At 44.5% G+C, this 272,120-nt stretch overlaps 3 protein-coding genes, 1 long non-coding RNA gene and 3 pseudogenes across 19 annotated transcripts in view, besides 33 other annotated features; 2 read left to right on the top strand and 5 right to left on the bottom strand.

Annotated features, from left to right (window-relative positions):
* CCR4 (C-C motif chemokine receptor 4) overlaps window positions 1-2,170 on the bottom strand; it is a 4,706-nt gene extending 2,536 nt beyond the window's left edge. Inside the window, exons 1-2 of one of the 2 annotated variants that reach the window (NM_005508.5) lie at window positions 2,124-2,170; window positions 1-442 (exon numbers count right to left, since the gene is read on the bottom strand). The exon at window positions 1-442 is cut by the window's left edge and continues 2,536 nt beyond it. In NM_005508.5, coding sequence (NP_005499.1) covers window positions 1-391 — 391 coding nt within the window. In that variant the 5' untranslated portion in view covers window positions 392-442; window positions 2,124-2,170. Of the gene's footprint in view, window positions 471-2,123 lie in introns of both variants that reach the window. The other variant, XM_017005687.2, reaches the window with a different exon arrangement.
* Window positions 13,509-14,011: an enhancer, noted in NCBI's record as "H3K27ac-H3K4me1 hESC enhancer chr3:32981295-32981797 (GRCh37/hg19 assembly coordinates)". NCBI's record gives its function as "activates a minimal SCP1, AML or CMV promoter by ChIP-STARR-seq in primed H9 embryonic stem cells {active_cell/tissue: H9 hESC(primed)}" and the evidence as "EXISTENCE:reporter gene assay evidence [ECO:0000049][PMID:30033119]".
* Window positions 16,825-17,022: a silencer, noted in NCBI's record as "fragment chr3:32978284-32978481 (GRCh37/hg19 assembly coordinates)". NCBI's record gives its function as "represses an EF-1alpha promoter that drives an FKBP-Casp9 reporter gene in an ReSE screen in phorbol 12-myristate 13-acetate-treated (for megakaryocytic differentiation) K562 erythroleukemia cells {active_cell/tissue: K562(+PMA)}" and the evidence as "EXISTENCE:reporter gene assay evidence [ECO:0000049][PMID:32094911]".
* Window positions 29,371-29,571: a silencer, noted in NCBI's record as "peak4594 fragment used in MPRA reporter construct". NCBI's record gives its function as "represses an SCP1 promoter by STARR-seq MPRAs in K562 erythroleukemia cells {active_cell/tissue: K562}" and the evidence as "EXISTENCE:reporter gene assay evidence [ECO:0000049][PMID:32103011]".
* Window positions 50,472-50,631: a silencer, noted in NCBI's record as "silent region_14180". NCBI's record gives its function as "represses an Ori minimal core promoter by ATAC-STARR-seq in GM12878 lymphoblastoid cells {active_cell/tissue: GM12878}" and the evidence as "EXISTENCE:reporter gene assay evidence [ECO:0000049][PMID:35858748]".
* Window positions 50,655-50,810: a silencer, noted in NCBI's record as "fragment chr3:32944496-32944651 (GRCh37/hg19 assembly coordinates)". NCBI's record gives its function as "represses an EF-1alpha promoter that drives an FKBP-Casp9 reporter gene in an ReSE screen in K562 erythroleukemia cells {active_cell/tissue: K562}" and the evidence as "EXISTENCE:reporter gene assay evidence [ECO:0000049][PMID:32094911]".
* Window positions 50,852-50,931: a silencer, noted in NCBI's record as "silent region_14179". NCBI's record gives its function as "represses an Ori minimal core promoter by ATAC-STARR-seq in GM12878 lymphoblastoid cells {active_cell/tissue: GM12878}" and the evidence as "EXISTENCE:reporter gene assay evidence [ECO:0000049][PMID:35858748]".
* Window positions 55,990-135,817, bottom strand: TRIM71 (tripartite motif containing 71). The gene is made up of 4 exons (NM_001039111.3): window positions 134,882-135,817; window positions 79,829-79,996; window positions 67,746-67,880; window positions 55,990-63,454 (listed from the first exon to the last, which is right to left on the bottom strand). The coding sequence occupies exons 1-4, from the start codon at window positions 135,731-135,733 to the stop codon at window positions 62,003-62,005; spliced, it is 2,607 nt and encodes an 868-aa protein (NP_001034200.1). The 5' UTR covers window positions 135,734-135,817; the 3' UTR covers window positions 55,990-62,002.
* Window positions 80,310-81,113: an enhancer, noted in NCBI's record as "NANOG-H3K4me1 hESC enhancer chr3:32914193-32914996 (GRCh37/hg19 assembly coordinates)". NCBI's record gives its function as "activates a minimal SCP1, AML or CMV promoter by ChIP-STARR-seq in naive H9 embryonic stem cells {active_cell/tissue: H9 hESC(naive)}" and the evidence as "EXISTENCE:reporter gene assay evidence [ECO:0000049][PMID:30033119]".
* Window positions 83,526-84,329: an enhancer, noted in NCBI's record as "OCT4-NANOG-H3K27ac-H3K4me1 hESC enhancer chr3:32910977-32911780 (GRCh37/hg19 assembly coordinates)". NCBI's record gives its function as "activates a minimal SCP1, AML or CMV promoter by ChIP-STARR-seq in primed H9 embryonic stem cells {active_cell/tissue: H9 hESC(primed)}" and the evidence as "EXISTENCE:reporter gene assay evidence [ECO:0000049][PMID:30033119]".
* Window positions 88,986-89,750: an enhancer, noted in NCBI's record as "H3K4me1 hESC enhancer chr3:32905556-32906320 (GRCh37/hg19 assembly coordinates)". NCBI's record gives its function as "activates a minimal SCP1, AML or CMV promoter by ChIP-STARR-seq in naive H9 embryonic stem cells {active_cell/tissue: H9 hESC(naive)}" and the evidence as "EXISTENCE:reporter gene assay evidence [ECO:0000049][PMID:30033119]".
* Window positions 92,395-92,999: an enhancer, noted in NCBI's record as "H3K27ac-H3K4me1 hESC enhancer chr3:32902307-32902911 (GRCh37/hg19 assembly coordinates)". NCBI's record gives its function as "activates a minimal SCP1, AML or CMV promoter by ChIP-STARR-seq in naive H9 embryonic stem cells {active_cell/tissue: H9 hESC(naive)}" and the evidence as "EXISTENCE:reporter gene assay evidence [ECO:0000049][PMID:30033119]".
* Window positions 96,786-97,461: an enhancer, noted in NCBI's record as "H3K4me1 hESC enhancer chr3:32897845-32898520 (GRCh37/hg19 assembly coordinates)". NCBI's record gives its function as "activates a minimal SCP1, AML or CMV promoter by ChIP-STARR-seq in primed H9 embryonic stem cells {active_cell/tissue: H9 hESC(primed)}" and the evidence as "EXISTENCE:reporter gene assay evidence [ECO:0000049][PMID:30033119]".
* Window positions 99,490-99,999: an enhancer, noted in NCBI's record as "H3K4me1 hESC enhancer chr3:32895307-32895816 (GRCh37/hg19 assembly coordinates)". NCBI's record gives its function as "activates a minimal SCP1, AML or CMV promoter by ChIP-STARR-seq in naive H9 embryonic stem cells {active_cell/tissue: H9 hESC(naive)}" and the evidence as "EXISTENCE:reporter gene assay evidence [ECO:0000049][PMID:30033119]".
* Window positions 105,929-106,509: an enhancer, noted in NCBI's record as "H3K4me1 hESC enhancer chr3:32888797-32889377 (GRCh37/hg19 assembly coordinates)". NCBI's record gives its function as "activates a minimal SCP1, AML or CMV promoter by ChIP-STARR-seq in primed H9 embryonic stem cells {active_cell/tissue: H9 hESC(primed)}" and the evidence as "EXISTENCE:reporter gene assay evidence [ECO:0000049][PMID:30033119]".
* Window positions 105,983-106,277: a silencer, noted in NCBI's record as "tiled region #1778; K562 Repressive DNase unmatched - State 20:ReprD". NCBI's record gives its function as "represses a minimal TATA promoter and a strong SV40 promoter by Sharpr-MPRA in K562 cells {active_cell/tissue: K562}" and the evidence as "EXISTENCE:reporter gene assay evidence [ECO:0000049][PMID:27701403]".
* Window positions 109,553-110,148: an enhancer, noted in NCBI's record as "OCT4-NANOG-H3K27ac hESC enhancer chr3:32885158-32885753 (GRCh37/hg19 assembly coordinates)". NCBI's record gives its function as "activates a minimal SCP1, AML or CMV promoter by ChIP-STARR-seq in naive H9 embryonic stem cells {active_cell/tissue: H9 hESC(naive)}" and the evidence as "EXISTENCE:reporter gene assay evidence [ECO:0000049][PMID:30033119]".
* Window positions 114,328-114,923: an enhancer, noted in NCBI's record as "H3K27ac-H3K4me1 hESC enhancer chr3:32880383-32880978 (GRCh37/hg19 assembly coordinates)". NCBI's record gives its function as "activates a minimal SCP1, AML or CMV promoter by ChIP-STARR-seq in naive H9 embryonic stem cells {active_cell/tissue: H9 hESC(naive)}" and the evidence as "EXISTENCE:reporter gene assay evidence [ECO:0000049][PMID:30033119]".
* Window positions 115,522-116,118: an enhancer, noted in NCBI's record as "OCT4-NANOG-H3K27ac-H3K4me1 hESC enhancer chr3:32879188-32879784 (GRCh37/hg19 assembly coordinates)". NCBI's record gives its function as "activates a minimal SCP1, AML or CMV promoter by ChIP-STARR-seq in naive and primed H9 embryonic stem cells {active_cell/tissue: H9 hESC(naive and primed)}" and the evidence as "EXISTENCE:reporter gene assay evidence [ECO:0000049][PMID:30033119]".
* Window positions 116,119-116,716: an enhancer, noted in NCBI's record as "NANOG-H3K27ac-H3K4me1 hESC enhancer chr3:32878590-32879187 (GRCh37/hg19 assembly coordinates)". NCBI's record gives its function as "activates a minimal SCP1, AML or CMV promoter by ChIP-STARR-seq in primed H9 embryonic stem cells {active_cell/tissue: H9 hESC(primed)}" and the evidence as "EXISTENCE:reporter gene assay evidence [ECO:0000049][PMID:30033119]".
* Window positions 117,400-117,957: an enhancer, noted in NCBI's record as "OCT4-NANOG hESC enhancer chr3:32877349-32877906 (GRCh37/hg19 assembly coordinates)". NCBI's record gives its function as "activates a minimal SCP1, AML or CMV promoter by ChIP-STARR-seq in naive H9 embryonic stem cells {active_cell/tissue: H9 hESC(naive)}" and the evidence as "EXISTENCE:reporter gene assay evidence [ECO:0000049][PMID:30033119]".
* Window positions 118,531-118,731: a silencer, noted in NCBI's record as "peak4592 fragment used in MPRA reporter construct". NCBI's record gives its function as "represses an SCP1 promoter by STARR-seq MPRAs in K562 erythroleukemia cells {active_cell/tissue: K562}" and the evidence as "EXISTENCE:reporter gene assay evidence [ECO:0000049][PMID:32103011]".
* Window positions 134,776-135,357: an enhancer, noted in NCBI's record as "H3K27ac hESC enhancer chr3:32859949-32860530 (GRCh37/hg19 assembly coordinates)". NCBI's record gives its function as "activates a minimal SCP1, AML or CMV promoter by ChIP-STARR-seq in naive H9 embryonic stem cells {active_cell/tissue: H9 hESC(naive)}" and the evidence as "EXISTENCE:reporter gene assay evidence [ECO:0000049][PMID:30033119]".
* Window positions 152,983-153,277: an enhancer, noted in NCBI's record as "tiled region #2511; HepG2 Activating DNase matched - State 5:Enh, and K562 Activating DNase unmatched - State 20:ReprD". NCBI's record gives its function as "activates a minimal TATA promoter and a strong SV40 promoter by Sharpr-MPRA in HepG2 and K562 cells {active_cell/tissue: HepG2 | K562}" and the evidence as "EXISTENCE:reporter gene assay evidence [ECO:0000049][PMID:27701403]".
* Window positions 153,306-154,065: an enhancer, noted in NCBI's record as "NANOG-H3K27ac-H3K4me1 hESC enhancer chr3:32841241-32842000 (GRCh37/hg19 assembly coordinates)". NCBI's record gives its function as "activates a minimal SCP1, AML or CMV promoter by ChIP-STARR-seq in naive H9 embryonic stem cells {active_cell/tissue: H9 hESC(naive)}" and the evidence as "EXISTENCE:reporter gene assay evidence [ECO:0000049][PMID:30033119]".
* Window positions 166,617-166,793: a silencer, noted in NCBI's record as "fragment chr3:32828513-32828689 (GRCh37/hg19 assembly coordinates)". NCBI's record gives its function as "represses an EF-1alpha promoter that drives an FKBP-Casp9 reporter gene in an ReSE screen in K562 erythroleukemia cells {active_cell/tissue: K562}" and the evidence as "EXISTENCE:reporter gene assay evidence [ECO:0000049][PMID:32094911]".
* On the bottom strand, window positions 167,643-168,180 carry RPL23AP43 (ribosomal protein L23a pseudogene 43; annotated as a pseudogene).
* Window positions 171,798-172,517: an enhancer, noted in NCBI's record as "NANOG-H3K27ac-H3K4me1 hESC enhancer chr3:32822789-32823508 (GRCh37/hg19 assembly coordinates)". NCBI's record gives its function as "activates a minimal SCP1, AML or CMV promoter by ChIP-STARR-seq in naive H9 embryonic stem cells {active_cell/tissue: H9 hESC(naive)}" and the evidence as "EXISTENCE:reporter gene assay evidence [ECO:0000049][PMID:30033119]".
* Window positions 171,798-172,533: a biological region, named in NCBI's record as "NANOG-H3K27ac-H3K4me1 hESC enhancer GRCh37_chr3:32822789-32823508".
* Window positions 171,954-172,033: an enhancer, noted in NCBI's record as "active region_19639". NCBI's record gives its function as "activates an Ori minimal core promoter by ATAC-STARR-seq in GM12878 lymphoblastoid cells {active_cell/tissue: GM12878}" and the evidence as "EXISTENCE:reporter gene assay evidence [ECO:0000049][PMID:35858748]".
* Window positions 172,134-172,213: a silencer, noted in NCBI's record as "silent region_14178". NCBI's record gives its function as "represses an Ori minimal core promoter by ATAC-STARR-seq in GM12878 lymphoblastoid cells {active_cell/tissue: GM12878}" and the evidence as "EXISTENCE:reporter gene assay evidence [ECO:0000049][PMID:35858748]".
* Window positions 172,454-172,533: an enhancer, noted in NCBI's record as "active region_19638". NCBI's record gives its function as "activates an Ori minimal core promoter by ATAC-STARR-seq in GM12878 lymphoblastoid cells {active_cell/tissue: GM12878}" and the evidence as "EXISTENCE:reporter gene assay evidence [ECO:0000049][PMID:35858748]".
* Window positions 172,518-173,239: an enhancer, noted in NCBI's record as "OCT4-NANOG-H3K27ac-H3K4me1 hESC enhancer chr3:32822067-32822788 (GRCh37/hg19 assembly coordinates)". NCBI's record gives its function as "activates a minimal SCP1, AML or CMV promoter by ChIP-STARR-seq in naive and primed H9 embryonic stem cells {active_cell/tissue: H9 hESC(naive and primed)}" and the evidence as "EXISTENCE:reporter gene assay evidence [ECO:0000049][PMID:30033119]".
* Window positions 173,240-173,960: an enhancer, noted in NCBI's record as "OCT4-NANOG-H3K27ac hESC enhancer chr3:32821346-32822066 (GRCh37/hg19 assembly coordinates)". NCBI's record gives its function as "activates a minimal SCP1, AML or CMV promoter by ChIP-STARR-seq in naive and primed H9 embryonic stem cells {active_cell/tissue: H9 hESC(naive and primed)}" and the evidence as "EXISTENCE:reporter gene assay evidence [ECO:0000049][PMID:30033119]".
* Window positions 179,223-179,517: a silencer, noted in NCBI's record as "tiled region #10112; K562 Repressive non-DNase unmatched - State 17:Gen3'". NCBI's record gives its function as "represses a minimal TATA promoter and a strong SV40 promoter by Sharpr-MPRA in K562 cells {active_cell/tissue: K562}" and the evidence as "EXISTENCE:reporter gene assay evidence [ECO:0000049][PMID:27701403]".
* Window positions 179,939-268,626, bottom strand: CNOT10 (CCR4-NOT transcription complex subunit 10). Of its 15 annotated transcripts, none has more exons than NM_015442.3 (19): window positions 268,332-268,626; window positions 249,852-249,946; window positions 248,842-249,003; window positions 244,994-245,144; window positions 240,445-240,587; window positions 237,503-237,589; window positions 236,577-236,660; window positions 233,583-233,700; window positions 228,215-228,364; window positions 225,944-226,146; window positions 220,270-220,391; window positions 218,838-219,014; window positions 216,324-216,404; window positions 194,243-194,356; window positions 190,951-191,081; window positions 189,324-189,359; window positions 189,005-189,132; window positions 183,852-183,927; window positions 179,939-180,357 (listed from the first exon to the last, which is right to left on the bottom strand). In NM_015442.3, the coding sequence occupies exons 1-19, from the start codon at window positions 268,351-268,353 to the stop codon at window positions 180,203-180,205; spliced, it is 2,235 nt and encodes a 744-aa protein (NP_056257.1). In that variant the 5' UTR covers window positions 268,354-268,626; the 3' UTR covers window positions 179,939-180,202. The 15 variants fall into 15 exon arrangements, 13 of the variants coding, with proteins under 13 accessions (NP_056257.1, NP_001380295.1, NP_001243671.1 ...); NM_001393366.1 differs by having other exon boundaries at window positions 216,324-216,401; NM_001256742.2 differs by lacking the exon at window positions 268,332-268,626 and adding an exon at window positions 257,987-258,273.
* Window positions 199,894-200,984, bottom strand: SUGT1P2 (SUGT1 pseudogene 2; annotated as a pseudogene).
* Window positions 216,357-223,179, top strand: CNOT10-AS1 (CNOT10 antisense RNA 1). The gene is made up of 2 exons (NR_046718.1): window positions 216,357-216,415; window positions 222,770-223,179. It is a non-coding gene; the product is annotated as a CNOT10 antisense RNA 1 (long non-coding RNA).
* LOC124905595 (uncharacterized) lies at window positions 259,574-259,650 on the top strand (annotated as a pseudogene).
* Window positions 268,516-268,825: a silencer, noted in NCBI's record as "silent region_14177". NCBI's record gives its function as "represses an Ori minimal core promoter by ATAC-STARR-seq in GM12878 lymphoblastoid cells {active_cell/tissue: GM12878}" and the evidence as "EXISTENCE:reporter gene assay evidence [ECO:0000049][PMID:35858748]".

The raw sequence follows: 272,120 nt of genomic DNA, 5'->3' as shown, positions 1-272,120 counted from the left end.
TGAGCATGACAAAGAATATGCCACTGTAAAAGCCCACCAAGTACATCCAGGAAATCATCTTGCACAGACCTAGCCCAAAAACCCACTGGTCTGCTGCATAGTAGCCCCAAAAAGGGAGGGAAAACACGAAGAGCAGATCCGAGATGGCAAGGTTGAGCAGGTACACATCAGTCATGGACCTGAGCCGCTTGTATTTGAACAGGACCAGAACCACCACAGAATTTCCAAGCAGACCAAATACAAAAACCAAGGAATACAGTGGGGGCAGGAAGAGCTCCCCAAATGCCTTGATGCCTTCTTTGGTGCAAGGCTTGGGGATACTTTCATACAGATAGTAATTGCTGTATATGCTTTCATCGAGGGTGGTGTCTGCTATATCCGTGGGGTTCATTTTTTAACTCTACAGGCTCCTCAAGGCAGGTCTGGGCCCAACCAGAAGCAGCTAATGAGGGGAAGAGCAAAGGAGATTTCTGTGAGAACAAAAATAAACCAAAGTATTGCTAAATGCAGAGCATGGCTGCGTACTGTTTTGCTCCAGGTCTGTATATGCCTTTCCCAAGATGAAGGGCTCGATTACTCACAGGGCCCTGCAGCCAGACGAAATAATTTTGGGCTTTGGAGGCAGAAAGATTTGTTTCAGATTCCAGCTTGGGCACTCACTAATTTTCTTACCTCTCTGCCAGGAGCTTCAGTTCTCTCATTTGTAAGTGAGGATCGTAAAACCCCCTTTCAAGCAGGTGTTCTTTGAGGATGTGTTTCAAAAAGATATTTCATAGTCTGGGGTTACTGAAATCACTTTCAGGGATGACAAAATCAGTTGAACAATTCTCAATTGGGTGTATTTTATATGATCATGATCATCATCAAACTGCACGTAAAAATCAATTCTACGCACAGAATCCTATTAGAGTGGGAATTCACCTGATGGATCTAGAAAACACACATCACAGCCAGAAATAAAACCTCTACCTCCCCAACCACCTTCACTTCCTATCTAAATTGGCAGATAAAGAGGTTGAAATCTTCTTAAAATTAATCACATGCTGACATGTGTATCAGAGCAATTCAGGGCTGAAGGGCTTTCCGACTCAAGGCCACTCCCTTGCTTCCTTCTTGAGGCTTTTGTGGGACCCTCACATTCCTTGTTAAAATCCTTTTCACATTCGTCAGTAAATTCACATTCGATCTCTCCCCACACCCCCACCACCACACACCCAATGCCCAAACTGTGTTTCTCAAGAAAGGGCTTTTGAAGCCAGGTGTGCAGTGGCCCACGCCTATAATCCCAGCACGTCGGGAGGCCGAGGAGGGAGGATCACTTGAGCCAAGGAGCTCCATGCCAGCGTGAGCAACATAAGGAGACCCTGTCTCTACAAAAAATTGTTTTAAAAGTTAGCTGGGTGTGGTGGTACGTGCTGATAGTACCAGCTACTCAGGAGGCTGAGGCAGGAGGATCCCTTGAGCCCAGGAGTTCAAGGCGCAGTGAGCTATGATGGCACCATTGCACTTCAACCTGGGCAGCAGAGTGAAATCCTGTCTCAAAAAAAATAAAAAATAAAAAGGAAAGAAAAGAAAAAGAAAAAAAGAAAGAAAAAAGATTTTGGTTTACTCATGCAAATAGATACTGAACACCTGTTACATCACAGAGTCTCCAAAAAAGTTTGTTGAATGACTAACAATTCTAGTCTTTCTCCACCATTTTACCAGTGAAAATGAAAGGCATAAACAAGGCTGAGGAGTTAGGAAATTATCAGGAGAACAAAAAGCCAGGAGACACAGCTGGTAAGTGTCTGGAATTATTCTGTAGGCCTTGCGTGTGTGGTATTTCTTGCCTGGGAGTCTTGCTAGAAGCAAGAAGCAGACAAGTGTATATTTTTTATGAAAATGATCTATTTATTTGGGGCATGTGGACTCAGGCCAGATGTGTGCAGGAAGAGAGTCCTGCATAAATTAGTGCCCATCAGATGAGGGCTCAGAGGGTGTGGGGACAGGTAGAAGGTGTGTGGGCTGCAAGGTAGGTGCCAAGTGTAAGCCCTAGACTCGTGAGGGGCCTGAGCATCTCAGCCAGGTCCAGAAAGCAGTGTGCGACCCAAGACCCTGGGAATGTCCCCGTCCCTGCTTACCTTGCTTTTCTGAAAGCGGCTCTGAGGAAGGTCTGTGAGGCAATGCCAGGCTTGCTCAGGAAGCACGATGCTAAGAAGGACCCGGTGCCTTTCAAGGGTGCGTGGCTTCCTGTGAGCACGAGTTATCTCCCTCACCCAACTGTACTAAGTTCAAGTGGGGTTTTTTGATAGAAGTAGGAAGCAGAAAATGATTCTTAGTCATTTCCCAAGACCGAAGGCCAAGAAGATGTGCCAAAAAAAGATTAAGAAAAAAAATGAAGTCATTTTCTTTTTAAAAAAGATTTTTAGTTTTTTTAAAAATACAAAAATGTATTTGTTGGTTTTTAAAAAAGAGATTTTTTTAAAGAAACAGGGTCTCACTCTGTCACCCAGACTGGTGTTCAGTGGTGCAATCATAGCTCACCGTAACCTTGAACTCCTGGGCTCAAGTGATCCTCCTGCCTTAGTCTCCCAAGTAGCTGAGACTAGAGGTGCAAGCCACCATGACTGACTAATTTTAATTTTTGGGGAGATAGGGGTCTTGCTATATTGCCCAGGCTCATCTTGAACTACTGGCCTCAAGCAATCCTCCCACCTCAGCTTCCTAAAGCACTGGGATTACAGGAATCAGCCACTCCTTTTTCGCTTTTTAGTTTAAAAAAAAAAATTCCATTTAACTGGCCATATGCGGTAGCAATGATCTCTACATTTTGGATCAGCAACCTGTTTGCTAGTTTCTCATCATGGATATGCAGGGGCCAGCAATCAAGATGTGCAATGTTCTCCTGACAACTGGGATCTGAGAGGCCAGGGTGAGAAGGAAGGCCAGAGATAGTCAAGAAAAAGGATATTCAAGAAGAGAGAAGAGAAAAATTTGTCCAAATGTATGTGTCTGTGAGTGACTTGGAAGGCATCAGCCAACCACATTCTTTGATTCAATAGTTGACATGGCCTCAAACCAGTGTGAAGTGGCCTGGCAACATAGCTTCAAGTCCTTTTGAGTCAGGAAGACCCCTCACCCAAGCGCCTTCTGCTTGGGGATTGCGGAGCTTCATTGGCAGTGGTCTTGGCTGAGGTCTTGATCTTCACTTTGGATGTGGGTAGCAGTCATAAGCGAGGGGCTGACATGAGCCCTAAGTCTCTCATAGCCTCAGCTTTTTGGCAACTTCCAGATGCTTTCCCTGTGTTTCAACTGTTGCTTAGCTCTTTGATTCAGCTTAAAAGAGCCATAAAGATCATTCTTTCTAAGGAATTGGCATAAATAGAAATTAAAACACTGAGCTAGAATGGTGTTAGGGAACCCCTTCTTTTTTTTCATTATCACTTGCCCCAAGGAGTCTTTTGAGACTTTTTTTCCTAACACTCCCTCATAAAATTTTAATGCTACAAACATACCATATATCTATTTATACAGTGTATGTATATCTGTGCTTTATACATAAAATGAGTATGAAATTTTTCTCCCTCCAAGAGCCAAGTTTTATCTTGGGGGCAATATTGCCTCTACTGAGAATGCACGAGTTAGAGTAGAGAGTAGAGGCACTCAACTCAGGCTCCTTGCCTCCTTGAGGCATACAGCAATATCTGGAGACATTTTAGCTTGGGGTGGGAGGGAGTTACTACTGGCTTTTTTTTTTTTTTTTTGAGAAGGAGTCTTGCTCTGTCACCAGGCTGGAGTGCAGTGGCATGATCTCAGCTCACTGCAACCTCCGCCTCCCGGGTTCAAGCAACTCCCCTGCCTCAGCCTCCCAAGTAGCTGGGACTACAGGCACGCGCCACCATGTCCGGCTAATTTTTTGTATTTCAGTAGAGACGGGGTTTCACCATGTTGGCCAGGATGGTCTTGAACTCCTGACCTCAGGTGATCTGCCTGCCTCAGCCTCCCAAAGTGCTGGGATTATAGGCATGAGCCACCGCACCCAGCCTGCTACTGGTTTCTAATGGGTAGAGTCCAGGAATGCTGCTAAAGTCCTACAATGCACAGGACAGCCCACCACAGCAAAGAGTTGTCTGACCAAGAAGATCAATGGTGCTGAGGTTGAGAAATCCTGAGCTAGAGCAATGAGCTAGAGCAATGTTCCCCAGAGTATAAACTGTGGAACCAGATTCATGGATAGCCTGCAAAAGAGAAATGGGGATGTGTGGTCAGGTAGGTCTAGGGAATGCTGGGCTTGGGTTCAGGTTAAACACAGTTCCATCCTGCAATGCTTCCTGGGGGCCTTCCAATGCTGATATCATCCTGAGCCTCTGGAAGGAGGATTTGCAATGAAAATGTCCCACGTGTATTTGACCAGCTAATCTATGCCCATTATACAGAGTAATTTATAAAATGAACATATTTCCAGAAACATGGGGCCTGAAGAAGTTTCTGCCATTAAATTATAGACTTTGAGGTACAAGTTAGAGAGCTGGCCGGGGGCGAAGTGTGAAGGGCAGGAAAGCACGTGCCGCGGCAGGGACCTGGGCAAGTTCATCTGAGCACAACGCCTACATCTCCATGGGTTCTGCCCTGGGTGGGGGCAGTGTTAAGGTTCTAGAACATACGCTATCTAGAGGTCCAAATCATCATAAATGAGCATTGATCCATATGGGTCTATAGATGATCCCTGGAGAGCCAGTTAGTCCTCCCTTGAGTGAACCTGGCCATGAGACATGCATCCTGGTCCCATGAGTGAGGCAGAGTGTGAGCTCTAGTGGCCCCATTGGTCGAGAGGACTTGCTTTGAGTCTGAGTTTGGATCTCAGTATCACCACTTACTAGCTGTGTAAACCTAAATTTTCTTATCTGTAAAAAGGGATGATAATACTTGAGGACTGTGAGGGAACTAAATGAGCTAATATTTGTAAAGCACTTAGCATAGTGGCTGGTATATACAGGTGTTCAACAACGCAGCAGCAGTGATTAGAAATGAGTAGGATAAATACTATACACAGGAATAGCTTCCTCTCTTGAAATAGCCTAGCCCAGAGCATGCCCTTGGCCATTGCTGGGATCCCAGGAAATATTTGGATTTAGACTTTTTGGGCCACATTCAATTTCCAAGTCAGGGTTCAGGTAAAAAACAGGTTTCAGGTTTCCAAGTTGCAGAGGTTACTGCCCTGGGGACAGTCAGTCTTCAGGTTGGCAAAGTAACAACATTACTGTCCTGGAGAAACACTAAGTAGGTGTCCCTTCAGTAAGGGTTTCAAAATTAAACATCCAAAAAAAAGGACCTCAGCCCCCAAAAAAGAGTCTTTTTCTCCCCCCAAGACGGAGTTTCGCTTTTGTTGCCCAGCCTGGAGTGCAGTGGCACAACCTTGCCTCACTGCAACATCCACCTCCCCAGTTCAAGGGATTCTCCTGCCTCAGCCTCCCAAGTAGCTGGGATTACAGGCGCCTGCCACCACACCTGGCTAATTTTTTTGTATTTTTAGTAGAGATGGGGTTTCACCATTTTGTTCAGGCGGGTCTCGAACTCCTGACCTCAGATGTCCACCCGCCTCGGCCTCCCAAAGTGCTGAGGTTACAGGCATGAGTCACCACTCCCAGCCAGAATCATTGTTTTATTAATGCCCATTTCATAGATGGAGAAGTAGGAACCCAGAGACGGGAGGTGGTATGCTCAAGGCAACCCAGCCAGTGAGGAACACTGTCAGGGCTACACTCACACTCCTGACATTTACATGGACACATGTTCCATTAGGCTTCGTTTCTGAAACCTAAGCAGAAAGGAGCAGGCCAACAAAAGACTCTGCAAAGCCTACCCCAAACCATGTTGGTACACAGTACAGCGCATGCTTCCAACACGAAGGAAAGCTGGAACATGAGACTACAGCGCCCCCTGGTGCATCAAGCCTTATTTCAAGGTCAAAGTCATCAAGGTACATTGCCCAGGCTCTGGCACCATACCAACCCACAGGGACCAGCATATCTGAAATTGTGCCTTCAAGAGGAGCACCACAGGACTCAGCTGCAGAGCTACGGTGATTAGGCCTTCAAACCTGTTATTTACAGCTCAAAATGAGAAGCCTGCCAGGCAGGGCCACACCAGGAGTAACAGGGACAAGGTAACAATGAGCCGGAGCTGTAGGGGCAGTTAATGTATGGCAAGCATGTGAGGTTACTTAGCAGTTTATGTGTGGCAAGCATGTGAGGTTACTTAGGTTTCAAGGGCTTTCTGCCCATTGGCTATTTTGAATAATTTTGTGTGTTCAGAGCAAAGGGGCTGTCCCTAGTGCCTGGTACCTGGCCTCAGGGCAATTAGGGCTAATGCATAGTGGCCCCTGAGTATGAGGGTCTGATAAGAGAAGTGATTGGGGTGTGAACTTAGCTGTTCAAAAAGGGGAACTGACTGGCCTTTAGCCAGCGCCTTAAAACTGGTTCAAGACAGCATTTAAAAACCAACAACAACTATATTACAGAGGAGGTCCGAATAAACAGACAAAACTTTGGTAAGGAAATAGAAGACTGCAAACAACTAAATTACTAGTTAATTTTTTAAAAGATAACTAAAAATTCCTACACATTTGGAAATTAGACAACACATTTTCATGTGACCTGAATGTCAAAGAAGATACAACAATGGAAAACAGAAAACACATATAAGTGAATAAAAATAAAATATCACTCATCAATGTTGTGGTGGGTAGCTAAATTGGGCCATAGAAAAATTAAGACTTTAAATGGTTTTTTTGGTTTGTTTGCTTGCTTGCTTTGAGACGGAGTCTTGCTCTGTCACCCAGGCTAGAGTGCAGTGGCACCATCTCGGCTCACTGCAACCTCCACCTCCTGGGTTCAAGTGATTCTCCTGTCTCAGCCTCCAGAGTAGCTGGGACTACAGGCCAGCAACACCATGCCCTGCTAATTTTTGTATTTTTAGTAGACACAGGGTTTCAACATGTTGGTCAGGCTGGTCTCAAACTCCTGACCTCAAGTGATCCACTCCCCTCGGCCTCCCAAAATGCTGGGATTACAGGCGTGAGCCACCATGCCTGGCCTTAAATGTTTATAATTAAGAGAATGTTTAAATGTTTATGTTTAAGAGAAGAAAGACTAAAAATTAATGACTTGTTTAACTAGAAAAAGAATCAGTAATTTTCTAGAAAATTTCCAAAGAAAAAAATAATAAATAAGTTTAAAAAAAAAAGAAAGAAAGAAAAGGAAGCAGTAGGAAAAAGAAGAGCAGAATAAATTCAAAGGAGGTGTAAGGAAGAAAACAATAAATGTAAGAGCAGCTGGGCGTGGTGGCTCATACTGTAATTCCAGCTACTCAGGAGACTGAGGCATGGGAGGATCGCTTGAGGCCAAGAGTTCCGGGGTAACATAGCGAGATTCCATCTCTTAAAAAAAAAGAAAAAAAAAGAAAAGAAAACAGTCCGGGCACAGTGGCTCACGCCTGTAATCCCAGCACTTTGGGAGTCTGAGGCAGGCAGATCACCTGAGGTCGGGAGTTTGAGACCAGCCTGACCAACATAGAGAAACCCCGTCTCTACTAAAAATACAAAATTAGCCAGGCATGGTGGCGCATGCCTGTAATCTCAGCCACTCAGGAGGCTGAGGGAGGAGAATCACTTTAAGCCAGGAGGCAGAGGTTGCGGTGAGCCAAGATCACGCCATTGCACTCCAGCCTGGGCAACAAGAGCGAAACTCCATCTCAAAAAATAAAAAGAAAAGAAAAGAAAATGAAAAAAAAAATGACACATATAAGAACAGAAATCAAAAGTAAAATAAGCCCACTAAAGTATTTGGAAACACTAATGTAATTGGCATACCTCTAGGAAGATAGGCAAAGAAGCAGAAGAGAGAAAAAAGGAAACTTAAAACTGCAAATACAGACTAGCGATTAGAAACAAAAACTAGGCCGGGCGCGGTGGCTCACGCCTGTAATCCCACCACTTTGGGAAGCCAAGGCTGCTGGATCACCTGAGGTCAGGAGTTCAAAGCAAGCCTGACCCACATGGCGAAACCCCGTCTCTACTAAAAATACAAAACTTAGCTGCGCATGGTCGCAGGCACCTGTAATCCCAGCTACTCAAGAGGCTGAGGCAAGAGAATCGCTTGAACCTGGGAGGCGGAGGTTGCAGTGAGCGGAGATCTTGCCACTGCACTCCATCCTGGGTGACAAAGTGAGACCCTGGGTCAGAAAAAAAAAAAAAAGAAAAGAAAAGAAAAGGAAAGAAACCACTTATCAGTAGTTTAAATGCATTGCACAAAATCAAACTAACAGAAGATGATTTTACAGGCAAATTCCATCAAACATTCAAGGTACATATAGTAATCCTCCCTTATCCTTGGGAGATACGTTCCAAGACCCCTAGTGGGCACCTGAAACCACAGATAGTGCCAAACCCTATGTATAGTACTATATTTTTTCATCAGGTAACTCAGATGACTACTCCATGATTAATGGGCAGGTAACATATGCAGTATGGATATGCCGGACAAAGGGATGATTCACATCTCCTGTGGGATGACTAAGATTCCAACATGCTACTCAGAATGGCATGCTACTTAAAACTTAAAGAATTGTTTATTTCTGGAATTTTCTTTTCTTTTCTTTTTTTTTGAGACAGAGTCTTGCTCTGTTACCCAGGCGGGAGTGCAATGGCACGATCTCGGCTCAGTGAAACCTCTGCCTCCCGGGTTCAAGGGATTCTCCTGCCTCAGCCTCCTTAGTAACTGGGATTACAGGCGCCCGCCACCATGCCCAGTTAATTTTTGTATTTTTTAGTAGAGACGGGGTCTCACCATGTTGCTCAGGCTGGTCTCAAACTCCTGACCTCAGGTGATCCGCCCGCCTTGGCCTCCCAAAGTGCTGAGATAACAGGCGTGAGCCATGCACCCCGCCTGGAATTTTCAATTTAATATTTTTGGACCATAGTTGACCTCATCTACCTGAAACTGAGGAAAGCAATAAGGGGGAATTTCTGTAAAATTCTGATCTCATGCATATTTTTCCCCCAGAAATACAAAAAATAACACACTAAACTCTGATTGCCGGGCGCGGTGGCTTGAGCCTGTAATCCCAGCACTTTGGGAGGCTGAGGCGGGCAGATCACTTGAGGTCAGGAGTTTGAGACCAGCCTGGCCAACATGGCAAAAACCCCATCTCTACTGAAAATACAAAAATTACCTGGATGTGGTGGCACACACCTGTAATTCCAGGTAATTGAGAGGCTGAGGCACAAGAATTGCTTGAACCCAAGAGGCGGAGGTTGCAGTGAGCCAAGATCATGCTAATGCACCCCAGTCTGGGTGACAGAGCGAGACTCTGCGACTCTGCCTCCAAATAAATAAATAAAAATAAACTCATTTGATAGAGTTAATATAACGTTGATAACAAAACCAAAGAAAAAATTACTGAATTTCACTTGAATATATTAATGCAAATTTCCTACACAAAATATTAACACACCAAATTCACTATAGTTGAAAAAATACATAATGATAAACTTCATTTCAGAAATGCAAAGTTAATATTAGTGAATCTATTAATACAAATCACCATATTAGCAGAGTAAGAGAGAAAAGCCCTATGTCTCAGAAAAAGCATTGAATAAGAAAAACAAAACCTGTCATTTGTGACAACATAGGTGAACCTGGAGGACATATTATGTTAAGTGAAATAAGCCAGGCACAGAAATCCCACATGATCTTATTTATATGTGAAATCTGAAAAAGAAGAACTTACAGAAGCAGAGAGTAGAATGATAGCAGGGATTGGGGGTGCTGGGTTAGATAGATGTGGGTCAAAAGATACAAAATTTCAGTTAGACCAGCAGGCAGAAATTCAAGAGATCTATTGTACAACATGGTGATTATAGTTAATAACCATATATTATATACTTGAAAATTAAGAGAGTACATTTAAGTGTTCTCACCAAAGAATATATATATATAATATATATATATGAGGTAATGTGTATGTTAATTAGCTTGCTTTAGCCATTCCACAATGTATATATATTTCAAAGCATCATATTGTACACCATATATATAATTGTCAATTAAAAAAAAAAAACAACGGCCAGGCACAGTCGCTCACACCTGTAATCTCAGCACTTGTGGCAGGCAGATCACTTGAGCCCAGGAGTTCAAGACCAGCCTGGGCAACATGGTGAAACCCCATCTCTCAAAAAAAAAAAAAATTACAAAAATTAGCCAGAAGTAGTGTTGCGCACCTGTAGTCCCAGCTAGTTGGTAGGCTGAGGCAGGAGGGTCGCTTGAGTATGGGAAGTCAAGGCTGCAGTGAGCCATGTTTGTGTCACTGCACTCCAGCGTGGGTGACAGCAAGACGCTGTCTTAAAAATATGAATAAATAAAAATATTCATGATTTTGAGGGGGAAAAAGAAGCAAATCCTTAGCTCATTAAAAGAAGGGAAATTTTTTTTTTTAATGGAGTTTCGCTCTTGTTGCCCAGGCTGGAGTGCAATGGCGTGCTCTCGGCTCACCGCAACCTCCGCCTCCTGAGTTAAAGTGATTCTCCTGCCTCAGCCTCCCAGTTGCATTTTATACACTAACAATGAACAATCTGAAAAGGGAATTTTTTAAAATTCCATTTACAATGGCATCAAAAGAATAAAATACTTAGAAATAAACTTAACCAAGGAGGTAAAAGACATATACACTGAAAACTACAAAACTTTGTTGAAAGAAATTAAAGACCAGACAAATAAATGGAAAGACATCCTGTGTTCACGTATTAGAAGACTTAATATTGTTAAGAAGTCAATACTATCCAAAGCAATCTACAGATTAAATGCCATATCTATGAAAATCTCAATGGCTTTTTTTTTTTTTTTTGCAGAAATACAAAAATCCATCCTAAAATTCCATATGAAATCTCAAGGGACCCTGTATAGCCAAAACAATTTTGGAAAAGAACAAAGTTAAACACTTCCCTGTTTCAAAACTTACTACAGCCGGGCATGGTGACTCACGCCTGTAATCCCAGCACTTTGGGAGGCTAAGGTGGGTGGATCACCTGAAGTTAGGAGATCGAGACCAGCCTGGCCAACATGGCGAAACCCTGTCTCTACTAAAAAATACAAAAATTAGCTGGGTGTGGTGGCAGGCGCCTGTAATCTCAGCTATTCAGGAGGCTGAGGCGGGAGAATCACTTGAACCCGGGAGGCAGAGGTTGCAGTGAGCCGAGATTGTGCCATTGCACTCCAGCCTGGGAGACAGAACAACACTCTGTCTCAAAAAAAAAAAAAAAACAACTTATTACAAAGCCACAGTAAGCAAAACAATGTGGTGCTGGCACAAAGACAGACACATAGACCAATGGAATAGAAGAGAGAGCCCAGAAATAAACCTTCATATGTATGGTTAAATTAATTTTTTTCTGCATTGCCTTTACTCTGTCACATACCCATTGTATAATAATGGTGTCCCTTAGCACATTCTCTGGGAGACATGGTCAAATTATTTTTGAGAAAGTTGCCAGACAGACCATTCAATAGAGAAAGCATATCTTTTCAATAAATGATGCTAGGAAAACTGTACACTCACATGCAAAAGAATAAAATTAGACCTTAACCTTACATCATATATAAAAATTAACTCGAAATGGGTCAAAGACCTAAATGTAATAGCTAAAACTATAAAATTCTTAGAGGGAAATATAGAGGAAAAACTTCATGACAATGGATTTGGCAGTGATTTCTTGTACCAAAAGTACAGCTAATAAAAGTAAAAATAGGTTAATTGGACTACATCAAAATTTAAAACTTCTATGCATCAAAGGGCACCATCAAAAGAGTGAAGGTGGGGAACAATGGCTCACACCTGTAATCCCAGCACTTTGGGAGGCTGAGGCAGGCAGATCATTTGAGGTCAGGAGTTCAAGACCAGCACGGCCAACGTGGTAAAACCCCGTCTCTATTAAAAATAAAAAAAATTGAGCTGGTGTGGTTGTGCACACCTGTAATCCTAGCTACTTGGGAGGCTGAGGTGGGAGGATCACTTGAACTGAAGAAGTGGAGGTTGCAGTGAGCTAAGACTGTGCCACTGCACTCCAGCCTGGGTGACAGACACTGCCTTTAAAAAAAAAAAAAAAAAAAAGGCCAGGCGTGGTAGCTCATGCCTGTAATCCCAGCACTTTGGGAGGCCAAGGCAGTCAGATCACAAGGTCAAGAGATCGAGACGATCCTGGCTAACACAGTGAAACCCGGTCTCTACCAAAGATACAAAAAATTAGCCAGGCGTGGTGGCAGGCGCCTGTAGTCCCAGCTACGCGGCAGGCTGAGGCAGAAAAATGGTGTGAATCCGGGAGGCGGAGCTTGCAGTGAGCCAAGATCACACCACTGCACTGCAGCCTAGGCAACAGAGCAAGACTCCATCTCAAAAAAAAAAAAAAAAAAAAAAAAAAATGAAAAGACAACACAACCCACAGAATGGGAGAAAATATTTGCCAATTATATATCAAACATATATCAAACAAGGGGTTAATATTCAAAAGAACTTCAACTTAAAAAAAAAAACAACAAAAACAACCTGATTGGTATTGGTGGTTGTTGGCACAGAAAATATATTCTAAAGGATTGCATCCTTGGGTGATCAGACATTTTGGTATTGTATCTGGAATTAGTGGGTTCTTGGTCTCACCGACTTCAAGAATGAAATCTCGGACCCTCGCGGTGACTGTTAAACTCTTAAGGTGGCGCGCCTGGAGTTTGTCCTTTCTTATGTTCAGATGTGCTCAGGGTCTCAGATGTGGTCGGGGTCTCGCTGGCTCAGGAGTGAAGCTGCAGACTTTCTTCGTTAAGTGTTACAGCTCTTAAACCAGTGCGTCTGGAGTTGTTCGTTCCTCTCAGTGGGCTCGTGGTCTCGCTGGGCTGAGGAGTGAAGCTGCAAATTGTCACAGTGAGTGTTACAGCTCATAAAAGCAGTTAACCCAAAGAGCGAACAGTAGCAGGATTTGTTGTAAAGAGCAAAAGAACAAAGCTTCCACACTGTGGAAAGGGACCCCAGCGGGTTGCCAATGCTGGTCCGGCAGCCTGCTTTTATTCTCTTATCTGGCCCCACCCACATCCTGCTGATTGGTAGAGCCCAGTGGCCTGTTTTGTCAGGGCGCTGATTGGTGCGTTTACAATCCCTGAGCTAGATACAAACGTTCTCCACGTCCCCATCAGATTAGTTAGATACAGAATTTGGACACACAGGTTCTCCAAGGCCCCACCAGAGCAGCTAGATACAGAGTGTCGATTGGTGCATTCACAAACCTTGAGCTAAACACAGGGTGCTGATTGGTGTGTTTACAAACCTTGAGCTGGATACACAGTGCCGATTGGTGTATTTACAATCCCTGAGCTAGACATAAAGGTTCTCCACCTCCCCACCAGAGCAGCCAGATACAGAGTGTCGATTGGTGCACTCACAAACCTTGAGCTAAACACAGGGTGCTGATTGGTGTATTTACAATCCCTGAGCTAGACATAAAGGTTCTCCACGTCCCCACCAGGGCAGCTAGATACAGAGTGTCCATTGGTGCATTCACAAACCTTGAGCTAAACACAGGGTGCTGATTGGTGTGCTTACAATCCCTGAGCTAGATATAAAGACTCCACATCCCTACCAGACTCAGGAGCCCAGCTGTCTTCACCCAGTGGATCCCGCACTGGGGCTGCAGGTGGAGCTGTCTGCCAGTCCCGCGCCATGCGCTCGCACTCCTCACCCTTTGGGCGGTCGATGGGACTGGGCGCCCTGGAGCAGGGGGCGGCATTCGTCGGGGAGGCTCAGGCTGCACAGGAACCCACGGAGGCGGGGGAAGGCTCAGGCATGGTGGGCTGCAGTCCCGAGGCCTGCCCCGTGGGAAGGCAGCTAAGGCCCAGCGAGAAATTGAGCGCAGCGCCTGTGGGCTGGCACTGCTGGGGGACCCAGTACACCCTCCGCAGCCGCTGGCCCGGGTGCTAAGCCCCTCACTGCCCGGGGCCGACAGGGCTGGCGGGCTTCTCCAAGTGCGGGGTCAGCCAAGCCCACGCCCACCCAGAACTCCAGCTGGCCCGCAAGCGCTGCTCGCAGCCCTGGTTCCTGCTCGCGCCTCTCCCTCCACACCTCCTTGCAAGCTGAGGGAGCCGGCTCTGGCCTTGGCCAGCCCAGAATGGGGCTCCCACAGTGCAGCGGCGGGCCGAAGGGCTCCTCAAATGCCGCCAAAGTGGGAACCCAGGCAGAGGAGGCGCCGAGAGCAAGCGAGGGCTCTGAGGACTGCCAGCACGCTGTCACCTCTCAGTATTAGTGACTATGTAAGAGGCAGCTCTCTTCTGGGCTTTCACATACTCGTTTGTGTGTGTGTGTGTGTGTTTGTGTGTGTGTGTGTTTTGTTTTTTTGAGACAGAGTTTCAAGGGGTTGGATGCTATGGGAGAAAATATTTGCAAATCATATATCCAACAAGAGGTTAATATTCAAAATAGATAAAGAACTTCTACAACTCAAAAACAATAACAAAAACTAACAACCTGATTGGTATTGGTGGTATTGGTGCAGGGATAAAACCATGGATACAGAATAAAGTATCCAGAAATGAACTTCAATATTCCAGAGATAGATTGACCATCTTTTTTTCTTTTTTTAAGCCCCAAATAATGTCCTACTCCCCAGACTGAAGCCTCATTGTGTAAAATTAGCCCTTTGGGAAACTAACATAAATATATAACTAAATTATAAGTCTGATTATTAATTTGTTTATATTAATAAATAAGTACGGGCCAGGCACGGTGGCTCATTCCTGTAATCCCAGCACTTTGGGAGACGGGCAGGTGGATCACCTGAGATCAGGAGTTTGAGACTAGCCCTGCCAACATGGTGAACCCGTCTTTACTAAAAATACAAAAATTAGCTGGGAGTGGTGGCGGGCGCCTGTAATTTCAGCTACTTTCCTGAGGCTGAGGTAGGAGAATCACTTGAACTCGGAAGGTGGAGGTTGCAGTGAGCTGAGATCACACCGTTGCACTCCAGCCTGGGCAACAAGAGTGAAATTCTGTCTCAAAAAAAAAAAAAACAAAAAACAAAAAACGAGTATGTTAAAGGCCAGAAGAGAGCTGCCTCTTCCATAATCACTAATACCAAAATGTCTCATCACCCAAGGATGCAATTCTTTAGGATATATTCTCTGCACCAACAACCACCTACCCACCTACCTGTATACAAACTATCAAATCCTGTCTCTGGAATAACCAGTTTCCTCCTACTTTTCAGTCAGCCCTGGATGAGATTCTTTCTCCCTCCTGACCTAAGAATCCATCCCTTCTCTGTTAAACACGATTGGAAACACAACATATATAAACACAGGTGCATATATTTGAAGAATATAAACAATTTTAATACTGCCATGTTGTCTACGAAAGGATAATAGGGAAAAGAAAATATCACAGGGAATTTTACTATAGAGAAATAGTTCCCACAGCGTGGTGGTAACTATTTCTGTGTGACATGAGGAGCCACCACCAGGAAGGGAGCTGGAAAGAAATCTCATTCCTGCACCTCTGAGAATCCTTGGGTGGGACCTGTGGAGGCAGGAGGTGGCTGTGGCAACTGGCAGAGACTGCGGAGGCGCACCATGATCTGTTGCTGCCATGTTTTTTTTGGTCTAGCGTAAAAAGAGAAGGAAAAACTGTCAGAAAATAATAGCACTGGCTCGGTGTGGTGGCTCATGCCTGTAATCCCAGCACTTTGGGAGGCCGAGGCGGCCAGATCATTTGAGGTCAGGAGTATGAGACCAGCCTGGCCAACATGGTGAAACTCCATCTCTATTAAAAATACAAAAAATTAGCCGGGCGTGGTGGCATGCCTGTAGTCCTAGCTACTAGGGAGGCTGAGGTATAAGAATCGCTTGGACTCGGGAGGTGGAGGTTGCAGTGAGCCGAGATCGTGCCGCTGCACTCCAGCCTGTGTGACAGAGTGAGACCCTGTCTCAAAAAAGAAAAAAAAGAAAAAAATAATAGCACCATGTTGAGCCAAATAGTGGGGCCATAAACTGCAAAACCCAGGCTTTCAACAAAGAAAAGTGAGCCTGTTTAGAAACAGTAGAAGAAACCCAGGGCCAGCCCCTTAGGATTACTCCTTCCTCAGAGTCCTCGGGTGTCAAATACTGTCTCTCCCATCCCTTGGGAGTAGATATCCTTTTCCTCCCCTCATCCCTCTCCCCCAGCCTCCTTTAGCCCCTGTCATTTCCTGGACACTCCCACATCAACACTCAGCCACTGACCCTGCGTAAATATTAGCACCACAGGGTTAAGGGCTGGGATGTACTAAGCCTTCCTAAGTGCCAGATGTCAGTGTGGAGAGGGAAATGAAATATGAATGGCTGAACATTGTCACTGTGGTTCTCTCACTGCATTTGGACATTTGGACATTCCAAAGAACATTCCAAGATAAGTGATACTTAATGTGAAATTTAGTTTTTAAAAAGCTTTTTTAGAGAGACAGTATCTGTGTCACCCAGGCTGGAGTACAGTGGTGCAATCACAGCTCATTGCAAACTCAAACTTCCTGGGCTCAACTAATCCTCCTGTCTTGGCCTCCCAAAGTTCTGGAATTACAGTAATGAGCCATGTGCCTGGCTGAAACTTAATTTATTTTGATTCAAAATATTTTCAAAGGCCAGGTGCAGTGGCTCACGCCTGTAATCCCAGCACTTTGGGTGGCCAAGGTGGGTGGATCACCTGAGGTCAGGAGTTGGAGACCAGCCTGGCCAACATGGTAAAACCTCATCTCCACTAAAAATAAAAAAATTAGCCGGGCATGGTGGCACATGACTGTAATCCCAGCTACTCAGGAGGCTAAGGCAGGAGAATCACTTGAACCCAGGAGGCAGAGGTTGCATTGAGCCGAGATCGTGCCATTGCACCCCAGCCTGGGCAACAGAGCAAGACTTCGTCTCAAAAAATACGTATTTTTTTCATGTAATATTAATGATACTTAAACAAAATAACTTTTTCTTTCTCTGAAAATATTTATAACTTTATATAACAAAATATCACAAAAATGATAACAGGAACATCTCATCAAACCACAGTGTGTTTCTATGTGTGTGCCTAAGTATACACATACCTTTGAGAACCAAAATCACTTATGTGAACAATATTTACAACACACAACAAGCAGATGTAATCAGTTCGTGTAATAAAATATATCCATGGCACAACAGTTTGTCTCAATTATAAAACCCATCATCTACCATCGTTTTAGGATCCAGGCTCATTTCCTGTATGAGACATGAACACATTGTTAAAAATTCCAAGATGTATTTCTTTGGGTCTCCTGGTTTTATTAAAAAAAGGAAAAGAGATATGTCATTAATTACTGAGTGCTGGTAAATGATCCTACTTGCATATAATTGAGAAGTGGGATCAATTTGGTTAAGGTTCAGTCAAGTTGAATTGTGAGATTTAAGAAAAATGTGAAATTTTTCACATTTCATTATGCAATATCAAAACCTCACTGTAAGAGTTTTTTGTTACTGTTGTAACAAACAACCACTACAAAATTCAGTGGCTTAAAGAACGTTAATTTACCATCTTACAGTCTGGCAGGCAGAAATCAGAAATCAGTTTCTCTGGGTGTTAGTAGGGCTGGTTCCTTCTAGAGGTTCTAGGGAAGAATCTGTTTCCTTGTCTTTTCCAGCTTCCAGTGGCCACCTACATTCCTTGGTTCATGGCCTCTTCCTCCGTCTTTAAAGCCAGCAATGTAGCATCTTCTCTCCTCTCTTAACTCATGCCTTCTTTTTACAAGGACCCTTGTTATTACACCTAACCCAGGTTCCTTTGGAATGTAGAGAAACACATTCACTGGTTCTGGGGATTAGAACATGGACACCCTTGGGGGCCATTATTCTGCCTACCGTATGGGATTCAGTAATGTCACACTGATCTCATCAGAAAATTCTTCCTGGCAAGTGGTCATATTCATGATAACAAATACAAATTTTCTTAAAGTATAATTTTTGCTTGAAAGCTCAAATTTTACCAGTGGCGACAAACATTATCAGTTGTTTCACTTGAAATCACAAGCTTATTTTATTTATTTTCAATAAAATATCTACCAAACACCTTGTTTAAAGAATCATAAAGGGGCCCGGTGCAGTGGCTCATGCCTGTAATCCCAACATTTTGAGAGGCCAAGGCAGGTGGATTGCTTGAGCCCAGGAGTTCAAGGCCAGCCTGGACAACATGGGAAAACTCCATCTCTACAAAAAATACAAAAATTAGCCAGGCGTCGTGGTGCATGCCTGTAGTCCCAGCTACTCAGGAGGCTGAAGAAGGAGGATCACTTGAGCCCTGGAGGCAGAGGCTGCAGTAAGCCAAGATCCCACCACTGTACTCCAGCCTGGGTGACAGAGCCAGACCCTATATCAAAAAAAAAAAAAAAGAAGAATCATATATGGTTTGTCATTTTTTCAAGCAAAATGGAGTTCCATGTGAATTCAAGGGTAGAGATAAAAAAATTACTTTTTCCTACTTTATCAAAGAGATTATTATCATTATTATTATATATATGTATTTTTTTGAGATGGAGTCTTGCTCTGTCGCTGGAGTGCAGTGGCGCGATCTTGGCTCACTGCAAGCTCCGCCTGCTGGGTTCACGCCGTTCTCCTGCCTCAGCCTCCCGAGTAGCTGGGACTACAGGCGCCCGCCACCACGCCCGTCTAATGCTTTGTATTTTTTAGTAGAGAGGGGTTTCACCGTGTTAGCCAGGATGGTCTTGATCTTCAGACCTCGTGATCCACCCGCCTCGGCCTCCCAAAGTGCTGGGATTACAGGCGTGAGCCACCGCTCCCGGCCTATTATCATTATTATTATTACAGACAAAGTCTTGCTCTGTCACCCAGGCTGAAGTGCAGTGGCACAATCATAGCTCACTGTAACCTTGAACTCCTGGGCTCAAAAGATCCTCCTGCCTCAACCTGCCAAATAGCTAAGGACTACAGGTGCGTGCCACCACACCCAGCTAATTTTTTTTTGAATTTATTTTTTATAGAGATGGGGTCTTGCTAGGTTGACCAGGATGGTCTTGAACTCCTGGTCTCAAGTGATTCTCCCGCCTCGGCCTCCCGAAGTTCTGGTATTATAGGTGTGAGCCACCGCACCTGGCCCTGCAAGGACATTATTAAGTGAAACTGGTTCTGGGAGTGCACAGCAGTGAAGAAAGTACATTTTTAAGTTCAGTTTGGTGGTTGTGCCTTGATTTGTCCAAAGATCCTCAGTGGTTTTGCCCGCCATCAGAGCAAATATCAACAGAGTGAAAAAGATAAAGTTATAGTATTATTAGGAATACAGTTTTGATATCATGGATACTCAGGAAGGGATCTCAGGGACCTCTTTCCCCCCATTCCCCCCAGGATCCATAGACCACACTTTGAAAATTGCTGTTTTAGGGAAATGAAACCTGCCAGCAGATGGCAGCAGGTACAGCAGCATTTTCCAATTTATATTGACCAGTATTTAGAAAATTGATTTCATGATAAATTTACAATTTTGCCTTTAAAACTCACAGACAACATTTCATTTCAGAAAATATTTTTAACTATATAAAAGAATTCCACAAAATAAATGCTACTTCAGCTCACAACTTAAATTATCCAAGAACTTTTTCTTTTCTTTTTTCTTTTTTTTTTTTTGAGACAAGAGTCTCGCTCTGTCACCCAGGCTGGAATGCAGTGGTGCGATCTTGGCTCACTGCAACCAACCTCCACCTCCCAGGTTCAAGCGATTCTCCTGCCCCAGCCTCCCAAGTAGCTGGGATTACAGGCACGCGCCACTACGCCCAGCTAATTTTTGTATTTTTAGCAGAGACAGGGTTTCACTATGTTGGTCAGGCTGGTCTCGAACTCTTGACCTCGTGATCCGCCTGCCTCGGCCTCCCAAAGTGCTGGGATTACAGACGTGAGCCACCGTGCCCAGCCTATCCAAGAACTTTTTCTTTCTCCCTTTCTTCCTTTCTTCCTTCCTTCCTTTCTTTTCTTTCTTTCTTTTTTTTTTTCAGAGTCTTGCTCTGTCACCCAGGCTGGAGTGCAGTGGTGCTTTCTTTCATGGCTTATTGCAGCCTTGACCTCCCAGGCTCAAGCAATTCCCCGACCTTTGACTCCCAAGTAGCTGGGACTACAGGCACATGCCACCATGCACAGCTAATTTCTTTTATTTTTGGTAGAGATAGGGTCTCACTAAGTTGCCCAGGCTGGTCTTAAACTCCTGGCCTCAAGCAATCCTCCCACTTTGTCCTCCCAAAGTGGTGAGATTACAGGTGTGAGCCACTGCACCAGGCCCCAATAACTTTTTCTTGAGACAACCATCATATTTCAGCGCAGTCAGGACATCACAGCTGCAGGTTCTGCATCCTCAAATTCAACCAAGAAAGAATGGAAAATATTTGAGAAAAAAATTTACAAATTAAAAATAAGCTAGGGGCAGTGGCTCACGCCTGTAATCCCAACACTTTGGGAGGCCGAAATGTGAGGATTGCTTTGGGAGGCTGAGGTGGGAGGATTGCTTGATGATGATAGGACTGTATACCTCGAAAACCCTAAAGACTTATGCAAAAGGCTCCTAGATCTAATAAATTCAATAAAGTCTCAGTTTACAAAATTAATGTACACAAATCAGTAGCACTACTGTATGCCAACGATGACCAAACTGAGAATCAAATCAAGAATTCAATCCCTTTTATAACAACTGAAAAAAAAAAAAAAAAAAAACCCAAAAACAATACCCTAGGAGTGTACTTAATCAAGGGAGGTGAAAGATCTCTACAAGGAAAACTACAAAACATGCTGAAAGAAATCATAGATGACACACAAAAAAATGGAAACATATGCCATGTTCATGGATGGGAAGGTAATATTGTGAAAATGACCATACTACCCAAAGCAAACTACAGATTTTATGCTATTCCTAACAAAATATCATCATCATTTCTCACAGAACTAGAAAAACAACCCTAAAGTTCGCATGAAACCAAAGAAGAGCCTGCATAGCCAAAGCAATCCTAAGCAAAAAGAACAAATGTGGAGGCATCACATTACTGGACTTCAAATTATACTACAAGACTGTAGACTACAGTACTGTAGTACCAGTACTACTGGGACTAGTATAAAAATAGGCACTTAGACCAATGGAACAGAATAGAGAACCCAGAAATAAAACCAAATACTTACAGCCAATTGATCTTCAACAAACCATACAAAAACATAAATTGGAGAAAGGATACCCTATTCAATAAATGGTGCTGGAAGGCCAGGCATGGTGAGTCATGCCTGTAACCCCAGCACTTTGATTACAGGCCGAGGTGGGCAGATCACAAGGTCAGGAGTTTGAGACCAGCCTAGCCAACATGGTGAAACCCCATCTCTACTAAAAACACAAAACTTAGCCAGGTATGGTGGTGGGCACCTGTAATCCCAGCTACTTGGGAGGCTGAGGCAGGAGAATTGCTTGAACCCGGGAGGCAGAGGTTGCAGTGAACCGAGATCGCGCCACTGCACTCTAGCCTGGGTGACAGAGCAAGACTCCATCTCTAAAATAAATAAATAAATAAATAAATAAATAAATAAATAAATAATGGTGCTGGGAAAACTGACAAGCCACATATAAAAGACTGAAACTGGAGGCCAGGCGCAGTGGCTCACACCTGTAATCCTAGCACTTTGGGAGGCTGAGGTGGGTGGATCGTGAGGTCAGGAGTTCAAGACCAGCCTGGCCAAGATGGTGAAATCCCAGCTCTACTAAAAAAATACAAAAAATCAGCTGGGCCCAGTGGCAGGTGCTTGTAATCTCAGTTATTTGGGACGCTGAGGCAGGAAAATCGCTTGAACTTGGAGGGTGGAGGTTGCAGTGAGCTGAGATCGTGCCACTGCACTCCAGCCTGGGCAACAGAGTGAGACTCCATCTCAAAAAAAAAAAAAAAAAAAGAGTGAAACTGGATCTCCATCTCTCGCCCTATACAAAAATCAACTCAAGATGTATAAAGACTTAAATCTAAGACCTGAAACCATAAAAATTCTGGAATATAACATTGGAAAACTTTTCTGGACATTGGCCTAGGCAAAGAATTCATGACTAACACCCCAAAAGCAAATGTGACAAAACCAAAAATAAATAAATGGGACCTATATTAATCCGTTTTCACACTGCTGATAAAGACATACCTAAGATAGAGCAATTTACAAAAGAAAGAGGTTTAATTGGACTTACAGTTCCACATGGCTGGGGAAGCCTAACAATTATGGCTGAAGGCAAGGAGGAGCAAGTCACGTCTTACATGAATGACAGCAGGCAAAAAGAGAGAGCTTGTGCAGGGGAACTCCTCTTTTTAAAACCATGAGATCTCATGACACTTATTCACTGTCATGAGAACAGCACAGGAAAGACTTGCCACCATGATTCAATTATCTCCCACAGGAATTCAAGATGAGATTTGGGTGGGGACACAGCCAAACCATATCATCCTGCCCCTGGCCCCTCCCAAATCTCATCTCCTCACATTTCAAAACCAATCGTGCCTTCCCAATAGTCCCCCAAATCTTAACTCATTTCAGCATTAACTCAACAATCCACAGTCCAAAGTCTCATCCGAGACAAGGCAAGTCTCTTCCACCTATGAGCTTGTAAAATCAAAAGCAGGTTAGTTACTTCCTAGATACAGTCAAGGTACAGACATTGGGTAAATACAGCCATTCCAAATGGGAGAAGTTGGGCAAAACAAAGGGGCTACAGGTCCCATGCAAGTCCAAAATCCAGTGGGGCAGTCAAATCTTAAATCTCCAAAATGATCTCCCTTGTCACCACGTCTCACATCCAGGTCATGCTGATGCAAGATGTGGGTTCCCATGGTCTTCAGCAGCTCCGCCCCTGTGACTCTGCGGGGTACAGACTGTCTCCCAGCTGCTTTCCTGGGTTGGCATTGAGTGTCTGTGGCTTTTCCAGGCGCATGGTGCAAGCTGTCAGTGGATCTACCATTCTGGGGTCTTGAGGACCCTGGGGACTGGTGGCCCTCTTCTCACAGCTCCACTAGGTGGTACCCCAGTAGGGATTCTGTGTGGGGACTCTGACCCCACATTTCCCTTCCACACTGCCCTAGCAGAGGTTCTCCATGAGAGGCCCACCCCTGCAGCAAACTTCTGCGTGGACATACAGGCATTTCCATACATTTTCTGAAATCTAGGCAGAGGTTCCCAAACCTCAGTTCTTGACTTCTGTGCACTCAACACCACATGGAGGTTGCCAAGGGTGGGGCTTATACCCTCTAAAGCCATGGCCTGAGATCCACATTGGCCCCTTTCAGCCACAGCTGGAATGGCTGGGACATAGGGCACCAAGTCCCTAGGCTGCACACAGCACAGGGACCTTAGGCCCAGCCCACAAAACCATCCTTTCCTCCTAGGCCTCTGGGCCTCTGATGGGAGGGACTGCCATGAAGACCTCTGACATGCCCTGGAGACATTTTCCCCATTGTCTTGGGGATTAACATTTGGTTCCTCGTTACTTATGCAAATTTATGCAGCCTTGAGTTTCTTCGCAGTATATGGGATTTTCTTTTCTATCGGATTGTCAGACTGCAAATTTTCTGAACTTTTATGCTCTGTTTCCCTTATAAAACTGAATGCCTTTAATAGCACCCAAGTCACCTCTTGTATGCCTTGCTGCTTAGAAATTTCTTCTGCCAGATACCCTCAATAATCTCTCTCAAGTTCAAAGTTCCACAAATCTCTAGGGCAGAGGCAAAATATTGCCAGTCTCTTTGCTAAAACATAACAAGAGTCACCTTTGCTCCAGTTCCCAAAATTTCCTCATCTCCATCTGAGACCACCTTAGCCTGGATTTCATTGTCCACATCATTATCAGCATTTTGGTCAAAGTCATTCAACAAGTCTTTAGGGAGTTGCAAACATTCCTACATTTTCCTCTCTTCTGAGTCCTCCAAACTGTTCCAATCTCTGCCTGTTACCCAGTTCCAAAGTCATTTCCACATTTTTGGGTATCTACTCAGCAACACCCCACTCTACTGGTACCAATTTACTGTATTAGTCTATTAGTACAGGCTGCTGATAAAGACATACCTGAGACAGGGCAATTTACAAAAGAAAGAGGTGGCCGGGCGCAGTGGCTCACGCCTGTGATCCCAGGACTTTGGGAGGCCGAGGTGGGTGGATCACGAGGTCAGGAGATTGAGACCATCCTGGCTAACATGGTGAAACCCTGTCTCCACTAAAAATACAAAAAAAAAAAAAAAAAAAAATCAGCCAGGCATGCTGGTTGGTGCCTGTAGTCCCAGCTACTTGGGAGGCTGAGGCAGGAGAATGGCATGAACCCAGGAGGCGGAGCTTGCAGTGAGCCTAGATTGCGCCACTGCACTCCAGCCTGGATGACACAGTGAGACTCCATCTTAAAAAGAAAAAAAAAAAGAAAGAGGTTTAATTGGACTTATAGTTCCACATGGCTGGGGAAGCCTCACAATCATGACAGAAGGCAAGGAGGAGCAAGTCATGTCTTATGTGGATGGTAGCAGGGATAAGAGAGAGATCAGATCTCGCCGTATGCAGTGGCTCACACCTGTAGTCCCAGCACTTTGGGAGGCCGAGGCGAACAGCCTCCCAAAGGTCAAGAGATCGAGACAATACTGGCCAACATGGTGAAACCCCATCTCTACTAAAAATACAAAAATTAGCTGGTGGGGGTGGTGTGCGCCTGAAGTTCCAGCTACTCTGGAGGCTGAGGCAGGAGAATCGCTTGAAACCAGGAGGCAGAGGTTGCAGTGAGCTGAGATCGTGCCACTGTACTCCAGCCTGGCAACAGAGTGAGACTCTGTCTTAAAAAAAAAAAAAAAAAAAAAAAAAAAGTCAGATCTCATGAGACTTATTCACTATCCTGAGAACAGCATGGGAAAGACTTGCCCCCCATGATTCAATTATCTCCCACTGGGTCCCTCCTACAACATGTGGGAATTCAAGATGAGATTTGGGTGGGAACATAGCCAAACCATATCAGGACCTAACTAAACTAAAGAGCTTCTACACAACAAAAGAAATAATTAACAGAGTAAACAGACAACCCACAGAGTGGTAGAAAATATTTGCAAACTATGTATCTGACAAAGGATTCGTATCCAGAATCTACAAGGAACTCAAACAAATCAACAAGGAAAAAAACAAATAATCCCATCAAAAAGTGGGCAAAGGCCATGAACAGTCATTTCTCAAAAGAAGATATACAGCCAACAAACATATGAAAAAATGCTCAACATCACTAATCATTAGGGAAATGCAAATTAAAACCGTAATGAGATACCACCTTACTCCTACAAGAATGGCCATAATTAAAAGTCAAAAAACAATAGATGTTGGCATGGAGGTGGTGAAGAGGGAACACATTTACACTGCTAGTAAGAATATAAATTAATACGACCTCAAAGGAAAATAGTATGGAGATTCCTTTAAAAAACTAAAAGCAGGATCTACCATTTGATCCAGCAATTCCAGTACTGGGGATCTACCCAAAGGAAAAAAAGTCATTCTATGAGAAAGACACACGCAGACACACATTTATAGTGGCACAATTTGCAAATGCAAAGATAACCAACATAAGTGCCCATCAACTAAAGAGGGGATAAAGAAAATGTGGTATGTATACACCATGGAATACTACTCAGCCACAAAACGGAATAAAATAATGTCTTGTGAGCCAACTTGGATGGAGCTGGAGGCCGTTATTCTAAGTGAAGCAACTCAGGAATGAAAAACCAAATACCGTATGTTCTGGCTTATAAGTAAGAGCTAGGCTATGAGGACGCAAAGAGATAGAGTGATATAATGGAGTTTGGGGACTTGGGGTGGGGAGGTTGGGAGGAGGGTGAGGGATAAAATACTACATATCAGGTATCATGTACACTGTTTGGGTGATGGGTGCCCTAAAATCTCAGAATTCGCCATTGTAGAATTCATCCATGTAACCAAAAACCATTTGTACCCCAAAAGTTATTGAAATAAACCAAAAACCATTTGTACCCCAAAAGTTATTGAAATAAACCAAAAACCATTTGTACCCCAAAAGTTATTGAAATAAAAATAAATAAATAATAAATAACAATACAACAATAAAAATAATACAAATAAAAACAATTCGGTATAACAACTATTAAAATAGCACTTGCACTGTATTAGGTAAAATAAGTAATCTAGAGATGACTTATGCATATTGGAGGATGTGCATAGGTTATATACAGATACTAACCATTTTATGTAAGGAACCTGAGCCTCCTCGAATTTTGGTAACAAGGGGGGGTCCTGGAACTAATCCCCTACTGGATACTGAGGGACCATACTGTATGCAGAAGTGCTCTAGCCCAAAATGACTTCTTATTTTGTCATCCAGATTACTAAGAACAGCAATAACCTTGGTATAGCAATTCTGTCATTTTATTAAGCTGAAAAAATTTAAATGTTCTACCAACTGGAATTACTATTAAATTAAAGCATTTGGCCAGGTGTGGTGGCTCATGCCTGTAATCCCAGCACTTTGGGAGGTCCAAGATGGGTGGACCACTTGAGATCAGGGGTTCGAGACCAACCTGGCCAACATAGTGAAATCCCATCTCTACTAAAAATACAAAAATTACCTGGGTGTGGTGGCACATGCCTGTAATCCCAGCTACTCAGGAGGCTGAGGTATGAGAATCACTTGAACCTGGGAGGTGGAGGTTTCAGTGAGCCAAGATCACACCACTGCACTCCAGCCTGGGCAACTGAGCAAGAATCCATCTCAAAAAAAAAAAGGAAAAATAAATATTAAAGCATTTACCCAAAAAATCGTGTATAGAGCTTAATAAAGCCCATCTTTTTTATTTTTTATTTTCTTTACTGAGGGTCCCACTGTCCCCCAGTCTAGAGTGCAGTGCTGCGATCACAGCTCACTACAGCCTTGACCTCCTGGGCTCAAGTGATCCTCTCACCTCAGCCTACCAAAGTGCTGGGATTACAGGCGTGAGCCACCACATCTGGCATCTTTTTTTTTTTCTTTCGAGACAGAGTTTCACTCTTGTTGCCCAGGCTGGATTGCAATGGCGCCATCTCGGCTCACCGCAACCTCCGCCTCCAGGTTTCAAGTGATTCTCCTGCCTTAGCCTCCTGAGTAGCTGGGATTACAGGCATGTGCCACTACGCCCGGCTAATTTTGTATTTTAGTAGAGACGGGGTTTCTCCATGTTGGTCAGGCTGGTCTCGAACTCCCGACCTCAGGTGATCCGCCTGCCTCAGCCTCCCAAAGTGCTGGGATTACAGGCGTGAGACACCGCGCCCGGCCAGGTATCTTTTTAAAATGTTACTGTTCTGTCTTTTTTTCCCCCTCTTTCCTTATTAAATATCAGTGCACTGAGGAAGAGCTTAACAAAGAAAAAATTCTTATCTATTAGAATTCAGCATCTTTATAGTCTTAAGGATTCTCAGTTAATGCATTTTTTCTACTTAAAAAAAAGCGTTTTGAATTTTATTTATGAAACATCAAGGCTTAGTGATGAATACCACAAATGATCCTGGAAGGTATGAGATGCAAGAATGAAGCAAAATGTTAGTAAATATGTGAGTATTTCTAAATTAAAACTAAATAAAATGAATATATTGTATTACTTGGAAAGTACATAAACATGAGGTAGAATTAAATATTGTTCAATAATAAAATGCAGAACAAACAGAAGACTGATCAGAACTAAAGGGTTCCACATTAAAGTCTTATGACTTTAAGTTTTGTAGGTTAAAGTTTAAGAAAAAACTCTAAAAAGATAGAACATGATTTTTTAAATAGAAGAAAAAAATCACAGAGAATCAAACTATTAACTGAAAAGTAGTTCTCACTACCTAAAATACTGAAATCCTGTTTTACTTATCTGTCTCACACATTAGGATTTAAATCCTATGAATGCAAAGATTTTTGCTTGTTTGTTAACTATCCCTAGCAGCTAAAGCAATGTCCCACACCTGGGAAGAGCTCAAAATTATTTGCTAAATGAATATCTTGCACAAATTAGCTTATATGAAATAAGAGCCTGGGCACGGTGGTTCATGCCTGTAATCACAGCACTTTGGGAGGCTAAGATGGGTGGATTACCTGAGGTCAGGAGTTTGAGACCAGCCTGACCAACATAGTGAAACCCCGTCTCTACTAAAAATACAAAATTAGCTGGGCATGGTGGCACATACCTGTATCCCAGCTACTTGAGTGGCTGGGCAGGAGAATTGCTTGAATCTGGGAGGCAGAGGTTGCAGTGACCTGAGATTGCCCCCATTGCACTCCAGCCTGGGCAACAAGAGCAAAACTCAGTTTAAAAAAAAAACAAAACAAGAAAAATGTTAGCGTCATGTGTGTGAAAGGTATGTAAGAAAATACAGTTCCTCAGGTAGGAAATGCAATTAGTAATAAATGATAATGAAATAAAGCTCAATCTTTCTAACAAACAATAAAATGCGAAACAAAATCTGAGATACTTTTTTACTTCATCATATTCACAAATACTTTAAAAGAGAATGAAAACCACAAAGATGATATATATCAAGAGTCAAGAAATGTGCAGCCATAAAAAGGAACGAGATCATGTCCTTCGTAGGAACATGGATGGAGCCATTATCCTCAACAAACTAACATGGGAACAGAAAACCAAACACCACATGTTCTCATTATAAGTGGGAGCTGGACGATGAGAACACCTGGACACATTGTGGGGAACAGCACACACTGGGACCTGTCAGGGTGGGGAGCGGGAGGGAGAGCAGCAGGAAGAATAGCTAATGGATGCTGGGCTTAATACTTAGATGATAGGTTGATCTGTGCAGCAAACCACCATGGCACACCTTACCTATGTAACAAACCTGCACATCCTGCACATGTACCCCAGAACTTAAAAGTTGAAGGAAAAAGTCTGGGTGCGGTGTCTCACGCCTGTAATCCCAGCACTTTGGGAGGCTGAGGTGGGCAGATCACAAGGTCAGGAGTTAGAGACCAGCCTGGCCAACATAGTGAAACCCTGTCTCTACTAAAAGTACAAAAATTAGCCAGGCACAGTGGTGCGCACCTGTAGTTCCAGCTACTCGGGAGGCCGAGGCAGGAGAATCGCTTGAACCTGGGAGGTGGAGGTTGTGATGAGCAGAGATCACGCCATTGCACTTCAGCCTGGGCAACAGAGTGAGACTCCGTCTCAAAAAAAAAAAAAAAAAGAGTCAAGAAATAATTGGGCAATCCAACATGCGCTTTGTCTTCCTAGCAACACAAAAACCTTTATATGTAAAGGTGATCACTGGATAATATAAGTGTAATGCTGAAAGAATAACAAATGCAATTCCACAATATGAGAACAGCTAAGCAAACCAAGGAACAGACACCATATGAACCATTTACATTGTCACAAAAATTATGTGTATGAAGACTATGAAGTGGTAAATGAAAATGGTTGAATATCAAATGTAACAAAGCATGGCCAACCTCTACTATATGATCACAACCATATACATTAAGCTAAAGCAGCCAGGTTGAATGAATTTTCATGTAGGAGGATTGTTCATAGCTCAAATTCCCAGGAGGAAATCTCTTGGTCAAAGGATGTGAACAGTTTAAATTTGAAATATATATTGTCAAATTGCCCTGCTAAAATATTGTTTCAGTTTATTTTCCAAAACAGAACTTTTCTGTGGCTACATGAAATTCATTCAATTATTTGACAAGATTTCCTGAACATCTCCTACATATCCAACACCCTACTGGATGATGGGATTTTAAGGTGAATATAAGGTGTCTAGATTCTCAGGGCACCAATTCATAGTCCAGGGAAGGACATAAAGATGTGAGGAATTTAATAATAAGAGAGTGTAAAATGTAAAATAAAAGTTGAACAGAATTCTACAGTAAAATGAGATAATTTTAATTAAGTGTAATATTGAATAAGTGAGATTTGACCACAATTCTATAAAATAACAGAAATCACACCTATTTCTGTTTGTTGGAACGAAGAAAGGCTTCTGAGGACAGCTGCTGTTTGCCAGCCATATTTGCCAGATGAAGAAAGAATCAAGTAAGGACTGATGCCAAGGCAAATGGAACGGTGAGGTCAGAGGCAAGGAGTGGAGAAAGATTAGGCAACTTGTCTGAGGATAGTAAATTCAATGTAGTCAACCAGGGTGAGATACTAATGGTAATTGAAATTAGACCTGAAGTCATCATTGGCATCAGCATTCCTCGAAACAAGAAAAACTTATGTGTAATGCTGAAAGAATAACAAATCTCATCACTCTTCTTTTTTCACATTGAATGTTAGTGCTATGTCCCAACACTGTAATGCAAAAGAGCCTAAGATTTCATCTAGTAGGTAGCCCTTTAGTGAGGTCAACTCCCATGTCCCTATTTTATTTTATTTTATTTTATTTATTTATTTATTTATTATTTTTTGAGACGGAGTCTCGCTCTGTCACCCAGGCTGGAGTGCAGTGGCATGATCTCGGCTCACTGCAAGCTCCGCCTCCCAGGTTCACACCATTCTCCTGCCTCAGCCTCCCCAGCAGCTGGGACTACAGGCACATGCCGCCACACCAGCTTTTTTTTTTTTTTTTTTTTGTATTTTTAGTAGAGACAGGGTTTCACTGTGTAGGCAGGATGGTCTCGATCTCCTGACCTCGTGATCCCCCCCGCCTCAGCCTCCCAAAGTGCTGGGATTACAGGTGTGAGCCACCGCGCCCGGCCCCCATGTCCCTATTTTCTTTTGAGCCCCTGATGGCTTTTTTCTGCCACAAAGGCCAGTCTTCCTTTCCCTCCAAGCACACCAACATCGGCTTAGCCAGTCTGCAGCACTCTTTCTTGGAGCTTAATCCCAACAATTCCTCCTAATCAGGTGACAACAGGGGACACCACTTAATTTCTTCTATGCATCCAAGGAATAAAAGTTAACATACAAGTATTTTTTTCAAAGTCTGAAGGATGAAATATGCATTATTTTTGTATTATGAAAAATATACCATTGTGAGATCAAGAGGAGGCCAAAGTGTTCACTGAAGGGCAAATTCAGTTACTGCAATGGGATGGATACTTGGTTAATCATCTTAATCCTTCTGGCCACATCCCTTCAACCTCAGGAGAGACCCAACCCCGACAGCCTCATCCTACCCAGGCTGTCCCCATATTACAGTTAGAGAATCACTGGTGGGAGGAAATGGCCCAGGTCTCTGGCCAGGTGGGGATTTCTGTGCCCTGAGGCAGATTATTTTCAGGGATGAATCCTGTTCACCCCACAGCCCACCCCTCAATGTACCCCCCAGTAATCTGGGACACGTGTGGCCTGGCCCTCCTACTGACACCAACATGTCTGGACCCCAACCTCCACCACCTCCACCACGTGTATCCTGTATCCACCAGGATACAACACGGCGGCCGGCAGTTAGTGGCCGGAAGGCTTCTCCAGCCTTTGCTCATGAGGGAGCAGCGGGGGGCATGTCTGAGTGGCACATGGAGGTGCAGTCTGTCAGAGCCCAGCTAATATATATGTCTATATTTTGTAGAGGTATCTTACTATGTTGCCCAGGCTGGTCTCCAACTCCTGGCCTCAAGCAATCCTCCTGCCTCAGCCTCCTAAAGTGCTGGGTTTGCACTTTGGTTTTTTGTTTGTTTTATAAGGAAACTAAAGAAGCCAAGGATTCTGGTTGAGTCCTAGATAACTGAGCTTTTCCTGGTGTTTGTTTGTTTGTTTGTTTTCTGAGACAGGGACCTGCTCTGTCACCCAGGCTGGAGTGCAGTGGTGTGATCTTGGCTCACTGTAGTCTCGAACGCTTGGGCTCAGGTGATCCTCCCACCTTAGCCTCCTGAGTAGCTCAAGTACAGGTATGCATCACCACACCCAGCTAATTTTTATATTTTTGTAGAGATAGGGTTTTGCCATGTTGGCCAGGCTAGTCTCAAACTTCTGAGTTCAAGCAAGCCTCCCGCCTCAGCCTCCCAAAGTACTGGGATTACAGGTGTGAGCCACCACATCCCACCCAATCCCAAAATGGTTACACTTTGAACTACTGTGCCTGGCCAATAGTGTCCTTTAATGCACAAAAATTTTAAACTTTAAGGAAGTCCAAATTATCTAATTTATCTTTTGTTGTCTCAGCTTTTGATGTCATATTTAAGAAAACATGGTCAAATACAAGGCCTGACCCCAATTTTAACCCATAGCTTTATGTGGGTCTGAGCTCCCTATTAGTAGAATCCACGGCCGGGCGCGATGGCTCACACCTGTAATCCCAGCACTTTGGGAAGCCAAGGTGGGTGGATCACCTGAGGTCAGGCGTTCAAAGCCAGCCTGACCAATATAGTGAAACCCCATCTCTACTAAAAATACGAAAATTAGCCAGGCGTGGTGGAGGGCGCCTGTAATCCCAGCTACTCTGGAGGCTGAGGCAGGAGGATTGCTTGAACCTGGTAGGCGGAGGTTGCAGTGAGCCGAGATTGTGCCACTGCACTCCAGCCTGGATGACAGAGCGAGAGTCTGTCTCAAAAATAAATAAATAAATAAAATAGAATCCAATGGTTCCTCATCAGAAGTCACTGGGAGCATTTTATTCAGAGGTCACTCTTTGTCATGGCAGGTATACTTTGACTGTTTTCCATGGGGGATCCCTGCGACTACTTGGGTCTGAACCACCTCATCCCTAGTAGATGGATGGCTTCAGGCATCTGGGATCCCTATCTCATGGATCCTGAATTTGTTTCAGGGAAAAATGAGCTGTTTTCCTCTAGGCCTACAGAAGTAGACACTGTCCTGGCCGCAAACATTCTGACTCCCACTAGCCAGAGACACCAGGGCTACTTGCATAATTCAGATACACTTTACCCATATAAGTGAAACTCTTCTGGGATGAGCCTGGAACCAAAATCTGGGGCAAGTCTGAGGGTGGAAAGAAATATGGTGCAGTTCTTGGTCCTCTTCCCATGCTTGGTCCTCTTGCCTCCGGGACCATGCAGAAGACTTGCTGACTCAGGGACACTTAAATCTAATCTAGGACACTCAAAACAGGGAAACGTGCTACTGAGTAACACATGAGAGCAGCCCCAGTTTCCAGGAACCTTTTTGATTTGGGGCAACTGGTCTTCAAAGAATGGGGATAACAAAACGCAGAACTCTGGAACTTTGTCTCAGGTGGGAACTGGGTGGATGGAATTGGGAATTGATAGATTGGACGGAGGAATGAGTAGATGGCAGATAGAGAGATAGATGATAGATAATAGATATAGATAGATAGATAGATAGATGATAGATAGATAGAAGATAGGTAGATAGATAGGTGATAGATAGATCAATCTGATCTACCATAGAAGCACTTTCTGCCTTTCTTTCTTGCCTCTTTTCTTTTGCACATCACAATGCAAAAAAAAAAGAAAAAATGAAGAGATTTGAGTATTTCTCCTTTGAATCATTTATTTAAAATAATTAAATTTAATTTGAATGAACAAATGAATACATTTGAGTGAAGTTATGAAATATAAAAAAGGAAATTTGAAGTTGAAATAAATAAGTAAATGAAATTTGAGTAAATGGAGGCAGAAAATTAGAATGAATGAGTACGCAACATCACTTGAATGCCTAATGACAAATAATTGCTGATGATACATTAAGGTAGAAGAAATGGGAATATGAAAGAATGCTAACAAGAATACAGTTCTTACTGCCCAAAGACGTAAGTTCAAGAATAAATGATATGAATGAATCTATCAATCAATTAAGCAGTTAATGCTAAATGAATATATGAATGTGCCTCTCCCCAGAAGCACACTGTTGCCTCTGGCACTAGGACAGGCCTGCAGTGAGGGAAAGCACTACCTGGACCCTCATCTTTCCTGTGCTTCCTGGCAGGACCTATACCTACTTCTGTTCCCAGCAGCCCCTTCAGCAGGAGAGCTCCGCATCCCACTGCCCTTGCTATTGTTAAGAAGAGTATGGAAGCGGTATATGGTTGATACGACTAAGAAGAGCACTGATCTCTTCCTCAAATTCTCCAAATAAAGATTGCCAGCTGGGCGCGGTGGCTCATGACTGTAATCCCAGCACTTTGAAAGGCTGAGGCAGGCGGATCACAAGGTCAGGAGTTTGAGACCAGCCTGACCAACATGATGAAACCCCATCTCTACTAAAAATACAAATATTAGCTGGGCATGGTGGTGCATGCCTGTAATCCCAGCTACTCAGGAGGCTTAGGCAGGAGAATCGCTTGAACCTGGGAGGCGGAGGTTGCAGTGAGCCGAGATCACGACACTGCACTCCAGCCTGGGCGACAGAGCAAGACTCTGTCTCAAAAAAAAAAAAAAAGATTACCAAGATTAGGAAATTAGAGCTGGGCTAGGGAAACACTCCTGCCTCTTAATCTTTGCTGTACCTATTCAGGAGAAACATATGTAGCTATTTGATTTATGAGTCTATTTGTTGAACCATTCCTCAATTCTGGCTGCCAATCTCAGTGACTTTGTTCCAGAAATGAAGCTCCCAAATATTGTCCTGCTCCCCAGACTATAGCCCCATTGGTGAAAATGCAGTAGTTTGACCCTGGGTACCATCATTTTAAAATAACTATTGAAGACTGTTGGTGAGCAGCAGAGTCTCCATGAAACAGTGCCTAGAGTCCAAAGAAAAGTGGTCCCTTCCATGTTACTAGATACCAATATACTCCATTACCCAAGAGTTATTATTTTTCGGGGCACGATCTCGGCACAAGCCCCTCCTCCCTGGCCCCAAAGGGCTACCACCCAACATACATTCAAACCTCCAAATCCTGTCTCTGGAATAACCAATTTTCTCCAACCCTGACTTTCTACTTTTCAGTCAGCCTGGCTAAGATTCTTCTTCCTTTCTTTTTTTTTTCTTTTCTTTCTTTTTTTTTTTTTTTGAGACGGAGTTTTTCTCTTGTTGCCCAGGCTGGAGTGCAATGGTGGGATCTCGGCTCACTGCAACCTCTGCCTCCTGGCTTCAAGTGATTCTCCAACCTTGGGCTCCCCAGTACCTGGGATTACAGGCATGTGCCACCATGCCTGGCTAATTTGTGTTTTTAGTAGATATGGGGTTTCGCCATGTTGGTCAGCCTGGTCTCGAACTCCCAGCTCAGGTGATCTGCCCGCTTTGGCTTCCCAAATTGATGGGATTACAGGAGTGAGCCACTGCATCTGCCCGCTTCTTCCTTTCTTAAGGCAAGGGTCTGTCCTTTCCTTATTATACAAGTGGAAGCACAAAATATACAAATACAGATTTGCATATTTAAAGAATATATTTTTATTTTACCATGTAAATAACTTTGAAAATTGACAGTACATTCAGTATAAGGAATTTTAATACTGCCATTTTATACATAAGAGAGGCAATAAAGGAAAGACTATCACAGGAAATTTTACTACAGGAAAATAGTTACCCCAGACTTCAAGAAGCTGACATGAGGAACCACGACCAGGAAGGGAGCTGGAAAGAAATCTTACTCCTGCAACTTTGAGAATCCTTGAGTGGGATCTGTGGAAGTAGGAGGTGGCTGTAGCCACTAGCAGACAGACTGCAGAGGTGCGATGATCTGTTGCTGCCATCTTGCTTTTGGTCTAGGGTAAAAATGATAGCAACAGGAGACAGATAAATTTTTAGGCAGACAGAGATGGGTCCCTGGTGAAACCCAACCTTCAAGCCAAAGACAGTTTAAAGCCTGAAACCAAGGTACCAGTTCCAGATAGAGTCCATGACCAGAGTGAGAACTTGTATCCTCATCTTACCCTCTCTCTTGATTGGTTCCTCCTGGACGATTCCTTTTTATTTTTTTGAGACAGTTTCACTCTTGTTGCTCAGGCTAGAGTGCAATGGTGCGATCTCGGCTCACTGCAACCTCCACCTCCCAGGTTCAATCAATTCTCCTGCCTCAGCCTCCCAGGTAGCTGGGATTAGAGGCATGTGCCACCACGCCTGGCAATTTTGTATTTTTAGTAGAGATGGGGTTTCTCCATGTTGGTCAGGCTGGTCTCGAACTCCCAACCTCAGGTGATCCACCTGCCTTGGCCTCCCAAAGTACTGGGATTACAGGCATGAGCCACTGTGCCTGGCCTGGATGATGCCTTTTAACCAATCAAATGGTGCTTTTTCCAAGCCCACTCATGGACCAATCAGCATGCACTTTCCCATTCTAAGCCCATAAAAACCCCAGACTCAGCCTCAAAGACAGCAACCTGCTTTGAGGGTCCCCTCTTGCAGTTGAGAGTTTTCCTTCTGTTACTCAATAAAATTCTTCTCTGTCTTACTTTCTGGTGTCTGTGCACTTTATTACTCTTGGTCGAGAGACAAGAACCTGGAACTCACCAAGCTGCAAGTGGCAGAAATGAAACAGCTGTAGCACCCTGCTCACTGGACTATGAGAGAAAGAGAACTGTAACATGCTTCCAGTTGCCAAGCTACAGGGGTGAAGAGCTGCGACTTTTCTGGGGGCTCAGACCTCAGGACTCCCCTAGCAAGAGCTGTAACATCCCTTTGGGCTCCGCACTTGCTAGCATCTCTGAGTTTTCATGCACCACCACATTCCCCTCATCGAGACACTGCCGCTGTGAGTTCATCCCTCACCTTGGCCTCCTGCACCTGCAATAGAACCAGTCTTCCAACGTTTCACTCATCCCAGCCCCCTTATAAACAAAACAAAACCCCATAAAACAAAACCACCAAAATGAGCTCCAGGGCCCCTTCCCTTCTCTTAGAACCCGTTTGTCTTTGCAGGACTCTGGTCCCAAATGAACTGGGTTCCTCCTCACCCACACCTCCCCCATGTAATGAGCTCATCCCACTTCTTCCAGAATCTCTCCCAATCCAGAGCCATTTTTCCTTTGCAACCCCAACCCTGGGTCTGGAGAATTGGAGTCTTAGGCCTGGATTTTCTCTGCCTTTGCTTAGCTGTGGTAATTTATCTTGAAAGGTAATGAGAAATTTATATGAAAGTAACTTTTCATGCAAAAAATTAGCCAGGCATGGTGGCGGGCACCTGTAGTCCCAACTACTCGGGAGGCTGAGGCAGGAGAATGGCGTGAACCCGGGAGGCAGAGCTTGCAGTGAGCCGAGATTGCGCCACTGCACTCCAGCCTGGGCGACAGAGCAAGACTATGTCTCAAAAAAAAAAGAAAGTAACTTTTTCTTCTTCTTTTTTTTTTTTTTTTTTTTTTGAGACAGGGTCTTGCTCTGTCACCCAGGCTGGAGTGCAGTGGTGCAATCACAGGTCATTGCAGACTCCCTCCTCCCTCCTGGGCTCAAGTGATCCTCCCCACCCAGCCTCTCGAACGCTGGGACTACAAGGGTGTGCCACCATGACCAGCCAATTAAAAAAAATTTTTTTTTGTAGAGATGGGGTCTCATTATGTTGCCCAAGCTAGTATCAAACTCCTGGGTTCAAATTATCCCAGCCTCAGCCTCCCAACGTGCTGGGATTACAGGTGTGAGTTACGGCATCTGGCCTCTCCTTCTTTTCTTATGTCACTACTTCCTTAAAGTGTTTTTCTGGGAACACTTCCTGATAAAAACACTTTTAAGGCCGGGCGCGGTGGCTCACGCCTGTAATCCCAGCACTTTGGGAGGCCAAAAGGGGTGGATCACGAGGTCAGGAGTTCGAGACCAGCCTGGCCAACATGGTGAAACTCTGTCTCTACTAAAAATACAAGAAAATTATCTGGGCATGGTGGCGGGTGCCTGTAATCTCAGCTACTCAGGAGGCTGAGGCAGGAAAATCTCTTGACCCCAGGAGGCAGAGGTTGCAGTGAGCTGAGATGGCGCCATTGAACTCCAGCCTGGGCAATAAGAGCAAAACTCTGTCTCAAAAAATAAATAAATAAATACATAAAATTTAAAAATAAAATAAATAAATAAAAGCATAATTCGTTAAATTTGTATTGCTTACTAAATTACAAATATCTTACATAGATTTGTTCATTTATTCTTCAAATATGTATCGAGCGTTTATTCCATACTGGACACTGTTTTAGGCAATGTGAATACAGCAGTGAATGAGCTCAATGAGGAAGAGGTAAAAAACGATAAGCCAGGCGAGGTGGCTCACACCTGTAACCCCAGGTTACAGGGAGGCCGAGGTGTGTGGATCACTAGAGGTCAGGAGTTCAAGACCAGCCTGGCCAACATGGTGAAACCCTGTCTCTACTAAAAATAAAAAATTAGCCAGGCGTGGCAGCAAGTGTCTGTAATCCCAGCTACTCGGGAGGCTGAGGCAGGAGAATTGCTTGAACCCGGGAGGCAGAGGTTGCAGTGAGCAGAGATTGTACCACTGCACTCCAGCCTGGGCAGAGTGAGACTCTGTCTCAAAAAAAAAAAAAAAGATAAATCAATAAACAAGATAATTCAAGCTAGTGATAACTGCTAATAAAAATGAGAAAGAGGCCGGGCACAGTGGCTCATGCCTGTTATCCCTGCACTTTGGGAGGCCAAGGTGGGCGAATCACCTGAGGTCGGGAGTTTGAGACCAGCCTGACCAAAACGGAGAAAACCCGTCTTGACTAAAAATACAAAATTAGCTGGGCATGGTGGCACATGCCTATAATCCCAGCTACTCAGGAGGCTGAGGCAGGAGAATTGCTTGAACTGGGGAGGTGGAGGCTGGGGTGAGCCGAGATCCCGTCATTGTACTCCAGCCTGGGCAACAGAGTGAAACTCTGTCTCAAAAAAAAAAAAAAAAGAGAAAGAAAAAGAAATGTTCTCTGGGCGAGGTCACCCATGCCTGTAATCCCAGCACTTTGGGAGGCCAAGGCAGGCAGATCATGAGGTCAGGAGTTCGAGACCAGCCTGGCCAATACGGTGAAACCCCGTCTCTACTAAAAATACAAAAGCTAGCCAGGCATGGTGGCACATGCCTGTAGTTCTAGCTACTTGGGAGGCTGAAGCAGAAGAATTGCTTGAACCCAGGAGGCAGAGGTTGCAGTGAGCTGAGATCGTGCCACCGCACTCCAGCCGGGGTGATAGCGCAAGATTCTGTCTCAAAAAAAAAAAAAAAAAAGAAATGTTCAATAAGTATTTGAATATGTATTTGAATATCGAATGAACTAATGAATAAGTAAAGGAGCATTGCCAAAGCCTCTAGTCTGAGAGTGAAACAGTGGAGGAAGCCCTCCCTGGAAGGAATGAAGAGGTGGCAAAGGGAAGCCAGTGGTAGGAAGAGAGGAGATCGGTTCAGTTTGACAGCATGTTGAATTTGGTAGTGGCAGAAGTTTCCTGGAGAACTGACAAATATAAAAATGACCTTTTAGGTGCAAACACACATGCCTGTCTGGCACGATCAAGAATAAAAATACTTAAAGCAGAAAAGAACCCAGATGAGTAAGGAGTGGCTCTTCAAATACCAAGGGTGGTTAATTGGCCTGTTTCTCAACTGGGCAAATTGCCCCACTCACAAGAGGCACACACCGGGGTATTGCTCTGTCTCCAGCATGCGTTCTCATTCCTCAGAAGTGGACTTCTGCCTGCGTCTTGGCCTTGCTTTTGGAACAATGTCCTGGAGGGAGATGTTTTCAGGAGACATGTTGTGTGGAAGATGTAGCAATAATGGGTGGTGCTGGAATCACGACAGAGCTTGTCTCTCAGAGAATCTGCCAGAATTGGCTGGGAACCTTGACATGCTGGCACCTGCCCAGCCCTTCTTTGCATGAGGGACGTGGAACACTGTATTCTGGGTGGGTCCCTCACCCCTTCTCTTCTCATTCCCATCACAAACCTTAAAGTTGTGGGCACATTCCTAAACCGAGTTGCCAAACCTCAAAAGGAGATTGCTGAGTCCAGATTAGAGGCCGTGTTTCAGTCTCCACCCCACTCTACCCCATTCTCACTAAGTACTCATCCCAGTGCCAGCCCCACACAGATAACCAGTGCCTCATCTGGCAAAAGGTGGTCCATGCTGCTGTTGAAATCTCCCTGTACAATAGGTTCTCCCTCTGGCTAGGACATAGTGTAAAAAGTTAAAATTTTCAGATTAGTGCCAGTTAATTCAGTCCAAAGAAAATACTGTCTTTAGCCTTTTTTTTTTTTTTTTTTTTTGAGATGGAGTCTCACTCTGTCACCCAGGCTGGAGTCCAGTGGCGCCATCTAGGCTCACTGCAACCTCTGCCTTCCAGGTTCAAGCGATTCTCCTGCCTCAGCCTCCTGAGTAGCGGTGATTACAGGCACGTGCCACCACGCCTAGCTAATTTTTGTATTTTTAGTAGAGATGGGGTTTCGTCATGTTGGCCAGGCTGGTCTTGAACTCCTGCCTCGGCCTCCCAAAGGGCTGGGATTACAGGCATGAGCCACTGCGCCTGGCCTGTCTTTAGACTTCTGTAGCAAGAATAGCACTTACTACCAGAAACAGAAACTGGATCTTGTATATGAAAGCCATTTCTTTTTCTTTTTCTTTTCTTTTTTTTTTTTTTCCGAGACGGAGTTTTGCTCTTGTTGCCCAGGCTGGAGTGCAGTGGCGTGATCTCGGCTCACTGCAACCTCTACTTCCTGGGTTCAAGCAATTCTCCTGCCTCAGCCTCCCGAGTAGCTGGGATTACAGGCATTTGCCACCACGCCTGGCTAATTTTGTATTTTTAGTAGAGATGGGGTTTCTCCATGTTGGTCAGGCTGGTCTCAAACTCCTGACCTCAGGTGTTCCACCCGCCTCGGCCTCCCACAGTGCTAGGATTACAGGCATGAGCCACCGTGCCTGGCCTCATTTTTTTTAATTTAAAAATTGTTTTGGCCAGTCACGGTGGCTCACGCCTGTAATCACAGCACTTTGGGAGGCCGAGAGGTCAGGAGTTTGAGACCAGCCTGGCCAATATGGTGAAACCCGTCTCTACTAAAAGTACAAAAAGTAGATGGGCCTGTAGCCCCAGCTACTCGGGCAGCTGACACAGGAGAATTGCTTGAACCCGGGAGGCAGAGGTTGCAGTGAGCCAAGATCGCGCCACTGCACTCCAGACTGGGCACAGAGCAAGACTCCATCTCAAAAAAAAATTGTTTTTAAATTTTTTGTAAGCAAGGTCTCACTCTGTCACCCAGCTGGAGTACAGTAGCACTATCACAGCCCACTGTATCCTGGACTTCCTGGCACAGGCAATCTTCCCATCTCAGCCCCCTGAGTAGCTAGAACTAGAGGCTTGTTCCACCACACCCAGCTAATTTTTTCATTTTTTTGAAGAGATGGGGTCTTGCTATGTTACCCATGCTGGTCTCAAAATCCTGGCCTCAAGTGATGCTCCCGCCTCAGCCTCCCAAAGTGCTGAGATTACATGCATGAGCCACCACACCTTGCCTGAAACCCATTTTAAAACATATTGAGAATGCCTGACCATAAAAGTTGTCAAGATTGGCCTCCATCACTAAAATAAAAGTTGACAACTTTTGAGAAAAACACCAGGAAATTACTCCACCCAAGAAAACAAAGTTGTTTTTGAGTCACCTGTTTTAGCAGGCCTCAAGGGGTTGGTTCAGCAGAAAACACATTCACGTCACAAAACTCAACAGGCAAAAGCATGTGACTACCCAGCCAAACCATGTGTCTGTATGACTTTTGACTAAAAAGGTCTTATTCACATTTGTCAATATTGCAGAAAGTATCAGGTTCCAAACCCAGCCCAAACTCCACTCCATATGTCTTCTTCCTCCCTACAAAAGAGTTCCTTTCCCAACCTCCTCACTTCTTCCAGGACAGCCTTCATTCTGCCACTAGGCTAAGAATAGAGAATCAAGAATAAATATAAGCCATAACCCTGCTTTCAAAAAACAAAACTGCTGGAAATGTGGCTCATGCCTGTGATTTCAGCACTTTGGGAGGCTGAGGCAGGAGGGTTACTTGAGGCCAAAGTTCAAGACCAGCCTGGGCAACATAGCAAGACCCTGTATCTAGAAAAACTTAAAAAAGAGTGCTCACCTTGGCAGCACATATACAAAAATTAAAAAAAGAAATTATTTGGGCATAATGGCACATGCCTGTAGTCCCATCTACTTGGGAGGCTGAGGCGGGAGGATTGCTTGAGCTCAGGAGGCCGAGGCTGCAGTGAGCCATGATTGTGCCACTGCACTCCAGCCTGGGCAACCGAGTGAGACCCTGTGTCAAAAAAAAAAAAAAAAAGAAAAAGAAAAAAAGAAAAGAAAAGAAAAGAAAAAGGGCTGGGTGTGGTGGGTCACACTTGTAATCTCAGCACTTTGGGAGGCTGAGGTAGGAAAATTGCTTGAGGCCAAGAGTTTGAGACCAGCCTGGGCAATATAGCAAGACCCTGTCTCATTCTTTTTTAAGGTATAAAAATGTTAACAACAACAACAAAAAACCACAGTCTTGTTGAGAGAAAAAAGAAAGATCAACACTGGAAATGGTAAGTTAACTGAGAAGACAGTAATTTGTTTTAAATTGTCAGAAAGAGACTTAGCAAAATGGACTCTAGTGAACTTTTTTCCGATCTTCCATTACTGGAAAATCTAATGATCAGAATGTCCTAGATAATGCCCAAACTAACTTACCACTCTTCACAAATATGAAGATTTAGAAGGAATGAGCGAACACACCACAAATCATTTTGCAAGTAGGAACATGGCCCCAGCTTGTGTGTGAAACTGCTAGAGGTCAGCCACAAGTTCAGTCTCCAAATGGACCATCTGGCTTTGCTTATGTCTATGAATGCAGTTTACCTCCCACACCATCTAATATTCACCCTTCACCCTGAATGCAAGAAACATTTGTTATTGAGAGGGCACTAAGAAATCATGTCAAATCATATCAAATGATATCAAATCATATCAAATCAAATCATATCAAATGAAATAATGAGAAAATTAAGCCCACAGATTTATATGAAAAAGGACAATAGCATCAAAGGCAGAACTACTGAGGAGACTCCTCAGTGAGAGTGGTCCAGAAAAGAGCTCTGGGAAACAATATCCCAATGAACAGACAAAAATAAGCTTCAAGAAATAAATTTTATTAAACACTTTTTTTTTTTTAAGATGGAGTTTCGCTCTTGTTGCCCAGGCTGGAGTGCAATGGCGTGATCTTGGCTCACTGCAACCTCCACCTCCCAGGTTCAAGCTTCAGCCTCCCAATTAGCTGGGATTACAGGCATGCGCCACCACGCCCGGCCATATTAGCCACAGTCAATAGCCTATGCTCCTGGAATGGAGGGCAGGTGCTTGGTGCATGCAGAGTTCATGCTACCTGCACTGGATGTCCAGGGGCTCATGTAGACCTCTCTTTGTTTCTTTATCATGAACTTTAAATTTTTTTCTCTCCTTTCTTTTCCCCCTAGTGGAACAACTGACAATCTTCTTAGAACAACTAAAAAAGCTGAAAAAATACTGAAAACATCCCACTGAAGGCCTCAGTGAGTTAACTAACTACTGAAGAATTATTAGAACTTAGAAAAAACAGGAATCCAGAAGTTTAACTCAGCTCTTTGGGAGCTTTGTCAATTATTCAAGAGGTAGCCAAGAGGCTTTTTGCTCTTTTGACTACCTGTACGGCTAAAAGGACAAAAGTCAGAGTCCGGGGCCTCTAGAGGAAGGTATGCCTGGTAAACACCCTTAACTTTGAGTTTGCACTCTGAAGAGCTGCCCTGTAGCATTAAAGTAGACCAGGTCTCACGGATCTGAAGCCAGCTCCAAATCATCTCAAGCCCCAAAAACTGGTGATCCCCACTGTTAGTGCCCAAGGTGTCTGGTGAGACTTTCTGACTCTCTAGCCTAGTCTAGAGAAAGATGACACTATTTTATGATTCAAACAATGCCTCCAAACAGGTTTTGAAATACAATATCTAACACAAAGTGACCAAGCACACAAAGAAATAGGGCCGGCGCAGTGGCTCACACCTGTGATCCCAGCACTTTGGGAGGCCGAGGCGGGTGGATTACTTGAGGTCAGAAGTTCAAGACCAGCCTGGCTAACATGGAGAAACCTGGTCTCTACTAAAAATACAAAAATTAACCGGGCATGGTGGTGCACACCTGTAGTCCCAGCTACTTGGGAGGCTGAGGCACAAGAATGGCTTGAACCAAGTAGGCAGAGGTTGCAGTGAGCCAAGATTGCGCCTCTGGGGAACTCCAGCCTGAGTGACAGAGTGAAACTGTGTCTCAAAAAAAAAAAAAGTGACCATGCACACAAAGAAATAGGCAAGAAAGAACACTTCAGCATCACCAACAATAACAACAACAATTATCGGGCCGGGCACGATGGCTCAGGCCTGTAATCTCAGCACTTTGGGAGGCTGAGGCGGGCAGATCACGAGGTCAGAAGTTCGAGACCAGCCTGGCCAACATGGTGAAACCCCGTCTCTACTAAAAATACAAAAATTAGCCAGTCATGGTGGCACTACATGGTGCCTGTAGTCCCAACTACTCTGGAGGCTGAGGCAGAAGAATCGCTTGAACCCGCGAGGCAGACGTGCAGTGAGCCGAGAATGCACCAGCTTTGGCAACACAGCAAGACTCCGTCTCAAAAACAAACAAACAAACAAAGAAACAAACAAAAATTATCAAACACTTTTACATAACTACACCTAATACATTTAAAGAGATCAGAGACACAATTTAGAATTTCAGAGAACTTGAACCTGTAAGAGGATATAACAGATTAAACTTCCTTTTTTATTTATTTTTAATTTTTTTATTCTTTTCTTTGCAACAAAAGCCACATTCAGTAGACTAAACTTTCAATAACTGAAAAATATAAAAATCAAAATTAAAAACCAAAGGGATGGGTTTAACAGCAGATTAGACACAAATGAAGAGAGATTTTTGTGAACTAGAACATAGGTTTAAAAAATCCAATAATTGGCTGGGTGTGGTGGCTCACACCTGTAATCCCAGAACTTTGGGAGGCCGAGGCGGGCAGATTGCAAGGTCAGGAGATCAAGACCATCCTGGCTAACACGGTGAAACCCCGTTTCTACTAAAAAATACAAAAAATTAGCCGGGCATGGTGGCAGGCGCCTATAGTCCCAGCTACTCGGGAGGTTGAGGCAAGAGAATGGCGTGAACCCGGGAGGTGGAGCTTGCAGTGAGCAGAGATTGCGCCACTGCACTCCAGCCTAGGCAATGGAACGAGACTCCATCTAAAAAAAAAAAAAAAAAAAAAAAAACCCAAGAAGTGGCCAGGTGTGGTGGCTCACACCTGTAATCCCAGCACTCTGGGAGGCCAAGGCAGGTAGATCACTTGAGGCCAAGAGTTTGAGACCAGCCTGGGCAACATGGCAAAACCTCTTCTCCACAAAAAAAGACAATAATTACCTGGGCATGGTGGCACAAACCTGTAGTCCCAGCTACTTGGGAGGCTGAAAGGTGGGAGGATCACTTGAGCCTGGGAGGTTGAGCAATGATTGTGACCCTGCAGTCCAGCCTGGGCAATAGGGTGAGGTCTTGTCTCGAAGAAAAAAAAAAATCCAAGAATAAAGCTCAGAAAAATAAAAAATGTGGAAAATTCAAAAGTACATTTTGGGCTGGGCATGGTAGCTCAAGCCTGTAATTCCAGCACTTTGGGAGGCTGAGGTGGGAGGAATCCCTTGAGCCCAGGAGTTCAACACCAGCCTGGAAAATATGGCAAGACCCCATCTCTACCAACAAATTAAAAAATTAGTAGGGCATGGTGGCATGTGCATATAGTCCCAGCTATTCTGGGGAGGCTGAGGCAGAGTATTGCTTGAGCTCAGAAGGTTGAGGCTGGAGTGAGCTGTGATCATGCCACTGCATTCCAGGCTGGATGATGGAGCAAGACTGACTCAAAAAAAGTAAATTTTGGAAAAGATGGAAAATTCAGTGAGACAAAAATGATTATGAGAAGTGAAAATAGGAGGCCAGGCGCGGTGGCTCACGTCTGTAATCCCAGCACTTTGGAAGGCCGAGGTGGGCAGATCACCTGAGGTTAGGAGTTCGAGACCAGCCTGGCCAACATGGTGAAACCCCCATCTCTACTAAAAATACAAAAATTAGCCGGGTGTGGTGGCGGGCACCTGTAATCCCAGCTACTCGGGAGGCTGAGGCAGGATAATCGTTTGAACCCGGGAGTTGGAGGTTGCAGTGAGCCAAGATCGGGCGACTGCACTCCAGCCTGGGTGACACAGTGAGACTCCATCTCAAAAAACAAAAACAAAATAAGATAGAAGAAACATTTGAAAAGAAACTGACCAAAACTTTCCAAAACTGATGAAATATGTCAAGCCAAATTAAACAATACTAAGAATCCAAAGCAGGATAAATAAAAAGAAATCAACAAGTAAGCCCATCTGAAAACCAAAGAAGATCATAAGGCTCGTCGTGGTGGCTCATGCCTGTAATCCCAGCACTTTGGGAGGCTGAGGCCAGAGGATCACCTGAGTTCAGGAGTTCGAGACCAGCCTCGCCAGGCTGGCCAACATGGTGAAACCCCATCTTTACTAAAAATATAAAAAATTTAGCAGGGTATGGTGGCAGGTGCCTGTTATCCCAGCTACTTGGAAGGCTGAGGCAGGAGAATCGCTTGAACCTGGGAGGTGGAGGTTGCAGTGAGCCAAGATCACGCCACTGCACTCCAGCCTGAGCAACAAGAGCGAAACTCTGTCTCCAAAACAAAAACAAAAAGATCATAAAAGGAACAGAGCCTATTACAAAAAGACAAATTACGCTCAAAGGGGCCATACTGAAGTTGACAACAGACTTCTCGACAGAAACAACAGGAGCCTGAAGAAAACCTGTTTTCAAAACGCTGAAAGATTGTGGCAATGGTTGCACAACATTGCAAATCTGCTTAATGTCACTAAATTGTACATGTTAAAATGCCTAAAATGGTAAGTTTATTATATATATATATATATATATATATATATATATATATATATATATATATATATAAAATTATTTTTTTTGAGATGGAATCTCGCTTTTCTTGCCCAGGCTGGAGTGCAATGGCACCAACTCAGCTCACCACAACCTCCACCTCCCAGGTTCAGGCGATTCTCCTGCCTCAGCCTCATGAGTAGCTGGGATTACAGGCCTGCGCCACCATGCCTGGCTAATGTTGTAGTTTTAGTAGAGATGGGGTTTCTCCATATTGGTCAGACTGGTCTCCAACTCCCGACCTCAGGTGATCCGCCTGCCTCAGCCTCCCAAAGTGCTGGGATTACAGGCGTGAGCCACCACACCCAGCCTATTATGTATATTTTACCACAATAAAAATTTAATTTTTTTTTTTTGAGATGGAGTCTCACTCTGTTGCACAGGCTGGAGTACACTGGTGCGATCTCAGCTCACTGCAACCTCTGCCTCCCTGGTTCAAGCGATTCTCCTATCTCAGCTTCCCGATTAGCTGGGATCACAGGAGCACAGCACTACACCCGGCTAAGTTTTGTATTGTTAGTAGAGATGGGGTTTCGCCATGTTGGCCAGGCTGGTCTCAAACTCCTGACCTCAGGTGATCCACCCGCCTTGGCCTCCTAAAGTGTTGGGATTACAGGCATTAGCCACCAAGCCCAACCGAAAATTTAATTTTAAAAAAGGCTGAAAGAAAATAAATTTCAACCTAGAATTATATGTCCAGCTAAAATGTCTACAAGATTAAAGGTGAAATACAGGCATTTTCAGACATGGAAAAATGAGAAGATTCATCATCAATGGAGCTTGCTAAAGAAAATAACTGAAGAGTATTCTTCAGGCAGAAAGAAATGATCCCAAAAGGCAGCTCAAAGTTGCAGGAAGGCATGAAGAAAAAAGAATGGGGTAAATATGTGGGTTGACCTAAATGGATATTGACTGTATAAAACAATTGTAATGTTATGTGGGTTCTAAAAACATAGAGAATATTAAAATACACTCAACAAAGATATCTAAGTCAAAGAAGGCTGATTAATGGTGTTAGTGTTCTAAGGAACTGGCACTGATGAGTATATAAGTACCAGTTAGGGCCAGGCGTGGTGGCTCACATCTGTAATCCCAGCACTTTGGGAGGTTGAGGCAGGTGGATCACCTGAGGTCAGTTCGAGACCAGCCTGGTCAACATGGTGAAAACCTGTCTCTACTAAAAAAGGAAATTAGAAAAATTAGCCAGGCGTGGTGGCGGGCGCTTGTAATCCCAGCTACTCGGGAGGCTGCGGCAGGAGAATGGCTTCAACCCAGGAGGCAGAGGTTGCAGTGAGCCAAGATCACGCTACTACACTCCAGCCTGGAAAACAAGAGTGAAACTCCATCTCAAAAAAACAAACAAACAAAAAAGCACACACAAAAAAACAGAAAAACGTTTTTTTAAAAGTACTAGTTAGCATTAAATTTTCTTTTTAAAAAAGGTTTATTAGGCCGGGCTGGTGGCTCACGCCTGTAATCCCAGCACTTTGGGAGGCCGAGGCAGTGGATAACGAGGTCAGGACTTTGAGACCAGCCTGGCCAACATCGTGATCTTGTCTCTACTAAATATACAAAAATTAGCTGGGCATGGTGGTGGGCACCTTTAATCCCAGCTACTTGGGAGGCTGAGGGAGGAGAATCACTTGAACCCGGGAGGCGGAGGTTGCAGTGAGCAGAGATCACACCACTGCACTCCAGCCTGAGCAACAGAGCAAGACTGCGTCTCAAGAAAAAAAAAAAAAAAAGGTTAATTTTAAAATAATTTAAAAATTATAGAAGAGTTGCAGAAATAGTATAAAGGATTTCAATATCCCACTTATCCCGATTTACCAGTTTTTAACATTTTGCCATATATGCTTCATCACTGTCTTCTTTTCTCTCTCCTTCCTTCTCTCTTCCTGTATATCTATATATACTTTTTTTCTTAATCACTTGAGAGTAGGATGCATTCATCATGCTCTTTTAAATCTTCATAAAAAGATCTTACATAACCATTAAATACATCAAATTTAGGAAATTTAATATTGACACAACACATATCTAATCTACTGTTCATTTTCCAGTTGTAAATTTTTTTTTTTTTTTTGAGACACAGTCTTGCTTTGTCGCCCAGGCTCAATGGAGTGCAGTGGCACCATCTCAGCTGACTGCAAGCCTCGGCTGCCGGGTTCACGCCATTCTCCTGCCTCAGCCTCTCAAGCAGCTGGGACTACAGGCGCTCACCACGCCCGGCTAATTTTTTGTATTTTTAGTAGAGACGGGGTTTCACCGTGTTAATCAGAATGGTCTCAATCTCCTGACCTCGTGATCCACCCGCCTCGGCCTCCCAAAGTGCTGGGATTACAGGCATGAGCCTCCGCGCCTGGCCATAAATGGTTCTTTTAGCAAGATTATGTACAGTATTGCACTGGTTGCCATGTCCTTTTTGTCTTTTTTCTCTCTCTTTGGTCTTTTTAAATCTGGAACTTTGTTTTATTGACAATGATAGTTTAACAATAAAGACCAATCATTTTGTAAAAATGATAACATTCTTGTGTCCGGAATCGGCGGGTTCTTGGTCTCACTGACTTTAACAATGAAGCCGCAGACCCTCGCGGTGAGTGTTACAGCTCTTAAGATGGTGAGTCTGGAGTCTGTCCCTTCTGATATTTAGATGTGTTTGGAGTTTGTTCTTTCTGGTGGGTTTGTGGTCTCACTGGTTCAGGAGTGAAGCTGCAGACCTTTGCGGTGAGCGTTACAGCTCTTGAGGTACCGCGTCTGGACTTGTTCATTCCTCCTGGGGGGGCTCGTGGTCTTGCTGGGCTCAAGAGTGAAGTTGCAGATCTTCACAGTGAATGTTACAGCTCATAAAAGCAGCGTGGACCCAAAAAGCGAGCAGTAGCAATATTTATTGCAAAGAGCAAAAGAACAAACCTTCCACACTGTGGAAGGTGACCCAAGCAGCCTGCTTTTATTCTCTTATCTGGCCCCACCCACATCCTGCTGATTGGTAGAGCCGAGTGGCCTGTTTTGTCAGGGCACTGATTGGTGCGTTTACAATCCCTGAGCTAGATACAAAGGTTCTCCACATCCCCATCAGATTAGTTAGATACAGAGTTTCCACACACAGGTTCTCCAAGGCCCCACCAGAGCAGCTAGATACAGAGTGTCGATTGGTGCATTCACAAACCTTGAGCTAAACACAGGGTGCTGATTGGTGTGTTTACAAACCTTGAGCTAGATACAGAGTGCCAATTGGTGTATTTACAATCCCTGAGTTAGACATAAAGGTTCTCCAAGGCCCCACCAGAGCAGCTAGATACAGAGTGTCGATTGGTGCACTCACAGGGTGCTGATTGGTGTATTTACAATCCCTGAGCTAGACATAAATGTTCTCCAAGGCCCCACCAGAGCAGCTAGATACAGAGTGTCGATTGGTGCACTCACAAACCTTGAGCTAAACACAGGGTGCTGATTGGTGTATTTACAATCCCTGAGCTAGACATAAAGGTTCTCCACGTCCCCACCAGGGCAGCTAGATACAGAGTGCCGATTGGTGCATTCACAAACCTTGAGCTAAACACAGGGTGCTGATTGGTGTGTTTACAATCCCTGAGCTGGATATAAAGACTTTCCACGTCCCCACCAGACTCAGGAGCCCAGCTGGCTTCACCCAGTGGATCCCGCAGGGGGTTGCTGCAGGTGGAGCTGCCTGCAGGTGGAGCTGCCTGCCAGTCCCGCGCCATGCGCTCGCACTCCTCAGCTCTTGGGCGGTCGATGGGACTGGGCGCCGTGGAGCAGGGGGCGGCATTCGTCGGGGAAGCTCGGGCTGCACAGGAACCCATGGAGGCGGGGGAAGGCTCAGGCATGGCGGGCTGCAGTCCCGAGGCCTGCCCCGTGAGAAAGCAGCTAAGGCCCGGCGAGAAATTGAGCGCAGCGCCTGTGGGCCGGCACTGCTGGGGTACCCAGTACACCCTCCGCAGCCGCTGGCCCGGGTGCTAAGCCCCTCACTGCCCGGGGCGGGCAGGGCCGGCGGGCCGCTCCGAGTGCGGGGCCCGCCAAGCCCACGCCCACCCAGAACTCCAGCTGGCCCGCAAGCGCTGCTCGCAGCCCTGGTTCCTGCTCGCGCCTCTCCCTCCACACCTCCTTGCAAGCTGAGGGAGCCGGCTCTGGCCTTGGCCAGCCCAGAAAGGGGCTCCCACAGTGCAGCGGCGGGCCGAAGGGCTCCTCAAGTGCCGCCAAAGTGGGAACCCAGGCAGAGGAGGCGCCAAGAGCAAGCGAGGGCTCTGAGGACTGCCAGCACGCTGTCACCTCTCATTTTGACAGGTTAAGCATGTATTACAATCTCATGGATAATGACCATGAAACTAACGAGACATTCGTTTCTGTCTCCTTTAGGAAGCCAAGTTGGCTTTTCTGCCCTGATGGTGCTTGTTGTGTTGGTTATGTGATTGTGTTTTTGTCAAAATTCACAGAACCATGTTCTAAAATGTGTGAAATTTATTGTGTGTAAAGTATACCTAGACCAAAAAAATGCTAGTCTCTAAAAGTTGAATTGTCTGAATATTCCACCAGAGTATATGCTTCCAGTGTTTTATTCTAGTCCTCATTAATTAAATTTTAAAAATTTGGATTGTTGCTTGGGAGACATGAAAGTCTTTTTTTTTTTTTTTTTTTTTTTTTTTTTTCAGACGTTGTCTCACTGTCACCCAGGCTGGAGTCCAGTGGCGCCATCTAGGCTCACTGCAACCTCCGCCTTGCAGATTCAAGCAATTCTCCTGCCTCAGCCTCCTGAGTAGCTGGGATTACATGCATGTGCCAGCCACCACACCTAGGTAATTTTTTTGTATTTTTAGTAGAGACAGGGTTTCACCATGTTCGTCAAGCTGGTCTTGAACTCCTGACCTCAGGTGATCCACCCACCTGGGTCTCCCAAAGTGCTGGGATTACAGGTGTGAGCCACCACGCCGGGCCAGATTCCCGGCCTGAAATGCATTTTTAAAGTCTATTGCTATATACTTAGGGACAAAGATGGTTGTTAAAGGTAGAGAAAACAAAACATTCAACATGTCTTGAGGAAAAGGAAGTGTTGGTGGGGGTGAGGTGGGGGCAGTTGCTTGTCTGTCCTGGAAAGGCAATTTCTTACCGCTTCATACCCATTTTATACCCATTCCATTCTTTCTAGAAACACAGATTTCTGTCCTCATTGTTTTCATATTTGTCTCCTATTGTCATGTTTTATGAGCAAGTCATAAAGGGAGGAAGAGGGAAAACAAAGTTCTGAGGCTTTCTTAATCTACTTGCTCAACCTGCATTTTTAGTAACCATAAAGAAATTGGTTGGGCTCACTTTTACAGCTTCCTCTTCTAGCAAGAAGTCCCACCACATGCCATCCACCTAGCCACTTAATGCTCGTCGAACAAGTCAAATCTATAGCAAATATGTAGTCTTGTTTTGTACTTTTTTTCAAATGTTATGTAAAAGGTATACTGTAAAATCATACTAGAACTTCTTTCACCCAATGATTTTTAGATGTACCTACACACATGTAGCGTCCCCATTCACTTTAACTTGCACTGAATAAATATATCAAATGTACTCTTCTATCTCCCCACTGACAAGATACTTGGCATTACGTACTCCAGACAACCAGGCAGCGACTGTTTTAAGTCTTCTTATGCTGTTGTTTGTGCTAGAATTTCTCCACAGCATATTTTGGAGGTGAAATTACTGGATCCGTGTGTATGTGTACATCTTCACCTTTACTAGGTATTGACAAATTCCCCTGCAAACAGGTTGTACTCCTTTTCACTCCCACCAGCTGTGTAGGACAGTTCCCATTTCTCACCAACAGTTGCTATAATTAGACTTTCCTATTTCTATCCAAAGGATGAGTATAACATTGTATCTTATTGTTGCTTTGGTCTGTATTTCCCTGAGTTCTAGGGTAGTTGAGCTCGGTAAATAACTTAACCCCACCCTTTGCCTCGTTGTTTTTAATTGGGGTATGTTTTCCTTATTGTAGTTCTTTAAATATTCTGGATGGCAATCCTTTATTAGTTATACCTTTATATTCTCCCATTCTGAGGCTTATGCTTTCGCTTCTTTAATATTGTTGTTTTTCAAGTTTCAATTTTTGTAAGTTAAAAATTGATATATAGTAGTTGGACATATTTTGGGGGTCCATATGAGTTTTGAAACTTGTATAACATGTGATTATCAAATCAGTGTACTTCGGATATCCATCGCCTCAAATATTTATCTTTGTGCTAGGAACAATACAAATCTTTTATTTTGAAATTTACAATAAATTATTGACAATTTCCCTACTGTACTTCATTGAACTAATTTTTAAAACATAAAAAACACACAACAAGTGTATACATTTTTATCACATGTGCATTCCTGGTTGCCTGGCGTGCTGCTCTTGTGTCAGCCTCTCCCAGATCCAGGCTGATGACACTTCCTGCCATCAGGAATACTAGGATACTGCCTGTGGTCATGGGAGGTGAAGAGAGATCTAACAGTTCACTTAGATGCAGTGAAATACAGCCATCCCTCGGCACCACGGGAGATTGCTTTCAGGACCGCCCGCAGCTACCAGTGGAGCGCATGCTCCATTCGGCCGCTCCGTGGAACCCGCACATACTCCACGCAGCCACTCGTCTGTGGAACACAAGTATTCCATATGGTCTGTGGAACCCGTGGATACAAATTCAGCCCTCCACATAGGTCAGTTTCACATCCCACAAATGTTTTCCATCCCTATTTGTTTGCACATGCGGAACCCGTGTTTTTCAAGGTCATCTGCACTGCTGCTCACGCTAGTTGTATGGAGGTCAGAAAAGAAAATCAAACCTCTTCACTGAACGGAAATTTTTTGTTTTGTTTTTCCCTGAGACAGAGTCTTGCTCTGTTGCCCAGGTTGGGGTGCAGTGGCGTGATCCCAGCTCACTGCAACCTCTGCCTCTGGGTTGAAGCAATTCTCCTGCCTCAGCCTCCCAAGTTGCTGGGTTTACAGGTGCCCACCACCACGCCTGGCTCATTTTTGTATTTTTAGTAGAGACGGGGTTTCACCATGTTGGCCAGGCTAGTCTTGAACTCCTGATCTCGTGATCTGCCCGCCTTGGCCTCCCAAAGTGCTGGCGTTACAGGTGTGAGCCACCATACCCGGCCGAACGGAAGTTTTTAATGCAGTCAGATATAAATTTGATTTGTTGCTGTGCCTTCTCATAATCTATGCACTTTACATTTAATATGTAAAGTTCAGTGATCTCCAGTATTTTCACCAGTTGTGAAACGACAACCACTATCCAATTCCAGAGCACTTTCAATATCCATGGCTGCTATGGAGTTTCACAAAGAAAACTGCCAATTCCTCTCAACCTCCAAGGCCCTGGCAACCACATATCTATTTGTACCTATTTGCCTATTCTGGACATTTCATGTATGTGCAGTTACGTGCCTGACTTCTTTCACTTAACACTTCAAGGTTCACCCATGTCATAACATGCATTAGTACCTCATTCCTTTTTATGGCTGTTTATCCAGTTTTCAGTTGAGGGAAATTTGGGTTGCCTGCATTTGGGGCTATTATGAATCATGTTGCTATGAACATTCATGTACTAGTTTTTGTGTGGACATGTCATCAATCCTCTTGGATATGTGCTTAAGATTGACATTGCTGGGTTCTATGTCTAACGCTATGATGAACTGTCAAGATGTGTTCAACAATTGTCTTTACCGTTTCACAATCCCGCCAGCCATATACGAGGGTTCCAATTACTCCACATCCTTGCCAATACTCACTACTGTATTATTGGCTGTTAACCTTTAAGAAAGGCAGCCTAATGGCCTGCTACAAAGAGGTATAGGCATTCTAAGCCCTTTCAAGGGTCATTTCACCCTGTCAAAGAGGCTGTGAAAATCAGGGAGACTGAAGATCAGGTGTTCTTTGTATGCTTCCCTTCCCTGCACTTCCTTCAGAAATGGGTCCTGCCTCCTTGTATTAGCTTCTCTTAGGTATTTTTTTACAGATTAAAGAGAAAAGATTCCTTTCCTTTCTTAAAAGAAAAAGTGCATCTACCCAACTTTTATATTCAACAAAAAAGCCTTCCCTTGTGTCCAGCTATGGGTAAAAGGGAAAGTGAGAGGACTTTCCCAAAAAAGATGGAAGATGGGAAGAGGAAGAATGGAGACAAGAATTCAGAGTCCATTTACACTTCAGGGTCTTTTTGAAACTGCTAATCAGGATGTGTTAATTTTGAAGCTGAAGGTATCAACACCAACATGGGAAGGAGTGAAGGAAAGAGCAGAGGTTCCCAAGTCAGGTACTGAGGGTCTGCACTTTAAGAGGGTGTTTCCTGTACTGTAGTGAAGACCCAACACCATTAGAACCTGTGTAAACGTCTCACAGCAGGAAAGGGACACAGGACAGGAAAAAACATCAGGAAAAGTAGAACCCAGGGTGCTGGTTTCTCTAGTTTGTCAGATACTGCATTCCAAAGTCAAGCCTGAGGCTGTATGACTCGAAAGAAAATAGGTGAGCAAAGTTGGGAAAATGAAGTCCAGTGAAAAATGAAATCCCAAATAAAGTTCTGAACACATTAAGCTCACGATTAACAGTCTTTATCCACCCAGCATCTACGGTATCCCCCCACTGAGGGAGAAGCCAGTTGGATGAGTTGCTCACATCTCCTGGGGCCACAGTTTAGACCCCAAATGGTTCCCAGGTACCTCTACTCAGACAGAGGTGATAAGGCCAAGACCTTCCAGAGAAAGGGGGACAGGGTGGTGGCAGCTGGGAAGTCACATATTTGCCTCTAGAGGGACATCTGCTACTCAGCTCCTTGGGAGAAGATACATACAAGGCTTCCAGGTCTGAAATTTCGTGACAATCCATAACTTTTAGGCTCTTTAACATTTACTCTATTTAAAAATGCTCCCATCACCTTTTTCTTTTTGAAGGCACCGCATGGGCCCAATCTGGCCCACCAGTCACAGTACAGCTCCTGGACTGTCTACCTCAGGGACTCCCTTTCCATCCAGTACAGTGCACATACCCTTATTTACTATGGATTAAAGGATCACACAGACACACTGTAGCCATGGAAAAACCCTCGTTTATTTGATTAAACAAAAATAAAATAAGCTGCATAGGAACAATTTTAAAGTCCAAAGAGACACCAACTTTGTTTTAAGGCTGTAGTAGCTGATACAGCATCTCCTTGCTACCTCCTCCAGCCTTCTCTGTGGACCACAGTGATACATTCAGAAGCCTGTTAGCTAACACAGGAGTTTTTGAACACTTTTCCATTGGTTCTTCACCTGCTCATTGCCTGTCATGCCTGCGGCCTGCAATAGTAACATTTAAGATTTAAAATGTGAAAGCCAAAAGAGGAGGGGGGAAAAAAACCCAAAATCAACCAAACAAAAACTCACTTTTGCCTAAAGGTTTGGGGGGAAATCTTCATTTCCCCACCCATCTACTGCATTGATGGGATTCACATTACCACGGCAGTGCCCATTTAAAAGTGGCAAATGGCAGTCAGCACCCCACCCCGGACAGGCTTGCAGTGTGGTTTCTGCGGCCAGGGGAGTTACTACGGTAGTGCATATTCCTTATATCATGTCTGCCTTGGACAAATACAAATTAAGAGGTTTAACTTAGTCATTCTAACATAAGGCAACTTGCCCACATTAATTCCCCCAATTGTTTATTTAAAAAAAAAAAAGACAAAAAGACTCAACCGAGTCACATGTTCTGCAGTTAAAAATTAAAGCATTTTGCTGACCCGGCATGAGAGCTAATGGACAGTATTAAGCAAGATTCAGTTTAACAACCCTCCCACCCACCCAAGTATAACTAACATGCTAGTTAAAAAACAACACCCCTTACCCACCCACCCTTACCTGCATCGATTTTAGGAGAAAAGGGAAAAAAAGAAAGGAATCTTACCACCCTAAAAGCAAGAAAACCCCAGAAATGTGAAAAATCTTCCTCTGAAGAAAGACAACTACACAGACTGCTAGAAACACAAAGAACTTACAGAGTTACAGAGCTGGTTATTTAAAGAAAGTAAACACTTTGCTACACACATCAACATTCAGTCAGTGTGCTCTGAGATAGAGTCTTAAGAAAAATACTACCTGAGCTTGTAAGTTAATACAATCATTAAAAGGAGGTCTAAGACCATGTGGATACACAAAACTTTTAGAACCATTATTGGTTAAATGATGATGGAAAATATCCCACCAGGCTGGCTTGTTAACCCGTAAGATCAGTTTTAAAAATAGACATCATTGAGGTATTTCTTCACCATGACATTTATAAGCCCCTCATGATAATGACAGTGGTCTTAGGACCCTCCTCTCTTCCAAACAACCAAAAATTAGGGCAGAAGAGAGGTGGGAGGGTCAATACAGTATATCCTGGTAATGTGCTTCTCAACTTTATCAAGTATTTAATAAACAAGGAAAAAAAAAACCCGTCAACATGTTACCTTTGGTAGAAAAAAATAAAAACAAAACAAAAGAGCAATACACACTTCAACAGTCACTGCTCAGTCAAAACAGTGATTGTTGCAACATCATGGTGATGAACGTCCTGCCGGGTCCAGAGAGCTACAAATACAATCATGAAGTCAAGAGGATTCTCATTCCCTTCAAATATTTGATGTTTCCAAGATCTAGACCTTTAGAATTGCTCCTAAAGGGTATTATTTGCAGACATTCGAAATACAGATAAAATATTTTTCTCTTGAAGAGAAAGAGACCTAAAGGTCTTTATTTGTAGTTAAGTCCTCCAATAGGTCAGATTAACCAGTAGTTTCATAATACTGAACAACAGTAATGGTATGCATAATTCTTTTTGAGGGGGAAAAGCCAGATTGCTAAGAACTACTTGGATTTATGACTACATTTGCCTGACATTTCTCTTTCAAGGTAAGTAGAACATTTCTCCTGGGAGAAATCAGTTGTAGATTTATGGTAACATTTCTTTTAGAGGTAGCTTCCCACTCCCACCCACTGCCCACTGGATTAATACTATTCTTTTTGAGACCTGTCAGATGCTAACATGAGGTAGATGACTTGCCACAAGTGAGGTAGAAACTCAGCAAAAGCAGTCAGTGTGGTCTGGAATGCTGCGTCCTGTGCCCTTGGCCCTATAGAAAACCAGAGAAAGCCGTAGAGCTCTGGAGGCCCTGGCCCTGTGACACCATCACCTGCAAGTACAAGAGTGTGACTTTTATACAGCCCCAGACTGTTGGAAACTCATTCAGAGTGATGTTTTAAATATACCTTAAACATACCCTAAATACTTTTTGGCACCACTGGATTAAAAAAATAAGATCAGAAAAACAAGCCTAAAACTTTGGCATATCTTTCACCACCTACCAGAACAGAGCAATCGTAGAATCTTCCAACGAGGAAGGTAACACATATATAAACAGTATTTTGCTGCTTCAAGCCTAAAAGACTTTCCTCCTCAAATAATTAAGCTTTGGCTTAACTAGAATAAATCAGACTGAGCCGATCTCAAGCTATCTCTTGCAACTCCATCACAAAGTGCCTCAGTTCTGGCAACATTTTTGGCCCAACACGTAATTTGGATTCGGTTTATGGTACCCTTTGTTATGTGTTTCCCAAATAAGTTAGACTTAAAAGGGCATTGAGGAGTTAGTGCACTTGGGGTACAACCCAGGTCACTGTGCTCTAGTCAACTTGAGTGCCACTTGCAGCCACAACAGGGCACATGTTCTGAGACAGCATTAGATCTTGGGACCAAAAATAACACTTTTGAAATGTTAAGTCAGTGTCAAGCAAAAGTAGTTTTTACCTATGGGTTAGATGTCCTTTAAACATCTCAATACTCAAACCTATATATCCAAACCCAATGGGCATCTCCACACATAAACTGAGCTTACATCATACCCCACCCAACCCTTGCCACCTGACCAGATCAGACCTCCATGGGGACTAGTAATTGTCATACTTACTCCCCAGAAACCTTTTTATTCTCCTACCTCATAATACCCAGGACCTTATTTTTTCCATCAGGATGACGACTCCCTTCTTTGACCCAACTCCTGGCTACCTGGCATTACCCGGGCAGGAGATTATGCATTTAAACACAGGTACTTTTCACAGTTTCACACTAGGGACTGCCAAATGTTGGCTTTTATCATCTTTCTTTGATTTAGAACATTTCACATCATACAATAAACACTCTCCAAAGTGCTTCGCACCAATCCCTATGGGTCAGGAGTCAACCACGGGCAGGAAAAACCGCCAATGTTTTAAAAACAAAAGCTTTCCAAATGTGACCATGTTTCTCAAATACCAGTCATGCACCATTTTGGGTACAGAAAGGTAAGGAGATAGATATACCACCACTGAGGACAAAGAGGTAGTATCTCTGACCTACACACCTATTTCAGGGGATAGTTCTAGTTGCTCTAAGCCTGCAAATTTACAAGTCTGTAAATTAAGACCTGATAATTTCAGCCATGGAGCGAAAATCTTGGCTTTTCGATCACATCCATAGTAAAATGTCAAATAAGGAGCTCTAGTTACTGTTATGCACCAAGAACATTTCTCATTCAGGTCCCAAAATTTTCCTACATCTGGGGAAATTAGAAAGAAAAGAGCAGAATGAAAATGATGATGAAAAGATTTTAATCAAGATCCATCTCCTCAATAAAATTTTTTTCAAGCATTTAAAACCAGTTGTCTTTGGTGTTTAAAGGGTGGCTTGTTGGGCAGCTGGGGAAAGGGAAGGAAGATCAGCACCAAGTTACTCCAAAATAGAAAACAGTAAAAATGTTTAATTATATTAACTCTTTACCAAAGAACTTAGAGCTTAACGGCCAAAAGGCAACTGAATAGGCATTGGGGAAGGATTCACTATTAAATTCTACAGTAAAAGGAGCTTCTAACAAACAACATTTCCTAACACCTTCCCACCCTGTAACAGCAGCTGGGAGCCAGCAGCAGTTTGAAGCTACTTTCCAACTTTTGAATCTTTTATTGCATGCAGTTCTCCTCTGTGAGATGAGGTTTTTTTTTTCCTTCCCATTTTGGTCACTCAGAAACCCTAGAATTAAAGCAATGGGAAGAGACAGAGTAGCTTGTAGTAGTAGTAAATTAAACGTCCAAAAGAGGTGTACGGGAAAAGCAACTTGATTGACTTGTCACACTGTCCCCATCATCTCCTTTTCTATTGGGATAACAGAAACAAATTGCTCCATTTGTTAATCTGTTCTGCTCATTTAAAACGATACCCATTTTGCAATAGAAATTTCTCTTAAACAGAGGAACAGAAGTTGATCCATAAGTCTTTAAACAAGAGGTCTCCCTTGTAAGTCACTGACGTTTGTTTGAGAGTCCCTCTTTTCCCTGAGGAGGGCTCCTCCAGAATTTGGTTCTTATTTCAGTATTTGGGGCATTGCAGGAACCCACTGGGTTCTGACAAGCAGGGTATCAGCTACATCTGCTTTGCACTTGAAAGACAGACAATGCCCAGAAGCACAAGTTTTGTACCCAAGTCCAGCTTACAACCAACCAATCCTGTAAAGTGACACAGATTCTACCCCACAGTTCTGCAGTGGGAGCCTTAAATTTTCATTCTTTGGTACCGAGTTACAGGTTTAAGAAAAGACATTACATCCTACATTTCAGGTTGGGACAATTTGGTTTCTAGATCCTTTATGGTCAAAGGCCTTGGGGGGAGAGGGGGCGGGGGGATTCATGTTAACCATGAGGTCCTAAAGCATGGCCTGGGTGCAAACAATCCTATAAAAAGTGACCCAAGCAGAGGGTGTGGGACTGGGCTGTTGGTATTAATTTGACTTTCAAACCTTCTATTTCCCTGAACTTTCAAAGCAGGAAAAAATTGTGCTTGTAAAATAAAAGTTCTTTCCTTTGCCTACTCTTCTTAGGAAAAGAAACCCCTAGCACTACAGAACAACATGCACTCGCGGGTCAGGGCAGACCCTGCCCTTTCTGTGGAGTTCCTATAGTTTGGGGGTGCCTTGTTCTTTAATGTGCTCCCTGACTCCCTCAGCACACGCATGTCCACCCACATTCATGTCCACGTCAGCCCATGCCTGAAAACCCTCTCTCTGAGAACGAGGTTAATTTCCTTTTTCCTTCCATTTAACCCTTTATAACCTAACAGCAAAATAAGAAAGCATAACTTTTGAGAATATGTTTAATCAAAAATCCTGAGCTACCATCTATATACTTTTTTAAGAAACCAAAGTGTGAAAAGGAGAGGTTCTTTGGGAGGCAGTGTGTCATTTTCAGCTTTACTACTTGGGTGCAAGATGGCTTTGAAACAAACATGCACACACCCTCCCTTAAAAGAAACAAAGATTATATACCCTAAAATATGAAGGGTCTGCTTTTCTTGGCTAGCAAGCCACAGCCACAACGTCTAAGATCAAGAAACGATGCAGAAGAGGATGTTAAACACACTGAGGTATAAACAGAGAACAGAGGAAATTTCTCTGTTGCAGCATTTAAAAAGAGAAGATTTTCCAAAAAGATCAAAACAACACAACATAATCTAAACCCCATATAAACAGTATTCTCAAGAACACAGGTATTCTATAATTATGCATTTCAAATCCTATTTTTTCCATGTTTTATAGTTTTTTGTTTTTTTACTTAGTAGTTTTTTTTTGTGTTTCCTTGGCTCAATCTACAGAATACACCCCACCACACACATCCAGTGCCCTCCCAGCCATACAGATGCCAGGCTTGTGCATATCATGCCCCACGCAGGGGAAGAGGGAAATGCAAACTCCACTGAGGAGGGGAAGAGGGCCTGTTGCAGAAGGAAATGTAAAGATTTATGAGGTAGATAGAAATTATCACTTCACAGGCTCAATCCCTGCAGAAAAGATAAGTACATTCATCTGTAAAAAAATAAAGATGAGGTAGGACTTAAGCAATGTTGTACTTTTCTTGTTCTCTTTAAAAAAAAAAAAGAAAAAAGAAATTTCCCTGAGACTGTTTCTTCTTTGAAATTCAAAAAGAGAGAGAAAGAGAAAGAGAGAGAGAGAGAGAGAGACACGCACACACACCCCAAACACAGAAACCTAGGAAATGCAATTAGAAGACGAGGATTCGATTGTTGCCAAAGTCCACCACAACGATCATTCCGTCGGGGGTGATGGCGATGCCGGAAGGGCGGTCCATCTGCCCAAAGCCGCTGCCTTGAGCACCAAACTTGCACAGGAAGCTGCCGTTGGATTCAAACATCTGTACCCGATGGTTCCTGGAATCCGCCACAATGATGCGCCCTTCCTGGTCCACAGCTACCCCTTGTGGGCGCAGGAACTGCCCATTGCCTGTGCCCTCCGAGCCCAGAAAGCGTGCCGACTGGCAGTCGGGGTGAATAACCAGGAGCCGGTGGTTGTTGAAGTCAGTGACCACCAAGTGGCCCTCATGGTTGAAGGCCACACCCCGTGGGGAGTCAAAGTGCTTCCAGAGAGCCCCCTCGAAGCCATACTTGTTTAGGAAGACACCATCAGGCCCAAACAGCTGGATCCGGTGGTTCCTCGTGTCTGAGACCAGGATCTTGCCCTCAGAATTCACCGCCACATCCCAAGGGTAGTTGAACTGCCCATTCTTGGTTCCTTTCTCACCAAACTTGAGGAGGAACTGGCCCTCGAACGTGAAGATCTGGATGCGATGATTGTCCTTGTCAGCCACCACGATCCTGCGTGAGGCGTCACAGGCCACGCCGGCTGGTCGGTCGAACTGCCCAGGCCGGGAGCCCAGGGTGCCGAATTTGTGGTGGAAGGCGCCGCAGGGCTTGAACACCTGGATGCGGTTGTTGCTGCGGTCGGCGACAATGATGTAGCCCTCCTTGTCTACACTCACACCCCAAGGGCGGCAGAGCTTGCCATCGCTGTCACCCTCACTGCCGAAGCTCAGGCCCGGGAGCCCAATGCCCACGTAGCTGCGGCCTGACTTGACCACCACCTTGAAAGGGCTGTTCTCAATGTGCTGGTTGCACAGTGTCACAGATACCAGGTGCTCACCCTCCAGCTGGGGTCGGTAACTCACCACGTATGTCCCATTCTGCTGATCACTCACCTCTGCACCAAACAGGTTGCCATCAGGGCCCAGGACCACAGCCGACATCAGGTCGCCTCCTGAGAGGCGGGGCTCACCATCGTGGTCATAACCAATGACTGTGAAGGAGGCCACCTTACCCTGGAGGGCACGCTTGAGGCCATCGCCTGTGGCCTTGGTGAGTGGGGCAAAGGCCCCGCTGCTAACAAAGCCAAAAGACTTGATGGCAAGGTACAGTGCCTGATCGGGGGGTGTGAACATGACTCGGTCGTCTTCCTGGGGCTGCAGGAGGCTCCGCACGGTCTTCAGCTCCTGCACCTGGGCCAGCATCCGGTCTCGGGCCAGTAGGATGTCTAGCGCTCTACCCTCCTCCAGGACCTGCTGCACGGCACTGATGGTGCTCTCAAGCTTGTTGAGGTTTTGCCGCAGCTTCTCCACCTGCAGGTACAGAGACTTGGCTTTCACCTGGCGGATCTTTTCTACCTGGAGGGAAAAGCAAGAGTGGAGAAAGACACAGAGGCTTAGAGCCAAGCACAGAAAATACCACATAAGCCACAACTAATCACAAGGAAGCATCAGACAAACACATATTGTGGGATGGTCTACAAAAGACATCTGTCTTTCTTCAAAAGCAGCAAAATCAAAATGGACCAAAAAACCTGAAGAACTGTTCTGGGTTACAGAGGATAGTTACTAGAAACAGGACAACTATATGTAATTAGTGACTCTGGACTGGAGGGAGTGGCTAGCTATGAAAAGCACTGTTGGGACAATTGTTGAACCTTGATTATGGACTGAGGAGTAGATGCTAGTACTGTATCAAAATCAAATTTCCTGATTTCTGTAATTGTAATGTGATTAGGGGTAAAGGCATTGTGTTTCCAATATGCCAACTCACTCTCAGATCACAAACATATATACACATACATACATACATACATACACACACACACACATACACGCACGCCTCATGCCTCTAATCCCAGCACTTTGGGAGGATGAAGCAGGCAGATCACCTGAGGTCAGGAGTTTGAGACCAGTCTGGCCAACATGGCAAAACCCTGTCTCTACTAAAAATAACAAAAATTAACCAAGTGTGGTAACAGGTGCCTGTAATCCCAGCTATTTGGGAAGCTGATGTGGGGAGAATCGCTTGAACCCGAGAGGCGGAGGTTGCAGTGAGTAGAGATCACACCATTGCACTCCAACCTAGGGAACAGGGCGAGACTCCGTCTCAAAATAATAATAATAATAATAATAATAATAATAATAATAATAATAATTGGGACAAAACGTACATAATCAGTAAATCTGGAGAAGGAATATATGGAGTTACTATTACTGCAACTTTTCTGTAAGCTATAAATTAAAAAAAATAAAAGTTAAAAACAGCCATCTAGAGCTGGGCACAGTGCTGTGCACCTGTAATCCCAGCTACTCGGGAAGCTGAGGTGGAAGAATCACTTGAGCCTAGGAGGCTGAGTCTGTAGTGTGCCATGACTGTGTCTGTGAATAACCACTGCACTCCAGCCTGGGTAATACAGCAAGATCCCACCTTAAAAAAATAGCAAGATCCCACCACCAAAACCAAAAACAGCCATTTGACAAAGGAGTGTACTGAGCACCTACACTTTGCCAGGCATTGGAGGTACTGCAGTAACCCACAGAAAATATAAAATATGGTCCTTGCTCACACAGAGTTGTAGTTTAGAAAAGCAGTATTCAAAAGCAAACGAAGAAATAAGGATCATGTCAGATAGTGATAGGTGTTAAAAAGTAGAAAAAGGATGTGAAAGACAGTGTCTAGGGGCCCTGATACAGACAAAGAGCACTGAGGGACAGTGCCTTTCACAAGTTCAGACCTACAGGTTGAGACTAGGCAAAAGGCCATAGGGAGAGCTATCTCAGCAAAGGAAACAGCAAAGGTCCTGCTGTGGGCACAGGCTCAGCATTTCACAACCACAGCTTTCAGTAGGGGAGTGACATGACAGATTCATATTCTTAAAGAATTAGTTTGGGGCCCAGCACAGTGGCTCATGCTTTGGGAGGCCAAGATGGGTGGACCACCTGAGGTCAGGAGTTCAAAACCAGTCTGGCCAACATAGTGAGACCTTCTCTGTACTAAAAATACAAAACTAGCCGAGCGTGGTGGCAGGTGGCTGTAATCCCAGCTACTTGGGAGGCTGAGGCAGGAGAATCGCTTGAACCCAGGAGACGGAGGTTGCAGTGAGCCGAGATCGTGCCACTGCAGTCCAGCCTGGGCAATAAGAGCGAAACTCCGTCTCAAAACAACAACAACAACAACAACAAACCGCAAAAGGATTAGCTTGGGAAATGTGTATTAAAGGAGACCACCACCACAGGGCACCTTTTTTTTTTTTTTTTTTTTTTTTTTTTTTTTTTTTTTTGGTAGAGATGGGGTCTTAATGTTGCCACGGGTGGCCTCAAAATCCTGGACTCAAGCAATCTTCCCACCTCAGCCTCCCAAAGTGTTGGCATTACAGGCGTGAGTCACTGTGCTTGGGCCAGTTTCTCTTTACTTCTGTATTTTAAGAATGGTTTTAAAAACCCAACTGGGAACCTGAGAAGCCCTGTACCCCAAATTTTAACATAGCACGCTTTTGGCATGTCTGTATTATTTCCAAAAGAGCCCTTTAAATCTAAAATGCTATAATATATATGGACATGGATTCTAACCTGCCAAAATAATTCCTGCTTGAGGTTCTCAAACCATGCTATTTAGAAATATGGAATTTTGTTTTACCAATGAAACATTAGTTTCTCTATTCTTTAAAAGTTCTCTAATTCTAAGCAATTTCCCCCTGTGAAGCGAATGAACTTATCCAAACAGTTTTCACAGAGGACCATGACTTGAGTTGTTCTACAGATCTGAAAGCCATAGAAGGCTATTTCAGAATAAGCGTCCACTGTTGAAAGAGCTGGATTTCAACCTGACTTTCCCTTTAGGGTGGGAGGGGTGATTATATGATTTCGACTCATTCCTGCTTTTTCATCTGTTCAGTGAACCAGGATACATGTGTATGGAGAGGCCCACGTGGGGACAGATTAAAGAATATTTGCCCATTAGGCCAAACCTCCACCTTTGGTTCTTACCCATGAACTATATATATGCAGCTAACCCCATGAGGTAGCCAAGTCCACTGGAAATACATAAGGCCCAAGAATGAAGAGAGGCATCTGGATATTTACAACAGGGTTATCTTAATCCTTGCACTTATATATCTTAAAGTAACCAGAGATGCAGGAAAACAAAACTTGTAACAAAGAGATGCCCAGACAGAGACAGGCAAAGTAAGAGGGATTTGCTGGGAAGGAACAGAAAAAAAAAAAAAAAAAAAAAGTCAGTAATTAGTCAAAGAGAGAGGGACCCCACAGGATTTGGAGCAAGGTTCTATAGCAAAAGTATCCAAAATAAGGAAGCTTATTTTGGAATGCTCTGAGGATGAATTTTTGGGCAAGCAGAAACTGCTTACTACAATGAAGAAGGGATGGACTCTTCTTTCAAATAGGCTTCTCCCAAGAGTAAAAACTTGCTATTTCTTCTGAAACAGAACTGCCTTTAGAGAGGACAGTGGGTCAGCCTCACAGGAGGGAGGGTAACTAAGGTGAAAGCGGCAGAAACCCCCACACACAAAGGCCTTTTTCATCAGGAAATCCAGAAGAGCGAGTTTGTGGCAGAGTTCACTACAAAGCTCTCAGGTTGCAAGAAATGGGCCCCTCAGTTATAATTAACATTCGTGGGTGGCATAACACTGGCAGACCCATGGGGACATCTGAGTGTCTGAAAATGATGTCATGCCCACAAAGGTGCTCAAAAAATATGCTGAATTAAAAATCTTGGACTAACACCTCCAAAGTCTCTTGTCAGAAAGCAATTGAGCCATATTCCTTAAGAGGTCAGAAGAGGCAGAAAGCATCCATCCAGTTGTGAAGTTAACTAAATGGAAAATGCAATGCAAAATCCAGGGACACCTTGCAGAACATTGTAGGGCCCAGTAGTTAGCAAAGTTCACTTGCAGAAACTGAGGTGCCATCCCCACCATCATCATATTGTTTGGAGATGGAAACAGGCACACTCCACAAGGATACCCTTATAAATCAGCTCTAGTCTTTTTCGTGTGTTCAGAGAATGTAATTATAGTTAAAGAATTGGCATGGAGTACTGGCCCTTTCATAGACCTAACTCTCCTCCTTTCTGAGTGGGGACATAAAATCAGAAAAGGAACAGTTGGAATGCTGGCTTGGGTGGGGCAAGTAGTCTTTCTAGCTGATTTTTATCTAAACAGCACACTAGTGTGCTCGGCACTCTTTCCTGCTCCAACAGGAAGAAAGGACACACACTCACTGCCCTCCGAAGAGGAAAACTGGTTTTCCACAAGAGGTCAGGAAGTGCAACCAGCCAGGTCACCAAAAATAGGGATGTTTCCTACCAGCCTGCCTTTCTTAACAACAGTTTCGACTATGCTCCCTTCTTTAGCCTCCTTTTGAGTGAATGCAATATAAAACTGGAGACCGCTTCCAGTCTTGGTTACCCACGTACTTCTGAAAAGGCTTCTTGTTGTTTTACTGCAGACAGCACCCACAATGTTCCAGGGACCCCCTGCATCTTTCTGCTAACAGGCTTTCTGGAAAATTACGAAGTGTTTTAAACTTAGAGCTTGGCTCCTGGATCTGTAAAGAGTCCCGTAGAGTGCTGCTGAGGTTCATGGAAGCCGAGTGGGCACAGCCTGGGTGGGGGAGCTCTCCCTGTTACCTTCCACAGCAGCTCACACTCGCGTTCCTCCAGGGCTTTCTTATGCCTCGCCGTCACGGCTTTGACCTCCGACTGCACAACCTTCGCCTTCATCTCCACCTGTTCCGCCACCGTCTGGGCCTGCTCGATGCTCAGCTGGAAAACCAAAAAGAAACAACTTCGAGGCATTAGAAGGACTGTCATTCCTTATACAAAACATTTGAATCTGCTCTGTCAGACTTGAAAAGCTGACACCCTGGGTTCCCAGACCACTTGATTCACTCCCTTGGAAGGAAAACAGGCACTTAGGGAGAGACTGGCATCTGTTTGACATGTAACTAAAGGAGTTGCTGGCAAGAGCTGGATTTCTTTGCATGAGAAATAGCACCTACACAGTGAATGTCAGAACTATTAAGAGATACTCTGACACAGCAAAACCAGTGTAGCTGGGTGACAGATGAAAACTGGGAATGAGGATCAGATGTAAAATGTACAACTCCAGCCACACAAGCAACTTCCCCAGACTTCCTGGCCTCACCCTCTGCCTAGGCGAAACCCCGCAGGCCAGGAACATCCCTTACGTGAGGGTGTGCGACAGGGTAGTGGCTAATCCATCCTGCTTTTGTCAAGGCACTGGCAACACAGCTCACCCCAGCCAGAACGAACACCAAGTGCACACTGGGAATATCCCCCGATCTACCTAAGGAGCTGTGCCCCGTGGTCAGAGACCATCTACACGTCATCACACACGCCACCCTGTACCAGCCGTAGTAAATCAGCCAGTTTAATCAGACGTATTATTGTTAATTAATCCAGACAGAAGGCATGGTGTTATCATTAATATTACATGGTTGAGATACCGAGCTATTAAATCAGGGATTCCAAAGTGATTGCTCTTGGTACAACAGGTTTCGGGTAGGTGATTCAATCAGGAGGGTGTCAGGGAAGCCCAAACTGGAGCCTGGTATGGGCTTAGGAATCAGAGTGACCAATCATCCAGTTTGCTCTGTACTGAGGGGTTTCTGGGATGTGGGACTTTCAATGCTAAAACTGGGACAGTCCGGGGCAAACCAGGCCAGTCATCCCTGGAGTCAGGTAACCCAGGTTCCAATCCTGGGTTAGTTTAGGGCCTCCTACTAGTTGTAAGGCCTTGGACAAGCTCCTGGTCCTCTCCAACCTTGGTAAAGGTAGATGTGAGGGAAATGCATGGGTAGAGCTGAGCTCAGCACCTGGCACAGAGTAAAACACTGTTATTAATAGTTCTCAGCTGATAAAACACCTGGGACAAAAGTTCAGCCATTGTGTCCCGTCAGGCCACTTAGCTCCTATCATAAAATTTACCATTAGTCACACTTAGTATGTTCAGTGTTGTATAATCACCACCACTATCTAGCTACAGAACATTTTCACCACCCAAAAAGCAAAGGCCATTACCATTAAGGAGTCATTTCCACTTCCCTCCTTCTACCCCATGGCGATCACTAATCTACTGTCTCTCTACAGATCTGTCTGTCCTGGGCATTTCTTTTTCTTTCTTTTTTTTTTTTTTCAAATAGAGATGGGGGAATCTTGTCACATTGCCTAGGCTGGTCTCGAACTCCTGGGCTCAAGTGATCTGCCCACCTAGGCCTCCAAAAGTGCTGGCATTATAGGCATGAGCCACTGCGCCTGGCCTGTTCTGGGTATTTCATATAGATGGCATCATCATACAATACACGATCTACCTTATTTTTATGAATATTCTTCCTGCCCAACAGTTTGACTTGCTCTGGATGACAGCTGACACATTCATGGCATGCAAGACACGCTCAAAGGTGCAGCCCCAAAAACACCCATGGAAGCCAGGCACAGAGGCTAATGCCTGTAATCCCAGCACTTTGGGAGGCCGAGGCAGGCAAATCACTTGGGCTCAGGAGTTTAAGACCAGCCTGGCCAACATGGTGAAACCTGGTCTTTATTTAAACAAAACAAAACAAAAAAGCACACCACCCGTGACTCCAGTGGTTAGGTGCCACACTGCATTCTCTGCCTAAGAGGATCCTGTGTGACCTAAGGATCCACTGAGCTGATTCACAGGGGAACTGGGTAGATCCAGAGGGCTCACAGGATATCCACAGCCTGGAATGCTTCACCCTAAATTTCCAAACCCAGTTCTGATGCCACTTCCCTTCTGAAGCTGGAAGGGAACAGCACATTTCTGTAATGTTTCTGCTCCACCTTTACAATCCTGTCTCAAGTACCATTACATATCAAAGCAGGAGCTAAGTACAAAGCCCATGATACTTAAGCCACCTGGGATTTAGCAGAACAATTAGCAGAACAATCTATAAATTTTATATTTGCACATCTCTAGCCATAACCATGTTTACCAAAGCACTAGGTAGCTGTGTTGGGTTAAATATTGTCCCTCCAAACATCAGGCTCAACTAAATGTGGGCCAGGATGTGACCTTGTGTGGAAATAGGGTCTTTGTAGATATAATTAGCTAAGATGAGGTTATAGTAGATTAAGTTGAATCTTAAATCCCAAAACTGATGTTCACAGAGGGTCATGTGCAGACACAGATACAGAGAACAAAGCCACGTGAAGACCAAAGCAGAAACGGAAACTGATGCAGGTACAAGCCAAGGATGCTGGCAACTGCCAAAAGCCAGGATGAGGAAAGCAATGAGTCTTCCTGAGGGCCTTCAGAGGGAGCATGGTCCCGACACCTTGATCTTGGCCTTCTGGCCTGCTGTTTTAAGTAATCCAGTTTATGGTAAATTGTTACAACAGACCCGATAAACTAATACAGAAGCCAATAAAGTGAAGCAGACAGATATTACATCCACATTACCTAAAAGTTAAAAAATCAGAATGGCCAAGCAAATGAGCATGCATATAAGCAGGTATCATAATAGCATTGATACATTTTTAGTATCTCACGCTGTCAGGATTCATCCAGGGAAAAAGAGAGAAAGCGAGAGAGAGCAAGAGAGCTCCCTAGACATTTAAACAGAATTTAGCATAGGGAAATGGTTAAACAGGTATGGGAGAACTGCTGGGGCAAAGAGCACACTGAGGCAGAGAGTACCTGCAGAAGCAGCTTCTTCTGCTTTGTCTGAGAGAACAAAGGAAAGAAAGCTGTGGTTACAAGAACCCAGAATAAGATGGTGAGGTTACATCCAGCTAATTCTGAGAGTGGCAAGATCTGAAATTGAAACCAACTTCTGCTGTCAGGGTGAAAAAGAATTGCTATTAAAAATTGGGGCCGGGTACGGTGGCTCACACCTGTAATCCCAGCACTCTGGGAGGCAGAGGCAGGAGGATAGCTTAAGCCCACGAGTTTGAGATCAGCCTGGCCAAGAGTGAGACCCCGTCTCTACAAAAAAATAAATTAGCCAGGCATGGTGGCGCTTGTGTATAGTCCCATCTACTTGGGAGGCTGAGCTGGAAGGATTGCTTGAGTCTTGGGAGATCGAAGCTGCAGCAAGCTGTGACTGCACCACCGCGCCCCCCAGCCTGGGTGACAGAGCAAGACTCTGTCTCAAAACAAATATATAATATGATAATAATATAAGTAATATGAATTGGAAGAAAAAGGGAAGAAGTCCTTTTCCCATACATGTAGTTTGAAGAGTCACAGCCCCAGTGTCACATGGCAAGAGTGTGACAGGGTTAGAGCCCAAAGAGTAGAACTTAGTAACCGGCACCCTCTATATTTTTAGATGTGTTGGTTATTAATTAGCACAACTGGTGTCCAAGCTAATATTTCACCAAGGCAACCAAACCTATGTCTGTAACATTTCTTAATCCTTCCTCAATAGAAAGCAGAGGTGGCAAACTGCTTTCTATTAATATTAATGTCATACTACTTGCCAAATTGATTTTTTTACATCTAACTTCTATCATATGTTAGAAGAAAAAAAAAGACCCAGCCTGGGCTACAAGAGCAAAACTCTGTCTCAAAAAATAAAAAAACAAAAACACCACTCCCTTTGCATAGGAATGGGTGTACTACCCTACTCACCTCTTCCCCTAGTCTCCTAGCCAGGCTTATCGCTTATCCCTCATGTCTGGAACTCACATTTTATGACAAAAATTGCTTCTTCCATTTTTCAAACAGGTTCAAAGGGGGATTCAAAGCTTTTGTTGCAATTTTAATAATCAGCAAGCATGCAAAGATATTCCTTGGGCTGAGAGTCACAAAAGCCCTACCCAATGCATAGTGGAAAAATAGGTCTTTCCCTTCCAAATTACGCACGACCCAGCCAAGCATGGCATTCCAAGATGTGCAGACCAGGACTTATTGAACTAGTTCCCAACCTCTAACAGCAGGGCATCTGAAGGACATACAGGGCAGATAGGTTGGGGGAAATGACAATGTAGAAAGGCTGGGTAAACTTCCAAAACAGATATATACATTTCACAGTAAGAAAAGAGAAATCACCCAACAAGCATGGTGCTTGAGAGAAAATTTAACCATCTTTGGGATGTTAACAGATCTAATTAAACATTTAAAAGTTGAGGGTCTACATTTGGACTGGCAAATCAGTGCACTTTCCAGCTGACTACTGAGTGGCAGTCAGTCAGCATGGTGGAGACTTGGGCCAAATCTGGCTCTCAAGGGAAAGAATATAGATATCGATCAGTGATGCCAACTGTGGAGAACAGTGGTATTTAAAGAGCCCAACGGTCAGAAGGTAAGAGAATGCAATCATCACCCATACACTTGTAGGCGACCATACTGGGTATGCGGAGCTACTGTGGTGCACTCTAAAATGTAATTTTTGGCCAGGCGCAGTGGCTCATGCCTGTAATCCCAACACTCTTGGGAGGCTGAGGCAGGTGGACTGCCTGAGGTCAGGAGTTGAGACTAGCCTGGCCAACATGGTGAAACCCCGTCTCTACTGAAGATACCAAAATTAGCCAGGTGTGGTGACGGGTACCTGTAATCCCAACTACTCAGGAGGCTGAGGCAGGAAAATCACTTGAACCCGGGAGGCAGAAGTTGCAGTGAGCCAAAATCGTGGCACTGAACTCCAGCCTGGGCAACAGAGTGAGACTCCACCTCAAAAAAATATATATATATACATATATAAAATTTTCATCACATCTTTCTCTGAATCTATAATTCATCTCTAAATTGTCCGTGGGTTTCTTCCTTTGTTAGTTGTATGTAAAATAAATGTACACCTTACAATTAATGGCATCTTAAATGTGATGAAATATAGTAATTGAAGAATCAAAACTTTCTTATGTAGAAACCAACTATTCCTGATCCTGTTTATCGCTATCCCCAGCAAATCAGTTTACCTTGTGGAATCCTCTAATAACATACATGACCAAAATGTCATATATTCAAGAAAAGCAGCAAAGTGAAAGTAACAGAATGTTCAAAAAAGCAATAAAAATGAGTGGTTGCCCCCTAAATGCCCTACAACAGTGATGAGGTGCTACATCTTCCATGCTGTTCTTGTTATGGCCAACTCTAGACACTCACCAGGGTAGATTCTCTTTATAGGACAATCCAGAATTAACTCAAGGATTTGTATCTGGAGCTCTTTCCAGAACCAAGACTCTCAGGACAAGTTGTGAGTCTCTTTAAAGTCATAAGTTAGGAACTCTGATTCACAGTTAACTGAACATCTGACATCTGCAATTTAATACCAGACATTCAATGGGGAAATATACTTTCAGTATACATATCCTCCTCATCTGGAAATGATTTATTAGATGGTTACAACAATCACACAAACTGATCTTAAAAATAAATGGATGAGGCTGGGTGCAGTGGCTCAAGCCTGTAATCCCAGCATTTTGGGAGGTGGAAGCGGATAGATCACTTGACACCATGAGTTTGAGAAGACCAGCCTGGGCAACATGGTGAAACCCCATCTCTACTAAAAACACAAAAATTAGCCAGGCGTGGTGGTACAGGCCGGTAATCCCAGCTCCTCACTTGAACCAGGGAGGCAGAGGTTGCAGTGAGCCAAGATCTGTCACTGCGTTCCAGCCTGGGCGACACAGCCAGACTGTCTCAAAAATAAAAATAATAAAAAATATAATCACAAACTATAGCCATACCTCATTTTATTGCACTTCATAGATAAAAAAGAAAATAAAAGAAAAACCCACATTTTCTTTTTTGAGACAGAGTCTTGCTCTGTCGCCCAGGCTGGAGTGCAGTGGTGTAATCTTGGCTCACTGCAACCTCAACCTCCAGGCCTCAAGCAATCCTCCCGAGTAGCTGGGACTACAGACACGCAACATGAGGTCTGGCTAACCTTCTTCATTTTTTGTAGAGACAAGATCTCACTATGTTGCTCAGGCTGGTATAGAATTCCTGAGCTCAAGTGATCCTCCCGCCTCAGCCTCCCAAAGTGCTGATGTTACAGTTTTGAGCTACAGTACTCAGCCAGTTTTTTTTTTTTTTTTAAGAAATTGAAGATTTGTGGCAATACTGCATCAACCAAATCTACTGGTGTCATTTTTCCAAAAGCCCATACTGTCTCTGTGTCACACTTTGATAATTTTTGCAGTATTTCAAACTTTTCATTATTATTTTATCTGGTGTGCTGATCTGTGACAAGTGATCTTTGGTGTTAATCAGGCCACTTAGTAACCCTACAATGGCCTCTAAGTGTTCAAGTGAAAGAAAAGGTCCTACAAATCTAAAATGATTAAGCTTAGTAAAGAAAGCAAGTAGAAAGCTACAGACAGGCTGAAAGCTAGGCCTCTTACACCAAACAGTCAAAGCTGTGATTGCAAAGTAAAGTTCTTGAAATAAATTAGAAGTTCACTCCAGTGAACACTCAAACAGCAATGAGGCAAAACAGACTTATTGCTGATATGAAGAAAGTTTAATGATCTGGAGAAAAGATCAAACCAGCCATAACATCTCCTTAAGCCAAAGTCTAATCCTGCCTGAGCAGGGACCTAACTCTTCAATGCTATGAAGGGTGAGAGATGAGGAAGCTGCAGAAGTTTGAAGCTAAGACAGGATGAGTGATACGGTTTAAGAAAACAAGTTATCTCCAAAACATATATGTGTAAGGTGACACAGCAAGTCTGATATAGAAGCTGCAGCAAGTTACCCAGAAGAACAAGCTAAGGTAATTGATGAAGACAGCTAAACAACAGACTTTCAAGACATCCTTTTATTAGAAGGAGACAGCCTGATATTGGAAAGACATAGTCTTATATTGGAAGAAGATGCCATGTAGGACTTTCATAGCTACAGAAGTCAATGCCTGGCTTCAAAGCTTCAATGGACGGGCTGACTCTCTTGGTAGGGACTAATGTAGCTGGTGACTAAGTTGAAGCCAACAGTCATTGTCCATCCTGACAACCCTAGGCCCCTTAAGCATTATGCTAAATCTACCGTGCCTGTGCTCTACAAATGGAAAAACAAAGCCTGGATGACAGCATGTCTGTTTGTAGCATGGTTTGCGGAATTTTTAAAATTTTTATTTATTTATTCATTTATTTTTTTGAGACAGGGTTTCGCTCTTGTTGCCCAGGCTGGAGTGCAATGGTGCAATCTCAGCTCACTGCAACCTCCGCCTCTTGGGTTCCAGCAATTCTCCTGCTTCAGCCTCCCAAGTAGCTGGGATTACAGGCATGTGCCACCATGACCGGCTAATTTTTTGTATTTAGTAGAGAAGGGGTTTCTGTTTCTCTGTGTTAGTCAGGCTGGTCTCAAACTCCTCATCCCAGGTGATCCACCCGCCTCGGGCTCCCAAAGTGCTGGGATTACAGGCTTGCGCCACCATGCCAGGCCGGTTTGCGGAATATTTTAAACCCACTGTTCAGACCTACCGCTCAGAAAAAAAGATTCCCTTCAAAATATTACTGCTGATTGACAATGCACCTGGTCACCCAGAAGACTCTGCTAGAGATGCACAAGGACACGAAAGTTGTTTTCATGTCTGGTAACACAACATCCATTCTACAGCCCGTGGATCAAGAAGTAGTTTCAACTTTCAAGTCTTATTATTTAACAAATAAACTTCGTAAGGCGATAGCTACTACAGATAGTGATTCCTCTGATGGATCTGGACAAACTCATTTGTAATCCTTTTGCAAAAAATTTACCATTCCAGGTGCCATTAAGAACATGTGTGGTACTCACTTTGGCAGCACATATACTAAAACTGGAGATACTATAAAAGAGCATTCGTGATTCATAGGTAGAGGTCAAAATATCAACATTAATAGGATGTTTGAAGAAGCTGATCCCAACCCTAATGGGTGAACTCAAGGTCACTGATTAGGGTTGGGATCAACTTCTTGTAGCAGAAAGAAGTAGTGGAGGAAGTCACTGCAGATGTGGTGAAAATACAAAGAGAACTAGAATTAGAACTGGAGCTTGAAGATGTGACTGAATTGTTGCCATCTCATGAGAAAATTTGAAGGGATGAAGACTTGTGTCACATTTTAAGAAATTGTCAGGCTGGGCAAGGTAGCTGATGCCTTTAATCTCAGCGCCTTGGGAGGCCAAGGTGAAAGATCGCATGAAGCCAGGAGTTTGAGTGAGATCAGCCTAGACAACAAAGCGAGCCCCATCTCTACAAAAAATACAAAAATTAGCTGGGTGTGGTGGAGCATACCTGTAGTCCTAGCTACGTGGGAGGCCAAAGAAAGGGGATGGATTGCCTAAAAGCCCAGGAGTTTGAGAGAGATCCTGTCTCTTAAAAAAAAAAATGGCCAGGCGCGGTGGCTCACACCTGATATCCCAACACTTTGAAAAGCCGAGGCAGGTGGATCATCTGAGGTCAAGAGTTCGAGACCAGCCTGACCAACATGGTGAAACCCCGTCTCTACTAAAAAGACAAAAATTAGTCGGGAGTGGTGGCAGGCTCCTGTAACCCCAGCTACTCGGGAGGCTGAGGCAGGAGAATCACTTGAAACTGGGAGGCAAAGGTTGCAGTAAGCCAAGATTGCACCATTGCACTCCAGCCTGGGCGATAGAGCAAGACTTAAGGATGCTAAACACACACAAGTTATGGTTAAACAAAAACTTTCTAGGAAATCACAATCTATGTAGTGTACCTGGCTGTGGCGTTATAGATTAACAGACCTAAAATGCCTCTACCCAAAATGCCCCATGATCTAGTATTCAGATTAATGTTGGGCACACACTTTCAACTAACATTTGAATCATACCTCTAGGATTTATGCCTAGGTTCTCACCACTTACACAGCTGACTATATTTATTTTCCCCACACTCTTTTCTCCCCACAGAATTTCCAGTGAATTTCCATTTCTCTGAGATTTCACCATGTTAACCACTCATGATTTGTTGGTGCTCTCCTTAATAAGCCTCCAGCAAATTGTTACAACTCATTTTTTCTCCCCCATGGTGGCTTTTCCCACTAAGCACAGAGAGCACCAGCATTCTCTCAATAATGCTCCAACTGTTTTCAATCTCTTAAGAGAGTAAGAGGTTAATAAAATCATATCACAATCTAGGAGTTCAGACCTAGACACCAGTGGCTCTTTTTGTTTGTCTGTTTGTTTGTTTGAGATGGAGTCTCATTCGGTCGTCCAGGCTGGAGTGCAGTGGCACGATCTCGGCTCACTGCAACCTCTGCCTCCTGCATTCAAGCAATTCTCCTCCCTCAGCCTCCTGAGTACCTGGCATTACAGGTGCCTGCCACCATGCCTGGCTAATTTTTATATTTTTAGTAGAGACGGGGTTTCACCATGTTGGCCAGGCTGGTCTCGAACTCCTGACCTCAGGTGATCTACCCACCTCGGCCTCCCAAAGTGCTGGGATTACAGGTTTGAGCAACCGTGCCCTGCTGACACCAGTGGTTAAGTTCCTCAGGCGATGCCACAGTGTCGAGGGCACCGGTGTCGAGGAGACACCAGCAGGGTAAGGCATTTATTTGTCAAGGTCCCAACTGTCGTGGCATAAAATGAAAGACACAAACCACTTCATCCGCAGGGACAGATGCACTGATATACAACAGAATGATGCACAGGTGAAGACACTGACAAAGGAGAAGAGCAACACAGAGACACTCAAGGCATTTTAAAGACAATGAGCAATACTGGCATAACAATAACAGGATTAGTCATTCAAGAAAGTCTCTCAAACTTCCAATTTTATGATCTGAACATCATAAAATCTGACTCATCAGAAAAGATTGTTTCAGTATCATGCATGGGAATGTGATAGCGGCTGAGAAACTTATTAAATCAAATCCTCCCTCTTCTGTTAAGAGGCATGATCTCAATTCTTTAGCACTTTCAAAACGGATTTTTTTTGAAACAGAGTCTTAACTGTTGCCCAGGCTGGAGTGCACTGGCATAATCTTGGCTCACTGCAACCTCCACCTTTGGGGCTCAAGTGACCCTTCCACCTCAGCCCCACAAGTAGCTGGGATTACAGGCGAGTGTCACACCACACCCGGCTAATTTTGGTACTTTTTGTAGGGTTTCCCCATGTTGCCCAGGCTGGTCTCAAACTCTTGAGCTCAAGTGATCCACCACCTCGGCCTCCCAACGTGCTAGGATTACACAGGCGTGAGCCACTGAACCTGGCCAGAATCTTACTTTTAAAACAATTCACTTATATAAATATTCTAGAATGGTTCCTATGTAATTTCTCCTAGAGGGTGAACAATTTTTCTTCTCCTAGAGGGTGAACAACTTTTCTTGACTTTCAAAGTATCCTATAACACAGGGAAAAGTCACAATTTTCTGATTTCCTAAAACCTTGTCACCTGGATCAGACAAGATTTAATAGAAATTCAGGCACACTATCACCTATGTGAGAGAACCCTGCCAATTATCAAAGTTACACATGCCCCTCCCTAGCTGTTGATAGGAATTCAACAGAAACAACAGTTTCAATTACAGGGGATTCACCATCCAGGAAAGGACTGAAGACACCGAACCTCACATAACATTCTGCTCACTAATTTCTCACATATAAATAAGTAAATCTGTATCACAAAGGTCTCTGTCTAAAAAGCATTAGGCCGGGCATGGTGGCTCACGCCTGTAATCCCAGCATTTTGGGAGGCCGAGGCAGGTGGATCACCTGAGGTCAGGAGTTCGAGACCAACCTGGCCAGCAAGGTGAAACCCCGTCTCTACTAAAAATAGAAAAATTAGCTGGGAATGGCAGCGGGCGCCTGTAACCCCAGCTACTTGGGAGGCTGAGGCAGCAGAATCACTTGAACCTGAGAGGCGGAGGTTGCACTGAGCTGATATCCCACCACTACACTCCAGCCTGGGTGACAGAGTGAGACTCTTGTCTCAAAAACACAAATAAATAAAAGGCATTGGCTGGGCTCAGTAGCTCCCAGTACTTTGGGAGGCTGAGGCAGGTGTATCACCTGAGCTCAGGAGTTCAAAACCAGCCTGGCCAATGTGGTGAAACCCAATCTCTACTAAAAATACAAAAAATTAGCCGGGCGTGGTGGTGGGCGCCTGTAGTCCCAGCTACTCGGGAGGCTGAGGCAGGAGAATGGCGTGAACCTGGGAGGCGGAGCTTGCAGTGAGCCGAGATCGTGCCACTGCACTCCAGCCTGGGCAACAGAGTGAGACTCCGTCTCAAAAAAAAAAATTAGCCAGGTGCAGTGGTGCACGCCTGTAATCCTAGCTACTTGAGAGGCTGAGGGAGGAGAATCACTTGAATCCGGGAGGTGGAGGTTGTGGTTAGCCGAGATCACACAACTGCACTCCAGCCTGGGTGACAGGGCAAGACTCATCTCAAAAAATATGTTGTAGTAGTAGTAGTAGTAGTAGTAGTAGTAGTAGTAGTAGTAGTAATAAGCATTAAGCACCCAGCCTTTCTGCAGTCCTGGCTGGAAAGTGCCAATGTCCACTTTGATTTCGGGAGGTGGCTGGGTGGGACACGTGCAGGTGGTATGTTGGGGCCCAGGCTAGGTGCTTAGAAATCTGACCAGTAACTTTGGCCACATCCCTGACATCTTCACGAGACTGCCAGAACCCCTAAAGGGACCGCTGCTGCAGGGATGTCACCTGAGCTCATTTGGGTCACTATTCCACCCCCCACACTGGAATCTGCCCAATTGTCTGTCCATGCCACCCGACAGAAAGGGGGGCTCGATTCACGTGGGAACTGCAGAAGGGCAGGGAAGGCTCACCTGGATTGCCTGTCGTCCCTGCTGGGCATCTGCCAGCAGCTGGATGGTGAGTGCCCGTGAGTCCTGCAGTGCCTCCTGGAGGTAGATGAAGCTGTGGCCCCCATGCCGGCCCATTGTGCACTCACGACAGATGGGTACAGAGCAAGTGTCACAGTACAGGTGCAGCACCTGGGGACAAGAGAGGGTACAGGCATAAATGGAGATGCAGGACGGGAGGAGGAGGGAAGACAGCAACTGGAGGGCCCTGGCTCTCACAACCGAACGACCAGCTTCCCCAATGAGCAAGCACACCCCAAAGGGAGAGGCAGCAGTGGCGTAACTGCAAACATAACTAAAAATATCTGCTTCCTTTTTTCTCCCACTCTCTCTGCCCCAAATTAAGGGGGAATGGAGGGGGGAACACAACTGAATGCCATATCCCACTCTAGTCTCATTCAGAACTGTAACAGAGACACTTCGAAGGCAGAAACCAAACAAAACAAACCTCCTGGCATGAGAGTTTGCCCTGAATCTTAGCTTCATTATCCAGAAAAGTTGTTAAGACTGTGTTACCTAGTCTGATATTAGTGGCCTGGATGTAAGAATGTACCAGAAAAGTTTCCTTTGCTGCTCTAGCCTAGATGTGTGAAGCAAGGTTAAGAGCCAGTAACAACCATCCTCACACCACAGGTAGTAATGCAAAGTGCAAAGCATGGTTCTCCCAGGCACTCAAGCAAGCTACAGGCTTAAGTTTCTGGAACGAAGGCAAAAAGCTAGTGGTAAGGTCAGCCAGCTCCTTGCCTTTCTTCTTCATGCCAAGTTATTCCAAGGAGTTGAACCTGGGAGGCAGCCAGTGCTGACAGAACTGCTTTATGTGATGTTCTACACTTCCCTGGGGCCCAGCACGCTGGGAGGGAGGGAGGGAGGGAGGGAGGGAGGGAGGAAGAGAGAGAAGGGCTGGCACAACCTTTACCTGCTAATAAACAAGGAGCTCTCAAGAGAGAAAACTCCTTGGCATAGAAACTGGGCCAGTCTCATTACTGTATCTCTCCACAGAGCAGGGCACTTAGCGCCACTCTGTAAATGTTTGCTGGATTGCTTTCAAGAGCAGAGCTTAAATTTGCCTCTGGTACACCTGGGCATGAGGGGAAGCTAGCTAACATGCAACAGGCAGGGAAGCAGTATACAAATACAACACCCACACTTCATCTCCAGGTGAGGACAGGAGTTGGGGAGTGCTCAAGGCCACAGTGTTAGCAAAGACACAGCAGGGAAGCCAGCATGAGCCTTCTACAGAGCTGGTTCCAACACAGGTATGACACCAGCTCTCTCATCACCAGTACAAAGCACCTTGCTAGGTATGGTGGAGATCCAGGATGTGAGATTCCAGGCGATTCTGCGCAGACTGAATAGAAGCTCATTCTGGTGAGAAGCAAGGCAGAGTGTTGTGGGAGACAGAGATGGGGAGAAGGCTTGGAAGTGGCCCAGAAGGTTTTCTTAGGCGGAGAGCTCCAAAAAGAGAGGGCTGGGGGCAAACAGAGGGAGACTGCTGCTTCTTTCCTTCTCCAAGTTCTTTATTTTATTAACAACCAAAATCTTCACATAAAGTGTGTCCACTAGAAAAATGCTCCCCCTAAATGGTTCACTCAAGCACACAGAAGTTACTCCACTCGGGGCTAATTGAGTTAATAGGGAAGTGTGTAATCTAGGATGGGTTAAACTGGTTCTCTAGAAACTTTACGATTCAGAAACAGGAAAAACGAAAGATTTAGGATATTGTGTTTTTACTTTTGTTAAGTAACAGTTCTGCTATAACCAGGAGGTTTTTATGGATCCTACTTTATTTGTTTGTTTTTGAGACAGAGTCTTGCTCTTGTCACCCAGGCTGGAGTGCAGTGGCGACGCGATCTCGGCTCACTGCAAGCTCTGCCTCCCGAGTTCATGCCATTCTCCTGCCTTAGCCTCCCTGGGAGTAGCTGGGACTAAAGGTGCCTGCCACCACGCCCAACTAATTTTTTTATATTTTTAGTAGAGATGAGGTTTCACCCTGTTAGCCAGGATGGTCTCGATCTTCTGACCTCGTGATCCACCCACCTTGGCCTCCCAAAGTGCTGGGATTACAGGCGTGAGCCAACGCACCCGGCCCAGATCCTACTTTATACAAGGGAAATGTGGTAAGGTTTGTAACTTTCCTACTAATTTTGATCACTGCAGTGCTTTGCCAGCAATGGTGGCAGACTGAAACCAGGTAGCAGCAACTTGCCTCCTTTAAATCAGTTGCTTTTAAAGCTGATCTATCCTTCAGAGATTATCTAATCCTAATAATCTTTTAAATCTAAAATTCTCAAGTATAAATACTAATCAAAAGATGCTGAGCTGGATAAATTCAGGAAAAATTCCTGGCCAATCCCTTTTTACGACCTGGTGCTAAAGCAATTCTACCAGTTTGAACGACGTTCCTTTCCTTTGCTCTCTCCATTTGTCATGGGAATGAAGGGATCACTCCTATGCTGATGTGAAGTGTGAAAACCCTTCCATCAGAAAGTTTCTTGTACATGTGAATAAAACATGCCACCAAACCTTCGGGTGGCCTCCCTGCTTCTAACAGCTAAGCAACCTTGAGAACGCATCCGTTCTTTCCCTCTTCTCAAGACAGCTGTGTGGACTGAATGGCACTCTCCTGCTTCCTTCGGACTAAGGGGCTCTTGCAAATTGTAACTACCTAGATTGCTCTCATCTCCATGGCTAGTGAGTACTGGCACTACCTGGCTATGGAACCATCTGTCCAATCACCTCTCTTGACCTGTCTGGGCTTCAGTCTCATCTGTGAAACAAAAGGGGCCTGACTGGGTACCTCCGGAAGACCCCCTTCCACCCCAGAAAGTCTACCTAATAGAGACTTGACAACAGAAACTAAAGAGCTTCAAAATTAAGTTCTAGTAGCTGGACGTGGCAGCTCATGCCTGTAGTCCAAGCTCCTTGAGAAGCTGAGGCTAGAGGAACACTTGGGCCCAAACTACCAAAAAAAAAAAAAAAAATTGCTGGGCGTGGTGGCTCACGCTTGTACTCAGGAGCCTGAGGTGGGAGGATTCCTTGAGCCTAAGAAGTTGAGGCTGCAGTGAGCCGTGACCATGGCACTGAATTTAGCCTAGGCAACACGGGCTAAGAGTGCAAAACAAACAACAACAACAGAACAAGTAGTAAGTTCTGGGCTGAGCCAGGGTGCCCATTCCAGACTCCAACTATGTAACTATAAAGAATTAAGGTGATTTTTCTTAGGTTTAGATCAACCTCAAAATACAGAACCTGGATGATGCTGGACATTTGCAATCCCCCCATGAATGGTAGGTTTTAAAAGATTCTGCAGATGCAGTAGCCAGAAAAAAATCCTGGTCAGAACAGGTAGTGGCCGGTATGGCAGCGAAAGGCAGGGTGCCCTGAGCCGACACCAGAGCCCTCCTGTGACCAGCCTTGAGAGCCCAGATATACAAATGAAAGGGGTCTCTGAATGCAATCCCTGCTTGGTATCATTTTACACAGGATCGATGCAGTTCTAAGTACCCAGAACACACTGTGGTTTCAGAAGAGCCAGTGCTTTCACAGCTCCAGGCCGCCTGCAACAGAGATGGGGACAGGGAGCACCCAAATGGTTGATAATAAAAAGCTACCAGTGAGTAAAAGAATGGCCTCAATGTGCTCGTTATTAGTAAACAATGAATTTTTAAAAGAATGCATTGTCCAAAAACTATAAAATGAAATCCACTTTTATAAACCTTCCAGCTAAAAGTTGGAGCAGAACTTTGGTAGGATTTCATGCTTCATTTAGAAGCTCCATGTCTCATCTAACCACAATTTGAAACTGAAAAACCACAATTTTAGAGCTGTTAAAACAATCGATAGGTAAGGATGTGCATGGATGTAATTCTCTCTGAAACAGGTGTAAAATTATTTTTAAGGAAATAAACTGGAGCTGTGTGGAGGGTCCTATAGCCAGAAATGTGGTAGTAGCCATGAACAGCGGCTCCCGGGAAAGGGGGGAAGGGACTGGGAAGAACAGGTCGTCTAGCAGCAGGAATTCCAGGGCCTGTTTGGGGCTTCCCGGGCAGATGCACAGACACGCCCCCTCGGGCCTGGCGACAATCCGGCTGCCCCAGCTAAATGGAGGAGGCTTGACCTCTGACCCTGCAAGTGACCACCCTCTTCCCTGCCCCCAGCTTCCAGAACGTCCCACCCATTGCCTTCCTCTCCCCAAAATCTAGAATACCAGGCAGAGACAAAGACCTAGGAATGTGAGCCCAGCAGGAAAGGAACGGGCGGGAGACTAGGCCGGGAGGAATGGGGGAGGGAGGTTAAAGGAAAATAAATAAATAAAAATACAAAGTAGGCATGTTTGTACCTTAGCCAGTGTTTAAATAAAATGCTTTGTTAATGAACGTGTGTGCACGCATGTGTGCACATGCAAATGCACGTGCACCCAGGCTTCTGGAATCTAGATTTTACACTATCTGTGGCCCAACAAGGAACACACACACCAAGGGACATCTGAAAGAATGAGCTTCAGGTTTAAAACACAACTACCCCTATCAGTGAAGAATGTAAGCTGAAAGGACAGAGGAAGGCCCAGATTGCCATTTAAGTTCATCGAAATGTCTCAACTAAAATACATAAACTGCTGTAAACTTTTTAAAGATTAGTTTGGTATCCCTTAAAATGACTGAGGACATTTACTTGGGCTCCCACAAACCAAGGCTGAACCGCTGACACCTGGCTAGATCTCCACCCACCCAAGAGGGTTTCTGAGTTTCCCACTACAGAAGTAAAGTGGAGGCAACAACAGGTTCCAGAAGCAAATGAGGCCCAGAAGAAGCCTTACCTGTGTGTGCTACTCTGCAGGTTCTCACGTGGGACAACACAAGATTCGTTTTAAAAATGATAAGCCAAGTTCAAGGAGGTAAAATCTAGCCATGAAATAAGTCTATTAAGTAATATTAAAACAACGCTTTACTTGACTGAGATAGACTGAGTGCTTGTGCTCAAATCTGCAGCCCAAACCCTCAGCAGAAGCCTCTCCTGTAGCCCTGGCCACGTGCTGCCCCACAACTATGGCCTGGATAAATATAGGAAAGGAATAGGGACCCAGTTCAGGCATAGTCCTCACCAGTTCAAGACAACAGAGCCCCGCTGCAGACACATTATCCTTTCTGTGGTGGGAGTATGAGGAGGGAGTGTTTCCAAAACACTTTTTATTTGGCTAGGTAACAAGTATTTGTTCAAATGCAGAAAGTAATACAAGCAAACAGTTTTTTAAAAAAAAAAAAAACCCTAATGTCTCACTCAATTGTCTCCACTTTAACCATGAAAAAAAAAAAAGCTTTATTCTAGGCGTAACTTAGTTTTTTAAGACAAAACAAAGTTTCTCTTAACTATATTAACTTGGAGAATGTTCTGGGTCACTCCGTGCAGAGATGCCTGGCTTTCCGAATGGCTGCATGGTATGTTGCTATATGAATGTACCACAACTTAATGAGTATAGGCTAATAAAATTGTAAAACTGTTTCCTGATTTTTGAAAAATCGCAAGCAGTGCCACAGTTAACATCCTTGTTCTTTACAGAATCCCTAGTTTTCAATTTGGTAATATATTCAATTGTTACATCACTTGATATAATGGTTATTGGGGGAAACCTACTTGCAAGCTTGGATAGTAAGAATTCCCGAATTCTTTTTAGTCAGGTCGACCTTCACCCATGTGAAGGGCAAAGTACCAGTTTCTGTTCTCAACACAACCAAAAACAAAAGGCCAGCAGGGGATGCCAGGAGAGGCAGTCAGTATGGACACAGTTCACAGTTGGAATTGGAGTTAAGATCTACTCCTGCTTGGGTGGAAGGCTTTGATGGGTGCCAACATTGAAAAGGGGCCTACAAGAGGAGCAGTCCAAGGAAAGAAAAAGTCTTGTTGTGTTGCGTTCTGGCAGTCTCAGCAGCGTCTGTTAAATAAGATTAAGCGGGGCTGCTTCATGGTATCTCTAGAAATTGAAGGAATCTCAGGCAATAAAAAAAGGGGTGTTAGGAATTAAAACACACACACCACACACAAGCAATTAACACACACACCCTGAGGCCCACAATCCCCTTTCTGCAACTCCAACATCCAAGACGATGCTCTGGAAAACAAAAGTTGTTCCATATACTATTTGGCAGCAAAACTGATGTGCAACACGGTACTATAGTTATTATAGTATTTTTGACAATCACTGAGTACATTTTTATGTGTTCTCACCACAAAAAAATAAGTATGTGAGGCAATGCATGTTAATTAGCTCAATATACATACTCTACAATGCATACAGACTTCAAAACATGTTGTACACAATAAATATGTAAGATTCTGGCTGGGGATGCTGGTTTAGGTCTACAATACCAGCACTTTGGGAGGCCAAGACAAAAGGATCACTTGAGCACAGGAGATGAAGGCTATAGTGAGCCATGATCGCACCGCCGCACTCCAGCCTAGGCCACAGAGCCCGAGACCCTGTCTCAAAAATATGTATGTATATATACACACATACACACACACACAAATTTTTGTCAATAAAATAATTTTAAAAACTGAAACTGGTGTGAAAATGATCAATCATTTTTACCTATGTCATTTAGTAAATGTTTATGTATTTCACTGCAAAACTAATGTTCTTTTGCAGTCCCATTATATGTATTATGTAAATGCACAGTATTAAACGTACACATGTAATACTGTCTGGCTGAACAAGATTCATTCCCAGGCTAAACAAGCAATATAACATGTGAAGATCTAAAAAAGAGGAGGGGGAGGGGGGTGGTAAAAGTGGGAGTGTCCAAGAACAATCTGCAGTGGGGTCAGAGGCATCTACTCATCTCAAATTTAAATGTTTGGGCTCCATGGACAAGACAATTTGAAAGGAAAACTTGAAATCAGAGAGGGATGCCGTTATCTCTGCATCTGAACTCATCGCAACTGCTGGTACCCAGGGAGAGGTATAGTTTGACAAACATAAAATGTCATCTGTTAGCACTTGTTCACTTTAAGTTTTTATGTGACTCCAAAAACCACACCATGCTCCCTTCTTCCCTAATTTTCTTTAAAAATTCTTCACTACCACTGACTGCTGCTCCCCAAAAAGTTGCCATTACTCCTCTCCAACAGCAGCCAACCAACCACACCTCGCAAGCCCCTGCTCCCCCAATGCCCCATTCTACAAGACTTCCAAAACACTGCGTAGGTTCCTTCTATCACCTGCTCCCCTGCTTGTGGGACCAGGCCCCACAATCACACAGGCCCTTGGTGAAGTGGTCCAGCTTCACAAGTCCCTGAATTATTTTCCATCGACACGGCCCTGTCCAAAGTCTCGGAGCCTCAACATACTCCAGTAGCACACCACCATGTCTAGGTGTTTCTCCTGAACACACAGCTCTTACTAATAACACACAAAACACAAAGCATTGATCAGGCGTGGTGGCTCACGCCTGTAATCCCAGAACTTTGGGAGTGCGAAGAGGGCAGATCACTTGTTGACTAGCCTGGCCAACATGGTGAAACCCTGCCTCTACTAAAAATACAAAAATTAGTGTGGGGGCAGGCCCTGTAATCCTAGCTACTCGGGAGGCTGAGGCAGAATAGATTGAACCCAGGGGGCAGAGATTGCAGTGAGGCGAGATCACGCCACTGCACTCCAGCCCAGGAGACAGAGCAAGACTCCATCTCAAAACAGAACAAATAAACAACCAAACAAAAAGGCCTGGTGCAGTGGTTCACGCCTGTAATCCTAGTACAGGCGCATGCCTGTAATCCATCTCCAAAAAAAAAACAAAAATCCTGGAAGCATCATGTTTTAAAAGTAAGTCATGTTGTACATGGTGGCTCACGCCTGTAATCCCAGCACTTTGGGAGGCTGAGGCAGGCAGATCACTGGAGGTCAGGAGTTTGAGACCAGCCTGGCCAACATGGCAAAACCCATCTCCTCTAAATACACAAAAATTAGCCAGGCGTAGTGACGGGCATCAGTAATCTCAACTACTCAGGAGGCTGAGGCAGGAGAATCGCTTGAGCCCAGGAGGCAGAGGTTGCAGTGAGCCAAAATCTCCACTGCCTCCAGCCTGGGTGACAGAACAAGTCAGACTCTGTCTTAAAAAAAAAAAAAAAAAAAAAAAAAAAAGGTGGGGCGGGGGGGGGGGGGGGCCGGCGGGCGGCAAATTAAAAGGTCCAGATAGTGAAAGTGACTAAATTCTGTTTACAGAGTTGAATGCTGGAATTTGGCTGGGCTTACTTGCTGACTTGATAAAAAGAGAAACAGCCTCATTTCTGGCTCACAGGAACTATCAGAACTATTAAAAGTGTGAAAATGAGTTCATCCTGGAAGAAAATCATTTTCCCCCAGCAATGACTCTCTTAAGGAAGATGAAAACCCAGATAAGAACAATGCCCTGGGCAGCACAGCAAACGCCTTCGACCAGTTTTGGCAGAGTCAGACAAAGTAGTTTCATGAATATGTCTCTTGCTGCCGCCCAACCCACACAGCCATCAGTGTGGCCTGAGAAAGGGTGGTGTAACTCGTGTATGTAGTTTTCCGTGATTCTGACCCTCCGCAGGCTGCAACAGTGGGTTTTTTGGTTTGTTTTTGTTTGCTTGTTTTTTGTTTTTTTGAGATGGAATCTTGCTCTGTCCCCTACGCTGGACTGCAGTGGTGTGATCTCAGCTAACTGCAACCTCCAACCCCCGAGTTCAAGTGATTCTCCTGCCGCAGCCTCCTGAGTAGCTGGGACTACAGGCGCGTGCCACCACACCCAGCTAATTTTTTGTATTTTTAGTAGAGACGGGGTTTCATCGTGTTAGCCAGGATGGTCTCAATCTCCTGACCTCATGATCCGACTGCCTCGGCCTCCCAAAGTGCTGGAATTACAGGCGTGAGCCACTGCGCCTGGCCCTGCTACAGTGAGTTTTACAGGGCAGGAGCAATCCTCCAGGTGAACCATAAGGGGCAGAGGTCGAGGTAAAAGGAGAGGAGGGGATTCCGGCAGGGAAAATGACAGGCACCCCCCATGTTGAGCTAAAATTAGCACTTCTCCAGACCTTTGTGAACACACACACACACACACACACACACACACACACACACACACACACACCACTTAATTTTTAAAAGTATAATCATGATGTTGCAAAATACCAACTGGGGGACAACACACATGCCAAGTGGGGGAAGAGGGATGCATACTGGGGAATGTAGCTATGCCTGACATTTCCTTTACCCAGACTATCCACTCTACACCGGACCTGAGCCTGAGCCCTGAGGGCAGACGGCAGACACTCATGCTCTGCCCCTGGGGGCACTGGGGTGTCAGGACCCTGTTGACATCCTGCATCCTGCCTTTCAAAGCAGGGGATCTCGAATAAACAACACGTCCTCCACACTCTGCCTCTGGCGAACCCAGCGGGCACCAGCTCCCTAGGCCCTTTGGACTTACTTGACTCCCAGATCAGAATCTGCTTTTTGGGCTGGCACCTTGTTATCTTCACCCACCCCACACAGCTTGAGGCAAACTCATGGCCCACCAGCCCACCACCTTCAGTTTCTCACACATTTCCTGAAGGCTCTGCAATAAAAGGGCATCTTCCTAAGAGTGCCACACCTGTGCTTGGGGTGTCCTCTAACAGATCCAAGTTACACTACACAATACTCAGTGACAGCTTAGAAAATGCCAGAGTTGTGTTTTGGATTACTGCCTCCCAAATATAGTTTTGAACAAATAAAAACTTGATAGCTACTCAGAAGGCTGAGGTGGGAGGATTGCTTGAGCCCAAGGAGTTCAAAGTTACATCAAAGTTACAGCAAGTTATGATCATTCCACTGCACTCCAGCTTGGGCAACAGAAACCCTGCCTCAATCAATCAGTCTTGGATGTTTAAAAGTAAAAACAAAACTTCCACATCAACATACACCGTGGTACATACACACAACAGGATGTTTGTCAGTAACTACACACAAGAAGTTCAGGCGTGGTGGCTCATGCCTGTAATCCCAGCACTTTTGAGAGGCCGAGGCGGGTGGACCATTTTTAGTCAGGAGTTTGAGACCAGCCTGGCCAACATAGTGAAACCCCATCTCTACTAAAAATACAAAAGTTAGCCAGGCCTGGTGGTGGGCACCTGTGGTTCCAGCTACTCAAGAAGCTGAGGCAGGAGAATTGCTTGAACCCGGGAGGCAGAGGCTGCAGTGAGCCAAGATCTCACCACTGCACTCCAGCCTGGGTGACAGAGGAGACTCCGTCTCAAAAAAACAAAAACAAAAACAAATAAATAAATATACCTACATACAAGAAGCTTAAAGGCACTAAGACTGGTGAAAAAGCTAAAATCAAGAGAATATATTGCATAACTCCATTTATTAATATATGAAGATAAAACTCAACGTGGAAGAAAACAACAGTAGTTGCAGGTGAGAACGAGGGTGAACTAGAGGGACCCCAAGGGAATCCTTCTGGAATTAGAGAAAATCTATATCTTGATGCGAGGATTGATTACACAGGTATATATAAATCATCAAAAGTCAAAATGTACACTTAGCCCGGCCAACAAAGACCCTGTCTCTACAAAAGAATTAAAAATTAACCAAGCATGGTGGGGCATGCCTATAGTCACAGCTGAGGCAGAAGGATGGCTTGATGAGCCCAAGAGTTCGAGGCTGCTGTGAGCCATGTATGCACCACCGCAGTCAGCCTGGCTCAAGCCAGACACAGCAAGACCAGCTCCAAAAAAAAAAAAAAAAAAAAAAAAAAGGTTCAATTAATACTCCTCCCTCCCAAAAGTGAGGGGAGAATCCTTCCACTGACAACCTAAGTTGTTGAGGGGGTGATGCTTGGAGCTTGGCCACAGCGCAGCACTCTTCATAGCTAAGGACCTAATAAAATACTCATGGAGCCCATAAATGAGTTAACTCCAATGGCCCCACATAATTTACTTCTAATAGGTTGCTACCATTTTTTCCACAATGTTCCCATTAGGTATTATTTTTCCTCTGCCCTCTACTATAAATATTATCTTAAGTTATATCTCGCAAGAGGCAACCTCCCTGGAGGTTTTGAAAAAATTAGAACCCTGAGTCCCGATTTACAGCACCACAGGCGGCCAGCGGTCATACAAAGCCATATGAAATCATTAGTGTCCCAGCTGCCGCCCCGGCATGCATCTGACCTCTGATGTATTAATGAGTGGCCCATGCAGCTTCCAGCAGCAAATAAAAGAGATTTGTTCCAACACTGAGATCACTGCCCATGTAAATTATATATTTTTAAACTGGACACGAAAGACAGATTTGGACGTAGACACACAAGTTTTCCAGCTGCCTCCAAGGTTGCAAAAGCAAGGCAAGGTTTTAATCTGTTGTGCTATGGACAAGAGTCAGTGGTACTTTGGGGCTGACATTTAAAAAATGGTCAGACTCTGTAGGTGGCCATGTAACTCAGTCCTCGCCTCTTAAACAGCGGGCAACAGTGTACACCTGAAACCCTTTCAGTTCCTAAAGAAGCCAAGTAGGTTTCAATCACCCATGTGGCTGAGATGGTGTAGAAAGGCAGAATTTTTTAAAGCAAGGGAAGGCACTCATCACCTGGGTAAAACTGTCCTGAGAAGAGAAGCAGAAATACAGACTCAGATGAGAATACACTAGTAATAAAAACTGTTAGTAAATATTACTAGTCACATTTTCTACCTTTAACACAACCGAGCACTTCCCTCCTCTCTGCAAGTTCCATCATCTTGTGTCCTTGTCCCCTGCATTACTTAGTTGCCTTCTGTCTTGATTAGGGTTAGTGAATCAAGGTTACACTGTCCTATTGGTTGATAAGGCCTAGAGCCAGTTACCTTTCTAGGCAATGCCTCCCACCTGCTCCCCTCCTCCCCCAAAAATCAAGCAGTTAAGATATTACTATAGAAATTTTGTTTTAATACAGAGTTGTTCACAGGCAGTAATTATTTTAAATTGGGAAGTGACCAATCCTGGGAAGCAGTGGATAGCACACACGTGGCCTCTGTGAATTCTCTGAATGCCAAGAAGTACCCGTGCTGCACTGGGATTGCCGAGGCTCAGGTGGGGTGTGGGGGTGTGGAAGAGTGGGTGCTGGGGCATGTCTGTGAATTACGGAGATTTGTCTCCAAGTCCCAAGTCTGGGCTCTTCTATGGCATTCCCCAAAACTGCACCTGTCAAGGAGAGTATTAAAGAGAGAAGCCAGACACACTCTCCCAGTACCTCATCTTCCCCCCGACATTCCAGCAATTACAAGAGCCTTTCTTGACATCTTTCTCTGTAAGTAAAAGGCAAAATGAGCGAGAGCAGAGCAAACATCTTCAGTGCAAAAGCAGGTGAAAGAGGGATGCTTAGTCTTATAAAGAAAATGATTTTTATTTTTTTGTAGAGACAGGAACTCACTTTGTTGCCCAGGCTGGTCTTGAACTCCGGAGTGTTCCTCCCACCTTGGCCTGCCGAGGTGTTTGGATTACAGGCGTGAGCCACCGCGCCTGGCCAACAATTTATTTATTTATTGGCTGGGCACGGTGGCTCATGCCTGTAATCCCAGCACTTTGGGAGGCCAAGGTAGGTGGATCACCTGAGGCCAGGAGTTCGAGACCAGCCTGGCCAACATTGTGAAGCATGCCTGTAATCCCAGCTACTCAGGAGGCTGAGGCAGGAGAATTGCTTGAACCTGGAGGCGGAGGTTGCAGTGAGCCGAGATCGTGCCACTGCACTCTGGCCTGGGCAACAGAGACTCCATCTCAAGAAAAAAAAAAAGATTATTTACTTTATTTTATTGAGACAGTCTTGCTCTGGCTGGAGTACAATGACACGATCTCAACTCACTGCAACCTCTGCCTCCCGGGATCAAGCGATTCTCCTGCCTCAGCCTCCAGAGTAGCTGGGACTACAGGCACGTGCCACAACACCTGGCTAATTTTTGAATTTTCAGTAGAGATGGGGTTTCAGCATGTTGGCCAGGCTGGTCTCAAACTCCTGCACTCAAGCGATCTGCCTGCCTCGGCCTCCCAAAGTGCTGGGATTACAGGCATGAGCCACCGCGCCCAGCCCCACGATTTATTTTTAAAAACCCTTTTCAAGTTAGTGTTTGTAGCCTCTACTCCAAAAGTGGGAAACCTACCCTGCAGACACCTCTACAAATGTCAAAGGGGCAACAGGCCAGCCACGCAGAGCCCAGGCCAGGCCAGGCAGCCTGCTTTAGGAGCTTCTGAGATGGAAGCTACCTATCTGTCCCCTACACAGGGGAGTAACCTGAGGAAGGTGGGCCCCACGGCTGTGATCTAGGCAGTTACTGGGCAGGTTAAGAGTCGTCCCACCTCCCCAAGAGAAACTCCAAACTGTAGAGAGCAATGGTGATCTTCTCTTACCAACCATCAATAATCTAGAGGGTCCTGGGTAGAGCAATGAGGAGAGTAGGGCAACTGAAATGAGGCATAAAAGGCAAAATACCTCAAATTTAAAGGCCTTTTTAAAGAAAGGTGTGAGGGGTCAGGTGCAGTAGCTCACGTCTGTAATCCCAGCACTTTGGGAGTCCGAGGCAGGTGGATCACCTGAGGTCAGGAGTTCGAGACCGGCCTGGCCACAGCGAAACCCTGTATCTATTAAAAATACAAAATATAGCTGGGCGTGGTGGTGGGCGCCTGTAATCCCAACTACTTGGGAGGCTGAGGCAGGAGAATTGCTTGAACCCGGGAAGTGGAGGTTGCAGTGAGCAGAGATCGCACCATTGCACTCCAGCCTGGTTGACAAGAGTGAAATTCCATCAGAGAGGGAAGGGGAGGAGAGGGGAGGGGAGAGGGGAGGGAAGAGGGGAGGGGAGGAGAGGAGAGGGAAGGGGAGAGAAGAGGGGAGGAGAGAACAGGAGGAGAGGGGAGGGAGAAAGAGAAAGCACAACAAAGGGTGGGCCAAAGGGCCTAGGCAAACCAGAAGAAACTGGCCCAACAGGGAACAGAACTGGGTGGCAGGAAAGCTGGATTCCTTAGGTGGTATGACCTGAGGAAGAAGGGCCCAGCCCATGCAGGAATCACATGGGGATAAACCCACCCACCGCAAAAAGATCAATTCAGCTGCCAAACCAGGAACCATGTTACTGGGCTTCACTAAGGACAGAAATAAAGTCCCAGTCCCTTGGCTGCTCCCCATCCCTCTTCCCACCAGTGTGCACAGTCCACTACAAAGAAGCAGTCATTACAGCAGGATGTAAGCAAAGACCAAGTGAAGTGACCCCTGGAAAGCCAGGGAACCCAGGCACCCAGGCCAGCGGCATTCCGGGCAGGGAAATGTCAACTAAATGGTAATAAGATACAATCAGAAGAAAGACCAACATTTGGGGAAACTGTATGCAAAACCACTGGAATCAAACCCCTCTCCAGAACCCCAAAGTTGGCCAGGCACAGTGGCTCACGCCTGTAATCTCAACACTTTGGCAGGCCAAGGCAGGCGGATCACCTGAAGTCAGGAGTTCAAGAACCAGCCTGGCCAATGGTGAAACCCCATCTCTACTAAAAAAACACAATTAGCCAGGCATGTTGATGTGTGCCTGTAATCCCAGCTTCTTGGGAGGCTGAGGCAGGAGAATCGTTTGAACCCAGGAGACAAAGGTTGCAGTGAGCCGACATCACGCCACTGCACTCCACCCAGGCAATAAAGCGAGACACTGTCTCCAAAAGAAAAAAGAAAACCCTAAAATCGCGGTACCACTCATCATGTTTTTCCTCTTTTTGCAAATGATGGTAATGAAAAATAATTTCAAGTCTCAGGTATGAATGTTAATCAGAAATCCTACCTCATTCCAACAAATGAAGCTTGTTGGATGCTCAAGCGTGCTGTTCGACAGAACTTGTGAAACAGGAAACAGGCACCCACTGCCCAGACTGAGCAGGTCACGAAGCCAGGAGAAACCCCACACTTCTGCCCTATAAAAGTGGTGAGGGGCAGAGCCTCACCATCCACCCCATCAGATACACAAGGGTAAACTTCACAAAGATGGGAAAAGCCAGACCTGCTATGGTGGGAAAAAGAAAATTCACAAGCTCTTAGCTGGTGAAACAATCAGGTGGTTTCAGTTACATAATCGAAGTTTTCAGGAGACTTTTCTAAGCCCTCAAATTAGTCTTTACTTGGGTCCTGAAATTCCTGTCTTGCTCCATCTGGCCCTGAACAAGTCACCCTTACTTTGTCTATCACTTAAAGTCAGGAAAAGGTGATACACATGGCACAAGAAACCTAAATATTTGGCTCTGTCCTTCCCCCAAATTGTTCTGAGGCCCTACGTGGCTTTCCTTAGTCTTTCCACAATACTCATCCCACTGCATCTAAAACTCTTCCCCAAGAAGAGGTGGCCAGGGAGGCTCAGGCTGTTCAGCTGGGCCTCCCGGCTCTCCCAGAACTTCCTCCTGGGCCTCCAACTCCATCTGTTTTAGAGACAGCTCTTAAAGTTGGTCTGTACTCAGACTCAGAGACTATGAGGCCACAGTATCCTGGCCTCATAGTCAAGTGTGCTGTGTTCACTGCTAATTTTTAAACTATTTACATCGGATTTAAGACTGTGCTAAAAGCCTTGAAAGAAAAAACAACTTGAGAAGCTTCTATTCCCAGAGCTGTTCGACCGTCAGTCTGGGCAGGTTTGCTCACGATGTCTAGGCTTAACTGTTAACAGAACCCCTTTCACTCTCACCCATGGCCTGATTTGGAAAATATACCCCTGCTAGAGAGGATCAGTAAGACAAATGAGGAACTAACCAAAATACAGTTGACCCTTGAACAACACGGGTTTGAAACACAAGGGTCCACTTATACATAGATTTTCTTCTACCTCTGCCACCCCTAAGACAGCAAGACTAAACCCTCCTCTCTCTCTTCCTCCTCAGCCTACTCAAAAGACAAGGAGGATGAAGACCTTTATAATGATCTACTTCCACTTAAATAGTAAACACGTTTTCTTCTTCTTTTTGTGTCCCGCCCCTCACCCCGAGACTGAGTCTCACTCTATCACCCAGGCTAGAGTGCAGTGGTGCGATCTCGGCTTGCTGCAGCCTCCGCCTCCTGGGTTCAAGCGATTCTCATGCCTCAGCCTCCAGAGTAGCTGAGATCACAGGCACCCACTACCACACCCGGCTAATTTTTGTGTTTTTAGTACAGACACGGTTTCGCCATGTTGGCCAGGCTGGTCTTGAACTCCTGACCTCAAGTGATCCACCTGCGTCGGCCTCCTGAAGTGCTGGGATTACAGGCATGAGCCACTGCACCTGGCCATTATTATTTTCTTAGTAACATTTTTTTCTATCTTACTTTATTGAAGAATATAGCAGCACATAATACATGTAACATACAAATAATACATAATACATGTATTAATTGACTTTATATTATCTGTAAGAATTCTAGTCAACAGCATACTATATAGGTTTTGGGGAGTCTACACACAAATTTGACTGTACAGGGCGTCAGCGCCCCTAACCCCCCACATTGTTCAAGGGTGAATTAATTGCACATGAGGCCAGTTAGAAAAAAATTGCTTGCTAAAAATGGCTAGAAATTTTGCACAGAATGACTCCAAGAAGAACTTCAGCCACTGCCTAGGAGACACTGCAGTAGCATGCCCTTGTGCTAAGCAGGTAAATCAGAAATAGCTTCTCAGGGAGAATGGGACAGACCCAGGAGGACTGAGGTGGAAGATTTACAAATCTGCCAGTTAAAAGGAACAGCTTGAGCAAAGAAGCATGCTATTCCTGACCAAAGTGCAGAGGAAGAATTCGAAGTAAAACAGAGGGAACAGGGGACCCAGGGAAAGCTCCTGAAGAGAAGTGTGTACATGGCAGTTGGGTGACCTTGAGGGGCCAGAGGTTAGTGATTGTTCCAGCCACGTGGAAGGAGGCCAGGACACAACTTTGGGCCAACTTGTGTTGTGGAGTCAGAAAACCCGGGTTCAAATGTTGAGTGGTCCTTCTCCAGCAATTTTGGATAAGCTGGCTCACTGAGCTGTTTTCACCCATAAATGGGGATACTACATTTCCTCTCGGGGTGGTGGTGGAGAATTCATCCTGAGAGTACATGAAACCCAAAAATGTCCGTGGCAGTTCCAGAAAGAAAAGGCGTGGTCATGAGCCCGTAAGGGTTCCAGCCTGGTAAGTGGCAAGGCAAGTTAAATCACAGTGTTTGCAAGGCAGGACTGACAATGAGCCAAGAAGGCACTCCTGCCCCGGGTTCTCCAGGTTACTTTGTTTGCTCGTTGAAAAGAACGTTGAGAGATTTCATAAATAAGATTGGGAGAAAGCATGCTGAATGATGACCTCTGACCCTACATGTCCCAAATTCCTCTGCAGGAGGCCAGTGACTCCACTCTTATTCATGTCCAGTCAAAACAGCCTTTCACCCCTTTCACCTTCCACCAACAGAGGTCCTATTTTTAACATCCAGTACATTTCCTTATTGCCTCATGCTTGGCACTATGATGTCCTTGCCCTCAAAGTGTTATCAGTCTAAAAGAAGGGACAACTGAATAAGGCCAGCTGAGATGTAATCTCAGAGAACTTCCTGGAGGAGGAGAAGTCAAGTCTTAAAGTGCAAGTAGGGATGGGGGGGCAGGGGAGCGGTGAAAGTTCCAGGTAAAGAAAACTATTAGAGGGCCAGGTGCGGTGGCTCACGCCTGTAATCCCAGCACTTTGGGAGGCCGAGGCAGGCGGATCACGAGGTCAGGAGATCGAGACCATCCTGGCTAACATGGTGAAACCCCGTCTCCACTAAAAATACAAAAAAATAGCCGGGCGTGGTGGCGGGCACCTGTAGTCCCAGCTACTCCGGAGGCTGAGGCAGGAGAACGGTGTGAACCCAGGAGGCGGAGCTTGCAGTGAGCCCAGATTGCGCCACTGCACTCCAGCCTGAGTGACAGAGCGAGACTCCGTCTCAAACAAACAAAAAAGCAAAAATAAATAAATAAATAAATAAATAAAACTATTAGAGAAAACTAGGTACCTTCTAGCTCTGCCTAAGTCAGCACCAACAATGAACTCCAATCCAGGCTCTGCTCAGATGGTGCCTGTAGGAGAGGCCAGCTACCCATCTTGGGGCATCTCTCCTGTATGCTGTCCCTCTGAACTGTGGGTTGTTTTATAAACAGTACAGAAGCAGCTCATTAGCCCTGTGTACCACATAGGGCATCCCTTCCCTCACCACTTAAACCACATGTCAGCTTATACTGGGGTCTCTCTGAGATCCTTCCTCCTCTCTCTCAGCCAGGGTCTCCCTCCTGCTGTGCTCCCCAAAACCACCATCCCTGAAGATGAACCTTCATTCTGGGACATGTCCCTCTAGGGAACACTGCTTCTCCCAGATACTTTCCAGAGAACCGACAGGCTGAGGATCTGTCTCCTTCCTGCCCTAGTGTGTTCCCCATGTAGCAGCAAAAGAGGAGGGCTAGAGACAGGTCAGAGACATATCACGCCACACCCCTCTTTAAAACCCTCCAGAGGCTCCCCCACTTCACTCCTGGGGGTCACTGTGCCCACAGCGTTTGGCTGGGCCATCCTGGACTCCCTGCTATTCCCTCTGCCTGAAAGCCATGCCCTCCCCCACCCCACAGTGGCCCCATACCTACCTCCCTAGACACTTTCCCCACTACTAAACACAACACTGGTACCCCTCACTTCCACCCCCTTACCCGACTTAACTTTCCTCAAAGCCCTTTTCAATCCCTGAAAATGTGTATCTAGTCACGTTCATTTGAATTTAAGTACAGTAGTTCCCTCTTATCCTTGGGGGATACGTCCAAGACCCCCAGTGGATGCCTGAAAGCACGGATAGTACCAAACCCTATATATACTATGTTTTTCACTATACATATATACTTATGATAAAATGTAATTTATAAATTAGGCACAGTAAGAAGAGTAACAACAACCAATATTAAAATAGAACAATTATAACAATATATTGTGTAACAACATACTGTGTTATATGAATGTGGTATCTCTCTCTCCCAAAATACTGTGTGCTGCACTCACCTCTTTTCCAACTGTGGCTGACCGTGGGTAAGGGAGATCACTGTACAACGAAGGCTGGAACTGACTTTTCCGTCTTGTTCACTGCTTCATTCCAAGCATCTAAGTGTCTGGCACATGGATGCTCAATACCCATTTGAACAAACAGAAGGAAGGAAATAACGGCTTATGCAATAGCTCTATTTAAGTGGGTGGTTAGCACTGTATCCCATCAGCATCAAACTGTGGCCAGAAAATGATAATCAAAACACCATTCTCATCTATTAAAGAACATAAAACAACTTTGTGAGGAGTTGGAGCTGAGGGCTAGAAAGATTTAGCCAGATGATGCCTTGTTTCCTCCTTGAGTAAGGCCTAGGGAATGAAGACGATATTCAAACTAAGGTTCCTTCCAGTTCTGCACACAGCTAATTCCATCAAAATCTCATTCATGGATTACATTCCAGAGCCTTGGTCAAGTGGGTAGCCACAGAGAACCAGAGGAAAACTCAGGTTTCCATGAGCTGGTCACAACCTCTCAGAGCCTGAACAGCCTAAGCAATGTCCAGAAGCATCTTTACATGTATATGTCCATGAATGAGGTGTCTCTCCAGAAACAACTATCTCTAAGAATGTGCTAGAGAACAAAACTATTAAAATGGGAATGTAGGCCAGGCACGCAGTGGCTTACGTGTGTAATCCCAGCACTTTGGGAAGCCGAGATGAGCAGACCACTTGAGTCAAGGAGTTTGAGACCACCCTGGTCAATATAGTGAGACCTCTGAGTCTCTACAAAAAAATTTAAAAAATTAGCCAGGCATGGTGGCACATGCCTGTCATTCCAGATACTTGGGAGGCTCAGGCATGAGAATTACTTGAACCCAGGAGGCAGAGGTTGCTGTGAGCCAAGATCGCCCAAAGGGGCCAACACCAAGACTTTTCTTTCCTTTTTTTTTTTTTGAGATGGGAGTCTCGCTCTGTCACCCAGGCTGGAGTGCAGTGGCGTGGTCTCAGCTCATTGCAACCCCCGCCTCTTGAGTTCAAATGATTCTCCTGCCTCAGCCTCCTGAGTAGCTGGGTCTACAGGCACACGCCATGCCTGGCTAATTTTTGTATTTTTAGTCGAGATAGGGTTTCACTCTGTTGGTCAGACTGCTCTTAAACTCCTGGCCTCAAGTGATCTGCCTGCCTTGGCCTCCCAAAGTGCTGGGATCACAGGCGTGAGCCACCGCACCAGGCCTCCCACAAACTTTTGACAAAACCAAACTCCAGACTTGACAAACTTACCACGGGCTATCTCAGCACAAACTTTTAACTTCCATTTCTCCTCAGGAAAAAGGGTGTCCCTTCTCTAGTAAAAACACTTGCAAGCTACAAGACAATCTTTAGATGTTCATCCAGGCAGGAATGAAGCACTTCCTTAAAAATAGGTGATTTATAGCACCACATGAGACTGGAAGCAAACTAAATGTCCATTAATAGAGTACTAGTTAATAATGGTTAAATAAATTGATTCCAGGGCAACCATTAAAAAGAATGAGATATTCTGGCCGGGTGTGGTGGCTCATGCCTGTAATCCCAGCACTTTGGGAGGCTCAGGTGGGCGGATCACGAGGTCAGGAGATCGAGACCATCCTGGCCAACATGGTGAAACCCCATCTCAACTAAAAATACAAACAAATTAGCTGGGTGTGGTGGCATGCACCTGTAATCCCAGCTACTCGGGAGGCTGAGGCAGGAGAATCGCTTGAACCCAGGAGGCGGAGGTTGCAGTGAGCTGAGATGGTGCCACTGCAGTACAGCCTGGGTGACAGAGTGAGACTGTCTCAAAAAAAAAAAAAAAAGAGAGAGAGAGAGAGAAATAATCTCCAAGATACATTATTATGGAAAAAATACAGAAGACAGTAATGTATACATATATTTACTATTTGTGAAAAAGAAGAAAAATGGATACAAGTATTCCTTGGTAACCAAATCTATAGTAAGGGGGTCCCTGTCAAGTGTTTGCATGTCACAGAACAAAATTTCATACTTTTTATTCACACCAAACTGGGGTGTGTTTGTGTAGCTACTTAGAATTTAATTGCAAATACCTTTTGCTATTCTCTTCGTGTTCCTAAAATATTTTCCAAGACAAAGCTACATGTTTCATTATTGCTTATACTAAATACCAGATAAAGTTTGTTTTTGTTTTTTTTTTTTTTTAAAAGACAGTATACAAATATAAACCTTCCTCTACCCAGTTAGAGTTCTGTAATCCTCAGGCAGAGGCAATTCTACCTGTGTGCCATCAACCACTGCTAAATTCAGCTGCTTTCTTTTTTTCATTACTTCCAAACTCAAGAACCCTCAATGGCTCCCTATCCCCTACAGGTCAAGAATAAATGCCTGCTGGGTTTAACAAGCCTGACTTTAATAGCACATTCCCATAGCTCCCTAAAATGAGCCTAGCACAAGAAGACCTCTCTGGCAAAATGCTCTTGTCTTGCTTTGGGTCCGTTTCTAAGTTCTCACATCTGAGAGCCCCACTCTCCTATCACTGCATTTGTTTGAACCACTGTTTTGCTTCCCAATACTTCAAATTTCTACACAACACCCTCAGGCATAAACCCAGTAGTGGACATATGGAGAAGCTGGAGAAACCTATTTATCTGCCTCCCAACCCCCACCCTCCCTCTGGTCAGAGAAAGGAACACAGCCCTCAATGTCCTTCTCCAGGATGTGCCTCCGGCGCTCCAGTTTAGGCCGTGACACTGTCCCTGTCCCCAATTTCATTCATGGCCCCACAATCCAAAAGGCTACCCCCCAGGGAATCTGTGACCAGTTTGGTCCAAGGCCGAGGACCGACCATAAAACAGCCTGGTCCAAGCTGGCAGCAGGTCCAATATAGAGCCTTTGTTCCCACAGGACCCCTCGGGCACGCTCCAGAGGGTTTTGGGTACTTCTCTCTCCTGAATAGTTGTTCCCAAGTGGGAAGTGAACAGAAAATTCCTTTCCTGCCTACCCCACAAAAGAAAGCTGTTGCTATGCCTAAGTGATAACATCAGCTTTCCTTTCTCTCTTTTGCAATTTTGATACTCTTCAGACCTGTTTTGCCACCTGAAATTTAAGTTTGAAATAATTAAGTTTCCCAAGATTAATGTCACACAGTAGAACTGCCCCAACCCTTTCAAAGTTGCCAGTTCAGGCAGGGCGTGGTGGCTCAAACCTGTAAACCCAGCACTTTGGGAGGCCAAGGCAGGCAGACCACCTGAGATTAGGAGTTAGAGACCAGCCTGGCCAACATGGTGAAGCCCCATCTCTACTAAAAATACAACAATTAGCCAGGCGTAGTGGCGGGCACTTGTAATCCCAGCTACTCGGGAGGCTGAGGCAGGAAAATCGCTTGAACCTGGGAGGCGACGGTAGCAGTGAGCTGAGATCACACCACTGTAACTACAGCCTTGGCGACAGAGCAAGACTGTCTCAAAAAAAACAAAAACAAAAACAAAAAACAAAGTTTCCAGTTTGCCAGTTCACTTTCATTAATTAAAGGTGAGGAGGACAACGCTAAGTCTTCAAAGAACTTAGCTGGGTGGATTCAGTTAAGGAGAGAAATATACCAATCAGTGAATTCTGCATATTCTCCTTATCCTCCTCATTGGCTTGGCCATTTGTTCATTGTATTCCACTCTATTACCAACTGTATTCAGTTCTTTTACTAATTGTAGCCTGAAATTCAAATTTCACCATCTACTTAAGAAATTTTCTAAAAAGTGAGAGTGAGGAGGAAATTGAGACGTAAGGCTTATCAAAAAGAACAAACTTTTTTCCCCACAGCCCGAGAAACACAAGGTTTTAAAATGTGTAAGCTGAACCAGTAACATTTCCATAGTCACAGTGAGAAAGCGGAGCTTTCTAAAAAGCTTGACAGAACCATAAGAAAACAAAACAGGAAAGTGGAGAGGCTTGTTTTGAAAAATAATAATTTGTTTTTCATTTTGTGTATTTTGATAGAGAACACCTTTTCTATTTAAACCCCTCCCCAACCTGCACCTCAGGATGTCTCATTAGAATGAGGTGGGTGGTGGGGGTGGAGAATGACTTGAGATTTCGGGATCTGATCAATGCAACATGTTAGGGGCAGAGCACAAGGTCAAAAGGAAATGATTAATCCCACAAGAGAAACAGGCGGATAGGGCAGCGAATGGTCCCCCCTACAAAACCCTCACTAACAAGCCGGTCAAGATACCCTGCTTAGCAGCGTTCTCTCCATCCTGCACTCAGTATTTCAGCTTAAAATTCAAAGAATGTTCATCTACACAAGCTAGTCTTCCTTAAAGGTTATTTTTATTTGCTGTTATGTTCCAGTGGTTGCAAAAGAAGGTCGAGAATTAAGCAGGAGAGAGAATGACTCTAGTCATCAGGATGACTAAAACATTCTATGACAATCTGACAATTTCCATTCCTGGAGGGAGCCATGCTGATCATTAATGGAGGACGGAGTATTTTGGGCCTATTTAAAAGCAGTTACCAGTCAAGACATACAATATCCCTTTGAAATACTATGACATCAACACTCTGAAAGTACATAAATAGGTCAAACACAAGAGGAGGGGGAAGGGAAATGCCTTTTGCAAAAATCCTTTGGGAAACAATTTCCTCTTAGCTTTTCACCCTCCCTAATGCTTGCTTTTAGAGAATTGCACACAAAAAAAAATCTGTATTCCCAATTAGCAATGCAAACTTCACCCGCTAACCACCACATCCTCCTATAGAAAACCCTAGATTTGCCACAGGATTAGTATTTTAAACTCAGATGCCTCAACACCTTTCTGTCCCACTACCTGCCTTTGGAAAAGAGGCACGGAACGGAGGGAGACTGGAAGACAACGAACCTCCATGCCACAGGGCCTAAATTCTGAAACCATCCAGATGCGTGGGGTTTTGTTTCATTTTTGGCAATACATAATTAACAGATGACTATCTTGCTTTGAAAGACACTGAAGACATACCCCAAGAACGCTTTGAGCCACACAATCTTAGGAGCTAGATAGGAGCTACCTTCAATTTGTGTGCACAACTTGTGACAATCTCAGGGCCTGGCAACCCCTCAATTAGTGTGCAAAATTTTGAGCGTGCAGTTCTTTCTGGAGAGAAAGTACACAGGTCAGATTCTTAAAGGGGTTCTTGACAAAAAAGTTAAGAATCCATAGCCAATGCACCCAACTCTTACCCCACCGGACAAAAAAAGTGGAAGGGGAAGGAGGCTTGTTTACCTGGTAAAACAGCCACAGTTTAATTAAGAAATAAGGATTAGAACTCCAGGCCCTAGGCCAGGCTCACGCCTGTAAATCCCAGCACTTTGGGAGGCTGAGGCGGGTGGATCACTTGAGGCCAGGAGTTCGAGACCAGCCCAGCCAACATGACAAAACCCCATCTCTACTAAAAATACAAAAATTAGCTGGACGTGGTGGTGCACGCCTGTAATCCCAGCTACTGGGGAAGCTGAGGCAGGAGAACTGCTTGAAGCCTGGAGGCCGAGGTTGCAGTGAGCTCAGATCGCACCATTACATTCCAGCCTGGGTAACAGAGCAAGGCTCTGTCTCAAAAGAAAAAAAAAACCAAAAAAACTCCAGGCCCTATGCAAGATCCTTCCTCTAACCACACTGTTTAAAAATTAGTCCTGGGGGAAACTGCAGTGCCAGCGTTTCTAATCTAAGGCAGGTAAATGAACTCGCTCTACCTTCACCATGAAACAATGTTTAACTACCAAGTAGTAGCTCCACAAGACTGGGTTCCTTCTGACCTTATCCATCCAAACTGAGGGGCTTATTTTCCAACATAACAGCTTTTTAAATTCACTTGCAGTTATCATGCCCTTAAGTCCCCTGTCCACTTAGTACCCCCAGCTTAAGGCTCCCCTGACTGCCCAGGGCCAGGATCCCATGTTTTCCCATTTCCTAAAATAAGAGTGTTTGAAAAAATTTAAATATCATCTTAACCTCTCTCCAACCCTAGACCCCCAGAGCTTCAGGGAACTCATTGAATAGGGGTGAGGGATTGGGGTTTAGGGGCTTAGGGATGTGTCTGGCAGGGCTCTGAAATCCACAAGTTTCCACTGCTCCATGACACTACCACATGAAAGCTCAGCTTTCTGGTTGTCCTGTGACCTCAAGTCTCAGCTAACCAAGGTGATTCCCGCCATCCCCAGACTCCACTGGGTCCACAGCCTGGCCACTGCCCCAGGTTTCATTCAGCTGGCCAAGGCTGGTGTTTTAAAGGGCAAAAATGAAGAGGCATCAGGCATTTTAAAACTGCCTGGCTCAAGGGAAAAATAACCTCAGGACCCTAATCATAGACAAAACTAGGGGTATTTTTGAGCCTCGTTTCCCAAAAAGAACCATAAAAAGAAAACAGTATTAAGAAATATGAGATAAAGAGATAGCAGAGAATTAGCAAAGACAATCCCCTTATTTCTTCGGAGGGAACCTTCCACAACGGCTTCATGCCCTGATGATTCAGGCCCCCACCCCTCCAGGGAAGAGGGGTGGTTATCAGGGAAAGAAGTGACAAGACCAGCTGACTTCTGCAGACAAGATAAGAGTTTATGGGCCAGACCTTGCAAAACTCCCTTGGCAGGATTCCTCTGACCTGTAGAACTAAGAGGGCAGAAAGAAATGCACACTACCCTGGGGTGCACAACTGTCAAAACTCACCATATATTCAGATCTGTGCATTTCATCATGCGCACAGTATAGCATAAGTATCTACCTATCATTTCTATTTAACAAATTAAAAATCTAAGGCAAAGAGATTAACTCACATGAGGTCACACAGTATTAAGTGGCTCTTTGCCATGCTTGTATAAAGTACAGTCGTCTCTCGTTATCTGTGGAAGACTGCGTGTCCAGGACCCCCTTGGATACCAAAATCCAAGGATACTCAAGTTCCTTATATAAATGGTGTAGTATTTGCAGACAACCCATGAACATCCTCCCATATACTTTAAATCATTTCTAGATTGGTTATGAATATCTAGTACAATGTAAATATTATGTCAATAACTATACTGCATTTGAAATTTTTATTGCCTTATTTCTAATATTTTCAATCCACAGTTGGTTGAGCCCATAAATATATAAAACATTACACTCCCAAAACAAAACAAAAAACCAGCCCCATATTGAGAGCCAGCTAAGCCAAGACTCAGAGGCAAATGTGGGAGGAGGCCAACTCCAGGCGAATCTCTGCTTGTCAGCACATTCATTTGTCACATATGGAAAGGCCTGCATTTAACTGAGCACAAAGCTGAGCTCAAGACAGATAGTCAATGTGTACTTGCCAAATGTAAGGATACAGTAAGTCAGGCACTGGCCTGGATGCTTCCCTGTATCAACTCATTTAAAATGCACAACCTTAAAGTTAGTACAGCCATTATGGAGCCAAGGGCACAGAGGTTCCTCAGAAAGTTAAAAACAGCACTACCCTGGCTGGGTGCGGTGGCTCACACCTGTAATCCCGGCACTTTGGGAGGCCAAGGCAGGCGGATCACCTGAAGTCGGGAGTTTGAGACCAGCCTGACCAACGTGGAGAAACCTCTCTCTACTAAAAATACAAAATTAGCGGGACATGGTGGCACGTGCCTGTAATCCCAGCTACTCGGGAGGTGGAGGCAGGAGAATCACTTGGACCCGGGACGCGGAGGTTGCGGTGTGCTGAGATTGCGCCATTGCACTCCAGCCTGGGCAACAAGAGCAAAACTCAGTCTCAAAAAAAAAAAAAAAAAAAAAAATTGCTGGACCTGGCGGCGAGAGCCTGTAGTCCAAGCTGCTCCAGAGCATAAGGCAGGAGAATCGCTTGAACCTGGGAGGCGGAGGTTGCAGAGATGGTGCCACTGCACTCCAGCCTGGGTGACAGAAACTCAAACAAAACAAAACAAAAACAGAACTTCCACATGATCCAGCAATCCCACTTCTGGGTATATATACCCCAAATAACTGAAATCAGTATGTCAAAGAGCTATCTGTCCTCTCATATTCACTGCAGCATTGTTTACAAGACAGCAAAATGTGCCATATATGCATGGGTGAATACTATTCAGCCTTTAAAAGGAAGGAAATCCTGTCATTTGCAACAACTGGGATGAAACTGGAGGTTATTATGCTAAGTGAAACAAGCCAGGCACAGAAAGACAGACACCACATGATGTCACTTATATATGGAATCTAAAAAAGCTAATCTCATAGAAGTAGAGAGAAGAGAACTAGAGTAGAAGTAGAGAGTAGAATATCAGAGGCTGGGGTTGGAGCGGGGGGCTGGGGACAGGGGTGGGTGCAGGGGAGGGGCAAGGGGAGATGTCGGTTAAAAGTTTCAGTTAGACAGGAAGACTTAAGTTTTCAAGAGCTAATGCACAGCATGGTGACCACAGTTGTTAATGATGTATTGAGAACAGATTTTAAATATTTTAAACATTATCATTACAAAAAACATAAGTATCTAAGTTAATTACCTTAATATAATCATTCCACAATGTATGTATATACCAAACATCACATTGTACCCCCTAAACATATACAGTTATTATGCCAATTTAAAAATAAGAAGTGGTGGCCAGGCATAGTGGCTCACGCCTGTAATCCCAGCACTTTGGGAGGCTGAGGCGTGTGGATCACAAGGTCAGGAGATCGAGACCATCCTGGCTAACACGGTGAAACCCTGTCTCTACTAAAAATACAAAAAATTAGCCAGGCATGGTGGTAGGCGCCTGTAGTCCCAGCTACTCAGGAGGCTGAGGCAGGAGAATCCTGTGAACCCGGGAGGCGGAGCTTGCAGCGAGCCAAGATCGCGCCACTGCACTCCAGCCTGGGCGACAGAGCGAGACTCCATCTCAAAAAAAAAAAAAAAAAAAAAGTGGCTTACCAAGTTAGTTTCCCATCCAAAAACATAATAAATAAATGCACAAGCTAGTGAGCCATAGTCTCCAACTCCGTTTTTTAAAAAAGGATGCAAACTGCCAGGTGGATCACCTAAGGTCAGGAGATCGAGACCAGCCTGGCCAACATGGCGAAACCCTGTCTCTACTAAAAATACAAAAATTAGCCAGGCTTGGTGGCAGGTGCCTGTAATCCCAGCTACTCGGGAGGCTGAGACAGGAGAATCACTTGAACCCGGGAGGCGGAGGTTGCAGAGGTTGCAGTGAGCTGAGATCACTCCATTGCACTCCAGCCTGGGTGACAGAGAGACTCTGTTTCAAAAAAAAAAAAAGATCCAAACTTGGCCTAGGTCGCATGGCAATTTGACCCAGTAACCTCATGAAAGATCCCAAGGCCCTTTGTTCTCTCACAGGGCATACTGTCATTAACAATACATACAACTGGCTTATAATATCATATGATCTCATTTACCTAGTGACCACTGAGTTAAAGAAAGGGTTTGTACCTGTGAGTAACCCCCAGAGTAACCCCCAAACTGAAGACTCCTTGCAAACCCGCTAGAGGGAAGGAGGGCTGCCAAGCCAGGTGGCAGCAAGACTGTTCATGGTGTGGTGGCAGGAGCTGCTCAGCCAGATGAGGGACAGTGGGGACTCCTGAATATACTAAACACCTTCTTCTCTTTCATCCTTTTTGCCCTGGCTCCTGGGGATTCCTACATCTTTGCAAGCTTTCTGTGGGTTTGAGCCATGTGTCTCCCACATTTTCACCCAATTAACCCTGGGAGTGAAATGGAAGCCCTGGCATGGTCTGGGAGACACAGCCACAAACATTTCAGCTCTGTCTGAAAATTACTGTACTCCCCTCCACAGCACAGCATTAGCTGTTTTTATACAATCCAGACAGGTACCTGGAAAGCCTCCAGGTGGCTCCTGTTCAGCTCCATTTAGAGAGAGATGCCAACTAGAGGTGAAACCAGAAGGGAAGACCTGGCAAGGCCCTCAGATGCACAGCCTCACCTAGTTCTAGCTGTCCTTGTTTGTGTTGAAGGCAGAGTCCCACATGAAACAACTTTGGGGAGTTTCGCTCAAATTCAGCCCAAAAACTCAGTCTTCATTACCTTGTCTTAATTTGAATTTCCATCCCAATGTCATTAAAATTGGGGAACTTTGGAAGTACGGAATGGCTTCTTAGAAATACAATGTCTCCACTGGCTATCTTTTCAAGGTGGCTCAGAGGAGGGGGATGGCTAAAGGTTGATTCAATATTCTAGGAATTGTTATGGCTTGAAGTTGGTTAACCGACTTCATCAGCTAAGTTAAAGCTTCATTATTATCACAGGCTGCTTAAACCCACCAGGGCATCTGATAATAATACAGGTCTACCAATTTACAACTCAGGAGATATCATTTAAAATGAAATAGAAAAGTTATGATTGGCCAGGCTCGGTGGGTCACTGGTGAGACGCTCTCTACAAAATTTTTTAAAGTTAGCTAGGCATGGTGGAGAGTGCCTGTACTCCTAGCTACGCCAGAGGCTGAGGCAGAAGGATTGCTTGAGTCTGGGAGGCCGAGGCTCCGGTGAGCTGTGATCACGCCACTGCACTCTAGCCTGAGTGACAGGCCGAGACCCAGTCTCAGGGAAAGGGAATAAAAGTGAAGTTATGACTGACAATTGGGTAAAATGCCAATTCACAAAACAAAACAGTGTGCTGAGAACTCTGTTGTGACCTAAAATCCCCTCTTCCTCCTAGGGCAACATTTAAATCTGTTTCTCAAAGGGGCCACCAGCATTAGAATCCCCAGAGGTACTTGTTAAAGATGCAAATTTGAGCCCCACCCCAGTTTTAGAGAATCAGAATCTCCATGGGGTAGGGAGCCCCAGGGCTAACCAACTCCCAGGTCATTGTTAACCAGGGAAGGGCTGATTTACACAACCACACAAAATAACGACGACGCGAGAAAGCATGGGTAAGCACATAGTGGGCAGTCACTACAGATAATTTCCCCGTAAAATACTTCGGCTCTCATAGTTTTTAGGACACTTATTTTCTCTATAGTTCACATTAAAACATCTTGAGACTCTAACCAGAAAAAAGTGCGTTTATCTGGAGTTATTTGCATAACATTAAATCCAGCAGGATTTATGGAGCTCCTCCACAAAGGCAGGGTGGGCGGGCAGGGCCCAGATTAACCCTTGCCCACACCCTGGTTTGCTTTCTGGGCCGGCTCTGCACCTTCCCAGAAAGCAGCACGACAGGAAAGGAGCTCAGGGAGGTTCCCTCAGCTAATGGCCCTTGGGCGAAGACTCCTCCAGAATGTTACTTGTCCTTGGCTGGGCTGGAACAGAAAACCCAGCGGGTAACGGGATAAGCACGCAGGCGGGCATTAAGCCTGCTTCCCGGGGAAGATTAAACACAGTTAATTAAAACCCTGCAGAATGGGAGGCACGGGGATTAGCTGGCAGGGAAAGGGAGGGGGACCTGCTAGCAGGAGAGGTGATGCCTGCCCAGATTTCCTTCCCAGAGCTCTTTTGCCACTAATAAAGATTAAATGTGCTAAGCACAACTGGGCCATCCACTCCATTTTCACAGATCCCAGTATCCCTTACTTCGAGGCCCCTGGGTAAGCCTGTCCCAAGAGCTGGGCAAACCAAGAAATAAGCTTACTGGGGAGTTACTGCTATGCCTTAGAACTCTGGTTGATGAGAAAAGGGATCCTGGTGAGTTGGGGGGAGTGTCCTGAGGTGCAAATCAAGATCAACCCTCAATTACCATTACCTTCACATTTCTCCCACCCCCTGCTACCATGCAGGCCAGATCTTGGGGGGTGAAAGTAGCAGGAAGCAGAGGGCTCCCTTGGAGGGTGAGGCCCTGCCCCTCTTGTATTTCTCAACAAAGGCATGACTTGACCAATTCAGTCAAACCTAGTCCCAGCACCCTGGAAGCCCTTGCCCAATCACAATGTTCCAGGCCTATACCCAGCTGGAGGGGCTGTGGCCAACACCCCGATAATCCTATAAATAGTCCCACCCCCGCCCTCCAATTACAGAAGACCAAGGGAATCACCATCAAAAAGCATTTATTAAGCACCTAAGACTCATAGGGGCTTGGCCCTGCCCTGAGAGAGGGTCATTTATGACCATTAAGGCCAGAGTAAGGCAGGCTCCCAGAGGCCCATAAAACTCCCAGGGAAGGAAGTGGGGATTAACCACTTCCTCTCACCTCTCAAGAAGGGGTTTCAAGATGTACCAAATTGCAGAACAGAGGGTTCTTGGGTGGGGGTGGGGAGATGGGGATCAGAAGAGCCTACACCTGGCTAAGGCCTGTCTGTATAAGGGGACATGAATAACCCTGGGGTTTCTCAAATCACTTTGATTTTTACAGAGGAGAGCTTTGTAGTCCTCACTGCCCCGACTTCTCTGTGAGGCACATGCTGGCAAGACTCTGCACCCGCCCCTTGGCACGGGTCTGGACTCTATCCAGGAAGGGACAGAGCATACATGGGGATTATATGCATATTTGACAAGTGCTATGCTGGTACAATGGCTTAATTCTTTTACCTAACTCAGCAGTCTGATTTCTTGGATCAAAACCTGTCTATCCTGGACAATTTACAACCCCATCATACTCAATTTTTACTGAAATTTTTTTCAGGAACTCTCACCCAAATCTAAGAAAAGCAGCTTACAAAGAAGACAAACACAGGCAAGCTTGAGTCATGAAAGGAGAGCAGCATGCGGGATGGGACTTCCTGGATTGAGACCATGGTTTGGCTCTGAGCTTCCTGGGAGTCAAAGCAAAATGACCAACAATAAATAATTATGCCATTATCAAACTAACAGTTTTCAAAACGGACAATGTTTTCCCAGCAGTAAATCTAGACAGTGATGGAATCTGCAAATTCCCCTCCTCAGCATATGAGGACCAGCACTGAGAGTTTCCTTTCTCTTCTCCCTTCTCTCCCTGCTGAGCTGTGGGGAAATCCCTGCTGAAATTACAGGGGCAATCTTTATGGTGCTAGAGCAAAGCAGGTAGAGACAGGTGCTCAGAAGCGAGTGGAGTTGTTCCTAGGTGTATGGCGTGAGTTCCAAGAACTGCACCCTGGCTGAGCACTGTGGCACATGCATTTTGGGAGGCCGGGGATCACTTGAGTACAGAAGTTTCAGACTAGCCTGGGCAACATGGCAAGACTCCTGTCACTACAGAAATTTTTAAAATAGAAGTAAATATTAAAATAAATTAAAAAGGAAGCTTCCTGGTAAGTCCTGGGGGTCCAAGTTAGGTGAAGTCCCACAAACCTCTTGAAAAAGGAAACAATAAACTTTAGAACGTTTCATCAGTAGAGAAGCCACCACGTTAAGCCAAAGAATGTACGGCACTAAACTTATTAACCAATCCCTGCCTCTGGGGCTTTTTCTTTTGGGGGGTGGGGGTTGGCGGTGGGCCTCACTCGTGGCCCACGCTGGAGTGCAGTGAAGTACAGTGGCGTAATCTTGCTTCACTGCACACGCCACCACGCCCAGCTAACTTTTGTATTTTTTTTGTAGAGACAGGGTTTTGCCGTGTTGCCCAGGCTGGTCTCCTGAGCTCAAGTGATCCAACCACCTTGGCCTCCCAAAGTGCTGGGATTAGAGGCGTGAGCCACCTCACTAGGTAAAGATACCTAGTATTCTTTACGCAGTTTCTCCTAATGGTAACATCTCCCAAAACAATAGTATAATATCACACTCAGGGTACTATCGATACAATCAGGGCACACATTTCCCCTGTGCCTGGCTCCTTGGGTTTGTTTTTTGTTTTGTTTTTTGAGACAGAGTCTCGCTCTGTCGCCCAGGCTGGAGTGCAGTGGCGCGATCTCAGCTCACTGCAAGCTCCGCCTCCCGGGTTTATGCCATTCTCCTGCCTCAGCTTCCCGAGTAGCTAGGACTACAGGCGACCGCCACCACGCCCGGCTAATTTTTTGTTTTTTAGTACAGATGGGGTTTCACCAGGTTAGCCAGGATGGTCTCGATCTCCTGACCTCATGGTCCACCCACCTCGGCCTCCCAAAGTGCTGGGATTACAGGCGTGAGCCACTGCGCCCAGCCAGGCTTTTTTAAATGAGGAAGGGATAGAATCTTTAGTTTGTGGATAAGATAAAAGCTGGCTCACTTAGACCAGCCCGGGGTGACTGAGAAGGGAGGCCACCACTCAGGGCCAGAAGCATGCCCCCTTGCACCCCCAGCTGAGCCCTGAAAGCTCCCCAGCAGCAGAGTCGCAAGGCTTCACCAGTGTTAGCCACTTGGGCCAAGGTGATCAACATTCCAGGAGGCAGCCATTCCTGCTGAACAAAGAGCCCAGGGAGGAATTCCTCCTGCCCCAAGCATGTGGGTTGGGGGTGGTATCCAAACAAAACTGGACAGAAGAAAGCAGCCCCAGCAAGGGGCCCTAAGGAAGCCTACCCCCACTGCATGCCCTGTCGGAGGAATGGAGAAAACTCAAGGGAAAGTCTCCAGCACAGATTACAATTGGACCTTATAAACACAGAAGGCAATTTCGGGGCTTTGTCTCTAAACATAATGGAGTAAAGTTCAGGAGAGAGCAATCTCTATAGGAAATAGGCCAAAACCTCTGAATTTAATCATTAACTTTATCTCGAGGGTCTTTGTATTCATGTTATGTACTGGCTTTTACTGTAACCAGTGCAAACATTTTACTGTCCTTCAAAGCACAGAATGCGGGGTTTGTTGGCCTATTTAAAAGAGTGCCTACATCAACATGAGATGATTCTAGGGAGATTCCAATCAGAGATCCCCAGCAAAAAGGACCTTTGGAAGGGAAGGGGGGTGGGGAAAAGGAATTGGTGAATGCAAACTTTTCTCCCTCCCTGTGCTGGTGCACTCTTCCACTGACAATACAGTGGGTACATCTTCAGATGAGCAGGAGATGAACAACTCCTGTTTTGGAGGAGGCTTGCAGAGGCCTTGGGAAAGACATTTTGAGGCAGACTTACAAAGCAGCAAGGTTCTCTCTTGCTCTGAAGGGCAGAGGTGGCAAGTTTTTAAACTGGAGCGTTTGAATTAACTCTGTAAACATTAGTTGAACATTTGCTTTGTAGATACAGTTCTAATCGCCAGTAGAGTCCTCAGCAAAGTGCTTCCCAGTTTTTCAAACACCCAGCTCCTCAAAAGCACTCAGGTCTTTCTTCTGGGACCACTGCAAGTGGCTCTTCTACCCTCTTCCCCGGGCAGCACCCCACCTTCAATGCCCTTACCCAATTCCAGCCCAGCAACCTCTGACTTGCCAGCAGATCCACGTATGAGGGAAGAATTAGACATGAGAAACCAATTCTGAACCCTGCTAGTGCCGAGTGATAAAAGCGATAAGGGACCCCACCCCCACCCCCCCCCCAAAAAAAGCTCAATAATCAATTCGACTTACTACAGTGAAGACTCAACAATTATGCACAGAGGAAACAGCCTAAAGCCTACTGTAAGTTCTGGGGCTTGACGGGTCAGACGTTCCTCCTTGGTAACATCACGTCTTCCGGGGGCTGTGGCTCACGCTGTAATCCCAGCACTTTGGGAGGCCAAGGCGGGTGAATCATGAGGTCAGGAGTTCGAGACCAGCCTGACCAACATGGTGAAACCCTGTATCTAACTAAAAATACAAAAATTAGCCTGGCGTGGTGGCACGCACCTGTAATCCCAGCTACTCAAGAGGCTGAGGCAAGAGAATCACTTGAACCCGGGAGGCAGAGGTTGCAGTGAGCCGAGATGATGCCACTGCACTCCAGCCTTGGTGACCAAATGAGACTCTTGTCTCAAAAAAAAACTCATGTCACTTTCACACAGGACCTTATCATCCATGAAAGATGGTTCTGAATGGCATGTATAATAGCTGGTCCATGACAAGAAACACCCTCCACTCACACCCCTGAAGTGAAATGTCCTTGTAAGTTTAGATTTCTGATTAAGGAGGCTCAAGGCTGGGCATGGCGGCTCAGAAATCCCAGAGGCCAAGGCGGACAGATCAACTGAGGTCAGGAGTTCAAGACCAGCCTAGACAACATGGTGAAACCCCGACTCTATTAAAAATACAAAAAGTAGCCAGGCGTGGTGCCATGCACCTGTCATCTCAGCTACTCAGGAGGCTGACGCAGGAGAATCACTTGAACCCGGGAGGAGGAGGTTGCTGTGAGCTGAGATCGCAACACTGCACTCCAACTTGGGTGACAGAGCGAGACCTCGTCTCAACAAAGAAAAAAAAAAAGGAGCTCAAAATCCACATTTTTCCTAAGAGGGATAGTCTTCAGGAATGGAAACCACCAATCTGTCACATCCAATTGACCAACAGGCCTGAAAAGCTATGAACTTTCTCATAAGTGTTCACTAGCCTCTACAAGCAACCTTCCTCCAAGGACCAAAGAGCTTTAGCTCCCCTATATCAACTGCCTCTGGGAGAATACACAGAAACTGGCATTCTGCGTTAGGACTTCACTTCTCCACTGCATGCCCCTAAAATGCTTGATTAAAAAAAAAAAAAAAAAAGGCCAGGTGCAGTGGCTCACGCCTGTAATCTCTGCACTTTGGGAGGCAGAGGCGGGTGGATCACTTGAGTCAGGAGTTCGAGACCAGCCTGACCAACATGGAGAAACCCCGTCTCTACTAAAAATATAAAATTAGCTGGGCATGGTGGCACAAGCCTCTAATCCCAGCTACTAGGGAGGCTGAGGCAGGAATATCACTTGAACCTGGGAAGAGGAGGTTGCGGTGAACCGGAGCTCACACCACTGCACTCCAGCCTGGGCAACGATAGTGAAACTCCGTCTCAAAAAAATATAATAATAATAATAAGCATATAGTACCTAATCCAAAATAATTTAGTACTTCTACATGTACATCATTATCCATGGAACCGCAAATCCCCGGTAATTCTACCTCCCTTTATACTGATGTAAGGGTCTCCAGAAGGCAAGCCCTGTTTATTGCTTTGTGTCCTCAAACACCCGGATAGCCAGGCACATGGCAGATGCTCAATGAAAAGTGTGTTGATTGAGCAAAATTCACATCCACATTTTCCGAGCAATCCTTGAGGAATTTGCCTCCCAGCAGGCATCTGCTCAGAGGAAAACAATGTGCCCTGGCCATTTGCATTGTGGCCCTGAAACAGCAAATGTCTTAAACACAGAAGAGATAGAATCTGGGCCTTCTCAGAAGCTAAATGCCATAGAGGTAAAGACTTCAGGAGGTTTTTTTTCTTTTTTTGAGATGGAGTCTCGCTCTGTCACCCAGGCTGGAGTGCAGTGGTATAATGTCGGCTCACTGAAGCCTCCGCCTCCCGGGTTCACACCATTCTCCTGCCTCAGCTTCACTACAGGTGCGTGCCACCACGTCTGGCTAATTTTTTGTATTTTTAGTAGGGAGGGGGTTTCACCAAGTTAGCCAGGATGGTCTGGATCTCCTGACCTCGTGATTCGTCCACCTTGGCTTCCCAAAGTGCTGGGATTACAGGCATGAGCCACCACGCCCGGCGACGTTAGTAAGTTTTACAACTATCCTCAGATCAGTAGTAAGCCAGGACATCAAGACATTGCAACTTTCCATCATTAGAGATTTGACCATATCCACAGCCCCTAAAACTATACTTTTCATAAATCCTTTTGAGACCCATGACCAGAAAAGCAGGCCAAATTCTCCACAGATTTGTACTAAAAGGCCACACAGTAAAGGAACTTTCTGGGCTGGTGGAAATGTCCTATATCTTGATTGTGGTGGTGGTGGCACAGACATATTACAGACAGTACAAAATGCAATATATATTTCAAAACACCTTTATATCAATGCTTACACGACTAAATTACAGACAGTCATAAAGATGGCATTGCATACGCTTAGGAAATAAGAACAATTACATTATCCACGCTGTTAACAATGATTACATTTGGGGAGTGAAACTGGCAAGTTGTTGTTTTTTTCTTAATCTACTTCAAGTTTGCCTGTGTTATAGTGACTACTTATTTCTTTTGTAATTTAAAAATCCAATGAAGATAAAAATTGGGGGGAAAAGGCACCTATAAGATAGCAATTCTGTATAGAAAGACCCAGCCCAGGAATAGGTACATGCTGAAGGAATGGGTCGTTTGTAACAAGACCTAGACCAATATAAGCATCATCACTTGTCTGCTGTGAATAACTGAACGTCTGCAGAGACTATTTCCTTAATAGCTACCAGTATAATAGCTACCAGTATATGGCCACGAAGCATGAACACTCAACTGATTGCAAGCCAGCTGGCATTCACAAGTTAAGGGCCTTCATATACCTACTCTTCACCCACAGCCAACAGCTATTTTCAGAATGGCTTCCCTGAAAGCTAAGGTACAAAGAAAAAAAGGACAAGAAACCATTCACTAACAGACAGAACATTAGGCTCGTTATTTGTTCTAAATAAAATTAGATCCACCTTCTATGATATACCAAGACTATATTCTAAGGTGGGACCTAAAGACACAAAATGTAGAGGAAGTAAACATCTATCACACTAAAAATTTAAAATGTATACCAAGTTAAACTAAATGGAGGCAAACTATGGCCTCAGAAAAATCCTTTGTAACACACAACTAGTAATCAGTATTTATCCAAAATGCCTACAAATTGAATTTTTTTAACCCAAGATATCAGCCCAGGAACAGGAGCAGGGAATTCAGGAGGAAAACTCAAATGGCCAGTAAACATATGAAAAGCTCATGCACACCTCATAGCAATTGCACAAATGAAGAGTAAAACAACAGGACCAGCCATTTTTTTCATTAGATTGATGGCAATAAGGGAGGGGTGGGGAGGGAGGAAATGCGGCTGGTGGAAGGCAAGCTCTCCGGAGCAAAGTGCTGGGATCTATTAACATCTCAAACGTGCCTCTCCAGGGTTCTAGAGATCTCCTTGCTGGGGGAGCTGTCGGGGGAGGGGAAGATCTCCCTTCTATAAGAGAGGGTTACAGGGACACAAGGATGAGCATTGCTGGCAACAGCCAAATAAAAGAGGCAATCAGAAGCAGAAAAAGGCAAAATAAATTTCACACCATAAAGGCCAAGTTTAGAGCAAGTAATGACCAGCAAGTCAGTACAGGGTAGCACCTACACATGTTTTTTAAGACTAACCTCTATATGCTTGTGTATGTAAATGGTTGCTTGAAAGGAGCCCCACGAACCTGGTACACCACAACTTTGGAAAGAAGTGGGACGGGGTACATTTTAAAAATAAAATTTACAGATAATCCAAACAAAATAGGTTTATATATTACTTATAATTAAATCAGGATTAGAGTTAACTAAAGTTACTTCCTAGGATAAAAGATATCCCCAAGAAAAATCTCAGTTTTCTATTCATCCAGCAATTATGAGCTGACCAAGGATGGTGAAGGAAGGAGAAATGAAAAACATCAAATATTATACTCACAGGCATAAACATACTCAGAAAAATTACAGCCTAAAATGACAAGTGTTGTGAATTCTAAACAAAACGTTATTTTCCCAAAACCCTTAAATGTTATCTTTTAAACACATTTAAAACAAAATTGTAACCCCTTCCCTCCCTTTTTCACTCCTATCAAGTGTTAACATACTTTTGATTAAGCATTCATTGATCCGGGTTCCTCTTTTCTGTTCACAGTGAGCCAACCTGTCTGCTTTTACCATTTAGAGGGGGAGAGGACCCTCTCACAGTGATAACATTTACAAATAGGTGTAAAGTCAAGAAATTAAAATGAGAATGTTTCTTAACCTGCTGAAGCTACAGAACTGTTACACCTTGGACATTCTGCCCCCACTCCCCCCATCATGTTACACATGCAAAAACTGTGATTTGTCCAGATGTCCGTAACATGCCAATAACGGGAACCCAGCAGAGCCTGAAACTCAACCTCTTCTCTCAAACCAGAGCTTAACATCACCTCCTTCTCATCTTCATGATTTCATCTTGCACATGACTTTTAAATTTTATTCCATTTGATGTTTTACATACCTTTTTTGATGGGGAAGACAATTGGTTTTACATCTCAACAGGCAAACAAAAAAATCTGGAAAAATTAAGTTCTATGGGGCTAGGACAAAGAGGAACTGATAGAATGAACTGTCATTAAATTCAGACAAATTATGCGCTCAGATTATGCAGTAGACCCTAGACAAAATGAATGCTCAAAACGCCAAATGTGAACACCATCCCCTTTTTTTTTGAGATGGAGTCTCGCTCTGTCACCAGGCTGGAGTGCAGCCGTGCGATCTCGGCTCACTGCAACCTCCACCTCCCAGGTTCAGGCGATTCTCCTGCCTCGGTATCCGGGGTAGCTGGGACTACAGGCGCCCGCCACCGCACCTAGCTAATTTTTGTATTTTTAGTAGAGACGGGGTTTCACCATGTTGGTCAGGATGGTCTCGATCTCTTGACCTTGTGATCCACCCGCCTCGGCCTCCCACCATCCCTCCTTTTATAAGAAAATGAAATGTTCGTTTTCCAACTTTAAAACTGGCTATACTAGAAGTAAAACTCCCCCGATCTAGGAAGCCCTGGTATATTTAATGCCTTTCATTGTATGCCTGTGTATGTTAACATTTGTGTATGTAATTAACACAAAATCTACTTAAATAAACCAACAATAAAGCTGCAGATAAGACAGATAACTTTAGCTGTAGGATCTCAATCAAGGCAAGTCTGGATTTATTGCACAACAGGCTTAACATGAAATTTGTAGCTGTTGTGTCAAGTCCCAAACATCATCTAGACTTAATCACTATCTCCTGCTATGACAGGATTTGCTATCCTTTCTTAAAATGGTTTCCATTTATAACCGTAACAAACACAATCACTCGGTTTCACCTACCAAACTTCAGTTTAAAAGTGGAGACACTTAAACCTTACTTCATCCATACACATGGAGGTAACTCTGAGCCCCAAAGCTCCAAATATTTGGGTCAGTCCACAGCTGAACAGAGCTGTGGTTTTTCTTTGTATTTCCAGCACCTATGTGGTTTTAAAAATTAAATTAAATTGGAAAAACGAATTTTCCTCTTGGAATATTCCTCTAAATCCCTGAAGGCTCTTTTCAAGCTAACAACAGAAACAAAGGAAGTAAAAACCTGTTGTTTTAGGAAAATGAAGAATTAAAAAACAAACAAAAACCCATTTTTTTCCCCAATGGTCAAGGATGGGGGTGGGGCATAGCAGGTGCTCCCATTAGCCCCCATGCAGCACTGTCTGCATATGAATTCCTTCACTTTAAATTTCTACATAAATGTCTTCACTTATAAACAGGGCATATTGCAGAAAATATTTCATTTGATTCTCAAACAAAAAAGTCAGGTCATTCTTCCCACTGCACTTTAGCCTGAGCCAAAAATAAAATAAATAAATAAATAAATAAATAAATAAATAAATAAATAAAAAAGCATTCTCAGTACTCCTGCAGCCTGTACTCAACCTCCCCCTCTCACTCTTAAGATTATAACCATCACACACTGAATGTCTTACTTCACACCAGGGAGATAGCCGGGGGTTCCAAACCAGCCATCCACAGATGCTCCCTCTGTGCAACAGCAGCAGCCTCCACTCCAGTCAGAAGCAGATTAAGGACACAGCAAAGGCAGGGAATCATCTTATTATCCCAATGTGAAGTCTACAAGGGCCTGAGGGATGTGGGACTATTTTGTTCTCTGCTGTTTCCCCAGAGCTTACTTTATCAAATCAGTTTTCATAGAAATTCCAGTCAGTTTTCATAGAAATTACGATATTCTGCACTCCTATTTCATCTTTACTTGAGCTGGGTTAATTACAATCAACAGGTTTGGGAACAAAAACAGCTGCCTCTTTTTTTTTTTTTTTTTTTTTTTTTTTTAAAGACAGAGTTTCATTCTTGTCACCGAGGCTGGAGTGCAATGGTGCAGTGGTGCAATCTCAGCTTGCTGCAACCTCCACCTCCCGGGTTCCAGTGATTCTCCTGCCTCAGCCTCCCGAGTAGCTGGGATGACAGGTTCGTAACACTAAGCCTGGTTAGTTTTTGTATTTTTAGTAGAGACGGGGTTTCACCATGTGTTGGCCAGGCTGGTCTAGAACTCCTGACCTCAGATGATCCACCTGCCTCGGCATCCAAAGTGCTGGGATTAAGGCGTGAGCCACCGCGCCCAGCCCAGTCAATAATTCTTTATATTACCTATTAATTAATGTGGCTCTGGCCCCTGATACACCAATTATTTCTTCAATGTTATCAATCGTCCACCCCCTAGGAAGGGAGGAAGAGGAGGGTACCCTTATCTCTTCCTTACAGATGTTGAAAGAAGTAGAAAAAATTAGGTAAAAGGTCTAATTTTACAATCTTTATTATAATATTTTTTATTGAGACGGGGTCTTCACTTTGGAACCCAGGCTGGAATGCAGTGGTATGATCTCAGCTCACTACAACCTCCACCTCCCAGGCTCAAGCAATCCTTCTACCTCTTGAGTAACTGGGAACACCTATGTGTGTCACCACACCTGACTATTCCCCAAGAGTACTGTTCATTCAGCCTCAAACTCATCTCCCCATCTGAACTTATTTGGATTCCATTAACTTTAGCAGACAGGATCTCACTCTGTTGCCCAGGCTGAAGTGCAATGGCATGATCATAGCGCACTGCAGCCTTGATCTCCTGGGCTCAAGTGATCCTCCCACCTCAGGCCCTCTCCACTCCTCCAGTAGCTGGGACTACAGGGGCACAACTACTGTGCTCGGCTAATTTGTACGGACAGGGTCTTGCTTTGTTGCCCAGGCAGGTCTCGAAATTCCCAGTTTCAAGCCATCCTCCTGTCTCAGCTTCCCAGAGTGCTGGGATTACAGGCATGAACCACTGTGCATGGCCACCTTTAGTGTTTAAATTTCATCTAGTAATTTAAATAAGACCACATATAAAGTGGCCATATAGGGAAGTAGAGAATCCCCCCCCACCACAATTCACCTTTTCCTTTTCAGTTTTATATTCCCAAACAGTCAAACCACAAGACTAAAGCAAGGAACAGGATGTAGACTGCTCTTATACATCTTTAGCAAAGACCACAATTCACACTGAGCAGAAACAGGCATTCAAATATTTTGATGGCAAATTTTAACACATCAAGTTCTGTCAGCAATGAGGAACTGCCCAAGTTATTTCATGGCATCAAATACTGCTTGGCCATCAACCAAAATATATCTTTTAAGGAAGATAACAGCCGGGTGCAATGGCTCATGCCTGTAATCCCAAGAACTTCGGGAGGCCAAGGAGGGCAGATCACTTGAGGTCAGGAGTTCAAGACCAGCCTGGCCAACATGGTAAAACCCCATCTCTACTAAAAATACAAAAATTAGCCAGGCATGGTGGCACGCGCCTGTAGTCCCAGCCACTTTGGAGGCTGAGGCAAGAGAACCACTTGAACCCGAGTCGGAGGTTGCAGAGAGCCGAGATCGCGCCATTGTACTCCAGCCTGGGCATCCCAGCGAGACTCTGTCTCAAAAAAAAAAAAAAAAAAAAGGAAGATAAGCAACATTATTTAATTTCATGAAAAGAAACTAGCTGTTTGGCTGCAACTTGCAGGAAAAGTTGAAGCCAAATTTTTTCATGATTATTTACAGTTATGGGCACATACATTACAATATAAATTTTTCTAGCTCTTTCAAAGAACCTTCATGTGAAAGAGCTCCCCACAAATAGGTCTGGAAGATGTAGCCACCTCTATCACTCCCATCTTAACGGTCAGAAATCAAGTCAGTTAAGTGACTTGTCCAAGGTCACATAGGGCAACACTAGGACTTAAATCCAGTTGTTACTCTGTAGCTCATGGTCTTACCTATACCAAGAAGCTGAGAGCATTTTTCAAGCCACTCTTCCCCTTTCATCTCCAAAATCCCCCACGGTCCCCCACCCCCATCTATATAACGTGGGGAAAAATCCATCAAAACTCAACACTTGCAGGCAGGCACAGTGGCTCACGCCTGTAATCCCAACACTTTGGGAGGCCGAGGTAGGCGGATTACCTGAGACCAGCCTGGCCAACATGGTGAAACCTAGTCTCTGCTAAAAAATATCACAATTAGCTAGGCGTGGTGGCGGGCGCCTGTAATCCCAGCTACTGGGGAGGCTGAGGCACGAGAATCGCTTGAACCCAGGAGGTAGAGGTTGCAGTGAGCCTAGATTGCACCACTGCACTCCAGTTCCAGCAAAAAAACAAACAAACATCAAAACAAATAAAAAAAACCCTCAACATTTGGGGCAGGGGGAGGCATTCTATGGCTTGAAAACTAAGAAGTGTCCTTTGTTTCTGCAAAGGAATGAAGGCAGACTTTGGGCATCTTCTGAGGGTCAAACCCAACTTGCATAACTCATTGGAAGTTGACAATCAGGCAAAAGCTGGAATTGGTCCTTAAATCCACTGATATCGACAGAGGCCAGACTTAGTGTAAAAATCCCCAATCCATCAATGCCAAATTGCTCTGAGGTGTTGGGGCCAGGGTGAGAGGGTATGGGGACAGGAGCAGGAGATGAGCTCCATTCCCGGCAATCTGGAATAGAATATGCCCAGAGGATGCACCTCACCCTGATACTGTGAGATGGAGTTATCATTTCAAGAGATTAACAAAACTCAAAGCTTTCTCCCTTGCTAAATTATCGTTCTGGTAATACTTACTATTAAATGAATTTTGGAATGACAGGCGGTTTTTTGCAAGATGGTTATACTCAGTTTTTGGCTAAGAGACCAGAGCCCATTTATGCTTTTTAACGTTCTCCTTAATGACTTAGAAAAGGTCAAAGCAGGAAGATAAAATACAAAAAACAAAAACATTTAGAGGCTGGACACGGTGGCTCACACCTGTAATCCCAGCATTTTGGGAGGCCAAGACAGGCGGATCACCTGAGGTCAGGAGTTCAAGACCAGCCTGGCTAACATGGTGAAACCCCATCTCTACTAAAAATACAAAATTACCCGGGCACGGTGGCATGTACCTATAGTCCCATATACCCGGGGAGGCAGGAGAATGCTGGAACCCAGGAGGCAGAGGTTGCAGTGAGCCAAGATAATGCCAACTGTACTCCAGCCTGGGCGACAGAGCAAGACTCCATCTCGAAAAAAAAAAAAAAAAAAAAAAATTCAGGCAGTAAATTTAGTATTAAGCAGATTTTTAAGGGTTAATTTCAAAAAGCTACACTTGTCAATAACACATGTTACTGTCACATAAATAGCAATGTGGAAAGAGTGCTAGACTAGGAGTCAGGACAGTTTCTGATGAAGTCATTTCATAACCAGGCCTCAGCATTCCCATTTGTAATGGAGAAGCTTCTTCTATGAAGACTTAAGGCCTTTCTTGTGATTTGATTCCTCTTCAGATGCCTCCTCCAATGCACACACACGCACACACAAACACACACACACACACACACACACAATACCATGACATTAATGCTTACTAAATATTCTAGTTGCTGAGATTAGACTGTTCCATTGAGCAAGTTGATCTGCTTCCTTGATATGCCACAGTTTCCCTTCCTCTCCCCAGCCCCCACACAATATCTTGGCTTTAAAGATTAGTGGTGACAGCAGGGCATCGTGGCTCACGCCTGTAATCCCAGCACTTTGGGAGACAGGCAGATCACCTGAGGTTGGAGTTTGAGACCAGCCTGACCAACACAGAGAAACCCCCTCTCTACTGAAAATACAAAATTAGTTGGGTGTGGTGGCTCATGCCTGTAATCCCAGCTACTCGGGAGGCTGAGGCAGGAGAATCACTTGAACCTGAGAGGTGGAGGTTGCAGTGAGCCAAGATCGTGCCATTCCACTCCAGCCTGGGCAACAAGAGCAAAACTCCATCTCAAAAAAAAAAAAAAAAGAAAAGAAAAAAGAAAAAAAGAAAATTATCCAGGCATGGCGGTGCACTCCTGTACTCCCAGCTACTCAGGAGGCTGAGGCAGAAGAATTGCTTGAACCTGGGAAGCGGAGGTTGCAGTGAGCCGAGATCACATCACTGCACTCCAGCCTGGGCGACAGAGGGAAAGTCCGTGTCAAAAAAAAAAAAAATTAGTGCTTTCTAGTGGGGGACAGTGGCTCATGCCTGTAACCCCAGTACTCTAGGAGACTGACATAGGAGGATTGCTATCACTTGAGGCCAAGAGTTCAAGATCAGTGAACTGGGCAACAAAGTGAGAACCCTGTCTCTACAAAAAAATTATAAGAAAAATTAGTGGTTTTCAAACATGTCATATAAAATGTAAATTGGGGCCAGATGAGGTGGCTCACGCCTGTAATCCCAGCACTTTGGGAGGACAGGCAGGAGGGTGGCTTGAGCCCAAGGGTCAGACACAAGCCTGGGCAACATGGTGCAACCCAGTCTCTACAAAAAGAATTTTTTTTAATTAGCCGGGCATCGTGGCATGCACCTTCTCAGAAGGCAGAGGTGGGAGGATCACTTGAGCCGGGAAGGTTGAGACAGCAGTAAGCTGTGATTGCACCACTGCACTCCAGCCTGGGTGACAGAGCAAGACTCCATCTCAAAAAAAAAAAAAAAAAAAAAAAGTTTACAATTGCCTTCAATTGTAGGGCACTGTGCTATGAGACTTTATATTTCAGCTCTACTCCTTACAACACCGCAAAGAGTTACCCTCATTTTACAGATGCAAAAACTGAGGCAAAGCAGAATCTAACCTAGAATCAGAGTGCTCAAGCAAAGCCAAATAATAGACACTTGATTAAGACTGCCTATCAGGAGTCTTACATTTTTCCAACTGTTACCTAAACTTTCTACTCTCCTGCTCAATGCTTATCTACAACATTTCTGGAAGCATTTTCAGTACAAATCTATTGATAATCCTAAGTAATAGAAATATCTCCCTTTGACACTGATCTCGGAGGGCACAGACCAAAATGTGGAGATATATGATCTAAACTCCTGAATTCCTTTAAGTGTCCAATACATGGTAATAATGGCTGCTGATGCCACTCATTCACAATTCTCATTTCTAAAACACCAGTGCTTAAGTAGTCATCCAATCTATATTTAGCAGCAAAACTTAAGTGCAGATTTTTTATACAACAGCATTTTAATAATTATCCCAATTAGTCCCAAAAGAGTATGAAACGACTTCCCCAAATCCACTGGCATTTCAAGAAAAACATTTTAACTGCAAAAGGTTAAGACGAGAAGAAAATGGCTGGCCAAACTTTCCAGAAGTAACAGCTACAGGATGCAGCAGCCAACAGATGTTTACAAAGGCTCTCATTCTCAGAGGCGCCTGACCTGATTGACCACTCAGGCTCCAAGGTCCATTCAAGGGCCCCTGGAATTCACAGGGTGTCAGAACCAGGAGGGTATGTCCTCAGTCTACACAACTGATCTGCACCCACTTTATTCTTTTTTGTGCCCACTGCTCTGCTTTAAAACCTATTAATGTTGACAAAATGTGCTATTCTGCAGAAGCTCTTATAGATAAATGATCACAATCAAGAATTATCCCCCCTTGCAAGGCGCGGTGGCTCACGCCTGTAATCCCAGCACTTTGGGAGGCTGAGGCGGCAGATCACCTGAGGTCAGGAGTTCGAGACCAGCCTGGCCAATATGGCAAAACCCCATCTCTACTAAAAATACAAAATTAGTCAGGCATGGTGGTGCATGCCTGTGATCCCAGCTACTCGTGAGACGAGGCAGGAGAATCGCTTGAACCCAGGAGGCAGAAGGTACAAGGAGCCGAGATCACACCATTACACTCCAGCCTAGGCAACAGAGTGAGACTCCACCCAAAAAAAAAAAAAAGAATTATCCCCCTACCCTTCATGACAAAGGACCTCATTCCCAATAATCACAACTTCAATATGCTAACATAATTACTGAAAACAGTATTTTTATTGCTAAAGACTACTACTTCTATGTGGAAAATTGTTTTTGAGTGAAATACAACTGACTGCTAATTTTTTGTGCCAACTGATAATTTATAGCTTCACTAAAAACAAACTCATAGCCCGGGCGCGGTGGCTCATGCCTGTTAATACCAGCACTTTGGGAGGCCGAGGCGGGTGGATCATGAGGTCAGGAGATCAAGACCATCCTGGCTAACACAGTGAAACCCCGTCTCTACTAAAAATACAAAAACAATTAGCCGGGCATGGTGGCAGGCACCTGTAGTCCCAGCTACTGGGAAGGCTGAGGCAGGAGGATGGCGTGAACCCAGGAGGCAGAGCTTGCAGTGAGCTGAGTTCGCACCACTGCACTCCAGCCTCAGGGACAGGACAGAGCAAGACTCCGTCTCAAAAAAACAAACAAAACACAAAACTCACCTGACCGGGTGTGGTGGCTCACACCTGTAATCCCAGCACTTTGGGAGGCCAAGGTGGGTGGACCATTTGAGGTCAGGAGTTTGAGACCAGCCTGACCAACATGGTGCCACTACACTCCAGCCTGGGTGACAGAGCTCCCTCTCAAAAAAAAAAAAAAAAAAAAAAGAACTCACCTGATGGGAATTAAAGTTCTGGTTAGGAACCATCTAGGATTAGTAGAAAATCTACAGTAAGGATGACAAAAAAAACTATTAGCCTAAGTCTAATATGAGTATCTCTAAAACTCAGGTTTGGATGGGAGTTTGTTTGTGAGACATAGTCTTGTTCTATCGCCCAGACTGGAGTGCAATAGCATGATCCTGGCCCACTGCAACCTCCGCCTCCCACGCTCAAGTGATTCTCCTGCCTCAGCCTCAGTAGCTGGGATTCGTCCGGCTAATTTTTGTATTTTGAGTAGAGATGGGGTTTCACCATGTTGGTAGGCTGGTCTCGAACTCTGGGCCTTATGTGATCTGCCCACGTCAGCCTCCCAAAGTGCTGGGATTGCAGGCGTAAGCCACCGCACCCTGCCTGGATGGGAGTTGAGTGGGATCTTCCCCCATTTCATTTCATTCTACCACCTTCAAAGCCAGTTGTAAGCAAACTGCATTTATCTACAGCATGAGGAAGGCAAGAGATGGCATGGGAGAGGCAAAGATTTACTTTGGAATATCGTTTAAGTCAAACAGTTTCAAATGTAAAGGGACACCACTAGGCCCCCTACTCCTCCCACTTTTTAGGTTGACAAGTCAGAGTCTTGTCAATCAAAACAGTCAATCTGGTTTCAGTCAACTCAGTTTGTGAGTATAGACAAAACCTCAAAAGGAGGGGAATAATTTAGTATTGAACAAGCAGGAGGTCACATCAGCTTTAGAGGAAAGATGGATCAAGCTTACTCTTGCAAGCCACAATGCTTGAAAGGTCAAGAAGAAAAGCGGTAACGGAGTAGGCTTCAATGGGTGGCATCTTGCTCCCTTAAGGCAACTGTAATTCTTTATCATTATCTTTCTCTTGCTCGCTTCCAAAATGTCAGAGATAGCAAAAACAGCCTTAGTGAGCCAGGCCTTTAACCTTTATTAGTTTTATGGGTGGGAGTGGGAGAAGGGGGGAAGCAGTATTTTGAAACTGCCTGCATAGTATAGAATTCATCTCACCCTTTTGCCTGTCAAAAATGACACTGAAATGGTCCTTTATTTGCTAAGAATGAACACAGACAAAATAAACCTTGCCCTGTGTAGAGAACTGGATGGAGAAATGGCAAACCATGTGACTTTTAGCACCAGAAATAACTCAGAGGGGGTTAAATTTTAGAGCTACAGAATTATTTAATGAAAATTTCTCTTGAACCAGAAAAATTTATAAACACGTTTTACCCTGGCAAACCACTTAAAAAAAAGCGTTTTAGCCATTTAACTTCATTGACAGCTTCCACAAGAGCTAACTCCCTTACTATATATGCACGATTATTAGTTCCTTTTTTCAGTGAAAAGACATAAAGCCCAATTATGCTCATAATTTTACATGTGAGGAGAAAGTTGCATCCATATTAAGTAGTACTTGAGGAAACTAGACATTTAAGCCTCCTGAGATCCTTCTAGAAAAGGACTACCTAAGGGCCAGGCACAGTGGCTCACACCTGAATCCCAGCACTTTGGGAGGTCGAGTTAGGCAGATCACCTTGAGGTCAGGAGCTCAAGACCAGCCTGGCCAACATGGTGAAACACCGTCTCCACTAAAAATACAAAAATTAGCCAGGCATGGTGGCACATGACTGTAGTCCCAGCTACTTGGGAGGCTGAGGCTGAAGAATTGCTTGAACCAGGGAGGCGGAGGTTGCAGTGAGCCAAGATCGCGCCACTGAACTCCAGCCTGGGTGACACAGCGAGACTCCATCTCAAGAAAAAAAGAAAAGAAAAGGACTATCTAGCCCAGCGAGGTGGCTCATGACTGAAATCCCAGCATTTTGGGAGGCCTAGGTAGGCAGGTCGCTTGACCTTGGGAGTTTGAGACCAGCCTGGGCAACATGGCGAAACGCCATCTCCACAAAAATTACAAAAATTAGCCAGGTGTGATGGCTAGAGCCTGTAGTCCCAGCTACTTGAGAGACACAGGCAGGAGGATCTCTTAAGCCTGAGAAGTCAAGGCTTTAAGGAGCTGTACAACTGCACTCCAGCCTGGGATGAGTGAGACTCAGCCTTAAGAAAAGGACTAGGGCCAGGCGCGGTGGCTCTTGCCTGTAATCAATCCCAGCCCTTTGGGAAGCCGAGGCAGGTGGATCACCTGAGGTCAGGAGTTAGAGACAAGCCTGGCCAATATGGTGAAACCCCGTCTCTACTTAAAAAAAAAAAAAAGAAAGAAAAAAAATTAGCCGGACAAGGTGACGAGCGCCTGTAATCCCCGTTACTTGGGAGGCTGAGGCAGGAGAATCACTTGAACCCGTGAGGTGGAGGTTGTAGTGAGCCAAGACTGCACCACCGCACTCCAGCCTGGATAACAAGAGTGAAACTCCATCTCAGAAAAAAACAAAAGGACTAAATAAAAGTATTAAGTAAGTAGCTATAATACAATGGGAGGGAGAACTAGATGGGAAATGGCAATTTTTACCTAATCTTCAAACACTTTTTTTTTTCTTTTTTTGAGACAAGTCTCACTGTTGCCCAGGTTGGAGTGCAGCGGCACGATCTCGGATCACTGCGGCCTCCGCCTCCCCAGTTCAAGCAATGCTCCTGCCTCAGCCTCCTGGGTAGCTGGGACTACAGGCACGCGCCACCACGCCTGGCTAATTTTTGTTGTATTTTTAGTAGAGACAGGGTTTCACCATGTTGGCCAGGATGGTCTCGATCTCTTGACCTCGTGATCCGCCCGCCTCGGCCTCCCAAAGGCGCGGTGGCTCACGCCTGACCCTCTTCAAACACTTTTAGGAAGATTTCCCTGTATCTTTTTAGATAGTCTCGCTCCGTCACCCAGGCTGGAGTGCAATGGCATGATCTCGGCTCACTGCACCCTCGGCTCACTGCAACCTCCGCCTCCTGGGTTTCCCCATTTCAAGTACAACTATTTCACTTTGAAAACAATGTCAATGATAAAGAACAAATACCGTTGTCAAATGAAGAACTGGAAGTCTAGAAAAAGTAACGTTTTTTTCCCCAAATATCTTGTCTTCCAAAATGTATATTCCTAGAATTGGAAATAAAAATCTTGTATCAAATCTATGCAATCCCCAAACCACTAAAACCACTATAGTTTATCTTTGTAAAGGAAGGAAACTGAACAAATAATCACAAAAGGTTTCCCAGACAGTGCTGATACCACAACAGCCTCCATACTACTAGCACAGTTTATGACAGGTTATGCCTTCAAGGCAACCTCATCAGCACAGGCTTGCCAAACTAGCTGTGGCCCACTTCCTGAGGGTCCATGTTGAAAAATCCATTCCTATGCACTTTAATGGAACTACCTTAAGCCCACAAAGGCTAAGCAATTAACATATCAATAACGAACATTTCCCTCCCATATATTTTTATCAAGCATTTTCTGAATTCAGTAGGCTTCCTAATGTCTACCTGCTGAACTGGATTCAAAGCAGCAACCTCTGTAATTATTTTCAAGGCAGTTAGGTTTGGTTTTCCAGCCAGTAGGTGAGATGTCTGCACTCAGAGGACATATTCACCCAGTAGTGTAGAGCAGGTTGAAAGCAGGTAACAGAAATACTAGAATACCCATTTCTGTTCACTTTCTCTCCTTGTCCTTCCTTTAAAAAAATTTTTTTTAAAAATTTGTTGAAATTAATATGAATCAATCGGATTCCAATTAAAATGCCAATTTCTTGTAGAAATTCTCAAAGTTTATCATAAATTTCACCAACTTAGTTACATCTGATCGCCTCTAAAGACGGAAAAGATAGGAAAGTGGTTCTTTAGCTATACCTACATTTCACACCCTTAAAAAGAGAATTACTTCGACATGCAGTGTAAGTGGGAAAATTTGTATTATGCTTTTAAAAATATTTTGGTATGGATTTTATAATTTATGCAAGAACATGAATATAATTTAAAATAAGCATGCATACACTGAGTATATGCAGACCTGAAAAAACTTAGACTTTGGGAACAGAGAATAATATACACTGGTGCTGAATACAGGTACAGTCCCATTTACAATATGACTTAAAATATACAAAACAAATTCACACAGCAACCGATTATTTTAGGCAGCAAACCTCCTTGTTCCAAGTGACTGAAGCCACTTTAAGTTTCCTGCCAGGAGACAGTCCCAGGAGTGCTCAATGTTCAGGGTCAAATCAAGTTGGAATTCTAGAACTTTTCTCTTCAGGAGGCATTTTAAAGCCCAACACAGGGACCGCATGGATTCTACCAACACCTGCACCCCTTTTTCCAACCAGACTCCAGAAAACGCCACCCCCAGACCTGCCTAACTGGGAACAATATTGCCATCCTCGGGTGGGGCGGGCTACAATGTTTTCCAGGTGGCAACAATGTCACCCCCACTGCCCCTCACCGCTAGTGACAGAGGCTTTCCTGGGTTCAAACCCTGCTCAACTTCCCGCCATTCACAGAATCCTGACGCCCAGCTTAGGCACACAACACACCCAGCATTTCTGCTGCCGGTGTCGCCTCCAAGGCTGCAAAGGGCTCACGTTCTATGTGCCAAAAGCAAAACAACACTAAAGGGTCACTTGTGAGCAGCTGGAGCAGCGCTCACAACTCCCTAGTTGTGAAACTCTTCCCCCAAAACTCAAGCGAAGACCCTACTCCATGACCAGAGCGGCCGTGAATACCCCAGCGGGTGCCTGCGGGGAGAAGAGCAGCCGCCGGCCAGGCCACGTCCCCAGAGCCGAGGCAGGCTCCGGGCTGGCCGGGCGGCGGCGCAGGCCCGCGGCGACTCTACCTGCGCCCGCCTCTCCCGGGACCCGCGGCACGCAGCGGGCCCGCGGCCAGCTGTTCCGGGGACGGCGACCTCGGATTCCTCGCCTTGGATTCCCCGCCCGGATGCCGGCTGGGCCACGGAGCCTGCAGGCCTTTCGGACTCTGGAGGCACAGAACTAGTGAAAAGCCCCAACTATGTTGTTGAAATAAGCCAAAATAAAAGAGTAGCAGCAAGTACGTCTCATTATTTCGTTGGAAAACCCAAAGATTTCCAGGTTATCATCATTACGGTTTAAAGCCAATTGCTCAGACGAGACACCTTACTTGCCAATCCTAAGAAGGCATTTTACAAGGGGATGCTTAAGGAAGAAAGTCCCCCTGGGCGAGAGACCCTGCAGGCTGGGGTAGGGTGTTTGGGCCTCCTTCCCAAGGTCAGGTGGCCTGAGTCACTATAAGGAAAAGGTGCTACTCTGAATTATTTAACGGAGCCTGTGGACAAGGGAAGCAACTCAGTTAAGGAGCTCATCTTAAAAATTGAGGTAGACAGTATACACATTAAAATATGTGGATTTAGGCATTCAGTGTATCGCAGTCCAGATATGGGTCAGTCTATCATCCTCCAAAAATGTCCTAAAGCTCCTTCCCAGCCAGAGAGGGATGACTTTTTAAAGGAACAATATTCTCAAACTGTTAACGAGATCAAAAGAAAAGGAATTATTTAAGCTGTAGGTGGAACCGTTTATGAACCTCACTACCTGTTAGTGCTGTCTCTCCTAACACTTTAGTCTTCTACTCAGAACACTGGTTTGTCACCTTTAATCTCAAATTTCTAGCGTTCTAAATCCAGGAATGAATAAAAAGGCCAAACAACTTCCGAAATGTTTTTAATGAAAAGCTAAAGGGAGCAAGCAGAATCTTGCTCAAAACTGAGCAAATTTTATGTTAAGGATTATTAGTTACTTCAACCTGACATTGCACATGCTAAAAAGTGAATTTGAAGAGCTTCCGAGTACCTCCCAGGGTGAGTGGAGAGCTTCACTTCTCAATTCACACTCCCCAATGCAGTTTGAAGGGTTTTCTAATTTTAAAAGTGAATAAATCTTTTACAAGTCTGCCAACACTGAGCATCTACTGTTTCAGCCCAAATAAAATATAGGTGTATCTTTAACTGGAAATATAAACTGACATTTAAACTAAAAGCACCTCTCAGAAGGGGAAACTCCTGGATTCAACCCCATTCTGCTCACCCTGCATTTGATCCCAAACTGCAAGTGAATTGGCTCCATTTTTCTGTTCCTGGGATTTGGATCGGTATTTACCTCAATCACTCATTTTTCTAAAAGTGATGAAAGAACATGAACCCACAGTATATTAAAACTAGGAGTCCATTCAAAGTTTAAAAACGGAAAAAAAAGATAACTGCCCCCTAGCTTCTTACCTAGAAGAAACCTTTTAAAAGGAGATGCCTACAACAAGTAGATTAGAATTTCAACTTTTTTCCAACAGGAGAAGCCAGCTAAAGGCCATCAGGCAATAGCTCCGCCCTCCTCCCCAAATAACAGGTTAGGAGTGGAAAAGGCAGCGGCGCTGGGCTCACCTTTGCGGTGCTCGGTACCCACTCTCCAGCTCACACAGGCCACGACCCCCACTATGGCTTTTAAAGCCTCTGCAGTCTCCAGCTTACGCTCTAAGTCAAGACTTTCACCCACACCCTCTCTTACCGGTCTACAGGTAGATCGCCTAAGTTACCGACCCCCTCGGCAAGAGCCCGCTTCTCAAGACTTTTGGCCTGCCTTCATTGGGTTCGGGGGAGAAGACGACACTCGCATAATACCAAAGTGGAAAGGAGAAAGGGGTCACACTGTGTGAAAAGCAAATGTTTACTCGACAGCCCAAAGGGCGAAATCGAGCCCGAGGGTTGCAATGTAGCCCTAAAAGCCTTTGCACTCCGGCGTTCCAGCAGCGTACGGCTGCCTTGGTCTTTTCCAAGGAAGTCGAGACCCTGGTTGAGCCGGGTGGATACCTCCTAACCAGGGAAACCGGTTCCTGTAGGGCTTGGAGTCGGGGCAGGCGGGCGCGGCCCAAGAGACTCAGGCTGGTGAAGGTAACGTCGTCCCTTTATTCCGCTTCTATCTCGGGGTGCAGCCGTGGGCCCACGAACGGCGATTTCACGCTAGGAGAATTCAGGGGCCAGAACACGCATTTTAAACAATATAGGAAGCAGCCGCAGAGAGAGAAGGGCTTAAGACTGGGGGCCCTTGGCCCTCAAAGATCCACAGACGCTCCCACTCTTACCCAACATAAGGAGGCAAGGACTGCCATGCTGTCCCAACAACAAAAAAACCAGTCTTCCCCTCACAAGTGCGCACGTGGAAACCAGGTCTACGGAGGCACACAAACTCCACGCACTCACCCACACAACCATCTCTTCCGGGCTCACGCCCCATTTTAAAGGCAACAATCTATGAGTTTTCCAAACAAAAATCTGAAAATAAAGGAGCGCCTTCTCAGCACGTTGGGAGGCCTCTGGTGTGCCCACAAGAGCAGGAGCAGGCCACGTCTACACAAACACACACACCTATCTCCTCCCAACTCACGCCTAACTCAAGACGATTGCCGCGTTTTGCCACACAGAAATTAAAATCAGAAAAGGGAGGACCCCACGCTATGGGATTTTTCGGAGCCCCTCGCGACACGTACACAGAATCCACTTCCACATACTTCCCAGGTCATGATCTACTTTGGTAGCAAGGACTGCCACGTAGCCAAAGGAAATACAAACCAAATCCGGAGAGGGCCTCCTCCCCTCGCTGTGGGACCGGCCGGGAAACGCTGTTGAGCACACACGCAGTTATCCGATGGACACAAACACACGCCCCCACGCACTCACCTCGTCGTCGTGGTGCTGGCAGAAGCCGAGGCGCTCGGGAAACACTGAGAGGATGGAGAAGGGCGGGCCGGGAAAGGGCGGCCCGAGCCCGAGCTGCTGCGCCGCTGCTGCGGCACCGGGACCCGGCGGGCCGCGCTCGATGTAGTGGTCCTTGGTGAGGCGCACGCGCTGGTGCGCTCGGACGCAGTTGTCGCACAGGTGCTCCTGGCAGTCGAGGCAGCGCGAAGAAGCTGCGTTGCCCTCATCGCACGAGCTGCAGCCGTGAGGACGGCGGAGCAGCAGCGCCGACGGGGAAGCGGCAGGGCCGCCGGGTGCCGAGCGGGAAGGCGCGGGCGGCTGCGGCGCCTGCGGGAGTGGCGGCGCGGAGGCGGACGCGCGCGGGTGCGCGTGGTGAGCGTGGTGCCGGTGGTTGCTGTGGCCGCCCGCTCCCGCCGGAGCGCCGGCGCGCCCGTTCTTGGGCGGCGGCTCGTCGGCAGTGGCCACCACCGCGTCGAGCAGGTTGCTAAGCAGGAAGGCGGACGAAGGCAGCGCGTCCATACCCGCCGCCTCGGCTAGCACTACTTTCTGGTCGCACACGGGGCAGCGCAGCTTGAGCGGCTCTCCCGCCGCGCCGCCGCCCGCCGCCGGCAGCCGGTGCGCCTCGAGGCAGGGGCGGCAGAAGGCGTGCAGGCAGGGCAGGACGTGTAGGCGGCGCGCCGCCGCCCCAGGGCCCCCGCCGCCGCCCCCCGACGACGTGGACGTCTGCGAGGAGGACGACGACGCGGACGAGTTGGAGGAGAGCGGCGCCGGCGAGCCGCACATCTCCTTGCACAGCAAGCAGATCTGGAAATCGGTCTCGGGGAACGAAGCCATTTGCAACCCAGCCCGGAGGAGGGAGGAGACCAGAGAGGAAGAGGAGGAGGAGGAGGAGAGAGCGGACGAGGTGGGTGGGGGAGTCACCGACTCACTCAGAAAAATGCATCGATTAGGCCTGCAATCCGGGAGCCGGCACCAGAGCAGCGCTGCCCGCTTGGCCTCGCCACGTCCGGCCCGAGCGCTGCCACCCCCGACACTGCAGGCATTAAATGCCACTATCCAGCGGCGACACAGATTCCTCCGGATAACTTGGGGGCCGCGTGCCTTCCGAAGAGGGAACGCCGGAACAAGCCCCGACAGGCGAGGGGCGAGCGGGGGCAGGGAGGTCGGAAGACTCCCTGGAGCAGCTGAGGCTTCCCTTCGCGATAGACGAAAGGAGTTCCCAAAAGGAGAGTTCGCTGTGCAGTCCCAGTCCCGGCGAGAGCAGAATTTGGTTCCACGAGTATTTGGTGCGTTGCTTTTCTTTAAACGGATTTAGTCTGTTCTTGGGAGGGGAAGGAGCCCCAAACTAGTAAAGGCGGGAGCGGTGCGTCGCCAAGCCGGTGTCTCCCCGCGCGACGTCGGCTGCCCCGCCGCATGACGCGGCGGCCAGGGGCTCCTGGGTGGCCCGGCGTGCTGCGCTTGGGGCTTGCGCACAGCCAGGCACGGCCTCCCCTGCAGGGCGGTGGGCCCCGCAGCAGCTGCAGCTCGTGGTGGCCCAGCCGCGGCCGCACGCGTGCAGTACGCACGCGCGTCCCACGCGCCTCGAGTCTTCCGCGCGCCTGCCCAGCCGGGCCGCGGCTGCCCGCGCTTAACACGCACGCGCGCCCCACGCGGCCCGGAGCCCTCGTGCCCCCGCCTCGCCTGGCCTGGGCGCCTCACGCACGCTCCTTCCCCTTCGGCTTAGCGCGCGGGGCCGCAGGTCCCCGCGGGCCGCCCTGAATTATTCATCGGCAGGAAGATATTAGATGTACCCGCTCCGCGCGGGCCGTCGTGCAATGCTATCCGAGCTCCGCGCGCGCCCTGCGCCCCTCCTCCTCCTCACGTCCGTCCTCTCTGAAACCTTGGCAGAGAAGGGGGATCACATTTCCTTTGTCATCGGGCCATTTCGCCCTCGCCTTGGTCCCCCCTCCGATCCCGAGCCTCGGGGATGGAGGCTCCTCTCGGGCGCGCTGGAATCAGTGGAACCGGCAACAGCCCCGCGCGGCGAGCTCGGGAGCCGCGTGGCCAACGCCGCCGGCTCGCGCCCGCGTCATCTTCTTTCTGAAAGGAGTCGCCGATCCGGACGCGGGTGGCCTCGGCCGCGCTGCGCCTACCGAGCTTTGCTCCCGCCGTGCCCCGGCCTCCTGGGGCTTTGCACAACTCCCCCAGTTCGGGTTGCGTGCGCGCGCGCGCGCCCCCTCTTTCTCTGCTTTGCCGCCTCTGCCTCCTCCTCCTCCTCCTCTTCTCTTCAGTACGCCGGTTATTGGGACTGATCGGAATTCGGAATCCTTTTAATCTCCAAAGGAGCAAACTCACTTCCGCCCGAGTGCTGGGAGGGGGCTGGGGGAGGGGAGGCAGGGGAGGGGGCTCCAGGCAAACAGGAAACATTAGCCCTCTCAGCACGGCCCGCTTTTGTGTGCTCCCTCCCTCCGCCCTCCAACCTCCTCCCTTCTCCCGGCCGCTGGGGAGATGAACGCCCCCGGGCTTCAGTGTGACGACCTTTGAAACCTTCTGAGCGAGGAGCAGAGAACGACTCTTCCGTTTATTTAAAAAAGAAAAGAAAAGATTTCATTCTGAATCCCTGGCTCAACCGAGACATATCCACTGCCCGGGAGATCTCGGTTTTTACCCACCTTTTCTTTTTTTCTTTTTACGTTTTTTAAAGAACTCTGCATATCTGATCACCAAAACATCACACGGTGGTGTGCAGTTGGATGCATGGAATTAAGCGAGTCTGAATTCTGATCGGCAGAGGGGCCAGAGTTCCCTTTTGAGTTTTAATGGGGCTGGGGGGAAGCAGGGGGCAGCTGTTCTGGGGAGGCGACCTGGTGATGGCCCCGCAGCCATCTGGGTGGTGCCCGAGGCCGCCTGAGCGGTTCTGGGAGAGGAACTTGCATGGCCCTGGAGAGAGACTCACTTGGAAGGGCAAGGAGGGCCACTTACCAGGATATAGGTAGTATCTGGCCTGGAGGCCAACGGGGTAAAAATTGTCCCCTTCTTAACACTATCTCGCTGTTAGTGATATCCTATTTAACCTGGTACAGGCAACAACCTGATGACTCAAAAACATCGTGTTGGGAGAGAGAAGCCAAACACAAAAGAGTTCATACTGTGTGATTCCATTTCCAGGAAATTCTAGAACAGAGAACTAAGCTATGGGGAGAGGAAAAGTACCCTTGGGGATGAGGAGGTATTGACTGGGAAAGGGCATGAAGGAACCTTCTGGGGTGGTGAAATAAAAATAGATTGCCGTGTATGTACATTTGTCAAAACTTATAAATGCCATTTAAGATCTATGCACGATTTCACTGTTTAAATTATACTTCGATAAGCAATTTAAAAAAACACCTCGGTGTCCAACCTGCATAACTATGCCTGGATCATAAAGATGGAGAAATTTAAAAATACACTACATGGACCTCCCCAGCTCCTCTGGTTTTGCTCATTGGAATCCATGGGAAAATCACCCTGGAAAAAGCCCTTAAATCAACCCAGCTGGACACATGTGCTGATGGCCCTAGGAAGCTGCAGAAGTACCTCTCCAAAAGGATGAAGCCGTCTTGGGGGCCAGGGTGCTGTCCTGAGATGGGAGCGTTTCCTAGGCTGAGGAAGAGCCTGGCAGCCCCACCGGGAATGCCTAAGCCCTCAGCTGCCCCCAGAGCTCCCTCCTTAGCACCTGGAGCAAAATGAACATCAGTGAACATTTTCTGAAATGTGTGAGGAGTGAAAAATTATTGATCAAATAAGACCAAAACAGAGCCCCTCCTTTGCCAAACGAAGAAGCAAACTTTGTATAATTTAAAAATTAAAGAGGAAGCTTCTCATGCCACCATCTCTTGCCTAAACAATGTATTTCTTCCATAATTTGAGACCTGTGTAGAAACATGAAATGCTCATATGAATCAATGCACTCCTATAATTTTTTACCATAATTTTCTACCATACTGGCCTTGCCATAGAGATGTTTCATGTAATTTTGTTTTGTTTCGTTTCTTTTCCTTTCTTTGATTGTTTTTCCTTCTTTTTTAAAAAACAAAAACAAGAGGAAAACAGATGGGGGAAGAGAATTGCCAGAAGGAAGATGGCCCCAGAGGGTCAGAAGAGGGATGGCCCAGACCTGCTGTCTCCCTCTTAGTTTGGCCCCACCCACCACCAAAAAAAGAAAGAAAGAAAAAGAAAAGAAAGATGACAAGGAAAAAAAACCTCAATCGTCCTCCTGGTCCTAAGACTCAACATGTATTTTGAAAACGAGTAGCAGAGGTGGTACTTCAGCTGAGCCATCACGGAGGAGCAGGAAGGCTGTAACTCCAGAAAGAGGAATCAAACTTGACAGCGGTTTGTGGGTTTGTTTCCTGGGGACCATTGCTCAGAGGAAAAAAAAAAAAAGGAAGAAAAGAGAGAGCGAGAAGTGGGGGTGAGGTTTGATTTCTCATCGTGAAGTAGCTTTCCTTCTTTCTTTTCTTGAATTGACAGCACATTGCCAGGAAGCAGGCCTGTAGTGTAAATTGTTAAATTAGCACATTCCTAATTTTGGTTAAGACAATTTTTTAGCACTGGTAGCAAAGGGGGAAATCTTTAAGTCAACCAATTTAACCCCACTTATATAAGAAATACAGCTTATAGCTATAATGATTTTTTTTAATATGGCATAGCGACGGTTAGTATTTGAATCTAATAAGGCTTTATACAGCTTATCCATGAGGAGCCAGAGCTACACATCCAGATGAGGAGCCAAAGACACAGTCCACTGCTATAAACTACGTTGTATTAAATTTTTCATTGCCATCCTAGCTAATAAACACCCTTTGTTAGCAAAGGAGGAGGACGCAGGCTTCCAGTTTTTCCTCCACTCATTTACATTTGAAAGGGAGTCTATATGCCTTCAAGAATCCTGAAAATAAATCATCTTGTATTTTAATAATTAACTAAAAAGAAACTAAAGGTACAAAAAACTAGCCGTGTGTGGTGGCAGGCGCCTGTAATCCCAGCTATTCGGGAGGCTGAGGCAAGAGAATTGCTTGAACCCGGGAGCCGGAGGTTGCAGTGAGCTGAGATCCTGCCACTGAACTCCAGCCTGTGTGACAGAGCAAGACTCCGCCTCGTAAAAAAAAAAAAAAGAAAGAAAAAAAAGAAACTAGCCCTAAAATTATATAAGCAATACATTTTCATTCTTTCTTGAATTCATCTGTAGCCATGTTTTGTATTCAAAGGTGACACTAGCTTCTGTCACTCTCTCAGACCTTGGGTTGGGGGTTAGGCCACATTTCCATCTGAGCGACTTCGCATCTGCTTTCTTCATCTGATCCTTTAATTAAATATTAGATGCACCCACTTGTTTTGATGTCAAAATTGCACCTTTCACCATCATCCTCAGGGTGCATTCAGATAGTTTTTAAGTCCATAAATCACCAGAGTATTTTTTTAAACATTAAACATTACATCATAATTACTATTTTGAACGATGGCAGGGGGTGAGGGGATGGGATGGGGGGAACCAGCCTAACCTACTGAATCATTGCCTGCATCCTGCCGGTTAGGGGGGATGGAGTTCTTACACACCAGGCCAACTCTTCACTGCAGCCTGACTCTGGCCTTGGAATCATTAACAGAGTGTGTCAGCTGCTTTCAACAACCCTGAGTCCAGAACAGCAACATGTCAGATGATATCATGGGAGCTCTAGTCACCTAGAACTTTATAAATTAGAATAGAGAAACTTGAATTGCACATATAAAAGGTAAAAGTAAATATCTAGCTTTGGTGGTTAACTACAGAACTCAGCTAAACTAACACTTCAGCTCCACTACCCTTTTTTTCTTTTTTTTCCTTTTTTCTTTTTTTTAGAGACAAGGTCTTACTGTGTTGCCCAGGCTGGTCTCAAACTCCTGGCCTCAAGCAATCCTGCTGCCTCAGCCACCCAAAGTACTGGGACTACAGACTTGAGAGCTCCACCACGCTTAACTGGAGCTTTGGACAAGTTGCTTAACCCTTCGGTGCCTCAAATTTTTAATCCATGTAATGGGAATGATACAGGTACCTGACTATCAGGGTTAAATGAGTTACTAAATGTACAGTGCTTAGTATAGTACCAAGCTATAAATGTTCACTTTTTTTTGTTTTGTTTGTTTTTTGTTTTTATTTTTATTTTTTTGAGATGGAGTATCGCCCTGTTGCCCAGGCTGGAGTGCAGTGGCGTGATTTTTGCTCATTGCAACCTCTACCTCCCAGGTTCAAGCAATTCTCCTGCCTTAGCCTCTCAAGTAGCTAGGACTACAGGAGCGTGCCACCATGCCCGGCTAATTTTTTTGTATTTTTAATAGAGATGGGGTTTCACCATGCTGGCCAGGCTGGTCTCGAGCTCCTGACCTCGTGATCCACCTGCCTCGGCCTCTCAAAGTGCTGGGATTACAGGCGTGAGCCATGGCGCCGGGCCCCATGTTCACTGCTTTTTTTTTTTTTTTTTTTTTGAGACGGAGTCTTGCTCTGTCGCCCAGGCTGGAGTGCAGTGGCGCGATGTATGCTCACTGCAAGCTCCACCTTCCGGGTTCACGCCATTCTCCTGCCTCAGCCTCCCGAGTAGCTGGGACTACAGGCGCCCGCCACCATGGCCGGCTAATTTTTTTTGTATTTTTTAGTAGAGACAGGGTCTCACCATCTTAGCCAGGATGGTCTCAATCTTCTGACCTTGTGATCCGCCCGCCTCGGCCTCCCAGAGTGCTGGGATTACAGGGATGAGCCACCGCACCCAGCCGTTCACTGTTTTTTAATCATTGGTATTCACCGGGTGCAGTGGCTCACACCTATAATCCCAGCTCTTATGGAGGCAGAGGCGGGAGGATAGCTTGAGCCCAGGAGTTCGAGACCTGCCTGGGCAATATAGCGAGACCTCATTCTCCACAGAAAGAGGGGGGAAAAAAAGACCAAAAAAAAAAGTGTAATAATTGGTATTCAGCAGAGTGGTTTGCAAACTGCCTGCCGACACTTAAGTTTGTCATTGTCTAATCACTACTCTCCCCTGGACCTCAACATCTCACACAACAAACCACATCCTCCTTCCCCTCCATAATAGAAAGTTGTAGTCTTGCCTCTTGTCATTCCCAGCTCAAGACCCCAAAGTGGCTGCCTGCTGCCAACCATTTTAAAGCTAAACTGTCATTCCGGATTTTTGAAAATGAAATTTGTGTCTTTCATAATAAGGGTTAAAAACAATGAAAGTTGTTTTTAAAATATAGGCTGGGCGTAGTGGCTTATGCCTGTGATTCCAGCACTTTGAGAGACCGAGGAGGGCAGATTGCTTGGGCCCAGGAGTTTGAGACCAGCCTGGGCAACATGGCGAAAACCCATCTCTACAAAAAATACAAAAAATTATCCAGGGCTAGGCGTGGTGCCTCACCGAGGCAGGCAGATCACCTGAGGTCAGGAGTTCGAGACCAGCCTGGCCAACATGGTGAAACCCTATCTCTACTAAAAATACAAAAATTAGCCAGGCATGGTGGCGCACGCCTGTAATCCCAGATACTTGGGAGGCTGAGGTAGGAGAATCGCTTGAACCCGGGAGGTTGAGGTTGCAGTGAGCCGAGATCCTGCCACTGCACCCCAACCTGAATTACAGGGCGAGATCTTGTCTCAAATAAATAAAGCAGAAAAATCAAAAGCTATATAAATCAATACATGCTGTTAAGCCTGACCAGCTTCTTACTCCAAATGCTGCCTGATTTTGTAGCTGAAAATTTTTACGCCATTTATTCATCCTTGTTTGGCCTAGTCCTCTCCTTCACTCATTCTTTGAATTCACCTGCTGTAGAATTCAAGGGCTCCCTCTTACCTAGAAAAGTTAACTCAACTGCTTAACCTGACAGCCGAAGACCTCTCTAGTCTCTCATAACTCCCTGTCCAGTATTACTTCCTTTTTTTGTGTTTTTAAATTTTATTTTATTTTATTTTATTTTATTTTATTTTATTTTATTTTGAGACAGAGTCTTGCTCTGTCACCAGGCTGGAGTACAGTGGCACGATCTCGGCTTGCTACAACCTTCACCTCCCAGGTTCAAGTGATTCTCCTGCCTCAACCTCCCGAGTAGCTGAGATTACAGGCATGCACCACCACATCAGCTAATTTTTGTATTTTTAGTAGAGACGAGGTTTCACCATGTTGGCCAGGCAGGTCTCGAATTCCTGATCTCAGGTGATTCAACCACCTCGGCCTCCCAAAGTGCTGAGATTACAGGCATGAGCCACCATGCCCGACCCAGTATTATTTCCATCACTCTTCCACACGAGGCCCACCCGCAACCATCATATACCCAGACTCAACTGCTTAGGACCCATTATGGCTCCCATTTTTATTTTGCATTATTATTATTATTATTATTATTATTATTATTAGATAACAGGGTCTCACTGTGTTGTCCAGGCTGGAGTGCACTGGTGCCATCATAACTCCCAATATAGCTTCTGCCTGGCGGTTCCAACTCAGCCTTTTCCCTCCTCCCAGAACATGACTACTTTGATTAATAAAGCATGGCAGAAGTAATGCTATGCCAGGTCCAGGCCTAAACTTTAAGAGAATTGGCAGCTTCCACCTTGGTCTCTCATAGCCTGAGCCACGACGTAAGAAGTCTGACCTTCCTGGCCGGGCACGGTGGCTCACGCCTGTAATCCCAGCACTTTGGAAGGCCGAGGCGGGTGGATCACGAGGTCAGGAGATCGAGACCATCCTGGCTAACACAGTGAAACTCCGTCTCTACTAAAAATACAAAAAATTAGCCGGGCGAGGTAGCGGGTGCCTGTAGTCCCAGCTACTCGGGAGGCTGAGGCAGGAGAATGGTGTGAACCCCGGGGGGCGGAGCCTGCAGTGAGCCATGATCGTGCCACTGCACTCCAGTCTGGGCGACAGCAAGACTCTGTCTCAAAAAAAAAAAGAAAAGAAAAAAAAAAAAAAAGAAGTCTGACCTTCCTTCCAGAGAGACCACATGAAGAGGCTCAGAATCTCCATGAAGGACAGGGACTCACTGGAGCCCAGCCTCCCAACTGTCCCTGCCAAGGTGGTAGTGTAAGAGTGAAGCCATCTTGAAACCTCCATCCTTGAACATCCCACCCAGCCGAGCCTGTCTGAATTCCTGATCCACAAAATTATGAAATATAATGGTATGACTGTTGCTTTAAGCCACTATATTTTGTGGTCATTTGCTGCAGCATAGCAATAAATAATTGGGACATCCATTACTCTCAGCTCTTCTTTTTTTTTTAGACAGAGTCTTGCTGTGTCGCCCAGGCTGGCGTGCAATGGTGCAGTCTAGGTTTACTGCAACTTCCGCCTCTCAGGTTCAAGTGATTCTCCTGCCTCAGCCTCCCAGGTAGCTGGGATTACAGGCACACACCACCACACCCGGTTAATTTTTTTTTTTTTTTTTTTGTAGACAAGTGGTTTCACCACGTTGGCCAGGCTGGTCTCAAACCTCTGACCCCCTGATCCACCCTCCTCAGCCTCCCAAAGTGCTGAGATTACAGGCTTGAGTGACCGCGTGCGGCCACTCCCAGCTCTTTTTTTAAAGCAGCTTCATTGGCCAGGCACAGTAGCTCACACCTGTAATCCCAGCACTTTGGGAGGCCAAAGAAGGAGGATTGCATGTGCCCAGGAGTTTGACACCAGCCTGAGCAACACAGCAAGACCCTCATCTCTACAAAAATTTTAAATTAAAGAAAAAAATTTTTTTTTTTTTTTGATACAGAGTCTCACTCTGTCACCTAGGCTGGAGTGCAGTGGCACGATCTTGGCTCACTGCAAGCTCCGTCTCCCGGGTTCACACCATTCTCCTGCCTCAGCCTCCCGAGTAGCTGGGACTACAGGCGCCTGCCACCATGCCCGGCAAATTTTTTGTATTTTCAGTAGAGACTGGGTTTCACTGTGTTAGCCAGCTTGTCTCGAACTCCTGACCTCAGGTGATCCACCTGCCTCGGCCTCCCGAAGTGCTGGGATTACAGGTGTGAGCCACCGCGCCCAGCCAGAAAAAAATTTTAAGGCCGGGCACAGTGGCTCACGCCTGTAATCCCAGCATTTTGGGAGGCTGAGGCAGGTGGATCATGAGGTCAGGAGATTGAGACCATCCTGGCCAACATGGTCTCTACTAAAAATAAAAAAATTAGCCAATCATGGTGGCGTGCACCTGCAGTCCTAGCTACTCAGGAGGCTGAGGCAGGAGAATCGCTTGAACCCGGGAGGTGGAGGCTGCAGTGAGCCGAGATAGTGCCACTGCACTCCAGCCTGGGCAACGGAGTGAGACTCTGCCTCAAAAAAAAATTGAGGGGAGACTTTTTTTTTCTTTTTTCTTTTTTTATTTTGAGACGTAGTCTCGCTCTATTTCCCAGGCTGGTGCCATCTTGGCTCACTGCAGCCTCCACTTCCTGGGCTCAAGCGATTCTCCTGCCTCAGCCTCCTGAGTAGCTGGGATTGCAGGTGCTCACCACCATGCCCGGCTAATTTTTTGTATTTTTAGTAGAGACAGGGTTTCACCACGTTGGCCAGGCTGGTTTCAAACTCCTGACCTCAGGTGATCCACCCGCCTTGGCCTCTCAAAGTGCTGGGATTACAGGCGTGAGACACCACGCCTGACCTTTTTTTCTTTTTTTGAGACAGAGTCTTGCTCCGTCATCTGGGCTGGAGTGCAGTGACGTGATCTCAGCTCACTGCAACTTCTGCCTCCCAGGCTTAAGAGATTCTCATGCCTCAGCCTCCCAAGTAGCTGGGATTATAGGCATGCACCACCACGCCCGAGTAATTTTTGTATTTTTAATAGAGATGGATTTTGCCATGTTGGCCACGCTGGTCTTGAACTCCTGGCCTGATTCATCCACCTTGGCCTCCCAAAGTGCTGAGATACAGGCATGAGCCACCGCACCCGACTATTTTTAAATTAAAAGTGTTTTCAAGGGTTACTGAGGTGTAATTGATAAATAAAGTGTATATGAGTGCACAATGTCTTAAGCCTGTAATCTCAGCACTTTGGGAGGCCAAGGCAGGAGGATCTCTTGAGGCCAGGAGTTTGAGACCAGCCTGGGCAACATGGCACTACTCCGTCCCTACAAAAAAACGAAAATATTAAGTGTGGTGGCACATGCCTATAGTATATTACTAGCCACTCATGTGGCTGAGGCGGGAGGATCACTTGAGCCTGGGAGGTCGAGGCTGCAGTGAGCTGTGATTGTGCCACTGCACTCCAGCCTGGGCAACAGAACAAGACACTGTCTCAAAGAAAAAACAAAAACAAGCCAGGCACAGTGGCTCATGCCTGTAATGCCAGGCCTAGGCAGATCACCTGAGGTCAGGAGTTCGAGACCATCCTGGCCAACATGGTGAAACCCCATCTCTACTAAAAATACAAAAATTAACCAGGCATTGTGGTGCATGCCTATAGTCCCTGTTACTCTGGGGGCTAAGGTGGGAGAATTGCTTGAACCTGGGAGGTGGAGGTTGCAGTGAGCCAAGATAGCGCCACTGCACTCCAGCCTGGGTGATAAAGCGAGACTCCATCTCAAAAAAAAAGTCATATTGTGAATAATACAGACAATTTTTTTCTTCTTCTTAGAGATAGGGTCTCCCAGGGTGGGCATGTTGGTGGCTTGTGTTTGTAATCCCAGCACTTTGGGAGGCTGAGACAGGCAGATCACCTGGGGTCAGGAGTTGAAGACCAGCCTGGCCAATGTGGCAAAACCCCATCTCTACTAAAAATACAAAAATTAGCCAAGTATGGTGGCACAAGCCTATGGTCCCAGCTACTCAGGAGGCTGAGACAGGAGAATCACTTGAACCCGGGACATGGAGGTTGCAGTGAGCCAAGTGCCCACTGCACTCCAGCCTGGGCGACAGAGGGAGACTCTGTCAAAAAAAAAAAAAAAAAAAGAAAGAAAGAAAGAGATAAGGTGTCCCTCTGTTGCCCAACCTGGAGTACAGTGGCACAATCATAGCTCACTGCAGCCTCTACCTCCCTGGAGTAGCTGGGACTACAGGTGTACACCACCATGCCTGACTAACAACACAACATTTTGATATACCTATACGTTGTAAGATAATTACCACATCTGTTGGTCACGGTGGCTCATGTCTGTAATCCCAGCACTTTGGGAGGCTGAGGCGGGTGGATTGCTTCAGCCTGGGAGTTTAAGACCAGCCTTGGCAACATGGCAAAATCCTGTTTCTACAAAAAATACAAAAATTAGCCGAGCTTTGGGAGGCCAATGCGGGCGGATCACGAGGTCAGGAGATTGAGACCATCCTGGCTAACACGATGAAACCCCGTCTCTACTAAAAATACAAAAAATTAGCCAGACGTGGTGGTGGGCGCCTGTAGTCCCAGCTACTCAGGAGGCTGAGGCAGGAGAATGGCGTGAACCTGCACCATTGCACTCCAGCCTGAGCGACAGAGCAAGAATCCATCTCAAAAAAAAAAAAAAAAATTAGCTGGGCATGGTGGCATGCACCTGTAGTCCCAGCTACTTGGGAGGCTGAGGCAGGAGGATTGGTGGAGCCTGGGAGGTTGAGGCTGCAGTGAGCAGGGTTTGCACCACTGCATTTCAATCTGTGTGACAAAGTGAAACCCTGTCTCAAAAAAAGAAAAAAAAGATAATCACCACATCAAGCTAATGAACATATTAATCACTTCACATAGTTAACTTTTTGCTTTTTGTGTGTGTGAGAACATTTAAGATCTACTCTCAGGGCTGGGCATGGTGGCTCACACCTGTAATCCCAGCACTTTGGGAGGCTGAGACGGGTGGATCACGAGGTCAGGAGATCGAGACTATTCTGGCTAACATGGTGAAACCGCATCTCTACTAAAAATAGAAAAAATTAGCTGGGCGTGGTGGCGGGCGCCTGTAGTCCCAGCTACTTGGGAGGCTGAGGCAGAAGAATGGCGAGAACCCCGGAGGTGGAGCTTGCAGTGAGCCGAGATCACACCACTGCACTCCAGCCTGGGCGACAGAGTGAGACTCCGTCACAAAAAAAAAACAGATTTACTCTCGGCCGGGCGCAGTGGCTCATGCCTGTAATCCCAACAGTTTTGGAGGCCAAGGTGGGCAGATCACGAGGTCAAGAGATCGAAACTATCCTGGCCAAGATGGTGAAACCCCGTCTCTACTAAAAATACAAAAAATTAGCTGGGTGTGGTGGCGCATGCCTGTAGTCGCAGCTACTTAGGAGGCTGAGGCAGGAGGATCGCTTGAACCACGGGAGGTGGGGGTTGCAGTGAGCCAAGATTGTGCCACTGCACTCCAGCCTGGCGACAGAGCGAGACTCAGTCCATCCCCCACCCCCCCAAAAAAAAACTACTATCTTAGCAAATTTCAACTATACAATACAGTATTATTAACTATAATTGCCATATGTTAGATCTCCAGAACTTACTCATCTTGTATGAGTAAAACAGCTCTATAATAACTGACCAGTCTCCTCATTTCCTCCACCCACCAGTCCCTAGCCGCTATCATTCTACACTCTGCTTCTATGAGTTCAGCTTTTTAAGATTCCACATATAAGTGATATCTTTATCATGCAATATTTGTCTTTTTATTTTCACCTAACATAATGGCTTATTTCACTTATTATGGTTTATTGCACTTAGCATAATGTCCTCCAACTTCATCCGTGTTGTTCCAAATGACCACATTTCCTTCCTTTTTGAGGCTCTATGGTATTCCATTCTCTGGATACACCACATTTTTAATATTCATTTATCCTTCCACAAACACTTAGGTTGATTTCATATCTTGGCTATTGTGAATAATGCTGCAATGAACATGGAAGTGCAGATACCGCTTCAACATACTGATTTCATTTTCTATGGATATATACCCAGAAGTGGGATTACTGGATCATATGGTAGTTCTTTTGTTTTTTTGAGATGGGTCTCACTCTGTCACCCAGGCTGGTGTGGTGGCTGAAACATAGCTCACTGCATGCAGCCTTGAACTCCCAGGCTCAAGCAATCCTTCTACTTCAGCCTCCCGAGGAGCTAGGACTACAGGTGCGGCCACCAGGCCTTGCTAATTTTTTATTTTTTGTAGAGATAGGGTCTCACTATGATTCCCAGGCTGGTCTCAAACTCCTGGACTCAAGCAATCCTTCTGCCTTGGCCTCCCAAAATGCTGGGATTACAGCTATGAGCCACCATGCCCAGCTTGTGGTTCTATTTTTAATTTTTCAAGGAACCACCATAACTGTTTTCCATAACAGCTCTACCAACTCATAATCCCTCCAACAGTGTACAAGCGTTCCCATTTCTCCACATGTTGTTATCTTTTGTCTCTTTGATCATAGCCATTTTAACAAGTGTGAGTGATATCTTACTGTGCTTTTGATTTGCATTTCCCTGATGAGTGGTGATGTATTTTTCTTTTTTTTTTTTAAGATGGAGTCTTGCTCTCTCGCCAGGCTGGACTGCAGTGGCATAGTCTCGGCTAACTGCAAACTCCGCCTCTCGGGTTCAAGCAATTCTCCTGCCTCAGCCTCCAGAGTAGCTGGGACTACAGGCATGTGCCACCACGCCCAGCTAATTTTTGTATTTTTAGTAGAGACGGGGTTTCACCATGTTGGCCAGGATGGTCTCTATCTCTTGACTTCATGATCCACCTGCCTTGGCCTCCCAAAGTGCTGGGACTACAGGCGTGAGCCACCATGCCCGGCCAATGTTGAATATTTTTTCATACACCTATTGGCCATTTATATATCTTCTTTTGAGGTATATCTGTTTGGGTCCTTTGCCCGTTAAATTTTTTATTTTTATTTTTTTAGAGATGAGGTCTCGCTATGTTGCCTGGGCTAGCCTCAAACTCGTGGGCTCAAGCAATCCTCTCACCTCAGCTTCCTAAGTAGGAGGGACTACAGGTAGACACCACTGCACCTGGCTGTTTGCCTTTTTTTTTTTCTTTCTTGTTTTGAGATGGAGTTTCACTCTTGTTGCCCAGGCTAGAGTGCAATGGTGCAATCTTGGCTCACTGCAACCTCCACCTCCTGGGTTCAAATGATTCTCCTGCCTCAGCCTCCCGAGTAGTTGGGATTACAGGCATGTGCCACCACGTCCAGCTACTTTTGTATGTTTAGTAGAAACAGGGTTTCACCATGTTGGTCAGGCTGGTCTCAAACTCCTGACCTCAGGTGATCCATCCACCTCCGCCTCCGAAAATGCTGAGATTACAGGCGTGAGCCACCATGGCTGGCCTCTTTGCTCATTTTTTGATTGGGTTATTTGTTTTCTTGCTGTCGAACTACTTCAATTCCTTATATATCTTAGATATTAACTCTTATCAGATGTGTGGTTTGCACATATTTTCTCCCATGCTATAGGTTCTCTTCAACTCTGTTGTTGGTTTCCTTTGCTGTGCAGAAGCTTTTTAGTTTGATGCAATCCCATTTGTCTATTTTTGCTTTTGTTGCCTGTGGTTTTGGGGTTATACCCAAAAAAATCATTGTCCAGACCAATGTGAATAAGCTTTTTCCCTGTTTCTTCTTAGTAGTTTTGCAGTTTTTGGTTTTATATTTTAAGTCTTTAATCTACTTTTAGTTGATTTTTGTGTGTGCTGTAAAGGTCCAATCTCATTCTTCTGCCTGTAAACATTCACTTTTCCCAACACAATTTATTGAAGAGACTGTCCTTTTCCCATTGTGTGATCTTGGCACCTTTGTTGCAGATTAATTGAGCATAAATACATGGATCTATATCTGGGCTTTATATTGTGTTCCATTGATCTGTGTATCTGTTGTATGCCAATACCATGCTGTTTTAATTACTACAGTTTTGCAGTGTATTTTGAAAGCAGGTAGTGTGATGCTTCCAGGTTTGTTCTTGTTGCTCAAGATTGTGGCCAGGAGCAGTGGCTCACACCTGTAATCCCAGGTTTGGGAGGCTGAGGCAGGCAGATCACTTGAGGTCAGGAGTTTGAGAACAGCCTGGCCAACATGGTAAAACCCCATCTCTACTAAAAATACAAAAATTAGCTGGGCATGGTGGTGCACATCTGTAATCCCAGCTACTTGGGAGGCTGAGGCAGGGGAATCACTTGAACGCAGGAGGCAGAGGTGGCAGTGAGCCAAAATTGCACCACTGCACTCCAGCCTGGGCAACAGAGCAAGACTTCATCTCAAAAATGAAAAAGAAAAAAAAGAGATGAAAATGGAACCTAGTGCTCAAAATTAAATGAGATAGTACTTTTAAAACAAAGCCAGAGGCATCATACTACCCCGCTTCAAACAGTACTACAAGGTTACAGTAACCAAAACAGTGTCGTACTGGTACAAAAACAGACACGTAGACCATTGGAACAGAATAGAAAACCCAGAAATAAAGCTGCACATCTACAACTATCTGATCTTCGACAAAGTTGATAATAACAAGCAATAGGAAAGGACTCCCCATTCAATAAATAGTGCTGGGATAACTGCTTAGCCATATGCATGAGTGAAAATGGATCCCTTCCTTCTCAACTCAAGATGGATTAAAGACTTAAATGTAAAACCCAAAACTATAAACACCCTAGAAGAAAACCTAGGAAATACCATTGTGAACACAGGCCTTAGTAAAGATTTCATGCCAAAGACTCCAAAAGCAATTGCAACAAAAACAAAAGTTGACAAGTGGGACCTAATTAGACCAAAGAGCTTCTGCACACAGAACAAACTATCACACAGTAAACAGATAATCTACAGAATGGAAGAAAATATTTGCAAACTATGCATCTGACAAAGATCTAATATCCAGAACCTATAAGGAACCGAAACAAATCAACAAGCAAAACACAAACAACCCCATTAAAAAATTGACAAAGGACATGAACAGACAGTTCTCAAAAGAAGACATATATATGGCAAACAAGAATTAAAAAATGTTCAACATCACTAATCATTAGAGAAATGCAAATCAAAGCCACAGTGTGATACCATCTCACATCGATCAAAATGGCTACTATTAAAAAGTAAAAAAATAGGGCCAGGCACGGTGGCTCACGCCTGTAATCCCAGCACTTTGAGAGGCCGAGGTGGACGGATCATGAGGTCAGGAAATCGAGACCATCCTGGCTAACACGGTGAAACCCTGTCTCTACTAAAAATACAAGCTGAGTGCCCAGCTACTCAGAAGGCTGAGGCAGGAGAATGCCATGAACCCGGGAAATGGAGCTTGCAGTGAGCTGAGATCACGCCACTGCACTCCAGCCTGGGTGACAGAGGGAGACTCGGTCTCAAAAATAAATAAATAAATAAATAAATAAATAAATAAATAAATAAAATCACAGATGTTAGGCTGTAATGGTGGCTCATGCCTGTAGTCCCAGTACTTTGGGGGGCCGAGGAGGGCAGATCACTTGAGCCCAGGAGTATGGGACTAACATGGGCAACATGGCAAAGCCCCCTCTCTACAAAAAATACAAAAATTGCTGGGCATGGTGGGTCATGCCTGTAATCCCACCACTTTGGGAGGTTGAGGTGGGGGGATCACTTGAGGCCAGGAGTTCAAGACCAGCCTGGGAAACATGGTGAAACTCCATCTCTACAAAAAAACACAAAAAATTAGCTGGGCGTGGTGGCCCACATGTATAGTCTCAGCTAGTAGGGGGCTGAGGTGAGAGGATCACTTGAGCCCGAGAAGTTGAGGCTACAGTGAGACTTGATCATGCCACAGCACTTCAGCCTGGGCAACAAAGCAAGACTCTGTCTGAAAAACAAAAACCAAAAAAACCTGGTTGGGAGTGGTGGCTCATGCCTGTAATCCCAACACTTTGGGAGGCCAAGGTGGGTGGATCACTTTAGGTCAGGAGTTCAAGACCAGCCTGGCCAACATGGTGAAACCCCGTCTCTACTAAAAATACAAAAATTAGCTGAGTGTGGTGGTGCACGCCTGTAATCCCAGCTACTCGGGAGGCTGAGGCAGGAGAATCGCTTGAACCCGGGAGGCGGAGGTTGCAGTGAGCCAAGATCGCGCCATTGCACTCCAGCCTAGGGGACAAGAGCAAGACTTTGTCTCAAAAAACAAAACAAAACAAAACAAAACTAACTCAAAGTCCACTGCTTTTCCAGAATGCTGGGTCAGAAGTTGTTTTTCCTCCTTGCCACCTCCCAACTTTGCTGCACTTAAGCTAGTCCTCTCTTCTGAAATTAGCTGTTGGGGTAGACTGTTGTAATCGTGGCCCCCGATTTGTGCACGCCTCCCTGTATGCTTGCCTTTTGACTGTGACCTCTCACCATGACTCTGGGAAGGGCCACATGATGTGCTTTGGCCAATGGAACAATAGCAAACATGACACAAGCAGAAGAGAAGGAGGAGCTTGCCTTCTTGCTGCTATTCAACCTATGTGATCACCTGGGCTACTTTGCTGGAGGATGAAAGACATGTGGCTCAGTTACCTCCGTCTCCCCACAGACAGCTGGCCAACTAACAACTATGTGAGTGAGACCCTGCAGGAACAGCCATCCACCAGCCTGCTTGCCAACTGCCCAGAGAAGTTATTTGCCTGAGGTTACACAGTGAGGAAATGAGGCAATAAGTGAATTCATTCAATGAGTATTTATTGAGCACCTACCATATACCAGGCTTTGGGAAAGCAGCAGTGAACAAAACAGTCCCTGCCTTGAAGGTGGAGACAGACAATGCACATGTAAATGAATGTGGAGCAGATTAGCCTTTTGTGATCAACGCTGTAAAGCAAAGCACAGCAAAGCCATGCTGGGTGTGGGGACAGTGATAGAGTTGAGTGTGCTATTTTTGGATGGAGAGGTTAAGGAAGGCCTGTCTGAAGAGATGACATCTGAGTAGAAACCAGAATAAGGTGAAAGATATCTATGTAGATATCTAGGGGAGAAGAGTAACAGAAAGAGGGAACCACAAATTAAAACACCCTGAGGTGTGAATATGATAGATTCCTTTGAGAAACAGCAATGTTGCCAGTGAAAGAATGGAATGAACAGAGGGGTAAACTGGCAGGAAGTAAGGTCAGATATAAAGTCAGGGGTTTGATTATACAGGGCCTTATAAGTCCAAGTTAGAACTTTGGATTTTCTTCTGGGTGATAAGAAGCCAATAGAAGATTAAGATCAAGGCAGTCTATGATATCATTTAAGTGTTTTTGTTTGTTGTGGGTGTTTTTCTCTTTTTGAGACGGAGTCTTGCTCTTATCGCCCAGGCTGGAGTGCAATGGCGTGATCTTGGCTTACCGCAACCTCCGCCTCTTGAGTTCAAGCGATTCTCCTGCCTCAGCCTCCCGAGTAGCTGGGATTACAGGTGCCCGCCACCACGCCCGGCTAATTTTTATATTTTTAGTAGAGACAGGGTTTCACCATGTTGGCCAGGCTGGTCTTAAACTCCTGACCTCAGGTGATCTGCCTGCCTCGGCCTCCCAAAGTGCTGGGATTACAGGCATAAGCCACCACACCTGGCCTGTTTGTGGGTTTTTATTGTTGTTTTTTTGAGACAGGGTCTCACTTTGTCTTCCAGGCTGGAGTGCAGTGGCACAATTCACTGCAGCCTCCACCTCCCAGGTTCAAGCAATCCTCCTGCTTCAGCCCCGCCAAGTAGCTGAGACTACAGGCATGAGTCACCATGCCCAGCTAATTTTTGTATTTTTAGTAGAGACAGGGTTTCACCATGTTGCACAGGCTGGTCTTGAACTCCTGATCTCAAGTGATCCATCTGCCTCGGTTTCCCAAAGTGGTAGGATTACAGGCATGAGCTACCATGTCCAGCCATGATTTATGTTTTATAAGGATCACTCTGGCTACTGTGTAGAGAATAGATGGTGAGGGTGCCTAGGAGGGATGGAGTGGAATCACTGAGGCAGATGGATGGTAATTATAGCTTGGACCAGGGTGTTAGCAGTAGAGGTTGTGAGGGGTGCTCAAATTCAAGATAACGTATTTTGTGGACTCAAAGACTCCACTAATTTTAAGATACGCTGTGGCAGTTCTAAAACATAGCCCCAAATTCTTTGACACTCTTCTTATGGAGAGGTCAGGGGTCTGTGTGCCTTCCCCTAAAATTTGGGTGGGCTTATGACTGCTTCAAGCAGCAGAGTACAGTGGAAGTGACGCGATGTGACTTCGGAGGCAAACTTTCGTCTTGCTCACTGGGCGCTATGATCTGAATGTTTGTGTGTCTCCACAAAATTCATATGTTGAAATCCTAACCCCCAAGGTGATGGTATTAGGAGGTAGGAGGTGGGGCCTTTGGGAGGTGATGGGTCATCAGAATGGAGCCCTCATGATGAATGAGTGCCTTTATAAGAGACCCCAGGGAGATCCCTCACCCCTTCTACCCTGTGAGGTTACAATGAAAACATGCCTTCTTTTTTTTTTTTTTTTTTTTTGAGTTGGAGTCTCACTCTGTCGCCCAGGCTGGAGTGCAATGCAATGCGCGCGATCTTGGCTCACTGCAACCTCTGCCTCCCGGGTTCAAGCAATTCTCCTGCCTCAGCCTCCTGAGTAGCTGGGATTACAGGCGCGTGCCGCCACACCCAGCTAATTTTTGGATTTTTTAATAGAGACGGGGTTTCATCATGTTGGTCAGGCTGGTCTCAAACTCCTGACCTCGTGATCCACCCACCTCAGCCTCCCAAAGTGCTGGGATTACATGCGTGGGCCCCCACGCCCAGCGAGAAGATGCCCTCTATGAAGAAACAGGCCCTTACCAGAAACCAAATCTACTGGTACCTTATCTTCAATTTCCTAGCCTTCAGAAAGGTAAACTGTTGTTTACAGGCTACTTAGTCTATGGTACTTTATTATAGCAGTCCAATCAGAATAAGAAGCTGGGACACTGGCCCTCAGAACCATGAGCTGCCATAATAGAGAGGCCATGTGGAGAGTCCACATGGAGAAGTTCCGAGAATATATAACAATATATGATAGACAGATAGCCAGCCAGCCAGTGAGCCCCCAGCTATTCTTGTCATCCCAACCAAGGAGCCAGACATGTCAGTGACTCCTCTCCAGATGACTCTAGCCTCCAGCCCTTAGTCATCCCAGCTATCAGCTAAGACTCCAGGCATTGTGAAGCTGAGACAAATATTTCTTGCTGTGCCTTCTCTCAATTCCAGACCCCCAAAATCGGTGAGCAAGGTAAAATGGTGATTGTTTTATGCAGCTCAGTTCTCAAGTGGTTTGTTAAGCAGCAATAAATAATTGAAGCATATACCATTATTACCACCACACAAGGAAAAACTCCACTAGTTTAATGCTCTGAAAACTTCATCCCAGCTTCAGAAATGTCAAGTGAAAAATGTGCCTCTTCGCTGGGCGCAGTGGCTCACGCCTGTAATCCCAGCACTTTGGGAGGCCGAGGCGGGCGGATCACAAGGTCAGGAGATTGAGACCATCCTGGCTAACATGGTGAAACCCCCGTCTCTACTAAAAATACACAAAATTTGCTGGGCGTGGTGGTGGGTGCCTGTAATCCCGGCTACTTGGGAGGCTGAGGCAGGAGAATGGTGTGAACCCGGGAGGCGGAGCTTGCAGTGAGCTGAGATCGCGCCACTGCACTCCAGCCTGGGCGACAGAGTGAGACTCCATCTCAAAAAAAAAAAAAAAGAAAAAGAAAAATGTGCCTTTTCAGACTGATGAAATACACAATGGTTTTAAAGTAGAGCCCTTGCGGGGCTCTGTGGCTCATGCTTGTAATCCCAGCACTTTGGGAGGCCGAGGCGGGTCGATCATGAGGTCAGGAGATTGAGACAATCCTGGCCAACATGGTGAAACCATGTCTCTACTAAAAATACAAAAATTGGCTGGGCGCCGTGGTTTACGCCTGTAATCCCAGCACTTTGGGAGGCCCGAGGCAGGCAGATCAGGAAGGCTGAGTAGCTTGAACCTGGGAGGCGGAGGTTGTAGTGAGTTGAGATCGCGCTGCTGCACTCCAGCCTGGGCAACAAGAGCAAAACTCGGTCTCAAAAAAATAGAAAAATAAAAAATAACAATACAAAAATTAGCTGGGCATGGTGGTGCATCCCTGTAATTTCAGCTACTGGGGAGGCTGAGGCAGGAGATTCGCTTGTGTCAGGCCTCTGAGCCCAAGCCTGCATGTATTTGTCCAGATGGCCTGAAGCAAGTGAAGAATCACAAAAGAAGTGAAAATGGCCGGTTCTTTCCTTAACTGATGACATTCCACCATTGTGATTTATTCCTGCCCCACCTTAACTGAGGGATTAACCTTGTGAAATTCCTTCTCCTGGCTCAGAACCTCCCCCACTGAGCACCGTGTGACCCCTGCCCCTGCCCGTAAGAGAAAAACCCCCTTTGACTGTAATTTTCCACTACCCACCCAAATCCTATAAAATGGCCCCACCCCTATCTTCCTTGGCTGAGTCTTTCCGGACTCAGCTCGCCTGCACCCAGGTGAAATAAGTAGCCTTGTTGCTCACACAAAGCCTGTTTGGTGGTCTCTTCATATGGACGCGTGTGACATTTGGTGCCGAAGACCTGGGACAGGAGGACTCCTTCGGGAGACCAGTCCCCTGTCCTCACCCTCACTCCGTGAGGAGATCTACCTCGGGTCCTCAGACCAAACCAGCCCAAGGAACATCTCACCAATTTCAAATCGGGTAAGCGGTCTTTTCACTCTCTTCTCCAGCCTCTGTTGCTACCCTTCAGTCTCCCTGTCCTTCCAATTCCAGTTCTTTTTCCTCTGTAGTAGAGACAAGGGAGACACATTTTATCTGTGGACCCAAAACTCCGGCGCCGGTCACGGACTCGGGAAGACAGTTTTCCCTTGGTGTTTAATCACTGCGGGGACCCCTGCCTGATTATTCACCCACACTGTATTGGTGTCTGATTACCACGGGGACGCCTGCCTTGGTCATTCACCCACATTCTCTTGGTGGCAAGTCAATGGTGGGGATGCCTGTGTTGGCTGCTCACCCACATTGCAGCCCAGGGCTGCTCACTAACCCCCCTTCTCTGTGTCTCTACCCTCTCTTTTCTGTGGACTTGCCTCCTTCACTATGGGCAACCTTCCACCCTCCATTCCTCCTTCTTCTCCCTTAGCCTGTGTTCTCAAAAACTTAAAACCTCTTCAACTCTCACCTGACCTAAAACCTAAGCGTCTTATTTTCTTCTGCAACACTGCTTGGCCCCAGTACAAACTCGATAATGGTTCTAAATAGCAAGAAAATGGCACTTTTGATTTCTCCATTTTACAAGCCACTGCACTCCAGCCTGGCAACAGAGCGAGGCGCCATCTCAAAACAACAACAAAAACCAAAAACCAAAAAACAAAATAAAGTGGAGCCCTTAGGATTTGTTGATGGGTTGGATGAAAGACAGAAGTCAAAAGGTGAGAGTGGGGTTGACTCCAGAGTTTTTACCTGAGCACCTGGATGTATGATGGTACCATTTCCTGAGCCAAAGAACACTGGGGGATTGAATAAGTCAGTGCTGATACATGGACAGAAAAGACTGCCCAATTTATGTGCGGGACTGAAAACAGCTCCCATATGGACTGCTTCTGGGTCTGGGTGCCCTCAGATCCATTCCCAGCCCTTCCCCTGCTCTGTCCTAGATCACAGCGAGGCTGATCCTCAGTTATACTCCCTCAGTTCCTATGTCAGTTGGCTTTGGCTGGGTTTAGCCAATAGGAGGTTGGCAGTTGACAAGAGGATGAGAAGGGAAAAGCCAGGGTATTCTCTCCTCCCTCTGCCTTGGTAGCAACTCCCGCCTTCATTAGTGGCTGCATCTCTTCCATGGCTCCAGTTCCAGGCCTGTTGTGGCTTCGGCTTCCAGCAGGTGACCTCAACCCTTGGGTTCAGGTAACATCACTTCCTCCCTTGACCCTCCAGCCTAGGAGTGGCAGCGGCTTCCTGCTCTAGCTGACCTCTTAATTCCCTCACCTGTCCAACAAAATCCCCCCACTAAATTTCTCTGTTACAAATATGTATAGTCATTTCTGTTTTCCTGGGTTGACCCTGACCATGGGACTATAGGCTGAGGCCTCATGTGAAAGCCTGCAGGCTCAGGTGAGAAGCAAACACCTTGCACAACCCCACCTTGTGCAGACTCCCAGGCTCCAGAGTGTTTACCGTCCCCTTAGCCTTGGGATTTGCTCATTCCTGACCTGTGTGCTCATTCCCTCTGTTTGTCTATAATACGTGGTTTTCACGAATCCTTGGCAGTCTCCTTCTTCAAATCCTAGCTCAGAAACTCTAGCCTCCTCTAAGCCTTTCAGCCATGACTCGCCTGTCCAGCCTCCTGCCTGATGCTTTTCAGCACCCACTTTGCTTAATGTGCCTTTGTGACTTGGCTGTTGCATACTGTCTCCTATCTCTGTGCTTTGCAGACTGTCTCCTCTACCAAGGCTCACAACTCCCTTCTCTGACTCCTACTCAGCCTTCAAAACCTGCTTTCAGTGTCACATCTTCTGAGAAGTAAGTTGTTTCCGGCAGGTTCCCTCCCCAGACTGAGGTGCACACTCCCACATTCATGCTACCGTCACAATTCTTGTGGACACTGCAATAATTTTGTGTGTGTTAGTCTCTTGCATAAAACTGCCAGCTCCTTGGAGGCAGGAGCTAAGTCACAAACTCTGGCCTGGGCACCAAAGGTCTTTAGTAACTCTTTGTTGAATGATGGCTCCTGGATACATGGATGACCACAGGTTTTCAATTACTGCAAGTGCCTTAGGTCTTCCGAGTTTGGTTACAAACCTCTTTGGGGTGATTCTTAATTCTTGTGTAGCCTGTTAGCACCTGTCTTGATACATTATGGGGCAAGAGGAAATAAAAAAAGTCACAGATTGTTTCTTTCCTTATCTACCTCCTTTTTGTTTCTTTTTTTCTTTTAAGGTTTCTTTTCATTTATTTATTTGTTTATTATTTATTTATTCATTTATTTTTTTGAGATGGAATCTCACTCTGTCACCCAGGCTGGAGTGCAGTGGCACGATCTCAGCTCACTGCAACCTCCGCCTCCCTGGTTCAAGCGATTCTTCTGCCTCAGCCTCCCGAGTAGCTGGGACTACAGGCACCTGCCACAATGCCCAGCTAATTTTGTGTATTTTTAATAGAGATGGGGTTTCACCGTCTTAGCCAGGATAGTCTCGATCTCCTGACCTTGTGATCTGCCCACCTCGCCCTCCCAATGTGTTGGGATTACAGGCGGCGAGCCACTCCCCCAGCCTGTTTGTTTATTTATTTAATAGAGATGAGGTCTCACTATATTGACCAGGCTGGTCTTGAACTCCTGGCCTCAAATGATCCTCCTGCCTCAGCCTCCGGAAGTGCTGGGATTACAGGCATGAGCCACCATGACTGGCTCTTTTTTAAAGCTTTTATCTCTTCTTAAATTTATTTAGTTTTACTTATTTTTATATTAGCTTACCTTGTATTTTGAAATAATTTCAAATTTAGAGAAAAATTGTAATAGTACAAAGAACTCCAATATATCCTTAACCTAGAGTCCCCAAATATTAACACTTTGCCCAATTTGCATTATCACTTCTTCTCTCCCATATATTTACATATATATTACTATATCTATATATTATATACATGTATTACATGTACACGGTATGTATATGTTGGGATATGTACATATGTGTCTATTATAAGTGGAGTATATATATCTATACACACGTATACTATTTTTCTTGAACCATCTGGGAGTAAAGTTGTGGATATGATGCCCTTCTATTTCTCGAACTCATGACCTCACGTGATCCGCCCACCTCAGCCTCCCAAAGTGCTGGGATTACAGGCGTGAACCAGAACTCCTGGTGATGCCCCTCTATGTCTAATCACTTCCTTGTGCATTTCCTAAGACCATGGTCATTATCTTACACAACAAAAGTACAGTTCTCAAAGTCAGGAAATTAAATGTTGATATAGTACCATTATCTAATCCATAGACTGGATTCATGTTTCACCAGTTGTCCCAAATCTGTCCTTTCTGGGCAAATTTGTTTCTCCCTTCCCAGGATCCAATCCATGATCACATGCTACATTCAGTTGTCAAGTCTCCTCAGTTTCCTTTTTGTTTGTTTTTTGTTTTGAGACGAAGTCTCACTCTGTCACACAGGCTGGGGTGCAGTGGTGCAATCTTGGCTCACTGCAACCTCTGCCTCCCAGGTTCAAGCAATTCTTGGCCTCAGCCTCCTGAGTAGCTGGGATTACAGGTGCCGGCCACCAGGGCTGGCTAATTTTTTTGTATTTTTAGTAGAGATGGGGTTTCACCATGTTGGCTAGGCTGGTCTTGAACTCCTGACCTCATGATTCACCTGCCTTGGCCTCCCAAAGTGCTGGGATTACAGGCGTGAGCCACTGTGCCCAGCCCAGTTTCCTTTCACCTGTGGCAGTTCTCTGGCCTTCCTTTGTCTTTAAGGACCCTGGCTTTTTTTTTTTTTTAGATGGAGTCTTGCTCTGTCACCCAGGCTGGAGTGCAATGGCACGATCTGGGCTCACTGCAACCTCTACCTCCTGGGTTCTAAGTGTTTCTCCTGCCTCAGCCTTCCGAGTAGCTGGGATTACAGGTGTGTGCCATCACGCCCAGCTAATTTCTGTATTTTTAGTAGAGACGGGGGTTGCCATGTTGGCCAGGCTGGTTTCGAACTTCTGACCTCAGAAGATCAACCCGCCTCGGCCTCCCAAAGTGCTGGGATTACAGGCGTGAGCCACCGCACCCTGCCATAAAGTGTTTAAGCGCCCGGCCAGGACCCTGATATTTTTGAAGCATCTAGGCCAGTTTTGTTTCCTCCCAGGTCTAAAAATGCCCCCCTAAGATTTTAGCTCTCACCACGTTTTTACAAACTCTCTTCTCCTCCAGACTTAGGGGAGGGACTCTTTGCAGGGCCTTGTAAAACCTTAAATAAACTACACGAACAAATTCCACTTTGACCACTATCTTGTTAAAATTCCTTGAAAAAGTTAACTCATTGGGCCCAAAGTACCTTAACAAAAGCCAGGCTGTACTTCTCCTAGTATTCAGTCTTCCTCAAAGGATTTTATGTGCTGTTTAATGATTTTTCACAAATAGTTTTTCTTGCCCTTAAAGTTGGATTAATTGAATTTTAATTCAGCAGGATCACTCTCTAAAGAAAGAAACACTGACCAAGCAGGTCGAGTTAGGGCCGCTAGACCTCATTAAGACCTTTTTCAAGCAGAAGGGATTCTGAGGGGTGAAAAATGCAGCTGTACGGCACCCTAAACTCACCTCTATTTTAGATCAAAAATTTAAAAGCCACTCTTCCTTCCCAGCAAAGGAAAACCTAGTTGGCCTAAGAAAGGAAATCTACCACTTTGGCTTTGTCTGGCTTGAGCTCCTCACTCTCTCCAGTTTGATTCTTGTGCCTTTGACTCAGTGGGCCTAAGAACAGTTCGCTGTGCCCCAAGTCCCCCGTTAGCTTCATTTTCTTCCATTTGTTCCTGACCCTTTCAGAACTTCACTCCCACTTAAAACAAAACACAGAAAAAACTCAGCTATTAAAAGTTTTCATGAACAGCCAAACCTGGTTAGAATTTTCAAAAGAAAAAAAAAGTCTAGGCCTAATCTCTTGAATTTTGGCCTCAATTTCACCATGTTTACCTGTTTCTGCTGAATCCTTTTTTTTTCCAAAGGGAGTTTTGCTCTTGTTGCCCAGGCTGGAGTGCAATGGTGTGATCTCGGCTCACTGCAACCTCTGCCTTCCAGGTTCAAGCAATTCTCCTGCCTCAGTCTCCTGAGTAGCTGGGATTACAGGATGCACCACCACACCCGGCTAATTTTGTATTTTTATTTTTAGTAGAGACGGGGCTTCTCCATGTTGGTCAGGCTGGTCTTGAACTCCCGACCTCAGGTGATCTGCCCGCCTTGGCCTCCCAAAGTGCTTTTTGTTTTTTCGAGATGGAGTTTCACTTTTGTCGCCCAGGCTGGAGTGCAATGGCGGGATGTCAGCTCACTGCAACCTCCGCCTCCTGGATTCAAGTGATTGTCTTGCCTCAGCCTCCCGAGTAGCTGGGATTACAGTTGCCCGCCACCATGCCCAGCTAATTTTTGTATTTTTAGTAGAGATGGGGTTTCTCCATGTTGGCCAGGCTGGTCTCAAACTTCTGACCTCAAGTGATCCACCCGCCTCAGCCTCCCAAAGTGCTGGGATTACAGGCGTGAGCCACCTCGCCCAGCCTTGAATCCTTTTGTTCTATGAATTTTACTGCAGGAATCAGTGAAGCAGGGACCACAGCTTGTCATCTCCTCCAAGAATCCTGTTCTCTATTTTAATGATTAGTCTAGCCTGGATTGTAGTAAAAAATGATAGATGATAGACAGATAGATAGACAGACAGATAAAATCCATACTCAGAGTTCTATAGAGCATCAGACTCTAAGTTGAAGGGGCAATTGTCATAGCAATACTGGGCTCCACAACAGCTGCCCCAATTTTGGGGCCTGTGAGGGGCTTACAGGCCAAATGAGGGGCTGCATGTGACTTCAGGTTTTTGATCACAAAATCCTGTGATTTTCAAAGTTTTTCACACTGTTCTTTTTTTTTTTTTTTTTGAGACAGAGTCTTGCTCTGTCACCAGGCTGGAGTGCAGTGGTGTGATCTTGGCTCACTGCAACCTCCGCCTCCCGGTATCAAGCAATTTTCCTGCCTCAGCTTCCAGAATAGGTGGGACTACAGGCACCTGCCTCCACACCCAGCTAATTTTTGTATTTTTAGTAGAGATGGGGTTTCACCATGTTGGCCAGGATGGTCTCAATCTCTTTTTTTTTTTGAGATGGAGTCTCGCTCTGTCGCCCAGGCTGGAGTGCAGTAGCATGATCTTGGCTCACTGCAAGCTCCGCCTCCTGGGTTCACGCCATTCTTCTGCCTCAGCCTCCCGAGTAGCTGGAACTACAGGTGCCCACCACCACGCCCGGCTAATTTTTTATATTTTCAGTAGAGACGGGGGTTTCACCGTGTTAGCCAGGATGGTCTCAATCTCCAGACCTTGTGATTCGCCCGCCTCGGCCTCCCAAAGTGCTGGGATTACAGGCGTGAGCCACTGCACCCGGCTGGTCTCAATGTCTTGATCTTTTTTTTTTTTTTTTTTTTTTTTTGAGATGGAGTTTTGCTCTTGTTTCCCAGGCTGGAGTGCAGTGGCACAATCTCGGCTCACTGCAACCTCTGCCTCCCGGGCTCAAGTGATTCTCCTGCCTCAGCCTTCCGAGTAGCTGGGATTACAGGCATGCACCACCATACCCAGCTAATTTTGTATTTTTAGTAGAGATGGGGTTTCTCCATGTTGGTCAGGCTGGTTTTGAACTCCTGACCTCAGGTGATCCACCCACCTCGGCCTCCCAAAGTGCTGGGATTACAGGCGTGAGCCACTGTGCCCAGCCAATGTCTTGATCTTGTGATCCGCCCACCTCGGCCTCCCAAAGTGCTGGGATTACAGGCGTGAGCCACCACACTCGGCCACACTGCTCTTATGAAAAGCCAGAAGGAAGAAAAAGCCTATTTTTTCCCCTATTCTGGGAAAGAAGGCCTGGAAACTTCAGGGGATCCAGGGAAAGGATAGGCCAGGGAAGTTCCCCTCTTATCCACTCCTACACCTGTGGCAGCTGCCATCTCTAGTGGACTGGATTTTCATAGGCAAAAAACAGAAAACCTCAGGAACCACTCTGACAACAGCAGAGGCCGTTTACTGTGTAGCCTTAGCTAAGGAAGCTCTTTTCCTTACCACTGCCCTGCAAAGTGAGCATTATTTTCATTTTACAGGTGTTGAGACTGAGGTTCAGAGGCCAAGAAGCTTACACATGCTCACACAGCCAGGGAGTAGCAGAGCTGGGATTTGAATCCAGGAGTGTCTAATCCCAACGTCCAAGACTTTTCCATGAACCCATCCTGCTTCCCTTCCAAGTCTGCAAGGGAGGTCCGGATACAGGAGCTCTACAGGGCATTGATGGTAGCTTCTGCATTTACTTAATTTATGTAACTTTCACTGATCTAGTATAATACTAGGGACTGACTGTTTCTTGAGCTTTACAAATACAACCTCATTTAAGCTTCATTAACAGGTCTATGAGGTCTGTATCATTATCATCCTATTTTACAAATAAGGAAATTGGCTGGATGCAGTGGCTCACGCTTATAATCCCAGCACTTTGGGAGGCTGAGGCAGGCAGATTGCCTGAGTTGAGGAGTTCGAGACCACCCTGGGCAACATGGCAAAACCCATCTCTACTAAAAATACAAAAATTAGCTGGGTGTGGTGGTGCATGCCTGTAATCCCAGCTACTTGGGAGGCTGAGGCATGAGAATTGCTTGAACCCGGGAGGTGGAGGTTGCAGTGGGCCAAGATAGCAAGCACCACTGCACTCCAGCCTGGGAGACAGCAAGACTGTCTCAAAAAAAAGGAAACTGCAGCACAGAGAGGTAAAGTAACTTGCTCTAGGTCACACAGGAAGTAGTAGGGCTGGGAATTGGACCTCAGTAGTTTGGTTCCCAGTATATGTTTCCCACCTTCCTTGAAGTGCTATCCAGGAGGAGGAGGAGGAAGCATACAAGTGGATGCATCACAAAGAAATTAGAAAGCAGCAAAGTGAAAATCCAAAGTCCGTGGAAAAGAACCCACCTTTTGCCTGACTTGAGTGATAGGAGCCTGTGTTGGTGGGACTCAGGACTCACATGCCTGGTGGTGTCATCACTGGGCCTGTGGCTAGTGTTGCTCTTCTCAGGGGGACAGCAGGAATCTTGTCCAAGTAGGCTCCTTGACCCAACCACTTAGTGTGGCACGGGAAGAAGACTTCTTTCTTTTTTTCTTTTCTTTCTTTTTTCTGAGACAGAGTCTCACTCTGTCGCCCAGGATGGAGTGCAATGGTGCGATCTCGGCTAACTGCAACCTCTGCCTCCCAGGTTCAAGTAATTCTCTCACCTCTGCCTCCTGAGTAGCCGGGACTACAGGCACGCACCACCATGCCTGGCTAATTTTTGTATTTTTAGTAGAGATGGGGTTTCACCATGTTGGCAAGGCTGGTCTTGAACTCCTGACCTCAAGTGATCCGCCCACCTCGGCCTCCCAAAGTGCTGGGATTACAGACGTGAGCCACCGCGCCTGGCGGAAGACTTCTTTGTTTACAACCTCTCCCATCTATACTCCTTTCCCGCCGTGCCATTAAACCCTATCTGAGATAGAGGACCTTAAAAACCTGCCCCCACCAGATGATGATGGATTAATCCCCACCTCAGGACTGCTGTCCACCCTGCATTTCACCAGATGTGAGTCAAGCAAGAGCAGCCACACTAACCACTTCTCAACACTGTGCTGCATCTCCTCATCCTAACAGGGCTCCTCTAACCAGTGTTTTGGCCATTGCCTGCATCTGCAGCCATCTCCCAAATCTCCCAGATTCCTCCCTTTCTGGTGTTCAGCGCTAATGAAAGTCACAACGATTAAATGGAAATCGGAGTTTCTCAACCTAGAAAACATGCCATTTTTACAAAGGGAAATTTGGATGTCGTTGTGGTTTCCTTATTGGATTGTTTTGGAAGCAGTGTGGGGATAGGAGTGCTGGGAGCTAAATACACAGAAAAGCAAGAGCAAACTATTTTTTTTTTTTTTTTGAGACGGAGTCTCGCTCTGCCGCCCAGGCTGCAGTGCAGTGGCGCGATCTTGGCTCACTGCAAGCTCTGCCTCCCGGGTTCACGCCATTCTGCCTCAGCCTCCCGAGTAGCTGGGACTACAGGTGCCCACCGCCACGCCCGGCAAGAGTTTGCAAGAGCAAACTTTGAAAGAAACCAGCTGGGCGCAGTGGCTCACACCTGTAATCCCAGCACTTGTGGGAGGCCAAGGTGGGTGGATCACTTGAGTCCAGGAGTTTGAGACCAGCCTGGCCAACCTCGTCTCTACTAAGAATACAAAAATTAGTTGGGTGAGCGGCCGGGCGCGGTGGCTCATGCCTGTAATTCCAGCACTTTGGGAGGCTGAGGCGGGCGGATCATGAGGTCAGGAGATCAAGACCATCCTGGGTAATGTGGTGAAACCTCGTCTCTACTAAAAATACAAAAAAAAAAAAAAAAAAAAAATTGGGCGTGGTGATGCACGCCTGTAATCCCAGCTACTCGGGAGGCTGAGGCAGGAGAATCGCTTGAACTCAGGATGCGGAGGTTGCAGTGAGCCGAGATTGTGCCAATGCCCTCCAGCCTGGGCGACAGAGTGAGACCCTGTCTCAAAAAAAAAAAAAAAAAAAAAGAAAAGAAAAGAAAAGAAAATAAAGAAACCAGTCCTCCTGGCCCTCTCTCCTGGCTAAGTGAGGACACAGGGAGAAGGCAGCCATCTATAAGCCAGGAAGAGAGCCCCATTAGAACCTGACCATGCTGGCACCTTGATCTTGACTTGTGGCCTTCAGAACTAGCGAAGATATACAACAGCAAATCATCAGGAAGGCATTCCATTTGGTATCTAAGAGAAATGAAAATGTTTGTAATTTCCTAGAAGGGGGATTTTGATATTAGTCTTTTTTTGCGGAGTCTTGCTCTCGCCCAGGCTGGAATGCAGTGGCGCGATACTGGCTCACCGCAAGCTCCGCCTCCCGGGTTCTCGCCATTCTCCCGCCTCAGCCTCCCGAGTAGCTGGGACTACACGCACCCGCCACCACGCCCGGCTAATTTTTTTGTATTTTTAGTAGAGACGGGGTTTCACTGTGTTAAGCCAGGATGGTCTCAATCTCCTGACCTCGTCATCTGCCCACCTTGGCCTCCCAAAGTGCTGGGATTACAGGCGTGAGCCACCGGGCCCGGCTTTTTTTTTTATGCTGAAAAGATATATATATATATATTTAGAATTAGGCAACTGGACTCAGTTTAGATGATCCCAATTTTGTTGGCAACATCCAAAGCATCGTAATCAGGAGCCAGTCAAACATACACCTTCTTCTCTCCATCAGGCCGAATCAGGGTGTTGACCTTGACCACATCTTTGTCATAGAGCTTCTTCACAGCCTGTTTAATCTGGTGCTTGTTGGCTTTAACATCCACAATGAACACAAGTGTGTTATTGTCTTCTATCTTCTTCATGGCAGACTCAGTGGTCAGCAGAAACTTGATGATAGCATAGTGGTCAAGCTTGTTTCTCCTAGGAGCGCTCTTCCGAGGATATTTGGGCTGTCTCCGGAGTCGCGGTGTCTTGGGCCGCCGTAAGGTGGGTGACGTGCGGATCTTCTTTTTTTTGTGGCTGCGGACACCTTTCAACACTGCCTTCTTGGCCTTTAAAGACTTCGCTTTGGCTTCGGCTTTAGGAGGGACGGGAACTTCCTTCTTCGCTTTCCGCGCTATCTTGTGACAAGGCTTTTTTTTTTTTCTTAAGACAGGGTCTCCCTCTCTTCACCAGGCTGGAGTACAGTGGCACCATCTCGATTCCCTGAAACTTCTGCCTCCTGGGTTCAAGTGATCCTCCCACTTCAGTCTCCTGAGTAGCTGGGAGTACAGGCGAGCGCCACCATGCCTGGCTAATTTTATTTTATTTTTATATTTTTGGTAGAGACAGAGTTTCACCATGTTTCCCAGGCTGGACTTGAACTCTTGAGCTCAAGTGATCTGCCCATCTAAGCCTCCCAAAATGCTGAGATTACAGGCGTGAGCCATTATGCCTGGCCTCAATTTTTTTTTTTTTTTTTTTTTTTGAGAGGGAGTGTCGCTGTGTGTCGCCCAGGCTGGAGTGCAGTTGTGCGATCTGGGCTCACTGCAACCTCTGCCGCCTGGGTTATAGCGATTCTCCTGCCTCAGCCTCCCAAGTAGCTGTGATTATAGGAGCCGGCCACCTCACCCGGCTTTTTGTATTTTTAGTAGAGATGGGGTTTCACCCTGTTGACCGGGCTAGTCTCCAACTCCTGACCTCAGGTGATCCACCTGCCTCAGTCTCCCAAAGTGTTTGCTCACGCCTGTAATCCCAGGACTTTGGGAGGCTGAGGCAGGCTGATCGCCTGAGGTCGGGAGTTCAAGACCAGCCTGGCCAGCATGGTGAAACCACCCCGTCTGTACTAAAAATACAAAAATTAGCCGCGCATTGTGGCGGGTGCCTGTAATCCCAGCTACTTGGGAAGCTGAGGCAGGACACCTGTAATCCCAGCTACTCAGGAAGCTGAGGCAGGAGAATCACTTGAACCTGGGAGGTGGAGGTTGCAGTGAGCCGAGATTGTGCCACTGCACTCGAGCCTGGGCAACAGAACCAGACTCCGTCTCAAAAAAAACAAAACAAAACAAACAAAACAAAAAAAGTTCAGCAGGGGCTGGGGGCAGTGGTGCGCCTGTAATCCCAGCACTTTGGAAGGCTGAGACAGGTGGATCATCTGAGGTCAGGGTTCAAGATCAGCCTGGCCAAGATGGAGAAACCCTGTCTCTACTAAAACTACAAAATTAGCCGGGCATGGTGTCACATGCCTGTAATCCCAGACACTTGGGAGGCTGAGGCAGGAGAATCGCTTGAACCTGGGAGGCAGAGGTTGCAGTGAGCCAAGATCGTGCCATTGCACTCCAGCCTGGGCAACGAAAGCAAGACTCCGTCTCAAAAAAAAAAGAAAAAAAAAAAAAAGTTCAGTAGGCCAGGGGTGGTGGCTGATGCCTGTAATCCCAGCACTCTGGGAGGCTTGAGGCCTTTGGGAGGCTGAGGCGGGTGGATCACCTGAGGTCAGGAGTTCGAGACCAGCCTGGCCAACATGGTGAAACCCGGTCTCTACTAAAAATACAAAATTAAGGCCGGGCACGGTGGCTCATGCCTGTCATCTCAGCATGACTTTGGGAGACTGAGGCAAGTGAATTGCCTGAGCTCAGGAGTTCCACACCAGCCTGGGCAACATGGTGAAACCCAGTCTCTACTAATATACAAAAAATTAGCTGGGCGTGGCAGTGTGTGCCTGCAGTCCCAGCTAGTCGGGAGGCTGAGGCAGGAGAATTGCTTGAGCCCGGGAGGTGGAGGTTGCATTGAGCTGAGATCGCACCACTGTACTTCCAGCCTGGGCGACAGAGCGAGACTCTGTCTCTAAAAAAAAAATGAGGCCAGTCGTGGTGGCTCACGCCTGTAATCCCAGCACTTTGGGAGGCTGAGGCAGGCGGATCACCTGAGGTCAGGAGTTCGAGACCACCCTGGTCAACATAGTGAAACCCCATCTCTACCAAAAATACAAAAATTAGCCAGGTGTGGTGGTGCGCGCCTGTAATCCCAGCTACTCGGGAGACTGAGGCAGGAGAATCGTTTGAACCCCGGAGGTGGAGGTTGCAGTGAGCTGAGATTGCGCCATTGCACTCCAGCTTGGGCAACAAAAATGAAACTCCGTCTCAAAAAAAAAAAAAAAAAATTAGCCTGCCGTGGTGGCACATGCCTGTAGTCCCAGCTACTCAGGAGGCTGAGGCAGGAGAATCACTTGAAGTCAGGAGGCAGAGGTTGCAGAGAGCTGAGATCGTCCACCGCACTCCAGCGTGGGTGACAGAAGGAGACCCGTCTCCAAAAAAAAAAAAAAATTCAGTAAAAAAAGATAGATAGATGCATACATACAGGTTTGTGTGTGTGTGTTTGTGTGTGTGTGTGTGTGTGAGAGAGAGAGAGAGAGAGGAAGCATGCTAGAGTAAATGCTGGCAAAGAATCAGTTGGTGGATTTAGGACATAAAGTTTCATTAAGCGACTTTTCCATCCTTTTTTTTTGAGACAGATTCTTGCTCAGTCGCCCAGGCTGGAGTGCAAATGTGTGATCTCGGCTAACTGCAACCTCTGCCTCTGGGGTTCAAGCAATTCTCCTGTCTCAGACTCCTGAGTGGCTGGGATTACAGGCACCCACCATCATGCCCAGCTACTTTTTGTATTTTTGTAGAGATGAGGTTTCGCCATGTTGGCCAGGCTGGTCTTGAACTCCTGATCTCAGGTGATTCGCCAACCTCGGCCTCCCAAAGTGTTGGGATTACAGGCGTGAGCCACCGGGCCCGGACATCCATCTTTTCTACATACTTAATATTTTTCAAAATTAAAGATTGGGGGAAAATAAGGTGAATATTCAGAAATGCAATTCATTGTGCTTTCTAGAGAACTGATAGCAAATAAATAGGGAATCATCTTCCCCTATCCTCAAAATAATACATAACACACATCATACTGTATGGGGAGCGGATGTCACAACCTTGAAGGCCCTCCCATGGAAACCACAGAACCATCAGGGCCCAGGCCTGAGACTTTCCTGGCCTAACTCAAATTGCAGACAGCTCGCTCCAGCACAAGAGACTCTCCACAGTGTGACGGAACTCTTCCTTGTATTGATATGGAACATGGCCCCTATTATTCAGGCACGGCCCCTATTATCCAGGCACATGAAGCAGCTTCCTATCCCTTTGTATCTGCCCACCTGAAATGACACCTCCTCCATGGAGCCTGGTTTGAATTATTGGGTCTTTGTTGTTTGTCAGTTTGGCTTGGGGCTCTTGAGCCTAGGACTATGTTGTCATCTCCTCTTTTCTGCCCTGTACACTGGGCAAGTTATCTTGCCTAGAGCAGGCAGCTGGAAGGGGTTTAAAAAAATATGATTGAGGCCGGCAGGGCGCAGTGGTTTAGGCCTGTAATCCCAGCACTTTGGGAGGCCGAGGAGGGTGGGTCACCTGAGGTCAGGAGTTCGAGACCAGCCTGGCCAACATGGTGGAAACTCCGTCTCCACTAAAAACACAAAAATTAGCTAGGTGTAGTGGCGCACGACTGTAATCCCAGGTACTCAGGAGGCTGAGGCAGGAGAATCGCTTGAACCCAGGAGGCAGAGGTTGCAGTGAGCCAAGATCGCGCCACTACACTCCAGCCTGGGCGACAAAGCGAGACTCTGTCTCAAAAAACAACAACAACAACAATAACAACAACGAAAAATAAGACAAAAAAGGTATCCGCCCTTTCCCTTCACTCACAAATAAAGTAGTGAAACAAATAATTAAATACTGAGACAGAATAAAATTAAATAATGGGGAAAACAGAATTAATGAAGTAAAATTAATGAAGTAAAACCATAAACCAAATAAAATATTGAAGTGAAATAAGTGAAATAAAATAAAATGAAATAAATAAAAATAAAAGAAATAAAATAAGTCACATGAAACGGAGTTAATGAAGCAAGCTCCGCGGTGGCAGAAGGAGACGTGCGGGTACCTGCCGGCCGGGCTTCGGCGTTTCCGCGGCGCTCTGGGCCCCGGATGTGGGCCACAGCTGAGGGTCAGCTGGAGGGCGGGTGGGGCTCCTCGCCGAAGTGCCCCTGGGCTTGACAGCGTTCCCCGCCCTTCTGGGGCCTGCTGCGCCGACCGTGCCGCCGGTAGGTGGTGCTCTGGGTCCCGAGCCTCGCGCTGCGCCCGCGATTAAGTCCGCCCGGCGCCGCCGCGCCGGCCGCTGGGTCAGTCCGCGCATTTGCGCTCCGGGCGCCTGTGCTCAAGAGAGGGACCCCGGTGGCCCCTCAACTCTGGGTTGTGTCTTCTTCCGTAAAACGTGCATGAAATACCCTTACCCCTTCGGCCCCGCCACCTGCGGTCGCTTGGATGCCACTGAAGACGAACCACGTAATGGGTAGTTTGGAGCCCCTAGTGTCACGCCAAACACAGCGTGTTCGCCACAGGACATAAATGTGACGCTGTAGTGGGGCATGGCTCAGCCAACGCCGTGCCCTTCCTCGCTGGAACAGAGGTTGTTCCAGATACAACTCTCTTTGTCAAGTGTCTCAAGTATGGAGTAAAAAATGTTCACCTGCCCGGCTCCCCAGGGGAAAGGCTATCCATTCAGAAAGTAGCTATTTGTGGCTTTAACCGGGATGAAATAAATGACGGCAGAGGACGTTTGAAGGCGGCCCCGGCCCGAGGACAGAAGTCCCCGGCCAGCCGTGCTGGGGTGGGGGAGGGCCGAGGGTGGGGACGGGGATCTGGGGCCGCTCACATGCAAATGCGCCGGGACAATCCGGCCGGGCGCCTCTGCGCCTCCGGGAGGCCGAGGCAGGAACAAAGCATTAGCATTTTCTACATGTGAAAGGCCTGCATTCCTGGGCGGGGAGGCCCCCGGGGCGCCGCCCCCCTCTTCCCATTCACACTCGGGACCACACAGAGCGCCTCTCGCGCCAAAAGCTCCGAGGTTCGTTTCAGCTTTTCTTTTCATCCGAGCGATGCATACGAAATGTAGATATTTCCCTAAACGCCGGCTTTGACATTTAATGCGATCCTAAGTAGTCTGAAATGTGGACGGGATTAGGAGGAGGCTGGGGGCCCACAGGGACACTTGGCCAAATCCCCCTAAATCCTCCAGGACAATTGTTTGTCACCACACGGATTCCTATTGCCCCAAATGAGGGGGCTAATGAACTTCGCTGCCTCCTCCCGTCGCAGCCCCACTCCCACCCTGGAGCCTGCATTTCTGCCCAGTCCTTTCTAGGAAGAAAGGGAAGATGAATTTTTAAATTGCAAGTTTTCTGCATGGGTTTGGTTACTTTAGTCCAGGCCAAGTTGACTTGGAGGATTGACTTTGACCAGTAACTAACCCACCCGTCCCGGGCTACTATTTAACTCTCACTCCATAAAGGCGCAGAGGTCAAGGATGCTGAGGCCCTGTGAATCTTGGGCTTATGTTAATAGGCCTTCACCACCTTGAAAGAAGTAGGCCCTGGGTGTCGTTGCCAGGCCTAGAAAGGACATGTCACCAAAAATTCTGTTTAGCAGGCTTTATTGTTCACCTAGAACAATCCACACACTGTATAATGCACAGCCTGTCTTCAAAGGTACTTACAATCCAGTAGGGGAAAGAAAATGGTCAACAAAGAACACGTCATGAAAGACATGCGCTTGCAGATTTGCCTAGTTACTATGGGGCTGAAACAAAAAAGCTTCTGGGACCAGAGCATGCCCTCAGTAAGCATGTGTGAAATGAAGAGTGGGGGCATAAGAGGAAATCCCTTGGAGGAGGATAGGGCTATGGAGAGGCAGTGTGGGATGCCCAGGATGTTGACACATTAAAACTGGAAGGGAGAAAATTTTAGGCAGCAGAAGAGACTGAAGCAAAGCTCTGAGGGTAGGAAATGGTGACTCCTTTTAGGGGATGGCAGAGAATCCAGTGGTGGAACAAATGGGGCATAAGGGAGGGATTAATAGTAGCTAAACTGGGTGTGGTGGCTCATGCCTGTAATTCCAGCACTTTGGGAGGTGGGAGGATCACTTGAGGCCACGAGTTTGAGACCAGCCTGGGCAACATAGTGAGACATTGTCTCTGCTTTAAAAAAAGAAAAAGGCTAAGTAGGAAGGGCAGAAAGAGACCTTCAGGTATCCCTGAAGCAACCCCTAGGCAGGAGCCAGAGCTGTGCTATAGGAAGTTACAGGCTGTGGTGAGGAAGAAAGGGTGGGAGAAGGAATCTGAGGCAAGGAGACCGGGTACCTCTTGTCATCACAAGATGAGGTCCTGGGCAAGGCAGGAAAGAATAGGATGAGAACACAGGATGCCACTAGGTGTTGAGCAAATCAAAAGTGAAGGAGGACTGGGTGCAGTGGTTTGCACTTGTAGTCCCAGCTACTAGGGAAACTGAGGTGGGAAGATCATTTGAACCCAGGAGTCTGAGGCCAGCCTGGACAACATAGTGAGACTCCGTCTCAGAAAAAAAGTGAAGGAGGTGGTAATTTATCTCAAGGAGTCCCCCTCCATTCCCCACTGTCCAGCCTCAGTGCTGTTATATAATCTTTGCTTTGATATCACTTTTACATGATACAGTGAAAATTATGGTGTTCCCTTTCAAACATTTGGGAGTTCAAGGCACATTCAGCAATGGTACAATGGCCGCACCCTTAAACATCATTCTAATCCTATGAATTAGTATCCCCATTTTACAGATGAAGAAACTCAGGCACAAAGAAGCAAAGCAACTTGTTTCATATCAAAATTGTTCCAGAGAGAGAACCAAGATTTGAAGCCAGTCGGGCTAGAGGGTCCATGATGTCATCAGTCACTTTTCTCCAGGTGGCTTCCAAGAACAGGGAGGAATGAGAGAGACTCAGAGGTAGCACTGAGATGAAGGAAGTACAGAGGGAGACTGGGCTGAGCAGGCCCTTTCGGTAACAAGAGGGATAAGTGAACTCACCTGTATTAAGTGTCCACCAGGCACACTTTGCATGCATCATCTCATTTTAATCCTCACACTAGGCCCTGAAGAAAAGCATTTTACAAACTGGTCAAAAAACCTCAAGAGAGATGAAGTCATTTGCTCAAAGTCACTTAGATTGAGTAAGGGCAGAGCTGTCAGAAAACTAGTCAGAAAGGGACTATGAGAGGTGACACTCTGATATGAAAGAGGAGGCGGAGGGTGCATAGTTTCCACATGCAGGCAGATGGCAGTGCATTGGGCAAGGCCATGCAAGGTTGCTGGCCTGTGTTCCAGTCAAGGGCATGGCTTTAACAGAGCTCTGCAGGAGGCTGTTAAGGGCCGGAGGGCACAAGGGAAGACTACTACAGCTGTTCTGAGGGTTCATGCCATGTGGTTTGGGAGACACTTGCAACAACATCCTCCTGGGTCCATGAAGAAATTCATGAGGTCGATTTTGTCCCGTATTGTAGATGATGCAGCTGAATGAGTGGTAGAGCTTCAATAGACCTAATGGCTCTCAGAATTCAAAACCCCAGCAAAGGCCAGGCACGGTGGCTGATGCCTGTAATCCCAGCACTTTGGGGGGCTGAGGCAGGTGGATAGCTTGAGCTCAGGAGTTTGAGATCAGCCTGGGCAACATAGCGAAAACCCGCTTCTACAAAAAATACAAAACTGGGCATGGTGGCTCTTGCCTGTAGTCCCAGCTACTCGGGAGACTGAGGTGGGAGGACCACTTGAGCCCAGGAGGTCCAGGTTGCACTGAGCCTTGATAGAGCCACTGCAACATTTGCCTGGGCAACAAAGCAAGACCATAGAACAACAACAACAACAAAACCCAAAAACCTAAAAACGTAAACCCCAGCAAATAAGTTGCCATATTTTGAGACTGATGCCTATGGTTCTCATATCTGCTAAATTCCAGAAAACCATATACCATAGAAGAAACTGTATTTACCAGGGAAGATACAAAGGGGGAAGAAACTGGGAACAACCAGGAAAAACTTTAGTAAGTGACATTTAAATCCTTTTTTTTTTTTTTTTTTAGACAAGAGTCTTGCCCTGTCACCCAGGCTGGAGTGTAGTGGCACGATCCTGGCTCACTGGAACCTCCATCTACCAGGTTCAAGTGCTTCTCCTGCCTCAGCCTCCCGAGTAGCTGGGATTACAGGCACCCGCCACCACGCCCAGTTAATTTTTATATTTTAGTAGAGACGGGGATTTCGCCATATTAGCCAGGTTGGTCTCGAACTCCTGACTTCAAATGATCCACCCGCCTTGGCCTCCCAGAGTGCTGGGATGACAGGCGTAAACCACCAAACATGGCCAAAAGCCTTTTTGTATAGATAGGGTTGTTACTAGAAAGGGGTCCCGATCTAGACTCCAAGAGAATTCAGAAAGACTTCAGCGTAAGTCTGTAAAGTGAAAGCAAGTTTATTAAGAAAGTAAAGGAATAAAGAATGGCTACTACACAGGCAGAACAGCCCTGAGAGCTGCTGGTTGCCCATTTTTATGGTTATTTCTTGATGATGTGCTAAACAATGGGTGGATTATTCATGTTTCCCCTTTTTAGACCATATAGAGTAACTTCCCAATGTTGCCATGGCATTTGTAAACTGTTATGGCGCTGGTGGGAGTGTAGCAGTGAGGATGTCACTCTCATCACCATCTTGGTTTTGGTGGGTCTTAGCTGGCTTCTTTACTGCAACCTGTTTTATCAGCAAGGTCTTTATGACCTGTATCTTGTGCTGCCCTATCTCATCCTGTGACTTAGAATGCCTTAAGCCTTAACCACATGGGAATGCAGCCCAGTAGCTTTCAGCCTTATTTTACCCAGCTCCCATTTAAGATGGAGTTGCTCTGGTTCAAACCCCTCTGACAGAGTTACCTCAGTTAGCAGAGGTGGCTTTAACAAAATGGGGCAGGAAAAATAGGTGGGAAGAAGCCTTCCTGGCTATGGGAACCAGTATGAGTCCAGACACAGAGGTGAAGAACTTATATTTAATTTGCTGGGCTCTGCTGACAGTAGGCAGTGGAAGGAAAAGCTGAGCTGCTGGAACATTAATCTGAAAAACACTGAATTGGCCTCCCTTAGGATGTGCAGGGCTATGCCAGCAACTGCAGCAGGCATGGTTATGACATCTTTGCCAGGCTTCCCTGCAGCTTAGGATGGCTCCATGACATGATGTGACAAAAGAGATGTTAAGCTCAAGGCTGCTGAGGTTTCTAAGAAAGTTTTGTTCCAGATAGTCTCCCATCAAGATTAGCTAGTTTTTGCCCTGTTTTTCTTGCCTTCAATGTTGATGTGATACTGGAATATCTTGTGACTATGGAAACAAATGCCCAAATGCTGAGGACAGTGGCATGGAAAAACAGAGCTGAGTCCTGGATGGCATCACGGGACACTAGAACCCAGGCCAGCAGCTGCCTTCATATCCCCTTCTCAAGTGAGAGAAAAATAATCTTTAAGTCACAGACCTATTTTTTGCTACTTGCAGCCAAATATAGTCTTATTTAATATAGGACCTGCCCTACCCTTACTAGGTATTGCCTGCTTTCCCATAAACAAACCAGCATGCAGAGAAAGTTCTAATTTCTTGATTTCTCTAAAGATGTGTTTTTTTGAAGTACAATTATAGGGCTTTTCCCCTTCATACTACCATGACTATGTGAGTTCCTAGCGATTTATGAAGTCTGTGGACTCACTCTCCAGAAAATTCCCAGGCAAAGCAATTCTGCTCATTTGAGTGGGTCTCACAGTACTGCTGTCGGTCTGGAGTATGGGAAAGCAGAGACGGCAGACTTAAACCAACAGCAGTGCAGATTACGGGTCCTATGGTCCTACTTAGAAGGGGCTTCAAGAGGTCCAAGGAAGCTAGGCTATCTCTGCTTTCTGTGTCCACCTGTAAAAATCTACTCTGTGTACAAAACAACTACAATGTGGCACTCGATCAATGGAGCCCCTACATCCATCCATCCATGTTTAAAAAGAGGAGGATATTCTCCCCTTCTTTGAGTCTGTTGGCAATGCCTATCTCAGTCACAAATATTCAGTTCTAGTATATATCATTACCTGAGTTCCGCTTCCTGTCAGCAACAGAATAATTCAGATAGGCTGGGCTCGATGGCTCACGCCTGTAATCCCAGCATGTTGGGAGGCTGAGGCGGGCGGATCACCTGAGGTCCGGAGTTCGAGACCAGCCTGACTAACGTGGAGAAACCCCCATCTCTACTAAAAATACAAAATTAGCCAGACATGGTGGCGCATGCCTGTAATCCCAGCTACTCTGGAGGCTGAGGCAGGAGAATCACTTGAATCTGGGAGGCGGAGGTTGCGATGAGCCGAGATCGTGCCATTGTACTTCAGCCTGGGCAACAAGAGCAAAACTCCGTCTCAAAAAAAAAAAAACGGCCAGGTGCAGTGGCTCACACCTGTAATCCTAGCACTTTGGGAGGCTGAGGCGGGTGGATCACAAGGTCAGGAGTTCCAGACCAGCCTGACCAACATGGTGAAACCCCATCTCCACTAAAAATACAACAATTAGCCAGGCGTGGTGGCGGGCACCTGAAATCCCAGCTACTCAGGAGGGTGAGGCAGGAGAATCACTTGAACTCAGGAGGCAGAGGTTGCAGTGAGCCGAGATTGTGCCACTGCACTCCAGCCTGGGAGACAGAGCAAGACTCCGTCTCAAAGGAAAAAAAAAAAGAATAATTCAGATAAAGTTTCAGATAAATCAGTACTTATCCACACACTTGTCTCTCTAGTTCTGAAACTGAGGTAACATGTAGATTCAGCTAATGTGTCTCCAAACTAGGGAAGTGAAGCATTGTGACGTTAAGGGATATTCCTAAATGGCAAGCTTTGATGAATCTACCAAACACCATCTTAACTAGGGGGACACCCAATTTACTAGAGCAAATCCACATTGTCTTTTGTTTGTTTGAGACAGGGTCTCACTCTGTCACTTAGGCTGGAGTGCAGTGGTGCCATCATAGCTCACTGCAGTCTTGAATTCCTAGGCTCAAACAATCCTCCCACCTCAGCCTCCAGAATAGTTAGGACTACTGGCATGGGCCACCATGTCCAGCTTTTAAAAATGTTTCAGAGACAGAGTCTTGCTATGTTGCTCAGGCTGGTCTTGAACTCCTCAAGTGATCCTCCCGCCTTGGTCTCCCAAAACATTGGGATTACAGATGTGAGCCACTGCACCCACTTGTATTGTTTTTTCCCCCTACTTAATGTTAGTGTATATACATCCTATTGGCAAATTTTGTCAACGTCAATCCCACAACACATAACTGTCTCTTGGGAAGAAGCTATTAAATTCTTGTTTGCATTTGCAAAAGGGTTAGTAATGAACCTTGAACTGCCTGCCAGCAGACTCCAGAACCTAGGAGAGTGAACAAGGCCAGTACACTGAACCCTGTTGTATTTGCACTTTTTAAGCAAATGATTCCTAACAGATCAGTTGTGTCTTCTTTTTTGAGGCAGTCTTGTTCTGTCGCCCAGGCTGGAGTGCAATGGTGCAATCTCGGCTAACCGCAACCTCGACCTCCTAGGTTCAAGCGATTCTCCTGCCTCAGCCTCCTGAGTAGCTGGGACTACAGGTGTGTGCCACCATGCTTGGCTAATTTTTGTATTTTTAGTAGAGACGGGGTTTCACCATGTTGGCCAGGCTGGTCTCAAACTCCTGACCTCAAGTGATCTGCCCACCTCAGCCTCCCAAAGTGCTGGGATTATAGGGATGAGCCACTGTGCCTGGCCCAGTTGTATCTTCTTAACCTACTTTCTCAACACATTTTCTGGTCTTTTCAGTCATAACTAGACATAAAACACGTCAACTCTCTTTCCCTCCCCTTCACCCCCAGGTCAGCTTCTGAACTGGCTATTTCATCTACTGCTGATGTTCTTTGTCAATTTTTGAACGTTAACACAAAACCTCAGATGCTAAAATAATCTAATAGTCAATAAAAGTGTAAAAGACTTCTGATAAAATTATGTTTTAATTGCCTATGGCATATATTACATAATGGCTCAAAATTAATAGTCTGGCTGAAATTAAGAAAAACAGCTGATGATGACTTAGTAAATCCTTAATTTTAAGTAAGCTTTTGGCCAAATGTCAGGGGTAGAATTGACTCAAAATTAACAGCCTTCACCATCTTTTATTCATTCTGCTGTGATACAACTAAAATGGCCAGTAAATTCTCCCCTGGGTCTCAGGTAACAGTTTTCCAAAAGTGAAGTATCACTTTCTCTGCACAGTGGTGAAAGCCGGCATTTGGATGGGCTGGATCGGGTGGACAGGCTGAAACACTGGCTTCTTTCTCACTTCAGAGTGTGTTTTCACTGCAGGGAGCAGCTGATTCCTTTTGATGATCTGTAAGGCCAGCTGAGTATTACCTATAAAAACACTTCCCGTTAAAAAACAAAGCACAGAACAATACTGCCACACACAAAGCAAGACATGAAAATCCTGCTGGGGAGGTAAAAGATGATCTAGAAGAGCTGTCATCTGCAGCCTTGGCTGTATACTGGAATCCCATAAAGCCTCCATCTTATCCCCAGAAATTCTGATTTAAGCGATGTAGGGCATGGCCCAGGCAATGGAATTTTAAAAAGCTTCCCAGTGATTCTAAGGTATAGCCCAGGTAGAGAACTTGTTATAGGTGGGCTGTATAAAAGAAACAATCATCTGGGAGGGTTGGTTCATGCCTGTAACCCTAGTACTTTGGGAGGCCAAGGTGGGCAGATCGCCTGAGCTCAGGAGTTCGAGACCAGCTTGGGTACCATGGTGAAACCCCGTCTCTACAAAAAAATACAAAAATTAGCTGGGCATGGTGGTGCATGCCTGTAGTCCCAGCTACTTGGGGGGCTGAGGCAGGAGGGCTGCTTGAACCTGGGAGGTCAAGGCTGCAGTGAGCCAAGATCACGCCACTACATTCCAGCCTGGGTGACAAAGTGAGACCCTGTCTCAAGACAAACAAAAAACAATGAAACAATCTAGGGCAATGCACTAACCCTAATCACATCTTTAAGGAGGCTAAGGCCCGCTGGGTGCCAGGCACTAAAGACCCCTTCTTCAGCTATTAAAAAAAAGGGAGCCTTGTAAGAGTTCCCAAGGTCAACAAGGAGTTATGCCTTAGAACATTGGGTTTTTTTTGAGACAGAGTCTTGTTCTGTGGCCCAGGCTAGAGTGCAGTGGGGCGATTACGGCTCACTGCAACCTCCATCTCCCAGATTCAAGCAATTCTCCTGCCTCAGCCTCCAGAGTAGCTGGGATTACGGGCATGAGCTACTGTGCCCAGCCTTTTTAAAATTTTTTATTTTTTAAAAAAGAGACAGGGTCTCACTATATTGCCCAGGCTGGAGTGCAGTGACTGTTCACAGGAGCAATACTGCACACTATAGCCTTGAACTCTTGGCCTTAAGCAATCCTCCCGCCTCAGCCTCCAGAGTAGCTAGGACTCCATGCTTGGCTGTGACTTCATTTATGTCCCTTTTTTTTTTTGAGACGGAGTCTCGCTCTGTCGTTCAGACTGGAGTGCAGTGGCACGATCTCGGCTCAGTGCAACCTCCGCCTCCGGATTCAAGCAATTCTCCTGCCTCAGCCTGCTGAGTAGCTGGAACTACAACTGTATGCCAACACGCCCAGCTAATTTTGTGTATTTTTAGTAGAGACAGGGTTTCACCATGTTAGCCAGGATGGTCTCGATCTCCTGACCTCATGATCTGCCCGCCTCGGCCTCCCAAAGTGTTGGGATTACATGCATGAGCCACCGCACCTGGCCTATTTCTGTCCCTTCTAATCTCTCTCATTCATGTCTCTTTTCTACTTCATGCTATCTCATATTTAGAGCCAACAGCCTTTCTTCTAGTGAGATACATCTTGGAGATCGTATATGCCCTAGAGGCATGACCTGAATTTATGTTTGAATAAATAATTCTCAGCAAGAACTGGCTTACTGTAAAACTTGTTAATATGTGTTCAAAATACTATGGTGTATAACTCAAAGCAACTGCATTCTAACTCATGTTCTCAGTCATTTAGCTGCCTAGGAGAAAGGTTAATTAATAGTGATTAATTATAATTAAGTGTCTGAAGTTATGATTCTGTATTTTCTCAGATAAAAGGAGATAAGCTTAACTTGTAAGGAGTATTTGTAGGATACCAAAAACTCCCTAACTATATCTATCAATTTATCTATTTATCTATCTATCTATCTAGATAGATATAGGTATTTATTATTATTATTATTTGAGACAGGGTTTCACTCTGTCGCCCAGATTGGAGTGCAGTGGTGTGTCTCGGCTCACTGCAACCTCCCACCTCCCAGGCTCAAGCGATTCTCCTGCTTCAGCCTCCTAAGTACCTGGATTACAGGCATGCGCCACCACGCCTGGCTAATTTTTGTATTTTCAGTAAAGATGGGGTTTTACCATGTTGGCTAGGCTGGTTTCGAACTCCTGACCTCAAATGATCCACCCGTGTCGGCCTCCCAAAGTGCTGGGATTATAGGCGTGAGCCACTGTGCCCGGCCTATTATTATTTTTTTAGACAAGGTCTTATTCTGGCATGATCTCAGTTCACTGCAGCCTCAACCTCCAGGGCTCAAGTGATCCTCCAATCTCAGCCTTCCCAGTAGCTGGAACTACAGGCGCACACCACCACACCCAGCTAATTTTTGTATTTTTTGTAGAGATGGGGTTTTGCCATGTTGCCCAGGCTGGTCTTGAACTCCTGAACTCTGGTGATCAGCCCACCTCAGCCTCCCAAAGTGCTGGGATTATAGGCATGTGCCACTGCGCCCAGCTCCTAACTATATTTTTATGTAGAAGAATTTGATGGGTCGTCGCTCTGGCTCACGCCTATAATCCCAGCACTTTAAGAGGCCGAGGCAGGCAGATCACCTGAGGTCAGAAGTTCAAGACCAGCTTGGCCAACGTGGTGAACCCGGTCTCTACTAAAAATACAAAAATTAACCAGGCATGTTGGTGGGTGCCTGTAATCCCAGCTACTTGAGAGGCTGAGACAGGAGAATCTCTTGAACCTTGAACCCGGGAGGCGGAGGTTGCAGTGAGCTGAGATAGTGCCACTGCACTCCAGCCTGGGTGACAGAGCGAGACTCCATCTCAAAAAAGAAAAAAAAAAAAGAATTTGATGGGTCACCTATCTTCAAGGAAGGCAAATTTCTGACTCTGAAGAGAAAAAACAGACATTAAAAATCTCAGCCTTGCCGGGTGCGGTGGCTCACGCCTGTAATCCAAGCACTTTGGGAGGCCGAGGTGGGCAGATCATGAGGTCAGGAGATCGAGACCATCGTGGCCAACACGGTGAAACCCTGTCTCTACTAAAAATACACAAAATTAGGTGGGCGTGGTGGCGGGCGCCTGTAGTCCTAGCTACTCAGGAGGCTGAGGCAGGAGAATGGCATGAACCCGGGAGGCGGAACTTGCAGTGAGCCGAGATCGCGCCACTGCACTCCAGCCTGGGCTACAGAGCAAGACTCTGTCTCAAAAAAAAAAAAAAAAAAAAAAAAAATCTCAGCCTTGGCTGAGCATGGTGGCTTATGCTTGTCATCCCAGCTACTAGGGAGGGTAAGATGGGAGGACTGCTTGAGCCCATGAGTTTGAGAGCAGCCTGGGCAACAAAGCGAGACCACATCTCTAAAAAAAATTTAAAAAATTAGTTGGGCTCAGTGGCGTGCACCTGTAGTCCCAGCTACCTGGAAGGCTGAGGTGGGAAGGCTGCTTGAGCCTAGGAGTTTGGAGGCTGCAGTGAGCTCTGATGGTACCACTGCACTCCAGCCTGGGCAACACAGTGAGACCCTGTCTCCCAACCAAAAAATCTCAGGCTCTTTCAAGGGATAAAGTCCTAAACAGAGAGAATTACTCACCATTCTGCAGTTCAAGGTAGACTGCCAGCAAGATGGCCTCAGGGGGCACCTCTTTAGGATGGATCATTGAAGCCGCCTTTGCTCAAAACAGAAAGATGCCCGTGAAAAAACAAAAGCTTAAGATACACACTCCAAGTACATCTGCCAACCAACAAGGTAACAAACTTATTCAAGCTCATTCCCACGTGACTTCCTAGGGACTACCTGTTGTTCTGCTCTGATGAGCCTCAGTTCCTTTTGTCTTAAAACCTAACAATTAAGCTAGACATGTAATACTCTGGGTTTTGAGATGGGTGACTGGACACCCCGATACTACAGTCAACCATCCAATTCTGCTGGTGGCTTTCACAACAGACACATACAGTTGCAATTACATCAAAATCTGCATGCCCATTTGTTTTCCTAAGTAACACTTCAGTATTACAAACTGTAAGTTGTCAATGTCAGGAATAATAATTCAAACTTATAGTAATACAGAAAAAACGTACCACGTAGCATGTTTGAGGTCTCCATTCTTAAGGACTGAAACACACTTCAATTTAGTCCAATAAAATAATTTACTAGTTTAGGCAACATGCTGCCCTTAGATCTGAGTAAGAGCCATAGCATCGGCCAGCAGTTTCTCTCTGATCCAGTCCTGAAGAAGGAAGCCTGGACTGCTCTGGACAGAAGTGCTGAAATTACAGGTTTATTTCCTCAGTCTGGGCCTCTTTGAGCTACAGCCAAAATATTCCTCACCTTATTATCAACTTGTACTTCCCCATCTAGTTTTAGTTGCTCATTGCTTCCAGACAGCTCTGCCTCTTCTCTTAATCTAATCAGATAATAGACTTCTACAAATACTTATTGAACAGAGGTGGGTATGGAGATAAGACAGGGACTTCCCCTGATAACAAACAAGCATGCAAATAACTAACAATAATCCAAACACAGTTACGTAAATGCCAGGGAGAAAGGCAGTGAATGTGCTGTGAATATGGAGAGAAAGGAAGAAGTTTCTTTCAAACAGAGCTTTGGGGTAAGGGAGGCCTGCTTTAGTCCTTGCAGGGTAGATATCTCACAGGTAGAAAATGGGGAGAAATGGTACTGAAGGTAGCAGCTTGAACGTGGGAGATGTTGGGGAAGACCAGAAACGTGTACTAGGTTGGTTTCTGGCAGCATTAGGAGAAATCTCAGACTAGCGGGGCATGTTGCCCAGAGCATGTGCTTCTAAGAAGTTCCTCATGAATGAGGTGGGGAGGCTTTTATTCCTCTCGCCACAACACTGAGGTATAACAACTCTTTTCAGAAAATGAGATTTTATATATCTAAGCCTAGCTTTCTAGGCAAGCTGTATAGGCAAGATCGTCTTTATACCATTTTGTGGATTTTTTTTTTTTGAGACGGAGTTTTGCTCTTGTTGCCCAGGCTGGAGTGCAATTGCACGATCTAGGCTCACTGCAACCTCCGCCTCCTGGGTTCAAGCGATTCTTCTGCCTCAGCCTCCCAAGTAGCTGGGATTACAGGCTCCTGCCACCACGCCCAGCTAATTTCTTGTATTTTTAGTATAGACGGGGTTTCATCATGTTGTCCAGGCTAGTCTTGAACTCCTCACCTCAGATGATCCACCCGCCTTGGCCTCCCAAAGTGCTGGGATTACAGATGTGAGCCACTGTGCCCGGCCCATTTTGTGGATAGTAAAATCTCTGTTTTCCATCCAAGTGGCTAGTAACACATTTTATTTACTGTTTTTTTCAATGACCACAGTCTGAAGCTTTTTTTAAAATACAAGAATTCAAGGCAACATCTTTATGATACTTAATGGCATTTTGCTTACTGGCTGTTCAGAATGGTTAGTGGTGGGCAGGCAACCTTGGAAACATCTACTCGGAGCCCTTTCCAACTCTTCACATCACTGTTCTTCCCTCCCAGGCAGGGTGGGCCTCCCAATTAACAAAGGTCCAGCCATTGGATTAACCTAAAAACCAAGGGACCAAAACAAAACCCCCTTCAGACCCCAAACCAGGCCTGACCCCATCTGTCTCTCCCAGCGTGGCAGCAGCCATGGCCACCTGCTGTACGAGAACCTCAGCTGGACTGTACACACTGTAACTTTAGATCAAAAGCTCTGTTTGCTGCAGTGACTGAGGTCTGGGGGCACTTTGAGAGGGGCTGCTCAACACCCTAGCCTTGTTACTGAGAAGAGTGAAACATTTTAACTCTTACTGGTTTAACTCATACACTCAATGCCTAGATAATATCAAACATGTTACCCTGGACAGCCTGTCACTTAACTTTTCTGATCTGGGATCAGAAATGCTGACCAGATGCCACTAAGTTGACTAAATAGAATTTGTAGTTATTTTTCACATGGTAAAGCATCATCACTTCTAGGCACAACAAGGCTGCTCACATAAGCAGGAACCTATGTGAAAGCCACATAGGCTTTTTTTTTTTTTTTTTTGAGACAGAGTTTCGCTCTTGTTGCCCAGGCTGTAGTGCAATGGCGCGATCTCGGCTCACCACAACCTCCACCTCCTGCGTTCAAGCAATTATCCTGCCTCAGCCTCCCGAGTATCTGGGGTTACAGGCATGTGCTACCACGCCCAGCTACTTTTTGCATTTTTAGTAGAGATAGGATTTCTCCATGTTGGTAAGGCTGGTCTCGAACTCCTGACCTCAGGTGATCTGCCTGCCTCGGCCTCCCAAAGTGTTGGGATTACAGGTGTGAGCCACTGCGCCCGGCTGAAAGCCACCCTATCTCCTGAGAAGAGGTTTAATATCAACTTTAGTTGCTGTGGCAAGCATGTGGGGATGTGGGCCTTCTCATCTGCTGCTGGAGAATGTACCATTTGATACAAACTTTCTATATCAGAAGTCTTAAAATCCTGCATATCCTCTGACCATGCAATTCCCTTTTTAGGAAGGTGTCTCCTAACTGCAAAGGTCTACAAGCAAGGGCAAGATTGTAGTATGTCTGCTTATGTGCAGTCTTATTCCCATGGCTTAGCTCAGAAGTAAGTGCTCAACAGATATCTGCTGGATGAATGTCCTTTTGAGGAACTATTTCTAATTTTGTGAGATTCCTCTGGGGCTGCCAATGGTGGTACCCAGTCCCCTACTACAGGTATGGCTCAATGCCCATGATTGGTCCAGGGATTGGCAGGTGACCTACTAAAGAGATCCAATCAAAATCTTCCTTGAAGCTTCATGATGCACCATTTCAGTGGTAGAATTCAGAGGTTTATTTTAGTTATATATTGCCAGTAGCTTTCTTTAGTGTGTATGGAGTTTCTCTAGTATTGGCTTTCTGAAAGGTGGATTTATAATTCACTTTTTTTTTTTTTTTTTGAGACAGAGTCCCGCTCTGTTGCCCGGGCTGGAGTGCAGTGGCGCGATCTTGGCTCACTGCAAGCTCCACCTCCCGGGTTCATGCCATTCTCCTGCCTCAGCCGCCCGAGTAGCTGGGACTACAGGCACATGCCACCACGCCTGGCTAATTTTTTTGTATTTTTAGTAGAGACAGGGTTTCACCGTGTTAGCCAGGATGGTCTTGATCTCCTGACCTCATGATCCGCCCACCTCGGCCTCCCAAAGTGCTGGGATTACAGGCATGAGCCACCGTGCCTGGCCTATAATTCACATTTTGAAAAAAGATTTACACAATTCAAAATTTAAAAGCACCTGGGCACGGTGGCTCACACCTGTAATCCCAGCACTTTGGGAGGCTGAGGCGGGTGGATCACCTGAGGCCAGGAGTTCGAGACCAGCCTCAACATGGAGAAACCCCGTCTCTATTAAAAATACAAAATTAGCCGGGCGTGGTGGTACATGCCTGTAATCCCAGCTACTTGGGAGGCTGACGCAGGAGAAGTGTTTGAACCCGGGAGGCGGAGGTTGCAGTGAGCCGAGATTGCGCCATTGCACTCCAGTCTGGGCAACAAGAGCGAAACTCCGTCTCAAAAAAAAAAAAAAAAAAATTAAAAGCATAACAGTATACAGTGAAAAGTCTCCCATTCTACTGCTCCAGCCATGTAGTATTCGTCCTGCCACCCCAACAACTAATGTTTGCAGTTTCTTGGTGTGTCCTTTCAGAGATCTTTTATGCATGTATACAGGGTTATACAGAAACTGTTTCACACCTTGCTGTTTTCATTTAGTATGTCTTGGACATCTTTCCATTTTAGTACCTAGAGTTTATAGCTGCATTGTCTTCAACTGTACAGATGCACTATTATTTATATAAGTGATCTTTTAGACAGTTTTCCATCTTTTGGAATTTTAATAATTAAAACTGTCAACTTACTTCTTTTGTCTTTTTTTTTTGGGGGGACAGGGTCTCACTCCAGTTGCCCAGGCTGGAGTGCAGTGGCATGATCTTGGCTGACTACAGCCTCAACCTCCCAGGCTCAGGTAATCCTCCTACCTCTGTCTCCTAAGTATCTGGGACTACAGGAATGCACCACCATGCCTGGCTAATTTTTGGTATTTTTAGTAGAGACAGGGTCTCATTATGTTGCCCAGGCTGGTCTCAAACCCCTGGACTCAAGTGATCTGCCTGTCTCAGCCTCCCAGAGTGTGGGATTACAGATGTGAGCCACTGTGCCCGGCCCCAAGTTGCTTTTTATTCTGCTGATTTGAAATTTAAACATCTTTTTTTTTTTTTGAGACGGAGTCTCGCTCTGTTGCCCAGGCTGGAGTACAGTGGCACAATCTTGGCTCACTGCAACCTCCGCCTCCCGGATTCAAGCGATTCTCCTGCTTCAGCCTCCCGAGTAGCTGGGACTACAGGTGCGTGCCACCAACCTGGCTAATTTTTGTATTTTTAGTAGAGATGGGGTTTCACCATATTGGCCAGGCTGGTCTCAAACTCCTGACCTCATGATCCGCCTGCCTCGGCCTCCCAAAGTGCTGGGAGGCATGAGCCACTGTGCCTGGCAAAAAAAAATTTTTTTTAAAATAAAATCATCAAGAAGAACTTTCCTTTAAGTGTCTAGGTTCATTTACAATGCTGATTAGTTGTTTACCTTGCAAGAATATTTTTATATCTGGGAAAGTGATATTCCAATATTTAACAAACTGATCAGATGCTTCAAACAAAGTAACAAAAAATATAAACCTCAAACTTGTGTTGGCTGCTTTACAAGGTTCAGTTCCTCCCACTCTGGACTCACCTGGTGGAGACACTTTCGGGCTTTGTCATATTCGCTCCTCAGGCAGTAAGCGCTGCCAAGGTTGAACAGCATCACAGTCCTGGCAGAGTTGACGGAACTGGGGTAGCACTGAGGGGCCCGCTTACCAGCTGGGGAAAAAGAGTGTAGACACTGGTGAAGAGGCCGTGCCAACAGCAAGGAAGCAACCCAATCTATCGCCTTGAGGAGCCACTTGGCACAGCAGTATTCCTCAGGCAGAAAAACGAACACAGAAGATTTAGAATCTAAATTTTTGGGATGCAGGCCAGGCTACTTAAGTATCACAAAACTTCTTACTTACAGGATTCCATTGCTTCATTTTCACCTTTGTCTGATCCTACAAAAACACGAAAATAAATCTGAGGGGCAGAACAACAGAGCATATTTTCTTTCTTTTCTCCTCGGGCTCAGAAGGTAGAGGGCATATTTTCTTTTCTTTTCTTTTTTTTTTTTTTGAGATGGAGCCTCGCTCTGTTGCCCAGGCTGGAGTGCAGGGGCATGATCTCGGCTCACTGCAACCTCCGCCTCCTGGATTCAAGCGATTCTCCTGCCTCAGCCTCCTGAGTAGCTGGGATTACAGGCATGTGCCACCATCCCTGGCTAGTTTTTGTATTTTTAGTAGAGACGGGGTTTCACCATGTTGGTCAGGCTGGTTTTTTTTTTGGAGATGGAGTTTTGCTCTTGTTGCCGCCCAGGCTGGAGTGCAATGGCACGACTCACTGCAACCTCCGCCTCTTGAGTTCAAGTGATTCTCTGGCCTCAGCCTCCTGAGTAGCTGGGATTACAGGGGCATACCACCATGCCTGGCTAATTTTGTATTTTTAGTAGAGACAGGGTTTCACCATGTTGGTCAGGCTGGTCTTGAACTCCTGACCTTAGGTGATCCACCCACCACAGCCTCCCAAAGTGCTGGGATTACAGGTGTGAGCCACTGTGGCCAGCTGAGAGCATATTTTCTAAAAACCTAACTTTCTTTATGAAATGGAAATTTAATATAAAGCAATTTATTTACTTTTCATGTAGTGGAGATTCCATTAAAAAATGCCAGAATGCTACCACCCACCACCATCTCAAACCTGAGCACTAGTCTTGAGTAAAATGAATGTCACATAGCTTTAATTATTTAATTTTTTTTTTTTCTTCAGACAGAGTCTTGCTCTGTCACCCAGGCTGGAGTGCAGTGGCGTGATCTTGGCTCACTGCAACCTCCACCTCTCAGGTGCAAGCGATTCTCCTGTCTCAGCCTCCTGAGTAGGTGAGATTACAGGCTTGCACCACCACGCCCTACTAATTTTGTATTTTTGGTAGAGACGGGGTTTCACTATGTTGGCCAGGCTGGTCTTGAACTCCTGACCTCAGGTGATCCACCTGCCTCGGCCTCCCAAAGTGTTGGGATTACAGGTGTGAGCCACCGCACCCGACAATTATTTAGAAATTTAGCAATGACTTAAAACAAACTTTTTTTTCTTTCCTTATTTTTAAAATAGAGACAGGGTCTCACCAGGTTGCCCAGGCTGGTCTTGAACTCTTGGGCTCAAGTGACCCTCCTGCTACAGCCTCCCAAAGTGCTGGGATTACAGGCGTGAGCCACCACGCCTGGACTAAAACTGACTCTTGAATGCAATATTTTTACTCCCCTATGGATTTTAGAATCACTCCAAAGGAAAACAAATAAATAGTATCAGAACCAAAATTAACCATTCTAACAGTACCAGCCTTTCAAAAGTGAGAATTTAGATGATGTGATCATTAACTCTCAGGTCTACTTAGCAAACAACTGCTACAAAGTAAGTACAGACAAAAATGTGGAAAGCCAACCTAAAACTTTCTTCTCATTACCACCATGCCTAAATTTCCACACATCCTGAATTATGACAGGAGGGAAATGGAAACAGTGACCAGTTCTGATCAAAGATGTCCTCATTAACCTTGGTCCTGCTCATTTGAAGAGATCCCTAAGGAGACATCAGTGACATTCTCCGGGTTCAAGTGAGTAATGGCATCAGATATTCTGTCGAGAGAGATGAGGGCTTCTGCAGCATATAAATGTCCCAAAAACCTAAAATGAAAAAACAGATTCCAAACTGAAAAGTACAACGTCACAAAAATACCCAATGTAAAATAATGCTGGGTATATTATGTTATTATACATTGGATATAGGTCTCATATTTCATGTCCTTAAATTGAAATCTAAATTTATTTAGGTAAAACGAATCAACTGCCTGGGTGTAGTGGCTCATGCCTTTAATCTCAACACTTCAAGAAGCCTAGGTGGGTGGACTGCTGAGTCCAGGAGTTTGAGAACAGCGTGGGCAACATGGCAAAACCCTGTCTCTACAAAAAAAATACAAAAATTAGCTGGGCGTGGTGGCATACACCTGTAGTCTCAGCTACTCAGGAGGCTGAGGTGGGAGAATCACTTAAGCATGGGAGACTGAGGCTGCAGTGAGCAGTGATCATGCCACTGCACCTCAGCCTGAATGACAGAGTGAGACGCCATCTCAAAAAAAATAAAAATAAAAATTAAGATCGATCTCCTGATCTCGTGATCCGCCCGTCTTGGCCTCCCAAAGTGTTGGTATTACAGGCGTGAGCCACCATGCCCAGCTTTTTTTTTTTTTTTTAACTGGGGACCTTTTGATCTGCTCAAAATCTTAATGACTTTCTACACAAGAACAACACCACCACAAACTAAACTTTTATAGTTTTAAAACTCTCCAGGTTGAGCATGGTGGCTCATGCCTGTAATCCCAGCACTTTGGGAGGCCAAGATGGCAGATCACCTGAGGTCGGGAGTTCGAGACCAGCCTGACCAACATGGAGAAACCCCATCTCTACTAAAAATACAAAATTAGCCGGGCGTGGTGGTGCATGCCTGTAATCCCAGCTACTTGGGAGGCTGAGGCAGGAGAATCGCTTGAACCCGGGAGATGGAAGCTGTGATGAGCCGAGATCACGCCATTGCACTCCAGCCTGGGCAATAAGAGCAAATACAAAAAGTAGCCAGGTGCGGTGGCTCATGCCTGTGAAACTCCGTTTCAAAAAAAGAAAAAAAAAAAAAAAAGAAATTAGTAGGGCATAGTGGCGTGCACCTGTAATCCCAGCTACGCAGGAGGCTGAGGCAGGAGAATCCCTTGAACTGGGGAGGCAGAGGTTGCAGTGAGCTGAGATCATGCCACTGCACTCCAGCCTGGGCAACAGAGTGAAACTGTCTCAGAAAAAGAAAAAAAATTAGCCGGGTGTGGTGGTGGGCTCCTGTAATCCCAGCTACTCGGGAGGCTGAGGCAGGAGAATCGCCTGAACCCAGACAGTGGAGGTTGCAGTGAGTTGAGATTGTGCTACTGCACTCTAGTGTGGGTGACCCAGACAGACTCAGTCACACACAAACACACAAAGTCCAGTTCTCTCATAATGGCCGTATACACCACAATCTGAACACCAGCATCAGCTGCAATTCCCAACATTGGCATTTTGAGTTGGGCAATGATAAGGACGGAAGGTACTTTAGAGGCAACCCAAATGCCTTGAACTGAAAATTAGGATCTTCCCCATCTCCAGGCCTGAATATTGGACAAGATTTTCTTGCAGAAGAGCAGGAGCTCCCTTATATTTGAATTGTGACAAAGTCTCTTATATAGTTGAATGATTTATTACTTTTTTTTGAGATGGAGTCTCACTCTGTCACCCAGTTTGGAATGCAGTGGTACAATCTTGGCTCACTGCAGCTTCTGCCTCCCAGGCTCAAGCAATTCTCGTGCCTCAGCCTCCCGAGTAGCTGGGATTACAGGAGTGTGCCCCCATGCCCGGCTAATTTTCATATTTTCAGTAGAGATGGGGTTTCACCATATTGGCAGGGCTGGTCTCCAACTCCTGACCTCAAATGATTTGCCCAGGTAGGCCTCCCAAAGTGCTGGGATTACAGGTGTGAGCCACAGCGCCTGGCCTTAATTACTTAAAAAAAAAACAAAAACACTAGGTATGTTTGGGGATCACTAAAAAGCCAAAGAGTAAGTAGTTATATTTTGGCATTTGTAAGTATACACCTATACGATGAATGAAAGAACTGTTCTAATGTTGTGCAGAATACTCGTGGCTTTTGATAAAATTTCCAGGATCAGCACCATACAAAAATTCAAGCTGTATTTTATTTTTATTTTTTGAGAGGGAGTCTTGCTGTGTCACTCCGCCTGGAGTGCAATGGTGCAACCGTGGCTCACCGCAACGTCCGCCCCCCAGGCTCAAGTGATTCTCCTGTTTCAACTTCCCGAGTAGCTGGAATTATGGATGCCTGCCACCATGCCTGGCTAATTTTTGTATTTTTAGTAGAGATGGGGTTTTACCACGTTGGCTGGGCTGGTCTCAGACTCCCGACCTCAAATGATCTGCCTACCTCAGCCTCCCAAAGTGCTGGGATTACAGGCATGAGCCACCACACCTGGCCTGTATTTTACTCAATTTTGGTAAAAGAAAAGATAATGTGCTTTGGAAAATTTTAGAATGACAATGATATTAATGAAGAAGTATTTGCAGTTTGACTAAAACTAGCTGATTCTGGAATGATACAGTAGCTTGGAAAGATTTTTCAAATTCTTGTCTATTTTTTTTTTTTTTGAGACAGAGTCTTGCTCTGTAGCCTAGACTGGAGTGCAGTGGTGCAGAGATCTCACTGCAACCTCTGACTCCTGGGTTCAAGCGATTCTCCTGCCTCAGCCTCCTGAGTAGCTGGGATTACAGGTGCCCGCCACTACGCCCAGCTAATTTTTTGTATTTTTAGTAGAGGCAGGGTTTCACCATGTTGGCCAGGCTGGTCTTGAACTCCTGACCTCGTGATTTGCCTGCCTCGGCCTCCCAAAGTGCTGGGATTACAGGCGTGAGCCACCGTGCCTGGTCCCTCAAAGTAGATTTATCACATTGACCACACTCCTTTTTTTGTAGGTCTTCTCTCTGAGGACTTGACTTATTTGGAGAATTAAAGTGCTGCAGTGAAGCCTAGAAGTGGACACTAGAGTCCGAAGTTTTTGTCTCCTAACGCTCAGTACAGCACAAGTGAAAACATTTTCACTGCCGAGGCATGGGTTAAAAAACGTTCTTTTAAACAGTTGCTTTCCTTACAAATATATATTCCACTGGAGGAGTCAAAAGAAGCAACATAAACCACAAACCAAGGAGAAACCTCAAAACTAAAGAAACCAGGGACACACAGGGCAAGTCACACTTACTTAAGAGATCCTGACAGCTTGGGCTGCTGAAGAAGTTTATCTGCATGATTCAAAGCCATGAGGTTATCACCCAAAGCCAGAGCCACGTAGGCACTGCAAGCAAGTATGGAGCACCTATAACACAAAAGGGAAGGGGCCGAAAATCTCATTTTAAACATTGATAATGGTTATATTTGCTAAATAGGAAGAAATGCCCTTTAGCTGTGACAATCTGGACACCAGGAAAGAGGAGAGGAAGCCACGGTACTAATGGTAAGAATTAGATTGATGTATAAAACAATTCTGAAACACAGTTTGGCTATTTACATAAGTCATCTTTAGCTTTCATCCAATTGACCCACATCCCCAACAAAATAACCAATGGATTACAATACATAGCCTGTATGTATGTATGTATGTATATATGTATAGATAAATACACACACACACACACACACACACTATATATATATAGCCTAATGAGAACTAACTTCCATAGAAGTTTGCTTTTAATAACCTAGGAATAAAGCTATAGAATGAGATCTTATTCTTTCTACATATATTTGTGATATGCTAAGAAATAATTAACTTACTAAAGCATTCATTTACTTTAAATGTTCTTTTCTCAACCAATTAAGTCTACAGTTCTTGCTAAACCATAGTATCAAGAGTAACTAAAAAGTTTTATTCACACAGTTACTATTCTTCTAAAGGAATACTGAAGGAAAAAAAACAGGTTAAACAAACATATGTGAAGACAACGTTTAAGTTACATTGATTTCGCTAAGTTGGATTGGAAATCTAAGTTTCTATAATATTTGGTTTTCTACTTCACAGACAGCTCATTTAAAACAAGTCTGGTTAAAGACTTAATACTAATAGATCACTTGAATGTTAAACAACTGCTCCACAAAGCAATCTTAAAATAAACCCTTGTCAAATAGAAATGAAGTCTGAATGGCTAACCACAAATGACCTCACTCAGATACAGGGTTTTGAGTTATGTTTACAAATTACAATACACATATGTATCATTAAGTGCATTCAGGTTGTAATTTTAGTCTAAGGAAGAATGTAACCAGTATATCACCACAGAGTTTTGAAATGTTCTGAAATCCTCTGACTAGAAATGGCTCTTCCTATAAAAAGCACAGCTGGGCAAATTCAAAAGTATTCTGTTTCCTCTTCACTTGCTAACTTTTGGTTCCTAGAATCTTAGAAAACTACCCTAGAATTTGGTTCCTAGAATCTTAGAAAGGCAGCCCCTCAACTCTTAACAACACAGAAAAGTAGAGTGGTCCTTGAGAAGCATAACGAAATTGAGGTTTATGCCTTATACTACCATGGGAGGGCTGAAAGACTGTCTAGTGTGGTTCCTTGTTTAACTGATGTGGAAACAGAGACTCAAAGTGAGTAAACATAATCTTTAGCTTAGTGTGTGATTAGTTAGGTCTAATATTTGACATTGTAGACTCCCAATCCGCTGTTCTTCCCATCCAATCACATTGCTTCTTTATTAACTCACAAGACCACTTACAAAAAACACAACAGAAAAGATTCTTGTACATTATAATTTTCTAAGTTCTAGGCATACACAACATAGGTATTCTAACTTGTCTTTTTAAACAGGTAGAAAAAGTTTAATCCAAACATAAGTTTATATTTTGTCCCTGAGTATGTAATTTTAAATCTGACCCTTATTACAGAGGATAGTAATTTGAGAGCCAGCAAGTAGTGCCACTTTCAAAGGAATTTTCCTGGCAAGCCTACTATCAATATTTCTGGCTCTTCAACAGCTGGCTTTACCAGCAAGGTTGTCCCATGGCCACAGTCCCTACAATGAACCCTCCCCATGAAGGAAGACTCAGGGACCAGAGGCAGGAGGCTAGTTATCTCTCATCTTCAGAAGAATGTTAGTAGTTAGGTCTGTGTGGCAAGACTGGTGACTTAATTTCTCCTTTTGGCTTATTTGTATTTTTAATTTTAAAATGGCAATGACATTCATTCATTCAAGAAGTATACTGAGTAACTACAACATATCAGATATGTACTACTTATGAACAAAAAAAGACTATTAAAGGTCCGGTCTCCGGAGGCTCAAGAAGACCATTAGTGGCTGGGTGCGGTGGCTCATGCCTGTAATCCCAGCACTTTGGGAGGCTGAGACAGGCTGATCACCTGAGGTTGGGAGTTCGAGACCAGCTTGACCAACATGGAGAAACCCCATCTCTACTAAAAATACAAAATTGGCTGGGTGTGGTGGCGCATGCCTGTAATCCCAGCTACTTGGGAGGCTGAGGCAGGAGAATCGCTTGAACCTGGAAGGTGGAGGTTGCGGTAAGCTGAGATCACGCCATTGCGCTCCAGCCTGGGCAACAAGAGTGAAACTCCGTCACAAAAAAAAAAAAAAAAAAAAAAAAAATTAGTTCAGGGCCTATGTGAATGACAGTTACAAAATTTAGTATCTTTTTTTTTTTTTTTTCTTTTGAGACGGAGTCTTGCTCTGTTGCCTGGGCTGGAGTGCAGTGGTGCAATCTCGGCTGACTGCAACCTCTGCCTCCTCGGTTCAAGCTATTCTCCTGCCTCAGCCTCCCAAGTAGCTGGGATTACAGGTGCCCGCCACCATGCCCAGCTAATTTTTTTGTATTTTTTTATAGAGATGGGGTTTCACTATGTTGGCCAGGCTGGAAACTCCTGACCTTGTGATCTGCCCGCCTCGGCCTCCCAAAGTGCTGGGATTATAGGCGTGAGCCACTGCACCCGGCCCGATATCCATTTTCATATGTGACTCTGCCAAAGGTCAGTGTAAAACATAAGCTTCTTAAAAGCAGAAGCACACATCTGTGGTTTCCTACACAGACTAGAGCAATATCTCACATAGGCAGTAGGTGCTTAATAAGTATTTGTTAAAGAAACACAGCTTTCAACATTTTAAATCTGCTTCTCCAGACCCCCACCTTTCCTGTTGGTAGGTCACTTTGCTAATGAAGCCAACTCTTTTCCAGCTCCCACAAATGGGACTTTTCCTGCATGATCTAGGTCCTAGAGTCTAGGACAAGACCCACTTCAGGCAGGCTTGCTGGGAAATGCCTGCCCTGGCCTCTCCCGACAGTAGGTGGGCTATTACTGCTCCAGCCCACTGTCAAACCCACTTTGGGTCCAGAAATCAGTCATGTAAGATTTGCAGCAGGATTCTGTTTCCCAGGAAGCCCAAACTATAATTACGTAGAATATAAAAATCTGCTTTCTTCAAATTCTAAATCAAAACAGGGTAAAAGACTATAAAAAATAATCATTCAATTAAAAGTTCTCAACTGTGAATATGAAACTTTAGGGCTGACATTCTGATTAAGAGCCATCAGGATTAAGCAAGTTTCATTGCCCGAAACTCAAACCAACATTTATGCTCCCTTCTCTTGGTGCATTACAATCCATCCCAACTCACCTCTCATCACTCTCACACTCATCCTCCTTTTCCTCTTAGAAAACACCGCACTCTGCACAATTCCTGCAGACTGCTAACGCTAGAAGCACACATGGCTCTACTGAGCCCCCAGAGAATCACTTTACTTTTGATAGTTACTACTTAAAATATTGTCCCCACCCCCACTTCCTCGAGTCACTGTCCAATCTGCTTTACCAATCACTCAGTGGATCTGACAGTTCATCAGACTGGAAGAACTATACCTCAAGGGAAGAGACACTAGCTTTTCCCCCCTGTGGAGGATCTGACAAAACCCCACTCTCCCCTTCACATGCTGAAGGAACTAGCTCTAGGTCCCCAGAATGCCCATCCTTGGAAAAGAAGATAAAAAAAGAAGAAAAAAAAAAAAAAGGAAAGGAAAAGAAAGGAGTAAACATTTTCTTCAAGCACCAAGTTACAACAAGCTATGCAAGACTAGGCATTAAAATTTGTCAAGCCATAGATCCTGTGAGTTAAAGAAATCTAAACCAAATATCTGAAATAGTTTAACCCTTATTAAAAAAGGCTAAAATGAGGATAAATCCAGTCAGTCACCATTTGTCAAAGGAAAATAAATTTACAAAGTAGCCTCACAGCAAACATTTGAAAAATTGGCTTAAAAAATCCAATAATGATACAAAAAGTTACACAGGCGTGGTGGCACATGCCTGTGATCCAAGCTACTTGGGAGGCTGAGGCAGGAGAATTGCTTGAACCTGGGAGGCAAAGGTTGCAGTGAGCTGAGATCATGCCATTGCACTCCAGCCTGGGCAACAAGAGCGAAACTCTGTCTCAAAAAAAAAAAAAAAAGAAAAAGAAAAAGAAAAAAGAAAATAAAAATAAAAAATCTAATAATGTAATTTCTTTTCTTTCTTTTTTTTTTGATATGGAGTTTCGCTCTTGTCACCCAGGCTAGAGTGCAATGGCATGATCTCTGCTCACCACAACCTCCACTTCCCGGTTGCAAGTGATTCTCCTGTCTCAGCCTCCCGAGTAGCTGGGACTACAGGCGTGCACCACCACACCCACCTAATTTTGTATTTTTAGTAGAGATGAGGTTTCACCATATTGGCCAGGCTGGTCTCGAACTCCTGACCACAGGTGATCCGCCTGCCTTGGACTCCCAAAGTGCTGGGATTACAGTCGTGAGCCACCATGCCCGGTTAATGTAATTTCTTTCAACAAACTGAATATGGGAAAGTACACACTAAATATCTATTTTTTTTTTTTTTGTAATGGTCCTTGGAGAACAGGGCTACCCCACAGGCAGTATGCCCAGAGTAGCTGAGATTTTTAAATTTCAAAAGAGGCCAGGCACGGTGGCTCATGCCTGTAATCCCAGAACTATGGGAGGCCGAGGCAGGCTGATCACCTGAGATTAGGAGTTTGAGACCAGCCTGACTAACATGGCGAAACCCCGTCTCTACCAAAAATACAAAAATTAGCTGGGCGTGGTAGCGCATGCCCCTGTAGTCCCAGCTACTCAGGAGGTCGAGGCAGAAGAATTGCTTGAACCCGGGAGGCAGAGGTTGCAGTGAGCAGAGATCACACCACTGCACTCCAGCGTGGAAAACAGAGCAAGACTCCGTCTCAAAAAAAAAAAAAAAAAAAGTAAAATAAATATATATATATATATGTATTTTTTTTTTTTTTGAGACGGAGTCTTGCTCTGTCGCCCAGGCTGGAGTGCAGTGGCACGATCTTGGCTCACTGCAAGCTCCGCCTCCCAGGTTCATGCCATTCTCCTGCCTCAGCCTCCCGAGTAGCTGGGACTACAGGTGCCCGCCACCATGCCCAGCTAATTTTTTGTATTTTTAGTAGAGATGGGGTTTCACCATGTTAGCCAGGATGGCCTCGATCTCCTGACCTCATGATCCTCCCACCTCAGCCTCCCAAAGTGCTGGGATTACAGGCGTGAGCCACTGCACCTGGCCAATAAATAAAATTTCTAAAGAAAAAAATATTAATGCCAATTTGTCTACAATAATCCAAAAAATGTTAAACTTGTCAACCTTCAACTTTTTTTTGAGACAGAGTTTTTTGCTCTTGTTGCCCAGGCTGGAGTGCAATGGCATGATCTTGGCTCACTGCAACCTCCGCCTCCTGGGTTCAAGCAATTCTCCTGCCTTGGTGGCCTTCCCAGTAACTGGGATTACAAGCATGCACCTCCATGCCCAGCTAATTTTTATATTTTGTGTGTGTGTGTGTGTGAGAGCAAATTAATTTATTTAGTACTTTTTCCATTCCATATCATCAGGATTGATTTCAACTTTCCTTTTACCTACATCAGACCAGCTGGTACTCAAAACTGTACCATCAGACTCCCATAAAGGATCTGTTCATGGCACATTTCACTTCATCAGAACCATCTGAATAGATCTGCTGAAATAATCTGTTTAAAGCTGCATCTCCCTCCAACTTTTCATTATTTTCTTCTTCTTTGATTTTACCCACTAATTTATCCCAATTTCTTGTATAAGGAGATGATGATGGATGTAGGTGCTTTACACCTGCTATGAATTGTTTTGGTGTAGGCACATCTCCTTGCTCCTCTAGCTTTTCCCATCTCACAGCCTCTGGCTTTTTCAGTTTAATTTCAATCTTGGTTGAAACTACTTTAAATGTGCTCTGTTCTGGTATTATAGGATGAAGTTCCAGTTTCAAATTGTAATCCTCTCCAGAAGGAAGTTTAACCAAAGCAGACAATTCCTTTTCTGAAAATTCCACATTTACATCATTCTTTGAACATTCTTGATCGTAAGTGTAATGACTACTTGCGATTCTGTTTGATACCAGTCATACCTGATTTTTGACTGATGAGTCCACACATCAGATTCTGGGCCATTCTGAGCTTCTTGACATCTTTTAATCCAGACACTGAAATTAGCATCTGCACTATCTAATTTTTGTCCTTCTGTAAAAATTTCTAGGGCAGCAGCATAGTTTTTTTCATAGTATTCACATGTTCCTTTTCTCAACATAGTGGTGGAATTATTTGGATTGAATTCGAGAGACTTCTTTGCATCAGCAACAGCAACACAGTAATTACAAGAATGTGACAATAAGCTCTTTGACACTAATATTATGCATCATTTGGTTTCTGTTCCAAAGCCTTAGTCAGCTCCTCTAATGCCGCCTGGGGGTCCTCGTCGATTAGAGTATCCAAGAAGCTCTGGAAAAACCTCTGGGAAGTTGCAGGTCCTGCTGCAGCTTCCGCCATCCTCGTAGTCACTGCTGCTGCCGCCGGAGCTGCTACTGTCGTAGTTACCACCTCCGCCACTGCCCAAGGGGGAAACTTCTCAATTTTTGTATTTTTAGTAGAGAAGGGGTTTCTCCATGTTGGTCAGGCTGGTCTCCAACTCCCGACCTCAGGTGATCCGCCCACCTCGGCCTCCCAAAGTGCTGGGATTACAGGCATGAGCCACCACACTCAGCCAACTTTCAACTGTTAAAGTTGAAGTTTAGTTGTTCAATTAGTTTTTAATTTTATCTTCTGTAAACATTTTGCTAATAACAGTTCTGTGCAAAAAGAATCTTATTGACAAACATAGTCCAAATCCAACAGAAATAGAAGTACAACACAAAAAGCTAAAGAAGTTTTATCTTTATCAAATCTGGCATCCCAAAGAACCCAGTCTTATCCTGGGCAGCAAATAAAATATAAAGTCACAGAGACTTAGCATTTTACACATGGACGGGATCTTAAGATCACCTAAACCAATTGCTTTATTTGATAGAAAAGGAAAAGGCAGCCCACAGGGGTTAAATGATTTATCCACATTAGTGGCCCTGTGGGGTTTCCACAGAGTGGCAGACCACTGAAGAATTTTTTTTTTTTTTGAGACGGAGTTTCGCTCTTGTTGCCCAGGCTGGAGTACAATGGCGTGATCTCGGCTCACCACAATCTCTGCCTCCTGGGTTCAAAAGATGCTCCTGCCTCAGCCTTCTTGACTAGCTGGGATTAATGGCATGCACCACCACTCCTGGCTAATTTTGTATTTTTAGTAGAGATGGGGTTTCTCTATGTTGGTCAGGCTGGTCCCGAAATCCCAACCTCAGGTGATCCACCTGCCTCGAACTTCCGAAGTGCTGGGATTACAGTGAGCCATTCCACCTGGCCTGAAGAATTATTTTAACCCTGGTTTGTGATCAATCTGATCACCAGTTCATCTAAATGAGATCCTTGGAGGCAGATGTGAATCATGCCAACGTGAACACAAATTGCTGATAGTGTGAAGGAAATGTCACACAGGTAGGATCCTTCTACGGTAGAGTTCGTTAGATGAACAAGTTTCAGGAGGACCACACTCAGTCGTAAGACTGAAATGGGGCTGGATCTCTAGCAAAAGCAATATAAGATTCAAAAGATTATTAGCCATAATCCTCTTTTAGTTATGTCTTATGGGCTACAATATCACCACTGGGCTAACAAAAGAAGAAATATGGTTTCTTAAGCACACTAAAACTGTCTATAATATTTATGTTATCAACCATTTGTTTGATTCATCTTCTTTTATAGACACTGGACCACAGGAGGTCCCTTTTAACTGAATGGAAAATAATTCACTGACTGTCACATTAGAGTCTGAAAGAACTAATTAAGCTTTATAATTTACACTTGTGGAATAACTGGGCTTAATTAAATTTGCTCCAAACATTTCCTTTTATCCCTTTTGTGGCCTCCCATTTTAGAAATGACCAATTAAATTAAAATTTCATTTTCAGGCCAGGTGCTGTAGCTCACGCTTATAATCTCAGCACATTGGGAGGCTGATGTGGGAGAATTGCTTGAGCTCAGCAGTTTGAGACCAGCCTGGGCGATACAGTGAGACTCTGTCTCTACAAAAAAAAAAAATTAAAAATTAGCAGAGCATGGTGGTGCACATCTGTAGTCCCAGCTACTTGGGACGCAGAGGTGGGAGGGCTGCTTGAACCTGGGAAGTAGAGGCTGCAATGAGCCAAGATTGTGCCACTGCACTCTAGCCTGGGCGACAGAGCAAGACCCTGTCTCAAAAAAAATTTTTTTTTCATTGAAATTTTGTATGCTTTGATTTTAATTTCTTGTACAGACATCTCCCATGTTGGCTCCAACATTATTTCCTACCTTTTTCAGTTCTGTTACACTCTTTATCAGACTCTTGAATAGCCTCCATTAAGTTCAGCTAATATCACAATCTCAGAACGAATAACAAAGATGTTCTATAATAAGCAACATGTAAGAGTCAGTTCATACCCATGACAGTTATTAAACCACTATGCAACAATGAAATATTGTTATATAGCTGGGCCCGGTGGCTCACGCCTGTAATCCCAGCACTCTGGGAGGCTGAGGTAGGCAGATCACGAGGTCAGGAGTTCGAGACCAGCCTGACCAACATGGTGAAACCCAGTCTCTGCTAAAAATACAAAAATTAGCCGGGCCTGGTGGTGCATGCCTATAATCCCAGCTACTCAGGAGGCTGAGACAGGAGAATCGCTTGAACCCAGGAGGCGGAGGTTGGAGGAGCCAAGATTGCGCCAGTGCACTCCAGCCTGGGCAACAGAGTGAGACTCTGTCTCAAAAAAAAAGAAAAAGAAAAAAGAAATATTGTTATATGACTAAATCTATGAAATTACTTCTTTACTCTTTTTTGTTTTTGAGATGGAGTCTTGCTCTGTCGCTCAGGGTGGAGTGCAGTGGTGCGATCTTGGCTCACTGCAACTTCGGCCTCCGGGGTTCAAGCAATTCTGTCTTAGCCTCCTGAGTAGCTGAGACTATAGGCACACAACACCGCACCTGGCTAATTTTTATATTTTTAGTAGAGATGGGGTTTCACCATATTGGTCAGATTGGTCTCGAACTCCTGACCTCAGGTGATCCACCCACCTTGGCCTCCCACAGTGCTGGGATTACAGGCATGAGTCACTGTGCCCAGGCCTTACTTTTTTGACACAGTGTCTAGCTCTTGTCATCCAGGCTGGTGTGATCTCGGCTCACTGCAGCCTCTATCTTCTGGGCCCAAGCGATCCTCCCACCTCAGTCTCCCAAGTAGCTAGGAATACAGGCACGCGCTATCATGACCAGACTAAATTTTTTGTAGAGACAAGGTCTCACTATGTAGGCCAGGCTGATCTTGAACTCCTGGACTCAAGGGATCCTCCCACTTTAGCCTCTCAAAGTGCTGGGATCACAAGCATGAGCCACCACACCCAGTTATTTCCTTTCTTCCTCCTTCCCTCCTTTCCTTCCTTCCTTCATTTTATTTCCATAGGTATGTGGGGGAACAGGTATTTGGTTACACAAGTTCTTTAGTGGTGATGTGTGAAATTTTGGTGCACCCATCACCCGATATTTCTCTACTATTAACAAGATCGTAGTATGCAAAAAAAAATGAAGTTGAGCCTTATCTTTCCTCATCTATAAAAATCAACTCAAAATAAGGCAGGCCGCAGTGGCTCATGCCTGTAATCCCAGCACTTTGGGAGGCCGAGGCAGGCAGATCACCGAAAGTTGGGTGTTCGAGACCAGCATGACCAACATGGGGAAATCCTGTCTCTACTAAAAATACAAAATTAGCCAGGTGTGGTGGCACATTCCTATAATCCTAGCTACTTGGGAGGCTTGAGGCAGGAGAATCACTTGAACCCAAGAGGTGGAGGTTGAGGTGAGCCGAGATCATGCCACTGCACTCTGGCCTGGGCAATAAGAGCAAAACTCAGTCTCAAAAAAAAAAAAAAAAAAAAATTAACTCAACATGGATCAAAGACCTAAATGTAAGTGCTAAAACTTAGAATTCTTATAGGAAGACATGGTAAATCCTCATGATCTTGGATTTAGTGAAGAAGTCTTAGAAATGGCATGAAAAGCACAAGCAACAACAAAAATAAGAATTAACTTTCATCAAAATGAAAAACGTTTATGCTTCAAAGGGCACCTTCAAAAAAGTGAAAAGACAACCCTCAGAATGTGAGAAAATAACTACAAGTCATATATCTGATAGTTGTATCTAGGACATATAAAGAACTCTTGGCCGGATGCGTTGGCTCATGCCTGTAATCCCAGCACTTTGGGAGGCCGAGGCAGGTGGATCACCTGAGGTCAGGAGTTCGAGACGAGCCTGGCCAAGATGGTGAAACCCCATCTCTACTAAAAATACAAAAATTAGCTGGGTGTGGTTATGCATGTCTGTAATCCCAGCTACTCGGGAGGCTGAGACAGGAGAATTGCTTGAACCCGGAGGTGGGTGAGCAAAGACTGTGCCACTGCACTCCAGCCTGGGCGGCAGAGCAAGACTCCCTCTCAAAAAACAAAAACAAAAAAACCACAAAAACAAAAACAGGCCGGGCATGGTGGCTCACACCTGTAATCCCAGCACTTCGGAAGGCAGAGGTGGGCAGGTCACTTGAGGTCACGTGTTTTTGAGATCAGCCTGGCCAAAATGGTGAAACACCGTCTCTACAAAAAATACAAAAATTAGTCGGGTGTGGTGGGCAGCTGTAATCCCAGCTACTCGGGAGGCTGAGGCAGGAGAATAATTTGAACCCGGAAGGCAGGGGTTGCAGTGAGCCAAGACTGCGCTACTGCACTCCAGCCTGGGCCACAGAGTGAGACTCCATCTCTAAATAAATAAATATCAAAAAACATATCAGAAGAAAAATACATTATTCTATTGCGATCAATCATTGTTATTTCAAAAACCTATCGTCTCCCAAATGTATGCAGCAAACATTCACATCTAAATCAAAGAATATAGCCAAAATATCAATCCTGCCCAAGAAACTGTGTTCTAAGATTCCTTTGGGTATTAGGCCTTTTAACAAAAAAAAATTTTCTAAAGAGAAATAATTCAGTTAAAATTTGTGGTACAAAAAACTGTGACATAGTAACAACATTCACACACGTAAAAATCATGTTATAGCATACAAACATTCGAACACACTTGTCTTAAAACCTTAGAGCAGCTCTGTTCAAGAGAAATATAATTAGAGCCATAGCCAACTGCAGTGGCTCACACCTGTAATTTCGATGCTTTGGGGGGCCAAGGTGGGAAGACTGCTTCAGCCTAGGAGTTTCACTTCAGCCCAGGAGTGTTAGGACTAGATTGGTTAACACAGTGGGACCCTGGCTCTACAAAAAATAAAAAAGTAGCTGGGCATGGCGGTACATGCCTGCAGTCTTTTTTTTTGGAGGTGGGGGGAGCGTTGGGACGGAGTCTTGCTCTGTCGCTGGGCTGGAGTGCAGTGGCACAATCTCGGTTCACTGCAACCCCTGCCTCCTGCACTCAAGCAATTCTCCCGCCTCAGCCTCCCGAGGAGCTGGGACTACATGGGCGCGCCACTACGCCCAGCTAATTTTTGTATTTTTAGTAGAGACGGGGTTTCACCATGTTGGCCAGGATGGTCTCCATCTCTTGACCTCGTGATCTGCCCGTCTCGGCCTCCCAAAGTGCTGGGATTACAGGCGTGAGCCACCGAGCCCAGCCCATGCCTGTGGTCTTAGTTATCCAGGAGGCTGACGTGGGAGAATTGCTTGAGGCCAGAAGTTTGTGTGTGGTGTAGTGAAAGTTTGTGGTACAGATTTTTTTGTAAAAGACAAAAAAAAAAGGAAGAAATATAATTGAAGCCATAAATGTAATTTAAATTTTTCTAACAGACACGTTTAAAAAATAACATTAAAAGAAACACGTAAAATTATTTTTATTTTATTTATTTATTTATTTATTTATTGAGACGGAGTTTCACTCTTGTTGCCCAGGCTGGAGTGCAATGGCACCATCTGGGCTCACTGCAACCTCCACCTCCACCTCCTGGGTTCAAGCGATTCTCCTGCTTCAGCCTCCTAATAGCTGGGATTACAGGCATGCGCCAGTACACCCGCTTAATTTTTTTGCATTTTTAGTAGAGACAGAGTTTCACCATGGTGGCCAGGCTGATCTCGAACTCTTGACCTCAGGTGATCCACCTGCCTTGGCCTCCCAAAGTGCTGGGATTACAGGTGTGAGCCACCTGCCAAGCCTATTATATTGATTTTTTTGAGACAGAGTCTTGCTCTGTCGCCCAGGCTAGAGTGCAGTGGCACAATCTCGGCTCACCACAACCTCCGCCTCCCGGGTTCAAGTGATTCTCCTGCCTCAGCCCCCCGTGTAGCTGGGATTACAGGTGCCTGCCACCACACCTATATTTACAGCTATATTCATCTATATTTACAGCTGCTCCCATGACTTGCATTACTGCCTGAGCTCTGCCTCCTGTCAGATCAGCAGCAGCATTAGATTCTCATAGGAGTGCATATCTTTTTTTTTTTTTTTTTTTTTGAGACGGAGTCTCGCTCTGTCGCCCAGGCTGGAGTGCAGTGGTGCAATCTTGGCTCACTGCAAGCTCCGCCTCCTGGGTACACACCATTCTCCTGCCTCAGCCTCCCGAGTAGCTGGGACTACAGGCGCCTGCCACCACGCCTGGCTAATTTTTTTGTATTTTTAGTAGAGACGGGGTTTCACCATGTTAGCCAGGATGGTCTCAATCTCCTGACCTCATGATCTGCCCACCTCGGCCTCCCAAAGTGCTGGGATTACAGGCGAGAGCCACTGCACCCGGCAGGAGTGCATATCTTATCGTGAACTGCGCCTGCAAGGAATTTAGGTTGTGTGCTCCGTATGAGAATCTAATGCCTGATGATCTGTCACTGTCTCCCATCACCCCCACATGGGACCATCTAGTTGTAGGAAAACAAGCTCAGGGCTCCCACTGATTCTACATTATGGTGAGTTGTATAACTATTTCATTATATATTACAATGTAATAATAATAGAAATACAGTGCACAATAAATGTAATGTTTTTGAATCATCCTGAAACCACCTCCCCTGCAACCCTGTCCACAGAAAAATAGTCTACCATGATCCTGGTCCCTGGTGCCAAAAAGGCTGGGGTCTGCTGCTTAAATTGATGCGTTTATATTTCTTTCCAGTCAATTCCCGCAACCACTGTTCTGATTTCTAGCAACATAAATTAGTTTTGTCTATTCATAAAGTTTTGTTTGTCATATAAATGGTATAAATGGAATCACACAGTAGATACCTTATGCGAAGGAAAAGAAAAAACAGGAAAATGTTTTGAGATTCATCCATGTTAACTTGTGCATTAGTAATTGGTTTTGGTTTGAGACAGGGTCTCACTTTGTCACCCAGGTTGGAGTGCATTGGTGCAACCTCAGCTCACTGCAGCCTCAAACCTACAGGGCTCAGGTGATCCTCCCACCTCAGCCTCCCGAGCAGCTGGAGCTACAGGTGTGCAGCACCATGCCTGGCCAATTTTTTGTACAGACAGGGTTTCACCATGTTGCCCACACTCGTCTCAAATTCCTGGACTCAAGCAATTTGCCTGCCTGGACCTCCCAAAGCGTCGGGATTACAGGCATGAGCCACTGTGCCCGACCTCACTGGTTCTTCCTTATAGCTGACTAGTATTCCAAAATACAAGTGTAATACAACTTAGTTATCCATTCTTCTACTGATGAATACCTGGGCTATGTCTAGGTTTTGTCTACCAGGAGTAAAGCTGCTATAAAATTCTTTTATGGACAAGTTTCTGTTTCTCTTTGGTAAACATCTAGGAACACAATCACCTTAAAATTTCAAAGTCATAGCATTTATTTAATTCCAGGGCACAGAATGTTTATTCAATCCTTAATTGAATAAAACTTATGGCTTCATACAGCATTGAGTGGTTCAGAAACTGAAGCAAATTTCTAAAAGTGTCATTATGTGTACAGTTGGTGCTTGGAATCCACAGGTTCCAAATCTGTAGATTCAACCAACTATAAATAGAAAATATTCTAAAATATAATAATAAAAAAAACTACAATAATTTTTTAAAAATTAAAAACCAATACAGTATGACAACTGTTTATATAGCATATATAGTGCACTAGGTATTATAAGTACTCTAAAGATGACTTAAAGTATATGAGAGAAGGCTGGATGCAGTGGCTCATGCCTGTAATCCCAGCACTTTGGGAGGCCAAGATGGGCGGATCGCTTGAGGCCAGGAGTTCAATACCAGCCTGGCCAACATGGTGAAACCCCGTCTCTACTAATAATACAAAAATTAGCCAGGCATTGTGGCACACGCCTGTAATCCCAGCTACTTGGAAGGCAGAAGCAGGAGAATCACTTGAACCCAGGAGGCGGAGGTTGCAGTGAGCCAAGATTGAGCCACTGCACTCCAGCCCGGGTGACAAGAGCAAAACTATGTCTCAAAAAAATAAATAAAATAAAATAAAAATAAGTAAAGTATATGAGAGGATGTGCACAGGTTATCTGCAATTACTACACCATTTTATGTAAGGAATTTTATATCTGAGGATTGTGGTATCTGTTGGGGGCCCTAGAACCAATCCCTCAAGGATACCAAAGGATGACTATATAACTTTCTTGATCCATTATATTAGTATCTCTAAGTTCATCCAAACCTTAACAGTTAAACTAGTTAGTTGATTTCTGAGACGTTTTCCTAATTTGGGGCCACATTTTAATTTCAATTGTGAGAATATTTTTCTGAAAACTACCTTGATTTAATATACAATCTCACAACTTCTTTAATTATTATCTGCCTTCTAAAAATATACTTGGTAAATTGGTTAGAATGAAATTTTTTGGACTTACCTTAATTTATGTACAAATGAAAAAAACCGAAAATACTCAAGGGGCTATAAACCCGTATCATAAAAAGTGGCCATTGGAAAAGTCATGATAATTTACTGCATATTAGTTATGCTGGAAACAGAAAATGGGGCTTTGCATTGGTGTCTTGGGTATTATTGAACACAAGGGGTCAAATATGATAGTCCATAAAAGCTAAACTATATACTAGTCACATTTTCAATAATCTAAAAGAGTTCAGGTCAGAAATAGATGAAATCTCAAAGAATTTCACAATCTTAAAACACAGTGCTCAGGCTCCTTAGATAGAAGACAGCTGGCTCCTGCCACAGAATTGCCCTTTAACACACCCAACTGCATTGTGAGCTTTATGGCTTTGAAAATTACGACACAATTCTTTTACGACTCCTCCCCTTCACCATTTGTGTCCACATTACCATTGCTACTGTCTGGCATAGCAGTCCTTTTTATAAATCTACCCTAAGGCTCCTTCCATCTTGTACTGTTTCCTTTCTCCCTCCCATCTGCTCCAGAAGAAAAAAATATATATATACTACAGAATCCACCCTTGCCTCACTTTATGATGACGGCATTCCCTATGGAAGCCCTATGCTCCTTTTCACACACAAAAAAAATGGAAGTAATATTATTTTCTTTGAAAATCATCAATCCTCCTACTATGACATATGGAAAGCAAACAGCTGTACCCACGAAAGGTACAAAACTCTGAGAGGAATCCCATCCTGTATGTACACTTCTCTTTAATGACATTCTCAGAAGGTAAAGTTAAATTACACAACTCTGCAGATGTTTAACCACCGTAAGACAATATACTACTTTTTGTGCGTGTGTGTATGTGAGACAGAGTCTCAGTCTGTCTCCCAGGCTGGAGTATAGTGGCACGATCTCGGCTCACTGCAACCTCTGCCTTCTGGGTTCAAGCAATTCTCCTGCCTCAGCCTCCCGTGTAGCTGGGACTGCAGGTGTGTGCCACCATGCCCAGCTAATTTTTTTTTGTATTTTTAGTAGAGACAGGTTTTCACCATGGTGGCCAGGCTGATCTCGAACTCTTGACCTCAGGCGATTTGCCTGCCTTGGCCTCCCAAAGTGCTGGGATTACAGGCGTGAGCCACCACACCTGGCAGAAACAATATACTTCTTAAATTGCACACAAAAATAGAGCAATCCTAAGATTAGTACTCATTAAGCTGGGTGGGTGGCTCATGCCTGTAATGCCAGCACTTTGGGAAGCTAAGGCGGATGGATCACCTGCGGTCAGGAGTTCGAGACTAGCCTGACCAACATGGTGAAACCCCACCTCTACTAAAAATATAAAAAATTAGCTGGGCATGGTGGCGTATGCCTGTAATTCCAGCTACTTGGGAGGCTGAGGCAGGAGAACTGCTTGAACTCAGGAGGCGGATGTTGCAGTGAGCCAAGACACACCATTGCACTCCAGCCTGGGGAACAAGGGCAAAAATCTATCTCAAAAAAAAAAAAAAAAAAAGATTAGTATTCATTCAAGTAAACTTGTAAAACTTAAATCAAGTTTGAAAAACTGTTTCAAATGTCTTCTTCATTAAGGATTCCCTTTAAATGTGTATAACCATATTCACTGCAGCATTATTTGTAACAGCAAAAGCTGAAAACATTATAAACAGCTCAATAAAAAGCAATGTTAGATAAATTAGATCATATCCACAAAATGCAACTCTAGGCACCCATGAGAAAGAGTGAAACAAAGGTTTGTGCTGATATGGGAACAAAGTAAGGTACAGAGCAGTTTACAGACTACAAAATTACTGGTAAAGGACAGATGCGGTGGCTCACGCCTATGATCTCAGCACTGTGGGAGGCTGAGGCGGGCAGATCACTTGAGCTCAGGAGTTTGAGACCGGCCTGACCAACATGGTGACACCCCATCTCTACCAAAAATACAAAAATTAGCCGGGTGTGGTGGCACATGCCTGTAATCTCAGCTACTCAGGAGGCTGAGGCATGAGAGTCGCTTGCACCTGGGAGGCGGAGGTTGCAGTGAGCTGAGTTCCTTCCATTGCACTCCAGCCTGGGCAACACAGCAAGACTGTCTCAGAACAACGGCAACAATGACAACACACCAAAACAAAACAAAAAGCTATACCACATGAAAAGAAGTTCATTAGAGAAATGCAAATAAAAATCACAATGAGATAGCACTACACATCTTACTTCCCTATTAGAATGAGTAAAGTAAAAAGTGCCTATAACAGGCCAGGTGCTGGGATGCCTGTAATCCCAGCACTTTGGGAGGCCGGGGTCGGTGGATCACGAGGTCAAGAGACTATCCTGGCCAACATGGTGAAACCCCGTCTCTACTAAAAATACAAAAATTAGCTGGACGTGGTGGTACACATCTGTAGTCCTAGCTACTCGGGAGGCTGAGGCAGGAGAACTGCTTGAACCCAGGAGGCGGAGGTTGCAGTGAGCCGAGGTCATGCCATTGCACTCCAGCCTGGCAAAAAAATAAAATAAAATAAAATAAAAAATAAAATAAAAACCTACAACACACACAAATATCAAAACAAGTATGTGATGAAAAAATAAATTTTTTTAAAAAAGAAAATAAGAAATATTGTGGTAAAGAAACTGGATCACTCATACATCACTGGTGGGAATGTAAAATGGTATAGTCACTCTGTTAAAAGAGTTTGGCAGTTTCTTTTCTTCTGTTTTTTTTTTTTTTTGAGACGGAGTCTCGCTCTGTCGCCCAGGCTGGGGGGCAGTGGCACGATTTCGGCTCACCACAACCTCTGCCTCCTGGGTTCAAACGATTCTCCTGCCTCAGCCTCCAGAGTAGCTGGGACTACAGGTGCACGCCACCATGCCTGGCTAATTTTTTGTATTTTTAGTATAGACAGGGTTTCACTATGTTGGCCAGGCTGGTCTTGAACTCCTGACCTCGTGATCCGCTCGCCTCGGCCGCCCTAAGTGCTGGGATTACAGACGTGAGCCACCACGCCTGGCCTTGGCAGTTTCTTAAAATATTAGACATGTAACTCCCCTACTATGCAGCACTGTTGGACGTTCATCCTGAGAGACAAAGATTTATGTGCACATAAATACCTGTGAATATTTCTAGCAGCTTTATTTGTAACAGCCCCAAACTGGAATGGAATAAAGCTAGATGTCCTACAAAAGGTGAATGATTAAACTGAGGTACAATCATACCATGGAATAATACTCACCAATAAAAAGGAACAACAATTGATTTACTCAGCAAACTTAAATGAATTTTCCAAGAATTATACTGAATGAAAAAAATCAATCCCAAAAGGTTACATGCTGTATGATTCCATTTATATAACATTTTTGAAAGACAAAATTATAGAAATTAAAAAGAGATTAGTCGTAACCAAGGGTTAAATAAGGGGCAGGAGCAGGAGTGGAAGTGGGTATGGCTATAAGAGGGCAATATGAGGGATCTTTCGTAGTAATAAAAATGTTCTGGGTTAGGCACGGTGGCTCACAACTATAATCCCAGTGCTTTGGGAGGCCAAGGTGGGAGGATTGCTTGAGGCCAGAAGTTTGAGATCAGCTTGGGCAGGACATCAAGACCCCACACCTACACAAATTTTTTTTTTTTTTTTTTTTAAGACGGAGTCTCGCTCTGTCGTCCAGGCTGGAGTGCAGTGGTGCGATCTCGGCTTATTGCAAGCTCCGTCTCCCAGGTTCACGCCATTCTCCTGGCTCAGCCTCCCGCGTAGCTGGGACTACAGGCGCCCGCCACCACGCCCGGCTAATTTTTTGTATTTTTAATAGAGACAGGGTTTCACCGTGTTAGCTAGGATGGTCTCGATCTCCTGACCTTGTGATCCACCCGCCTCGGCCTCCCAAAGTGCTGGGATTGCAGGCATGAGCCACCGCGCCCAGCCACAAAATTTTAAAAAAATTTTAAGAAATTGAATGTAATGAAAATATTGTAAAACAAAAAAAGTTCTGTATCTTTACTGTATCAATGTCAATATCTTGACTGTGATATTGTACTAAAGTTCTTTTTTTGTTTTGAGACAGAGTCTGTTGTCTAGGCAATAGCACGATCTTGGCTCACTGCAACCTCCCTCCGCCTCCCCGGTTGAAGCGATTCCCCTGCTTCAGCCTCTCGAATAGCTGGGACTACAGGCACACGCCACCACACTCAGCTAATTTTTGTATTTTTAGTAGAGATGGGGTTTCACCATATTGGTCAGGCTAGTCTTGAACTCCTGACCTCGTGATCCGCCCACCTCGGCCTCCCAAAGGGCTGGGATTACAGGCATGAGCCACCGCACCCAGCATGTACTAAAGTTCTGTAAGAAGTTGCCTTTGAGAAAACTGGGTAGAGGGTAGATGAGGTCTCTGTATTATTTTTTATTTTTAGAGACAGAGCCTCGATCTGTCATCCTTGCTGGAGTTTGATGGTACAATCACAGCTTACTGCAGCCATGACCTCCAGGGCTTAAAGTGATCCTCCCACCTCAGCCTGCCAGCTACCTGGAACCACAGGCATGCAACATCACGCCCAGATAATTTTTTTTCTTTTTTTCTTTCGAGACGGAGTTTCACTCTTGTTGCCCAGGCTGGAGTGCAACGGCGCGGTCTTGGCTTACTGCAACTTCTGCCTCCTGGGCTCAAGTGATTCTCCAGCCTCAGCCTCCCAAGTAGCTGGAATTACAGGCACCCGCCACCACACCTGGCCAACTTTTGTATTTTTAGGAGAGATGGGGTTTCACCATGTTGGCTAGGCTGATCTCGAACTCCTGACCTCAGCTGATCTGCCTGCCTCTGCAGCCCACCAATGTGCTGGGATCACAGGCATGAGCCACTGCACCTGGCCTAATTTTTTGATTTTTTTAGAGACAGGGTCTCACCATGTTGCCCAGGTATCTGTATTACTTTTTAGACTATTATGTGAATCTACAATCGTCTCTAAATGAAGTTTAATTTTGAAAAAAAAGACACTATGGAGTGAAATAAACAAATAAAACATAACTGTTTGTGGAAGGAAGTCACAGCAGGCTTAAAGGGAACTGTGTAGAAAAGGACCTTTATCTAAAAATCAGTGACCAGCATAAGAAGTTAAAAAAAGAGCAAAATAAACCAGAGTTAGTAGAAGAATAAAATAAAGAGCAGAAACGAAATAGAAAACAGAAAATGAAGTAGAAGTCTATTCTCTGAAAACATCAATCCAATATGTAAATTGCTAGCAGGATTGCTTAGGGAAGAAAGGAGAGAAAGCAAGAGATCCCACAAATATCACAAATGAAAACTGGCCGGGCGCAGTGGCTCATGCCTGTAATCCCAAAACTTTGGGAGGCTGAGGCGGGTGGATCACCTGAGGTCAGGAGTTCGAGACCAGCCTGGCTAACATGGTAAAACCCCGTCTCTACTAAAAACACAAAAATTTAGCCAGGCGTGCTAGCAGGCACCTGTAATCCCAGCTTCTTAGGAAGCTGAGGCAGGAGAATCGCCTGAAACTGGTAGGCAGAGGTTGCAGTGAGCCGAGATCATACCACTGCACTCCACCCTGGGACAGAGAGTAAAACTCCAACTCAAAAAAAAAAAAAAGAAAGAAAATAGAGGTATAACTGCAGATTCTACAGACATTAAAAAGGTAAAAAAAATATTATGAACAATGTTATGCCAATAAATTTGACAACTTAGAAAATTCCTTGAAAAATAAAACTTAACCAAACTGAGATAAGATGAAATACAGGCCGGATGCTGTGGCTCACGCCTGTAAACCCAGCACTTTGGGAGGCCGAGGTGGGTGGATCACGACGTCAGGAGATCGAGACCATCCTGGCTAACACGGTGAAACCCTGTCTCTACTAAAAATACAAAAAATTAGCCCTGTGTGGTGGCAGGCGCCTGTAGTCCCAGCTACTCGGGAGGTTGAGGCAGGAGAATGGTGTGAACCCAGGAGGCGGAGCTTGCAGTGAGCCGAGATCGCGCCACTGCACTCCAGCCTGGGAGACAGAGCGAGAATCCATCTCAAAAAAAAAAAAAAAGAAATATAAAATCTGAAAAAAGTGTTGTTGAACAAGTTGAATTCATTATCAAAAATCTTCCTGCAAAGAAAATCCTAGGCTAGATGGTTTCACTGGTGCATTCTATCAAATACTTAAGGAAGAAGTAATACCTGTCCTTTTTATTAGTTCAGGGCTACATGTGCAGGTTTGTTATATGGTAAACTTGTGTCATGGGGGTTTGTTGTACAGATTATTTTGTCACCCAGGTACTAAGCCTAGTACCCAATAGTTATTTTTTCTGATCCTCTACCACCCTCCACCCTCCAGGAGGCCTTAGCGCCCGTTGTTCCCCTCTTTGTGTCCATGAGTAATACCTATCTTACACAGACTCTTGCAGAAAACAGAGGAAGATGAAGCACTTCTCAACTCATTTATATGGTCAGCATAATCCTGAAACCAAATCTGACAAAATCATTTCTAGGAAAGAAAAGTATGGACCAATCTTCCTCACGGATATAGAAGCACTTATTCCCAACAAAGTATTAACAAATCAAATCTAAAAATTTATACAAAAGAAAATACATTCTGACCAAGTAGGGTTTATCACAAGATTGAAAGATTGGTTTAACATTTGATCAGTGTAATTCATCATATTAACAGTATCAACAAGATAAAAAAGAATGTGTTCTTTTTTTTTTTGAGACAGAGTTGCTCAGGCTAGAGTGCAGTGGCACACTCACTGCAACCTCCGCCTCCCGGGTTCAAGCAATTCTCCTGCCTCAGCCTCCCAAGTAACTGGGATTACAGGCGCCTGCCACCACGCCCGGTTAATTTTTGTATTTTTAGTACAGACAGGGTTTCACTATCTTGGCCAGGCTGGTCTCGAACTCCTGACCTAGTGATCCACCAGCCTCGGCCTCCCAAAGTGCTGGGATTAGAGGTATGAGCCACTGTGCCCAGCCATGAATATGTTCATTTCAATAGATGCAATGCTAATTTTGTTTAGATACTCACTTTAAGTTTTCTAATTCCTGTTTTCTCAATGGAGAAGAAGGTGGAGCTGGAATGAATTTATCTCCATCATGGCTTTTACTGCTAAAATAGAGGTAAGAGTCTTAATTATGAAGAGCAACAAATAAATAATTAAACGTAAAATTTTGTTTCCCTGTCCTTACTCCCAACTTTTTTTTTGAGACAGAGTTTTGCTCGTCGCTCAGGATGGAGTGCAATTGCACGATCTCAACTCACTGCAACCTCTGCCTCCCAGGTTTGAGTGATTCTCCCGCCTCAGCCTCCCAAGTAGCTGGGATTACAGGCGCACACCACCACGCCCAGCTAATTTTTTGTATTTTTAGTAGAAACGGGGTTTCACCATGTTAGCAAGGCTGGTCTCGAACTCCCGACCTCAGGTGATCCACCTGCCTTGGCCTCCCAAAGTGCTAGGATTTACAGAGGTGTCTCACCTCGCCCGGCCTCCCATGTAACTTTTTACAACAAAAGTGTAAAAGAGTTAAACAATGGAAATACTTAGTAATTTGGTAACACTAACATGTTAAAGCTATATTGTATATTAGTTTCTTCCCCCACTGCCCCCACCCCTCCAATACTGCTTTAAAAAATCTCTAACTGAAAACAGTATCTTTACTACAAAAGGGAAATAACTGAATATTTTCGCGCATTTCTCATTATTCTAATTACCCTGACCCCTCAACCCCTGCCTTTTCTTGAGACTGGGTTTTTGAGACTGTTGCCCAGGCTGGAGTGCAGTGTGGCATGATCATAGCTCACTGCAGCTTCAAACTCCTGGGCTCAGGCGATCCTCCTACACCAGCCTCCCAAGTAGCTGGTACTAATGGTGCCTGGCACCACACTCAACTAATTTTTTTATTTCTTGTAGAGATGGGGTCTCATTATGTTGGACAGGCTAGCTTCGAACTCCTAGCTTCAAGCAATCCTTCAGCCTTGGTCTCCCTTAGCACTGGGATTACAGGTGTGAGCCACCATGCCTGGCCCAAATTTTCTATAGTAAATATGTATTGATTGCTATTATAATCAAGAAAAAATGCTGGGATGGGAGATGTAAGTTTAACGATGCCATGTATAAAAAGCAGAATTTCCAGCTGGGTGTAGTGGCTCATGCCTGCAATCTCAGCACTCTGGGAGGCCGAGGAGGGAGGATCACTTGAGGTAAGGAGTTCAAGACCATCCTGGACAACATGGCAAAACCCTATCTCTACTAAAAATACAAAAATTAGCCGGGCATAGTGGCGCTGGGCCTATAATCCCAGCTATTTAGGGGGTTGAGGCAGGAGAATCGCTTGAGCCTGTGAGGTGGAGGTTGCAGTGAGTTGAGATCGTGCCACTGCTTTCCAGCCTGGGTGACAGAGGGAGACTCTGTCTCAAAAACAAACAAACAAACAAAAAACAAAACAAAAAGAAAACAAAAGAAAAGAAAGAAAGAAAAAAGCTGAATTCCCTATATATAATGGTATGTGTTTTGTCCTTACCAAAAGTTCTCCCAATTTCTATAGTCACATAATTTTTATTTACTTATTTTTAATTTTTTTGAAGAGATGGGGTCTTGCTATGCTGCCCAGACTAGACTTGAACTCTTGGCCTCCTCCAGCACCCTGCCTAGATTTGCATAATTTTGAATTTATACTAGAAAACCAGAAATATACAAAAATATTCTGGAGGTTAGTGATTATAGTATATTAAGAGGATAGACAGAGGATAATAAGAAATAAGCAGCTTTAGGAGTCAAGTGTTTATTTTAATAAATTTTCTGTTTTTTTGAGATGGAGTCTCATTCTGTCACCAGGCTGGATGGAGTGCAGTGGCATGATCGTGGCTCACTGCAACCTCTGCCTCCCGGGTTCAAGTAATTCTCTTGCCTCAGCTTTCCCAGTAGTGGGGATTATAGGTGCCCACCACCACGCCCAGCTAATTTTTGTATTTTTAGTAGAGACGGGGTTTCACCATGTTGGCCAGCTGGTCTTGAACTCCTAACCTCAAGTGATCTACCCATCTTGGCCTCCCAAAGTGCTGGGATTACAGGCGTGAGCCCCCACACCTGGCCAAATTTTTTTTAAAGCTGTCTGACAACAGGACTTCTTACAAATATCCCTCTTGTCAATGAAAAGCTGCTACTTTCTTTTTTGAGATGAAGTCTCACTCTGTCGCCAAAGCTGGAGTGCAGTGGCACAATCTCGGCTCGCTGCAACCTCTGCCTCCTGGGTTCAAGCAATTTTCTTGCCTCAGCCTTTTACAGGCAGGCATGAGCCACTGCGTCCGGCCAAAGCTGCTACTTTCTACTTTTCTTTTTCAAGGATCTCTCCTAACTTAGCCTTCACCTTATTTCTCTCTTCCAGAAAGACTCAGAAACATAAATACTTTCCTTTCTTGTTACGCAAAACAGAATTTCAGAAATTCAGGTTGAAGATTTTAGGAATTTACTTAAAGAACAAAGGGTTTACTAAAGAAGTCCTGAAAGGATTTTGCCAAAGGAGGTCACAAGGATTAGAATACCTGCAAGTTTCACTGCTTTCGCTGCTCTCTGTGTTCCCACCTAATTGATTACTATTTTTAGCCCCATTTTCCTGCTTTGGATCTTGCTGTTCTTCAGGTAGCAGCAACAAGGCATTTCTGAGACATATGGCTGCAAACTCCATACTGGCTACAGGAATGGCCGAAGACTGCCCATCACTTAAAAGAACAAAACCAAATTAGCTAAGTGGATAAAATATTTTAAAATAAGGCTCTTTTATTATGAGGAATAAAACCAATTGATTATAAATGAAAGCTATGCCTTTTGATAGGTAGAAATTTTAATATAAGCAGTTATAAAAGCATGCTAAAGAACCCAAATCCTAAGTATAGGTTGTAAATAGTATAAATAATGGATTGCAAGTATATAAATTACATACACTGTGTCTCTAGGAATGAGACCAAGGAGAAGAGATAATTTGATGTATATCACAATGTTAATGTTAACATACTAGAGAAACTGCAGACAAGGGCAACTGTAATGAGGGCAAGGAGAGGTATACTAAGAATGGGACGAAAGGGAAGAAAACAGATTTTCACGTTTGAGCCTTACTTTGGTTGATCCTTGCTTTCAAAAATGCCTCTATACACTTTGAAACACCAACATTACTTTTTGTCTTATAATTTCATTGACATTTTATACAACTTTCTGTTGGTTTGATATACCCAAAGAGAATCTTTACTAGAGAAAAATAAAATTTTGAAAAGTAGTAACAACTTTGAAATTGCTTTAAAACTTTGAAATGCTTTATCATAATAGTTTTAAAAAATATTCTTGCATTATAGTTTAACTAAATTAAGACTAAATTATTGTGTATCAGATATTTTTTAAACTGTGGAAAAACTTTTAAATGGTAGAGAACAATTTTCTTCTTTGACAAAAACAAATTAAGGCAGCTAATTATTTGCAAAGTTTGCCACTTTACAAATAATGGCAATTCCAAATTGTCAAATGAAGATTATACATGTGACAGCTTCTATACTGCTTTGGTTGCTTTATGTTTTAATACACCTTTTTTCTCTGAATAGTAAGAATTCCCTTTCATGTATTTTCAGTCCTAGGGACTATAAGAAAATACCCAAATGAAAAGTATCAATGATAACCAAAAGTACATAAAAAGGAAATACCAAGATGCCCTCTTCTGGACATTCTTAATAATGGCACTGAACAGACTAGGGTTTCCTAGGCCATCAATAATTGCAGCACCCATGGATGTAATAAACCAAAATCATGTTAGATAACATTCACTATGGACCTATACATGAGGGTCTGTTTGTTGAAATAGCAATAAAATCTAGTTACAAAGTGGTTCCTCCTATGCAATGATAAATCCTAATCATACTTTTATATATAAGTAACATTATGTAAACTAGTATTAAATATATATACACTTTTTCTTTGCAAAATACTTACTTATAAACAGTATTCTGTATAGACTGTGATGCCAAAACTATTTTACGATGATAGCCTTGACCAACAATAGACTGTACAATTCCTTTTTTGCTGGGAAGGCCTTTAGTTTCTTGTTCAGAAGTCTACAAAATACAAATAATTTCCAATAAATTTAAGGGAATTGTAAGATGTGGTATAAAAAATGAGGGAATATCTCTCACAATTACTCTAAATTTAAGAAAGTTCTTAAAGTCAATGAGGACTTTTTTTGGTGATAATGGAAACATGTTTGGTATTAGTGGAAAAAGTATATAAGGCTGAAAATCTGGGATATGTGCTACATTTTGTTTACATGAGATTGGAGAAAATTCTACGAACAAAATCCAATTCAATTATGTCCCAATAATTTATTTAGAATCATTTACTTAGAATATTCTAGACCTCCAGTACCATGCTACATGTTACAGGTACTTTGACATCAGAGTAAGGAAAATAAGAGAGCCCAAAATAGTGTAAAAGAAAAAGGAAGTCGCTCCACTTCCTAAACACAGATCATTTCCTTCTTAATTCAAAGTATTAATTACATTGTCAACAATATATAAACTTTAATAAGCTGTACGTGGTAAAAATTTACATGGACACAATACTTGCCTTCTAGGAAATTAAAATCCCCAAACCAAATGAATAAACATTAAACTGAAAATAATAAAAGCTACTTACACATACATAGTACTTTAGGATATTTGATTAAGATGTATTATCTCACTACAGAGCTCACAGTGATAATTTGATTAATGATCCCCCTTCATTCTAAGTCTCTAATTTGGTTGGGTGCAGTGGTTCATGCCCGTAATCCCAGCCCTTTGGGAAGCTAAGGCAGGAGGATCACTTGAAACCAGGAGTGTGAGACCAGCCTGGGCAACATAGTGAGACCCCCCTGTATCTACCTTTTTTTTTTTCCTTTCTTTTTTTTCTTTTTTAAGACAAGGTCTGGCTCTGTTGCCCAGGATGGAGTACAGTGGCATGATCTCGGCTCACTGCAACTTCGGCCTCCTGGGCTCAAGTGATCCTCCTGCTTCAGCCTCCCAAGTAGCTGGGACTACAGGTACAGGTGTGTGCCACCATGACTGGCTAATTTTTCTATTTATTTTTTTTAGAGACAGGGTTTTGCCAAGTTGCTGAGGCTGGAAAATTTTTCTTTAGGCTTGGGTGCAGCGGTGTTGTCTCGGCTCACTGCAACCTTCACCTCCTGAGTTCCAGTGATTCTCTTGCCTCAGCCTCCCGAGTAGCTAGGATTACAGGCGCCTGTCACCACACCTGGCTAATTTTTGTATTTTAGTAGAGATGGGGTTTCACCACATTGGCCAGGCTAGTCTCAAACTCCTGACCTCAAGTGATCCGCCCGCCTCGGCCTCCCAAAGTACTGAGATTACAGGTGTGAGCTACCGCGCCCAGCCAGAAAAAATCTTTTATTTATTTATTTTTTTGAGATGGAGTATCACTCTGTCACCCAGGCAGGAGTGCAGTGGCACAATCTCGGCTCACTGCAACCTCCGCCTCCCAGGTTCAAGCAATTCTCCTGCCTCAGCCTCCTGAGTAGCTGGGACTACAGGTGGGTGCCACAACAACCTGGCTAATTTTTTGTATTTTTAGTAGAGATGGAGTTTCACCATGTTAGCCAGGATGGTCTTGATCTCCTGACCTTCTGATCCACCCGCCTCAGCCTCCCGAAGTGCTGGGAATACAGGCATGAACCACTGCTCTAGGCCAAATCTAAAAAATAAAACTAAGCTGGGCAAGGTGGCTCACACCTGTAATCCTAGAACTTTGGGAGGCTGAGGCGGGTGGATCGCTAGAGCCCAGGAACTTGAGACCAGTGTGGGCAATGTGGTGAAACTCCACCTCTACAAAGAAATACAAAAATTAGCCAAGTGCGGTCATGCATGCCTATAGTCCCAGCTACTAGGGAAGCTGAGGAGGGAAGATCGCTTGACACCAGGGAGGTCGAGACTGCAGTGAGCCATGATCACGCCACTGCACTCAAGCCTGAGTGAAGAGTGAGACTCTGTCTCAAAAATAAAATAAAATAAAACAAGTCTCTAATTTACCTGCAGGTGGAATCCCAAGTAGTTATCTTATAATGACATCCAAATTCTCACATACCAGAACAAACCGGAGTCAATCAATATGAATTTGCAAAACTAATCTCTGCCCTGCAAAAAGTCTTTTCTCTAAACACAAATGTTTCTGTACTGTTACTTATTGCTCCTGAATGTAACTTATTATAGTTGCACTTCCATATATGACTTTTAATAAAGAACATACTACACAGTGCTAAAAAATACAATAAAACTTCTCTGATCAAAACTAATTGTGTATAGAGAAGGCCATGCAATATTAATGAAAAAGTGGATATTTTAAACCATTATTGTGAGGACTTCCGTTCTGACTTCTTTTCCTAGTTGTGGTAATCAATTTACATGGATTCATCCATATTCTCTTCTCTTTTCTTATTGCTAAGGCCATGAAAACTGATCCAAATGGCTAGATACGAAGATGCAACAGATGAAAACAAACTGGCCCACGATGGAATGGAACTAAAAAACGTAGAATAATAATCCATACCTTCAAGCACCGATAGCCAGAAAGTGTGCCAGATAAGTTTTAAGGTAAAAGGATCATACATAATTAAAATATTGGGACTATTTTTGTTTAGCAGATCTTTTCCCATATTTATACACTGCCCAGGTAAATATAAGCCTTGCCTCTGCCAAGTCTGAAATAATATGTACCAGATATTCAGGACAAAATGTCCTCCTTAGCATAAACAAGTTAATTTTTTTAAATCCAAAATGAATTTATTTCTGAAGGTACAAACTACTTTGTTCAGCATACCTCCTGTCCTGACTAAATAAAACAAATTTTATGGAATTTTATTTGGAGTTTACAATTACTCGTATTGGGATTTGTCCTCTGATTTTATTAGTGTTTTGGGCTTGTTTTTACTGTTTTTTAGGTTACCCTAAAGTTTTTTTTTAGGAGGAGGAAAAGCACAAAGATATTACTGGTGGCAAGTTTCCTATTAGCAGCACAAATTGTGTGTGTTCATGAAGTTATGGCAACCGAAAGTCATCTTTACCATTTTTTAAAAATTACAAATTTACAACTTTTCTAGAAAAAAAAACAGGACTGGCAGCATATTAATATGGAAAATACTTATCCTCCCCTCCCGCTCCTTCTCCTCTAGGGGGAGGGGAGGAGACCTTGTAAGCTTAATGGCTTCTGTAGAACACAATCCTAAAAGTACTATTTCTAAAACCAGTTAATTTAAAAAGAAAATATTAAACTTTACAATCTTTCCCTAGTCCCAGAAAAAGGTAACTCCCTGGTTTCCAGTAAATACCAAAGAAAGGCGCCCAACACTTAAATTTATAAACAGATTAAAGAGAATAAGCAATTTCTATTTGCTTCTTTTATCTTTAAGAAGTATAAATTCTGGGCCGGGCGCGGTGGCTCACGCCTGTAATCCCAGCACTTTGGGAGGCCGAGGCGGGCGGATCACGAGGTCAGGAGATCGAGACCATCCCGGCTAAAACGGTGAAACCCCGTCTCTACTAAAAATACAAAAAATTAGCCGGGCGTAGTGGCGGGCGCCTGTAGTCCCAGCTACTTGGGAGGCTGAGGCAGGAGAATGGCGTGAACCCGGGAGGCGGAGCTTGCAGTGAGCCGAGATCCCGCCACTGCACTCCAGCCTGGGCGACAGGGCGAGACTCCGTCTCAAAAAAAAAAAAAAAAAAAAAAAAAAGAAGTATAAATTCTGCCTAGAACTGTTTATCAGTTAAGAATTAACCAATAAGAAAGTTGTCTTTTAAAAAGCAAAGTATAATTAAATCATTAAAGTCTTTCAAAGACAAATCACTCATCTCTTCCTCTGTTGGTATACTCAAATCACAAACTACCTAAGTACCATGTATGAAAACTAGCAAACACACTTCTTTAATCCCCTTAGTTCTTGTACTTCTCAGAAACTGCTGTTCAGCGGGAGGAGAGCCTCAACATCTTATATCACCTATGGTAGGCATGCAAGGTAAAACCTCCAGGTACCATACCTTCCCAATGTCTATACACACCCAAAAAGCACAGCAAGGGCAGGGCATGGGGTAGCAAATGGAAGACACACATATCTGGTAATTCTGACACAACCCGTCTTTCCCCTATCTCCTACTGATCCCTCCCAAATTGAAATTCAAAAGGCTTCCACCAATTGCCATTTAGAGATTATCTAAGCATGGAAATCAATGTAAACTGGCCTATTCCCATAGCTACCATGGGCAATCATGTGTCAGAGAGAAACAGCCTGGTAATCCATAAACTCTGTATCATTTACTGAAACCAAAGTAAAACCCTCAGGCATTGATGGAAATCCAGCTTAATGCAGCTCTTTCCACATTATGTTATCAGAACTTTTTTTTGAGACAGAGTCTCTCTGTCACCCAGGCTGGAGTGCAGTGGCGCGATCTTGGCTAGCTGCAAGCTCCGCCTCCTGGGTTCACGTCATTCTCCTGCCTCACCCTCCCGAGTAGCTGGGACTACAGGCCCACAACGCCCGGCTAATTTTTCGCATTTTTAGTAGAGACGGGGGTTTCACTGTGTTAGCCAGGATGGTCTCGATCTCCTGACCTCGTGATCCACCCGCCTCGGCCTCCCAAAGTGCTGGGATTACAGGCGTGACCACCGCACCTGGCTGTTATCAGACCTTTTCTAATCACCAGGCTACACACTATTCTTACGCCAGCAGATGCATGTATCCTGACCCCTGGAGCAGCTAGCAGACCACTGTTCCAACATACATGACTTTCTCACTGGCTTCAACTCTTTAATGTTGCCATACTTACTTACCAAGAATGAGAATGTTAACAAATGACTTTTTAAATTTTTATTTTTATTTTTTTTGAGACAGGGTCTCGCTCTGTTGCCTAAGGTGGAGTGCAGTGGCTCTATCTGGTCTCACTCCAACCTCCACCTCCCAGGCTCAAACGATCTTCCCGCTTCAGCCTCTTGAATAGCTGGGACTACAGGCGCTCACTGCCACACCCAGTAATTTTTTGTAGAGATGGAGGTCTCACTATGTTGTCCAGACTGGTCTTGGACTCCTGAGCTCAAGTGATCCACCCGCCTCAGCCTCCTAAAGTGCTTGGATTACAGGCGTGAGCCATTGCGCACGGCCAACAAATGACTTTTTGAAACTAATTTCCCCCAGTGGTTAAGAAGAGAAGACTATACATTTCACGCCTGTAATCCCAGCACTTCGGGAGGCTGAGGTGGCTAGATCACATAAGGTCGGGAGTTCAAGACCAGCCTGGGCAACATGGTGAAACCTCGTCTCTACTAAAAATACAAAATTAGCTGGGCGTGGTGGCATGTGCATGTGGTCCCAGCTATTTGGGAGGCTGAGGCAGAAGAATCGCTTGAACCCGGGAGGTGGAGGTTGCAGTGAGCCGAGATCGTAACATTGCACTCCAGCCTGGGCAATAAGAGAGAAACTCCGTCTCAAAAAATAAATAAATAAATAAATAAATAAATAAAAAGAGAAATGTCTTATGTATGTTTCCAAGGTTTTTTTTTTTTTTTTAACCATTCCATGTAGTAAGTGGGGAGAAGACAGGGTTTAAAAAGATACCCAAGTAGCACTCACCCCCTTATTGGCAGCAATGCAGCATTCAGCCAGCCGTAGCCAGAGGCGAGGATTTGCATGATAAACCTGAACAGCTTCAATCAGACATTCGAAGGCAGCAAGAGGCCTTCCAATGTGAAGAAGCTGAATTCCACAGTTATACAGCAACTCATATCTCTTATTGGTTAGTAACGTACACATGGGTCTTCCTGAAAATTTTTTACCTAGTGATAAAAATTAGATAAGAATACATCATTAGATTTACAGTAATAGTAACCTTGAAAACATTTACTCCATTAAGTACTTAGACACTACCATGTTTAACACCAATAATCCTGATCTGAGTTTTAATAGCTCTCGCCAATGGTGGTCTCCATTCTCAACCCCACAAATATTCTCCAGAGTCATCTTAGTTGTCTATGCTAGCAGAGCCAGAGATGTCTCTTCTCATTTGCCAGCTCCTCAGGCAACAACGTTCCAGGAAGGCAAAGATAAGTGATGGGACCCGCTCTCACTCCTTTGCACCTTATACTACTTTTCTACATTTTTACTTTATTCTCTTTTATTTTTTATTTTTATTTTTGTAGAGATGGGGGGGTCTCACTATGTTGCCCAGGCTGGTCTTGAACTCCTGGACTCAAGTGATCCACCTTGGCCTCCCCTAAATGTTGGGATTACAGGCATGAGCCATCTTTCCTAGCCAACATTTTTAGAGTCTATATAAAGTTTCCACTTTTTAAAATTTTCAGCTGGGCACAGTGGCTCACGCCTGTAATCCCAGCACTTTGGGAGGCCAAGGCGGGCAGATCACGAAGTCAGGAGTTCAAAACCAGACTGGCCAAAATAGTGAAACCCCATCTCTACTAAAAATACAAAAATTAGCCGGGCATGGTGGCATGTGCCTGTAGTCCCAGCTACTCGGGAGGCTGAGGCAGGAAAATTGCTTGAACCTGGGACGTGGAGGATGCAGTGAGCCAAGATCACGCCACTGCACTCCAGCTTGGGCAACAGGGTGAGACTTCGTCTCAGGAAAAAAAAAAAAAAAAAAAAAAAAATTCATCTTGGTTAACCATTTTATTGTCATGTGTTCATGACAATAAAACCTATTCAATGTTTCGGTCTACCTTGATTTATAATACATTTGCCATCAATTAAATAGGTTATTATTATTATTATTATTATTATTATTATTATTATGGACAGAGTCTCGCTCTGTCACCCAGGCTGGAGTGCAGTGGCATGATCTCGGCTCACGGCAAGCTCCGCCTCCTGGGTACACGCCATTATCCTGCTTCTGTCTCCCAAGTAGCTGGGGCTACAGGCGCCTGCCACCATGCTCGGCTAATTTTTTTTGTATTTTTAGTAGAGACAGGGTTTCACTGTGCTAGCCAGGATGGTCTCGATCTCCTGACCTCGTGATCTGCCCACCTCGGCCTCCCTAAGTGCTGGGATTACAGGCGTGAGCCACCGCCCCTGGCCTAAATAGGTTATTATTTTTAAAAGCTAAATAATTGTTTGATTTTAGGCATTTCAGATCAAGGATCCATATGATAATGAATATTAAAGGATAAATGTCAGGAATTTGCTTAAAGACCGTCAGATGCTGCCAGTAGTATCACATGTAAAACTCTGCAAAGAATCTATAACAAGCCGGGCACAGTGGCTTATGCTTGTAATTCCAGCACCTTGGAAGACTGAGGTGGGAGGATCACTTAAGCCAGGAGTTCCAGACCAGCCTGGGCAACATGGTGAAACCCTATCTTTACAAAAAACACAAAAATTAGCCAGGTACAGTGGCATGTGTCTGTAGTTCCAGCTACTCAGGAGGCTGAAGTGGGAGGGTCACTTGAGCCCAGGAGGCAGAAGTTGAAATGAGCTGAAATCACACCATTGCACTCCAGCCTGGGTGATAGAGCTAGACTCTGTCTCAAAACAAAACAAAACAAAACAAAACAAAACAAAACTATAATAAACCTAGTTTGGCACAGTCATGTTGTGACTAATCAAACATTCTGGTATATAACATTACCACAGGGAATTACTCATTTTCAAATCAATGAAAAATGGAATGCAACTTAAATTTCTGGATAATTCAAAATTACTCTTAACACCTTGTTATTGCTCTTCAAAGTAGCAATATCTACTAAAAATCCCCAGAGCCAAACTTGTTGGGTAAGATCAGAGTTAACTATATGTAAGTCTACATGGTGGGTATTTTAACCACATTCATGCTTTTTAAATCATGCTTTTCTGAAGTAGTAAATACAAACTGTCCCCCAGTACTGGGCTTACCTGGATCAGTGCTACCTGCACTGAGCTGTGCACAGACATTGTCATTCTCTTGCAGAGCCTTTTTAAAGTAGAATATTCCCAAATTGTGCTTGCTCATGGCAAAATGGATGCAACCAAGGTTATTCCAGAACATGCATCTCAAGCATTCACCTGAAAAAAATGCAAATAAATTTGTCCACAGAAAAATTTTAATGTTGATGTCCCTCAGACAAGAATTGGGCTCATCTTGCACGAGTTAACACTGTTACCATTCCACTTACTCCCTAAAGAACAGTTCACAAGGCATTTGAAATTTAGGAAATATCTGAAAAATTTTAAAACTCCTTTTAAAATCTCTTTTATTAAAGGTGATACAAATTATTTTAAAAAAACCAGTCCTATTTTGTTACTCTAATTTTGTGGATTTTTTTTTCCTTTTTTAAAACAATTTTTAAAATAGGGTCTCACTATATTGCCTACCCTGGTTTCGAACTCCTGGGCTCAAGCAACCCTTTCACCTTGGCTTCCCAAAGTTCTGGGATTACAGGCATGAGCCACCATGCCCAGCTAATTTTTAGTAACTGTAGACAAATGATACAAAAATGCAAAAGACAAAAAGTGTTTATCAGTAATATAATGTATATGCATTGCATCCACTAATGAAATATTATGTAGAAATTAGAAACAAGGAAGCAAGTATGCATGGAAACAACCAAAGCATATTAAGTGAATAGCAAGAATATATAGAAAAGAACAGAGTGAGGCTGGGTACGATGGCTCATGCCTGTAATCCCAGCACTTTGGGAGGCTGAGGCGGGTGGATCACTTGAGGTCAGGAGTTCGAGACTAGCCTGGCCAACATGGTGAAACCCCACCTCCACTAAAAACACAAAAATTAGCCAGGCATTGGGCTGGGCGCAGTGGCTCACGCCTGTAATCCCAGCACTTTGGGAGGCCGAGGTGGGCGGATCACGAGGTCAGGAGATGGAGACCATCCTCGCTAACATGGTGAAACCCCGTCTCTACTAAAAATACAAAAAATTAGCCGGGCGTGGTGGCGGGCGCGTGTAGTCCCAGCTACTCGGGAGGCTGAGGCAGGAGAATGGCGGGAACCCAGGAGGCAGAGCTTGCAGTAAGCCGAGATCGCACCACTGCACTCCAGCCTGAGTGACAGAGCAAGACTCCGTCTCAAAAAAAAAAAAAAAAAATTAGCCGGGCGTAGTGGAGGGCGCCTGTAATCCCAGTTACTCGGGAGGCTGAGGTAGGAGAATTGCTTGGCCCTAGAGGGCAGAGGTTGCAGTGAGCCGAGATCGCACCACTGCATTCCAGCCTGGGTGACAGAATGAGACTGTCTCAAAGAAAAAAAAAAAAAAAAAAGGAACAGAACAGAGTATGTCTATTAAACTGTAAGTCTCCACTGATTTTAATTCACACTTCTTTAAATACCACTGCAGCTAAGCATCTTTTCATGTTTGGGAATTTGTATTTTTCAGCCTGTGTTGCCTCTTGTCTTTCACCCGTATTAATTTTTTTCTTTCTCTGAGACAGGGTCTCATTCCATCGCCCAGCCTACAGTGCAGTGGCATAATTAGGGCTCACTGCAGCATCGACCTCCTGGGCTCAAGCAATCCTCATGCCTCAGCCTCCTGAGTAGCTGGGACTACAGGCACGGGCCACCATGCCCAGCTAATTTTTTAATTTTTTTGCAGAGACAGGGTCCCTGTGTTGCTCAGGCTGGTCGCAAACTCCTGGAATCAAGTGATCCTCCTGCCTCGACCTCCCAAAGTGCTGAGATTACAAGTGTGAGCACCGTTCCTGGCTGATCTATTGCTTTATTTGGTTACAGATGTTTTTTCTGTTGGTTACTAGTTGTTTTACATGTTATAGAAACCTTCTGTCACATCTGTTTCAAATATTCCTGCCCACCTCTGTTTGTCATTTGTTTCGTGACTTGGTTCAGTATGTGTATGTGTGTTTACATTTTGAATCATAAAATGTTTAACATTTTAATGTGATCAAATTTAGCCATGTTTTCTAAATTCTATGGTACTTAGATTTTGGAAAATGTTTACTCAAGCCTTCTCCATCACAAAATTAAAATATTCATCCAAGTTTTATCTTACTGCTTTTATTTATTTTTAAATGTTAATCCTTCATCTCTCTGAATTTTATTTTGGCGTAATGAAAGTAATCTAAGCTTTAATATTCTCTTTTCTTTTTTTTTTTTTTGAGACGGAGTCTCACTCTGTCGCCCAGGCTGGAGTGCAGTGGCGCAATTTCAGCTCACTGCAACCTCTGCCTCCCGGGTTCATGCCATTCTCCTGCTCAGCCTCCTGAGTAGCTGGGACTACAGGCGCCCGCCACCACACCTGGCTAATTTTTTGTATTTTTAGTAGAGACGGGGTTTCACCGTGTTAGTCAGGATGGTCTTTATCTCCTGGCCTTGTGATCTGCCCGCCTCAGCCTCCCAAAGTGCTGAGATTACAGGTGTGAGCCACCGTGCCCGGCCTTTAATATTGTTTTTCTAAATAGCTACCCAAACATTCCAAAACAATGGCCCTTAATGACATAAAATGCCTGACTAGAATGACAAAATTAATAATCAGGATATTTATTGTTTAGCACTTAAAATCTAAAGGTAATCTTCTGACATATTTTTAAATTAAGCAATGACAATATTTAAAAGAGGAAAACTAGACTGAGCTCGGTGGCTCACACCTACAATTCCAGCACTTTGGGATCCTAAGTAGCTGGGAATACAGGCGCATGCCATCACGCCTGGCTAATTTTTGTATTTTGTGTAGAGACGGGGTTTCTCCATGTTGGCCAGCCTGGTCTTGAACTCCTGACCTCAAGTGATCCGTCGGCCTCAGTCTCCCAATGTGCTGGGATTGATTATAGGTGTGAGCCACCACGCCTGGCCATCTTTATTTATTAATTTATTTTTAGAGACAAGGCCTTGTTCTGTTGCCCAGGCTGGAGTGCAGTGGCATGATCATGATTCACTGGAACCTCGAACTCCTGGTCCTCCTGCCTTGGCCTCCCAAAGCATTAGGATTACAGGCATGAGCCACCACTTCCAGCTCCTGCCTTCATTTTAAAGATTGACAATGTCAATACTGACACCTACATGAAGAAAATCCTAAGCAAAATTTTCTCAAAGTATATTATCTTTTTAGTTTGAGGGATCATTGCATGTTGTGTGTTAGTGGACCTCTGAGGAGAAACTATGACAATGAAAACAAAACACTAAAATTGAGCAGAATTAGAAATGGGTATTTAGAACAGAAATAATACCCACAAGAGAATTATAAGGAAAAAGTGCCTTTCTCCATCCTCCATCACTCCTGTGAACTGAAAGGGTAAATAGGGGAAGGTCTCAGTATGTTTGCATGTGTATTCTGTGCGTGTATCTGGGTAGAATCCAAAAAAAACAAGACAAAACATACCAAAATACATATTAATTGTTTGCATTTTAAACTTGAGGCAAAATATACATTTTCAATAGTTTATCCTCATTTCTCGAATAAGTGATTTTCCTTCTCCTGCCCCATCAAATACTGATGATATAAACCTAAATGACAGTCACAATTTTTACTTTCATATTATCATTAGTATCAAAGGATTTGTAAGACTTTTTAGTCTAAATAGAGGCAAGAATATGTAATAGGCCGGGCACGGTGGCTCACGCCTGTAATCCCAGCACTTTGGGAGGCCGAGGCGGGCGGATCACGAGGTCAGGAGATCGAGACCATCCTGGCTAACACGGTGAAACCCTGTCTCTACTAAAAAAAAAAATACAAAAAATTAGCCGGGCGCGGTGGCAGACGCCTGTAGTCTCAGCTACTCGGGAGGCTGAGGCAGGAGAATGTCGCGAACCCAGGAGGCAGAGCTTGCAGTGAGCCGAGATTGTGCCACTGCACTCCAGCCTGGGCGACGGAGGGAGACACTGGCTCAAAAAAAAAAAAAAAAAGAATATGTAATAATACTTATCTTCCTAGCATTATAGAAAGATTTTTGATCTAGGTAATGATCTAAAGAAGTCATATTAATTGGGCAAGTTACTGAAAAAAATTATATTATTAACTGGCTTTATGGCAGAAAAAAGTAAAAACATATTATTTACTTAAAAGGCCTCACTTTTCTGGTATAGATGGTAATTCACTAAAAAAAAAAAAAAAAAAAAAAAAAGATGAAAGAAAAATTAGGTCTCACTTCACAAAGCAAAAGTCCAAGGATCTTACAAAAACAAATGAAAGGGCCAGGTGCGGTGGCTCACACTTGTAATCCCAGCACTTTGAGATGCTGAGGTGGGCGGGTCACTTGAGGTCAGGAGTTCGATACAGCCTAGGCAACATGGAAACCTTGTCTCTACCAAAAAATACAAAAATTAGCTGAGCATGGTGGTGCGTGCCTGTAGTCCCAGCTACTCAGGAGGCTGAGGTGGGAGAATTGCTTGAACCCGGGAGGGAGGTGGAGGCTGTAGTGAGCCAAGATGGTGCCACTGCACTCCAGCTCAGGCAACAGAGCAAGACTCTGTCAAAAAAAAAAAAAAAAAAAGAAAGGAAAGAAAGGAAGGGAAGGAAGGGAAGGAAGGAAGAGAGGGAGGGAAGGGAACAGAAGGAAGGGAAGAGAAGGAAGGGAAGGAAAGGAGGGAAGGGAGGGAAGGGAAGGAAGGGAAGAAGGGAAGGAAGGAAGGAAGGAAGGAAGGAAGGAAGGAAGGAAGGAAAAGAAGGAAAAGAAAGAAGGAAGGAGGGAAGGGAGGAAGGGAGGAAGGGAGGAAGGGAGGGAGGGAGGGCAGGCAAGTCAGGTTAAAGAAAAAAGACAAGCTATCTGGGCCAGGCACAGTGGTGCATGCCTGTAATCCCAGCACTTTGGGAGACTGAGGTCAGCGGATCACTTGAGCCCAGGAGTTTGAGACCAGCTTGGGCAACATAATGAGACCTTGTTTCTACAATAAATAAGCCAGGCATGGTGGTGCATGCCTATAGTCCCAGCTACCTGGGAGGGTGAGGTGGGAGGATCGCTGGAGCCTAGGAGGTTGAGGCTGTAGTGAGCTGTGATTGTGGCACTGCACTCAGCAAGACCCTATTTCCAAAAAAATAAAATAAAATAAAATAAAAATAAAAAAGGTGGGGGAGGGGAGGAAAGCGATCCAACCTGGAAAAGTAAAAAAAAGAAAGAAAGCAAAGTGAAAGCAAGAAGTAATGAGGTTTCTTCTAAAGTAGAAACAAGAATTCCTGGAAATTTTTGCACCAGAAATATTAAAACATTTTCATTAAAAAATTAGCATAAATCACTCAAAAGACTGGGTGTTGGGAGGTGGACAAGCAAGAAGGGGTAGAAGAGCAAGGCAAAAAAAAGTTAAAATTTCACAATTTTCTTTTACCTGTTTTCATGAATCCTGGATGCTCAGCAATGTTTGAACTATTTAATAGCTTCACGGCTTTTCGATAATTACCTCTTAAGTACTCAAAATTGCTTTTAAGAAAGAGAGAGGGTGCGGACTGTAGAGAAAATATAAAAGTTACTTATAATTTGTTTTCAGACGCCTAATGTAAGATCTTAATTATACTGTTGTACTGACGTGTTCAAAACCATAAATGAATCAATTAAGTCAGTCACAAAAAATTATATAGTCTCTAAATTTTTCATTGCTCTCACAATCAAAAAAATTGAAACTTGTCAGAGAGCACTTTGTAAAAATAATTACTAAGGGTCCACCTGAAAAAATAAATATAGGTATATGTATAAGAATACAGTCTGTAGATTATCAACTGATTGTGTTCATCTACTACACTACTAACTGAAAACCAATTTGACAACACAATCTATGTCCTTCATTTTAATAGTTATTAGAGAGACTGGTGATCTTTCTTACTTTTTAGGATACAAATGCACCTTTCATTAGAACCTACAGAGATATAAATAATCAAATACTTTTCCAAATAGGAAAAAAAAAGTGCCATTCTACAAATAGAAGAATTTTCAACAGAATGCCTTATTTGCAAGCACTAATCTTGCTGTTCCAAAGATCACGTTTTGAATGGTAGATCACCTTTCACTTCTCCTAAGAATCCTCCTGGTGGAGGACCCTAGATAGTACTACCTGTTTAGAGTACGAAAGCATGCAGAGAGCTCTGGAGACTCAACATCCATCCAGGAGGACATCTGGAATCCTGATTGAGTGATTGATTGATTGAGACGGAGTCTTGCTCTGTCACCCAGGCTGGAGTACAGTGGCATGATCTCGGATCACTGCAACCTCCGCCTCCTAGGTTCAAACAATTCTCCTGCCTCAGCCTCCTGAGTAGCTGGGATTACAGGCATGCGCCACCATGCCAGGCAAATTTTTGTTTTTGTTTTTGTTTTTAGACGGAGTCTCGCTCCGTTGCCCAGGCTAGAGTGCAGTGGCGCGATCTCGGCTCACTGCAACCTCCGCCTCCCGGGTTCAAGCAATTCTCCTGCCTCAGCCTCCTCAGTGGCTGGGATTACAGGCGCATGCCACCACACCTGGCTAATTTTTGTATTTTTAGTAGAGATGGGGTTTCACCATGTTGGTCAGGCTGGTCTTGAACTCCTGACTTTGGGATCCGCCTGCCTCAGCCTCCCAAAGTGTGGGGATTACAGGCGTGAGCCACCATGCCCGACCTAATTTTTTTATTTTTAGTAGAGATGGGGCTTCCCCATGTTGGCAAGGTTGGTCTCAAACTCCTGACCTCAGGTGATCTGCCTGTCTCAGCCTTCCAAAGTGCTGCAATTACAGGCATGAGCCATCACGCCTGGCCTATTTATTCACTTAATTTAGCAACAGGCTTTCCTTCTAAATCCTAGTTTATCCTTTGCTCTGCCTCCCACCCACCCCAAAGTTCTGGTCACTAAAGAAACAAGGGCTTTCAGTGCTTATTCTTAGTGGTAGCTATTCCTCCTGAAGTTTTCGCCGATTTAGGATGACTATTAATTTTCAATTGTCTTTCCTCTATGACTGTGGTCTCCTTTAAGGCAGGAATTATGTCTTTTTTTTTTTTTTTTTTTTTGAGAATGAGTCTTGTTCTGTCGCCCAGGCTGGAGTGCAGTGGCGCGGTCTCGGCTCACAGCAAGATCCGCCTCCCGGGTTCACACCATTCTCCTGCCTCAGCCTCCCGAGTAGCTGGGACTACAGGCGCCCGCCACCACGCCCGGCTCATTTTTTGTATTTTTAGTAGAGATGGGGTTTCACTGTGTTAACCAGGATGGTCTCGATCTCCTGACCTCGTGATCCGCCCGCCTCAGCCTCCCAAAGTGCTGGGATTACAGGCGTGAGCCACCGCGCCTGGCTAGGAATTATGTCTTTTATCATTAAAAAAAAAAAAAAAAAAAAAAGTTTGATAATGGGTGGCTGGCTAACTGGGCCTTTCCCTCTTAGGCTCAGGTCTAGGCCACAATTGTTCTCAAAAATCACTAGCATATTAACTAACTCAGTGACTAATCTGGATCCTGCCTGAGATTTTTAACCATATTTTCTCATGACTTTATACTTCTAAATTTATAGTTTTTCTAGAAGCATCAAGATTGTTCACAATTCTGTTTCTTTCCTACACCATCTTAAAAATTATCAATGAAAGATTAGGGTGGAGGGAGTGGAAGGAAGAAGTAATTCTATCTCAGTTAAATCGAAGGTACTGTCAAGCCAAAAGTCACTTGGAAGGGGCAGGTTTTGGCTATAATTTGACTGTTAGATTTTTAATAAATTTTTTTTTATTTAAAAAATGTTTTTTGACAGGGTCTCACCCTGTTGCCCAGGCTAGCGTGAAATGACACGATCTCAGCTCACTGCAACTTCTGCTTCCCAGGTTCAAGTGATCCTCCCACTTTAGCCTCCCTAGTGGCTGGGACTACAGGCACACGCCACCACACCCGGCTTATTTTTGTATTTTTAGTAGAGACAGGGTCTCATCATGTTGACCAGGCTGGTCTTGAACTCCTGACCTCAGGTGATCCGCCCACCTTGGCCTCCTAAAGTGCTGGGATTACAGGTGAGTCACCACCTGGCCATAAATGTTTTGAGTATAATACTAAAAAATTCTAAAATAACCTAAATGTCTAATATTAGCAAAATGTTTAAGTGAGTTGTGATAAACCAGTCACAGAAAAATAGGCAGTTATTTAAAATGGTGGTTTTGAAGGTTACATAAAATAGAAAAGTGCTTGTTGTAATTTTAAGTAAAAAAAAAAAAATTAAACTATAGACACAGTATTATTACTACTTCCCAACTTTAAAATAGCAAGGTTCATATCTGGCAGTATATGTAAAAGACTAAGATAAATTATTTAAACCTGACAATACCCATAGTCTAAATAAGAAAGACACAAATTGAAAAACAAAAGTCCAGAAGAAACTTACATTTCCAGCTGTATTCATGACTGACTTGATTTCCCTTTTACATGCTTTCAGAGACTTCATTTGGATATAAGCTCGTACTTTGTACTGTCAAAGGGAAAATGTTAGTATGTTAAAACTATGGTGGATTTACATACAGTTTTACTTTCTAGTTAAGAAAACCCAATCTATTTACAACATAGTTACACTAATTACTTGCTAAATCAAGTTTACAATTTTAGAAAATATGCTATTTTCACTGTACTCTTCGAATATACTTCAAAATACTAAAATCACGGTAGAATAAAAACTTAGCCAGATGTGGTGGCTCACGCCTGTAATCCCAGTACTTTGGAGGCCGAGGCAGGTGGATCACCTGAGGTCAGGAGTTTGAGACCAGCCTGGCCAACATGATGAAACCCTGTCTCTACTAAAAATACAAAAAATTATCCGGGTGTGGTGATGCGCACTAGTAATCCCAGCTACTCAGGAAGGCTGAGGCAGGAGAATCGCTTGAAACTGGGAGGCAGAGGTTGCAGCGAGCCGAGATCGCACCATTGCACTGCAGCTTGGGTGACAGAGTGAGGCTCCGTCTCAAAAAACAAACAAAAAACTTAAATACTCAAGTTCCGGGCAAAAATCCTATCAATCCTCTTCTGCACATGGCTAACAATGACTTTTTAAAATTCCAGTTGATTTTATCATGCAGTACATTCCCGTGCCATTTCTCTCAAACTTTATTTATAGAGCAATTTAAATAAATTATATTATCCTCTTAAGAAAAATGTATTTAGGATAAATGTGCTTCTAAACTACAATACTTCAAAAGACAAACAAATATATGCACCTTGAATTATTGACTGCTTCCAATGATCTATCTCATTGCTTCATTTGTCATAACTACAATTAAATATATGTGATGTATTGCCCCCCTTTAAAATTTATACTACCTGATGTATCTTTGATTTTGCAGCTTCTATTAGAGCTCCACTTTCAGCTTTATGATTAGATCCATCTTTGTTGTTGTTATTACCAGTCTGTAGGGTGATGAAACAAAGTTTATCAAAATTAAATATTTTTGACCATAATTTAAATCAGTGATTTCCAAGTGAGCTAATCTAAATTACCTAGAGAGCATTTTCAAAATGTAGAATTTGTGGGAAATGGTGGTTCATGCCTGTAATCCCAGAACTTTGGAAGGCAGAGGCGGGCGGATCGCTTGAGCCCAGGAGTTCGAGACCAGCTTGAGTAACATGGCAAAATCGCATCTCTACAAAAAATACAAAAATTAGCTGGGCATGGTGGCCATGTACCTGTAGTCCCAGCTACTCAGGAAGCTGAGGTGGGAAGACTGCCTGAGCCCAGGAGATCAAGGCTGCAGTGAGGCGTGATTGTGCTACTACTATACTCCAGCCTGAGGTGGCAGAGCAAGACCCTGTCTTTAAAAAATGCAGAATCCCAGGTCCCACTCCTAGAGACTGAGGTTCAGTAGTCTAGAGTGGGTGACAGGAAGCTCTACTCATGAGAAGCTCACAGTCGAACGTAATAATGAGCTGGTTTTATTTATTTACAATTTTAATTTTTCATAGAGACGGGGGTCTCCACTGTGGCCAGCCTGGGCTTGTTTTAAAAAACATGAATATTACTTTAAGCAAAACTCAGAATATCTTTCTAAAACCCAGAACAGATCTACCCACTTCTTAAAACTTTCTCTGTTATGAACACTGCCAATCATATCAAATTTGAACTTTCTAGTATTCAAAGTTCTTCAAGCTATCACTCACACTCATATTGCCAACATCATCTCCCACTGCTCTCCTCTGCATTTCTCTGGTACTGTTCATTTCATTACCAGAAAGGTCTCCAGCACACCATTAAGCTCATACCTTTTGTGATATTCTCTGCCAGGCTGGTTATCCTGCTCTACCCCTCCTTGTCTGACTTGTCAAACTATTAACCATCTTCCAAGGCCCAAAACAAACATCCAAATTCCTTTGAAACATTCCCTAACCTCTTTCACCTCTTTCCTCCTTGTCCATGACCAGATGTTGCCCAATTTATCTCTTCCTAGACATGAGATCCTTGAAAGCAAGGACTGCAACGTTTTTGTTTTTGTCACCTTAGTACCTAGCAGAGTACCTTAGAACCGGGCAGAGCACATAAGCATCTGCTAAATTAAATTATATTTAATCAAATTTTACAAGTACTGAATATAAATATTTTACTACACAATGTTTCGGTATAATGCTAAGGTTATTCAACTGAAATCCCTTATGAATACACACTTAAATTGAAAAAAGTAATGCCAGATGTTTATTTTCTTTTTAAACATCAAGAATGTACACAGGCAAAAAGGTATTGGCAACGTTTCCTGCAAATACTCCTTTTAAAACAAAGGGACAGAAAACGGAAGTAAGAAGGGTCATCCCTTGATAACCAGAAGCACAAATAAAAGAAAAACATGAGACCCAGGATATACTCATACTGGGCACCAAGTCTCTCACCAGAACATGGTGAAGCTTAAACATCATAAATGTATGCTTTTTTATTTTTGAGTTTGAGTCTTGCTCTGTCTCCCAGGCTGGAGTGCAGTGGCGTAATCTTGGCTCACTGCAATCTCCGCCTCCCAGTTTCAAGTGATTCTCGTGCCTCAACCTCCTGAGTAGTTGGAATTACAGTTGTGTGCCACCATGCCCAGCTATTTTTTGTATTTTTAGTAAAGACACGGTTTCACCATGTTGGCCAGGCTGGTCTCTAACTCCTGACCTCAGGTGATCCACCCGCCTTGGACTCTCAAAGTGCTGGGATTACAGGTGTGAGCTACCACGCCCAGCCATGTATTTTTTTTTTTTTTTTGAAGAACTTTAATGATGAAATTTTCCCTAATGAAAGCAATAGTGTTTATCCAGGTTATGGATTCTATTGTCTTAATTCCAATCTTTCAATTCTATAAAAATAATAGCTCATATATGAAAAGATGCTCAATGTACATCCTTAGTCATTAGGAAAATAAAAATCAAAACTGTAACAAGATACCACTTCACACCCCCTAAGATAGCTAATTTTTTTTTAAAGATAGACAATAACAAGTGTTGGTAACAATGTGGAGAAATTACAACCTCACAAGTGGCCGGTGGGAATTTAAAATAGTGCAGCCACTTTGTAAAACAGTCTTGTATAGGGTTAAATATAGAGTTAAGATACCATATAACCCAGTGATTCTATTCCTAAATATTATATCCAATGTAACTGAAAACATATATCCACACAAAAATTTGTACATGAATGGTCACAGAAGCACTATATATAATAACCAAAAAGTAGAAAAGAACCCAAATGTCCACCAACTGATAAAGAATTTTTTAAAATGTGGCATATTCATATAATGAATGGAATATTATTCAGCCACAAAAGGCATGAAGTACATGAAACAAAAATAAGTATATGCTAAAATATGGATGAAGCTTGAAAGCATTACACTAAGTAAAAAAAGCCAGTGACAAATAGCCGCATATTATGATTCCATTCATATGTAATGTCCAGACAGTAAATTCAGAGACAGTAATTAGATTAACGGCTGCTTGGGGCTGAGGAAAGGGGGAAATGGGGAGTGACTGCAAATGGTACAGGGTTTCTTTTTGGGGTGATAAAAATATTTTGAAATTAGATAGTAGTAATGGTTGTACAAATGTGAGTACACTCAAAACCACTAAACTCTACACTTTAAAATGGTAAAGCTTATAATATGAAAATTGTATCTTTAAGCTGTTAATAGTTCATAACCACAAACATTAATCATATTTTAATTGCTTTCTTTTTAATCCAGTAAACCAACAAGTAGAGAGAATTAATCACATTTTAGATTTTAGTCTGATCACCTCTAAAGACTCACCTCATTCTTTCCATTTTTGTTATTGTTACCCTGTGAAATCATTTTTTCTAGGACAGCAAGAAGATGCAAAGCTTTCTCAGCTTGGTAGGTTAATATATACAGGTCTACAAGCAAAAAACACACTGCTTGGGCAAATTTTTCTTCTGGGAGAAAAAAAACACAGAAAAGAATAGTCACAACCTAAAGTAAAGCACACATTTCAGACCACCCTCCAAAAAAGTATACAAAGCTTTAAATAGCAAAGCATAAGTCTTTACTCAAATGAATGCCTATCACCTAGAGCCACGAATGAAAGCAACTTGCAATGCCAACAATGTCATTTTACTAGGCACTGCAAGGCCTCTCATTTCAGAAATTCCAGTGATTAAATCTTCCTTAGGAAAATATCTACTAAACACTAGCACATGTAATGAGGAATATTACTTTAGGCGGAAAGAAACCTGAATTCCAATAGAGGTTGTGCATTCCTAACCTGAAATGTTGAAATCTGAAATTTGTAATCCTCCAAAATCCAAAACTTTTTTTGTTTCTGAGATGGTATCTCACTGTGTTACCCAGGCTGGAGTGCAGTGTTGCAATCTTGGCTTACTGCAACCTCTGCCTACTAGGCTCAAGAGATCCTTTCACCTTAGCCTCCTGAGTAGCTGGGACCACAAACATGTGTCACCATGCCTGGCTAATTTTTTCATAGAAACAGGGTTTCACTATGTTGCCCAGGCTGGTCTCAAGCTCCTGAGCTCAAGTGATCCACCCACTTTGGCCTCACAAAGGATAGGATTACAGGTGTGAGCCACTGTGTCCAGCCTCAAAATCCAAAACTTGTTGAGCACCAATGATGCTCAAATAAAATGCTCATGGTAGCATTTTGGACCTCAGGGTAGGAATACTGAACCAGTAAGTATAATGCAAATATTCCAAAGTTAAAAAAAATCCCAAATCTGAAACACTTCTTGTCCCAAGCATTTTGGATAAGGGATACTCAATCTGCACCTATTCAGCCACTAACTAGGTATGTGTGGTCTCTGTACATCATTTAACTTTTCAGACCTCAGCTGGCTGACCTGTCAAATGAGGAGAATATTTTACCTGCCTGAAGGCAGAAGGGTGGACCAGGGGATCTTGTGAGGTTCCTTCTAACTAAAAAAGTCTATGACTCCATGAAATACATTGCTTTTCTAGGTCATGGAGATGGAAAAAAAAAAAAAACAAACAAACACCTGATTACAGAAGCAAAAGCAGCAAGGTATGGGCTGGAGTATATCAGAAAATTGAGACTGCCAAGAGACAAGACCTTCAAAAGAAAAAGAACCCAATGAAGAGAGGAAAGTTAACCTGGTGTGACATAAAACTATCTTTCCTTTCAAAAAAGAAGATAAAAGGAAAAATAAGGTCTAGAAGAGAAAATTTCAAAAGCCTTTAAAGAGTGGAATTCATTTAAAAAACTGAAATTAACACAGCTGGTGTGCAAAGGTCATATATCTCCAAGGGAATCTCACTGCACCTAAGACAGTAAGCCCTGCCCTAGGCTTTACCTCTTCTGCCCGTGGCTAATTCTGACTTTATTTCCTATTATCCTCCTTACCTAGCTCCAGTCACAATGATCTTGCTGCTATTGCTCTCACCAAACACAGCCTCTCACCTCAAGTCTTCTCCATATCCCATTACCTCCAGTGGGAATGCTTTCCCTCTAAACAGTAGCAAGGATAATGTCTTTTCTTTATTCAGGTCTCGTTTCAAATACCATCTCATCCCAGGCCTTGCTTGATTACCTTACTTAAAACATCCCCAGTCAATCTCTACATTCTCACTCAATTTTAGCTTTACTTCATAGCATTCAGTATACAGCCAGCCCCCTGTATCTGACCTGCACCCACAGATTCAACCAACCTCAGATTGAAAATGTTAGAAGAAAAAAAAAAGTTGTTGCATCTGCACTGAATATGTACAGACGTTTTCCCCATCATTGTTCCCTAAACAATATGGTATAAAAACATTTTCATAGCATTTACAGTGTATTAGGTATTATAAGTAATTTAGCGATTATTTAAAATGTACAGGAGGACATACACAGAGACTGTATGTAAATACTACACCATTTTATATAAGGGATTTAAGTATCAGCAGATTTTGGTATCTGAAGAGGGGTGTCCTAGAACCAATCTCCCTTGAATACCAAGGGATGGCTGTTTTTTTATTATGTTGCTTTCTCTCCTATTAGAATAGAAGCTTAACGGGGGTAAAGAGTTTCTGTATTTCATTCATTGCATTATCTCCAGACCCAGAACAGTGTCTGGCCCACAGTATTGGACCATGTGCTCAATTAGCATATGTTGTATGAAGAATCTGAGTACTGGCTAGGCATGGTGGTTCACACCTGTAATCCCAGCACATTGGGAAGCCAAGGTGCTGGGCTTGAGCCCAGGAGTTCAAGACCAGCCTAGGCAACATAGTGAAACCCAGTCTCTGCAAAACAATACAAAAATTAGCTGGGTGTGGTGGCGCGTGACTGTAATCCCAGCTATTGAAGAGGCTGGGGTGGGAGGATCGCTTGGGCCTGGCAGGTGGAGGTTGCAGTGAGTGGAGTTCACGCCACTGCACTCCAGCCTGGGCAACAGAAAGAGACCCCATCTCAAAAAGAAAAAAAGAAGAAAGAAGCTGAGTAGTTATGATTCCAAGTTTGACACTGTAGAAAAGGCAAAACTGTAGAGACAGTAAAAAGATCAGTGGTTATAGGTAGAAAGGGAATGAACAGGCACAACACAGAATTCTTAGGGCAGTGAAAAATACTCTGTATGATACTATAATGAATATATTTGTCCAAACACATAGAACATACAACACCAAGAGTGAACCCTAACGTAAACTATGAACTTTGGATGATTATGATGTATCAATGTAGGTTTATCAATTATAACAAATGCACCACACTGTTGAGGGATTGTGGTAATGAGGGAGGCTATGGATGTGTTGGGGCAGAGGACACACAGGAAATCTCTGTACAAGAGGAAACTTGGTTTTGCTGTAAATCTAAACCTTCTCTAAAAAAACAGTCTTTAAAAAAAATCCAAGCAGTAAAAGTTTAAAAAAAAAAAAGCCATAAAAGAAAAATGAATGTGAATACTGACTAGTTGATTACTATTAATATATTCTGTTCAGCCATAGTGCAGATTAACAGGATTTCATGAATTCAGGAAATTCTCTTTTTTTTTTTTTTTTTTTTTTGAGAGCAAGTTTTGCTCTTGTTGCTCAGGCTGGAATGCTGTGGTGCAATCTTGGCTCACTGCAACCTCGGCCTCTCGGGTTCAAGTGATCCTCCTGTCTCAGCCTTCCTGAGTAGCTGGGATTACAGGCATGTGCCACCACACCTGGCTAATTTTGTATTTTTAGTAGAGACGGGGTTTCCCCATGTTGATCAGGCTGGTCTCCAACTCCTGACCTCAGATGATCTGCTCACCTCAACCTCCCAAAGTGCTGGGATTACAGGCGTGAGCCACTGCGCTGGGCATATTTATATTTTAATAGCTGCCTTTAAAGGCAGTTTCTCCATATTGAAATTCTAAGAAGCATCAATAACAGTAACTTTACAGAAAAATGTGTACAGTCCTAAAAGTGTAACTCTGATTTCTAGCTATACAGAAGGACCTGGTCACTAATTACATAATCCCTTACCACTGGTGTCTCTCCCGCCCAGTCTGTCCAGCTACCAAGCTCTCAGGATTGAGGGAAAGAAGAGAAGCACCTCAGAATGGGTCTCTGGAGCCATAGTAATCAGCTGTTCAACCAGCTGTCAGCAAAAGGGGACTCTCTACCTCTTCCCAAAGAACCACAGAGCGCTATCATACCCCACCACTTGTCCTGTGGTAACCACATGAGCAATCAGGCGTTCCTGATAAATTAGGAATTCTCATTTGTGTTTTGAATGTAAAAGAAAGCAATTATGGAAAAAAAAGACAAAAATGTAACTCACAAATGGAATTTGACTGCTTGTGGGCTAGAAACCAACAGCCTTCTCTAACAACCATTTCCTGGGTCTAGCTTTCTCCTTTGCTCTTCTTTTTTCCTTTGCCCTTACTTTTCTTGCTACTCCTACTTGAGGTTAGTAAGCTAATTAAGATAGCAAAAAACTAACTCTGTTCTATACTTCCTACTCCATAATTACCACCAAAAATTTCAGTAAGGCAAAGGGCAAAAATGAAATACCTCACTGTCCCCTAACATTCCAAAATGCTACTTCCTTAATGTACTAAAGTAAGAAAGGATCAGGTACACTAAAATAGTGTTGAAACAGCAAAAACCCCACAAACATCACTAAGTGTTTTCAGCACTTTCCAACAGCATTTTTAACAGTTATCTTCAAAATTTGGGAAGGGACACTCAAAGAAAACCTGGATTACATTTTTATCTTTTCTAACCATTAAGCAAAGCTGATACGGCTTTTCTTTGAATACTGGCATGGACTTCTCGGATTTAGGTTATCTAGGTAAAAGTACCAGAGAATTCTGCAAGTATAGGGAAGATAGGGAAATTTTTGACTTGACAGATAACATACCAAAAGGCTCTATGAACTGATAAAGTTTTTCACCAACTGATATGGCTTCTGTATACTGCCGCAGATGATAAAGAATGACTGCTTGATTATAGTACAACATGCTGTTTTCAACATCATCTAATCCATCCATTTCTTCAACAGCTGAGTGGACCTATAAAGCAATCAACAGAGGTTATATTTTAACATTAAGGAAATAAAAAGCAAAAGTGAAAGAATTCATATGAATAAAAAGGAACATAGGCCAACATTCTTATTCTGAATTTTTCCATACTTTCAACAGTATCTTTAGATTTTAATTACTCTCACATACTAAAAATTATTTTCATTCTTCTGTGCCACACATAATAAAATTTTAGGTAAAATGTTTTCATGAGACTTTATTAAGTACCCAGCACATGGCTAGACAATTATCTTCCTTGTCACTGTGAAGCTATCTTCCCTGTTTCAATTGGTAACACCACTTCTGAGTAGGATTCCCATCTCCTAGTCTCACAACCTACAAGAGGCTACACCAGGCGTGCAACAAACTCAAAATGACCTTTCCCATAAAAATGTCACGTAGTATTCATAGTTTGATTTCATTTTGTAAAAACTAAGGTAAAATTTAAACATTAATAATAGCTGGCCGGGCGTGGCAGCTCATGCCTGTAATCCCAGCACTTTGGGAGGCCGAGACAGGCAGATCACTTGAGGTCAGGAGTTTGAGACCAGCTTAGCCAACATGGTGAACCCCGTCTCTACTAAAAATACAAAATACAAAAAAAAAATTTAGCTGGGTGTGGTCGCACGTGCCTGTAGTCCCAGCTACTCGGGAGGCTGAGGGAGGAAACTTGCTTAAATCCAAAAGGCAGAGGCTGCAGTGAGCCAAGATCACATCACTGCACTCTAGCCTGAACAACACAGCGAGACTCTGTATCAAACAAAACAAAAATAGTTAACTATTTACCATGTGCCAGACTTGCTATGTTAAAACTTTTACAGGTTAATCCTCACCATACCTCAAGGTCATAGATAATTTTTTTTTTTTTGAGATGGAGTCACCCAGGCTGGAGTGCAGTGGCACGAACTCAGCTCAGTGTAACCTCCACCTCCAGGGTTCAAGTGATTCTCCTGCCTTAGCCTCCTGAGTAGCTCGGACTACAGGCATGCACCACAACACCTGGCTAATTTTGTATTTTTAGTAGAGATGGGGTTTCACCATGTTGGCCAGGCTGGTCTTGAACTCCTGACCTCAGGCGATCTGCCCACCTCGGCCTCCCAAAGTGCTTGGATTACAGGCATGAGCCACCGCACCTGGCCGAGGACATAGATAATTTCATTTCCACTTTATACATAAGGAAACCAGCACAGAAAACTTAATTATCTTGCCCAAGGCCATAGGGCTAGAAAGTATATTTTCAGGTTTCGTTCCCGTAAAAAAGAATAGATTTTTTTAAAGTACTCAATAATAAAAATATATTATTGCACACATGATGGTTAGAAAAGGCTTTTATGGGCTTCACTAAAGGCTAACATCTGTAACTGACACAAAAGAAAAAAAAAAAAGCATGACACTTTGCATTCTCAAACTGTATACCCCCTTATGTAAGCTGTAGCAATGGGCTTTTAAATTTTAATCAAGCTTTACAACCATTGCACAATTCCATGTAACACATGAAACTGGAAGTCTACTTGTATTAAAACTAACCTTTGCCATTATGAAGATTGCAATAAATTATTGTTCAATATTAAGTAATTAACTCTAAGACCAACACTTCCATAGAACTCTGATATACAGTACATGGATTTAACAGCCTTGGTTTGACTAATGGCAAGGAACCTGAAGGTTCACTACACACAATGAATTGTAAATTTTGTAACTGGACTTCAGCAGACGTCAACCACCCACGTGGTTAAGCTTGACATGGTTCAAATGTTAGCAAGTGGTCCTAGCTGACCAACATGTGCATCTCAATGAGTTTGGGAACTTTTTATAATCTTCACTTATCAAGTCACTATCTTAAAGAGATTAAAAACAGTATCTTCAAACAGTGAAAACTCAATTTCCAAAGGCAACTCTTTCTGTAGTTATGTAATGGAGAGAGACTGAGTTAAGAAGAGTTTAGCCAGAAAAGCTTTTAGATAAACTATGGCGTTTTGGATTCAGCAATGGTTGAATAATTATCACACAAATAACTTTGCCACATATTCTATGACTCACCAAAATAGTCTAGTAACTGCTCCAGCCAAAAGAAAAACTACTCATTAAGTGAAATTAGACGTTTGCTAATTAAAATGGAATAGGTTGAAAAGGTGTGTCACTGTGCCCGATGTGACTGCGAACAGAAGTATGATTTAAAGAAGTCAGTAACCACAAGTACAAACACTTCTAGGAAACTCAAGAGTTGGAAGGCCCTAACAAACCTTATAAACAATAAAAGCTAGTGAAAGAACTTCACAAAGTTTTTTTGGCCTAACTGGAAGTTTGCAGGAATTGCTTATTCAAAAAAAGTTTAAAGGCTGAACTTATTCTCAAAAACCAAACAAATTTGTCTTGGAAGAAACTGTCTATGGGGTCATAGGGTGCATGTACTAGATTATCAGTAAGCATCATCTTTCTTTTGATTCTGGAACACTAGATAAAATCATCAGTAATAATACTGGAGTAATGAGGAAACGTGAGGACATACAAATTTATGAAGACTGAGACAGGTAGGAGAACAGGCTCAAGAGTCAGAAGGCCTGGTTTAAATCTGTTCTTCCCCTTCCTAGTTGTGTAAATTTAAATTAGACTTCCTAAATTCTGGTTTTAAAACTGAGATAATAAGCACCTACTGCCTCAAGAGTTGAATGTGAGGATTATATGAGATAAGGCATAAAAGGCACTTAATACAGAATTTGGCACCCAGTATGCATTCAATAAATGGTAGCTATTATTCTCATTTTTGAATTTTAATGGGGTTTAAAAATTACTTTATGCCTATAAAGGATTACAGAGAGCCTGAAGGGACAACTTGCTTCTCTACCTGTGTCACACTTTAGGGTGATACTATAGAGTATCATGGTACTCATGATTACAGGAAAGGTCTCATGACTCCCTAACAGCATGAAGCAGTAACTAAAATTACAGGCTATAGAGTTAAATACAACTGAGTTCATGTAGCTCTTACTACTCAAAAACTTTGTGTTTTTGGACAATTTACACAGCTATCTGTGCCTTGGCTTTTCCACTTTTAAAATAAGAAAAATTATATAGCTATTTCATAGGGCTACTGAGAAGAACAAGCTGAGAAGTTGCATACAAGCGCTTGGCAGAGCCCTGTCACACAGTGAACACTTAACATATGCTAGCTGATCCTATCAGCACCATCACTGTTATCAGCCCTCTTGAACACCAAAAGTCTAGCCCCAGGATTCAAGAAACATTGCCATTATCACCAGACCAATCCCCAATTCAAGCCCCAAGCCAGATACAAAGCAGAATATCTTCTATTTAATCAATCATCTCCTGATCCAAATGCTAAAACGACTTGACATTAGGATTAATCATATTTTTTTCATTATAAACAAGATATATCTCCACAGCTAAGCTTCTTCATATAGTTCTTTCTCAAAACTCCAAAGCTCATTCAAATTTGGTATATTAGTCTATTCTGTTCAAGTTCATTAAAACCCCAATTAAAAAAAATGATCCCACAACATACCTTTTATCTCCTGGAATAATAATTTTACGGAAATAAAATTAATGCTAACAAATGTTTCTGACAAGAAATACCAGACAAATCACATTTATTTTCCTTAACTATTTGTGTTTCATAAATTAAAGAACAGAACAATATTTTTTATAGTTAAATTCATTTATGTATCACCTGATTCTTCAGCTGGTTAAGTGTTTGTCTCAAATTATCTGTTGTTGTTTGGTTACTTTTAAAAAACTCAGCTACTGCTGTATTCAAAATTATTTTATAATCATCTTTGTTTATATCTTGTAGACAGGCAAGGTGTTGTAGACAGGCATCATAATTTCCAGACTAAAAAAAAAAAACCACACACACACACACAAAATTACATACCAGCTTTAAATACAGTATATCATTCCAAATATATTTCATTCATCTTTATCTTAAAAGTTCTTAAAAAGAAAGATGTAGTTTCCCTACATATACTAATCAAAGTCACTAAAGCAACATTCATGTCAGTTAAACTGTGGATATTTACTTCCTAAGACTCAAAACCCTGACATTGACACATATAAGACACATATATTGATATGATAAATATACTGGCATATACATATAGTGCTAGCAGGGTATTAATGGCTGAGGCTAGTCAAGAAAGGTAATATAATCACTCCAAATTTTATTTTCTAGTAAATATATTTTAAATACCCAAGCATCAAGTTCTTCTGCTTACATGCACGTAACCTGATAACCAAATAAGGTTTTCTTTCATATTGTTTAATGCCAGAAAAAGTTAAAATTCTGCCAATAAAGTTTTGGGGTTCCATTTTAAAGTACCTTCAAGAAAATAATTTTTGAATCTGATATTTTCAGAAATAAATAAATAAAAGAATTGAACAGCTTAGTGAAATGAAAAGACTGACCCACATACTTACAAATCTAAATTTAAAAGACTTAAAAACAACAGTATATGAGTTAAAACATGTTTACAAAAACTTGGGAATGGCTCCAATTATTCCCATTCCTTTCACCATATTTAAACTCTAAAACATTTATTTTAAAAATTAAACCTACTTATCTCTAAATTAACTTTTGAATTATTACAGAGTAAAAATTGTAAATTTAAAAATTCACTATGAAAAGATTCATACTTGACAGAACCCTACAACTTGAGCAGACTAAGAGAAGCCATTTCTTACTGTGAAAGCTTGGAAAGCATTGGTGGATAACTCCTTCTCTTGATCAGTGATCCCAGAGGACTGACCTGTGCCTTCATGTTTCTCTGCTCCCTGATCTGCAAACACACAAATTTTACAGTTCTTTAGAAATAAAAGTTGTACAGTGGTCCCTCCTTATCCAGTTTCACTTTCTGCAGTTTCAGTTACCCAAGGTCAAGTATGAAAATATCAGATGGAAAATTCCAGAAATAAGCAGTTCTTAAGTTTTAAACAGCAATGTTCTGAGTAACATGATGAAATCTCTTGCCATCCTGCAGTGTCCCGCTCTGTCCCATCCAGGAAGTCAATCATTCCTTTGTCTAGCATTCCATGTTGTATAAGATACCTCCCCCTTGGACACACAGTAGCCATCTTGGTTATCAGATCAATAGGTCACAGGAAGAAAGGTGAGTAGGGTACAGTAAGATATTTTGAGAAAGAGAAACCACATTCAGATAACTGTTATTTTATTACTGTTGTTGTTAATCTCTTACTGTGCCTCATTTATAAACTTTATCATAGTTATGTACGTATTAAAAAAAGCAGTACATAGGTTCAGTACTATCTGTGGTTTCAAGTATCCACCGGAGGACCCTGAATGTATCTTCTGAGGAAAAGGTGGGGGACTACTGTATAGTGAATTTGTCCCTAGTTTTCATCTTGTGTTCTTCCTAATAAAGTGGCCAAAGTTAGGGCTCTCTCAACAATAACTGATTAATGTTGCCAGGCACGGTGGCTCACGCCTGTAATCCCAGCACTTTGGGAGGCCAAGGCGGGCACATCACAAGGTCAGGAGATCGAGACCATCCTGGCTAACACGGTGAAACCCCGTCACTACTAAAAATACAAAAAAAAAAAAAAAAAAATTAGCTTGGCGTGGTGGCGGGCGCCTGTAGTCCCAGCTACTTGGGAGACTGAGGCGGGAGAATGGCGTGAACCTGGGAGGTGGAGCTTGCAGTGAGCCAAGATAATGCCACTGCACTCCAGCCGGGGCGACAGAGTAGGACTCCGTCTCAAAAAAAAAAAAACAACAAAAAACAATGACTGATTAATGTTATAAGCTAATAAGAAGCTACTCCTCTGAAAGCTTGAAAAGGTTCCTATGGCCAAGTTGAAACACAATGAAAACCTGCCCACTTAAATAAAGACCACAAGCCCTGTAGATGAGGACATTCAAGCTGAGAATATTGTGCTCTTTAAAAAATATTAGATCTGCCACCCAGCAATATACAGTCCCACATATTCAAGCAACTATGGCAGGTGCTGGAGATATAAACACACCTACGATGGCTTTAAGAGATTTATAATTTAGTTGGAAAGTAGTAACAATCAGAAAACTACACTGATAAGGGCTTACAGCTAATTTCCAGGCAAGGAATATTTTCATAGGCTCAGAAATCCAAAATATTAACACATTTAAAAAGTTTCTTTAATATGTTAAGTGTCCATATAAATTCACAGTAAAGGTTAATAATCTGTTTAGCTGGGAAAACTACCTCCTACCTCTATAATTTGCTATTTTAAATATTAGATGTTTTGCTTTTTGTTTTAATTTGAAAATAGAATTCCAAAATAAAGGTAAAAATCTCAGCTGAACCAAACCTAAACTACTCAGAGCAAAAGTGTGTTAAGTACTCTAACAAATGCTTCAATACTTTTTATAGTTCTCTCAAGAGTCACTGTTGGCTGGGCGTGATGGCTCATGCCTATAATCCCAGCTACTTGGGAGGCTGAGGCACGAGAATTGCTTGAACCTGGGAGGCAGAGGTTGCAGTGAGCTGAGATCACGCCACTTCACTCCAGCCTGGGCGACAGAGTGAGACTGTCTTGAGAAAAAAAAAAAAAAAGGCCAGGTGTGGTGGCTCACGCCCGTAATCCCAGCATTTTGGGAGGCCAAGGCGGGTGGATCACGAGGTCAGGAGATCGAGGCCATACTGGCTAACATGGAGAAACCCCATCTCTACTAAAAATAAAAAATAAAAAAATTAGCTGGGCGTGGTGGCGGGCACCTGTAGTCCCAGCTACTCAGGAGGCTGAGGCAGGAGAATGGCGTGAACCCGGGAGGCAGAACTTGCAGTGAGCCGAGATTGCACCACTGCACTCTAGCCTGAGCAACAGAGTGAGACTCTGTCAAAAAACAAACAAACAAAAACAACTATCAGAGACTGGGCAATTTATAAAGAAATGAGGTTTAATTGGCTTATGGTTCCACAGGCTGTACAGAAAGCACATATAGGGAGTTCTCAGGAAACTTACAATCATGGCAGAAGGCAAAGAGGAAGCAAGCAGATCTTCACATGGTCAGCAGAAGAGAGAGCAAAGGGGGAGGTGCTACACACTTTTAAATAACGACATCTAGTGAGAACTCACTCACTATCACCAGTACAGCAAGGGGGAAATCCACCCCCATGATCCAGTCACCTCCCACCAGGTCCCTCCCCTAACATTGGGGATTTACAATTCAACATGAGATTTGGTTGGGGACACAGAGCTACACGATATCATTAGGTCATTGTTTTTTGGTTTTTTATTTTTTCAAAAGAGTCTAAGCCAATTAGAATTAATTAAATAGAATTAGAATGTCCTACATTCTGAATTTTTCTGGTTATTTCCTCAATATTACATGCAGTTTAACATTTCTGGCAAGAATACTATATATAGGTAATGTAAATATTAGTCATTTTTATTTTTATTTTTATTTTACTTATTTATTTAGATGGAGTCTTGCTCTGTCACCCAGGTTGGACTGCAGTGGCACAATCTTGGCTCAGCCTCCCAAGTAGCTGGGACTACAGGCACCTGCCGCCACACCTGGCTAATTTTTTTATTTTTAGTAGAGACGGGGTTTTGCCATGTTGGTCAGGCTGGTCTCAAACTTCTGACCTCCCAGGTGACTGCTGGCCTCAGCCTCCCAAAGTGCTAGGATTACAGGTGTGAGCCACTGCGCTTGGCTTAGTCATTTTTAATGTTAAGTTTTCTTTTCTGCAAAAATTTGCCATTTGTTTTTAAAAGATGCCTTTTATATTTTACTATCTCCCAAAGAATATTCTGTTTCTTGGTTCTACTCACCAGCAAAAGCTCCATGCACCACTAATGGAAATATCATTAAAAGGAAATGTGACCACTGTATAAATGTGATGTCATGGGCTGCAAACATAGGTAGGTGATGGCAATGTCACTGTGTATGACTTTAAAGAATTTCAAAGTCTCACAATATTTGAATTTCTTATTTATACAGGAATTTTTTTCATACAGAATTGTTGCTTCAGACTGAAACTCAAAGACCTCCAAAGCTTGAACCTATCCGCAAAATGGGGATAAGAAAACCCTTTTTCAAGTTATTGTAAGGCTTTAGTAAGAATATATGTGAAGCAATTGGCATGTACCTGGCAGAGTAAACCCCTGATATGTAGCACAATAGTGCAGATTCTATCATTTTCAACATACAGACGGGAGGCAGGTTGCACAGTGACGTACAGACAATTTTTAGAATTGAAATAAGACTAAAACTTTAATGTCACTTCTGAAATTAAACAGATGCTACAAAGTGGAACTGGGGCAAGTTTCAGCTTCCCTATTTACTAAAATGAGAGTCTGTATTAAATAGTTTTTAGCATCCCTTCCAACTCAGATTCAGTAACTCCAAACATGCTTCTATAAAGAAACTGAGGCCGGGCGCAGTGGCTCACGCCTGTAATCCCAGCACTTTGGGAGGCCGAGGCAGGCGGATCACCTGAGGTCAGGAGTTCAAGACCAGCCTGGACAACATGGTAAAACCCCATCTCTACTAAAAACACAAAAATTAGCCGGGCATGGTGGTGCATGCCTGCAGTCTCAGCTACTTGGGAGGCTGGAGCAGAAGAATCACTTGAACCTGGGAGGCAGAGGTTGCAGTGAGCCGAGATCATGCCACTGCACTCCAGCCTGGGTGACAGAGCAAGACTTCATCTCAAAAAAAAAAAAAAAAAAGAAACTGATATGTTTGTTCCTAAAGCAGCACTCATATCCAATTAAGGTTTCTATGGAAGACAAATACCCACATGAGAAATAGTAGACCACCTTGTCCCCAAGTTTACCCCTCAAGAGTGCCTACAACCAACTTTCCAGAAAGTTGTCAAGAATCACACTGGTTATGGGGTTCTTTTGCTTACTGGCTCCTTTCCATTCTTCCCTCTCCTTCTATAGATCTGCCAACATGGACTCAAGTTGGGGCTAGAGCTAGTGGAATGCTCCCCCAGTATGGTGCCCTAGAGTTGCATCTGTCATAGTAGCCTCCACTTTCGCACCTCATCCATCACAAGCCCCCTTCCAGGATACTGGGAAGTGTGACTCCCTCTATAATGGCTTCCAGGAGTTGCCTAGATAAACAAACTCCCTTATCTTCAAGAACCCTGCCACAGTCCTTCACAGTGTTCCTCAAACACCAGAAACTTGCTGAAAGAAGAGTAAATATGAATGGCTTAATAACGTGAAATGAAATTCAGCCTCATTATTTATTAAATAATTGTAAATTAAAACGATAATACTAAATGTCTAGAAATAAATATTCTTCAAGAGATTTGATAACTAAATCATGGTATAGGAATACAATGGCACATTAACAGTTATTAAGTCTATATAACTTGATGTGGAAAAATATTTACAACATGTTGTTAAATAAAAGAAACAGATTGCAAACTGCTTTGTACAACTGAATCCCATGTTTTATAAAAATATATACACAAATATGTACCTCTGAATAAGTATAAAGTCTACAAGGATACACAGCAAACTATTCACCAAACTGTATGTGCACTTATGATCTGGGCACTTTTTGATAACTGCCTAGACAACAGGAGCATCTCAAAGAACCAGTTGTTGGCCAGGTGTGGTGGCTCACACCTGTAGTTCCAGCATTTTGGGAGGCCAACGCGGGTGGATCACTTGAGCCCAGGAGTTCAAGACCAGTCTGGGCAGCATGGTGAAACCCCGTCTCTACAAAAAATACAAAAATTAGCTGGGCATGGTGGCATGCATCTGTAGTCCCAGCTACAAGCGAGGCGAAGGTGGGAGGATTGCTTGAACACAGGAGGTGGAGTGTGCAGTGAGCTGAGATTGTGCCAAAGCACTCCAGCCTGGGCAGCAGAGTAAGACCCCATCTTAATAAACTAAAAATAAAAGAACCAGTTGTCAACAGAACTAACTTTGGGAAGTCCTAGCCTGGCACATGTCAGCAGTCAGTGAAGATTCCCAACTTCCCTTTTCCAAGAAGGCAATATGACATAATTAAAAGAGCACAAGTCTTAGAATCAGTCACATCTTCAGTCCAGTCGTCCTTTGGCCTGTTTTTAATTAGAGATGCTAAATAAATATAGCTCCCTTCCCCACTTTCCTTTCACCAGAACTAAAAATTCTTGTACTTATATTTTTAAAAATATATTTATGTCTGTAATTTAAACATAAAAATTAACAGTAAAATTCAATTTCATGTGACTTGACTATGAAACAGCTCTTTAGATCACTACGAAACCCCCAGAAGACTGAACACCCTTTTGAGAGTCACCACTTATAACAACGTAATACTGTATAACTTGTACTTAAAAAAACTCATCTAAGAACTTATCTGCTGTATAAAAAAGGCATTCCAGTATTTGGGCTTATTAAAAAGTGTTACTTGTGATAATTAAAGTTAGCAGGTCAAGTAGTTATTTTATTTCCACTTTAGCATACGACAGGGAGGAGGAAAAGCTAAGAGTTAAGTGAATAAAGTTTGCCAGTTTCAAAGGACAATGTTAAACAGTTTTTTCTTTGGAAAGCCAATAACAATGAGTTTCACTGCAAGAACATACTGTTTATCCAATACATGTGTTTTGCAGAACTGTCAGGTGCACAAAAGAGGTAAGGACCAATTATTTTAAAACGTGTAAAAATGTGACACAGGACTTTAGGACCTCAGAAGGCAAGTTATAAGTTTAGATTGAAACAGGATCCTCAATCCACATATTGTCACCATAAAACTTTAACAAAGAATATAAATATCTTTCATGTTTCTTTTATTATTAAAGATTTTATAAAACCTAACATTTTAAAAAATGTGTCTTCTCTCATAAAGAAGCATAATTTAAACCAAATGCCAAAAATTCTTAGTTTGCTATTGAGTTTTCTCTAAAGCTTCTTCTAAAATATGCCCCTTGGCTGGGCAGTGGCTCACACCTGTAATCCCAGCAGTTTGGCAGGCCAAGGAAGGAGGACTGCTTGAGCCTAGGAGTTCCAGACCAGCCTGGGAAACAAAACAAGACCCTGTCTCTATTTTAAAAAATTGTTTTAATTAGCCAGGCATAGTGGCATGTGCCTGTAGTCCCAGCTACTTGGGGAGGTGAGGTGGGATAATCGTTGAAGCCTGGGAGGTTGAGGCTGCAGTGAGCCGTGACCATGCCACTGCACTCCAGCCTGGGTGACAGAGTGAAACCCTGTCTCAAAAATAATAATAATAAAAGATATGAATAAAATAAATAAGTAAAATATGCCCTAGATTAGATGACATTCTTTAATGGGACTTTTGGGACCAACTGTAAGAGCACCTTAGAAATACAGGGCAAAGGGGAAAACCCAACAACTCACCCAGGTGTTGAAAATTTTGAGCTTCTATTCTCCACTAAAAGTAGAGTAGTTCATGTGGCCACTGCTGTTAGCAACCCCAGAAAATGGAAGTATCAGGCTGGACATGGTGGCTCACGCCTATAATCTCAGCACTTTGGGAGGCCAAGGTGGGCAGATCACCTGAGGTCAGCAGTTCCAGACCAGCCTGGCCAACATGGTGAAACCCGTTTCTACTAAAAATACAAAAATTAGCTGGGCGTGGTGGCATATGCCTACAATCTCAGCTACTTGGGAGGCTGTGGCAGGAGAATCACTGGAACCCGGAAGGCAGAGGCTGCAGTGAGCCGAGATCACGCCACTGCACTCCAGTCTGGGTGACAGAGCGAGACTCCATCTCAAAAAAAAAAAAGAAAAGAAAAAGAAAATGTAAGTCTCCTAAAATTCTCCAGAAAAGGAGAGAAGCCAATTTAAGATAAATATATAAGCTGGGCTGGACACACTGGCTCACGCCTGTAATCCCAGCACTTCGGGAGGCTGAGGAGGGTGGATCTTGAGCTCAGGACAACATGGTGAAAACCCATCTCTACCAAAAACACAAAACTTAGCCAGGTGTGGTGGCACATGCCCGTAGTCCTGCTACTTGGGAGGCTGAGGAGGGAGGATCACTTGAACCCAGGAAGTGGAGGCTGCAGTGAGCTGAGATTGTGCCACTGCACTCCAGCTTGGGTGACAGTGAGACCTCATCTCAAAATAAATAAATAATAAATAAATAAATAGATAAGCTGGACTCTAAGGCTGACAAGAGCCTCTGAAATTCCCATTTCTACACACATTTCACAGAACTGAGCTCAATAAATAACCTTTTACATGTTAACGAACCATTATTTTACCTACCTTCTTTAACTTCAGGATGAAAATTTTCTGTTTTTAAAAAAACACACTTCACTACTCAGGAGGCTTAGGTGGGAAGATTGCTTGAGCCCAGTATATGACTACCAGCCTGAGCAATCAGTGAGACCCCATTTCTTCTTCTTCTTCTTTTTTTTTTTTGAGACGGAGTCTCACTCTGTTGCCCAGGCTGGAGTGCAGAGGCACAATCCCAGCTCACCGCAACCTCTGCTTCCCAGGTTCAAGTGATTCTCCTGCCTCAGCCTCCTGAGTAGCTGGGATTATAGGTGCCCGCCACCATGCTCAGCTAATTTTTGTATTTTTAGTAGAGGCAGGGTTTTACCATGTCAGCCAGGTTGGTCTTGAACTCCTGATCTCAAGTGATCCGCCTGCCTCGGCCTCCCAAAGTGCTGGGATTACCAGCATGAGTCACCACGCCCGGCCAAGACCCCATTTCAAATACACACACACACACACACACACACACACACACACACACACACACACACTCTCTTCAACAGGATTATTTTTATTTTCCTTGTGTATTTGTACATTTCTCGAGTTTTCTGCCAGAAATGGGTATTCATTTTTGTAATCAGTTTTTTTAATGTTTTAAAAACATTTATTATTTATAACTACTGACTTCTTACCAGACAGAGTCTGCACATAATCCCACAGCATTTCTTTATTTGCCCAAAAGTAGTCTCCGTTGCCAATTGAAAGAGTATACGACCGTTCACCCATAAGCTTGACTTTCCTTCTACTCTGGCCTAATGAACATGGCTGACCTTCTATGCGTACAGAGCTCTTTGACCCACAAACCTTGACAGTCTTTACACCAATAGACTTCATTTCTAAATAAACAATTGCCTTTAGGTTTGAACTAAGCAGAAAAGAAATGCACCACGTTTTCAAAACTGAAAATCATCAGTTAACTGAAAGCACAGACACATTCCAATACAGAATGTTAATCATTCAAATCTGATTGGTGGAGACTACAAGCTACACTCATCAAAATACAGCTCCACTGATATATCAAGAAAAGAAAACTTTTCCAAAGAAAAAAGGGATGTTAAAAGACCTAAGGAAATCAACAATCACAGTCACAAAATACCAATGATGCCCTTGTGAAGGAAAGTTTTAAATCTTAAGAAGGATGCCACTTCGAAGAAAAACAATTCAGGCCCACTAATGTCACTATACAGCTAGGTTAACATACCTCACATATGATTTCTATCATCTGAACAAGTATACTTGACTTACCAAAACCTCAAATGGTTTATTCACTAAACCATATTCCCTCCACTGGACAAGAGGAGCTGGAGAAATGGGAAAGCACACACTTCGCAGCCCAAAGAATAAGCCATTTGTAACAAGCAATGTTACAGAATTGAGCATCCTGCCCAGTAGTGTAGAAATAAAGGAACAGAAATTCAAATCAATAATATCAGCATGGCCAGCACGGTGGCTCAGGCTTGTAATCCCAGCACTTTGGGAGGCCAGGGCAGGAGGATCACCTGGGGTCAGGAGTTTGAGACCAGCCTGGCCAACATGGTGAAATCCCATCTCTACTAAAAATATAAAAGTTAGGCTGGGCGCGGTGACTCACACCTATAATCTCAGCTCTTTGGGAGGCCAAGGCAGGCAGATCACGAGGTGGGGAGTTTGAGAGCATTCCGACCAACATGGTGAAACCCCCATCTCTACTAAAAATACAAAAATTAGCTGGGCGTGGTGGTGCGCACCTATAATCCCAGCTACTCAGGAGGCTGAGGCGGGAGAATCACTTGAACCCAGGAAGCAGAGATTGCAGTGACCCGAGATCATGCCACTGCACTCCAGCCTAGGCAACAGAGCAAGACTGCCTCAAAAAACAAACAAACAAACAAAAAACTGAAAGAAGAAAAAACAATATCAGCATGCTTTAAGGAAGCTAGGCAAAGCAGAATATTGCCACTGCTGATGAGTATTTTGTTTTCACATCTAAGAGGAGGAGTTTTTATGCATAGAAAAGACTGAGATTTACTCTAGTTTTAAAATATTAATACTTAATTTATTAAAGTTACAAATTCAAAAAGCCTAGATTTTACTCAAATTTTTACACCGAACTTAGACAACTTATTCTACTTGGAGGTCTAATTTTAAAGGCCTGTGATGAATGTCTAAACTCATTTCAAAGTTCACCTTCAACATAACATCTTCAAACATAAAATGTTAACTACTTAAAAAATTTTACCAAGACTACACTTTCAGGGATCATTTCTACAGTTTGTTACTGGAGAAGTTTCTCTGAAAGTGTAGAGTACCAAACACTTTTTTTAAATTAAAAAAAAAAAAAATTTATCAAGTGAGAACTATTGCAACCCCCCCACCAAACCCCAACAATATATTCAATTTTAAGTATAATTGCTAGACTTAAAAAGACAAAATTTTTGTATTTTAACATGTGTCAAGAAAAAAAAATTTCCTGAGAATAACTTACATACCTAAAAAATTAAACTTATAGTGACTCTTAGGTACTCTCTAATGTCCACAAAATAAAATAACTGCAATAAGGTTTCAATTTAAATTCACAAGTATAAATCAATATTCAGTCAATTATACATTTTAAATTGAAATCATAAGACTAATATAAGTGCCGGGCATGGTGGCTCACACCTGTAATCCCAGCACTTTGGGAGGTCAAGGTGGGAGGATGGCTTGAGCTCAAGAGTTCAAGACTAGCCTGGGCAACATGACGAAACCTCATCTCTACAAAAAATACAAAAGTTAGCCAGGCGTGGTGGCGCATGCCTATAGTCCCAGCTACTTGGGAGGCTGAGGTGGGAGGATCGCTTGAGCCTGGGAAGTCAAGGATGCAGTGAGCAGTGTTCATGCCACTGCACTCCAGCCTGGGTGACAGAGTGAGACCCTGTCTGGAAAAAAAAAAAAAAAGACCAATATATTACTCTAAATTCTAATATTAAAAACACTTACTCACGCCTGTAATCCCAGCAATTTGGGCAGTCAAGGCAGGAGGCTTGCTTGAGTCCAGGAGTTTGAGACCAGCCCGGGATACATGGCAAAACCCTGTCTCTACAGAAAAACAGAAAAACTGGCCAGGTGTGGTGGCATGTACTTGTAGTCCCAGCTACTTGGGAGGTTGGGGTGGGAGGATCACTTGAATCCGGGAGGTCGAGGCTGCGGTGAGCCAAGATCATGCCCCTGTACTCCAGCCTGGGCAACAGAGTGAAAGCCTGCCTCAAAAAAATTAATTAAATTTAAAAAAGAAAAAAAACCACTTTAAATATCAAACATAGGTCACTACCACATCAACTCCTTGTTCTGAAAACTGGTAATTGAAAATAATGAATTAAGCTTTTAGCATTTAACATGGCTTTCTGGGAAGACTAACAGTCAATATGGGAAAGCTATTCTTTTTTGTTGTTGTTTCTGAGACAGGGTCTCACTTTGTAGCCCAGGCTAGAGTGCGGTGCTGTGATCACGGCTCACTGTAGCTTCGACTTCCTGGGCTCCAGTGACCTCCTACCTCAGCCTCCCAAGTAGCTGGGACTACAGGCACGCAGCAGCACACCAACTAAGTTTTTTCAATCTTTTCGTAGAGACAGGCTCTCATGTTGCCCAGGCTGCTCTTGAACTCCTGGGCTCAAGCGATCTGCCTACCTTGGCCTCCCAAAGTGCTGGGATTACAGGCATGAGTCACTGTACCCAGCCCAGGAGAGCTACTCTTTAAAGAAGAATATTCACTAACAAAGGTAGAAACTACAATAGAACTAGGTAAAAATCATTTTGTAACCCTCAATAATACAACTGATTGAGGAAAGAATCAACAACAGTGGATATTTACGAAATGCCAATTACTCCATAAATTACCTCTAACTGAAAATGGAAAAAGATGTTCCTGTCAGCACCTCAAATTGATCAAATTTAGCATCACTAATACTGGATAACCTGACATTATGTACTTTATACAGAAAATAAAGTATATAACATCACCTACAAAGTTTCTCAAAAATATGTTGAACCTATATCTAATCAAGCCTGTAGAAATAAGTTAGAGTTTAAGAAAATACAGGAGATAAAGCTGGGTGCAGTGGCTTACACCTGTAATCCCAGCACTTTGAGAGACCAAGCTGGGAGGATTCCTTCAGCCCAAGAGTTTGAGACCAGCCTGGGCAATATATTGGGACCCTGTGCCTACAAATAAATTTTTAAAATATAGCCATAGCTGGGACTACAGGCACATGCCACCACACCCAGCTAACTTTCTGTATTTTTTGTAGAGACAGGGTTTTACCATGGTGCCCAGGCTGGACTTGAACTCCTAGGTTCAAGCAATCCACCCACCTCGGCCTCCCAAAGTGCTAGGATTTATAGGTATGAACCACCATGCCTGGCGGGAAATTGGCTTTTTTTTTTTTTTTTTGGTGACAGGGTCTCACTCAGTCACCCAGGTTGGAGTGCAGTGGTGTTTATCTTGGCTCACTGCAACCTCTGCCTCCCAGGCTCAAATGATCCTCCCACCTCACCCTCCCTTGTAGGTGGGACTACAGGCATGCGCCACCACTAATTTTTTACATTTTTGGTAGAGACAGGGTTTCACCATGTTACCTACGCTGGTCTCTAACTCCTGAACTCAACTGATCCTCCCACCTCAGACTCCCAAAGTGCTGGGATTACAGGCGTGAGGCGCCATGCCTGGCTGGCAGGAAATTTTTAATATATTAAAACATGAATTGTCTAAACTATGACAATGGCATCATGGTTACATAGGTGAATGTCCCTATTTTTAAGAAACGCATGTTGAAATATTTAGAGATGAAGTGTTATGATGTTTATAACCTATTTTGAAATGATTCAACATTAAAAGTCATAGCTAGAGCCAGGTGTGTTGGCTCACATCGGCACTTTGGGAGGCCGAGGCGGGCAGATCACTTAAGCTCAGGAGTTCAAGACCAGCCGGGCCAACATGGTCAAACCACGTCTCTACTAAAAATACAAAAGTTAGCTGGGCATGGCCAGGCACAGTGGCTCACGTCTGTTAATCCCAGCACTTTGGGAGGTCGAGGTGGGTGGATCATGAGGTCAGAAGATCGAGACCATCCTGGCTAACACAGTGAAACCCCGTCTCTACTAAAAATACAAAAAATTAGCCAGGCATGGTGGCACACACCTGTAGTCCCAGCTACACAGGAGGCTGAGGCAGGAGAATCACTTGAACCCAGGAGACAGAGGTTGCACTGAGCCGAGATTGCACCACTGCACTCCAGCCTGGGCAACAGAGTGAGATTCCATCTCAAAAAAAAAAAAAAAAAAAAGCTGGCTGTGGTAGCGTGTGCCTGCAAGCCCAGCTACTCGGGAGGCTGAGGCAAGAGAATCGCTTGAACTCGGGAGATGGAGGTTGCAATGAGCAAAGATCGTACCACTGCAGTCCAGCCTGGGCAACAGAGTGAGACTCCATCTCAAAAAAAAAAAAAAAAGTCATAGCTAGTGATAGAGGAAGCAAATATGGTAAAATATAACAATTGCTGAATGAACTAGGGGGTAGATATATAGATATTCATTTTATTTTTTAAATTTTTTAGGTGTTTGAAATCATTCATAATAAAAAGTTGAAAAAATACCAAATAAGTCTGGGCGCGGTGGCTCATGCCTGTAATCCCAGCACTTTGGGAGGCCGAGGCGGGCGGATCATGAGGTCAGGAGTTAGAGACCAGCCTGGCCAACATGGTGAAACCCCTTCTCTACTAAAAATACAAAAAAACTAGCCGGGCATGGTGGCATGCACCTGTAGTCCTAGCCACTTGGGAGGCTGAGGCAGGAGAATGGTGTGAACCCGGGAGGCGGAGCTTGCAGTGAGCCAAGATCGCACCACTGCACTCCAGCCTGGGCAACAGAGCGAGACTCTGTCTCAAAAAAAAAAAAATTATCTGGATACAGTAGTACACACCCGTAGTCCTAACTACTCAAGAGGCTAAGGCAAGAGGATTGCTTAAGCCCAGGAGTTCATGGCTGCAGTGAGCTATGATGGTGCCACTGCACACCAACATGGGTGAAAGAGTGAGACCCTGTCTCAAAACAAAACAAAACAAAAAAACCAAAAAACTCAGAGCCTGAGATTATATCATTTAACCTGTTACCATACCTGTGAGGTAGATACTTTCATCGTTCTCATTCTACACGCAGGAAAGCTGAAGCTTAAAAAAAAGACTTCTTGAAATTTGCCCAATTTCCCACAAATACCAAGTAGTACAGCTAGGATGAACCTAAACTATCTGATTTCAAAGCCCCTACTCTTATCATTCCTTACCTGGATCAGTTAAATATAAATCAGATCACACCATCATGCCCTTATTGAAAACTTCCACTCTCTTCCCATTAGTTAAAATGAATTCAAACTCCCTCCATGGCCTGTAACGCCCAACATACACCAACTCCTGATACAACTGTGACTTTATCTCTTGCCATGCTGCCTTTGCTCCCTATGCTATAAATTATGTGTATTGGCTTTTTTGTTTTCTGTTTGAGACAGGGTCGCACTGTCACCCAGGCTACAGTACAGTGGCACAATTATAGCTCACTGCAACCTTCAACTCCTGGGCTCAAGCCATCCTCTCATCTCAGACTCTGGAGTAGCTAGGACTTCAGGGTCACGCCACCATGCCTAGCTAATTTTTTTTTATTTTTTACGGAGACAAGTCTGGCTATGTCGCCTAGGCTGGTCTTGAACTCCTGGCCTCAAGCGATTCTCCCACCTCAGCCTCCCACAGGTGTGAGCATCTATGCCCAGCCTTAAATTATGTGTTGAGTGTCTCTTGTCAGATATTGTTCTAGGGACTAGAGCTAGAACACAACTAACACAGACAAAAGTCTCTATCTTCGGGGAGCTTGTATTCAAGGGGTCTGCTTGATGTTCTTTAGACATTTTCCAAGCAAGGGTTCTGTACATTTGCATATTTGTTGCTCCTCTTACCTGGATCATTCTTCCCAACACAGCTGGCTCTTTATCCTTAGGGTTTCTGTCTAAATGTCAACTCTAAGAAAGCCCTTCTCTAATCTATCTGAAAAACAAGGCTTTCAGTCATCCTCTATTCTTTTTTTTCTTTTTCTTTTTTTTTTTTTTTGAGATGGTGTTTTGCTCTTGTTGCCCAGGCTGGAGGGCAATGGCACGATCTTGGCTCACTGCAACCTCTGCCACCTGGGTTCAAGTGATTCTCTTGCTTCAGCCTCCCGAGTAGCTGGGAATACAGGCGTCTGCCACCACGACCAGCTAATTTTTGTATTTTTAGTCAAGACAGGGTTTCAACATGTTGGCCAGCCTGGTCTCAAACTCCTGTCCTCAGGTGATCCACTCACCTCGGCCTCCCAAAGTCCTGGGATTACAGGTGGGAGCCACAGGCACCCGCCAGCAGGCCCTGCTAATTTTTTTGTATTTTTAGTAGAGACGGGGTATCACTGTGTTAGCCAGGATGGTCTCGATCTCTTGACCTCGTGATCTGCCACCTCGGCCTCCCAAAGTGCTGGGATTACAGGCGTGAGCCACCACGTCCGGCCTTTTATTTTATTTTTTTGAGAGAGGGTCTCATCCTGTTGCCTGGACAGTGGCGTGATCAAAGCTCACTGCAGCCTTGAACTCCTAGGTACAAGCAATCCTCCCACCTCAGCCTCCCTAGGAGCTGAGACTATAGGCACACACCATGATATCTGGCTTTTTATTTTTTAGAGTCAGGGTTTCACTTATGCTGCCCAGGCTGGTCTCAAACTCCTGGCCTCAGGCAATCCTCCCACTTCAGCCACCCAAAGTGCTAGGATTACAGGTGTGAGCAACTGCAGACAGCCTCTCTTACTCATTTTTTTCTTCTGAGTATTATTTTTTTTTTTGAGATGGAATCTCACTCTGTCACCCAGCCTGGAGTGCAGTGGTGCGATCTCGGGTTGCTGCAACCTCTGCCTCCCAGGTTCAAGCAATTCTCCTGCCTCAGCCTCCCAGCTAGCTGGGATTACAGGTGTGCGCCAGCATGCCTGGCTAATTTTTGTATTTTTAGTAGATGGGGTTTCACCATGTTGGTCAGGCTGGTTTTGAACTCCTGACCTCAGGTGATCCACCCCCCTCAGCCTCCCAAAATGCTGGGATTACAGGTGTGAGCCACTGCACTTGGCCTTCTTCAGAGTATCTATCACAACTTGAAATCATCTTATTTTTCATTTTATTTACATGCTTATCTGTCCTTCATAGTAAATAAGCTCCAGAACAGAGACTTTGTTTTGTTCCTGCCCAGTTCCTAAAGTAGTACCTGGCAAAACAGGCCATTGGTGAATATTTACTGAATAAATTAATATCACAACATTAACTCATCTTAGGTGGTCTCTAGGCTTCCTGTCTTACTTCATTTAAATCCACCACCTACAACAGTCAGTGTGATCAGATCACTCACCTTAAGTCCTTTCATGACCCTTTTTTCTTACCTGATGAAGAACACACACACAAGACCCTCCGTGACAAATATCCTGACCTCGTGAGCTCAGAGAGGAAGCAGCATGTAAGATAGACTGAATGAATAGTGTTCACCAGACGGAGAAGAGAAAGGACACTACGGCTCAAAAGCTCAAAAAACACAATGCTTTGCAACAGTAATTTATGATGTGAAGAGCTGGGTGGGTTGATACAGAAATCCAGCTGGAAATAGATTTTGAAGATGCTCACAAACCACATTAGAGTGAGGACGGCAGGGCGCGGTGGCTCACGCCTGTAATCCCAGCACTTTGGGAGGGCGAGGCAGGCGGATCACAAGGTCAGGAAATGGAGACCATCCTGGCTAACATGGTGAAACCCTGTCTCTACTAAAAAATACAAAAAAATTAGCAGGGCGTGGTGGCGGGCGCCTGTAGTCCCAGCTACTCGGGTGGCTGAGGCAGGAGAATGGCGTGAACCCGGGAGGCGGAGCTTGCAATGAGCCGATATCGCACCACTGCACTCCAGCCTGGGTGACAGAGCGAGACTCCGTCTCAAAAAAAAAAAAAAAAACAAAAAAAAAAAACCGTGAGGACTTAAAAGGAGAAAGAAAATACAATAAAAATTAAATAAAAAGAATGATGACTTGATGCCCAAAGCATGTACAGTCTTAGAAACTTTATAGGAAGGGGAATGACAGGATTCAATGAATGTCTTAGGACATAAAAAAAGCGGGGGGCGACAGTGAGGAAAATGGATGGGATAGGAAGAGACAAGAGACAAACACCAGTGAGAAGACTACTCAATGCGACATAGATCATATTAAAAGATAAAGGCCAGAAACACAGCAGATGAGATGGAGATGAGCAGAGATTCAAAGGAGCTACACTAAACACTCATCTATTTTATTCAAATTTAACCTTATATCAAAGCAGGAAGTTTCCTTCAATATGGCCTATAAACTTAAACCAATGAAAAAAACAGTCCCCTAATCACTGTGGACCTTATTCTTCAACTACACACATTACACAGCTCTTACCAAACAGGAGTGCAGCTAGGATATGCCTGTCTCCTCCAACAGACTGAACAGCAGGTCTTCAAAGGCAGGGAGTGTGTCATATCCATTATTCAACACTCAATCTTTGCGAATGAATAAATGAACAAGTAGAAGGCTTTATGACTGAGGATTTGAAAACTGGATGGGCTTTAGGTCTAAAAGGGTGATTTCGGGCAAGCGCAATGGTATGAGCAAGTAGGAATGGTAAATGTGGGGAACACAGACACTATTCTAAAATAAGGAGGAAGATGTTGGTCCCCTGGTCCAGCCTTGGACAGGCCATGCCGTTTTCCTGTCTAATAGTCTCTCCCTCATCCACCTTTCCTCATTTCTTATGGCTCATTCCCTCACTTCTTACATATCTCTGCTCAAATATCATCTCACCAGAGGCCTTCCCTGAACAACCTATCCAAAATTTCACAGCACATTCCTTATACCCTCTCAAGGCCTTTGTTCTGTTGTTTTTCTTCTTAGATTATTGAAGAGATCCTCTAATGATTTTTATTCCTCTGTACCTAAAATAGAATTGGCTTAATTTCCAAGTGAAGTTCATTTGTCAGTTATTGTGACCAGAACCTACTAAAATCCACAGCACACTGAGTTTTTCTTTAATTTTAAATTAAATTCACTGTAAAAATTTTAAGTTCCATCACTTTTAAATCCTGTCACTTAAGTTCTTTCCAATAAAACCTGGATGCCACAAAGAATATGAATTTCTTGCGGGAAACATTCCGGACAAGGTCAGGAAATAATTTTATATTCCTTAATGTGGAAGATTCTAGGAATGGGAGCAATAATCCATAAAGAAAACCATTGAGATTAAGTAATTTCGAGGAACTAGAGCAATTAAGTACCAAATGCAAGATTTTAGGAGCACAGACTGTAGAGAGACAATAGGATTTTATGCCTTTTTAAATAAGTGGTTTACTTTGAGAGGCCAAGGCGGAAGGATCGCTTGGGCCCAGAAGTTCGAGATCAGCCTGGGCACCATAGCGAGACCCCCGCCCGTCTCTATCAAGAAAAAAAAAAGTGGTTTTTACAAAGTTAATTTCACAGGAGTCAATGACCAGAGGAAGCCACATGTGGTCAAAACAGCCCAGGTGAATCCCAGCCTCAGCCACGCGATATTATAGGCAGATGTGTGCTCCAGGGTGACTTTCTCTTGTCTGCTTTTCCCACGAAGAAGCGGAAAATTCTGCGAAGCGGCAAAATACATTTAAGCTTTTTGGGCCGGAGTTATTCTGAAGAGCAGGGCAAAGGCGGCCAGTGGCGACTTCAAATACTGCACTTGAGTAAAACAACTATTGGACCCGGGGCCCGAAGACTCATGTTAGCGACAGCCGAGACAGAGGATGGGGTAAAGAAATGCACGCCCAAATTCAAGTCGCCCTGGAGTCCCCACCCCGGGCCCCGCCGCCTCCGAGTTCAGGGTCCGCCCGGCCCCGCACGTCCCGCCGTCTCGTCGCTCGGGACATTGGCGCCCTACCTGCAGGCTTGTCTGCAGCCATCTTCCCGCTTCGACTCGGGTTCTTCCCTGCAGGTGGCGTGGCCCTGACTCCCGCCGCCGGGCTGGCCGCTGTCCTGGACCTCCGAGGACAACTCTGTGCCTACCCCGGCTCCGGGCCCCCAGGTTCCGGCTAGAGGAGTGGGCAGACGGCGGGCTGAGGAAGTGACGAGAGCTAGTTCCCGTCGTCTAGCAACAGCAACAGCTTCCCCACCAAGGGACCGCCACAGCCTCCCGCCATACACAGCTTCCGCCTCACGGCGTCCCGGTACCCACTACTTCCGGGGGCGGCAGCCTGCCGCGCCTGGAGCGCCGGCGTGGGAACTGCTACTGGCCCCGCCCCACGCCGACGTCCCCTCCGCGCCCCGCCTCCGGCCGGACGTACTCTGGCTGGAACCTCTGGATGTTCACAGGGCTGACGCGGTGGGACGTACGCGCGTCTGTCCTTTGCTTACTCTAATTAAAACACCGAGGTGTCAGAGCTTTTGTCCCTCAATGTTACATAATATTACAATAACCACATCTGACATTTATGTGCTAAGCACTGAGCCCTGCACTTGGTCTGTACTATCTCATTGATTTCTTGCAACCCCATGAGAGAGGCGCTGTTGAGGATTCCCGTTTAAAAAGAAACGCCTTTTATTTTAGAATAGTTGTAGTTGTGCAGAAAAGTTGCAAAGATGACACCTAGAGTTCCTGTCTCCTCACCTAGTTTCTCCTATTGTGAACATCTTAATTATTTTACTATGTTACGTTGATCACATCTAAGAAACCAGTTTGATTGGCGCACTATTACTCACTAAACTACACATTTTATTCACATTTACCAGCTTTCTTTCAATGTCCTTTTTTTGTTGTTGTTCCAGGATCCTGTCCAGGACACCATATTGCATTTATTCATTATGTCGTCTTAGGCTATTTTTGGCTGTGGCAGTTTCTCAGATTCTTCTTGTTTTTGATGACCTTGACAGTTTTGAAGAGTTACTCCTCAGATATTTGGTGGAATGTGCCTCAATTTGGGTTTGGCCAATATTTTTCTCATGGTTAGACTGGGGTTTTGGGTGTTTAGGAGGAAGACCACAAGGTGACTGGCTGTTCTCATCACATAGAATCAAGGGTACATGCTGTCAAAATGACATCACTGATCATGTTAACCTTGATTACCTCTCTAAGGTAGTGCTTGCCAGTTTTCTCTACTGTGCAATTACTCCTCCTACCCTTCCACACTACTTTGGAACCAAGTCAATAAATGCAACCCACACTCAAGGTGGGAAGGCGGGGTATTTAAGCTCTACCTCCTGCAGTGGGGAGTATGTACATAAATTATCTTCCCCAAGGGAAGTTTGCCTCTTCTCCCTCACTTAGCTATTTATATCAGTATGGACTCATGGATGTTTATCTTATAATGGTTACATTCCAATACTACATTATTTTGTTGCTAAAATTGTCCCAGCTTTGTTAATTGGGAGATTTTTCAGGTTTGTACCTGTTTTTTTCTTTTTTTTTAACTTTTGTTTTAAACTTTCTTTTAAAAAAGTATTTGTTTTTGGCCGGGCGTGGTGGCTCACACCTGCAATCCCAGCACTTTGGGAGGCCAAGGCAAGTGGATCACTTGAGGTCAGGAGTTTGTGACCAGCCTGGCCAACATGGTGAAACCCCGTCTCTACTAAAAATACAAAAATTAGCTGGGCGTGGTGGTGTGCACCTGTAATCCCAGCTACTTGGGAGGCTCAGGCAGGAGAATCCCTTGAATCCGGGAGGCGGAGATTGCAGTGAGCCAAGATTGCCCCACTGCACTCCAGCCTGGGCAACAGAGTGAGACTCTGTCTCAAAAAAAAAAAAAAGTATTTGTTTTTTCTTAAACTTTTTAATTCAGGCTAACATACACAAAGAAAAGTGCATGAATCATAAGTACAGTGTATTGACTTTTCATCAACTCAACACATACATATAACTAGCACCCAGAGAAAGGGCAGAGCTTTACCCATATCTGGGAGTTCCCCTCATGCCTCTTCCCATCTCTCCACAAAGATAATCATTATGCTGACATTTAACACTATGGATTAGCTTCACCTGCTTTTAAACTTAATGTATATACATTATACAATATATTTTTTAGGGTCTAGCTTCTTTTGCTCGATAGTATGAGATTCATTGACATTGTTGAATGAAGTTGTATTTGTTTCTCATTGTTATATATTATAATGTTACATTATGTGAATATTCCTTAATTTATGTATTCATTTTATTGTTGGGCATTTGGATATTTTATCTATTTTGAATAGGGCCAATATGATTACTCTAGTATGACTTTTGATGAATATGTGCCCACCATAAAAAGGCATACCTGGCTGGGCAAAGGCATACCTGGCCGGGCACGGTGGCTAATGCCTGTAATCCCAGCACTTTGGGAGGCCGAGGCAGGCAGATTACCTGAGATCAGGAGTTTGAGATCAGCCTGGCCAACATGGTGAAACCCCGTCTCTACTAAAAAAAAATACAAAAATTAGCCGGGCGTTGTGGCGGGTGCCTGTAATCCCAGCTACTTGGCAGGCTGAGGCAGGAGAATTGTTTGAACCCGGGAGGCAGAGGTTGCAGTGAGCCGAGGTCGTGCCATTGCACTGCAGCCTGGCCAACAAGAGCAAAAGTCTATCTCAAAAATAAATAAATAAATAAATAAAATAAAGAATAAAAAATAATAAAAAGGCACACCTGAAGTGTAGTAGGGAGCCTCTTAATGAAAAGGAATTAGGAGGAATCTCTTATAGAATTTGGGCTTATTCTAGAGGGATTGGGAAAGTAGGAGGCCAAATTTGAATTGGATGCTGTCAGGAAACAAGCAATTCAGTCTTGGTTTTATCTAAACAGAAGGAGGAACAAAGCAAGCTAGAGCTGTCATTGGTTAAAAAAAAAGCGGGATCATTTACATTAGAAGAAGGGGGTGTTTTCCCATTTGTGTGGTTGTTGAGGGCCTTGTTTCTGTCTTGTCCAAAACACGATCATGGTGAAACTGTCTATGAACATTGTTCATATTCTGTGAGTGCTGTTTATGTCCAGTTGGGAACATTCTACTAACAGAACTGTTTTTTTTTTTTTAATTTTCTTAGTCCCCTTTTCACTTTCTCACATGTGGTCACATCTATGTTGGTTCTTGTCCCCCATTTCATAGATAGGGAAACTGAGGCACAGATGTTAATCCACTTTCCCAAGCCACAAGACTGGTAAATGGCTATTATCTTAACCACTACATTCTAGATTCTAGGATTTGCTATTATATTGAAGATATTTGGGCTCTCTTCCCTCTACTTTCCGTATCAGCAGCTCTCCCTTTTTTCACAATCAGGCTGACATCAATGATGGATAACTAATTCAGGAGTGGGGAGGTGGAAAAGCTCAGTAGGATTTTGCTCCGTCATAAACTACGGTGAGTCACTTTACCTCCAGCTAATAATGATACCACTATCCATTCACAGTACTTTAGACTGTATGTGGTTTGTTTGTTTGTGTCTGTGTTTTGAGACAGGTTTCACTCTGTTACCCAGGCTGCAGTGCAGTGGTATAATCATGGCTCACTCCAGCCTCTAACTCCCAGTTTCAGGTGATTCTCCCACCTTAGCCTCCCAAGTAGCTGGGACTACAGGTGCACGCCACCACACCTGACTAATTTTTTATATTTTTGTTATTTTTATTTTTATTATTATTTATTTATTTATTTATTTATTTTGAGATGGAATTTCTCTCTTGTCAACCAGGCTAGAGTGCAGTGATGCG

The sequence above is a fragment of the Homo sapiens genome, chromosome 3, assembly GCF_000001405.40.
Source record: "Homo sapiens chromosome 3, GRCh38.p14 Primary Assembly".
Taxonomy (NCBI): domain Eukaryota; kingdom Metazoa; phylum Chordata; class Mammalia; order Primates; family Hominidae; genus Homo; species Homo sapiens.
Note: the sequence above shows the minus strand (reverse complement) of the source record. Positions and strands in the feature narration are given on the sequence as shown.

What these genes read in the sequence shown, in the direction of transcription:
- TRIM71 (NM_001039111.3), bottom strand. Translation starts at nt 135,733, where the DNA reads ATGGCTTCGTTCCCCGAGACCGATTTCCAGATCTGCTTGCTGTGCAAG. An exon ending in GCCAGCACCACGACGACGAG is followed by an intron (nt 79,997 to 134,881) that starts GTGAGTGCGTGG and finishes TCTTGTCCCCAG; the next exon opens with GTGCTGCACCTGTACTGTGA. An exon ending in AGTGTGAGCTGCTGTGGAAG is followed by an intron (nt 63,455 to 67,745) that starts GTAACAGGGAGA and finishes TTTTCCCTCCAG; the next exon opens with GTAGAAAAGATCCGCCAGGT.
- CNOT10 (NM_001256742.2), bottom strand. Translation starts at nt 258,188, where the DNA reads ATGAAGTCTATTGGTGTAAAGACTGTCAAGGTTTGTGGGTCAAAGAGC. An exon ending in TTAACCAGCTGAAGAATCAG is followed by an intron (nt 245,145 to 248,841) that starts GTGATACATAAA and finishes ATTGCTTTATAG; the next exon opens with GTCCACTCAGCTGTTGAAGA. An exon ending in AAATGAAGCAATGGAATCCT is followed by an intron (nt 189,133 to 189,323) that starts GTAAGTAAGAAG and finishes CTTTTTCCCCAG; the next exon opens with CTGGTAAGCGGGCCCCTCAG.